Consider the following 288358-nt stretch of genomic DNA (forward strand, 5'->3'; position numbering starts at 1 on the left):
TTACATGACACTGCTAATTTTTATATTTTGCGGAAATTGACAATGCTGTTCATAATAAGAAATGAAGATTCCCAGCAAGTTCCAGTTCTGCTTATATTCCCCAGAACATTGATTTTATGGGTTAATACCATCCAAGTCAACTATTTACCCCTAAGCGTATGAATTTATAAATACATGCATTTTAAGTTTTATGCCATGTTTATGAATCAACCCGTAGCAAGTAACCCAGCATTTTTTTTAAGATTCCTAATAATGCAGATTCCAAAATGAGTACACAAAAGAGATAAGTTTATACAGACCCAAACTGAGGATTTTATTGATGGCCTTTTTTAATGTTCTTATCCAAGAATAATCTATTTCTTCTGATTGCTTTCTTCTCATTGTTTTGGTCTCTCTCACTTCGTACTAGTTGCTTTCCTCCAATTTCCACTGATACGTGGTTTTCTGCTCAAAAGTTAAAATAGGGCAGAAAAAAGAAGCATATTGAAAGTTTTGGGCTTGTAGGTGATACTTTTCTATGGGGTCAATTTAAGGAGTACCCCAGTAAAACTACTTTTAGAAAAGACCACTAATATCCAGCACTCGACGTAAACCCAGGGTGGCCAGCTCTCTGGAGGGACGGCTGGAAGAGCACTGGGGCCATCAACGTGGGTATATAGACCCGTGTCTGCGCAGTACGGTATCCCTGCCCTCTCCCTTCGTGATATCTCCTGTCCCAAGACGCTCTTTTTACCCACCCCATCTTATGTCAGCTCGCAGAAAGGGTAAGGGTGGGATCTCAGCGTTTAACTTCTTGTTAAACTAACTCTGAACCAATAGCCCTGTTTTAGCCCCACCCTCATCCCACTCTCAGATATGCCTGATGCCACTGAATCCTGAATCTCTTTGCAGGTTGACTTTGACCACTGCTGGTTTAGAATTCAGCTTTCTTGAGTGCATTCAGTCTGTCAACTTGTGTCCCTCTGCTTTCCAGTTTCCAAAAGTTTGGTGGTGGTGTCTTCTGTCCTGTTGTCATTTTTCTTGTACCTGGAGGCCTTTTTTAAAAAATCCAATCAAGTCTGAAGAGAATTAACATCTTTACACTTCTCCTGGATAATACAAGGCTTTTAGACTGGTTTAACGCCTATCAAATCCCCCTCCTGATTTATAGTGTAATCCAATGTTTTTGTTCTGTCCACCTGATAAATTATACATTGTCCTTTTTTTATAGAGCCAATGTTTTATTAGATTTGTCTACATATCTTTTTCACCATTTCTTCTTGCATCTCAAAACGCTTCTAGGATAGTTTTCCTTCTTCCAGAAGTATGTCCTTTACAAATTCCTTTACTAAAGATCTCTTTAAGGTAAACTTGGTTTCTGTTTGTCTAAAAGTATCTAGCTTTAATTTGCCCTCATTCTTAAAAGGTAGAGTTCTTGGTATAGAATTTGGGGCTTACTGGTCTTTTCTGTCGGTGCTTTCAAAATACTATTCCACTATATTCTGGCTTTCTTTACTGCTCTAATGGAGTCAATCTTATGATCTCTGTAGATAATCTGGCTGATTTTAAGATCTTCTCTTTGATTCATTGTTTGATTTGATTACAATGTGTCTATTTTGGGATTTCTTTTTATTTATCCAGCAATGAATTTCCTGAACCTGAGATAATTCCTGTCATCCCTCAATGCTGGAAAAACCTCAATATTCAAACTCTTGTTGAATGTTGCTTTTCCCACACTCTGTTATCATCCTCTGAGATGCCAATTAGATGTATGTTACACCTTCTCATTCTAGCCTTCACATCCTATTCTCTTATGTTTTTCATGTATTTGATATTCTGAGCTAAATTCCTGGTAATTTTTTTCAGTTTTATCTGCCTATTAACAACTTTGCTCTTCAGTTGTGTTAAATCTACTATTCAGTTCTGTAAATGCATTTTAATTTCAATTATATTTTTCATTTATAGATATTTAATCTTTTTTCATATCTGTTTGGTTTCTTATTCCCTACTCATACTTGCAAATATCTCTTGTATTTCTTTAAACATATTAAACAAGCTTAATATATATTGTGTGCAATCATTACTTGATTTGAAATCTTTGTGCATCTCATTTTGTTTTTTGTTTATGCAGATTCTTGCTTATGTTAAGCTTCTTTTTTCATGTTTTAGGATTATTTTTTCTTGTTAGCTCATGTTTGTGGAACTTTGTGTGAATTATTTGAAGGTTTTAAGTGCTTTCCTTGGAAGAGGATTTGTATTAGCTTCTGCCAGGATCCTAGGGGCTCTACCAATCCAGGAAAACTTTTAAAATAATTTTTGGCATTAAGTTTCACAAAGGACACAGTTAATGTAAATTTGGATCAGAAACCAGCATGAGGGGGGCTTGTAGTTGTGGATTTTCAGATGAGGTTCATCCCTCTCATCTCTTCAATAGCCTTTTAAATAAAAGAACACTCCTGGGCTCTGTAGATTAGCTGTATAGAGAAATCAAACCACATCTTCCTTTGTTGATAATCCTCCAGGGTTTTTCACTTAATTTGCTCCTTTCGGTTTGTTGAATCACTTGAAAAACATTACATTTGGTTGCTTTTGTGAGATTCTCTGGTGTCTGGATAGAATAAATAAATCCTTATCAAGGATTTCCTGAGCAAGTTTTCTTAAAATGTCTAAGTTAGGGCATTTCCAGGGCCACATTCTGACTTTCAGGGCCATAGGTATTTTCCTTTGTGGATTCCTCCCACCATAAAAAATATTTAAAATGATCTTTTATGACTGTGTTGGTATAAAGACAAATTTAATCCAGGCTGGATCATATCATTATCTCTTCTGATTTTAAAAGAAATGAAAACATTTTCACAGGCTCTGGATAAGCTGGCTCTGGACATTGCTCATCTCTCCCTCCCTCTTGCCACCCCTAATATAAGCCGTTCTGGTGATACCAATAATATTAGAGGTTTCCTTTGGAAGGGAAGGAGAGGAGTGAACTTACAAATTTCCCCTTCATCTCTGTCTCTGTTTCATCTCTTTTGCCCAAAGTCCCTATCCTTATGGAACTCATCCTCAGTCCCTTTTCTCTACTTTTATTCTTAGGCCAGAACAATCCACAGAGTACTAAATTTGCCCGGTACTAAAGATAAGAAAGAAATATTTACCTAGGAATAAAAGTCTATTGATTATTTTATTTAAGCTCTTCCTTCATCTCCACATTTCTGTTGTTTGTATTTTGGCTTTGAGGTGTTTTTGTTTGCTTGTTTGGGTGGAAAAAAAATCAGACTAGTAGAGTAAACCAGGAGCTTATATCCTCTTCCTGGAATATATGAGTTAGTCACACTGACTTTGGTGGTGACCTTTAGAATGAAAATTAAACTCTGAACTCTATCATAATCCTTAGGAAGAAAGAATTACAGTGGCTGGTGTTTGTGATGTACACATAGGGTATTTTGAGGATGGATGACTTAATGTTTGCACAGTGCTCTGGGCATTTTAGATCAAAGATGCTGTGCTTACCCAGTGTTAAACCCATTTAATTTATACCCAGATTATAAATTTAAATGTTACAGAAGTGGATGGAGCCTCGTACACTTTATATCTTGCTGGTTTCTTTTTGGCTGGAGACAGCTTTCTATCTGATAGGTAATAACAATGCTTCCCGTTTATAGGCTCTATAACATCTTTCATCCAAGGAGTTCAAAGAACTCAGCAATTATGACTCATTGTTCCATAAACTATCTCTGCAAGACTCAAGACGACACACATTGAGGTAAACTGTTTATAGGCAAAGAAGCTAGAGTCATGGGGGCATTAACATGTTGACAAGGCATTTCAGGAGTCGGAGATGGAACTCAGAATAAACAGAAAAACTCAAAGAAAGGGATAAGTCCCTTTCTTTGATTAGATGGTAACCAGTAGCCCACATTCCTTCCCCATAAAGAGAAGCTCTTCAAGGGCTTCACTTGTGTTTATGATAAAGATAATACTTCTTGACTATGAAGAGTTTAGCTCTCACCTACCTCTCCAAGCTCATCTCATACTCCCTCTCCCCTCTGTAGCTAAGCCACTTTGCAGATGCTGTTCCCTCTGCCTGGAATACTTGGCCTTCTCAAGTGGATATCTCCTAGTATCCTTCCCATTTCAGATCCAGTGTCCCCCTCCTAAGAGACCCCCTGATTAAGTCAAATTCCAGCATTATAGTTTGTCAGACACCTCTCCTTCAGAACACTTGCCATAGTTGCATTTTTATACTTGAATGTGTTAATTATTTGATTGATTGATTAGTACCTATTCTACTCACCCAACTGTAGTTTCCATGAGGGCAGGGAACATGTCTGTACTGTTGTCACCCCAGCATCTAGTTTAGTGCTTAGTGCTAAATATGGACTTAAAATGTATTTGTTGACTGAATTAGTTAGATTTTAAGAAATTTTAAGAAATTTGAACCCAAATCCTGAAACTTCAATTTGGAATTATAATCAGGAAGAAAATGGTTGGCATTCTAAATTACTATTCTAACATATTTGAACAAGAAAATGGAGAATTCCTTAACAACTTAATTCAAACTAAAACCATTAAAATCTAGTAAGATAACAAGAGACAAATTAGGAAAACAGTGAAAGCGGGGAGCTCAGAAAAACTGTGATTAAGGAGAGCTGCCGCAATTTAATTCAAAATTTATCTCTGGTTTTTGGAAATCTGAGATTGGACAGGAAAGCCAGTGTGTTATTTCTATAGCAGGAGTCCCCATTTGAATCTAAGAAGTGGACTTTTCTGTATATTTCCCTTTGGCTCTTTGGCTTCCAGTCATCTTCGTATGTTAATTTGAGCAGTGGAAGGGGCTCACTGTAGATTTTTCTAGGGCACCTGAAGAAGACTGAGAAGACTAGATGCATTCGAGTTGTCTGTTCCCTGGCCTTTTGAAGTGCTCACATCTGAGACTTCTGGACGGTTGCTGCCAGCAAAAGCCTTAGATATACTGACCAGTTGCTTAAGTGTAACACAGAGTGGGCAAGAATCTCTCTTCTTCTGAAGTCAGGTTATTTGATTTAGTAGAAAGAGCAATCCAATGTGTTTGTGTGTGTGTGGTGGTAGTGTTTGTTTTTGTTTTAAACAGGGCCTGTCATAATCCTCTCTGTGTTTTGGAAAGGAAACTCTAGAGGCAGGACCAAGGATGGATCTGAAGAGAGTAGGAAGGAGGTCATTGAATAAATTGTCATAGTTACAGTAAAAGCTGGTGGGGTCTAAACTCAAGTTGTGGCGGTGAGAGAGGTTTGGGAGATATTTCAGAGAAAGAACCAGCAGGATTTGAGCCCTGTTGGATGTGGGCAGTGGGAACAGGAAACAATCAAAGCCATCTCAGGTTTCTAGGTTTGGGCAATCAGTGGATAAGGGTGCTATTAACTACATAGGGCCTAGAGAACAAGCAGGTTTAGCAGAGAGTAAATTTAGGTTTTCGGCGCCTGGGGGATATCCAAGTGGAGATGCCAGAAAGAGAGACAACCTGGCTGGAGATCCAGATTTTGGAACCTAGATTACACTCCTTTGAGGAATTAGTTTGTTTTTTGTATTGGTTGTAAATCTCATAGCAGCCATGCTGCTGTTGTAGTTAATTTCCCAAGGAAGCCCACTAACTCATTTAGCCTGGTGTTCCTGATAGAGCGTAATGAAATGTCATTCATAAGACTCTTTTTATGAGAACTTGCATTCACAGGGCTAAATCAGCGCTCCAGTCAAGCAACTTCTCTCAGACACAGAATAGAGACTTCTTTGCCAAACCTTATTCTCTTCCCAGGAACAATGGAGCATAGAATGTTAAAGGGCAAGTTGCATATATTATGATGTGGAACTAGTGTTGTTTGCAGTTTTAGGGAGAAGGGACTACATTTGCATTTAAAGGGAGAGGGCGAGTTGGCAGATCTTTCAGGAAAGGGTAAGTGATCTAGTATAGATCAACGCTGGTGGGAATGCAGTGGAAAGTTGGAGTGAAGGACCCTGTTTAGAGTTGAAAGAGTAAGTAGCAAGGGTGGTGAATCAGTAAGAGCAGAACGTGGGACAATGGATCTCAGGCAGCTTTGGCGACCTTATTAATGGGTTTGGCACAATATCAACTGCAGTATTCTGACTTATAAGAAATATATATGGTTATTCAGATGACTAAGAAAAATATATTTCTTCTATATATTTGGTCTTCATCCACAGTTCCTGGCTCACTGCTCCCTAAACCCTTGGAATTTCCTGAACGATAGGAGCAATGGGAGCATCTCTTGTTGTAATATTTGGTCTCTTGTCCTCAGTTCCTGAAAACACTTCAGAGCCATAAAGGTGAAATAGGTGTCTTGTTATTCGTAACAAGCTCCTTTCCACCACAACTGGGTTTATGTCAGTGAGGTAACTTTTGGAAATCCCTTAAAGATGGGGACTGGTTGCCAGGGGAACCAACCATAAATAGGGAGTTGGAACTTTCAGTCCCACCCCCTGACCTCTGGGAGGGGAGAGGGGCTGGAGGTTGAATCAATCACCAATGACCAATGGTTTAATCAATCATACCTGTGTAATGAAGCCTTCATAAAAATCCCAAAGGAGGGGGTTTGAAGAGCTTCCAGGTTGGTGAACCAGAACTTTTCCATGTACTGTTGTGCTGGGCCACAAACTTCATGGGAACAGAAGTTCCTTTGTTTGGGACTTTGCTTTATGTATCTCTTCATCAGGCTGTTGATTCGTATCCTTTAATATCGTTTGTAATAAACCCATTATCTAGTCAGTCAAAGGGTTTCCTGAGTTCTGTGAGCTGCTCTAGCAAATTAATCAAACCCAAGGAGGAGATTGTGAAATCCTCTTATTTATAGCCACTTGGTCAGAAGCACAGGTAACAATCTGGACTTGTGGTTAACGTATAAAGTCCACTCTAGCAAATTAAATGAACCCAAGGAGGGGGTTGGTCCGATCTACAGCCGGTGAGTCAGATAACCTGGGCTTGCCATTGGCCTCTTAAGTGGGCCTGGGGTGGGGGGTGAAGTGTGTCTTGTAGGACTGGGCCCTCAACCTATGGATTCTGATGTGATCTTCGGGTAGATGTTGTCAGAATTGACTTAAATTGTAGAACACCCAGCTGGTGTCAGAGAATTGCTTGGTGGCATGGGACCCCAACCCCCGCCGACACACACACATTGGAATTGGGGAGCAGAAACTTTATCAGCCATGCATTCTGCTAAACAGTAGTGAAGAAGAAAAGGAAGGTGAAGTGGAGGGGGTGCCCGGGGACAGTGGGAGTGGGCGGGGAAAGGCTGTTCTTTGGACCACCAGGTGACCTCTTGGCTAGGACAGCCATTCATAGGTATATTGGATATTTCTAATTTCTGATTTCTAGTAGTGAGAACATATTATCCTAATTCACAACTCAAGCTCTAAAGGACTAGGAAACATGTAAATTTCTGACAAAGGAGGAATCTACCATTGTGTAGATGGACATGCTGTCAAGGTGATCTTACCTGTCCCTCCTTTTATAGGTTTAAAAGTCAGTTAAGTATTTCTTATTTAAAAGCACTGGAAAGATTTAAGAAGTCTTCCTTATCATTAAAAAATGTTTTTGGGGGCCGGCCCGGTGGCGCAGCAGTTAAGTGCGCGCTACAGTTCAGCAGCCCAGGGTTTGCCAGTTCAGATCCCCGGTGTGCACTGACGCACCACTTGTTAAGCCATGCTGTGGCGGCCTCCCATATAAAGTAGAGGAAGATGGGCACGGGTGTTAGCCCAGGGCCAGTCTTCCTCAAGAAAAAAAAAAGTGAGGGAGGATTGGCATCGGATGTTGGCTCAGGGCTAGTCGTCCTCACACACACCCAAAAAATGTTTTTGTCACTGCTGAGCATTGTGATTTCACTTTTATGTAAACATTATTGTATATAAAAATAAACAGTGGCTGATTTTTGCTTGTTTGTTTTTTTCTAATTCCCTGCTGCTATTGCTAAGCAAAGAAGGAATATAGGGAGTATCACTGAGAAGAGATTAATTTCTGTTGTGTCAGTGAGTCAGACACTTCAGATTTGGCAGAGATGCAGGGTAGGAGTCGGGGGGCAGTTGACCTTTTGTAGAAACAAGAAAACTGGGGAAATAACATTTAAACATATTTAATATGTATTTATTCAAAAAGTATTTAGGTAGCTCCAATTTATAGCATTTTCATTTTTGTGTTATTCCAATAGAGATTAAGTACACTCTGGCTTGACAAAGTAGAAATGCATTCAGTGCATATGTTAGACTCTAACGTTAACATGATAGGAATTATCCAGACTGTGCCCTGTAGATGTGTTCCTTATTCCAATATTATACATTTCCCACTTGCTTGATTAAGGAAAAAAGTGGACTTCTGGTGAATAGTCCCAGCATATCCCGTATGCCTCTCAACAAATGGCTGCTGGCTTCCTGACATTCTTTTTGTGTAGATGCTCTGTCATGCACTAAAATTGCTTAATGGACAGGAGAAGAATCAAATGGACAAACATTGGCAACTCAAATAGAAACTCAGATGACAACTCAAAGTGGATAATTAGGTTTGGGCTACAGAACTGCTAAAAGCCATCTGCCAAAAGACGTGCCTATGGATTCCAGGGGCCGACTTCTTAGAACACTACTAAGACTCCAATTAATCCGTTAAGAAGAATGATAGCCAAGTAAAGGCAGCAAGAAAGAAGGGTATAGATTCAAGTCAAAAACAAATAAACCAAAGTAGGTGTAATCTTCAACGGAAAGAGGAAATAAATATTTAGCCTCCTGATATCCTAGGTCAGCTCCTTTTTCATTCCTTTTATTTTTCCCCTCAGGCCCCAAAGAGCTGCTAAGAATTTTTAAGTAGTGATGCTGGGCATAGAGGCCTAAAATATTAGGAAGAGTAATGTATTTTCTCCATAAGCTACCTCTAGTGTGGTATGGAGTGTAGTGAGGTTGAATACAAAGTAGGGTCTATGTAACCGTTACAGGAGGGATCAGTGAAACACAGGTAGGTTCCCAAGGTGGGATATAGAACTGGGCCCATTTAGCAGGCATTCTGATTTTAGTCTTGGTTGGTTAGAGTGTAGATGACCCGAGTGATAGCCAGAATGTCTTATCTCTATGGGAATCAATGGGGTAATGGTTTGACTTGGCTGACCTTGAGGTACGGATTTGAGTGCAGGTTTCTATTCAGAGGGTGATCTCAGGAAGCACAAGTAGTAAAATGGGGAAGTGAGACAACCATGGAAGAAAGACAATAGAAGGCATGTTGATGAGCAGATTGACTGTGGATAATGGGTCAGTCCCAATGGGAGATCCTGGAAGATTATGTAGAGTAAGTCTTGGAGTTGTCCCATCTGAGGGGTGAGGAGCTAAGACGTTTATTCACCAGCCCCCATCTGTCAATGGCTAAAGGCTGCTCCTGGGACCGTTAACTCCCCAGCATTCCCCATCTGTCCTTTAGGGGTCTAGCACTCCTGCAGCTGGAGAAAGCCCTCAGGCAGGCAGTCAGTCATTGGTTCTCACCCACAGGAAATTTGGGAACAGTAAATGCTAAGCGAATATGAGCCAGGCACCTACAGCATCTGCTACATGGTTCTTAAGGGTTGTTTTGGTGGTTATCAATCACTTGGAGAATTTGATTAAAGTTATGGACCCTCACTAGAAAAAATAATAAGTGCATATATGTACATGATTTTGCATTCAATTTATTGAGATTTAAAAGTTCCACCTAAAGTGTCAAAGAGTCTCTGTCTTTAGGTATTTATGCTGATCTACAGGAAATTTTTACCTTGTCTCAGCGTGCTGGAAGGTGAATACAGAGTAATTGGGACCAGCTAGGGAATTGTCAATCTTGGACAGCCTTGTGGAAGAAAGTGCTATGAGATATGAAGGATAGACTCCATAGTTTTATTGAAAGACCATGTTTTTAATGGAGAAATGGATGGCATTATGAGCAGAACTCAGGGGTGTGAAGGAGGGAGACCCAGGTGTTTTTGTAGCCAGTGATATAACGAAAATATCGTTGTAAAAGTGTTGTGCCAGAGAGATACCTAGAGACTGAAGAATGGTATTTCTGTAGACTGAATGTTTGTGTTCCCCCCAAATTCATATGTTGAAATCCTAACCCCTAATGTGATGGTATTTGGAGGTGGGGCCTTTGGGAGGTGATTAGGTCATGAGGGTTGAGCCCTCATGAATGAGATTAGTGCCTCTATGAAATGGACCACAGAGAGCTCCATAGCTCCTTCCACCATGTGAAGATGCAGTGAGAAGAAGGCCATCTATGCACTAGGAAGCAAGCTCTCACCAGATAACTGAATCTGCTGGTACCTTGATTTTGGACTTCCCAACCTCCACAACTGTGAGAATTAAAGGTTTGTTGTTGAAGCCCCCCAGGCTATGTTATTTCTGTTATAGCAGCCCAAATAGATTAAGATAAGTATTTTCCCGAGTTGGGTGAATTGTGAATCTTGATTTGATTCTGGTAAGACCATCGAAAATTCCTATAGGAACAGCACGATAATCTATTTTATTTTACATTTTGTTTGTTGAGTGGGTAATGTAGTTATATGGCTCCAACTTCAGTATCTATAAAAGGATATAAAGATAAATACTTTTTCCTTAGGCACTGTCAGTCATCTAGAATTTCTCCAGAAGCAATAATTATTAGCTTCTAGCATAGTAGTATGGATTGCTGTGGGAGGGAGATTCCCAGTACCTAGGAAAATGAACTATTATTAAAACAGTATAGGGCCAGCCCCGTGGCTTAGTGGTTAAGTGCATGCGCTCCGCTACTGGAGGCCCGGGTTCGGATCCCGGGCGCGCACCAACGCACCACTTCTCCGGCCATGCTGAGGCCGCGTCCCACATACAGCAACTAGAAGGATGTGCAACTATGACATACAACTATCTGCTGGGGCTTTGGGGAAAAAAATAATAATAAAAAAAATTTAAAATAAAACAGTATCTACAATTGCTATGTCATCATGACCTTGGAACAAAGGCAACATCATAACACCAGTAAATACAGTCCCGCATGCCTGCTCCAGGTTAAGAAGGAGGCTTTTGATACTAGTGAGATTTCTGGCATGGCGCAGACCTGGCATGTTGTGACATGCAAACTTTCTCTCATTGTGGTGGATCAGGAGTCACTGGATATCTCTTGTGGGTGGGTTATGTCTTAAAGAATGCCTGGTGACCCACTGGTGGAGATGTGGCCTGAAGTTCCTGGGTATTCATATACTCTGGTGGGCTCGACAGGCAGCAGTCTGGTTCACTGCCAGAGCCTTTCTCTTGAATGGGAGCTGGTCAGTGTAGATACTGTAAAACAACTCTTGAAGACATAAGAACTCTATATTTTTGTTTTCCAAGAGGACCTGCTGATCCAAAGGAAAGTAAGTGATGGCAACATGTTTGACCTACATGGTTCCTGTGTGGTGCCTGAGTAAGCGGGGATGAGTGGTGGGGAATGGCAACTATGATTTATGGGCCAGAAGCCCAATTTTGGGGTGCCAGGAATATAGGTGTTTTAGAAAATGAAGCTAGAAAATACTGGTATCATTCCTATTTCTTAACTAATTTAAATAAATTATGTCCAAAAAAAAAAGGAGGAGGAGGAACAATTGTCCATGATTCAGCTTCTTGATAATCTGCCTGTGCTTGTGGTTTTTAGTAGCACTCTGTTTCAGCCACAGCCTGACTTCCACTGAGTTATGACGCCAAGTCTTTAAGGCTGACCTCAAGGCCAAGGAGTTTTGGCCTTTGGTTCTGAGTGTGTGTGTGTGTGTGTGTGTGTGTGTGTGTGTGTGTGTGTGTGTTTAACAAGTCTGGTAGTTTTGCTTGGCCTGAGTCATTTAGGGAGAAATGTGCACACAGGAATGGAAAGACAGATTATGACCTGCGTTAGTTCAAGTCCTTCAAGAAGCCAACGTCAAGATGGGAATCAAAATGCAAGAATTCTTGGGGAAAATGCCTGTGAGGGAAAATGGAGAAAGAGGGAACAGAAGAGGCTCAGAGGGCCTCAGACCACAACACGCATCTGACCCCTGTCAAGGAGAGAGGGAAGGAAGGGAGGGTGGGTAGGTAGAGTCTAGACTGCAGTGCAGTTCTAAAAGTTTCAGCAAGGCCGCTGGGGAGTGCTCAGGCCAGCATCACCGGGTGAGGAAGGAGCCTGCCCTTGTTTCCCTCCCGCACTCAGTCATTGGCTGGAGCAGCTCTCGGGCAGCTTGAACTTGGTACTCACACTGCAGCAGATTCCGAGCACAGCACCTGGGTCCTCCTCTAGGACCCGTGTAGACAGGACAGTTTTTACAATTTTGAAGATATCTGCAAATTTTTGTAGGAATTTGGAGTATTTCAGGATGGGAGGCGAGGTGAGGTGACATTTCAGTGAATAACAACAGCCCCAAAACAACACTTATATGTGCACAAAGAATTTGCTACGCGCTATACGTGTGTTAATCATGCGCTGCTTACAATAACACTGTGAAGTGATGGCTTGGGACTCTTTTCATTGGAAATCGCAGGACTAAAATTAACCTGGGTGAAAAAGAAAGTTTAGAGAATTTATCTGCTCACGTAACCAGGATGTCTCAGAGCTGGGATTAGAGGAAGGTGAGTGAGGTAGGTCATACAAGTGCAGAGTAGGATCCTATTTTCATTAAAAAGTTTGACATTTTTTTCATCATGGATTTTTTTACATTAATGTTGATATTTAAAAGTATTATTTAAAATACAATTTTTTGATTACTGAGCTTTTTTTGCATCCTCTTAAATTTTGCTCCAAAGATGAGTGCCTCACTTGCCTTACCCTAGTCCCAGTCCTGCTTCAGGTATAGCTGAATCCAGAGGTTCAAGTGATCACGTCCTGACTCAAGTAGCCTGTTTGGCTCTGCTTTTCCTCAGTTTGGCTTTATTTTAGGAAGGCACTTTCTACATATAGCACTCACAACTTCAGAGGGAGAGAGAACTTCTCTCTCTTACACACTCTTGGATCTTTGAAAAGACTTGCTTGAATCCATCTGAAACCTGGGCATTCTGGAAGAATTTTGAATTATAGGGTACACTTCAATCCAGGAAGACATTGAATTTCTGGATTAATTCTTATTGCCTTCTTTTAAAAAACTCAATCTTTAAAAAATCATACTTATAATTTATAAAATTCTCATTGGAAGGCAAAAACTGTTTTAATTTAGTTCTCTTATTGGCTAGGTGAGAAAACCAAAATGTCTTTAATTGAGGCAGTTTTTTATGAAATATTAATATATTTGTGTTTGTGAAATAATAATATATCAAGAATATTTTGTTAATTGAAGACAGCAAGATGCAGAACCCTGTCTATCATATACCATCATTTGTGTGAAATATATATGTGTGTATATGCATATGATTATTTCTGGAAAGAGATAGAAAAACACTGATAATACTTATTGTTTCTGAGGAGGGGAGTTGGGGAGCTACAAGACCATAGGAGGAAAACTAAGTTTTCACTGTACATCCTTTCGTGTCTTTTGAATTTTGTAATATGTGCATGTATTACCTATTCAAAAAATAAATAAATTTAAAAATACTCTTTTTTTCAATAAATGTGTGATCAATACTATTATAGACATTGGGGATAAATTAGGCAACAAGACAGAGAAGTTTTCTGTGCTCTTGGAGTGGATTATCAGGCCTCACTTTAGTAGAAAATGAAATGCATTATAAGATCGTTGGAGTGTAATATAGTCAAAATGACATGATTATGTTTGAATGGTCAGTACTGATGTGGAAGGCAGTTTTCATTTTTTCACTCCTGACTTCTGTTACTCAGAATGAGACTGGCAGAGGTGCAGACCCAGGCATAATAGAGTTTTCACAAATGTCCTGAGATTAAAGAGACAGAAGCCAGTGTTGGTTGATAATGGCAGTCTGTGCGCAATAGCAAATGCAAAGTGGAATTCATCACTGACTCCTGCCCCTTGTAATAAATAAGGGTTGTCTTGTCAATAATGATAAGGGCTGTCTGAGTCTTTAATGAACATTGGTATCCAGAATTGCTGGAGCACCTGGGTGTTGGGTCATAGGGGAGTATACTGCTTTCATGAAGCCCCAGGTTCTAGGGACCAACGAGTTAACAGAGAACCTCAAGTTACCACGATGGGAGGTGTTCTGTAGTTATGAGGGAGCACAGGTGCCTCCATGAATTGGCAGGATCCCTAGCAACTACTCTAGGAGGCAGTAGGTGGTCATGATAGTGACCAGCAGGAGCAAAAGGTCACAGAACACTTGTGCGAGGCTAGGTGATGGCAATACATGCTCCTTCAACTAGGAGACCTTCAGAAGCATTGGAAAGAATAGCGATTCAGTGATAATGGGCAGAATTACCTCCTGTTTGCTTCTATGCCAAACCCCATTAGGTCCAGTTTCTGGAATTAAAAACTTCAGTCCCCAAATTTACTCACTGAATGTGTCAATTCCTGGAGGAGTTCAAGGGCAAATGATGTTTGAATTCTGTAAACATGGTAATGGTAATACAGTTTCCAGAGTCTGTACCCAACTAGGTCAAAGTCTGCAATGCTTCCAAGATCCACATCAGGAGCTGATGGAAGGATAAACGGATGTGTAGGAACCATGAGGCCAAATGGATATTCCATTACCAGAGGTGCTGTCATGCTCCCAGCTCAGCCACAGGATAAAGAACCACTCTGCTGCTGATGTGGCTAGATTTCATCTTCTGATAATTTCTTCCCTGGACTATTTACCTTATAAGTCTAGAAGAAACAGCTTTCTACCTTCATTTTCATCTGTTTTAATGTCCTGAACTTTACTTGTATGAACACAACTGTGATTAATAGGTTAGTTATTTAAGTCTGTATGGACTTGTTAGATGAAGTGCCTGGTTGGTGTATTTGGTTTCAGGGTTTTCTTCTCATGTGGTTTTAAATCAGCACATGTTATTTTCTGACATCTATGTTACTAAATCATAGAACTTTAGACACAGAGAAAAGCCAAGAGATCAATCCCTCTTCATTTTGCAAATGTGGATGCTGAAGTTCAGGGGGGAAAAAGGTATTAATCTATCCATATTCAAAGAAAAGTGATTTTGCCAAAACTAGTTGACAATTTGGAAAAATACATTTAATTATTTCTCTTCATAATAACATACTCTAATGGATTAAAGAATTTAAAAATGAAGTAACAAAATAACCAGGAGAATATATGTGTGGGTGTGTGTGTGCACGCGTGCGTGCGCACACACATACATATATATAGGCTAGAAAATATCTTTACTATTTTTGGTAAATTCTATTGAGATATGACATACATATGGAAAAGTGCACAAATCGTAAGTGTGCTGGATGAATTTTCACCAAGTGAACTCTCTTGTGTAATTACATAAAAGGAATTTTTTTGTTTCCTTCACAAAGGAAAAAAACATAAGGAAAATGATTGATGAAGTTGACAACATAAATAATTTAAAACATCTGTATGTCAAAAAATTGTCAAACAGAATTACAGGGGAAAATGACAAACTGGGAAAACGTTTGCAAACATATGACAAGAATAATTATCTTAATATTTATTTTATCAAAGTTAAAAAATCATTAAGAAGTCTGAATACTCCAGTTAAAAAATAGGTAAAGTGCATAATAGGCAATTAAGTATATGAAAAAAACACCTTCTCTAGTAATTAAAGAAATTGGTAATACCTAAAAACATGTAATGCCCCATGGTGGAAGGTGCTGGGAACAGGCTGTTGTATGCATTTCTAGTGAGAGTGTAAATGGACTTTAGTGCAAATGTGGGGTGAGATGGGGGAGTAGTGGCTGTGTGCAATTTGTAGTAGGTATCATGAGTCTGTGACACATGTAGACACTTTTACCCAAAAATTCTAGTTTTAGAAATCTGCTTGAAGTAAATAATAGTAAAACACAAGAAATAACTTAAAATGTCTAAAAATAAGAGTTTGGTTAGAGTGTAGCCATATGGTATGATCTTCTCCAGCCATTAAAAAACATCACAGAAGAATATTGAATAACATGAAGAAAATTTGCAATATGTTAAGTGAAGACATCAAACTATAAAACTGAATGTATGCTAAGAACCCAGTTTTTAAGATAAATGATATACATACATATGTGCCGAAAAAATACTCAGGTCTTACATCAAAATGTGAACGGGTTTAAATCTGGATGAAGAAATATGGGTGATTTTTAGTTTTTCTCTTTGTGCTTTTCTATATTTTCCAAGTTTTCTGTAAATAGTATTAATTTTGTAGTCAGAAAAAAATAAATATGCGTAATAAAAATAATTTTAATGTTTTCTATAGTGTGATTGCATAAAGTCCATATCCTAAGCAGTAAAAATTTCCTTTTTATATGTGCTAGCTGCACATAAAAGAAATAAAAACACTGACATTTTATCTTCTCTGTCTAAAAGCATTGAGAAATTTTATACTCATCTTTAAAGATGTACCTCTCTGTGGTGAAATCCAGAATCTTGACAAGCGTTCAATGTACAACACTGGAATTAATCAAGAATAACCACTAATAAACTACCAAGGTGATACTCTTGACAAGCAACAGAGATACATGTTCCCCTGGAACACCAACTAGATAAAACGTATTCAATTACTAATGTATCAAATTACTATGATAATTTGTAATCACACTGTTTGAAGAGTTCCACTGAATTCCAAGTACATAAATTAGGGTTTTGTTGACTTACCTAATGCGATTATCTGCCAAATTTATGCCCTAGAAGGGATGACATGAATATTTTCTCTCTTTTCTTTTGCAAAAGATGTTGCCACTCCCTCCTTGTACTGGTAGAGTAGTAGACCTCTGAGCAGATCATTATGCCTTTCCTTTACTAGGAGGGCATGGGCGATGCCCAGAAGAAAGGTAAAAAGTGGCAGTTAGTTTAAAGCCAGCTTCTGAGCTGAGAAGTTGAGGGAAGACATTTACATCAGGATCCCAGGGGGCTTCTGGGAAGGGAGAGACAAATACTTCAATCCTTGCTTCCCAAGTTTTCTACCTGAGGTTTAAAATTTCAGTGGATTCATAGATTTGGACTGGGGTTGTCCTAACCAAGGGCCAGGTGCAAGTAATGCAGCAGGGCCCCTGAATAAGATGTGAGAGCAAGGAGCTGGCTCTGACCCTAAATCAAAAGGGGAAGTAGGGCCTTTGAGGAGCTGGCCCTGCAGTCTGTCCTGAACCAGCCGGTCTGGGGCCCCCTGCTCCTTGAGTTGCTATTATTGTGAATGAAAGAGCTGGCCCCTTCGAGATGCCACTTGGGATTCTGGCCTCTGAAGGAATGCCTGCCCTTGACGACCTACTGTGTATTTTAAATGGCCCTGTGCCAGGACCCTAACAGTACGAACCTCAACTTGAGTGTTCTGGACAGAGTCTCTGAAAATGGGAGCAATACTCACTTCCTTGCAGTAGTTCTGCTCTTGAACCTGGGCAAGAGGGACCACTGCTCTGGGCCCCACACTGTAGAGGGCCACGCGTATCACAGAGACAGCCACAAAATAAATGTATTAGAGAACACATGGATACCTGCTAAGGACTGAACGTTTGTGTCCCTCCCAAATTCATATATTGAAGCCCTAACCCTCAATGTGATGGTATTTGGAGGTCAGGCCTTTGGGAGGTGATTAGGTAATCCCATCATGAGGCCCTCATGAAAATTGTCCTTATAAAAAGAGGAGACACGGGATCTCTCTCTCTCTCTCTCTCTCTCTCTTTGTGCACGCACAAAGGAATGCATAACTGGGAAGAAGCCATCACCAAGAACCTGACCATGCTGGAACCCTGATCTCGGATCTCCAACCTCTAGAACTGTGAGAAATCAATGTTTGTTGTTGAAGCCACAGCCTATGGTATTCTGTGATGGCAGCCCCAACTGCCTGAGACAGCACCTTTATCGTTATGATGCGCACGCTGGCACAGAATGACCTGTGACCCTAAATGTTTACTCCAGTGGCTAACATTCAGGCCCCAGGGAAAAGCTTCTCCACATCTCCTGCCTCATTTTATTGAAACTAAAGGCCACCTGTGACCAAATGTGAAGGTTTAGGGGTGTACTGCTGCAAATGTCTGAAAAATACATTGTCTTACAGTGTGAGGAGGATTTGCAGGGCAGGAATGCCTAGGTAATAGAAAGGACAAATTGTCAAATCCTTCCTGGCTGATAGCATGAATGTGTAAATCCTTGCTTAATGGAAGTGTCATTCGCCAGTTAGTGGGGAGCTACCATTTTCTTGCATTTCTTCGTGTTGCAAATTGTGAGTACCTCTGAAGGTACTTGAGAATAACATGGTATTTAGAACAGTGTCAAATGAGGTTGAACAATCCATGTTACTCTTAAATGTGCATATATATGTCTGAACGTACTGAAGTGGTATAATGATTTTTTTTTGCTGAGGAAGACTTGCCCTGAGCTAACATCTATTGCCAGTCTTCCTCTTTTTTGTGTGTGTGTGAGTCGCTGCCACAGCATGGCCATTGATAGATGAGTGGTGTGGGTCAGTGCTCAGGAACTGAACCCAGGCCGCTGAAGTGGAGCACACTGAACTTAACCACTAGGCCACTGGGGCTAGCCTGGGATAATGAGTTTTTATGTTGACAACTAGATGGACAGTGAATGCTAGAATTATGCTTAATTTGAAAAATGAATACAATGTAATTAAATTTTCAAAATTAAATAAAATTTAGCATTTAAAAATAATTTTGATTTAAAATTGTGATATTCTTTAGTTTGTATTTTGCCTTTAATTGCAATAAATCTTTGAATATTTTAAAAGAAATAACATTTTTTGGAAAATATAGAAATTATTTGATTTTTTACATTTATTTTAATTTCCATAATTTGTTGAAAGTGTTCATCCAGTTTTCTACCTTGTACACTTTCACCATAAAATTTTGTAGACTTTGAATAAATTACACTTTTTAAATTCTTGAGATCGTTACAGTCAATTGATCATAAATTATGTGAATATCTTGATTATAACACTGAAACGTGGGTTTGCTGCAATAAGAATGAGAAAAATTGAATGAAATAAATAATAACAGAAAAATTAAATAATGTCTCTACTTTATTAGGGTTTCAAATATCAAGCAGAGTCTCGAGAGTACCCAATTTTTTCTGCTTTCTTTTCCTCTAGCTTCTTGTATATATAGAAAAAAAAATCATGGGCTAATGATGAAATTATCTGTAATTTCAAACAACCTCAGTTTTGTCCTCTTTAGCCAGAGGTTTATCAAATTAATTTTAAGAGTTTGGTTTTTTGTGTGTGTGAGGAAGACCAGCCCTGAGCTAACATCTATTGCCAATCCTCCTCCTTTTTTTCCCTTTTTCTCCCCACAGCCTCAGTAGATAGTTGTATGTCATAGTTGCACATCCTTCTAGTTGCTGTATGTGGGACACCGCCTCAGCATGGCCAGACAAGCGGTGCATTGGTGTGTGCCCGGGATCTGAACCTGGGCCGCCAGCAGCGGAGCACGCACACTTAACCACTAAGCCATGGGGCCGGCCCCAAGAGTTTGATTTATACCAAAATTATTCTGTCAGTTCTCTCCACTTCGCTTATTTACATTCCTCTTTCCAAAATGAAAACCATGGCAAAGAATAGAAAGGAAGCTTAGTGTGGAAAATCCAGATAACACCTGTAGGATGCATATATGATGTGTAAGCAACGGGAAGTGGGTTCTGCTGTATGTAGGTCATCTGTTTGGTGTACTGTTTTTCTTGGCACTCTTGGAACCCAGTATAATCTGCAGCTACATAAATCTGTCAACATTCCTGGTGGGAATGTAATGTGTGAGGGTTTTATAGAAAATATGCAAGGTATGTTCAGAGCTTTATAAGTAACAAGATAGCAATTGTGTAGCTAACTTGTGTTGAGCTCTTCTTATGTATCAGCACTGGTAAGAGTTTTATTTACATTATCTCATTTAATTCTCACTATAGAAGGTACTATTATTAACTCCATTTTGCAGAAAACCAAAGCCAAAGAGATTAAGTAATTGCACAGATCCCACAGCTAGTAAATGGTGGAAGTGAGATACAAACCTGAGCAAACTGACTCCCAAACTTCCCTGGGGTGGTCTTGCCTTGTTTCCAATCCTGACTCCACCGCTTACTAGTTGTGTGACTGTAGGAAAGTTACTCTCTCAGCCTAGGTTTTCTTATCTGAAAAATGGGAATAGTGATAGGACTCACGTTCTAGGGTCACTGCGTTAGCTCAGAGACAGTGTAGCTGAAGTTCTTAGTCAAGTGTCTGCTAGAGAGCAAGCACTCAATAAATGTTAGTTGTAACTATGTTTTTATTACCATTATAAATTATTAAATCATACTACCATAAAAATATTCATACTCATTGATCTAGTAATTATACATTTTAGAATCTCTTCCGAGGAAATAATCAGACATGGATATACAGACAAATTTATGTATAAGGCAGTTCCTTGAACTTCTATAAAAGTGAGATTTTAGAAAATAATTTAACTATGCAACAAGAGGGAAATAGTTAAATAAAGACTCCATATGATGGACTTTTAGCAGACATGAAATGTTTAAGAAAAATGTTTAATCATGTGGGGAACAGTTTATTATATGAAGTAGGTGAATAAAGGGAGACACAAATCGTAACTACTACATTATCTCAACACCGTTTGTTAATCAATGTAAGAAGTGTTAGTTGAGTGCTGGATCTGCGCAGACACCGTTCTGGGCACGGGACACACAGCAGTGAGCAAACATCACTATCCTCCTCGAGGAGGACGTTCATCCTAGTGGATTATATACACAGTAAGAAACCAGAAGAAATTGCTGATTCACAGGGCCTACTGCTGTGTTTTGGAATAGAGACTATGGTGATTGTTTACATCCCTTTCTTTACATTTAAATTTTTTTTACATGTTTACGTTTTACATTGTTTACATGTTTTTAAGAATGAGCATATTTTGCTTCTATAACCAATAAAGCAATTAAATGTATGTAAAAAGTAAATATATCAATAGTTACACATATTTTATAGAAAATCTTTTGGACACTTGTTGCTCTTTAACAAAAACATTTTTTATTCATTCACATTTTGAAATACAGAAAAGTAAAGAGAAGAAAATCACAACCATAAATATTACCACCATCTAGAATAAATCACTAAATGTATTGTCGTATTTGCTTCTAGTATTTTATCTTAATAATTATTAAAATTACTCAATTATTATTATAAAATCAATAAATGCAGATGACAAAGAATTGATGCAATGCAGAAAAGTACAAAAAGGAAACTGAAAAAATCATCAAATTCTATCCTTAAGAAATTACACAGTAGTGACCCTCACTTAAGACGTTTTTCAGTGCAAGGAAGGAAGAAGAGTGAAAGATAAGTTTCTCTACAAATGGGATAATAATATAAATCCTATTTCTAACTATAATTTAATTCAAATATACTATATAAGAAAAGAAACAAGTGCAACTAAAGGAATTGTTGAAATTCAAAATCAGGACAGAGTTCTTTGCTAGAGATAATATTTTCTAAAAGGTTCCTCTTAAGTTAAAGAATTTATGAAAAATACAAAGAGGTTGGAGTTGTGTTTATTTTGTAATAAAATCTTTACATCTTAGCTAATAGTAATTAGCATCCTGCTAGGAAAATATGAAAGACCTTAGCATTCCTGTAATTTCTCCCAATGTGCTTTGTTATTTACACTGTTATTATAGTTTATGCAGTTGAAAAAAAAATTGTATGATTTTTTTTTTTTTTTTGCTGCGAAAGAATAACCCTGAACTAACATCTGTTGCCAATCTTCCTCTTTTCTTGCTTGAGGAAGATTAGCCCTGAGCTAACATCTGTTGCCAGTCTTCCTCTTTTCTTGCTTGAGGAAGATTAGCCTTGAGCTAACATCTGTTGGCAATCTTCCTCTTTTCTTGCTTGAGGAAAATTAGCACTGAGCTAACATGTGTGCCAAATTTCCTCCACTTTATATGTGGGTTGGTGCCATAGCATGGCTGATGAGTGGTGTAAGTCCCTGCCCGGGATCTGAACCTGCGAACCCGGGCCACAGAAGTGGAGCATGCTGAGCTTAACCACTATGCCACAGGGCCAGCCACCATTATATGATTTTTAACGTTTATTTTCCAGTCCAGAGCAAAATTTCCATACTAGTTTAGTGTCATTTCTACATTTTAACAGAGTCAATACTCACTGCCAGTTTTTTCACCACAGTTTCTCTGTTTTTGAATTCTTTACTTTAATCTCTTAATTGGCTGATTTTTCTTAACGAGTAGTTCTTTTAATGGATCCTGCATTGCCCAACATTTTTCCTTTATGAAAATAGCTACTTGTTACTTTTATTCTTGAATAACATCTTGTCTGAATCTATTATTCTTGGGTTACACTGTATATTATTCTTGGGTCACATTCTATTTCCCTTTTCGAGGATTGTTTTAATTATCTATCGCTGGGTAACAAATTACTCGAAATTTTAGCCACTTACAACAAACCTTTGTTATCATACACAGTTTCTGAGGGTCAGGAATCTGGGAGCGGCTTAGCTGTGTGGTTCTGGCTCAAGATCTCTCATGATATTGCATCAGGCTGTGGGCTAGGTCTGTAGTCATCTCAAGGGTTGACAGAGCCTAGAGGATTTACTTCCAAAATGGTTCACTCATGTGATTGTGCTTAGGAGGCTGTTCCTCACTGTTGTTGGCAGAGAACTTTAGTTCCTCGTAGAATTGGCCTTCGTATAGCAGCTGGCTTACCTCAGAATGAGTGCTCCAAGAGAGAGCATGCAACCAGGACAGAAGCTGCAGGGCTTGTAGAACCAAGGCTTGGAAGTGACATAGCATCACTTCTGTAGGAGTCTGTTGGTCACACAGACCAACCCTGGTGAAATGAGGAGACTACACAAGGGTGTGCATACCAGGAGGCAGGATCATTGAAGGCCATCTTGGAGGCTGGCTACTACTACTCTTTGCTTTCTGGCGCTGAGTATTGCCATGGAGAAGTCAGAAGCCAGCCTAAATTCTCTCTATAAATCCTAGATGCCTGAAAAGAAGAAATCTTTATTATTGAAGCTCATTAGTTTGTCTCTGAATTGAATGTTCTATATCAAATTTTCTTGGAGATGATATTCTGTTCTGCAGATTCAGTTTTTGGTTCATTTCAGGGATATTTCTTGAATTATATCTTTGAATAAAAATGTTCTTACATTTTTGGGTTCTCTTCTTCAAGAACATCAGTTATACTTAGATTCTCTTTATCTCCCTTATCTATTAGCTCCTCTCTAATTGCTTCAATCTTTGGCCTTTTCATTCTGTTTCACTGTGATGATCTCTTTTAGTAATGTAGTTTTTACCTGCATTTATCACATCCTTTACCATTTATTATCAATTCATTATTTGTGTATTAATATTGTTTTGATCCTCATTTTTTCCTTTAGGACTACAAAATTTCTCTCTTTTCAAAATATCAGTCTGTTATTTGATCATTTTATCTGAGAGTTCTTGATTTATTCAATTCATGTTTTCATTAAGCTGTTTTATAGTGTAAAACAATTGTAAGATATTTTCTGCTGTTCCATTTTTTATAATAGGTGGCCCTAAATATCTCCCCGTATAATTTGGTCAGACCAACAAAAGTGAGAGAATATAGAAATAATATTAAATAACTCATTGCAACTTTCAATTTTCTCAGGTCGGAGGCACCACAAATGAGTGATTTTTTCTCTGCTCTTATGAACATGAAGAGGGAATGGCAGATACTTAAATAACTATGTGGCCCTACCAGTTCTGAGATGCCAGTAGGAATCTGGAAAAGACAACCTGAGTGCAGCTTTAGTAAAAGGAAGTTACCAGTAACATACAGCACTTTTTTCTCCCTAAAATTATATAATTGTTGATCCTTCTTACAACAAACTCCTAAAGATTATGCAAATTCTTTCCTTGGAATTTTGCCATAATAAATATTGTTTAAAATAGGGAAGCCATCAGGAGGAAGGTGTTGGGGTATCATTTTGATTCCTAAAGATTATAGATGTAATTGATTTGTCCTTTGTCCATGCATAATTTTATGAAAATCAAAGTTAGCAAGGTGTTCAATCAAAACATCTGAAATAGCTATTGGCACTGACCCCCCAGTAATTTCTAATATGTATTTCCAGAATTGTTTTATGTATATAACCCAAATATGTATATATCTTTTAAAACTACATACACATATATGTGGACATGCTAAAGATACTTTTTTGTACCTACTTTTTTTACTTATTGTTATTGGAAATCTTTTCATATCAGAACATAGAGATTTAATTCATATTTTTTAAAATGCCATGATTTAGTTACCCTCTTCTCTGCAGATAAATATTTATTTCCTTTTATTCATGTATACCTATGTACGTATATATGAAAGTATGTTCATAGGACAAATTCCCAGGAAAAATTAATGAAATTCTTAATGTAGGTTAGGTACGACCTACTAGGCTCCATTCTGTAAGAGATACTTCACTTTACTTGTGTCCTTTGAGCTTAAGCAGCTCAAATTTTAGAGGAGTTTATCATATTTGGGGTCCTCCTTAACAAGGTCTGAAACTCCCCCAAAATTGTGTCTTTTTTCTCCTTTTCATCTGATAATTTTTTTTTCTGAGAAAGATTGGCCCTGAGCTAATATCTGTGCCAATCTTCCTCTATTTTTTATGTGGGACGCTGCCACAGCATGGCCACCGACGAGCGGCGTAGGTTCATGCCCAGGATCTGAAGCCAGGCTGCTGAAGCAGAGTGCACCACACTTAACCACTAGGCCACGGGGCCGGCCCCTTTTTATCTGATAATTTTTAATTGATACTTTAAAAAGAAACAAAGGTTATTATTATTTTTTTTAAATAATTTTATTTATTTATTCCCCCCCCCCCAAGCCCCAGTAGATAGTTGTCTGTCATAGCTGCACATCCTTCCAGTTGCTGTATGTGGGACGCGACCTCAGCATGGCCTGAGAAGCACTGCGTTGGTGCGCGCCTGGGATCCGAACGTGGGCCGCCAGCAGTGCAGCGCGAGCACTTAACCGCTAAGCCACAGGACCAGCCCACAAAGATTATTATTGTATTGGAATTATGTAATTAATGATCTAGGTACAATTTATTAAATTTCTTGGATATTTGGTTCACTCAAGAGTGAGTCACTTCTGGGCCTGTGCAGAAGGCTATTTCTGAGTGTAGCACAGTGTCTGCCATTCACGTTGTTCTAGGCCAGTCTAGTTTCTAAAGGGAGGAGCTGTAATTAAAGACTAAGTTAAAAATGGGCAGAGCTATTTATTGCACGGAATATGGAGAGTGCCATCTTCCCCTTGCTTCTTACCAATAATAGCAACATTAGTACATTACTTAGCTCATGCTATAGACTGAATGCTTGTGTCCTCTCAAAATTCCTGTGTTGAAACACTAAACTCCAACGTGATGATATTAGGAGGCTGGCCTTCTGGGAGGAGACTAGGTCATGATGGTGGAGCCCTCATGAATGAGATTAATGCCTTTATAAAAGAGACCCCAGAAAGCTCCCACGCCCCTCCTACCACATGAGAACACAACAAGAACATGGCTCTTTATGAACCAGGAAGCAGGCTCTCACCAGACATCGAATCTGCCAGCACCTTGATCTTGGACTTCTCAGCCTCAAGAGCTGTGAGAAATAGATTTGTGTTGTTGCCTCTCAGTCTGTAGTATTCTGTTGCAGCAGCCAAAACAGATCAAGACAGTTCATAATAAGCCCTGAATAAATGTTAGCTAAGTGCTTTATATGCATTATGTCGTGCGGTATTAATCATGACCACAATCCTATCAGAGAAGTGCTATTGAAATTCCCATTTGATAAATATATGAATGTATGCCAGTATTGATATACCTAGTGAATGGCAATGTTGAATTTGAACTCAGGCCATCTGACTTCATAGATTAGACAAAGGAGATGTTGCCTTCTACTTCAGACATTGACCCCCAACGGCACACCTCTGCACGTTCAACAGCAGTAGTAGCAACTTTGCAAACATTGGCATCTCAGTTGCTACTCAGCAGATTGGGAGTGACCAGAGTTTTATCTAGTAACTGCAGTGAGTTGGAGAAAGAGAGGAAAAAAATGGTTCCAAGCACTAGACTAAGTTGCTCATGGAGAACAGTCTCTAGTCCCTCCCAGAACAATTCTGGAGGAATATGAGAAAACTGGAGCTCCCAAAGGAAAAAAGGAGCAGATCTAGGGAAATACAAATTTGTGGCTGCCTTTGTGCACAGTTTTACCCTAGGCCTGGCTTACCCAAATGTAAATACATACACATACACAGTTCCTGATACATGTGAGAACCAAAGTATTTAGACCATACATGACCACAAAGATACTGACTTTTGACACCTTCTCAGTAATGTGTTAGAAAACCCTGGAAGGAAGTAAGAGAAACAGCTCTGTACTTATTGTCTTGCTTGTTTGGCTCTGAGTCACCTGCTGATCCTTTCAAAACTGCATACCAGTCTTCATCCCGGATTGTCCCACACAGATTCATGCCAGCTGGGAACTTCCTGGTATGGGGCTAAATATAGAACTGTCTGGAATTCTCAGTCTCTGTCTGTTCAAAGTTCACACTGAAACACTCAGACTTTTCATCTACATCATGCTGTTTTCTAGATGTTTCTGTTTCTATTTGCTACAGTCAGCTCTGTGTACGTGGTATGATTCTCCTTTTACACTCTGCAAAATGGCTTTCTTTTGGCTTCGACCGCTGCGGTGGGAGGGTTTTATTGATGGCCTGCTTTTGGAGGGAAGTTGCAGGTGGAGTGCTTTATGAGGACTCTCCCACTATTTACAAGCAATTTACTTTAGTTATTGGGGGCATTACTCAATGCCATTGCCTTACTCCCATCCCTACCCCATTATTTATGATTAGTACACAGCCTGAAGCAAGACACACATTTGCATATGAAGAGCAAATTGTTAACAGTGAGGATTTGGAGTCTGATTGCTTTAGAGGCTAGTCTGGACCTTGTTCTTCCAAACTGGGTGACCTTGGGCAAGATACTTAACCTCTCTAATCCTCAATTTCTTTGGCTGTAAAATGGCAATTAAGTGACACCCAGCAACAATTCAAAAGTTCCCCCACCCTTTCTTTTGCATGTTTTAAACACTGAAAGGAGACAGTTCTCTCTCTCTCTTATTTATTTTTAAAGATCTTTTTTTTTAAGTTATTTTATTGAGGTCTTATTGACTTATAACATTGTGTGAATTTCAGGTGTACCTTATTATATCTCAGCTTCTGTATAGACTGTCATGTTCACCACCAATAGTCTAGTTTTTATCTGTCACCATACATATGTGCCCCTTTGCCCCTTTTGCCTACCCCCCTTACCCTCACCCTCTTCCCCTCTGGTAACCACTAATCTGTTCTCCTTATCTATATGTTTATCTTCCACATATGAATGAAATCATACGGTATTTGTCTTTCTCTGTCTGACTTATTTCGCTTAACAAAATACCTTCAAGTTCCACCCATGTTGTTGCAAGTGGCACAATTTTGTCTTTTTTTATGGCTAAGTAGTATTCCGTTGTATAAATATACCACATCTTCTTTATCCATTCATCCATTGATGGGCACTTGGGTTGCTTCCACATCTTGGCTACTGTGAATAATGCTGTGATGAACATAGGGGTGCATAAATCTTAAAGATCATTTTTATTTGGAGAAAGTAGTGTTGGGAACTAACATTTTTATTTGGGGTTGTGAGAAACCTTCAGTTTCTCTGAAATTTATAGTTCTTTTTGTTTTCTGTTTACCAACTTCTGACAAAATTTTAAAAAATTAAATTTGCTCAGAGATTTCACTGTCTATCAAGTGATTTTCAGTCTGGTAATGATGTTCTCAAACTAGAATTCTTTAATTTTTTGGAGGTTCTTTTTTTAAATAAATGAGAATGAGAAATTTATTCAAAAGGCAGAAGATGTTAGTGAATTAAGAACTAATGGCAGATTTTTCTTTTTATTGTGGTAAAGTATACATAGAGTTTACCATTTTAACCATTTTTAAGTGTACAGTTCAGTGGCAGTAAGTACATTCACATTGTTGTGCAACCATCACCACCATCCATTCTAGAACTTTTTCACCTTCCCCAACTAAAACCGTAACCATTAAATAATAACTCCCATTCTCCCCTCCCCCAGCTCCTGGCAACCACCGTTCTATTTTGTAATGGCAGTTTTTTTTTTTTTTGTGAGGAAGATCGGCCCTGAGCTAACATCCATGCCAATCCTCCTCTTTTTTCTGAGGAAGACTGGCCCTAGTCTAACACCCGTGCCGATCTTCCTCCACTTTTTTTTTTTTTAATAATTTTATTTATTTATTTTTTCCCGCAAAGCCCCAGCAGATAGTTGTAGGTCATAGCTGCACATCCTTCTAGTTGCTGCACGTGGGACGCGGCCTCAGCATGGCCGGAGAAGCGGTGCGTCAGTGCGCGCTGGGGATCGAACCCCAGGCCACCAGCAGCGCAGCGCGAGCACTCAACCGCTAAGCCACGGGCCTGCCCTCTTCCTCCACTTTTATATGGGATGCCACCACAGCACGGCCTGACAAGTGGTGCATCTGTGCGCACCCAGGATCCAAACTTGGGCCGCCAGCATCGGAGCACGCACACTTAACCACTACGCCACAGGGCTGGCCCTTGTAATGGTGGATATTTTTAAGGAGAAAGGAAGTGGGTTGGTGCTTCCATTGCCTGTGGCAGGCATTGCATTTCTGCCGCAGGTTTGTGCCATTTTCTAAACTATACCACTGAGATTTTAAACTGGCTTCTCTGCATCGTCGTTGAAGAGGAATGCCCAGCCAGTGCCGGGAGCCCTGAGTCCTTGCTGTCTGACAGCAGCCCCATCCTCTCCTGCTGCTTTAGAGAAATCAGTCCTACTCTCAATATCCTGTCTTAGGCCCTGCTCAGCCTCTGACTCTTCCTTCCAAGCCTTGAATTTCAGGCCAGGGACTCCAGCTGGTTTGACACCTGCCTGCCAACGCCAGATCAGTTTCCATCTCACCAGGAATTGACCATTCAGCACGTTCCTCCAGCCCAAATAACTGATCTAGTAAAGGCACTCTAGGCCTCAGGTGCTTATCTGTAAATTGAAGAGGGTGAATTGGGTACTCTCAAAGATATTTTGCAGCTCTAAAATTGTCACTCTCTGTTTAAGACAAATGAAAAGTAGTCCTAACTAATAAGCTAGATAAATTTCTCCTGTAGAAATTCCCTCCCCTATTAGTGTCTGTCATAATTTGATAAATGTTTTTTTTTCTTTGCTGGGATAGATTCACCCTAACATCTGTTGCCATCTTCCTTTTTTTGTTGCCCCCAGTACCTAGTTGTATATTCTAGTTGTGAGTCCTTCTAGTTCTTCTATGTGAGCTGCCGCCACAGCACGGCTACTGACAGATGAATGGTGTGATTCTGCGCCCAGGAACCGAGCCCAGGAACCGAACCCAGGCCGCTGAAGTGGAGCACGCCAAATGTAAACCACTAGGCCATCAGGGCTGGCTCTAAGCACAAATGTTGAAAGCGTTATGTTTGCTTTGAAAGTTAGGCTAATGGTCAGTAAAGGGTTGATGACTTTAGGAGAAAAGATAATCTGTTAGCCAGTACAAAGCATTTCATATCCTGAATATAATCCTGAAAATATTGAAGATCTCCTAGGGGCCTCTGGATGGACTATGTTGTCTTTGCATCAGATGGTTTTGACTTTCAGGCTAATACAGCCTTCGTCCAGGTGAAGGCAAGTAGCTTGCTATTTGATAGGGTTATTTGCATTTCAAAGCTAATCAGTATTAAATAATCGGCTGGTAAGAGAAGAGTAAGAGGGTCATTGTGTGTATTTTATTATTGTGTAAACTTGGGAAAACAAGCTGAGAGGCTGAGAGAGCTCGCTCAAATTCCAGCAGATAAGAAAGGAGCTTATATAAAAGTTCTCTTAATGGGTGAGTTTCTCATTTCCTCCTGAAGAGAGAACCGGGAGGGTCACGTGACTACTAGGCTTTATAAGGAAGTAACAACAAATTGTGGAGAGCACAACCATATTTATTTCTGACACAGACCTTATACTTAAGGTAAAAGCGCTTTTTAAATCTTTAGCTTTCATTCCTCTGTAACTAGATGGTTACTTTTCAGGATCTTTAATAGTATGAATTAATAATTACAATGTTTCATTGGCCAGTTCAGATCAAACTTGATTGTAACTCTAATTCAGTGGTTGTTTCTTTCTTTCTTTTTTTTTTTGTGGTGCGGAAGCTTGGCCCTGAGCTAACATCTGTTGCCAATCTTCCTCTTTTTGCTTGAGGAAGATTGTCCCTGAGCTAACATCTGTGCCAGTCTTCCTCTCTTTTTTATGTGGGACACTGCCACAGCATGGCTTGATTTATGTAACAATAGATTTTTTTTGAAGTAATCTTAAGTAGGAAAATAAGCTTTTGTCATATGTATGCATTAATTTTAAAAAAATTATTGGTTCACAAAATTGAAAAATGTGCAAATATATGCACTGCATCTTAACACTGGCCTATTATGCTAATATATATTGTAATGTATATTAGATATATATTAATATATATTGTAATGTATATTAGATATATATTAATATATATATACTAATATAATTATATATTTATTAATTTCTTTTGTAAGGATGAATTATTTGTTGAGCACCTATAGTATAGAAAACATTTTAATTAATGCTACTAGAGAAACAAAGATAGATAAAATGGGACCCTGATTCTCAAGAAGCTTAAAATTATTTGATGAAAAACTAAATAATAATAAATATTTCAAATAACATTTAAAACAAAAAAAAAAGAGATCTGTAGGAAACAGTTTAGATCATTTATGTAATTGATACTGATATTTCTGAACATACCGTAAAATTTCACAGCCTAGGCTCATCTGGAGAAGTTCTCTCAAAGGATGGATAGGATTAAATAGGCTATAAACTCCCTGATTAGTAGTGACCTGATCTGATGTAACTTCGTATCTCACACACTGCTTAATATATACTAGGCCCTCAGTTAAAAAAAAAAAGTAATGTACGCACGCACATATAATTTAAATGAGTGCTGAGTGTTTATTTTATTTTATTTTTTGGTGAGGAAGATCGGCCCTGAACTAACATCTGTTGCCAATCTTCCTCTTTTTGCTTGAGGACGATTGTCCCTGAGCTAACATCTGTGCCAGTCTTCCTTTATTTTTGTATATGGGATGCCACCTCAGCATGGCTTGATGAGTGGTGTATAGGTCCATGCCTGGGATCTGAACCTGTGAACCCCAGGGAAGGGGAAGGATCCCAGGCCAGTGGTAGAGTTTGAGGGAAACTACAGAGGTGATAGAGTTCAAGACATGCTGGGAGGCCAGAGAGAAAGTCTGTTTGGTGGAAGTGGAGCACTCTTACTGGAACGAATGGATAGGAGGATCTTCAACAGAAGGTAGGTTGAGGGAGATTTTGTAGACCTTAAATAATACATTTTAGGTTGCACCCTGTATGAAACAGGGAGGATGCATAAGACCTTGTGAAGGAAACAGAGATCTGGGCATGTTACTTCCAAGACCCAGGACCTACATGAGTTAAACCCAAATTCCTCAACCAGACTTCCATTCTTAAATTTCTCAAGTCTCACTTCATTCCTTAATCTCCTTGTTTTCCCATTCGTCTGACATCCTCATTTGGTCACTATACACACTTGCAAATCCCTCAGTTGGAATTAATCTTCCCATATTCTCAAAGGTCTCCTTGTAATCCATGGTTATAGCTGTTGTTAGTTTCCCTTTTGAGTGGACGTGGGTCTCAGGCACCAGATTGATGCATATGCAAAGGAGCACAGATAATGTCTTGTTCATCTTTGTATACACCACTCTCCAGTACTCAGTACAGGCTAGTACTAAGTGAAGGTTATTTGAAATAGTGATTTCTTATTATCGACTAATGAAAGTGCTGAATGTTGTTTCCTCTTACAAGCTGACATTAGTACACATTACAAGTAAGCCCAACATAAAAAGCTGCCTAATGGATGGTAAGAGGCGCCGTTATATAAATTCCTCTACTTGAAGTATTATTTCTACCTGAATCACAGGGTGTTTTTTTTTTTTTTTTTGTGAGGAAAATCAGCCCTGAGCTAACATCCATGCCAATCCTCCTCTTTTTGCTGAGGAAGACCGGCTCTGAGCTAACCTTTATTGCCAATCCTCCTCCTTTTTTCCCCTTTTTCTCCCCAAAGCCCCAGTAGATAGTTGTATGTCATAGTTGCACATCCTTCTAGTTGCTGTATGTGGGACGTGGCCTCAGCATGGCCGGAGAAACGGTGCGTCGGTGCTTGCCCGGGATCCGAACCCGGGCTGCCAGTAGCGGAGCGCGCGCACTTAACTGCTAAGCCACGGGGCCAGCCCACACAGGGTGTTTTTGATCCAACTAACATAGGTAGTTATGTCAAGTCTCAGAATGTTTGCCAGGGGTGAAAAAGAATTATGACAAAGCCTGGTTACTATTAGGAAAAAAAGTTTTCTTACTGAAAGAACATTTTTACAAATGATAATAAATAAACTTCTCATGAATGGACTTTATGAACTTCTTGGCTATATTAAAGAGAAGCAAGTTTTTTGCTGTTATAGCTTGATAAAAAAGATAGAAGGAATGGTCATGATAATCAAACGACTTTTTGTCATTTATGAAGGTCATGTCCTCAGCCATGTTGGGCACAGGGCTGGACTTTATGTCATGGGTTGATAAGAGTTATCAACATTTTACAAGAGAGAAACTTTATCTGAAAGCCAGCATTTTTATTGCCTAGTTCATAGTTGGTTTCGAATCTCTGCCTGTTTTGTGCTTACGCTGATTACTAAGTGTACTTTCATGTCAGGCATAGAGAGAGTCTCTGGACATTGAGAAAGCCACCAGACAGAGGCCAAGGAAAACAGAAACCGGGCTATTCATTAATGAATAGCCAGCAGCTATGAATGAATAATACAATGAATGCACAATAATCTACTTGTTTTGAAAAATGTTTATTAATCATTCCCAGAGGGCCTGAGCTAGGTGACTATGTCATAGATACTTTTTATCCCCTTCGGCAAATATACACCTGCAGAGAATGTCCCCCCAGAGCTCCACTCCCGAGAGTATGATGAGAATAGTGCCCTCTATTCTAATAGTGGCCGTGGCAGCCCTGACCTCCACAGAAGGTAGTCAATGATGATTCTTGAACAAAGGAATGAATGAATGAAGGTTCGTTCAGAATGAATGCTAAGGCAGAAGACAGTTTGACAAAAGCCATTTTTGAAACCAGGGCCATTATTATAATATTAGTCTAAACAGCATGATCCGTGAATAAACATGCAGTGCTGTATTAGCCATACCAGAGACTTAAGAAAATGTGCCTCCCCAGGAAAATCAGTTAAAAAAGAATAATTCCACATAAAATCACTTACAGATATGTTTCCTGCTGAAAATACCAGGGACAAATTCAACATCGATATGAAGCCTAGAGAATTATTTCTGAATATTGGTGCTCTCTTCGCGCACTGCCCTCCTCCACTCTTCCAACCCTGGGGCACAAGAGCTGCCCTTCAATTTGAGTAAGTAAGAAGTGTTGGTGAGTCATATTAGCTATTTCTAATACACAGACACATGAGAGAGCGATTTGATAAAGAATTTGCTTGCTAGCAATTGGATTTGAGCAAGTCCGGGCTTTGAGCCAGATTCTGGAGTGAGGCAGAAATGGGGACTAGAGAGAAAAGCTGTGGGCTTTTTGGACTAGAACAGAGAGAATGCAGATGTAAAACCAGGGTTTAATTTGGGTTGTGATTTAGAGTAGGTGTTGATTTAGGAAGATCTAAAAAGTATAGAATTAATGAAAAGGTTAATGATGGGCCTCCTGAAGTGAGAGAATGATGACAGGTTATGGAATATGCTTAGCTCCTAATCATTATGTATTTTTATACCTAGGTGCTGAAAAGTGGGAGCTAAAAATAAATAGTGGTACATTTTTAAATAGTAGATTTCTTCTCTTCCCTGAATTTCTAACCTTATTTCATGAACACGAACCTAATTTTAAAAGTAAAGAAACTTTGTACTTAGAAACAAAACTGAGAGACTCTATTAATCCTTCAATTTATGAGAAGTACTTATTGAGACTGGAGAATTATTATTTGTGTCCTTAGTTCTGATATTTATTTGTACATTTGGTGCCTTGTTCTACAAATAATTTAGGCAGAAATGATTGGTAACTTCAGACAACACCACCCTGATGCAAAACCTCCCTACCCAGCCATCTCACACATCTAGAACCCCGATGGGAAACTAGAATAAACCCCAAGTCTTTCAGCATATAAATAGATGTTACAAGATTCATGCATCAAGTCAGTCAGTACTGTCAACCATTAAAAAAACCACTCAGGCCCTCAGTCATTATTTATTTACTTTAATTTTAGACAGAATGGTAATAAGCTCAGTGATCTGGGTTTATGTAGCCCACAGGAGACCAGAGCGGCACATTGCTGCACATTTCCTTGGCATCAACAAGTATGCAAAGGGCTTTCATATCCATTATTAACTGCTCGAGGCAGACACGGCACTAACATCAAGAAGTGGCAGTTGACTGCCTGACAGCTCCAAGAACGCAGAAGAATTCTAAATAGTAGGCACATAGACCACAAGAATACACTGGTCTACAGCCATGATTAAAGGGAAAGAAGAGGCAGGCATACTGTTCTCAGGAGACATTGCCACAGTCCAGACTCAGAACCTCAAATGAATATAGAGGCCGTCTAGTCCAGCTCCCAGTCAGCACATGGGTCACCTCCATAGTTTTCTTCTTAGGTAATCAGACAGCCTCTGTGTTTATGTTGCCAGGGATGAGAGTCTCTCCAGTTGACAAGGAATCTGTTAATGATTAATTTTATGTGTCAGCTTGGCTGGGCCATGGTGCCCAGATATGTGGTCAAACGTTAGTCTGGATGTTTCTGTCAGGGTGTTTTTGGATGAATTAATGTTTAAATTGGTGGACTTTGAGTAAAGCAGATTGCCCTCCATATTGTGGGTGGGCCTCATCTAATCTGTTGAAGTCCTGAATAGAACAAAAGACTGACCTCCCCTGAGCAAGAAGGAATTCCACAGCAGATGGCTTTCAGACTTGAACTACAACACCGGCTCTTGTCTGAGTCTCTAGCTTGCTGGCCCACTCTGTAGATTTTGGACTTGCCAGCCTCTATAATCACGTGAGCCAATTCATGAAAACAAATCTGTTTCTTTCTATCTATCTATCTATCTATCTATCTATCTATCTATCTATTTATCTATCTATCTATCTATCTGTCATTCCTCTTGGTTCTGTTTCTTTGGGGACTCCTGAATACAAATCCCTTTTAAAATTAGGACATAATACATCACATAGTTCTGATAATGTCATTACTTTGTTAAAAATTCTTGATAGAAAATGTTCTTTGCAGCATTATTTATAATAGCAATAAGTTGGAATTAACCTAAATATCCATCAATAATGAATTAAATAAATGAATTGACATGATAGGACATATCCCTTACAGTAGAATACTATGACTCTATAGAAAATGATTGAGATAGAGCTATATCTGTGTGGTGACATAAAAAGATGTCCAAGATATGTTGTTAGTGAAAAATTGCAAATTGCAGTGAAACACATATGATCTCATTTATATGGAAATAGTTATATATGGTATAGTCTTATAGGAAAATAGTATAATTAAAATAGCTAACTGCGAACACTGAGGGCTTCCTACGTGGATGTACCGTTCAAGGAGCTTTACCTGTATTAATTCCTTTCATTCACGGAATTCAACAAATATTTATTACATGCTGATAGCCATTCAGCAGTAAATGAGACCAATAGTTAAAAAAATGGGGCGATTTTGCCCCTCAGAGGACATCTGGCCATGTCTGGAAACATTTTTTGTTGTCGCAAGAGTGTGTGTGTTTAGGGGGTTTGCTAACGGCATCTACTGGGTAGAAGCCAGGGATGCTGCTACACATCCAACAGTGCACCAGGCAGCTCCCCACTACAAAGAATTATTCAGCCCAAAATGTCAATAGTGCAGATGTTGAGAAACCCTGAACTAGACAAAATCCCTGCTTTCATGGAGTTGGCAATCATTCATTTAATCCTCATAACACCTCTATGAGGAAGGCACTATTATTATCTATTATTATAGTTGAGGAACATGAACCATAAAAAGGTTAAGTAAAGATATGAGCTAAATTGTTCACGGCTACCTCCGGGAATTGGGTTTGGTGGTGAACTTTCACTTTATACGTAATATATTCTGATATCTTTGAGTTTTTAATGATAAACTTGTTTTACCTTTATAATTATTTTTCTAATTAAAATTTGAGTTAAAAAGGATTTTAAAATTCTTTATAGCTCCCAATTCCCTGTTTAAAACAACCTAATATCCTCAACATAGCTCTCCAGGTCCTCCCTGGTCTGGTTCCATCTGCGTTTCCAGCAGTCTTTGCTTCTCCTTCTCACACACTCGACATTCCAGCTGCAGTCAGTTAATGTCTCTTTTGGGAGGCCTGTACTTTGGTTTGCTCGTCTTTCTTTTTTTTTTTTCCTTTAGTGTAACTTTATTGACTTGAAACATAATGACATTTCCCAAGGTACTCAAGCTATTTTCACATTAGCACTGGAAAAAAATCTGCCTAGTTAAATTTCTCAGAAATTTTTTTTTTTTGTCTTCAAACAACACAAATTTATGTACAGGATTGGTTCCTTACAGAAGCTCTAAAGGAGAATCTATTCCAAGCCTCTCCCCTAACTCCTGGTGGCTGCCGGAAATTCTTGGCATCCTTGACTTGTAGCTGCATCCCTCGTTTCTCTGCCTGTGTCTTCCCAGGGCCTCTCTCTCCTCTCCCATGCTCTCTCTCTCTTTTTTTTTTTTTTTTTTTTTAATTTTTTGTTTATTGCAGTAACATTGGTTTATAACATTGTATAAATTTCAGGTGTACATCATTATACTTCTATTTCTGCATAGATTACATCATGTTCACCACCCAAATACTAATTACAACCCATCACCACACACTTGTGCCGAATTATCCCTTTCGCCCTCCTCCCTCCCCCCTTCCCCTCTGATAACCACCAATCCAATCTCTGTCTCTATGTGTTTGTTTGTTGTTGTTATTATCTACTAGTTAATGAGGGAAATCATATGGTATTTGACCTTCTCCCTCTGACTTATTTCACTTTGCATAATACCCTCAATGTCCATCCATGTTGTCACAAATGGCTGGATTTCATTGTTTCTTATGGCTGAGTAGTATTCCATTGTGTATATATACCACATCTTCTTTATCCATTCGTCCCTTGATGGGCACTTAGGTTGCTTCCAAGTCTTGGCTATTGTGAATAACGCTGCAATGAACACAGGGGTGCATGTATCTTTATGCATTGGTGTTTTCAAGTTCTTTGGATAAATACCCAGCGGTGGAATACCTGGATCATATGGTAGTTCTATCCTTGACTTTTTGAGGAATCTCCATACTGTTTTCCATAGTGGCTGCACCAGTTTGCACTCCCACCAGCAGGGTATGAGAGTTCCCTTCTCTCCACATCCTCTCCAACACATGTTGTTTCCTGTCTTGTTAATTATAGCCATTCTGACGGGTGTGAGGTGATATCTCATTGTAGTTTTGATTTGCATTTCCCCGATAGTTAATGATTTTGAACATCTTTTCATGTGTCTGTTGGCCATCTGTAGATCTTCTTTGGAGAAATGTCTGTTCAGGTCTTTTGCCCATTTATTTTTTTAATTCTTTTAAAGATTTTATTTATTTATTTCCCCCCCGACCAAAGCCCCAGTAGATAGTTGTATGTCATAGCTGCACATCCTTCTAGTTGCTGTATGTGGGACGCGGACCCAGCATGGCCGGAGAAGCAGTGTGTCGGTGTGCGCCCGGGATCCGAACCCAGGCCGCCAGCAGCGGAGCATGCGCACTTAACTGCTAAGCCATGGGGCTGGCCCCCATTTTTTAATTGGGTTGTTAGTTTTTTTGTTGTTGAGATACATGAGTTCTTTATATATTTTGGAGATTAACCCCTTATCCGATGTGTGGTTTGCAAATATCTTCTCCCAATTGTTAGGTTGTCTTTTCGTTTTGTTGATGGTTTCCTTTGCTGTGCAGAAGCTTTTTAGTTTGATGTAGTCCCATTTGTTTATTTTTTCTATTGTTTCTCTTGCCTGGTCAGACACGGTGCTTGAAAATATGTTGCTAAGACCGATGTCGAAGAATGTACTTCCTATGTTTTCGTCTAGAATTTTCATAGTTTCAGGTCTTACATTCAAGTCTTTAATCCATTTGGAGTTAAGTTTTGTGTATGGTGTAAGGTAAGGGTCTACTTTCATTTGTTTGCATGTGGCTGTCCAGTTTTCCCAACACCATTTGTTGAAGAGACTTTCTTTTCTCCATTGTATGTTCTTGGCTCCTTTGTTGAAGATTAGCTGTCCATAGATGTGTGGGTTTATTTCTGGGCTTTCAATTCTATTCCATTGATCTGTGTGTCTGTTTTTGTGCCAGTACCATGCTGTTTTGGTTACTATAGCTTTGTAGTATATTTTGAAATCAGGGAGTGTGACACCTCCAGCTTTGTTCTTTTTTCTCAGGATTCCTTTAGTTGTTCGGGGTCTTTTGTTGTTCCATATAAATTTTAGGATTCTTTGTTCTATTTCTGTGAAAAATGTTGTTGGAACTTTGATAGGGATTGCATTGAATCTATAGATTGCTTTAGGAAGTATGGACATCTTAACTATGTTAATTCTTCCAATCCAAGAGCACAGAATATCTTTCCATTTCTTTGTGTCTTCTTCAGTTTCTTTCTGCAATGTTTTATAGTTTTTGGTGTACAGATCTTTCACCTCTTTGGTTAAGTTTATTCCTAGGTATTTTATTCTTTTTGTTGCAATTGTAAATGGGATGGTATTCTTAATTTCTCTTTCTGCGCCTCCAGGAAGGCTGCGGACCTGTGGGCTGCTCCCGGGCGGCCGTGAAGCTGGCGGCTTGTGAAGGCGGCGTTTTTCCTCTCCAGAAGGGAGTTTCTGCCTCTTCCACCTCAATTAAGATTGTCCTTTGTTGCAGGAGTTCCTCTTATCCAGCTTTCAGTTCTGTCTCAGGGGTAATTTTTCCACGAGTAGTTGTAAATTGGCTGTGTCCACGTGAGGAGGTGAGTTCAGACTCTGCCTACGCCGCCATCTTGACTTCTGTTGCTCGTCTTTCTATTACCTGTGAAACTAAATAGGATCTTGCTCATAAATTGTGAACCAAAGATAATTACAGAGATGGATTCCTTTTATATTGAACCAAAAATCTGCTTCCCTATAATAATCTTTGCCCGTTGGTCCTGGTTCTCTGCTCTAGGTATTTATAATTTATATCCAAGGCCTCTTCACAAGACAACACTACCAACATTTAAACATTTATCTTCTCTAAGTTTTCTCTTTGTAAGTGAAGCCTCTCTAATTCTTTCAGTCATTTCCCTGACTGGACCTTATTTCAAGACCATTTACCATCCTAGGTGCCCTCGAAAGCTCTACCTTGCCGATGTTCTTCCTAAAGTGGGGCGGGCAGTATGGTACATGAGAGTTCAGGAGTGAAATGAGTAGTTAGAAAGCAAACATTCTCTTACTCTTTATCTTTTCTGAACTTTGTATGTGTATGTGGGCCTTCGTTGCATTCACTTCCTTGGTGGTTGTGTCACACGTCACTGAATCATAGCTCATCATGATAATGAGAGATATTTATCATGGTGCTGAGTCATCAATAAAGCATTACACCATATTCATCAACAAAGCATTACATCATATTCAACACACTCTGCTTAAGAAGGCAGGGAATCATTTAATGCAATTTATATTTTTATATGGAATAGAAACAAATTCTTTTTAAAATTGATGTTTCTTAAAGAGGTGCTCACACTACAATCTGGAGCACTAAATTCTACAAAAAAACCCCACAGATTCCTCCAAAGATCTGGCAAGACAACATTTAATTGTATCATGAATCAGAATGAATCAAGAGAAACTTTTTTAGAGCTCAGCAGAAATCCTAAAGATTGAAGATAGATTGTGTGTGCTAGTGATTTCAAAGCTTGTTTTTGAAATACCCCAGAAGATTTAGAATAAAAAATGTTATGTGGTTTGCCAAAGGTCACTCAAGAAGTCAGTGACACAGTCTCAAATCCCAGGTCAGGGTCTGAAATACTCAAAATAAAGTGAACTTTAGGTATTTTACCTCTAAAAAGTTGTGCATTTAGGAGATGATGTGTTTGTGTGAACAAATGATTGGCGTGCACTCAGTTGGGTGTTATGTCTCTGCAAACTCTTCTTTATTTCTTTAGTTGACTTATCTATGAAACACTTGGTTTTCTGTCTCCTATTAGGAGCTATTCTTTCTACAACAATTTGAAATAAACAATAGCTATCAGTGAATACCTTTAGCAGTAGTTCACATGACCACAATTTTATCATTTACCTTCTCCATCGTCTGTTCTCCTCCAAGCAACAATCATCTTCTAGTAGTATTCTGATCATGTTACTGACCTTCTCAAAAGCCTCAGGGGCTCCCAAAGTTTTTTGAAGTTAAATGAAGATTTGGGTAATGGACTTAGAGACCCTCTTACGAATTGACCTTCCTTTATCACACAAGGCTCTAATTTTCCTCCCGTGTGGTGTTTCCACCCCAGTCAGGAGAGACTGTTTCCCCCCAAACAAGACTCACCACCCCAGGAGTTTGAGGACATGCTTGCTTTGTAAGAGCTCTCTCTAAGGCTATGAATTTTTACAAATGGAGTCTAATAGCTCCAATGGACTCATTTAAGCTACCTCTTCACAAACTCAAAGTGCAGTGGAATCAAGGTTAAGAGAAGGTGGCTTGAGGAGCCTGCTTTACTAGGAAGCAAGTTCTGGAATGAATACCTATTTTTTGGACTACTTTTATCAATCTACTCTTATTATTTATGACTTAATTCTTCATTGTGTCCTCCCTCTGAACCTTTTCCTGCAAGATATTGAATACAGAGAACATAGGAGAAAATAGTAAAAATAATAGTTAACACTTGACACGTGCTTCAGATATGTCAGGCTCTTTACCTACTTTATCCCTAATCTTCACAATAATTATACAAGGCAGAGATGGATACACTTATTCTAAAGTTGTAAAACTGGCTGAGAGAAGTTTAGTCATTGCTCAAGTTCCCATAAGTACTAAGTGCCTAAAAGGAGAGACAAAAGATAATTTGCCACTCGTTATTAGATACCCGTGTACCTTGCGGGGAGGGTGGAAGAGGGAGATTTGTGGGGGGGATATGTGTAAAAAATTCCAAAAGTCGTCCATAGATTCTGTTAGGAAAAAATGGAAGATGTATGGATTAAGAAGGTGAAGGAGTGGGTGTTGGGGGTGAGTTTCTCTAACACTGAGTCAGATTTACTTTGAAGTTGGAACCATTTGAATTTTTGAAAACAAACTGATGGGAAAGAGAGTGGATGGTAGATAGAGACTTGGAAAGTCGTTTATACTTTTATTTTCTCATGGGCTTACCGTTAAGACTATGGGAAGTCACATTTGGGTGGGGGTGTTTCTGTGTGGCCGACATTTAAATTGGATCCTAAATGGAATTGAAGGTTTGAGATCTGAGTTTTTGAAACACCTGGTTCAATAATATAAAATACAGTGATTTGAATATTTCAGCCAACTCACAATTTTCCATTATGAGAACCTGGGTGAATAATATCTACAAGTAATTTCTAAGTCTCAAGCCATTAGTTGTCCTTCATCCAAATTGACACAATATTTATCAAAGCCACTAACTGGAAACAATTGAGATGGGTTGAAGATTTACTTTCTGTTCCTTTCCAGATCACTCGTTTTTGTCTCATGAAGGAGCAATTGGAAGGAGATAGATATGGAAAGAGTCTTCACAACCTGCACATTGACCAATCAGCCTTTAAATAACTAGAATTTACTTTAAAATGGTGAAAATAAAGGTTACAACTTATCTGTGATGTATGTAACTTATTTGCCAGTAACAGTCCTTATTTTATAGTGTTTTATTTTTCTATTTGTGATATCTAAATATCAATGTTAACTCCAGTTTAGAGCACATGATAAGAAGCCAACGGCATTTCTCCCCTTGTTATTGTCTCTGGACTAGAGCCACATTTTTAAAGAGTTTCCTGATATTAACACTAATCTGGGCCTTTTACCATGTATCCTTAGGCAAAAAATTCAACTTGAAATGAAAAATGGAAATTCGTGTGTCTGTGTGTGTAAAGAAATGAAGCTAAGACAAATATTCTGAAAGTTAGCATGAGTCACAAAATTATATTACTTGCTATATGATCAGGACATAAACTGAGACAGGATGGCTATATATTGAAAGTTTAATCTGTACATTGAAGAAAGTTGAGAAGTAGTATAAAGTGATTACTATATGAAAATAAAAGTCAAATAATAAGGCAAGCAGTTTTTATCCTGGATAAGACTGTATTTCTTTAAGTCTTAGAACCTAAAGACCATCTGGAAATAGAGTTGACTTGGAGGGAGGATGAAGAGCTTGGAGCTGTTGGTGGGAAAACAAAACAACAACAACAAATTCTTCCTTTGTTCCTTGCTCCTCTGCCAATAAATATTAATTGACCTACACATTGACCTTCCTCATTGTCATCCCCAATTTAATTTGTTAAATATTCTAAATTTTCAAGATAAATCGGAGAAAAATTTTACCTTTTGCACCAGTGTAATTCCCATTCTCAGTTCCTGTGAACCTGGCAGTCTTCTTTTATATTCCCTTCCTCAGGGATAAGGCTTGAAGAGAGCCTTCAATACATGCTCATTTCCTGTGTAAGATTTATACATATCAGAAATTACCAGTAGAGGGGCCGGCCCCGTGGCGTAGCGGTTAAGTGCGCACGCTCTGCTGCTGGCGGCCTGGGTTTAGATCCCGGGCGCGCACCGACACACCACTTGCCAGGCCATGCTGTGGCGGCGTCCCATATAAAGTGGAGGAAGATGGGCACGGATGTTAGCTCAGGGCCAGTCTTCCTCAGCAAAAAGAGGAGGACTGGCAGATGTTAGCTCAGGGCTGATCTTCCTCACAAAAAAAAAAAAACTATATTTCCTTAATTCCTGTTCTAATAACTATTTCACTAAATGATAAATTGTTTTTCTTCACTGAAATTCTTCTTATAAGTAGAATAAGGGTGCTTTCTTACATATATATATTTCAGCCTAAACAGAATAACCCTTAATCAGAATGACTTCTCCATCACTCTGTAATGTCTCTCCTCCTTCTCCTATCCTCTTCTTTAGCTGGAAAAAAATAAATCTTACATGAAACTTTCTGCCACTCATTAAGCTCATATTAATTTCAAGCCTCATATTGATTGATTCATATTGATTGATTGATTACAAGCCTCCCCTGAATTTGTGGTACCTGATTTATTTTTAATTTTTAAATCAAAGTACCCCAAATTATTTTATCTTATTTCTATTTTATTAATTTTGACTATTTATGTGATAGCAATATAAGTAACGATTAGGATGCTGAGCCACATTAGCCAAGAAAATCTTAAAAATTAGAGAAATAAAGAGACATATCACTAGCTATTATAATGTGTCAAAAAGCTCAATAAATGAACTTGTATGGTACTGGTATTTGAAATGACTTATAGATCAGTGCAATAGAATTAACAGTCCATAAACATGTCTAAGTGTATTTAAGTGTTTAAAAAAGATGATAAAGGTAATTCAAATTTAGTGTGGATCAATGAACTGGTATCAAAAAAGCCTTTGACAAATCCTGGACTGGTATCTAAAACATCTTGACAAATCCAATATTCTTTCCTAATTAAAAAAAAAAAAGACAACAAATAGACCAATAAGAAACCCAAACTATCAGTGTAATAGGAAATGATGTAAACTTCTTTGACATTAAAATTATATATATATGTGTGTGTGTATACAATATACCAAAGCTAGCATCATTTTTAATGGAAGCTTAAGAAGTTTTTGTAATGAAAGACAAAGAACCCTATCATCACTACTAGTACACCTAGTTTAGAAGTACTGACCAATGTAATTAGACATGAGAAAATGATGAGAGTTATGAATATTTGAAAAGAGACACAATTATCATTATTTGCAAGTGATGATCATATATTAAGAAAAACAGAGAAGTAAAAAAATATTATTAGAAACAATGAGGTAAATCAGTAAGGTAGTTGATTTCACACACACAAAAATGTATCCAAATCAATAATTTTCCGATATATAAAGAACAGTTGGTTAGATAATATAGTGGAGCAAAGTTACCAATTGCAGTAGCAATCAAAAAAGGAAAAGATACCTAAAAAAACATCGACAAGAAATGGGCAGAAACTAGGTGAAGAAAAGTTAACACTCTTGAGAGATTTAACAGAAAAAAATCACAAGAAATACTCTGATAAACTGCCAGAGTTACACAGGATACCCCAAAGGGCGTGTTCAAAATCGGTCAAGATGATTGTTCAAGTGTTTTCTAAGGAGGACAGTTTTGGTAACTTCAGGGCCCTCTGTTTGGCCGAGCATCAAGGCAAGTTTGAAGGAGCAAGTTGAGAAGAAGAACTGGACTGTTTGTAAGCCATTCCCTACTTCAGCCCCAGATGTAGCTGATAATAAGAACAGACATGTCCACTAGGGATTTTTCTGTGGGGTGTGTTTTGCAAAACCTGTCCTCCATCTTCCCTATGAAAATTCCAGTTATGTTTACACGTTCACTAAGGTTTTTGCATGAGAAGATTTTTCAAGAGCATCAAAGACATGCTGGGTACGTGTATCCTGGTAGTCTGAGGCATGGGACAAACACAAAGGCAGCCATGTGGACACTGTGTCGCCCCCCCACACACACACACCTCCCTCAAATTAGGGGACATCTGAAATCTGAGTTATCTTGGGGAAATGTTTGCAATTTTTGATGAAGTTCTAATAACCTATATAATAAGAATTCAGTTAGGAAGAGACAAATCTAAAAATAAAAGCACAAAGGCAATTCAAAAAATAAAAAATACAAATGGTCCATAAGCATAAAGAAAGCATACAACTGTACTAATAATCAAAGTAAAGCACATTGAGAGTAACAGAGATAAAAATTATCACCTATCAGATTGAAAATTCCTACATGTCTATTTTTATCTATCTGAAAATTATCTTCAAATGATGACAAAATTGTGAGAAAGAGATATCATACATTGATGGTGGGATGTGAATTGGCACTATTCTTCTACAGGATAATTAAGAATTTTATTTATTTAAAAAAATAATGCATTATCATTATTTTTTTCTATCAATCTATCAATCACAATTCTGAGAATTTACCCTAAACTACAATCAGACACATGCACAAAAATGTATGTAAAGGGCCGGCCCTGTGGCTTGGTGGTTAAGTGCGCGCGCTGCGATGCTGGTGGCCCGGGTTCGGATCCCGGGTGCGCATCGAGGCACCACTTCTCCGTTCATCCTGAGGCCGAATCCCACATACAGCAACTAGAAGGATGTGCAGCTACGACATACAACTATCCACTGGGGCTTTGGGGGGAAAAAATAAAATAAATAAAATCTTTAAAAAAAAAAAAAGTATGTAAAATGATGTTTATTGCAGAATTGTTTATAATTATAAAAGTTGGAGACAACGTAAGCAATTAACCATAGGGAATTTGTTATATAACTTATGGTGCTGCCACGTAAAAGGATACTATACAGCCATTAACAATGATATGGTAGATATTTATTGACATGGTGAGGTTTTCATGATCTGTTTTTAAGTAAAAAAACAATTTATACAATAAAATACAATTTACGATATCATTTAGCTATGAAAGGTTTCTCTATATGTCTGTATCAGAGTCCATGTGTATGTGTCTACAAACACACACATAGTCTACATGTTTAGGAGGTAAAATTGGGGGGAATCTTAATGATTTCTGTGCTTCTCTAGGTTTTCTATTTTTTTATGAAATAAACATGCTTAACTTGTATGATGATGATAAAGATTTATGCCCCCATCAGATCTTTTAGTATTTTACTATTCCCTGAAAAATATTTGTCTTATGTTCTTTTTCACTCCAGTTTGTAACTTTAAACCGTCCTCATTTAAAGTGGAGCAACAGCTTCTCTCCCTCTCCCTCAAGGAGCTACATCTTTCCTTGCATGTTTTGGCATGCAGGAACTGGAAGGAGGGCGGGTCAGGGTCTTCACAAGCCCCAGTGCGGTTTACAGGTAAGAACATAACTATTTTGGCGCCTGTTCCAACACAATCACTCTAGGCAATTCTACCAAACCAAGAACTTTCTATCTGTGTGTGTGTTTAACATTCCAAGAAGTGAGCTAGTAAAACAATAAAAGAAGAGCTGGGTGAGAGCTGCTGGGAACATGCGCGTGTACACTTTCAGACAGAAGACCTGAAACCAAGCCAGTACACAGACCACATGGACAATTGGACCATTTTTCTTGTTACTTTTCTGTGTTGGTTCTGCAAACTAATGTTTGCAGATACTCTTGCGTTTAAACCTAGGTAAGATACCTTTTAACATGCCTGTTGAAAAGACAGAGTAAATGCCGTTGGGGTTACGGGGATTGAGAAAGGCAGAGCCCTTGAGTCAGTAAGGGTGGTTCTCCAGCCATGTAATTTGATGTTTTAAATGTTAACACACATTTTAACCAACAAAGAAGTTATGGGGTAGCCTAGAAAGAGAAATCACTTGAATCTTAAATGTAGGATACAGAGAGGAGGACAGAATCTCACCAGTGAGGTATCTTAGCAGTATCTGGGCCCTTTGAAGTACTTTTAGTGTAGAGCAGACTTTATACTACAAAAGAATGTGAGCTGCCATAAATGTCTATTCTCTCACATGTGCAAACTCGTGCAGATGATGATAGAATAAAGGTGTATTTGCTCCAATATGTGTTCCTTTGAAACAGACTATTTTTAGTAACATTAACTCCAAACTGCTAATGAACCTCACCTACTTTCCTGATTTGCTAGTAAATTATTAGGCTAAAAATTTATTTGGGAAAAAAAGTCTAAAGAAAGATAGCTAATAAACTACTTCAGTCGGCCCAGCAGATCAAGTAATTTGCCATATGGAGTGGTTACTAGGTTCAGAAGAGGATTTCTGGAGAGGGAGTTATTGAAGAGGCAGGAATGAATGATGATAAATTCCTTTATTTAAGCCTTTTACCTCCACTAAGAAAAATGCTGGTTACTACAAAAGTGTCTGGATATTTTAATATTTTTCTGCAAGTTTTATATTACTTATCATTTGTGTACTTCCCATTTCCTATGGAGGAAGGAAGGGATAGAACTGAGTGATAAACTAGACAATGGGAGTGGTTTAGTGGGCCACAGTGTCTTCCTCTTGTGTTTCCAGCATTGCCTGTGCTAAGGAAATTATCCTATGTGCCACTTAAGTAGTTCACTACTCAGCACTTCAGTCAATGAGTCACTATTATTGGCAATACTGTGGCAATTGTAAGAAAACTCTAGAAGATTTACTGTGAATGAGATGAGCTGGATGCTCAGACTCCCAGCTGGAATTTCCTATTTTGTCCACATTCTGAGGACTATTCAAATGATTTTTAATATGTTCTCGGACCATCTCGGTTTCCATAATGACTCTTGCTCTCTGACAACTAGCTAAACTTCTTTCATTATGATTTATCAAAGGTTAACTGAGAGAAGGAATAGCCAAGAACTAAGAAAATAGGTATAAAGTGAAAGAGGAAAAAAAATCATATAGTTTGAGTGGATACAATTGGTGGCCTAACCAGAAAGCAAAATGGCTCTAGAGTGATATGACTCTTGAGCCTCTTAATTATGTTTCTAAAATTGAGAGTGATAAACATAATGTTCTTCATTCTAGGGATCTTTTTTCAAAAGACAGGATTCAGATGCTCAGGGAGTGAGCAAACTGTCTTTAAAGTTTCTCCCAGTCTTTTTCACACAGCGTCAGAAGGATGCATCAAAAGTTGGTAGTGACTGTAACTCCCTACATGGCAATAGTAAAATTACATCCTGCTGGCCAGAGCAGTTCACTTCCAGAGAACTGCCATCTTCTCATACAACAGCTGGCATGGTCTGAAAGGGAGGTATTGTTGGTAGGTAAGCCAACGTCCTCGGGCAGGGACTTGGCCAGACTCTCATATAACAAGCACGCTGCTGATCCACTTTTTTTTGTTTTCCCAGACAAAAATGATTGCAACACAGTTCAGGGCCAAGGCAAAAACTTTGCTTTTGGAATGTATTAACTTGCTCTTAATGGTGAGATATTCTCAATTGCTAAACTAGATGACAATATCCAATTAAAAAAAAAAACAAAACCCAGTTAAAAACTCAATTGGCCGAGAGGTCATTTATATATTACTTTTGTAAAGTGATCACTAGTTTTGTTTTTTTTTGTTGGAGGGAGACTTGGGGTGTTGCCAAAAAAGGAAGAATCTATATTTCTGTAAATATTTTCTTTACTTCCTTTCACCAGGTGGCTCTGGTTTAGTGGGACACACACTGGATTAAGTTTCACAACACTCGGATACTAACTGTGCTACTTTGGCGAAGTCATTTAATCTTCCTGAGCCCCAGTTCATTCATATGTAAAATGAGGATAATAATACTTCCATGACTACTGCACAGTATGATTAAAGTGATTAAATGAGATATTGTACACGAAAGCATTTATCAACTGCCAGACGTGATACTAGTGTGAGGACTTAGGGGCCATCTTTGTTTTCCTTGGAGCAGATACTGGTGCTGGGGCCCTGGAGAAGCAGGGGCAACTCCATCCCCGTTCCCCTCATTTGGGCTGAGAGGCTGGAAGAAGAGAAAGGAGTGGATCCGGTGTTGGTAAACCCCATTTCTCCATTAATATGCACAGAAAAATAATTTTCGGGTTTTTTCCACCCATGAAGTAAGAGTCCCTTCCTCTAAATGTTGGAGAAACTCATTAACTGTCTAGGCTTTTCCCCAATTCTGCTTCTTTATCTAGACCTGTGTTGTCCAATCCAGTAGCCACTAGTGGCTTGTTGTTATTGAACTCAATAAAATGAACTGTGGTTATTGAACTCATGAGATACGGTTAGTCAAAACTGAGATGAACTGTAAGTGGAAAATACATGCCAGAGTCTGAAGACAGTCGCCCAAAGAAAAAAAAGTAAAATATCTTCTTAATATTTTTTACATTGATTACATGTTGTAATGATAATATTTTGTATATATTGGGTTAAATAAAATATATTGTTAAAATCAATTTTTTCTGTTTTTTTTTTCTTTTGTGAGGAAGATCAGCCCTGAGCTAACATCCATACTAATCCTCCTCTTTTTTTTTTCCTGAGGAAGACTGGCTCTGAGCTAACATCCATTGCCAATCCTCCTCCTTTTTTTTCCCCAAAGCCCCAGTTGCACATCCTTCTAGCTGCTGTATGTGGGACGCGGCCTCAGCATGGCTGGAGAAGCGGTGCGTCGGTGCATGCCCCGAATCCGAACTCGGGCCACCAGTGGCAGAGCGCGTGCACTTAACCTCTAAGCCACAGGGCCAGCCCCTTTCTGTTTCTTTTGACTTTTAAAAATGTGGCTACTACTGGGCCCTGCCCCATGGCCTAGTGGTTAAGTTTGGCACCCTCCGCTTCAGTGGCCTGGGTTCAGTTCCTGAGTGTGGACCTACACCACTCGTTGGCAGCCATGCTGTGGCGGTGACCCACACACAAAATAGAGGAAGATTGGCACGGATATTAGCTCAGGGCGAATCTTCCTCAAGCAAAAGGAGGAAGATTGGCAGCAGATGTTAGCTCAGGGCAAATCTTTCTCAGGAAAAAAAAAATGTGGCTACTATAAAATTTAAATATATGGTTCACTTTGTATTTCTCTTGGATAGCGTTGCTCTAGACAGTCAGAGGGAAGGAAAGGCATGAGTCCTCATGACTCTACTGACATGCCTCCCTCTTGCATTTCTGTCTCCATCCACCCTGGTGCAGGGCTCTCTTGCCTTATCAGTCCAGTTCTTGGGCAGCCGGTTCACTTGAGAAGTACATGAAGAATCCAAAGAAAGATCAATAGAAAGGCCATTACATCACCCTTACAGCACATGGCACAAAGTAGGCACTGGGTATTCATTCATTCATTCAATCATGCATTTAATTAAAATGGGGAATGGAGAAATTTGGCAATCTCATATTTGAAAAGACAGAACAGGAACGAATTTCTTTCTTTCTTTGCATTCATGAATTCTGTAAAGAGAGATACTACCATTGGGCTTTGTACTGTACTGTGTCCAAGTCACTTATTAAAATCTTGTTTTATAAAATGGTTATTTGCATGCATTTCTTATCTCCCTTCTGAAGGTCTAGATGCCTTGAAGTCAGGAAATATATTTTACATATCTCGCTTTGTACCTGCTTTGGGTGCTCAGTAAATGTTGAATATTGTGGGTAGAATAAATAATATAATCAGTCTATTAATTTAGCTTTTTGGCCAAAATTAAAATTTGAACCTAAAATGCTGCATGATTTGATATTGATGACATATGCATTTAAAAAAATGTGGCTTGTGCTTAAGATACATTGCATGGTCTTTCATGTGTTAAAAAACCTTATTTTTCAATCACCACCAGCAGTACTTCATTTGAGAGTGGATAAATTCTTCCCAGATTAAATCCTGGCTGATGAAGAAACAATTATTCCTAAAATACCATCCTCCCTCACTTTTGTCATCTCAGCAACAAACTAAAAACTGTCCCAGGAACAAACTGATAAGCCTGTATGAAATAACGGAAGAACCCTAAGAGCAGAACAATAATCCCATTAACCTGGCAGATCGGGAATGGAATCTCAGCGGGGGAGTGGAGCAGCTTGGAGGTGGGGACAGCGAACAGCGTGGTAACCCTCAGCAGGCTCCCGGCCCAGCAAACCCCCAGAGTCTCGACAGCCCAACCAGTGTAGGAGGGAGGGCTTGGGGGAGGGCTGAGCGGGGCTGCAGGGATCAAAGAGAAGCGGGGGAAACAGCCAGAGCTGTGTCTGCTCTTTGAACAAAGATAATGGAGTCCTCTCGGGGGTGAAGAGAATGAACACACAGATTTAAAAGCACAACAAACCCTGAGCTGATCGGATTCCTTTATCCCATACCTCAAACTCATCGGGTTTGTCCTCAATTCGAAATCACTCTCTACTCAATTACAGGGTTAGAAAAAAATAAAAGAGCATCCTGTTGAGTGTTTTTCAAACCGTGGGCTGCAACTCCTTAGTGTGCGAAATCAATTCAGCGGCTGGAGATTAGCATTTAAAAAATGAAATAAAATAGATTGGAGAGTAGAAGGATTTGCAAATATTGTTTTATGAAATTTTTCTTTTGTGTGTTTGTGCATGTGTGTGTGTGTGTTTGGTACAGGTAAAATGTATTTATTATTACAGGTCTCAGCTAAACTTAACACTCAGTGAAAACTGATCTAGTCTATCCCCCAGCCTTATTATTGAGGTATACTAAAATCAGTTCTAGAAAATGAAGCCTTCAGGAATAGGGATTTCATAACCTCTGCAACTAATCCCCAGTGGCAGTATTCCCCCTGCATTCTACAGATGTAGAAAATGTTACAGATTCAATGCAGCACCTCAACAAAAGCAGTCAAATCTTCAGGAAAGAGGTCCAGGATGAAGCATTTCATTCTGACGAAGCTAATGATGTTTGTCAGAAACTGTGGGCAACCTCCCTTTAAAGCCCCTAATTAAGGAGAGAGAACAAAAAGAAAAAAGATAATAGCATGCCTCAAATATGAGGCTGCCACTTGGCCACTACTCATTAGAAAGCCCACAAACTGTGGCCTCTATTTAAGGAGTCTGGGATGGTTTGAAGGAAAAACGAAATGGAACCGTTCAAATGCTTCTCTCCCTGCTCCCAACTCTGCTCTCAGCTTATTTACCTTGCCTTGATTTATTTCTTGAAATTGTAGTCAAATTCGGTTTACACTTTGCTCTATGATTTAAAAAGCAGACAAGAGTGAATAGAGAAATGACCAAATGGAAGACAGCAGTAGAAACTGTATAAAAGATTCTGGTAAGGGGCTGGTCCAGTGGCGTAATGATTAAGTTCGCGTGCTCTGCTTTTGCGACCAGGTTCACAGGTTTGGATCCCGGGCGCAGACCTACACACCGCTCATCAAGCCATGCTGTGGCAGCGTCCCATATACAAAAAAATAGATGAAGATGGGCACAGATGTTAGCTCAGGGACAATCTTCCTCATCAAAAAAAAAAGATAAAAAAGAAGATCCTGGCAAAATGTGACAACATTCCCTGACCCACTCTGGATAACCACCAGTGACTGAGTGAACTGATTGATTTCCATTTCTAAGTCTCAAGGAATTAAACATAAAATTCAAAGTCAACTAGATGGAGGAAGGACCATTAACGACAGACTTCATTATTTTCCACAAAACGTGAAAGACAAGGAGAGAATTGTGGGGAAAAAAATTCCCTAAAAGGAGTCCGAGTACCATTGTGTAACAATAAAAAGGGGAATCTCTTCCCACCCAGACGTGAAAGAATATACTCAAGATTTTATGATGGTGGGGCCACTACGAATACGGTTTAAAGATGAGCAAACTTCTTTTATCGCACCAAGAAATCAAAGTAAACCATCTGAAACCCCAGCTGTAGGAAATCCCACTGCTCAGATCAAGTATTCAATGTGACACTGAAACGGTGCTATCACGTTCAGAGAGCAGGAGGCTGCCTGGCTTCACCTTGAGCGAAACCTTTCCTTGGAGTTCAGTTCAGTGAAACAGACATTCTCTCAACTGTATCAGAGACATGGGTTGTTGCTGTAATTATGGTCTGCTAATCTGGTGCAGCCCAAGTTAAACAAACAGAATCAGCACATTATCATTAAGGTGGCAACACCATTTCTCTCCCTTGCACAGGGCATTGGTCTGGGAAAGAGAAGACCATTGAAATGTTTGGCTGCTGTTGCCAGCTTTGCCTCTATCTAATCTTTTTGAAGCTCATTTTCTCCAAATGAAGCAATGTGTGCCACCCTCCCATCTCACAGACTTGCTGAAAAACACAAAAAGGCAGTGTTTAAACATGTCATAACTGGGCACTGAATTGTTGCTGATGAGTTGGTAACATTCTATCCTCTTTCTCTCCCACCCGTCCTGGGAAACTGGCATGGAATGGGTCTCATTCTCTGTTTTTCTGTCCTTTCTTCCCAGGCTCTTCTCTCTTCTGTTAACCTAGTCTGAAGCCCTGGGGACATGCCGTCATATTTTAGATGCAGAGGAATATTTCGGGTTAAATGGTTACTTTCTTCTAAATCTCAGTCTGAAAAATGAGTCTCTAATGGTGGGAATTTCAAATTACCTGAAAGCCGATATTAGAGATAATTTCAGCAAAGAGCTCAGCCAATATTTCCTTGAAATCATACCATAACAACAACACTTGCCTCATTTATGAGCCCCTTAACATGCACTTATCTTCTTCCTTTCTTCCCTCCCGCCCTCCCTCCCTCTCCACAATCATCCTTCCTTCCTACCTTCCTTTCTTTTTTTTTTAAAAGACTATTATTTTTAGAGCAGTTTTAGGTTTACAACAAAATTGAAAGGAAGGTACAGAGATTTCCCATATACCCCCTGCCCCCACACATGCATAGCCTATTATCAACATCACTTACCAGACTAGTCCTTTTTTTTTTTTTTTTTTACCAAGGATGAGCCTGCATTGATACATCATAGTCACCCAAAGTCCACAGTTTACCTTATGGTTGACTGTTGGTGTTGTAGATTCTATAAGTTTGGACAAATGTATAATGACATGTGTCCATCATTATAACATTATACAGAATATTTTCACTGCCCTAAAAATCCTCTGTGCCCTGTCTATTCATCTCTCCCCTACCCCCATCTCTGGCAACCACTGATCTTTTTATTGTCTTTATTTTTGCCTTTTCCAGAATGTCATATAGTTGGAGTCATACAGTTTATAGTCTTTACAGATTGGCTTCTTTCACTTAGTAACAGGTGTTAAAATTTCCTCCATGTCTTTTCATGGCTTGATAGCTCATTTCTTTTTAGCACTGAATAATACTCCATTGTTTGGGTGTACAACAGTTTATTTATCCATTCACCTTCCTTCCTTCTTTATCGAATATTTCTGAATGTCTACGGTGTGCTAGGCAATCTCTAGCATAATCCCTCCTCCAGAAGCTCAGAGTTTAGTAAGCCAAGTAGATAAATAAATATAAAAATTGAAAACATACGTTATTGTAAGGGAAGTATGAAAGACGTCCTTCTAAAGGGCTTTGGTGGGGCAGGAAAGACTTTTTGGAGAAGTATGAAGTGAGTCTTAAAGGATGAGCCTTACACGGAGTGAGGGAGCAGGGACATTGTAGACAGAAGATGACAGAAGGAGAAACAGATGAGACACAAGATGGTATTTCAGGGATCTATGTGGGACTGAGTAGCAAGAGATGGGGCTGAGGGGGTAAGTGGGGTCATGCTATTGTGTCCCTTGTTAAGAACCTTGCTTTTTATTCTACAGATCAATGATTTTTTTTTCAAGTGGTTTTAGCAGCAGAATTTTTTTCCAAATTAAATCTTTTATGGTACACCAATATAAAAATTAGATTAAAAGGAAATGTAGTTAGTGTGCGTTTATTTTATAAATTAAAACAATGAAAATACTGACTTTTTTTGATGCAAAATTGGTACAGAGATTATGGATGACAGTTATGTCTTATATTAGCTCAGCTTTGCAATTCTGTTATGTCTGAGTTTTGTCTGTTGTGATGATAATTTTGATTCACAGAGATAAGTACCTGCAAATGGTGACAGTTTTAAAATGTTATCTGGGAATCTCAGGATACTGTTCTATGCAAAGAGATGGCAGAGAAGTTTTGGTTTTCAGGGCTACACAAAAACGAAATTCTAGTTTGGATGACTATGAGGATGACGGCATCAACAAGTAAAAGTGAATATACCAGAGGGTAATTTCCAGAAAAAAAAAATGAGTTCAGTTTTTGACATTTTGTGTTTAAGGTATTTTATATCAGAATATAGGAATCTTCCTATAACCATGGAAATAATTAAAAATCAAGCATGAAATATGTTTTTTTTTAGAGTTGTGTAAGCTCATTTTCCCCTGACCTCCTGTGGCTGGCTTTTGATAAAATTTTAATGGTTCATTTAAGAAACTCTTCACTTTTGGAAATTCATGCAGCTGCTCAGCCTGTGGTTCAGAATTCTGCTGCTTCATCATTTCAGATTTCTTGACTTAGTTACAGATGCATCCAGACCAATGTCATTTTATATTTAGCACATTTGGAATAGTTCACAGAGACTCTTATGTCCTTTTTGTTGCTAGACATGTCTAAGCTAGGTTATTCTGCCACTCTTCTCCCTCAGTCAAGCTGAATTAAAGTGTATTTATTTAATGAATGGCTTGTTATAGAGCAAAATGTTCTTTTTTTTTCTTTTTTTGGTGAGGAAGATCAGCCCTGAGCTAACATCCATGCCAATCCTCCTCTTTTTGCTAAGGAAGACTGGCCCTGGGCTAACATCTGTGCCCATCTTCCTCCACTTTATATTGGACGCTGCGGACGCCGCCACAGCATGGCCTGACAAGCGGTGCGTCGGTGCACGCCTGGGATCTGAACCCGAGCCGCGAACAGTGGAGCGCGTGCACTTAACTGCTACGCCACGGGGCCAGCCCCAGAGCAAAATGTTCTCTATGTTTCCCAGCATGATGGCACCATCACCATTCGTTTATTCACTTACTTAGTTATTCATCTAGTGGAAATAGATGCTAGATTCTTTCTTGATTTTGAAGGTAAATGATTGTACTAATTTGCTAGGGCTGCCATAACAAAATAGCACATACTGGGTGGCTTAAATAGCAGAAATTTATTTCCCACAGTTTTGGAGGTTGGAAGTCCAAGATCAAGGTGTCTTGGGTCAAGGTGAAGGTTTGGTTTCATCTGAGACCTCTCTCCTTGGCTTGCAGATGGCCGCCCTCTTGCTGCCTCTTTTATGGTCTTTTCTCTGTGAGTGCACCTCCCTGGTGTCTCTTTGTGTGTCCAAATTTCCTCTTCTTATAAGGACACCAGTCAGATTGGATTAAAGCCCACACTAATGACCTCATTTTAACTTAATCGTCTCTTTAAAGACTTTATCTCCAAATACAGTCACATTCTGAGACACTGAGGGTTAGGGCTTCAACATATGAATTTTGAGAGACAAAATTCAGCCCATAACAATGATTCAATATTTTGCCTTGAGTCTTACAAAAAAGACAAAACTGACCTCAATAGATTCAAGTTTTCTCCAGAGCATCATGACTTCTTCCATCTTCATTTTTTTTGATGGGACTCAGAACCAATATTTCCCTCCCTCATGGGAAAAAGGGAGGTAAATTTCTTCTGGAATGTGTCATAGATAATGCAATATTTCTCAGCTCTTTTACTGCCCTAACATAGGAAGGATGTCACACATCTACAACAAATGAATGGCTTACTAAGATCTTGAGCTGTGGAATCCCTTATTCAAAAGCTGTGTGGCTTTGTCCAAAGTCTTATCCTCCCTGAAGATACTGTCTAAGCTACTTTAACAGAGATCCCAACAATAACATGGCTTAAGAAGACAGATTTTTGGGGGCCGGCCTGGTGCTGTAGTGGTTAAGTTTGTGTGCTCTGCTTTGGTGGTCCAGGGTTCACAGATTCAGATCCTGGGCGCGGACCTACACACTGCTTATCAAGCCATGCTGTGTCGGCATCCCACATACAAAATAGAGGAAGATTGGCAACAGATGTTAGCTCAGGGCCAATCTTCCTCACCACCTCCCCCCACCAAAAAAAAGAAGAGAGAATCTTGGCCTGTAAGATCACTTACATCTCCCATTCGTAAAAACTCATGTAGACATACCTAGTTGCAAAGATGGTAGAGATATGGAAGCTATAACTAGATGGCCATGGATGCAGCTAAAACATGGGGTTTTGTTATCAAAGGAAGAGAAGAATAATGAATATTATTGTATGTCTTAGTTTGGGTTCCTGCAAAAGCAGAGCCTAAGGCAAAGACTTGGATATGGGTAGTTTATTGCATTTACCTAATAACTGATGATATTGATCCCAAGAAGCAGAAATGAGGGAGTGGGAAAAGTGAGACAAGGAAAAGAGAAAACCAATAAAGAGTGTGCTACCCAGATGGAAACCACTGTGGAAGAATGAGGCCCATTTACTCTGGGGATCATCTGTAGAATCACATAGAATGTGCCTAAGAACTGTCTCAGTGAAGGACAAGGAGGCTGGGGCATTTATCTACTCACTTTCATCCCTCATCATTTATTAATGCCCCTGCCCTTCCTGGCTGTGCCCCTGCTCAGACTGTGTAAGTTTCCATGATGTTGAAGGATACTCCAAGGGACACCACAGCACCCACTGGAGGCAGAGCACTTGCAACATGCATGCAACTGTCCACATTAGTGAAACTAATGTCAGGTGGGCCAAGGGGATGTGGCACAGGGTATCATAGGCATCAGGGCAACTGAGAAAGTAAGAGACAAGACAGAAGTAGTCTTTTTGTAAACTAATATTGAAGGGGCATCCATCACTTTTGCTGGATTCTATTTATTAGAACTGAGTCATAGATTCAGTCCACACTCCAGAGGAGGGGACTACAAAAGAGTATGAATATCTAGAGACAGGCATCAATTGGGACCATTTTAGAGGCTGCCTACCAGTCTTCTCTAATCTGGAACAACTTTCTTTGTCTTTCATTACATTGGAGAGTACAAGTCAGTTATTTTGTAGAATAAAAATATGGGTTTGTCTTGTGTTTCCTCATGGTTAAATTCAGGTTATGCATTTTTGGCAGAAATATTATGAAATTAGTGTTGTGTCCTTTCCAGTGCATCTTATCAGAAGTCACATGATACCAGGTTATCCAATTATTGGTGATGTAAAATTTGACCAGTTGATTTAGGTGGTGACCATCAAATGTCTTAACAGCAAATTTACCATTTTTCTCTTCATAATTTCAGATACTGTGTTTTTCAGTTCTAAAATTTCCACTTAATTTTTAACAAATATTTACTATTTCTCATTGAGATTTCCTTTCCTTTCTTCCCTTAAGAGTATATTTCCTTTAGTTCTTTGAGCATAGTTATAATAGCTGTTTAAAGTCTTTGTTTGGTAATTCCAACATCTGGGTCATTTTAGGATTGAGGCTGTTGATTTTTTTCCCCTTGAGAATTTTCCTGGTTCTTCATACATTAAGTAATTTTGAATTGTATCTGGACATTGTGGATGTTAAGTTGTGAAGATTTTAGATTCAGTCACATTCATTCCAAGAGTGCTGATGTTTTTGTTTTAGTAGAGTATTAATTTGATTAGACTCAAACTACAAATTCTGTCTAACCTGTGAGGGTTGGAAGTTAAAATATTCAATTATTTATTTTTTGTTTTTTTTAGCCTTAGCTGCAAGCTTTTTGGAGTCTGAACCATATATATGTGGTTTTGCGGTCAGCCCTGAATTTGGGTAAGGGTATTATCAGAATTGGGTTGCCACTTCCCTGACTCTCTCTCCTTTGGGATGTCCCTGTCACTCTCTCTGAACTCTAGTTACCCTGGGCTTTGCTTTTGGATCTTCAGGTCAGAAATACAATCTATAGGCAGATAATTTGAGATGATGTAAATAAATGATGTAAAGAGAAATGCTTTCTCTTCAAATTCTGCTCAAATTCTTATCCTTTGATGATCCCTTTGTCTCCATTGAGGATTCTTGCATGAATCAATTATTATTGTGATGGTCACAATATCTATCTTTATTATTCCTTTAATATTTATTAGTTGTCATTTAGTTTATGAATGGCTTTCCTTTCACCCCCATTTATTTATTTGTTTTTTATTATCAATAAGAATTCATGGATTTAACTGTATGTTGAGTGGTTTTGTTCATGAAACTATCTTATTCTGTAATTTGACATCTTCGTGAATTTATTTAGTTTTGTAAGCTATCTTAAATGATTTTTAAGAGGTAAAAGGGTTAATCATGTAACCTAAGGTTTCTAAAATTATAAGGGAATACTAATAAGTAATGTTTAGGTTTTTTATTCTTTCTTATTCTCTGCATTTGTTATTTAATAATTGGCAGTCCCCACAAAATAAAGAAATTCTAATGACTTTTCCATTGAGTCACGATATAACTTAGTAAGTTTTATCTGTAACAGTTGTGCTTTTGAACTAAGAATTTATTCTGAGAGTCAATAATTTTAATACTAGACAGTATGGTGACATAATATATAATAAGAGAATCATGTGGTTTAGCTAGTCCTTTTATTGTATTTAAATACTCACTAAAATGATCTTAGGCTATGGTAATTATGAACTACTGTTTTCAAAGTAGCATTTACTAAATATTGACCACATCATACTTCTACACTTACATGATTTATAAATATAAACTGCGCAAACTGTGTAGTTCCAAAAGTATTGTTATGAAAGGATTGCAGTCAATTCTGTGGTCATGCACACACTTTTGGGTGTGATTTATAGAAATAAACCTTTTCTCTGGTACAGCTGCTAAAACATATATAAAGCAATTCTAGAAAATGTTTTGCGTAAGGTTGTTATTATTAGGACAGATATATAGCTTCTGTGGCGGGATAATTCATTGTGATATTAATTTACGATTTGTTCTTCTTGCTGCGGGTCTTTATCCCCCAGCCTCCTGAGATTGTAACCCAAGTGGTGTTTGCCTCGCTGGGTCAATAGCCAAAGTCGTTTGTTATCCAGAAGACCATTCCCTTCCAGATGTGTTTGTTGAAAGTTGGGCTTGGAGCTGGATTATGCTGGTGGTGAAGTTATTTCTAGGGTTAGGAGAGGTGGAGATGGGCTGATATAGGGAGGCATTTGGAAATTTGGCTGACTCTGTGAGTAGACTTCTCCCATTTGGTATTCCTCGGTGGTGGCAAGACCACTGATAGCAGGGTGGGCTGGTGCTTCTGGGAGGCTGGACCCTACCTGAGGCTCTCAGGCTTGTCCCAGAGCTGCTCACCTTCAAGAGACTGGGTGGATTTAGACAATGGCCTTATCAACTGTGACTGCAGAGATTTAAAGATGAGAAGAATGTTCCCTGAATGTTCTGGACCATACCAGATCCCCTGGGATTTTCACAGAACCAAAAGGATAATAGAGACCTTTGAACACAAGATAAGGAGTTAGATTTTATTAGATTAGAAGACTATAGCTATGTTACAATCTTATACTTGAGGGCCTAGTAGTAAAATTAACTCTTATACCTTCACAATGACTACATGGAAGTTATAATAGATTTTTATTTGCACTTATTTTTCAAGACCAACCCCTTCCAGTTCTGAGGCTTATGACATAGTGATGTAAAAAAGAATTTGGCATGCCACTGATGTGGTAAGAAGAATTGCTCTGTCTGTCTGCAGCTTCAGGTCTATGATTTACTGAGATTGCTATAATCTTGTAATCACATGCGGAACCTTGGTTAACCGGGTTAGTGAATTCTTCCCTACTGAGCAGGAAACTTCAGTTAACTGGGAACCTTTAGTCTTGGGAAGACTTGAAATGAATTACAGAAACATTTAAAAGAATTAAAGCCATAGTATTAATATTTTGTATTCAAAAGGAATCTAATATTTGTTTTTTTGTTATTTTTAAAATTTGTTGTGTATTTGTAACATTTAAGAGAACTTGACAGTCACACTATTAATAAACTTATTAGATGAATAAGAATATCAATTAATAGTTAGGGAGGTTATATTTGTTAAGTCAGGCTATTGAAATATTTTAAAAAGATGGAGACTATATTAAATTTATTAATGCAGTTCAACATGTTTGAAGCTATTTACTTATTCAAGAGTGTATGTGGGATCAAACATAATTCAAAGAACTCTTAAAAGTTCCTGTTAAAACTTGCTAGACTTATAAATAGGAAAATAATATCTGCAGGCTGAACTTAAAGGTCAAATAAAGAAGCAGGTTTTTGAATTTGTAGCTGTCCTAGATTGGACTAATTTCAGTAAACAAGTATTTAAATAATTATTCTCCATGTACAAAATTCACTCTTAAGGTTACCAAAAAACTCAGATCAACACAGAGGAAGAGTTTTGGAAGGCTAGTTGCTAGGTGAATAAATTCTTTCTACGCAAGAGAGAGCTGGGTTTAATGACTTGTATAAGGTTCTTCTGTCGTTATCTGCATCCCCCTTTGAAACTCATCCATAAACATGAGACTATCCTTGGAAATGTCACTAAGCAAGATAATTAAAATAGGCCAAATAATATCCTTGATAGCTGTTTCTTCTCTCCACACATGGAAGTTTTCTGCATCATGCTTATATATTCTCCACCTGTCAGAGTAATTTTTCAGGCTCTCTCTGCTGTATATATAGGCATCCTTACTTTTCCAGAAGCAATAATACAGTACAATCCTGCTAGGTAATGGGCACATGAGTCCCTTTTCTAGAAGATTAGGAGGTTCCCTGAACCTGTCCTGTTCGTTGGGGTTCTCACCATTCGCTATGTACTCCTCTGTGCCTTCATCTCCTGGTGTCTCCCAGCTGTGTCATTTGCTTGTGGAAATCCTAATCACCCACTTGACACCTGTCATCTGAGTGAGAGGCTATGGCCTTCCTATTAACCCTTGACTTTACTCCTAAGTTACTGTTCTTTGAGAGAGGACAGTGCTGGCTTCTCAGGAACAAGGCAGGACTGTAAAGAATAAAGCATTCATTTTTTTAAATCAATAGACATTGTGCTAGTTCAGAATTTCCTAAACTGTTTTGGTTCGTGGTATCATTAGTGTCTTAAAAATTTTTTCCACCACACCTCTGGGCCAAAAGAAATACCTCGTAGTTCCGTTTATTAAGTTATAAGGTTCAGACACCTTAATAAGTATGTATGTTTTAACAACCATGTAGCTATTTGTAAAGCAAATATATATACATAAAGAAAAAGTAATACTTAGTTTGATTCTTGAATAAACACATTCTTGAATAAAAACAATATATACACATAAAGGAAAAGTAATATTTAGTTTGATTCCTGAATAAACATATTCTTGAATAAAACAGTGTATACGCATAAAGGGAAAGTAATATTTAGTTTCATTCTTGAATACACTGGGATGTGTGTCCCTCTTGGGCATTGTCCAACTTCACCAACCTTGGAGTGCCTGGACACTGCCACTCTCATTTCCTCTTCCGCATTGATTTTCATGTGGTAGTTGCTTTTCATTGTGGCAACTGCTGAAAGCCCAGCTTTGCAAAGACAGGAATGTCACTGAGAGGAATGTAGCATGATCTAATGACACTGTGAATTTCCTCGAGGTAGCAGCAGTGTCCGACAGATGCTGCTGTGCTGTCCTTGAGAATTTAAAATTTTATTGGGTCTCCTGAGTTCTCTGGGGCACCCAGGGCACCTCAGAGCACAGTTTGGGAACTGCAGTGCAAGGTGAAGGAGGATGAAAGAGACATATTCCATGTAAGGAGCCCAACAATAGTGTATTATATAGATATGTTGTCCCCTAGGTGTTCCATAAGGCAATCAAGACGCAGTGGACGTGTTTTTTTTGTCTGTTTAGAATCTGAATCCTGGATCTACATTTAGGAAATCTGTACTATATGGTTCTTGGGTGGCAGAGCTCATCTTCCACTATAGAACCTGAATAGGCCTGAAGCCTAGTTTCCAACCTCCCATGAGCAAAACCTTTGTTCTTAGACTTGAAAATCAGACCCAAGTGTCTCAGATTTCAAGTCAGAAACTATCGAGGCAAAGGGTCAGGAACACTGGGGAGATCTCTCTGGCTGTGTGGCATTAGTGTGTACACTGGTAACCAAGGCAGCGGGAGAGCCAGTGTCAATGCTGGCAGTGGGGACAGTCTTGGCAGTGGCCCTGATATGTGGTTGTGTCCTTGCTGGACTGGTTTTGTGGCATGATTTTGCCTGTGGTTTTGGTGGTGTAGCCTCTCTTTTTATTTGCTCATTCTGAACATAGTTCTCTAGTCTTCCTGAGGATGTGGACAACTGGATATCCTTCCAATAAATTTCTTTCTCTGTTTAAATCAACCCAACTACTCTTAAAGGTGGGACAAATAAAAAGGAATATGACCACAGATACCAGAAGAGAGGCAAGATTACAGAGAGCATATTGCACTGACTTCACCAGATGGAATGAGAATCTGAGGAAATACAGCTCTTCCTTGACTTACAAGGGGGTTACATCCTGATAAATCCATCATAAGTTGAAAATATCACAAGTCGAAAATGCATTTAATACACCTAACCTACCGAATATCATAGCTTAGATTAGCCTAACTTAAATGTGCTCAGAACACTTACATTAGCCTACAGTTGAGCCAAGTCATCTAACAGAAATCCTATTTTACAATAAAGTGTTGAATATCTCATATAATTTATTGAATACTGTACTCAAAGTGAAAAACAGAATGGTTGTCTGGGTACAGAATGGGTGTAAGTGTATTGGTTGTTTATCCTAATGATCGTGTAGCTGAGTGGGAGCTGTGGCTTGCTGCCGCTGCCCAGTATCATGAGAAAGGATTGTACTGCATAGCACGAGCCTGAGACAAGATCAAAATTCAAAATGTGACATACAATTTCTGCTGAATGCATATCACCTTTATGTCATCGTAAAGTTGAGCCATCGTAAGTTGGGGACCATCTACATTGAGTTGTGCCTTCTGAAAGCTCTGGATAATAAAAAATAACCTTCGGAGAACCAGCCCTCAAAGGCTGAAAAAGCTACATACGAGGAGGGTTTAGATAATGTGGACAGATTTGAGAGAGGGGAAGACTTGGAAATTTAACAAAAAAATGCATCAAGCCCTATTAGGTGGGTTTCAAAATGATGTATTTGTGGTCAATAGGGAAGTTTGTCATTAGAGATTTTGCTCAGAAAACGTGCAGACTTTCAGGAAAGGTAGGACAATGCATGCTGAAGGGGAGTTAGCCAGGACAACAATAAATTGAAATCAGATCTGAGATAAATGTTAGGCTGATGAGAGGCGGGATTTTAGGTAGAGTTATCCAAGTAGGGGAAGTAAGGATGGAAAAGATTTGTTTGGATGATGGATGCTTTTGGCAAACCCAGAAATCATTCACCTTATATTTCTCACTGGTAGACACTCCATAAGGCCAAATATAGAGGAGTGTAATAGGAAACTGAATATCTGGCTCAGAAAATAGAGGAAAAGGGAAGCAGAGTCTACCTGCATCCACTGAAGAAGCAGTTGAAGTGTTTGAAACTCAGGTGGGCCTGCCTGAAAGGGGAAAGGAACAGTGTCAGGAAATGGAGTCCTAGAAGCATATCCGTGACTGAAGAAAAACTTGTAGCAGAAAGAATCGTTCTGCTATTTTGAAGTCACACAGGTTCCTCAGGATGAAGAAGCAGGTTTAGAGGTACACCCAGCAGAAGACATGAGTCTTTTCTTGCTTCAATAGCCTAGAATAGGACATGCATTTTTAGCCTATGAACTTTCTGTAAAATAAACTGAGTCCATATTTTTGAAATTCACGGGTTGTTTGGCTTCCATGAGATGAAGCAATTTCAGATGTGACTCATTTTATCCCTTGATAAGTGAAATCATGATGTCATGTACACATGCCATTGCTAGGTACACAGGATCCTGGGACTTCCATTCTCTTAGGAAAGCTCTGTGGTGGGAGTATTTGGCACAAGAGCCTCTCAAATATTAGGCAACATTGTAATTTATATTACTTCTTCAAAAATAATTACTGATTATTGCAATGCTCTTAAAGGCACATGAATATCCTTAATGTGAAATCTCACATCATTTCTCAAAACTCAGTTTAAAAACAATTGCCTAAGTTGTTTTAATTATGCTTTAGTGTTCTATCCACCCATCTTGTTGACCTACATGCTTTATGTAAACTGTCCCATCTGTATTCTTTTCAATCAAGTCTTTGTGCACCAACCCTTTCTCTCTATTATAGGAAGAAGGTAGTTTCATCCAGAAGAGGAGACTCTTACCTTGTTGGAATACTAGGGGACTATAGTGCTTTTATACTGTTGAAATTGTGAGACAGACAAATTGAGTTGTGAGACAATTGGTTGTGAGTTTGGATCAAGATTCAATTATTGGACTAGTTTTCCTTCCAGAATGTCAAAGACAGAGAAGGAAACCAGCAGATTGGGAAGGAGCCCTTGGAAGTTAAAGAAAGATGCCACGGGTCAACCAACACATAGGAGTCTTCTCTGGGTACTTGACACAAAACGTTTCAGAGAATCATCCTTATCCCTTTAGCCAATGGACAGGGGCAGACCCCTTCACGTCTGATAACAACCTGCATTTCCAACATTATATCCTACCGTTTCCTCCCACATATCCTAAGCAACCACCCTACAGAGTTTCACATGATTCTCTTTCTACTTCAGGACCTTTTGTGACTTTGTCCTTTGCTCCTGCTCCTGTTTCTTTAACAACATCCTTAGTCCTCTTTCTCTTTAGTGCCGAGTTCTTTGCTCTGTCATTTGTGCTCTCACAGCACTTGCTTCATAACTCTGTAAAAGCTTAGGGTCTGCTTTATTGTGCTATTTCTGTTTCTGTCTTTCATCTTCACCACATGCTGAGATTCTTAAGGGCAAGGTCTGTTGCTTAGTCATCTTTATTCCTGCCACATTGCAGGGATCCTCAAAACGCTCTCAAAATGTCAGTTGCATCCTATACATTACTGTATGTATGGTCAAACTCATTGCCCAGAATGTTTTAAGCTTGAATGCATATGTTGTCTTGATTTTCACTTCTATAGCAACGCCTTGTGTGACACAGTCACTTAAATTTGCTGGACATTTTGTTTCATCTATTAAAAGTTGCATTTTTCTAGATGGCGTCTAAGATGCCTTCTAGTCTTACATCTTTTGTTTGTAATCCAGGCCTTTAAGTGTGACCTTGGGCAAGTTACTTAACCTCTTTGTTGAATGAAGAAAATACTTCCAAATTCACAGAGTGGTTGTGAGGATTAAATAAGATAACATCTGGAATGGATTGAGATTGGTTCAGTAAATAAATGCTTATTGAGCGTCTGCTGACGTTCCAGAAACTGTGCTAGGTATTGAGGCTACGGAGATGACTAAGACAGTATCTCAACTCTGGGGGAAGTTACAATCTGGAAGCCTTGCCTGGTACATAATACGGATTTAGTAACTGTGCATTCCCTTCCTCCTTTCACTCCTTGGTCTGTCAGTTATGTAATGCTGGGATTTGGAATGGAGTGGAGACAGCTTTCCATTTTCCTTTTATTTCCCGCATAATATTTATAAACACAGCGGTGAACCTTACCTCAAGAACTAAACTAAAGCTCATGTCATTTCTTTTTTTTTTTTCCTTTTGTGAGGAGATCAGCCCTGTGCTAACATCTGCCAATCTTCCTCTTTTTGTTGCTGAGGAAGACTCGCCCTGGGCTAACATCCCTGCCCATCTTCCTCCACTTTATATGGGACACCGCCACAGCATGGCTTGCCAAGCAGTGCGTCAGTGCGCACCCGGGATCCGAACCGGCGAACCCTGAGCAGCTGCAGCAGAGGGTGTGCGCTTAACCGCTTGTGCCACCAGGCCAGTCCCACTCATGTCATTTCTTAATGGTGAAAGGGATGACATAGTTTGGAAAGAACAAGCCCAGACAAGAACAGCCCTAGATCAGATGGGAGTTGTGTGCTCTCAGAAGAAGAATGTGGTGGGAGTAACTGGCCCAATGTTCTCTCAGCCTGGGAACAGCGTTTAAAATTTCCGTATCTTATAAAGAAAAAAATCATTTGTTTCATTAGCAGAGGAACAAAGTAAACACAGTGACTCATTTTCCTAATGCAGCAGTTTTATATATGTGTTACAGACAATAAAACAATTGCTTAAGAAGGTTATGGCGTTATTTTCAAAACAAGCCACTCATTGGGTTTGGCCTCCAGAAAAACTGCCTACACATTTAAAAAATGTACACTGGCCAATCAGTTTTGACACTTCTGTCCTGCCCTATTGGTTTGCTTCACTTCACCTCATTTCACACCATGTCTCTACGTCAATCATCTACATATGTCTAAAGTTGGGGCTGCACGACACCAGACTCCTTGCTGAAAATGAGCAATCCAACGATTTATTCCCAAAGACATACCTAACTACTTACAATTTTTAAAACACCAAGATAAGAAAGTCAGAAAATGCTGGACTTTTCTTTTAAAATATCAACTATTTGGCTGTTGTTGTGGGGTTTGGCTAAGTGTTAATATAGTGAGTTATATCAATGATGAATGAGCGACAATTGACTATCAAAGTAGGGGAAGGAATTCTTCAGGAAATTCTTCTTGAAAGAGGAAAAAGAATCTTCAAAAGCATATAGATAAAAAGGAGTGTTCATGGATGTGGAGAATGTATTTGGAATGCAAGGTGGGCAATGAAGCTGGTACATTGACTTTGCCTGCTTGTAAATAGTCTTTTATGCAGTTCTACGGAATTGGGACATTGTTCTGTGTGTGGGAGCCGCTGAATGTTTTTAAGCAGAATAGTGAATGGCTTGTATTTGCCTTGGCATTTGGTGGGTCTGCCCACCTGTCTCTATGCCCACATTGCCTCTGTGCCTGCTACAAGAGTCTGTATGGACTTCTAGACTTCCAGACCCAAGTACCGTTCTTGGTCTCCACCTTCAGCATGTAAGACGTAGAAGCAACGTGACATTTAGGAGCGTAGCTGAAGGACAATCTCTGTAGTCTTCGTGGAAAGAGCATAAGGACTGTTCTGGAGCCTCAGCAAGAGACCACAAGGTTGCTGCAGTTTTATAAGAGAGAATGACCTTCTCTAGCTTGTATCTCCATTTGCAATTGTGAAGATTATGTTCCCACGCGAATGTTATGAATTGAGTAGTGTGTCAAGTGACACCAAGGCAAACTTGATTCTTTAATAGAAAGTCAAAACTTTGTTTATTCTGAGAATTGAAGTCATTATTTGTTACCCATTCCAGACTGACCACATTAAGGGAAGAAGCTGAGGAAATGTCACAGATGCAGGTGAGAGATGGAGGTTATGGTGGACTCCCCAACAGCTGCTCCCATTCTATTGAGAAGCAACAGTGTAATATGGGGAGTTGACCTCAGCTCCAGAGTTGGGCATGTCTTGTCTTAAGTAAGGCTATTTTCTTCTGGTGATTGGTTTAGAAATTGGTATGTGACCTAATTGTATTCAATGAGACGCAAGAAGAGATTTCCTGGAGGCGTTTTGGAAAGTTCTGTCCTCCTTTTGAAAATGCAGTCTCTCTATCTCCTGCTGAATGTGAGCAGGGAGCACATAGCTAGGATTGCTACTGGAAGCCATCTCAAGACTTCAAAGTTAACTCAGGTTAAAGCTCTGGGCTAAGAATAAAGACAGAAAGAACCAAGGTCTTGATGTCACGGTTGAACCACCCTTGAAACCCATCCCACCTCTGGTCTTCTGGTTACAATAATTAAAACATTTCGGGCCGGCCCTGTGGCTTGGTGGTTAAGTGCGTGCGCTGCAATGCTGGTGGCCCCGGGTTCGGATCCTGGGTGTGCATCGAGGCACCGCTTCTCCCTCCATCCTGAGGCCGAGTCCCACATACAGCAGCTGGAAGGATGTGCAGCTATGACATACAACTATCTACTGGGGCTTTGGGGGGAAAAAATAAAATAAATAAAATCTTTAAAAAAAAAAAAAAACATTTCTTTTTTGTTTTTTGAAACTAAGAGATATTAATAATTTTTATTAATAAAGAAACAATGCAGAGCACAAATAATACAAGTCATGAGCTATATGCTAGGGGGTGAATATTTTAAATATCATTTCATTTTATAACAGGAGGCCTGTTCACAACAGTAGTTCACACAAGAGATGATGAAGAAGTTAAACCAACTAAAGAGACATAGTTTTCAAAAGAGGCATGTAGAGAACTCAGTTGATTTGGTGTGGGAGGTAAGTGAGAAGGAAGGACCCATGACGACTCCAAGGTAAAACATTTCTTTAAACTAAAATAATTTAAATATGTTTTTGCACTCCTTTTCTACCTCATTGTGTTGTATCACCCCTCCTTTTAGAACCATACATCTCAGCTCTGCTGCTTTCTTTCACTCTCATTCCCAATTGTTCTACACTCATTTAGGAGACTGACACCTGATATGTATCTTCTCTATTCAAATCCGGCCATCATCTTGGGTAACTTCAATATCCTGGGAATGTTGTGTGCAGCATCCTTTCTTCAGAGACAGTGAACTCCTACCCATGTGACCGCTACCTCCATTCCTCCCGAGCTCTCATTTCCAAAGTCACATTATCCTAAAATCTGCTATCCCGTTTTCTGATTGCAAAGCCCTATCGCTGTCACCTCCCCACCTGTCCAGCTTCCATCCTGCCAGCTAAACCTGTTTTTCCACCTCATCATACCCTCTCGGCTCTGGCTCCTTCCTGGTTTTCCATTCGTTCAGTTCCTTCCTAGTTTCACTCCCCTCCCTGGACTAGCCCATAACCTATGTTTCCGCATTCCTCTAACCCTCTTATCAACACTCTCACTTCTCTCTCCCCTTCGGCCTTCTACTAATTTTCTATAGTCCTTAGCTTTTGAGTGGTCTGACCATTATTTTTACAGCTAGCACTTCTGGGCATGGTGTTGCTGGAGAAAAAGCACATAGTTAGACAGAATCCATTTAAGTTTGTTATTTTCAATTTCATCTGGACCTAAGTACCATTCAGTGTTCTTTATATTCATACTTTTCCCTGATATTGACCATCCAAAACTTTTATCTGCTCTTCAAACCCCTATCCATTCTCTCACTCCTTCATTCTCAGCAGATGTCCTTCCTTCCTGCTTCACATAGAAAACAGAAGCCACTAATAAACAAATGAGACTGCATCAAACTAAAAACCTTCTTCACAGCAAACGAAACCATCAACAAAGGAAAAAGACAACCTAACAATTGGGAGAAGATATTTGCAAATCGTATATCTGATAAGGGGTTAATATCCATAATATATAAAGAACTCATACAACTCAACAACAAAAAAACAAACAACCTGATCAAAAAATGGGCAAAGGATCTGAACAGACATTTTTCCAAAGAAGATATACAGATGGCCAACAGGCACATGAAAAGATGTTTAACAACTCTAATTATTAGGGAAATGCAAATCAAAATTACAAGAAGATATCGCCTCATGCCCATCAGAATGGCTATTATTAAAAAGAGAAGAAAAAAACAAGTGTTGGAGAGGATGTGGAGAAAAGGGAACCCTCATACACTGCCAGTGGGAATGTAAATTGCTGCAGCCACTATGGAAAACAATATGGAAATTTCTCAAAAAATTAAAAATAAACTACCGTACGATCCAGCTATTCCACTTCTAGGTATTTATCCAAAGAACACAAAAACACTAATTCGAAAAGATATTTGCACCCCTGTGTTCACTGCCGCATTATTCACAATAGCCAAAACTTGGAAAGAACCTAAGTGCCCACTGATGGATGAATGGATAAAGAAGATGTGGTGTATATATACAACAGAATACTACTCAGCAATAAAAAAAAGATGAAATCTTGCCATTTTGTGACAACGTTGATAGACCTTGAGGGTATTACGCTCAGCGAAATAAGTCAGACAGAGAAAGCCAAATACTACATGATTTCACTCATATGTGGAAGATAAAAACAACAACAGGGCCAGCCTTGGTGGTCTAGTGGTTAAGTTCAGTGCACTCTGCTTTTGTGGCCCCGGGTCAGTTCTCAGGTGCAGACCTACACTGCTCTGTTAGCAGCCATGCTGTGCTGGTGGCCCACGTACCAAAAAAAAAAAACATAGAGGAAGATTGGCATGGATGTTAGCTCAGGGTGAATCTTCCTCAGCAAAAAAAAAAAAAAAAAAAAAAACCAAACAACAACAACAAGTACAACAACAAACAAACACATAGACACAGAGATTAGATTGGTGATTACCAGACGGGAAAGGGGGAAGGCTAAAGGAGTAAAAGGGCACGTGTGTACAGTGACAGATGGCAATTAGTCTTTGATGGGTGGTGAACATGATGTAGTCTACACAGAAATTGAAATATAATGATGTACACTTGAAATTTATAGAATATTATAAACCAATGTTACCACAATAAAGATAATAAAGTAGAAAATAGAAGCCACTAATATAACTGACTGCACATATACTTATCTCTAACCTTGCTGCCTCGTTCCCCATCTTTCCAAGTTCTGTTTCTGTCCTAAGGAAGAAGTACCTCCCTACTTAGTGGAGAAAGACCCTTCCATGGATCTTCTTGACTTATTAAGTTTTGCCAGCTCTAGAGTTCTCACCAATGATTAGTCAGATGCACATGTGTTCCCCATGTTCACAGCCTCCCAGGCCCTGCTTTCTCTGGGTCTCTTCCCATGGAGACTGGCATACGCAGGCTTAGCCCTGGCAGGTTCAATAGCAGCCATTTTCTGTGATGTGCTTTACCAGAGCAGGGGGTCCATGAGGACCCCAGCCTCACTAGCTGATGGCAAGGGAATTAGCCGAGCTGTTGAAGGGTTAGTACTCAGCTGCGTGGGGAGACCCCAGTCTGCCCGCTGACCTTTATTTTCCCTTCCCTCTCTGTGGCTGAACTTTTACCCCAGGCTCCTCTTTAGCTCCCTGATCCCCACTGAGATTAGAATTTCTGCATGACTTTGCCTGCTTAGCTGGTGTCATCAGTTAGGTTGCCTTTTATTGCAAAACTGCTTTTGTAGTAATCTTAAGCAAAAAGAAATGTTGTCACAAGGATGTCGAGCGCTCCAAGTATCAGTGGGAGACTGCAGGAGAAGCTTGACGAAAGGACGAGAGGCGAGGCAGCTTCAAAAGGTCAGGAGGAAGGCAGCACAACAGACGTCTGGCTAGGAAGCTGTGGCTTTGCTACAGACACCGTCACTATTACTATCGCTGTGAACAGATTCTAACTGTCCTGTTTTCTTTGTGTTATTTATTCAGAATTCAAAGTCCTGAACGAGAGCATCAGACGGGGTGACACTTGCCTGTGTCATGACAGCCAGGGTAGGAGTGAAGATGATGGCAGGGAGGGAAGGATTGGTTTCCTTCGTGTTCCGTAGTGGGAGGTGGGATTATTCTAATCTAATCGGGACTATTCTAGTAGCTCCCTATTTGGCTTTCCAATATCCTTGCACATCCTTCTCCCGTACTTACAGTTATGAAAAAGATGTTCCTGCTTAATGTCGTACCTGAAAATGAACTCATCCTTTCCCTAATGGGACAAGAATCCAGGTTTGTTTCACTTGGTTACAAATTCAGTGGCTCAATTTTTCACTTCACTTACCTGAAAAGGGAAAGGCTGCCATTTTGTTTATAGCGCAGGTAGCAACATTTTAAAATGGTAGTGCCTCCGTTGCCTCTGAAAATGAACTGAAGGAATTTAGGACCATTACTTTAGAAGCACTATGGTAAATAAGCAGCATATTTACTTCATAATATGATAAAGAACCTCTGACCTAGTTTCCAACTAATTTTCCTCTTTTTATTTCACCAGGCTTTTTGCCTATAGAAAAAGAGGCATAGCTGGGAGTTCAATGTTGAGGTAAGACCATTTCCTCGATTAAACTGTGGGATAACCCAAGGATGACTAAGTTTCTGTGAATATAAGGAATGAAGTACAAGGCCACCAACACACACACACCAGTTCTCTCCATTTCCTCCACTATTGACTTCCTTTGTGCTGACAGTTCCTAATCTACTCTTCAATGTGAAACCTAAATAGCACAATCACGGTATGAAAAACACCAGGAGAGGATAAAATATTTCAGAGAAACTTTCTAAATGGTAAATGTGAATGCCTGCCCTTTTCCCCCTCTGCTTCTAGCAAAGGGGCTGGGAACCCCTGGAAATGTTGTTAGAACTAGTTATTTTCTTCACATCCTATCATCACCATTAAATCACATGGGATTGGGTTGGTAGTTTGTTTCCTTTCTGTTACAATCTGGCAAGCTCCAGTTAAATGCCTTTAATTAAATGCACATTTCTCTAGACTGTTCAGACTCTAGACCAGGACAGCAATAAAGATTACGCATCCCCACTTGCTGGAATTTTCTCTATCATCTTGGTTATCAGTGTTGAAAGACAAAGCCAAATGTTCTTAACAGAAGTGCTCAACAGGCTTCTTGGGGCTTTAGGAATAGAAATCACTTCCTTTTATTAGCTGTTACTCTCAAGTAGACCTCCATGGATACAAAATCTTGTTTCCCTAGTCTTTCATGTAGAATAATGTGCTCCATACCATTTCATAAATATTCAAGATTTACTGATTAGAATGATCATAAAGTTTTATTAGTGTATCAGTTATTTATATTAACATCATACGTTAGTAATTCTGCAATTCAAATTGTTTTGTGTCTTATTTATTGGCATTGCTGTGTTGGAGTTTTCACAGTTTGCACCCCCTTTAGTAGATGCAACAGCCATGGAAATGTGCTGCTCAGATCTCCTGCTGTGGGGAGTGTAACGGGTGGAGAGCCCCAGCTGCTGGCCTCTGAATCTATCATTGCATTTCCCCAGAGGACTCACTTCCCACAGCTGCTCTCAGCCCATGACTGAGCATGGCAGGCACGCTAAGGCAGGTCAATCCTGCAAGAAGCAGGTTTCCTCTGCAGGGCGAGTTTGGCTTGAGGACTCCCCATAGGCCTGGCTGAAGCATCTTAGAATGGTCCTGCCGCCTGAGACTCTACTGATCCAATACTTCTTCATTTCCTCTCTCCTTCACACAGACCTGCATTGTGGTCTGGAGGCTTGCCTCACCTCCTTAACTCTCCCCATTTCTTCTCTAACAGGCGTTTCAAATACATGTCTTGCATGTTTAATCCCATCTTGGTGTCTACTTTTCGAGGACTGGAACTAATGCAAGTGATACTGATAGTTTTTCAAGAAAGCGGTGGTGTCATAACGTTGACGCCACTGGTAAACTACCTACCTACCTTCATGTCATATGAGATAATGAAATCTCTTTGTTATTTTTTCATTAAACATTTGTGTTGTGAATTATAACATGCATATAGGAATGTAGAGAAAATAAAATTGTACAGTGTAATGAATTATCACTAAGTGAATGCTCATGAAGCCACCAGCCAGGTCATGAAATAGGACATTTCTAGAATGTAGAAGGTCCCTAAATGCTACCTCCTAAACATTACTCCCTCTCTCCCACAGGAAGTAAACTACTAACTCTTATGGTAACATCCTCCTTCTGTTTGCCTATCTCGGCAAGATTTTTCCTGTGATTTTGGTTGGTTGGATAATTTTTCTTGATTCACTTTTGCATAAGCCAGGAAGCTCTCTGTGGTTCTGATTAGTATTTGGGGGCTTGATTCTGCTCTCCCACGCCTCACCCCCTTCAGCCACACCCTCTCTTCCCTCATGGATATTAAAACCACAGCCCTAGATTCTGAGGGCAGTTTTTTTTTTTTTAAATTTTACTTATTTATTTATTTCTCCCCCAAAGTAGATAGTTGTATGTCATAGCTGCACATCCTTCTAGTTGCTGTAGATAGTTGTATGTCATAGCTGCACATCCTTCTAGTTGCTGTAGATAGTTGTGTGTCATAGCTGCACATCCTTCTAGTTGCTGTATGTGGGACGCGGCCTCAGCATGGCCGGAGAAGCGGTTCCTCGGTGTGCGCCCGGGGTCCAAACCCGGGCCGCCAGCAGCAGAGCGCGCGCACTTAACTGCTAAGCCACAGGGCCAGACTGAGGGTAGTTTTTATTTTTGGCTTCTGGAAATAGCTATTTTCTTCTTTGGGTAAGAGCTATTTAAAACAAATTAATTATATTTTGTCCACCATTTCTATGTATTTGTATCCATGTTTGTTTCCATCTATGTCAGATCATCTGTCTTGTTTCCAGATACCTGGGTAGGATCCTGTAGCATTGACTACTACTTGCTGAGTAATTGCTGCACATTCAGTATACATTCAATATTACTCCTATTCTATTAGCTTCATTCAACTTTTTCAATTATCTGTCTTACCTCATCTCCCCTGAGTAGTCAATGAACTCCTTGAGGGAATTTACCATGTTTTGTTCTTTTTGTATTCTGCCTGTCTTCAAAAAGACCTAGCATAATAACTGTTCAATGAATGTTTTTAAAATTCACTTTTAAAATGTGTAATTCCAAACCAGTTTGTGAGGTGGCTCCAGGGGGAGTTTTAAAAACATGCATTAACTGTTGAAAGAGCTATATCTCTCACCAAAACAGGATTCAGGCTTTGGAATGGAAGTGATGAGGTTTTGTTTACAGTTTGTGAGAGTTGATAAAAATATTGAAGAGTATCATATTAATGTGAGTCATGCCACTGAGGCCATATGAGCAACAGGGTCACCTCTGTGCCCTGCTTTACATTACCTTAGAGTAAATCATTTTACTCCAGTCATTGCTATGACAACCAGCCGTGGCGGGGGAAAGCAGACTGTACCTTATCTTAGCTGCACTGTGAAGCTGTTTTCTGTCCTGGGCTTCTCTGTCACAGCCCGAGTGACGTGCCTATGGGAACCTGGCCAGTCATTCTGCTACATGAAAAACCCAAAAGGGAGAAAATGTTAATATCTCAGTGAGGGCAACCCTTGACCAGTGGAGGATGGGAAACTGGACGAATCATCCACTCTTTCATCCCTCAGGTGAACAACTCAGAATCACCTTCTGCATGGCTTCTCAGAGAGTCTCTAGCAGGATCAAGGCCAGTTGCCCACAGCAATGACCAGTTTGATAAGACAACCTTGGTTTACTTTCTCTTCCCAATTTCACTCTACCAAGCCCCTTACTCTTGTTCCTTAGGATTAATTACCCCCAATTTACTTTCCCCTTGTCACGGGCTCTATCTTTTATTGGAGAACCCCAGGCTAAGACACCTAAACTGACGCATCATAGAATAGTTGAAGAGGCCTAACTTCCCTAAAGGGGAGGTTCATCTTTATCAACTAATTTGCAAATATTATTTGGAAGCATATGTCTGGTTGAGAACAGATTAGCCAAGATCAAAAGTAGAGTTTTTAGGATCCCAGAGCCTTGGACAGATCTCCAGAAGGACAACTTCAATGCTGGTGTGGGAACCTTTAAGCCACAGACGCTAAGGAGGGTTGAATTGGTAGGGAGAGGTGGGGAAGTGGACTGGCACTGCAGAGCCGAAAAAACAGAACTTAGGATTTCAAAAGAAACTACATGTTGTTCTTGCATATTTTGAGCTCTGTGTTCTCAACTATCTTCTTTTTTTTCTCAATTGAAAAAAAAAAAGCATTTTGGCATTGTTTAAAAGATGTGCTGTAACCATGTGGATCCAACTGATAACTGAATAAGATTCTGGTGTCTGGAGTGTGCAGACTAGATGGCTAACAGGTCCTGCAGAATGCTAGTTGAATAAAGCCCATTCTTCTTTGATTGATAAACCAGCATGTGACAATAAGACACTCAGAAGGTCAAGGCCAAAGAGCATAAAATGTTCTCTAGACATTTTAATCCTAGTTGTTTTTTCTGCCCTGACAAAATTGCTGACAGTGTGTATCTCCATAAACTGAGGAATTTTTTGTGTGTTCCTTTCACAGTGGCCCTGATAAGCCTTATTCATAGTAGAGGACACTGGTTTGATTTTCAATCACAAATTTTGAGGAGTTATGTCTAAGGGAGCTTGAATAGGAGCTAATGAAACAGAGAAATCTTATCTATTCTTGAGTAAACATTTATCAGATGGACTGGTGTATAAATTTATCATATCAGGAAAAGCCAACCTTTACAAAAAATATGAGTTCTCTCAAGTTGAATCAGATTATTATATAAATAATAGGTGGTAGTGAAAACAATACAAACAAGTCATCAAGAATCTGCCTGTGCTAGGCTAGATACTAAGGCTACCATTCCTGGTTCTCAAAACAACACTGCAAGGTAAATACTATTCTCCTTATTTTCCAATGGAAGAAAATGAAACTCAGAATTCCTCACCCACGGACATATAACTGGTAAATTGCAGTGCCTGGATTAGAATAATAACCATCAGCATCATAATTATTAGGATTGCTGGCATTAATTGTGTACACACTGATGACCCCATCTGGAATGAGCACCTTACTTATGTTATTTTATTTAATTCCCGTAACAACTTCTTGAGTTAACATATGCTCGTTCAATGCATGAAGGAGGTGAATTTTGAAGGTTGACTTCATCAATGTCATACAATAGGTACGAAGCAGCTCTGGACTTTTAACCGGGATCTGAAGGGCTCTAACGCCTTCACCCATTCCACTGAAGCTTTGAAAACAGATTTCTTATATCCTGCTCTATGCCTGTCTCAACTGACATGTTTCTATCAAGCATGTGACAGAGTAAGTTCCATTTCTCTCTATTTCCCCTAGGGGTCTGACTAATGCTGCTCTCTTCAAGGAACTGCTAACGTTTCTAGTTTAAGCAATGTGCAGAACAACTGATGCGAATAAAACCTCTCCCTCCAAGCCTCTCTTATGCACGGTTCATTTTCTGGACGAACAAGACCTGGAGGTGGCCCTGCAGGGTCAACCAATGAAACGTTGGTAACTCCGGTGCCTTGTGAAGCAACGAACAAGCTTTAATGGAAAATAGGCACATTTTATGGTAAATCAATTCCATTTGTGAGGTTTCCTTGAACAGTCTAAGGAGCCATGACAAGCTGGAAAAGTAGATTGATAGTTGATTCAGATGTCTACTGTTATATTCTCCTTCCTTCTGACATGGCATGTTTGTTTCTTAAATAGCAGAATTATAGATCCTCAGGATTAAAGGTTGGGAGAAATAATTTCATATGTAGGTTGCATAGCAACTTTCTGGGTTTTAGCAAATCATCTTTCACATTTCTAAATTCAAAGAAGAACCTAAGAACCATAAGAGGAGGGAAGCAGTAGTCTCATTTTTATTTCAAGAGTTAGCAACAAGGTGTCAGACAATTTCCTTATTTTCTGTTTGGATTCTCAAAACACCCAGCCTCTCCTTGTACATTCACCCTTTAAAATGTCTCACCTAAATAGAAAGCATGACTTTTGTTGAGAGTTCCTGAAAATAACTGTAAAGCCAATTAGCTAATTCCTAAAAAGTAGAACAATACAGTGACATAAATCTACAGTACACAAAAATAAGTTTTCATACACACTGGTATATATAAACTAAAGAGAAAAGTGCATGGATAGAAATGGGATCCACCACTAATAAGCTGTACTATGTTGGAGAGGCTCTTGATCTCTGTGAATAGTTTCTATATTTGTAAATTGGGGTTATCTCTTTTAAGGATCTCTAAAATTTTTCCAGGTCCTAAGATTTTTGTGTATTCTGTTCTACACAAGAGCAAGATCACATTATAGATGATATCCAAGGAGAAAAGATGAGGAATTCCTGATTATAATCTGCTAATTTATGAAAAAATTTGATCCCCAAATTTTCCATATCTCTGACATGGTTTATGGTTTTTCTTCACTGCCTTTCCTCCTAACGTTCCTGACAAGGGACACCAATGAGTTACCATTATCACACAATCTCTGTTAAGAGACTCTTCCCTAAAAAGGCAGTCTAGCTGGCCCTGGCTAGCCTTTGAATTGACAATGTCACTAGAAAAATATCTCTGCCAATGGTTTAACGATGTCCAGATTCAAGAGTGAAAGAACAGAACCCAGGGAGTTGAAGTGATTTTCCAAATCCTCTAATGTGAATTGAATGCAAGCACACAAGGGTGGTCTTTCTCAGGCCAATTTTTTCACTTTCTTCTTGTATCCCAAATAAGGGAGAGAGCATGGAACCTGGGTCATGTAAAAGGAAAAGTAGGGATGACGCCTGCACACTCTTTCCCCAGGCGCCAAGAAATAAGAGGAAAGGGAACTCTAATATTTGTTGAATGACTTCCTTAAGTAAGAGCCTTATTATGGTAGAGCATAGTAAAGAAGGCCTTACCTTCTTTATGTTTCAGATAAAGAGACTAAGGTTCAGAGTGGTTAAATATCTCAAAAATTACACAGCTAGACACTCACGGAGTAAGAATTTCGTTCTATATGTGTCTTGTTTTCCTTTCCTGCTGTGCTGGTTCCGCTGTGCTAGTGGAAGCAGGGGACGGCTCTCTGTGGAGCCCACTATCTATAGCAATTGTTGACACTAAATTAGGTTGTTTCTCTATTTTCGAGTTCAAAGATTGGGATTGAGTTAGTAAATGTTTTATAACGGAGTCCTATAAAAAAATAGTGCTATAGACACCCTTATTAGGATTTGGTGCCAACTGAGAGTCTTTGTACCTATCAATTTTTCTTGCTTTTATAAGAAATGCACTCAGAGAAGGTGAGAAAATGTGTACCTATAACAGAGAGTTTTGGGGCCCCAGGAATATACATCTACCAGGAAGCAGCCTCTGGTAATAGCCTCCACATAGGGATTTGTGTAAAGTGTATCACTGGTGGAAATGATAATATGGCCTTTTCCCAAACTCCTGAGGAGGGTAAGTCAATGATGAGAAGATGTCATCTGCACCACGTTTTCTTTAGGTAAAATCAGAACACCTTGGTTAGGATTTCTGAAAATCAAATTGCAATCAGGCAGTTGGTGTCTTCATAAGGACAATATCTGTTAGGCTGAAGCATTAGCAACCGCAAGAACATAGCAGAGAAAGAAAAGGTGTCGGTAGATGGGTTTTATTTTCCCCATTATTTTTGCAACTTCCTTTTCTAGATTGCTCAACAACATCTGTTTGTAACTGAAAACTTGGCTAAGAAAATAAAAAACCTACCGTTCATGGCTTTGAAAACAAATACTGCTGAATAACTCCTTTCTGAATATATGTTTCCAAGGCATGCTACAGCATCATCTCGGCTTGCCCTCATTTCCCATTCCAGTAAAGATTAAGGAGTATTATTTCTTTTATAGACTTTGCCTGCCCTTTTGCCTGCAAGTTACCAAAACAAAATAAATATACCTTGGGAAATCCTGTCAAATACAGTTTGGACTTGACGTTTCTATTAATATTTTTAGTACGTTGCTCTCTCCTTCTCTCCCTTCTTTCCTGCCTGTCTCCCATCTTTCCTTTGTTGTTCTTTTTTTTGTTTGTTTTTTTACTTTTTATTTATATCAAAGATAGAAATGTATAAAGCTTTAATAGGCAAATAATTATGAAAAACAGCAATTCCTTGTTCTTCTCTGTACATCTTTTTTTTTTTCCCTACATTTACCCATTTTAGCTGCTGAATTTTGTATTTGCCTTTTTGTCTCTAAATAACATGCTTATTTCGCTACTTCTTGATTTTTCAGTTTTATGCATTATCTATCAGTTTCTCACTGTAGAAGATAAGGATTTCGTTCTCTTTCTTCCGCCATTCCCGCCACACCTGTGTACCCTGTCCATGCTCTCATCTTTCCACTATGGTTAATTTGTAATTTTGTTTGGATTAATATTCAGAGTTCACATTATTATAAGGAATATTATCAGGTTTGCTATCTAGTAAATTAGGGTCACTTTTTTTTCTTGCATACTATTTTGTTCACATCACTGTGACCGTCATCCCAGTCTATGCCTGTTCGTCTGGTGTTACAATGATGTCCAGTTTCACCGTCCATATGCCCTAGTTTTGGAGAACATGCCATTCAACACAGTCTTTGCAATTATCTGGGGTACTCTAGCCATTACATTGTACCTGAGGAAAGTTTTTCCAGAGCCTTTTGACTAACTGCAGTTGGAAATGATTGTCATTTATGCCACACAGGGCTGTCATTTTGGGATCGCTATTGACATCATCTGGTGGCGTCTTGCCAGCCCTTTCTTCTGTTGATCTCCTTTCCCTGCATTCTATGTCTTCCTCTTTCTTGATTTATTCTCTCCTATTAATGGGCCTGGGAGCATCCACTTTCTACTTTATATACTTCCATAACTTTTGATTCTTGTTTTTAGTACAATGAACCTATATGTGGAAGAAAAGATTAAATGAGATAACATAACACTTGACTCTTTATAAAATTCCAACACATTAGCTTCCTTCTTTATCCATTACCTTTTTCCCACCCGTAATCCGCTCCCATCTATATTGTCGGGCATAGATGGATGAGCTCCTGAGCGTTAACAGCCTGGAAGGCTGCACAAAGTCAAGCTTCCTTTGTTGTGAATACAGCCTAGAGCAGCTGGAAGAGATTATTACAGACACCACACCAGCTGTGAGGTCATTTTCTCTCTCCCAAGGTTCTTGGAAAAGGGCATGTAATCATTGAGTGGTTATATGAATGGTAGAGTGGAAATACAATCACACCTACCAGGGCTGGGGGGTTGTCCTATAGAACTTCAGTGAATATCTGGTCCTTAAGATAAGGGTGCTGGCTTTATACCTTCAAAAGCCACTCTTTCAAAAAATGAGGTGCCTTTATTCGCATTAGGTCCTTAGAGATCTTTGGGGCAGATTAAATTTCCTCAAGCCATAATCTAACGATTATAATAAAACTATTATGCCCCAGGATTGCACACTCTCTCTCTTTTTAAATTGCATTTTAATTTTTATGAAAATAATCATGTGCATGGTTTATAATGTCAAATAGCTTCTGTTGGAAAAAAAGCAGTTACTTGTTCCAACTTTCCCATCCCATGAATTCTGTACCTTGGAGGCAATGTCACATTCACTGTAGTTATTTCTCTTTTTAAAAAAATAACACACTTTTACTTCTTTTTCTTGATTTTCTGTTTTAGATGTTATCTAATTATTTCCTACTATAGAATATTAGGATTTAATATCTTTTATGTCATTCCACATTCCTCAACATACTCTTCCTTTCCTCCCCAGTCCCAATACATTTAAGTCACAGTTTTTGGTGAGGTCAAATCCACAGTTTCCTCTATTATGACTTTGTCATTATTTTCAAAGGTGAGTCCCATAGTGCTTGGAAGGCAATTCTCCGTGGGTCTTTTGCATTTCTGCACATCCTCTGAGCAGATGCACTGACAGCTCGTGTTCCAGACTGCCACTTCAAGGATGTATGTGTAGCGAACAGCCTTGGAAGATAGTGCTAGTGTCTCCTTCCAACGCAGAGCGCAGGTGTGTTTACTGTCCAGTATGATAAAGATAATGTTTCTCTTTTGGGGCAAAGGTCATCCAGGTTTGCTTTTAGCCCATTATAAAAGACTGGGGTTCCCTAAGCTCAGGGTTTCTCAGCTATGATACAAACCCTGGCATATGCCGCATCCACCTGGCCACTTTGTCACCCTCTTGGGACTTGAAGCAAGGGGACCAGAGTGACCATGAAGCTTGTGCTGCTTGCTGTACTATGAGTAGTAAAATCCTTTGCCTCTGGTCCAAGAGTCTTGTTTCTTTTGCCAGCATCCACAAAACTGTGGTGCGCTCATTTGTTGGCTTGCAAGGAGGGTAGGGTGTCTGATTCTTCCCAGCTCTTTAAGATAGCAAACTCTGGCTTCATTGCCTTTCCTGTACTTTAAAAAAAATTCTCAGACTTAATACTTGCTTTTGTTTTTGTTTTTCTTTGCTGAGTTTGAAAGCTCTGATGAGATGCACTGAGAAAATCACATGATGATTTCCACGGTATTCCTGTCAAGGATACATAACCTGCATCCGGTCCTGAGAAACACTGTGAGGGTCATCCTACAGAATGAAGCCTGTACTCTTTAAAATTTAAAACTGATAAGGGCACCAAAGACCAAGAAATACTGTTTTAGGTCGAAAGAGTCTGAAGAGACATAAGAACTAAATGTAACACATATTCCTTGGTTTAGCTCTGGACCAGAAAGGAAAATGAGGCAGTTTTGGAGAGCTGGCAAAATTTGAGTGAGAGTGTCCTTGTTTTGGGGAAATATGTACTAGATTATTTAGGGGTCATGTGATCTCATGTCTGAAGCTTTCTTTTGAAAGGTTCAGAATACAACTAATGATAACGGGTATATTACTTCCCCCCCCACACACACACGCACACGCGCACACACACACAGAGGGGGAGGGAGAGAGAGAGAACAAGAAAGAGTTGGCAATCATGTACATTCAGTAAAATGTTAATATTTGGGAAATCTGAATAAAAGGGTTACAAGAGGTCTTTTTTCTGATCTGGAAATTTTAATGTAAGTTATTTCAAAATAAAGATCAGGGCTCTAAAATGCTGATCAGAAACTCATGTTCACATGAAGCATATCAAGTGTCAGATTTCATTGTGGAGTGACCAGGCGGGAGCTGGCTGTCTTGTTGTGGGACTCCTGGCTGTTCATATTTATTGGACTAGACACTTTCCCCAGAGGCCTTCCCCGTGATCTTGCATGACGGAGCGTAAGCCTGACAGTCAGCTTTCTCAGGGCCTAGAGTGGGAGGGGACCAGAGATCCCGCTTCTGAAAGTAGACTCATTGACAGTCTCTGTTACAGTAGGGAACCTCCCATCTTCTGTGACACGTGGTCATGTGCCTACAAGGACAGGGGAGGGGACTAAAAAGCCTGTTAACTCTTTATTCAGACTCTTCACAAAGTCTCCTGTTTTCAGCCCTCATTTCAAACCCAGTGCCTTCAGAGCCCATGGTTCCTCTACTGACGAGATGTCCTGGGTGTCTGTGGCATCACTCAGCTTTGCTTCCAGTGGGCTTTTTCCCTCTTCTGGTACTTAGCAGAGCAGAGAAAGCTGAAACCTACGTCATTTACTACCAGGTTATCAGCTTTCCATCTTCCAGGATTTTGTGGACAAGAATTCTCTGCTATCATCACCTCTTCTTTCTCTCTCTTTTTTTTTGTGGGATTATTATGTCCTTAAAAAATTTTTTTTGTTGTTATTTTAGTGGGGTTTCAGGAAGAAGCAAAGAGAAATATGTTGTTTTTGTTGTTGTTGTGTTTTTCTATCTGCTGCAATTAACAGAAAAACCTTTTATTACCCGAGCTTTCTCTTCATCGAAGACTAACTTCCAATGAATGAGGAAAAAGATGTACTGTGTAGTCCTTTGGCGCAGACTCCAAATAAAATACCATTCTATTAGGAAAGGAAAATAAAAAGTTTTTTTTTTTTTTTTTAATAAAAAGGAAGGAATTATTTCTTGGATACTGATTTTTTTTTCCCAAGCTTTTTTTAAGTTGTATTTTTTCATTCTTAGATTGCTTTTCCTTCATGTCCAGCTGATGTTTGGGTAAAATGGGCAGAGGGAAAATTTTCTGCCCTTATAATATTTTTACATCCCACAAGCATTGATAACAAGATAAAACATTTCATTCTGTTTCAATACCATGGATAGAAATAGCCTCCTCATTTTTCTTTCATCATTTCCCTGGAGTACAAATAATAGAGAAACTGTTGACACATCTAGAAAGCTTTTTTAAACATACGTTCAACCTTAATTTTCATCTCTGAGACAAAGGTCATTAAGTCTGTGGTTCCCAGACTGGGCACTGAGGCAGTGCAGAGGGCTGCAGTGAACTCACAGAGGCTTTAGGACGCATTTAAAAATTTTGAGGGAAACACAACAACATCTGTTGGCCACCGCATGAATTGCTAGGTCAAGATAGCTTATAGTTTCAACCTTAGATAGGTGCTTCTATAGAAGACACATCTTTGTGAAGCTGAGTGTCCAGTGGTTGCTGTGATAAAAAGTAGACAGTACATGAAAATCAGTGTGGAACAGGAGTCAAAAGTGGTGGTTTCTAATCTGATTCCAGGGTTTGAGTGTGTAGTGCCTGTGTTAGTCAGAGTTCTCCAGAGAAACAAAACCAGCAGGATATATATATGTAGATATATAGAAAGAGATTTATTATGAGGATTGGCTCATGTGATTATGGAGGTGGAGAAGTCCCAGGATCCACCTGTCTGTAAGCTGGAGACCCAGGAAAGCCTGTGGGGTAGTTCCAGTCCAAACCTGAAGGCCTGAGAGCCAGGGGAGCCAGTGGCGTAAGTTGCAGTTTGAGTCTGAAGGCCCAAGAACCAGGAGCGCTGATGTATGAGGGTGGAAGAAGATGGACATCCCAGCTCAGGTAGAGAGCTAATTTGCCCTTCCTCTGCCTTTTTGTTCTATTCAGGCCCTCAATGGACTGGATGATGCCCACCGCATTGGGGAGGGTGATTTTTTTTACTCAGTCTACAGATTCAAATGCTAATTTCTTCCAGAAACACCCTCACAGACACGCCCAGAAATAGTGTTTTACTAGCTCTCTGGGCACCCCTTAGCCCTGTCAAGTTGACACATAAATTAACTAATGTCCAACAGGTGCGTGTACCTCACTGGTAAGTGTAGTGGTCTTTAAATGTGTCCAAAGTTATTTGATAATCGTTCTTTTAACAGAGGGAGTCTACTTCCTTTCCCCTTGAGTGTGGGTTGGACTTAACTAGCTTCTAAAAAATAGAATATGGCAGAAGTGACGATGTGTGATTTCCAATTCTATGTCATAAAAGGCATTGCGACCTCCTCCTTACCCACTACCTTGGATCACTTTTGGGGAAGCCAGCTGTCATGTTGTGAAGACACTCAAGTAGCTCTGTGGAGGTGGCCGCTTGGTGAGGACCGGAGCCTGTTTTCCAATAGCCAGCAGGGAACTGAGGCCTCCTGCCGACAGCCTTGTGAAGGAGCCAGCTTAGAAGTGAATCCTGCTGCCCCTGCTGACATCCCCACTGCAACCCTGGGAGAGATCCTGAGCCACAGCCACCCAGCCAAGCCCCTCCCGGATTCCCGATCCACAGAAATGATGAGATAATAAATACTTGTTTAAGTCACTACATTTTGGGAGTCATTTGTTAGGTAGCAATAGATAACAAATAGATTAAGTGTGAAATAATAAAATGAAATATTAGTTTTTCTTTCTATTTATGTGTATATATTTTTTCAAATAGCTATTAAGTTGTTAGAACTTAAATACTTCTTAAGTTGTTAAACCTGACTACTTAATAAACAGAACTTTGGGTATTTTTGGCCTAGGACATCACAGAAAATTTCCTGAGACACTAAGTGTGCCATGCATTGACAACGTTTGGGGGAAACTCATTATTAAGTTAAAAACAGTTGCTAAATCTTTCTTTTTCTTTAATTTCCTTAGGCATATACATAATTATTACCTATTTTTGGAATGGAAAAGTTTATTACTTTTGATACTGAACACATTTTTTTCTTATTATGTCAGTGGAGCCATGAAAATAGAAAAAAAAAATTACACGTATAATTGATTTCCACTAAGGAAAGTGATCATTTGAGAGTAAATTGACTAGCATTCAGTAAACATGAATGAAACTATTTGCTTATAGATGTCAAATATGTATGGGCTAATATAGAATTTGAAGATAAATTAACTTGCGCTTACAACGCAGAATGGAAGTATCAGCTTATGTATATAGCAATGTGTGCCGTCAACGCAGCATTCTGTTTGCTGGAAATAAGAGGAGATGAAGCACCCCCTAGTGGTAGTTGTTGATATAGTTCAGCAGCGAAAAAACTCACACCACCTCCTTCTTTTACCTTGAGAAGGTGTTGGGTGTTTATTTCACTGATACTGTGAAACCCTTGGTTATAACTTCGGATTTGAAGTTTCCTGAATGCAAGCACAACACCCATGACTTTTTAAACCAAATTCAGCAGCATTTGGGTAACTTTGTTTTATAAAGGAAAACCAAAACTTTTTCATGTTAATACATTAAAAAAAAGAACAAACTTGATGCAGTATGAAATTTTTTCAAAGCAGACTGCATCAGCACTACACAAGCACAGCACTACACTTACAAGCATAAGGTGCCCCTCCCATTATAAATTAAGTTGGTTGTAATGTAGCATCTTCCAACTTTCTTGCCCGTGTAGTAAACAAATATTTAAAACACTTAGCTTTGTGTTAAACACTTAACCTCGCAGAAGGGTGTGGGATTCAGAGAAGTGAATAAGTGTGGTGTGGTTCTGTGGATGATGGGGCAAGTAGGGACACTGTGGGAGCCCACGCAAAGCGCCCCACCTGGGCCCAAGGGAACAGAAAGGCCGCCAGGAGGAAGAAGCACAGAAAGGCTATGAGTTAAAGTATTTTTGTGGTCTTGATTTATCCTAGTCTCACAAAATAAACTATTGCTTGGACTAAAAATAAATTGCTCTAACAAAAGGATAACAGCCATGCTTTGTGAATTTGCTAATTACTCTGCTGTTTGTACTTAGGATGGGAAGATCTATTCTATTTATCTCGGGGAACTGTGACACTGTCACCTCTCAAAACAATGAGTCATTTTTCACTAGGAAGACTCTCCGTGTTTATTTAACCTTGTCTTCAGAATTGCCACCCGTCTCTTCTCCAAGGGCGATTAATAATTTATGCCATGTAAGTAGAGGACGACCGATTTAATCCATCATGCAGTTAACAGAGAGCCTAATTTTAAAAATGCAAAATGATCTCAACTTATTTTTCATGTGAATTAAAAACGATTAGTTTACACTTTTATGAATAAGTGTAGTTGGTAGACACATATGAACTTGGTGGGATTTTAGGACCCAACGATGTGTCATCTAGAATACTAGTCTAGCTCTATGGATGTCTCCACCTCACATCGGACTGGAGATGCATTGTATCCTTTTCCTGGTTCCAGAGCTATAGTCACCTATGGAGAAGTCAATAGAGAAATACTTACAGGAAGTCAGTAGAGTGGGAATGAACATTTTCCTCCCTACTATGAAATGTTTGTGGAAAATAAACATTTTTTCACTCAATTGATCAAAGAGAAGCCCTAAAAGATATTTTCTTAGCTTATCTTAGAAAATGACTAATGTAATAGAAAAATAAGTGAATTTCCAACACGTAACAAGTAATTTGGCAATTAACGTATTTGTTTCTACTTATTTCTCACAATCACGAGTCAGAATTCATCATTCTTTATGGTAGGTAGGTTGCAAATGTAATAATGAGGAATAGCTTTGTTCAGGACAGCTTGAACACTGTTTGATTATATATCTACAGAAAGTTTATATTCTATGTGGTATTCTTTTGGTTGCAAGTGAAGAAATCCAACTTAGCCCTATTTAAACAAAAAGTGGATTTACTGGCCTGTGTAACTGGAGTGTGGAGGAACTGGCACCAGATACAACTAGCTGGAAGCTGAAACAAAATGATGACTCTCTCTCCTCCCACCTCTGCTCCCCGATCCCTTGGCTTTCTCTGTGTTCACTAACTGGCCTGGCTTGGTTAGAGTGCACAACCCTAGCCCCCCGGGAGATAACTAGGTCCTTGCTCCTCCCAGTGTGGTCCACAGATCAGCAGCAGAGGCTTCATCTGTGAGCTTGTTAGAAATGCAGACTCTCAGGCGTACCCACATGTACTGCATCAGAATCTCCATATTAAAAGGTCTCTGGTTGATTGGTGTGTACATTAATGTTGGCGAGCGTCCGTATCGAACCACTGTGGCTAGACTCAAAGTCTGATCAAAGCCTGACTCCATGGAATTTTCTACAGTGGTAGTAAAAAAAAAAAATTGAGGTACATGTATAACCAAACCATTATAGTTTACATTCCTAGAGGTCTTTGAAAATGGTATAATTACACTAGCATATTTTCTTAAGACAGAAGGGAGGACCAGAAGATGCTACCTGCTTCTTTTTATCTCAACAGTTTTATTTATTTTGAAAATGTTTCTTCATGTGCATTCTCACTGCCACAAAATCTCTACGAACATAGTTAAAATAGTTTCAGCTAGTCTGATAGTACAAATGTTTTTGAAAACATAACCAGCAGGTATGCTCAGAATCTTGAGTGTTCTTGGCAACAAAAATAATTATAAGGGCCAGGCCCATGGCTTAGCGGTTAAGTGCGCGAGCTCTGCTGCTGGCGGCCCGGGTTTGGATCCCGGGCGCACACCGCTTCTCCGGCCATGCTGAGGCCGCGTCCCACATACAGCAACTAGAAGGCTGTGCAATTATGACATACAGCTATCTACTGGGGCTTTGGGGGAAAAAAATAAATAAATAAAAAAATTAAAAAAAAAATTATAAGAGTTATATACGCAAGTCAGGTTACTCAAGTATTTAAACAAATATTTGACTTTCTCATTAGCTCTAAAACAAATATTTCCAACTAATGATTGAAAAAAATTGTATTTGGAAAAACACTAATTTTTTTGAAAGAGAGTGAGATTTATGTCGGAAGGAAACACCCAGATGAAATGTTAATTTTCTGAAATTAAATATAATTTGAAACCTGCTATGTAATGTTTATATAATATGACTTGTAACCCATTTTATCTTTACGTGGATTTAGGAAACTGGCTAGTTTCAAAGTTACTTCACAAAAATATCTTTTTTTCTATTGCCCCATGATAATATTCTCTAATCTCTTGAAATAAAATAATTTTGTTCTGTTAAAAAATGTGTTCTCTGTTTTAAGACATACAGTCACTTTTTTTGAAATTTGAACATTTATTAAACATTTAACGATATTAAGGAATTGTTGATCATCTTTTTAAGTATGAAACCATCTCTTTTTAAGCCAGTAATTTATCTGATGTTATTACTACAGAGCAATGTAGCAAAAGACTTTGGGATAATCAGCAAGACTTGCTCACAAACAAAAATCAACACCCTCCGTTACAGAAAGAGGAGAGTAATTGACTCAGCTACAAAATCAAGAGATGGAAAACTGCCTGTGAGCAGAGGGAATTTAATCACCACCTGTCTCTCTTCTTCTTCCTCATGGAGAGAGTTTTGGTTAGAAGTAGTGGAGTGAATCAGAAATCTGGTCTGTAAATTCAGGCTGATGTCAGCATAGAATCATTTCACCCATGACCTCTGATCAGGCTTCACCAGTGCCTGACCTGTGCAGTCTCTCGGGGCCCCACCCTCCGCAGGACTCTGCCTCTGCTCCTTTCAATGCCGTGTTTTTGTTGTCTTGAAATTCTTAACAATTTTGGACAAGGGACTGCTTTTCATTTTGCTCTGGGCTCTAACCTAAGTAGCCACAAGCCATGTGGCTGCTCCTGACTCTGATGCTGCTAAACCTGCTTAGCAACCTCTAAGTGTAATCTCCATACTGCCAACACCCCAAACCACTCCCCACTCTTCACTCTCAGCACAGGTTTTACTTCCTGCTTTGTCAGATATGAACCACCTCAGTTCCCAAGGTGTGTCTAGAAAGTTATCTGCATTCTTACCTCTTGTCCTTTATCCAGGTAAAAGGTAATCCTTTCCTTTGGGCTAGGGAAGCCTCAGCTTGCTTCACCTTCTCCAGAACCCTGTTCCTTTAGTTTGTCCCCTCGTCTAGGTCTGCAACCTTTCTCTCTTCGTTGGTTCATTCTCCTAAACATACAAACACATGTTTTATGAGCAGCCCTCTTGCTGGGCAAACTGACTTAACTCCTAGCCAACTTCTGCAGTGTCCACCTGCCCATTGGAAACAAATCCCTCAGTCAAAAGTGCAGGGGTAGCTACTTCCTGGCACTGGGGAAGAGTGTTGACTTGGTGGGGCCCAGCCGCATTCCCTAGTCCAGCTCTGCTATTTACCAGCTGTGTGGCCTTGAGCAAGTTACTTAACCTCTCTATGCCTCTGTTTTCCTATGAAAAATCAGGATGATAACAGTACCTACTTCAAAGAGTCGTTAGGAGAATAAAATTAAACGTGTTTAGAACAGTACACGACACAGAGGAAGCAATATTTGTTTCTAATTATTCCTCTGTCTTCCTTCAGCTCCACTCTCTCTCCTGCCCCTTTCTTCACATCAGAGAATGATGTGCAGGGGAGAACAGAATGCTGTTCTGCTTGTCAAAGACATTACTAGACATTTGGAAATAAGCGGAAAAGACAGGCATTGTGTCCTTTCAAAAATCAGACCTTTTGTGCTCAGCTGTGGTTTTTAGTTGACAAATCTGGAAAACAGGAAAGATACCGTTCAGCATCCTGCACCCTCCTCCTCTAACTCCTTACTAAATAAAAACTAAAGCATTCTGTTCTAAGCACTGCCAAATAAATGCTTAACGTGTCAGTCCATAGCATCTTCTTCAGAGGGGCATTTGGGAATTGCTTTATGTGTGTATCGCCAATTGGATGTCTCTATCCCCCATGTCCCCCCAAAGGAGACTATGAAGCTAATGAATCCTTAGCATCAAATACTGAAAATGTCAGCATCTTCCAAATTCCTGTTCTATCACCAAATAAAGATTTATTGGGTATCTTGTTAAAGTAGTACTTATTTAACTTTTTTGGGGGGGGACATCTCGTTCCTTAGGTGAACTCTTCTCAAACACAGTCTGGTACAGTTTAATGCCATCAAAGTCAATCTAGTAGCTCAAGCCAGAAAACTTAGGATTTATTTAAATTCTACATGCATCCCTGTACCTCACTCCTTCACCATATATCCTATCACCACATTCCACAGATTTTTACCCCCGATTGCTCACACCTACCCCCATTCCTAATTCTGGTTTAAGAACTTTCCTATCTCAGTGGCTCTCAACCTTAGTAGTGCATTAGAATCTCTCTGAACCTAAAAAGTATATATATAAATATATATATTTATATATATATATATGTACTGATTTCCAGGCCCACCTCAGGCCAACTCAACCAGAACCTCTGGGAATGAGGCCCAGTATTTTTAAAAAGTTCCCAGGTGGTTCTGATGCTCATCCAGGGCTGAGGACTATTCTGGACAATGCACTGACTGCCTGGCAGTTCTTTCGGGGTCTGTTCACCCTCCTCTAATGGATCCCAGTACTGACCCAGAGTGAACTTCTGGCAGGTAAGTTGAATCATACCGTGCTCTGCTTAAATGCCTCTGTGGCTCCCTTTCCACATCAGTTAAAATCTAAACTCCTTGGGTTGGCAAACAAAATCCTTCATGATTCCAACAGAACCTTCCTGTCCATTTCCACCCCCACTATCCCATCAGTAGCACTGTATACTCTTACATCAAAATGCTCTAGTTTTCCTCAGTACCAAGTTTTTAAGTCTCTGATCCTTTTCGTTTCTTCTGCCTGCGATGCCTAAAGACTTGGTTATTATCTTAGGAGTTATACCTTCTTTAATGCTTCTCTTATTCCATTAGATTTTTTAAGGCACCCCTTCCCGCATGCTATCACTCTACCTGTACACACATTTTCTAGCCCCCCACTGATATTATATAATGAGGCCGACACTGATTTGAGAATATCATGAAAACTCATGTTTAAATCTGTCTCTTCTATATGATTTGCTGCTCCTTAAGAATACTTATTCATCCCTGAATGTACCCAGCACATAATAGATGCTAAAATAAAGTTTATTGAATAATAAATGTGTGAGAAGTTATGTCAGAAACAGAATGTGAAGGAAGATAACCATGAGAATGGGAAGAATGACAGTGAGTATCTAAAAGCTTCTGGTTCCTTCTTCTGTGTTCTAAGTTAGCCTGAAACCCAGAGAGCCAGGCAACTCTTTAAAGGACACTTTGACACCAGCTGAAGGGGTGGTAAATATAGAAGCAGACTCAGCTTTAAGATGGTGCAGTGCTAGTTCCTTTTCCCTCCCCCTCTGGCTGCCCCCGCCCAGGGTAACACCACATCCACTCAAACAACCATGACCACATTGATCCATGTTCAGGTTGTCCAGGACAGTCCCAGTTTACATGTTTTCTGTCATAGCTCCTAACAGTGCCCCCTTTTATGCCCCAAAGTGTTCTGGCTTGGTTGACAAAGTATATATGCACTTTAATTCAAATTTAGTTCATTGGAAACAAATTTCCTATGTTGACTAACTCATTCGATGTGAATGAGCACAAACACAAATACTGTGAATGCTCACGCGTTAGCCTTTTACCTAAAATAGAAAATGAGTCGTTTCCATGTCAGTTGAATGTTCTTTTCCTTTTTCTGGTTTTTCGTGATGACAATGATAGTGATGTTCATGAACATATTATCTGAAGAAAACGTCATAAAATCAGAAATTAATTCCCTCTAGTTTTTCAATTTCTTATTTCCTAAGTGCTTTAAAATTAGTAATAAACCATGTCTATGCATGTTGAACATTTTGATTTATATTTCCTATTATATTTTATTTTTAATTTATAACTAAAAGTTTATAAGTCTATGAGGGGTACTGAAACAAGGGCTCTTTAAAACATCCTTCATGATTTATCAAAATGTGAGCTATAGAATATACATTTTAAATTACATAGAGGTCAGGAAAAAATGCTTGTGTATAAAGACTGACTAGCTGGTAAAGACATGCTTAGGACAAGGAAGAGAAATGTAATTGTATCCTAAGGATTTGATTTACTAAAGCTGAAAACAGTATTGGTTTCAGTATTTGTTAATGTTTACCGAAGCCTAGTTGAGTTATTTTAATAAAAAGACTTTTTTCTTGTTGGGGCGGAATGGAGGAATTAATGGTTAAGGTTAAATCTGGGTGAGCCCAGGATAGCGCTACCATTTTAAGCCCCAGGCCAACTTCAGTCTTTGAAGTTCAGACTGAGTGACCACGGCAAGATATAGTTATCTGGTGGCAGGAAATTACAGGGACATCTTTTTAAATTACAGAGATCATTTTTGAATGCTTCAGTGGTGAAGTTGCAAAAACAAACTAGGAATAGGAGTAGCAGGAGCCAACGTTATTGTTGTAGCCAACATTATTGTGTGCTAACCTGTGTCAGGCATGGGACCTGGTATTTTACATGTAATATTTCAATTAATCCTCACAACAGGCTTATGATATGAGCCTGTCCTTAACTCCATTTTACAAATGAGGAAACCTAGAATTGGTCAAGGGTGGAGCCTGGAAAGGAACACCCTTCAGTCTGACTCAAGAGTGCAGGCTTTGGGGAAAGAAGTCAAGATGGCAGCGTAGACAGACTCTGAACTCACCTCCTCCTGCGGACACAGACAATTTACAACTACTGGTGGAAAAATTACCCCTGAGAGAGAACTGAAAACTGGATAAGAGGAACTCCTGCAACAAAGGACAATCCTAACTGAGGTGAAAGAGGCAGAAACTCCCTTCTGGAGAGGAAAAACACCTCCTTCACAAGCCGCAGCGCCTCACGGCCACCGGGAGCAGCGCACAGGTACGCAGCCCTCCCTGGAGGCGCAGGGCCCTGAGCAGGGGAGCGCCCCCGCTGTGGGCATTTTGTGGACCCAGCACAATCGAGACGAGTGGCATAATATCTGACTTTGCCTGCTACTAAAACATTGGGGAGTACCCCCAGAAAAGCTGGTTCACAAAGACATTAAAACCGGCTCTTAATGGGCCCACGCGCAAACTCACCTGTTTCAGAAAGCAACCAAAAATCACCAGAAAGAAAGGTGCACAGTGCTTTGGTGAAAAGAGACTCACCTGATAGGTCCTGTGTGCATCTCGGTGAGAGGTGAGACCTCTCCAGGGACTGGGACATTGGTGGCGGCCATTGTTGTGGCCTGGTGTTGGCATGCTGACACAATGCCATTGGAGTTCTCCCTGGGGCCTGCTGGCCCAGGGTCTGCCCCACCCACTAGAGCACCGATTTAATCCAGCTCAGCCAGGGCAGGCAGCCCACCCTAGAGACTGGCCCCACCCAACAGCAAGCCCTCAGGCAACTTGTGGGCCTGCATAGATTGGTGACTGGATTCTCTGCAGCCTGGCAACTGAGCCGACTTCAGTGGGGCAGGGTGTGCACAAGGAGCGGGTGGAGAGTGTGGGGCAGTGGTGGAGTGTGTGGGGCTCCCGCCGTGGAGAGACTGGGTCCACTTTAGGCGGTTGAGTGCGCGTGCTCTGCTGCTGGCGGCCTGGGTTCGGATCCCGGGCGCGCACCAACGCACCGCTTCTCTGGCCATGCTGAAGCAGCGTCCCACATACAGCAACTAGAAGGATGTGCATCTGTGACATATAACTATCTACTGGGGCTTTGGGGGAAAAAAATAAATAAATAAAATTAAAAAAAAAAAAAGATGTCAGCGGGGCTGTGTTCCTCCAGTCTCTGCTTCCGTCATCACAGCTCCTTTTCTGACTCTGACCTTCCCGCCTTCCTCTTCTAAAGACCTTGTAATTCCATTGGGCCCACCTGGATAACCCAAGATAACCTTTCCATCTCAAGATACTTAATTTAATCACACCCACAAAGTCCCTTTTGCCGTGTAAGGTGACATATTCACAGGTGTCAGTGACGAGGAGGTGGCCATCTTTGGAGGGGCCATTGTTCAGCCTAATTTCCCCCAGGTCACAGAGCTGATAAGTATTAGAGATGAGATTTGGATTTTGATGTTTTTAGGCTGCAAAGTTCACACTATTTCTGCCCTGCCACATTAGTGATGATCCCATCAGTCATTCAAAGAAGCATTCATTGAGATTATTAAAAACGCCAGACAGGGTGGTAAGTAGTGGAAAAATATGAAATGCTTTATGAGTTTGAGTCATCTTTGTGCAGGTGCCTTATTAGTATCTGCATTTTTCAAAAGTGCAGGAGATTAAAGATGAATAAGCTTAAATAATTAATAAATAAGATAAAATAACTCCCAGAATAGGTATTATTAGGCTCCACTTTCTTTTTTTTGTGAGGAAGTTTAGCCCTGAGCTAACATCTGTTGTCAATCCTTCTCTTTTTGCTGAGGAAGCTTGGCCCTGGGTTAACATCTGTGCCCATCTTCCTCTACTTTACAGGGGACGCTGCCACAGCATGGCCTGACAAGTGGTGTGTTGGTCCATGCCCAGGATCCAAACCTGCAAACCTCGGGCCACCGAAGTGGAGCGTGCAAACTTAACTGCTATGCCACCGGGCTGGCCCCTAGGCTCACTTTTTACTTTAAGATATTTCTTTACTTACTTCTCCCTCCCAGAGATTAACACCAGGTAAAAGTTTCAGATAGAGTACTTTTGAATATTTGATTTTTTTTCTCAGATCTGTGAAATGGAAATCTTTCCTGGACAGAATACAGACATGAGCAAAACATATGGTTCTGTTTGTTTTTCAATATTTGTGAGATTTGCTTCCTTTACTACTAAGAAAGCAGCACAATGGTTGGTGGTCTTTGTATTTTAGAAGGGGCATATATATCTACTCCAAACCTTTAACTAAGTGGCCTGAAAGGCTGCCTGTCAGCTTAGAGTGGGTTTCAGAGCAAGAGAAGGCTCTTTAGCTGGGCCAGCAGATCTACTCTGTATCTTTTAAGATCAGGGGATCCAAATATCATTGGCAGATCTGTGTAAATGGAGTCTATGGCAGTCCCTACTAGGGGAATTGCAATGCTCCGTGGCAGATAACAATTCTTTTTGAAAAGCAGCTCTTGGTTTTCTCCTTGTTCCTAATAGAGATTAAATTCCCAGCCATGGCACCATAGGTGTTCCTAGGACCTGCACTGCCCATCAAGGACTGGGTGATATCTGAACCTAAGCCCTTAGGTGGTTTAGCAGCCCTTTAACATCAAGTTGAAATGGTACATTTCAGTTCCAAATGGCCAAATTAAATTGAATAAGCAGATGGTTCATACTCCCAATATGCTTACTCTTGCTACACGGCCACATCTCCCCACCCCTCTTGCCTCTGATTACAGAAGGAGTTTCCTTTAGACAAATTGATTGAGAAGAAAAAGAATGAGCCTGTTTACTGATGGCTATGCACCAGCCAGAGCTGAATTCTGGTCCAATTATAGACTTAGAAGTGGCCCTGAAGGAGGGCGAGGAAGAGAAATCCTCCCCGTTGGCAAAACTTGGACCAGAACATCTCATTGTTTAATTTGTTTGGAAGAAGAGATGGCCTGAGGAAATGTGTCTATATTCAGAAAATTTTCAGAGAATTGTATACTGGAAGATTGGTGACCAGGACACTTGGGGAAGTGGTAGGGAGATGCATCTTTCGGGATGTGAGAATATATGTGCCCCAAGTATGTATGTGTATGAGAGATGACCCACTGCAGAGAGGATCTCAGTGATCAAGTAGACAAGAGGACTTGTCATTCTAGTTACCCTAGTAATTGGTTTAGTGGGTTCACATACAAGGAAGCATAGTGACTATACCCAAGACTCAGATTATGCACAGCTTCAACAAAATAGACTTTCTCATACCATAGCTGATATCGCTAAAGGTTAATGGTAGACTGCAGTAATCCCGTGCACTCAGGCACTAAGGGCTCCAATCCATTAGGAATAAAAGTTTGGGTCATTTCAGCAGATAAATAACTCAAACCAGCTGAGCTGCTTGTTCAGAACAAAAGAACGTGGAACATGTGGTGGGGGAAGTAAGTCTTGTCAACTATAGCCTTATGACCGCCTGCACAACTGTGTTATCTATTTCTGTTTCTACCCCTGTCCTCTCAATTGTTTACTTTACACTATATACTATTATACATAGGGTGTGCTGGTAGTGTTTAACCTTACAATTTAGTCCACAGGTTACAGAATGTCATAATGGGGACATTATCATGATATGGATCTAAGGATAATATCCGTAGATCGTGGATATTACAGATAAGTCATGGTTTATGTTATTATAGAATATTATAGTAAATTACAATATAAGTTATGATATAAGTTAGATTATATTATAGATCATGGTTTGTTGCTGCTGTTTGCAAATTTAAGTATAGAAGAGAGTGTTTGGGACCGGCCCCATGGTGTAGTGGTTAAGTGTGTGCCCTCCGCTGCTGGCGGCCCGGGGTTTGGATCCTGGGTGTGCACCGATGCACCGCTTGTCAGGCCGTGCTGTGGCAGCATCTCATATAAAGTGGAGGAAGATGGGCACAGATGTTAGCCCAGGGCCAGTCTTCCTCCACAAAAAGAGGAGGATTGGCATGGATGTTAGCTCAGGGCTGATCTTCCTCACCAAAAAAAAAAAAAAAAAAAAAAAAAGAAGAGAGTGTTTGTGGATTTTGCAAAGCTAAGTGGAGCAGGGTAGTGGACCCTTCTAGGCTTTATTATTGTCTTGTATCTTTGGATACCCTACTTTAGTTTGGGAAATTTTCCATATTAGATTGGGAAGTTACCTTCCTCAAGATAGAAACCAGAAGTTAATTTTCCCAGTCTCCTTTGGCCTTAAGGCATAGGCACTGGCTTTACTGGTGAAATGCTTAAGATTTTGCTATGAAAGGGTGGAAATTGAGGACCATGTGCTATACAGAATCCATTCTTTTCTGGCAAGGGAAATCTGGCTTTTAGGGGAATCAGTGGTGCAGATTCTGTTTTTTAGTATCAGTGGTTTGAACTCCAGTGTCTGTACCCAATGATGCCATCTGAGATATCTCCACTGGGGACAGTCCTACTGGTTTGGGTGCTGTTTTTGCCTGCAGAATCCTCAAGACTGACCTTCTGGCCCTCCCAGTAATTGTAAGAGACACATAATATATTTTCTGGAAGGTGGTTGCTGTCTCTCTCTCTCTCTCAGATCACTTACTCTGGGCCAGCTGCCATGTCGTCCTATGGAGAGAATCATATGGCATGGAATTGAGGCTTCTGGCCAACAGCTATATGAGTGATGAGTGAGTTTGGAAGTGAATCCACCAGCTCCAGTCAAGCCTTCAGATGACTGCAGTTCTGGCTGACATCTTTCTAAAAATATATATTTGGGGCCAGCCCTGTGACGTAGTGGTTAAGTTCAGCACGCTCTACTTTGGCAACCTGGGATTGTGGGTTCAGATCCTGGGCACGGACCTACACCACTCGTCAGCCATGCTGAGGTGGCGACCCGCATACAAAATAGAGGAAGACTGGCACAGATGTTAGCTCAGGGCAAATCTTCCTCACCAAAAAAAATATATATGTATACATATATTTATTTATATTGAGGTAACATTGGTTTATAACACTACATAAATTTCAGGTGTACATCATTATATTTCGACTTCTGTATAAACTGCATGTGTTCACCATCAAAAGTCTAGCTGCCATCTATCACTGTAGAGATGTCTGGCTGATGCCTTGATTGCAGCCTTAGGAGATACCCTGTACCAGAATCATCTGACGAACCTGCTTCCAAATTCCTGACCCACTGAGATAACAAATGCTTGTTGTTTTAAGACACTAAATCTTCAAGTAATTTGTTATACAGCAATATGCCTGATTTACTACTTATCTCCTTTCTGCTGCCTAGAATCGATGCCGATTCTAGGATGGATGGATGGAAGCAGAATCCATGAAGTTGACTGTATGTGACTGTATATGAGCTTCCCTAGGAGGCTCATAAGCAGAGCAGCTTTGCATGATGCACTCTAGTGAAGCAGTCTACACTGACATTGGATATGCTGGACCCTCAGGCACTGCAACACTGCTGGAGGCCTATAGACCTTGTGGTATACAAGGAGTTCATCAAACGTTATCAAGAACAAAGGTATTACTCCATGTTTCTGTAAAGCTAAGGGTACTGAGCATTTGCCCAGGACATGGAAGACTCAATGGCAATAGACTGCCTTGTGAACTAAGCCCTATTTCAAGCGATGAAGAGAGGAGATATGATCAGATTTATATCTTGAAAACATCAATTGATCACACTGGCTGCTGTTCCTCCTACCCATTCCGTCCCTCTTTCCCCAAATAGTCCAGAAAACAGACTCCCTCATATATTGTTCCAGGAGGTTAAATTGTCACTACCTTTAGAAGAGCCATTTGCCAGTTTACCAATGACCTCATCTCAGTTCTCTTTCATCTTGAGTTGTGTGTAGAATTCAGCACTGCTGACGTGAGCTGGTTCACTTTCTGATACCACACGATCAAATTTCCGTACCTCTGTTAATTTCTGAGACATTCACCAACAAGTTCTTATCTTGCCTTCTTTGTGTTCTGCCTCTTCAACTCTTTAAATACAATAATTATAATGATAATGAAATTGATGAACAAAGTTTTTGATATTTTGTGTTCGAGTTAATGCGCGTTCTAATACAGCTTTGTTAGGAATAGGAAAATGGGCCATTGGAGAGTCTGGCAATACGAACTTGAGAGTCACCAGCATAGGCATGATATTTGAAGCTGGTTGCGCATAAGATTATGGGAAAGAAGGACAAAAAAAAAAAGGCACAGCGATTAGACTTAGTAGACCTTTTCAGGGAGTTGAAGAAAAAGCTAGAAAGAAATAGATGTTTCATCTAAGCCTCATATTATAATTATAACTGAATATCCATCCTTTACTAGAGCTACTAAAAAAGAATTACAATAATACTAACCAATTTTCAATTGCACCTCTTATTTCTTCTGGCCTTTTTAATATAGGAGCTAAGTTACTAAGTATTGACAGAGAAAAGGAGAACTAGAGATTTGTATAATGCGTTTGCTGGGTAATTGGTCACTGGAAAAAATCAGTTTTTTGTTAACTAAGCAGTATTTTAAATGTTTTATTAAGGGCGAGTAGGAGTCAGATATCATTATTGAAAGTTAACTAGTCATTGTTCAAAGATGGAATAATCTCTGGTAAAATTGAAAATCTTAATTTTCTCATGTAGAAAAGAGCACAAGTGATTCTTATTCGACAGGAAATCTATTACCGTGAAATTGTCCTTTCAACATTCAAAAAGAGAGAAAGCAGCCTTAAATCCCTCCGAAATCAAACTAAGTCAGTTGTATGAGGAAATGAAAAGGCAAACAGAACTTGTCGAATGTGTTGTTCATGAAAATGGTTTGGAAAATTTAATAAGAATGAAATTCTTATATAAATTCATTTGCTAAATTTTATGAGCACAGTATAAATTTCTGTTGGGGGGAAAACTAAGAAAAACTTCAAAATGAAGAAAAAAATTTAAGAAATTTTTGTTTATTCAAATAAAGCAAATGAATGTGAGGAGTTCAAATTACTGGGAAAGTCTATGTGGTTGAAACTTACAGTGATTTGGCAGCTGTGGTAGGCAGAATAATGGCCCCTGAAATATGCCCACTCCCTAACGCCGGGAACCTGTGAATGTGTTACCTTACACGGCAAAAGGAACTTTGCAGATGTGGTTAAAAGAAGAGACCTTGAAATGGGGAGATTATCCTGGATCACCTATGTGGACTCAGTCTGATCATGTGAGTCCATAAAAGAGGAGAACCTTTCCTGGCTGAGTTAGAGAGATGCTACAGAAGAAGGAGGAGAGATTTGAAGCTGGGGAAGGACTCGACCCACCGTTGCGAGTTTTGAAGATGGAAGATGGGGCCTGAGAGCCAAGGAATGCAGTGGTGTCTGGAAGCTGGAAACGGCCCTCAGCTGACAGCCAGCAAGGAAACGGGGCCTTCAGTCTTACGACTACAGGGAACTGAATTCTACTAACAACCTGAATGTGCAAGGAAACGGGTCCTCCCCTAGTGACTCCAGAGAGGATGCAGCATTTGATTTTAGGCCTGTGAGACACGTGTCAGAATTCTGATCTACAAAACTGTAAGATAATACAATTTGTAGTAATTTGTTAGAACAGCAATGGAAAATTAATACAGCAACTTTATTTGACATATGCATAACTATTAAATAAATGGCCTCCAGTAAATCTCCCAGTCTAGACAAGTTTGCACTAAAGCCCTTAATATACCTTTTAGATGGAGCTGGTTTTTAGCCTCCAATTAAAAACAAAATCTAATCCAATTCCTAAAATACCTATCATTGTTTTGAGTTATAGTTTAACTAAAGAAGATAAATTTGGAATCATGTTTTCAGTTGTTGTTACAAATCATTAACAATAATAAATCAGACTGCATCTTTAACTTTTTCATACTTACTACAATATATTTGTGAAAGGAAGAATTAATTCTCACCATTTCTGTAAAATGATGATCTAGATGGACACTACGTTGGTTACACGTACAGATCTGATGGTTTTCTTGGCTACGCTGGAAGGCTGACATATAAGGTCATTCTATGTTCCCTCCAACCAAAGAATAAGAATTCAGCTTAACTCAGTAACCTTTTAGTGCATGCACCATGGTATTGTAGAACGAGCATGGTTCTTGGAATCAAAAGTCCTTGGTTGAATGACAGCTTCACCATATATTGTGTCAGACAAGTCAACAAATCTCTCTGAATGACAGTTTCCTAATTTGTGATATACGAACAATATCTACCTTAAGTTTCTTCTCGAAATAGAATAAAATTACTCTTCAAATCTTATGCTTTTGTTATAATGTTCGGTGTAATATGCAAACACTGAGTGGCAATGTGATATTTTGGGAGTTTCCACCAGGGATTGAAACAAGTGGGACCAAATATATTACAGAAAAGAACAAGTTGGGTGGAGTGGGAGAGGCAAGGTGGAGGTAGCAGAAATGTTTCCAGTAAAACTGACCAGAGCAGCAGAAGAGGTACTGGTAGGCTAGGAGATTGAGACCAAGGTGAAGATGCAATCTTCAGTTCTGCCTGAGGTGTCTGGAAGAGAGAGACTCATGCTATGAGTCCCTCGAACAGTGCTGGTTTTCAGTGTCAATCTGAGAAGCTTCTGGCAAGGACTTGTTTAGGCTCCAGGGGCTCTCAATTCAATTTAGAGGCAAAGGACTCCTGATGTCTGGGTCTTATTGATTCTGAGGGTGGACAGAGCTGAGCATGTTGGTGGCATCAGAGGCCCCTGGGCCAGGTCTGAGGTTGGCAGATGGGGCAGGAACTGACAAAAACAAACCCAAAACCTGTGCCTCTAGGTATCAACAGGATCATATTAATGACCATTACTTGAAATTTCTTCACCTGTGCCCTCACCTGAATAATGCAGTACCTTCCTACAACTAACTCTTGAGGTTGAAGAAATAGATCTAATTTAAACAAAAACAGATTTTGTTTGCAGAAACTGGAAGGGCACTCAAAACCTCAGGATGGAATAACAGGGTCTCAGGATGTAGGTCTAACAAAGGGAGTGAGGACATAAAGGATTCTGCTTTGGCTCTTCTCTGTTTTCTATTCTATTCTACACTTTGCTTAATTCTTTCCTTTCTGTCTGTACATTTGATTCCATCACTTGTCTACTCTGGCAGAAAAATTTGGCTTCCAATAACTTTCGAGTTTTATGTAAATATGCTCAGCCACCCAGAAAGAGGGTCTTATTCCCAGATCAAAAATCCCTGGGGCGAGAGCTGCCAATGGTCAAAGCCAGAACAATGGAAGCAACCAAAAAAGTAGTACTGACTTATAACTCAAAGTATAAAATAAATATGTATGAATTCATGCCAATATAAATAGATGATTAAATGAATATGTAAATAAATAAACAAGGAAGAAGATGCAAATCTCTTGTGCAGAAAAATTCCAAATAATTTGTGTAGCTACTATGTCCATAAGAAGGTGGTGTGTAACTCCCCACTCTTTAACTGTGAGTTTCACAGAGTGACTTCCTTCCAAATACTACCGTATGGAAAAAGGGGAAAAGAGTAACTTTATAGTGGAGAAAACTGACAAATACTACCTTAGCCAGTTTCAAGATTACTATCAACAGTGATAAGCCACATTGATAGTAAGCACTCTCGATATGATGTGACGAGAAAGACAATGTATCTCCGTGGTCTTTCTCCTCAAAACCGGTAACTTCAGTCTCCAGTCAAGTATTACAAAATACCTGAGCAGTACTCCTCAAAACTGTCCAGGTCATCAAAACAAGGAAAGCCTTAATATAATGTATCTATGTTCACTAATTGCAAAAAATGTACCATACTAATGTAAGATGTTAATAATAGTGGAAACAGGGTGTGAGGTGGGGCATACTATCTTCACAACTTTTCTGCAAATCTAAAACTAATATAAAATAAAAAGTTTGTTTAGAAAAATCTTTGGAGAAGGGCCTGATGAACTCATCATGGCTCAGATATCCACCTTGAACTAATAAATGAGGACAATAGGGATGAAGCCAAGCTCCAGAACATGGAAGTTTACTGTAGCCATAATCATGTTGGTGTGCGTGTGTGTGTGTGTGTGTGTGTGTGTAGGGGAGCAGGGATGTTAGTGGAAAAATCCAAGATAACAGTGCCGGGCAGATTATTTAACAGATGCCCATTAAATTTGATTTCCTTCCTTACCCAGATACCTCCTATGGTTATTTTGGAAGTCTGTGGGATTCTGTCATTTTTCCACTCCAGCTCCCTCTTCTCTCTCACACTAGATTGGTGTCTGTTGCCCTCACCATGCCAATGCCCTTGGTGCCCTACCTAACATCACCGCCAAGGGAATTGTCCAAGGCACTAACCCTGAGGGCACCAAAATATTGCTAGAAAAAAATTTAATAGAAACTTTGTGAGATAAAGGTGAGCAATTAAACAGAAAGTAGAACAAAGATAAAAAAGATGCATAATTTAAGAGACAAAAGATCAGAGACCTGGAATTCCAGAAAGCAAGGACAAAAAAAATAAAATAAAATAAAATATGGAATGGAGAACATTGTCAAAAAATACAAGGTGATTTCCCAGTGCTGAAACTTGCAATTAAAGACTGCAGAGTCTTCAGCACAATGAATGAAGACACATCCCTGTGAAAATTCAAATTACTAAGGATGAAGAGAGGACTCTAAAATTTTTCTTGAGAAAAAAATGTGACCTACAGAAAAATGACAGGTCTGGTCCCACATTTTCCATCAACAACGTTAAATGTTAGAAGACAGTGAAGAAATAGCTTTAAAGTTCTAATGAATAATGTCACAAGCTTCATAAAATATTTCCTGCACCCTTGAAAGGGAGGTTATTTGAGGTTGGACTATATCCAAAAGAGAAGATAATTAAGACAGAAAAGTTCTTGGCATCCTTGAAATAGTGGAGCCAATTTGCCTCTAGAAGAGCAGCGAAAGGAAACTCCAGAACTGCAGTTGTGCAGCAGGGCTGGAGTTCAGCCAGTCCAAACTGAGGCAGCAGGCCAAATGGTGATTCACTAGGACACCTATTATTGTTTTATATCTATTGGTACTGGAATAAATGCAAGAAATCACCACAATTAGAAAATTGATTACAAAGGCTGTTAAAAACATATCACAGTAATCAATCTATACTGCTTGGATCAGCAGAAAATTATATTTCCATTCTTAATAGTCTTATTGACTTTCATCTTTTACATCAACCTACAGACAAAGCATCGAAGAATTAATCACACCTATGTACTATTAAGTTTGACGTTGCAAAAGTTATGATGCAGATGATAGAAGTTGCGGAGAAAAGAATAGAGCGATGCTGAAATGAAAACCATGGTCATTACTATCATCTTAAAAAGTAGGAAGAAAAATGCCTTGGTATTTGGCCGAAGTATGCATTTGGTTTACTGCTATAAAATATACCGTCCACAGCTGTGGAAATAGAGATGTTACTATTTTATTAAAGATACAATGTAGCTACGTGAGGAACTCAAAATAGAAATATAACAACTGGTTGGAAGGGGGTTGGTGGTATGCCAGATCATTCCTCACTTATTATAATAAATTAGATTAGGTCTAAAATTTATAAATCAGGGAATAGGATAAGAAGCATATTATTAAAAGATACAGAAGGAAAAAATCAAACAAAAATGATATAGTAGAAGAGTTGTTTCTGGGAAATGGGCTTATAGATTGAAAAAGATGGAATTGTGCATGTATTAATTTAATGATGTGGAAAAAATCTTTAAAAAGGATGATAAAATAGCAAAAATATGTTGGTTGGAGGTGAAAGAATTATATTAATAGATCTTACTATAGTTCATCTCAGAGAGGAAACTGTGTTTATTTAGAAAACTCTTTTGATAAATTGCTTAGGGCTGAAGTTCCTTTTGGCTTTTTCTGGTTATTGTGCATACTATTTACACTTATCTAGTATTTCACTTTGTTTATTTTGATTTTAAAAATACCATACAAATAAAATGTGGCTCTTGTTATCAGTCTTGATCTCAACAAGAGCAGTACATTCAAAATAGGAAATTCAAGCAGGGTTTATTTACAAAGGGACTGTTTGCAAAGGTGCAGGAAGGGGGTCCATCAGGAATGGTGCAGTGACCTGGAGCTCAGTAGCAACCAAGATGTCATCACCCTCTAGGTCTAAAGCAACAGAGAGGGGGAATGGTTTCTAGAACTTGGAAGGAAGAAGTTGTGGGGGTGTCACTATGAAAGGTGTATTGTCTTTTGGATGGAGGATACAGCCAGCTTAAAGTGACCTTGAAAGGAGAGATTAGGGAACTAAATACATTGGTTTCACTCTTGTGCCTCCATAAACTATTCTACTAGGGCTTTCTATTGGTAGAAGCCAACAAGCAGACAGAAGTCATGGAATCTTGATATAGGTCAGCTCCCTGGGGCAGAGAGAAGTGTGGAGAGTAGACCTACAGGAGAAAATGGAAGATTTTTGGTATAGTTTGACCCTTAGCCCCCTCAGCATTCACCTTTTTCGTTTTTTTTGTCTAGGTGGTAAGCTTGTGTTTCCAACACAGGAGGACAAAGAGACACACATTTCACATTAAACAAACATAGTCATCATTTGATATGATTCAAGATACAGGAAAAAAGTGCATTCATCTGCGCATTATTATTTTCTTTTTAGGTGTTAGATTAAAAAAATTCTAAATCAAGGTTGTCACTTAGAAAGGAAAAACCATAACTAACGCCTAGGAGACTGTTGGACTATAATATTGAATAAAAATTAGACAATCTTTATTTTAGATATTCAGAACTAATTATTTCTTGATCATTTATTGCTTAAATTGAAACCAGTGCTAGAAATAAAGTATGAAAAAAATTTTTTAAAAACTTTAAAAGAAATATTGTAGTGTAGCACAGATTTCCTCAAACTGTGTCCTGTAGAACACTATAGCGTTTAGGCGTTTAAGGAAGAATAAGTTCCAGGATCCACAAGAAATTTGTGTAGACACAAGATTTTGGCATCAGGTACCTTTGTCACTTTCTGTCTATTTACCCTTAAGAGAGTTACTTCAGCACTCTTGATCTCATATTTTATAATTTATAAAATGACACAAGTCAGTATTTCAAATGCCTACAAAATCCAGGCTGGATACTTGGATGAATAAAGCATGTGGTGACAGGCAGCACAGCTTGGTGAAGAGTATTGTAAAGTGGGGAAATTATGTCCTGTCCACAGACATTGGTGGCTTCCAGGCTCCAGCCCATCGTTACTACGTGGGAACACCAGCCTAGTTTTGCCAGATCTTTCGATATCGATGTGCAATCTCCACATTTTAAAATGTGGTAAATAATTCCAAAGGTTTAAAAAGATGATGTGTGCTAAACAATGCATCTCTGCAAACCAGATTAGCCCTATGGATGAGCAATTTGTAACCTTTGGATTAGCTGAATTTTAACCAATCTTCAAATACCAATATTTTGTGATTCTATTGGACTAGATAAGAATTAAGAATGTTATATCAGGGCCACCTATTAATAACTTTGATATATTGTTGTTGCCTGAATAACATATGGTAGAATTTTAGCTCAGAATAAAAGTTAGTCATCTTGTTTTTGAATTATTATTAAGGTATAACAACATTTTCAGTTATTGAGAAAGAAAAAGGTCTTCGAAGACTTTAGTCTATATATGAGAAAGCTTTTAGGAGACCTGTAAGTAGAGCTTTTATGAAATGCTAATGCACACGTGTGGTAGATGGTTGGGAATCAACAGGATAAACCCCAGTGGGGTCGTAAGTGTGGACCAGATTTATGGGACTCCACTCAATCACCACGTGTATTACTAAAACGATGGTAAAAGCCTATGTAAGGATTCAGCTGTCGGTCACATGACCTGATCTAGGGACAAGATAAAAGCTTATATGGATCTCGTGGAAGCCTGCCAATACTTGTCTCCATAATACATGATAAAACTCTGACAGTAAAGTACTCCTGGGAGTTGGGTATTAAATTAGAGAGGCGGCAGCTCTCTTTTCTGCTGTTTTCAGCTATCTAGGCATGGCTTTCTAATACACTGCTAATTTAGAAGCCAGAAGATGAAAGTGCTATCTTAATATCTCTCCAACACCTCATCTTTTCTATCTCTGCTTTACCATAGTTCAGAGATATGGAAATATTAATGTGTGAGATGGCCCATTCACGATGCTGCTACTTTCTTAGGATAATATCACACAGGCATCGATTAAAGATGGTCTTAAGAAAGATCATCTCACTCTTCCTAGAAAATATGTATATACTTGTGCTTTAGACCAAGATAATTTTTGTTCCAAAAAGTCGGAGAGTCAGTCAGTCGAACTTACATTTAATAAGAAGACAATTTTATTTTTCAAATAGCAATCACCAGAATTATTTCTGCATAGAAGTGTCTTTATTCAGAAAAATAATGATCTTTATAATAGAAGAGGTGGAACTTGGTATGCCCAGGACAATAGGAGAAGAGGGTGAGAGAGACTGATGTGGGAAGAGGGAGAGAGAGGATGGTAGAAGATTATCTGCATGTTGTGAATCCTCCTTGAAACCTCCCAAAATCTTCAATAAAGCCCACTAAACTCACAACTGTTTTTCAATTCTAATTTTAAAAATTGTGGTAAAATATACATAACACAAAATTTACCATTTAACCAATTTTTTTTTGGTGAGGAAGATTAGTCCTGAGCTAACATTTGTTGCCAATCCTCCTCTTTTTGCTGAGGAAGATTGGCCCTGAGCTAACATCTGTGCTCATCTTCCTCTGCTTTATATGTGGGACACCTGCCACAGCATGGCTTGATAAGCAGTGCATATGTCCATGCCCGGGATCTGAACCTGCGAACCTCGGGCTGCCGAAGTGGAGCACCTGAACTTAACCACTATGCCACTGGGCCGACCCCCATTTTAACCATTTTTTAAGTGCACAGTTCAGTGGCATTAAGTACATTCACATTGTTATGCAACCATCACCATCATTCATCTCTGGAATTTTTTCATTATGTCAAAGTGAAAGTCTGTACTCATTAAACAATAACTCCCCTCCTCCCAGCCACTGGCAACCACCATTCTACTTTCTGTCTCTATGAATTTGACTACTCTAGGTACCTCATATAAGTGGAATTATACAATATTTGTTCTTTTGTGAGAAATTCTTGTTGACACGGTTTTGTACTGTGGAAATCAATGAAAGGGCTGAATTTCACATGAGAAACAAGATTCTGAAGGAAGCACAGGAGCTGGAGGCAGGGCTGGCTCCAGTAATATGACAGAAGTCAAAGCTAGAGCCACAGGGCCAGATCTGGAACACAAATGTGATTAGCCTGTAGAGTGCTTTAAAACATTTTAATCATATGACATCATTTAAAATGGGGGAGATTTTAATAAAGATTCAGATATCCTGCCCTTCTTATAAAATCTGGCATTAAGGGGCATGTATTTCCCCAGCTACAATCAGATAGGCAGCATACGCACCCTCTAGTTTTTTCCTTATATTCAAAATGCTTTATTTATACATCCTTAATTTATTCACAGGATGAATAATATTCATAGAGTTCTGAATATTCATAGTAATTTTGGAATATGTGTTTAGATCTCCCCATATATAGCAATGGATCCAAATTTATCCGTATCCTGAGTGGCAGGGAGGCTTCTTATGACATCTGGGCTACAAACCGAAAAAAGACATTCATTGTGAGGATATAAAGTTGTCCTGTGGACCCTAAGGGGGGTGGATCAGTGGGTTTGGTGGGAACCCTGAAACAGGAGAGAAGTCAGGCTGCAAAGCAGACACCCTGTCTAGCTCTCATTCATCTGAGAAAGCACGCACTCTGCTCTTTGCATCTTCTGTATGTCTGCTTTATTCATCTATGTTTCTTAGGACAAAATCATGTTTCTAATATGGCTCTCGAAAGCCACTACAATTGCTGCCTGTTCAAGTGCCACCAACCGACTGATTATAGATTCTGAATCCCAATTCCAATCCTGGGTGAGAGAATCTGGTGGTCTGGTTCATGTCTGCTCAGCCACACTTCTGCTTTAGCTGTGGCTGGAGTGGATAGTTCTGGGCAGGCTTTCACTCGCTTCAGGTTGCCAGTGCTTTGCCCATGAATCTTTGCTGTCTGCCCTGCAGCTCCTCTGATGCTAGTGATGCCCCAGGAGCTCACTTTGTCCAAGACATTGGCTTGTAAGGGTGAGGAAGCCAACATCCTGGGAGTTCACACCCCCTCCAACAATGAACAGTGAGAGCTGCTGCAAAAATGCTCCTGCTTCTCATCCTTCTAGCATGAGACTCTGGGATGCTGTTCTGCACACTTTTCTGGAAGTCCAAGCAGAATGGAGCACCTTGTGTCCACAGTGGCAATCTCAATAACGTACCCTTACATTGCCTCTTCCTCTTTCCCCGTCTCGCTCTTCTCATCCCCTCACTTCTGCTCACGGAGATCACTTCCTGAAAAAGGCTAAGGCATTTAAGCCCCTTCTGATATCTACGCCAACCTGCTCATGAGTCTTGTCACAGGCTCTACTTTTCAGGGAAGCCACGTGAGACAGCCTGGTTTGTGTCAGGTGTTTACCCACTTGTTATGGGTCAAATTATGTCCTCCAAAAAGATATGTTGAAGTCCTAACCTCCAGTACCTCAGAATGTGACCTTATTTGGAAATAAGGCTGTTGCAGATGTAATTAGTTAAGATGAGGTCATACTATAATAGGGTGTTCTTAGAAGAAGAGAAGAGACCCAAACACAATGAGGAGAGAACACCATGTGATGATGGAGGCAAAGACTGAAGTGCTGCAGTTGCAAGCCAAGGAACTTCAAGAATTGCTAGCAACCACCAGAAGCTAGAAAGAGGCAAGGAAGAATTCTCTCTTGCAGATTTCAGAGAGAATATGGTCATCCTGACACCTTGATTTCAGACTTCAAGCCTCCAGAACTGTGAGACAATAAACTTCTGTTGTTTTAAGCACCTGATTTGTGGTTCTTTGTTACAGCAGTCCTAGGAAATTAATACACCATTGTTATAGCTTCTGTTGTCAGATAGTGAGCACATATGTGTGGCCTACTATCCACTTATTAGGGACTAGACCGTCCGAGAAGTGGATGTGGGCAGGTTTTGATTAAAGGGGATAGGGCTAGAGCAGAAACCATGGGCATCTACAACATAAGTGGAAATGTTTGTAAAAAGGTAAAATGATGGGGCTGGCCCCATGGCGTAGCAGTTAAGTGCGTGCGCTCCGCTTCTGGCTGCCCGGGTTCAGATCCGGGCACGCACCGACACACCGCTTGTCAAGCCATGCTGTGGCGGCATCCCACGTAAAGTGGAGGAAGATGGACATGGATGTTAGCTCAGGGCCAGTCTTCCTCAGCAAAAAGAGGAGGACTGGCAGATGTTAGCTCAGGGCTGATCTTCCTCACACACACACAAAAAAGGTAAAATGATGATAACTGAAAGATAAAATGGAGAATTGACTTAAAGTCTATCCAAAAAAAAAAAAAGTAGAGCAAAATTCTCTATTAACATTGTACTAGCAATACCGCTATATTTTTTCCCACTTTTTCTTTTGTTTCCCTGGACACACAACTAGACTATGTTTCCCATGCTCCTCTCTAGTTAGACAAGGTTATATGACAAAATTCTGGCTGTAAATCAATTTAACTCAATAAGTTGATAAGCATATTTCTGATGCAAAGGACACAGGTCAATATTGGTTGGTAAAAAATATCATACAAAAATAGGAATAAAATATCTGTAAGTTAAAAATAGTTTTTCAATTGGTACAATATCTCAGATCTCCTAAGGCATTAAACTCTTTTCTGATATGTACACTGCTTCATCCTCAATGAATCTTAGGATCAGACAAAGGCTCACAAACAAAAGCATGTCTGGGCCTCATTGATAGTACAAGTCTGTGGATATTGTGAGGTCTGTGGAAAGTGATAAGGCCTTTCATGTGTGGGAAAAAGCTTAAAGTGAATGTTGTTGTATCTTTCTAGAATCAAACTACTGTTTATTGTTTCTCTAAGATTCTTTGGATAAGGCATTGTTGTGTCCATTTAGAATTTCTTCACCATAAAAATCATCAGCTATAGACATAACAGCAGAAGCAGTCAATACTTTCTTAATAATTGGATAGGATACTGTGCTAGGTACATGAATTATATATAAACTATTGCCCTTGAGAAGCTTATAATCTCATAAACTCTGTCTGCGTAATGGATAAAAATTAGAGAAAACCAACAATGATTGTGAGGAGAACAAGTAGGAAGTTATTCCAACAGTAAAGGACAGAGTTTGACTAGGATGGTGGTGGTGGACATAGAAAATTAGTGGGTTTGAGAAATATTTAGGAGGTAAAATCCATAAGAATCAATGATGAATTGAGTGAGTCAGAGGTAGATATTGATGACGACTCTTAGAATTGGGATTCTCTTAGAAGGATGGATGGTGGTGCCTTCTGCTGTGATGTGGAGCACTGGAGTGGGGGCGTATTTGGTTTTAGACTCATTGAATCTGAGGTATATTTTAGTAGGCACCTATACAGGCAGTCTGCAGCTCAGAGGAGTGGTCTGAATCAGAGATGGAAAAGTAGTACATTTGATTATGGGTAGTAATTGAAGCCACAGCGTGAATGAATTTTACTGTGGTGAGAGTGTAGAGGTAGAAGACGAGGCGCCCTAGGGACAGTGTTGTGGAGTCTATAGAGCTTAGTGATTGACAAGAGAAGAACAGTCCTGCAATCAGTTCCCAAACTTGAGCAGGTTTATAGGCCCAGGGCCCCTCCATGAATTGGGGGAGGCTGGGCCCTATTGAGAAGGTACTTTGTTACACAGCAGAAAATGTGTAATATAAATATTCCTCCTAGCCTTCCTGAGAGAGGCCCTGACCACTTCCCAGGATGAATGTGCATTGGGAAAGAGTAAATAATCAGATTTTTCAGGGATTTCTGAACACTGACTTGAAACTGACACTAATTCATGGAACTCCTGAATGCCATTATGGTTCACCAGTCAGAGTTGGGGCTTAATAAGATCAGGTAATCTTTGGAGTTTTGACTTGTATCAACTAAACAGTGGGCCCAGTGGCTCTCTGAAGCCACCTTGTGGTTATTCCTCAGTTTCCCAATGCCTAAGTGGCATGGACATACTCAGAAAATGGCAGAATTCCCACATAGGTTCCCTGACCTGTGGTAGGAAAGCCCAGTTTAGGTCACCTGAGTTGCCTCTACCTATCAAAATAGTAAACCAAAAGTAATACCATATTCCTGGGGGTACTGCAAAGATTAATGTCCCCATCAAAGACTTGAAAGATGCGGTGGTGGTGGTTCCTACCATATCCTCATTCAACTCACCTATTTGGCCTGTGCAGAAGACAGATGAATCTTGGAGAATGAAGGTTATCACAAATGTTATCAGGAGGTGATTTTAATTGCAGTTGAGGTTCCAGAAATGTTCTATTGCTGATACAAATCAACCCATATCCTGGAACCTAGTATGCAAGTATTAATACAGCAAATGATTATTTCTCTATACTTCTTATTAAACACCATCAGACACAGTTTGCTTTCAGCTGACAGAGTAGCAATACACCTTCATTGTCCTTTTTCAGGGCTGTTTCAGCAATCCAGTCTTACGTCATGATTTAGTCTGCAGGGACCTCGATCACTCTCCATTCCACTGCGCCACATTGAATCATTACACTGATGATAGTTTGCTAAGTGGATAAGGTAATGAGGAGTAGTAATGATTCTAGACACCTTTTTAATACACACGCATGCTAGATGGTGGAAAATAAATTCTGCAAAATTTAGTGATCTGCCACCATAGTAAAATTTCTAAGGGTCCAGTATCTGGGGTATCTCCATATGTCTTTTCCAGGCCTGAGGACAAGTTTCTGTATTTTGCATCTTCTACCACAAAGAAAAAGGTACAGTGCCTAGTAAGCCTCTTTGGACTTTAGATGTAACATGTGCTTCATTCATGTATGCTATTCTGACCCATTTACCAGGTGACTTGAAATCTCCCAGTGTTGAAAGATGCCAAGAATAAGAGAAGACCCTATAACAAGTCCAGATGTCTCTGCAAGTTGTTCTGCCACTGATACAAGTATAGAATATATGATGGTGCTTGAAGTGTCAGTGGAGGATAGGGTTGCTGTATGGAGTCTTTGGCAGGATCCTATAGTAAACCATAGCACAGTGACCTAAGACTTTGGAGCAAAACTATACTATCCTCTGTAGATAACTTTTCATTTTGAGAAACAGCTCAACTATGGGCCACCAAGTTACCATGGAATCTGAGCTTCCCATCCAAAACTGAGTGTTCATGGTATCTGACCAAATTTATGATGGGAAGCTCAGGTTGCATGGTAATTTGATGGCCTATGGGTAAGTTGTTTCTCAAAAGAAGAAAAGACACAAGTTAGTGAGCACAGTAACACTCCATCATTAAACAGAAGTTGTATATATTGAGATTAGGCTTAAGCAGGTACGGAAGGCAAAAGAAAGTAGCATATGCAAATGGCTTAGATGGCCATGACCCAAACTCTTCCTACACTGCCCCTTTCCTCTCAACCCGCACTGAGGATCTAAAGGGAATTTTCCCATGACCAGTTGACTGAGGAAGACAGTTCTTCATGTTATGCTGACACCGCCAAAATGTGGATGGCTGCAGCACTATAACCCACTTTGGGGTGGCCCTGAATGTCAAAGGAGAAGGAAAATCTTCCCAGTTGGCAGAATTTCAAGCAGTTCTGTGAACTTTGTTGTTCGTTTTGCCTAGAGAGACAGCTGGAAGTACAGATCTATATTATTTCATGGAAAGCTAATAATTTGGCTTGATGGGGTTAGGGGCTTGGAAGGAACGTGATTGGAAAATCAGTGACACAGAGATTAGGAGAAGAAGTGTATCAATAGACTTCTCAGAATGGGCACAGAATGTTTGTATTTGTGTCCCATGTGAATGATCACCAAAGAGCAATTTCTACAGAGGAAAATTGTAATAATAGGTGGACAAGGTGATCTGTTCTCTGGACATAAGTCAGCCTCTTAAACCAAACACCCCTGTTCTTGCTTAATAGGCTCATCAACAAAGTAACCACAGTGACATGAGTGGGGATTATATATGGGCTCAGCAACATGGATTTTTACTCATTAAGGCCCATCTGGCTTCAGACACCATTGAGTGTCCATTCTGCCAACAGTGGAGATCAACACTGAGCCCCCAATATGGCACCCTTCCTCAAGAGCACTAGCCAGTTACCTGGAGGCAGGTAAGTTACATAGGCCCATTTGTGTCATGGAAGAAGTAGCATTTGTTCTAAATGGAATATACCTTCACAATGGACACAGATTTAACTTTTTTTCCTTCAATACTTCTGCAGAACTACCATCCATGAGCTTATTGAAAATCTTATTAACTGTCATGGCATTCCATACAACATTGCTTCTGACCAGGGAACTCATTTTACATCAAATGAAGTTCAGTGATGGGCTCATGCTCATGTAATTCACTGTTCTTACTACACTACCCTTATCCTGAAGCAGCTGGCCTGATAGAATAATGGAATGGCTTTTTCAAGCTCTGTTATTAGTGCCAGCTAGATGGCAATAACTTGCTAGTCTATGATAATTTTCTTTGGGATACAGTATATGTTCTAAATCAGTGACCAATATATGGTGCTGCTTCTCCCACAGCCAGTAGTCACAGTTCTGGGAAACAAAGGGTAGAAATGGGAGTGGATCCTCTTGCTGTTAACCATAGAGATCCATTAGCAATATTTTTTGTTTTTCTTTCCCACAATTTTGGGCTCTACTGATCCAGAAGTTTTTGTTCCCAAGGGAGGAATGCCTTCCAACAGAGAACATAGCAATTGTTCCACTAAATTGGAAGTTGAGTGCTACTTGACCACTTTGGACTCTTCAGGCCAGTAAATCAATCAGCAAAGAAGAGCGTGACTCTCCTGGTTGGGGTGATTGACTCTGACTATAAAGAGGATATTAGGTTGCTTATATCTAATAGGAGTAAGGAAGAGTATTTCTGGAATGCAAGAGATCCCCTGAAGTGCCACTTATTACTCTCATATCCTCTGATTAAAGTCAGTGGGAAACTACAACCCAAAACAGACAGGGTTCTAATGATGCAGATCCCTTAGGGAAGAAGGTTTGTGTCACCCTTCCAAGCAAAGAGCCATGACCAGCGGAGGAGCTTGCTGAAGGCAAAAGGTCTGTGGAATGTGTAGTAGAAGGCAGTTCGTTGTAAATACTAACTTTGACCACATGAAGAGTTTTAGAAATAAGGATTATAATAATTAAAATAGTTTTTTTCTTAATTTTGATATGAATATGTTATGTGTATATATTAGCCATTTTTTTCTTCCCCTAAAATCAGAAGAAATATTGATACTCAAAAAACAGCATGCAAATAGGACAAGATGTAGATTTTTTTTTTAAAAAAAAGAGTAGCTATTTGAAGTGTTTTTCATGATATAAGTGGATAATTTGAGGTATCCTCTTTTTACAATTGGAAGCTAATTAACTTAATGAGGAAGAGGTAAATATTAACACTCCTGTAGTTATTGTATGGCTCAGGAGAACAGAACCCGATGGAGCAGAATAGAATTCTTCCTTCAACAATTTGCAGGTGTGGAGGATTTTGCTGCTTTCCTGTCTCCAGTAGTAAAAATAACTTACTTTTTCCATTGAAAGAAAAAGAGAATGAGAAGGGTGAATGTGTTCATCATTCAATGAAAGAATAAATTATTATGGGATAGATGGATAGATAGCTCTATACCACATAGTCTTGCTATAACTGATTATAGTAACACAATTTTTAAAAAGAAATACTCATAAACATTTTCTTTCTCCTCCTAGTTAGCGCTTCCTGTGAGACATTGTTCCAAACAAACAAGACAATTTGGATCAAATGATCTACTTGCTGTTTTCTTTTAATTTGAAGGAGTCTATCATACAATAGGCAACCCACTAGGAATAATTTGACATCCATGGTAAACAATACAGCCTTTGAAAAGAACTTTACAAGTGATCTTAGAAATTATGTCTATCATGGATATCTTTTAAAATTTTAAAGACAGATTAGTTCCCGACTTTGAGGAACTAGCCATGGGGTAACTAGAGATGCTCCATTTTTAATTTCTTTTTAGTAATTAGCCCCAAATGAAATAGTCAACTAGTTACTGGACCAGAGTACTGCAATAGGTTACAATGATCTACCTAATTTCATTTTTTAAGAATTGAGAGCCAACAGGGAAAAACTCAAACATGTTTTAGGTAGCACAAGAGTATATCTAAAATATTTCACCCTGAATATAGACCAGGGACTCAAGTCAAACTCAAGTCCAGACATGTTAGATTCTGTCCTTTCCTTTTCCATGACAGGTTTTGAAGGTTTGGTTAGAATAAACACTTTTCCCAAGTTGGCTTTGACTCACTAAAATATGTAGGTAGCTAAGTGGATGCAAGATTGTTTTTTTTTTTTGTAGGGTACTATGCTGTCGTAATCAGAAACTTCAGAACAAAGAGGATAGAAATGGCCCGGAGAGTTATATGCACAAATATAAAGTGCTCCCTGAAGTTTTCATATATTGAAGGGAATGAAAGAATAAATAGTAAAAAAAATATATTTAGGGCCAGCAGGGTGGTATAGTGGTTAAGTTTGCACGCTCCGCTTAGGCAGCCCGGGGTTCCCAGGTTTGGATCCTGGGCATGGATCAATGCACTGCTTGTCAAGCCATAGCCATGCTATGTCAAGCTATGTGGTGGTGTCCCATATAAGGCAGAGGAAGATGGGCATGGATGTTAGCCTAGAGTCAATCTTCCTCAGCAAAAAGAGGAGGATTGGCAACAGATGTTAGCTCAGGGCTAATCTTCCTCACACACACACACACAAATATATATATATGTATATATATATAACCACTTTACAGTGTTGGCCTCCATATCAATCCACATTAAATTTGTCTGCCATAAATTATTCAGATGATAGTACAATAACATCATTTCATTTACTCAACAAAAATATATTTGGCAGTGATTGTGGGATAGATTCTCTGTAAGCCCTGGAAATTTAGTGGTGAACAGAGTCCCAACTTTCTTAGAGCTTACATTTTAATGGAGGTAAAGAGAAGTAAGTAAGCTTTTACTTGTTTGTGGAGAAGTACTAAAGGATTTGGTAGTACTTATGACAGACACACAATTTGGGGTGGTAGAGTAGTTGCAGGAAGCAAGGAGAGTGAGTTCAAAGCTGAGAGCTAAAGGATGAATAGGAATTAGCCAGATAATGAAGAGGGAGGAAGACATATTCAAGTGACAGTAGCACTCCATGCAATAGTCTAGGGGCAAGAAAGAACATGGCGCATTTGGGGAGCTGAAAGAACTCTAGCATCCCTGGTGCTGAGTGGTATGTGTGTGTGTTTGTGAGATAATGGAATCCAGGCTAAAGACATAAGAATGGGCCAGACCATGAAGGGATCTGTACACCAGGTGAAGGGATTTCAATATTATCTTTAGGTCATCAGTTGCTGATGCATTTTAGGCAGAGACTGGAGAGACCTACATTTTTTCATGGATCATTTTGGCTTTATTGGGAAGGATGGATTGGATGAATGATAAAACTCCACCTGGAAAGAAAGCCTGTGATTCACGTCTGCAAGAAAAGGGAATACGAGGTCATAGATGACAACAGAGAGGCTGGGGAGGAAATTGGTGTTATAGCCAACGGCAGGCTGTAACCAATGTGACGGCCAAACAGCGTGAACCTCAAGGCAGTAGTGTTTTTGTTTTGTTATAAACAAAAGAGGTGGAGAAGGAATGGTGTGGAAACAGGAGGTAAAAATAAAGGGCATGCTGGCCCCGCCTCCCAATACTGAATGAGCAAGCTCAGTTTAAGAGCACTGTAGGAGTATGGTCTTAGGGGTTGGGACTTGCATTCAAATCACAGAAATGAAGAGAACTTTCATTACAGAGGTACAGGATGCTCAAGTAGTTACAGAGGGTCCAGAGAAGATAGGGCTAAACACTTAGAAGGAAAGAAGGAACAAAATTAGATTATGGTTACAAACAAAAACAAAAAACAACTTTCCATGTGTTCCCAGAAAGGACTATGCAAGATGGTCTAGTCCGGTGGTTATCGTCTTGAGGTGGTTTTGCCCATCAGGGACATTTGGCAATGTCTGGAGATATTTTTGGTTGTCACAACTGGGTGGGGCGGGGTGGGCTGGAGTGGGAGTGGGTTGCTACTGGCATCTAGTAGGTAGAGGTCAGGGATGCTGTCACGCATCCTACAATGCACAAGCCAGTGCCTCAACAGCAAAGATTTTTCTGGGTTAAAGTTTGCATAGTACCAAGAACCAGCAACTGTCATAGATTTAAACAAAAGCTGAGTAGTGGTCTTATAATGTATTACACAGCCATTCTTCAACAATTTTTATTGCATCAATTATACATTTTTAAATATGAATTTAATATTTGCTACCATTTAGCCCTTCTTCATCGCTAATAATGGAATGGAAAAAATCTCAATTTGAGCTAAATATATATTTAGTAAAATAAGACACCAGTCTTCATATCTATAGCCTTCAAATATAGTAATCTTTAAATTGAAGTATGCATATTCCTGGAGTCCATGAAGGTTTTCTAGAGGATATGTCATCATGGATCACTATAAGGAAATTAATTATTGTACTCACAACTTTCATAAGCAGTTTTCTGGAATTATTCTGCCTGAGAGCCTCTCTGTGGTCTTCCAGGTCTCTTTCCTAACTTTCCTTTCACAATCTTCTTTCTTTCACCTTTTACCTCTCACCCTTTTTAAATTGTATTATGGTGCATTACAGTTGTAAAAGCCTCTAGACACCATTAACAGGATTGTTTGAGAATGTATCCTTCCTAGGAAGAACAAAGCAAAAAATTTCGGTATGAAATACTGAAGGCAGTGGTGATGACATACTTAATTTAGGATCCAAACCCAAGACGAATCTCCTTGCCTCTGCTTCTCTATCTTCCTGTCTATCTACTTTAAAAAATAACTTTGAAGTGAGAAGCTTTGTCACATAAATGCATATTAAATATTTGAATTAAAAAAATTGTATAGATTTTTTGGGTTTAGGTTTTTCTTTATGAAATCCAATTATTGTACTGTCTTAAATTCAAGGATGTCACCAAGAACAAATCTGAAAGAGGTAGTACTGTTTATGTCTAAACTAAATAGGCACTATCACACTTTTGACGATCATATGCTGGCTTCCCTATTCTCTCTCCTGTCTATCAATTGTCATTCTTGTTCTCTGGGTTCCCAAATATAGTAGCAATCATCATTCTATTTCTTTTTTATTAATCAAGAAATGGCTGGGAATGAAGACTTGTTAGAACTCTGGAGACAAAAAGAATCAATTTTTATATGAGGGTCCATGGAGGCTCTCCTTTGAATAAAATTTATGATAATTGGCATATGGATTTTTCAGTGTTGCATTTTTTTGACTACATTGAAGTTTAATTTACTTAACCTTAAAATTCATTACTTGTAAATGTAAATTTCAATGATTTTTACTAAATTTGTAGAGCTTTCCCACAATCTTCATAATCTAGGTTTACAACATTTCCATTGCCTCAAAAAGAGTCATTGTGCTCTTTTGGAGCCAGGCTCCACTCTCATTCCCAACCCCAGCCAACCACGGTTCTGCTTCTGTTTTATCCGTTTACCTTTCCTGGGCATTTCAAATAAATGGGATCATACAATATTCTCTAGTCTTTCGTCTCTGGCTTCTTCCACTTTGCCTAATGCTTTTGAGGCTTATTCTTGTTATAGCATATATCAATAGTTTATTCCTTTTATTGCTGAGTAGCATAGCATGTTGTTCATTTACCAGCTAATGGACATTTAGATTGTTTCCAGTTTTTGGCTACCACAAATAATGCTGTTATGAACATTCACATACAAGTCTTCACATGGACATATTTCCTTTTACTTGGATAATTTTGTAGAAGTGAAATTACTGGGTTGTCTGATAAGTTTATATTTAACTTTTTAAAGAAATTGCCAAAATCTTTTGAAAATGGCCATACTATTTTATATTCCCACCAGAAATCTATGAGAGTTCCAATTTCTCTATATCCTTATTAATACTTATTATTGTCTGTCTTTTTTATTATAGCCATTCTAGTGGGTGTAAAGTGGTATCTTGTTTTGGTTTTAGTTTGTATTTGCCTAATAACAAATGATGTTTAGCATTTTTTCATGTGCCATTCATACATCTTCTTTGGTTTAGTGTCTGCTCAAATCCTTTGACCATTTTTAAACTGGGTTTTTTGTCTGCTTCTTGTTGAGTCGTAAGTTTTTAAATATATTTTGGATATATTCCTATATCAGATATATAATTTCAAATATTATCTCCCAGTCTGTGACTTGTCTTTTCGTTTTTTTTAATGGTGAAACTTTGAAGTGCAAAAATTTTTATTTGGATATAGTGCAATTTCTCATTTTTTTCTTTTCTGTAAATTATGCTTTTGGAATTATATCTAAGAATTTTTGCCTAATCCAAGATCATAAAGAATTTCTCATATGCTTTCTTCTAGAAATTTTATAGCTTTTATTCTTATACTTAAGTCTATGTTCCATTTTGAGTTAATCTTTTTTAAAAAAATTTTATGTGAGGTAAGAGTCTAAATTCATATTTTTCATATGTGTATCCAATTTTCCCAACATCATTTCTTGAAAAGACTATCCTCAACCCTTTGAATTCTGTCAAAAATCGATTGACCATAAATGTAAGGTTCATTTTGCATCTAACTTCATCCTGTTGCGGTCAGAGAAGATACTTTGTAGGATGACTATCTTTTTAAATCTACTGAAACTTAATCTGTGGGCCAACATATGGTCTATCCTGGAGAATGCCCCATGTGCACTTGAGAAGAATGTGTATTCTGTTGTTGGGTAGAGTGTTCTGCATATATCTCTTAGATCTAGTTGGTTTATTGTGTTGTCCAAGTCCTCTATTTTCTTACCTATCTTCTTTCTGGTTGTTCTATTCATTATCAAGAGCGAGGTATTGAAGTCTCCAACCGTTATTGTAGAACTGTCTAATTTCTCCCTTCATTTCTGCCGATGTTTGCTTCACACATTTTGATGGTCTGTTATTAGATGTGTAAATGTTTAGAATTGCTGCATCTCTCAGTATTGAATCTTTTATTAATATATAATGTCCTCCTTTGTCTCTTGTAAACTTTTTTGATTTAAAACCTATTTTGTCTGAAACTAGTATAGCCACTCCTGCTCTCTTTTGGTTACTATTTGCATGGAATATCTTTTCCTATTCTTTACTTTCAATCTATTTGTGTTTTTATCTACAGTGAGTCTCCACGGACAACATATAGTTGGATCATGTGTGTTTATCTGCTCTTCAATTCTTTTTTTGATTGGAGAGTTTAATCCATTTACATTTAAAGTAATTATTGATAAGGAGAGACCTACTTCTGTTATTTTCCTCTGGAAGTTGGTTCAGCTGGAGAGTGAGGGGCTAGCAACAATAAGTAGGCAGCAACAGTCGCTGCCCACCTCTGTGTCTGCATCGTCATGATCAGAAGCAGCAATCAGTGATCAAAGCACCCATGGCCAATATTTGGAGGACAGGGTTCTCATTGCCCACCCTGGTTCCCTCAAACTGCTTGCAAGCTGCTCCAAGAAGCTGCCATGCAGCTGGGGGTGGGAGATGGGCAGCTGCTACTGTGCTAAGAGCTCAAATTGACTGAAGTTAACAACAATTTACCCTCTAAGCCTTCCCCCGAAGTTGCAAGTCTTCCAAACTCTCCAGAGCTCCAGAATACAGTCATACACTGCATAACAAAGTTTTGGTCAACAATGGACCACATATACGATGGTGGTCCTGTAAGATTATAATGGAGCTGAAAAATTCCTGTTACCTAGTGATGTCATAGCTGTTGTAACATCGAAGTGCAATGCCATTACTTGTGTTTGTGGTGATGCTAATGTAACCAAACCTACTGCATTGTCAGTAGTATAAAAGTGTAGCACATACAATTATGTAAAGTACATAATACTTGATCATGACAATAAACGACTATGTTACTGGTTTATACTATACTTTTTATCATTATTTTAGAATGTACTCTTTCTACTTATAAAGAAAAAGTTTACTATAAAACAGTATGCCATGTTTTATAGTAGCCTCATACATCTGGTGTTTATTGCATCTCTTGATTGCATCATTTTCTCTTGTGCTTGATTGAATCTTGTGTTGTTTTGTTCATCATGGCCTCTAAGCACATAAAATCCACTGCTAATGTTGCCAGTAAGAGGCCACATTGAATGATTGACCTGGAAAAAAATTAAAAGTGATTAAGGACTATGAAGGTGGAAAATCAGTGATGGCTATTTCTTCCCAGTCAGGCATGTCCCACTCCACCACAGCTGTGGTCTTGAAGGACAAGAACAAAGTGACGGAAGTTGTTAAAGGATCTGATTCATTGAAGGCAACACGACTAACAAAAATTTGAGAAGAGCCTGTATGAGACATGGAGAAGCTTCTAATGACCTGGATTGAAGACCAGACGCAGAAGCATATCCCTCTCAGCACCATGATGATCATAGCCAAAGCAAGAAGTTTGTTTGCGATGTTGAAAGAAAAGGCTGGACCTGACTATGATGTTGAATTTACTGCTAGCTCCGGGTGGTTTAAACAATTCAAGAATCGTTATTCATTATATAATGTGAAAGTGAGTGGTGAGTCTGTGAGCACTGATGTGAAGACAACTGAAGAACTTTTGGAAACTCTAGATAAGCTGATTGTGGAGGAAAATTACTTACCAGAGCCAATATTCAATATGGATGAAACCTCCCTATTCTGGAAAAGGATGCCTGAAAGAACTTTCACCCATAAGGAGGCCAAGTCAATGTTTGGTTTCAAGGCTTTTAAGGACAAGATAACAGTCTTGCTTGGGGACAATGTTGCAGGCTACAAATTGGAATGATTTGTGGTCTGGTACAGTGAGAACCCCAAAGCCTTTAAGCATATCTATAAGCACACACTGCCAGTGTACTATAGGAGTAATAAGAAGTCGTGGATGACCCAGCTCCTCTCCCAGGATGCCCTCCTGAATTACTATGCCAACGAAATGGAGAAGTACTGTTTGGAGAATAACATACCTTTCAAGATTTTGCTTATTATTGTTAACGTTCCTGGACATCTTTCTTTTATTGATGATCTTCATCCTAATATCAAAGTGATGTTTTTCCCTCCAAACACCTCCTCTGTGATCCAACCAATGGATCAAGGAGTTACAGTAGCTTTTAAGGCTACTACCTGAGGAGGACCTTTGCCCAGGCTATTGCTACAACTGAGGAAGACACTGAGAAGACATTGATGTAATTCTGGAAAGATTACAACATCTACAACTGCATCAAGAATCTTGCGTGGGCTTGGGATGATATCACCAGGGAGTGTATGAATGGCATCTGAAAGAAAACACTTAAGATTCATCCATGACTTCAAAGGATTTTCCAAAGAAGTGGAGGCTGCAAAAATCAACAGGCTGTGGTTGAGATGGCAAACAACTTTAACCTGGGTGTGAATAACGATGACATTGAGGAGCTCCTGGAGGTGGTTCCTGAGGAATTGAGGAATGAGGAGTTGTTGGAGCTAGAACAGGAATGCATAGCTGAAAAAGAGGCAAGAGAAAAGGTAACTGAAGGAGAAGAAAAAGAAGAACTCCCAAGAAAGTTCACAATGAGGGGTTTAGCAGAAGCTTTTGCAGACCTCAACAAGCTCCTTAAAAAGTTGAAAACACGGACCCAAACACTGAAAGGTTTTCATTAACAGAGAGGAAAGTTCATGGTGCTTTATCTGTTTACAAGCAAATCTATGATGGAAAAAAAAGAAACGAAGCAAACCACCATGGATGTATTTCTGAAAAGAGTGACACCTCCTCAAGAGCCTCAGGCAGGTCCTTCAGGAGGTGTTCCAGAAGAAGGCATTGTTATCGTAGGAGATGACAGTTTCATGCATGTTATTGCCCCTGAAGACCTTCCAGTGGGACAAGATGTGGAGATGGAAGACAGTGATATTGATGATCCTGACCCTGTGTAGACCTAGGCTAATGTCTGCGCTTGTGTCTTAGTTTTTAACAAAGAAGTTTAAAAAGTAAAAAAATAAAATAAAAATTTTAAAGATTACAAAAAGTCAAAAAGTTAAAAAAATTGACAAGTTTATAAAGTAAAAAAGTTACAAGCTCAGATTAATTTATTATTGAAGAAAGAAAAATAATTTTTATAAATTTAGTGTAGCCTAGGTGTACAGTGTTTATAAAGTCTACAGTAGTGTCCAGTAATGTCCTAGGCCTTCATATTCACTCACCACTCACTCGCTGACTTGCTCAGAGCAACTTCCAGTCCTGCATGCTCCATTTGTGGTCAGTGCGCTATACAGGTGCACCATTTTTTATCTTTTATACTGTATTTTTACTGTACCTTTTCTATGTTTAGGTATGTTTAGATACACAAATACCATTGTGTTACAATGGCCTACAGTATTCAGTACAGTAACATGCTATACAGATTTGTAGCCCAGGAACAATAGGCTGTACCATAGAGCCTAGGTGTGTAGTGGGCTATACCATCTAGTTTTGTGTAAGTACACTCTATGTTCGCACAACGACGAAATCGCCTAACGACACATTTCTCAGAACGTGTCCCTGTCCTCGAGCCACGCATGACTGTAGTCACATCAGACAGATTCTGCCAGGTCAGCGCTAGTGTTGTCTAGGTGGGGAGACAGATTTCTGGTGCTTCCTACTCTGCAATCTTTCCAAAATTCTAAGCAATGCAGTTTTACGATTGTTTTATGCAATCTTATTTCTTTTAGATCAGTTATGGGAAGAAATAAGAAAAATACATTTATACATTCTCATAATTTCTACATATTTACCTTTTTTTCTAGTCTTTATTTTTTTTAATGTGGATTCAAGTTACTGAATACTATTTTATTTCAGCTTGAAGGACATTCTTATTCATTGTGTGTCAGGTCTGCTAGTAACACATTTGCTTAATCTTTTTTTTTTTTTAAATCTGAGAACATCTTTATTTTAACTTCATTTTTGAAGAATTGTTTTTCTGGATATAAAATCCATGTTTTTTAGTTTTTTTCTTTCAGTACTTTGAATATGATATCCCACTGCCTTTTGGCTTTTTCTGTTTCTTATGAAAAGCCAGCTGTAAATTTTATTGTGTTTCCTTTGTACATGATTAGTTGAATTTTTCTTGCTGATTTCAAAATTTCCTCTGTCTTTGGCATTCAACAGTTTGACTACGAAGTGCGTAAGTATGGATCACTTTGTATTTATCCGACTTGAGGTTCACTGAACTTCTTTTATCTGTATATTAATATTTTTCATTAAAATAGTGAAGTTTTTGGCTATTATTCCTTCAAATATTTTTTCCAACCCTTTGTCTCCTCTCCTTCTGGGACTCTAATCATGCATATGCTTTATGTTGTCCCACAGGTCTCTGAAGCTCTGTTCATTTTCTTTATTTTTTCCCCCTCAATTCTTCAGATTAGAGCATTTCCATTGATCTATTTTCAAGTTTACCGATTATTTTTGCTGCCGTCTCAAACCGACTGTTGAATCACTCTGGTGAATTTCTCATTTCAGATTTTGTACTTTTCAACTCCATAATTTCTATTTGGCTCGTTTATATAATTTCAATTTTTAAATTGAGACTCTTATTTGCTAATTCATTATCATATTTTCCTATAAGTTTTAAAACATGGTTTTCTTTTGTTCTTTGAACATATTTATAATGGCTGCTTTCAATTCTTCGTGAAGTATAACTTACCCATGGGCACCCTCAGAGATATTTTCTACTGACTACTTCCCTCCCTCCCTCTGTGTGGGTCACCTTTTCCTGTTTCTTTGCATGTCTTGATTTTGTTGTTGTTGTTGACAACTAAAAATTTTAGATAATGTATTGCAGCAACTCTGGATTCTGATTTTTTCCCCTAAGGGTTGTTGTTTGCTGTTGTGTGTGTGTATGTGTGTATTTGTTTAGTAATTTGCCTGGATTAAATATGTGGAGTCTTATTTCTTCTACAGTATGCATTGGCTGATATTTCTTCTCAATTTTTAAAAAATTCTTCTTCCTGGTTTCAAGCCTAGCCTCCCTAGGAGGTCCTGTGATGACATAGCTTGGTGGTCAGCCAGTGATTGTTCAGAAATTGTGCTCAACTGCTTCGACTCAGTAAGACTCCTACTTTCTTCCCATTGCTCTGACTATGTGTTTGGGAACATAATCGAAATGCAGGCAGTTTAAAAGTCTGCTCCAGGGCCGGCCTGGTGGCCCAAGCGGTTAAGTGCGTGCACTCCGCTGTGCTGGCCCTAGGTTCGCTGGTTCGGATCCCAGGCGTGCACTCACGCACTGCTTGGCAAGCCATGCTGTGGCGGCTTCCCATATAAAGTGGAAGAAGATGGGCATGGATGTTAGCCCAGGGCCAGTCTTCCTCAGCAAAAAAAAGAGGAGGATTGGCAGATGTTAGCTCAGGGCTGATCTTCCTCACAAAAAAAATAAATAAATAAAAGTCTGCTCCAGCCTTTGCTTACTTCCAGGCCCTCTCACTTTTCTTCTTTGCATGCATGAGGCCTCATGGTCAGCCAGGGATGAATGGATAGCTAGGGCCCTTTTAGGTCTCTCCTGCATGTGTGCAGCCTGTGCAGCGTTCAAAATTTCCAGAGACTTGTGAGAACTTATCAAGTCCCACTTGAATGGGACCATGGTTGTCTCATTCTTCAACCTTGTTAATTTTTCAACTAGTCTGCCATTTTGTTGCTTGCTCTGACAAGGACTATGCTCTCAGGATAGCTTTGTCTTGGCCTTCCCTGTTTGTTTGCCACAGAGATTGCTACTATTTTGGACAATTCCTGCAGACGTGGAGTTCATCAGTGCTTTACTCCACACCAAGTGAGTCCCCTCCGACGGCAAAGCTGCTGTTTTCCACAGCTTGCCCTGCCCTCGTGTATCTACCATGTCAGCAAAGCTGAAGGACGATGGGGAAGGGAGCAGCCCCAGACAAAAATGATACAGATGCCCACTGTTCTTTCTGGAGGTTTTTATTTATTTTTTTTTTTTATTTTTTTTTTTTTTAAAGATTTTATTTATTCAGTTTTTCCCCCCAAAGCCCCAGTAGATAGTTGTATGTCATAGGTTCACATCCTTCTTAGTTGCTGTATGTGGGACTCGGCCTCACGTTGGACGGAGAAGTGGTGCCTCGGGGCGCGCCCGGGATCCGAACCCGGGCCGCCAGCATCAGAGCGCGCGCACTTAACCGCTAAGCCACGGAGCCGGCCCTGGAGGTTTTTAAAAAAATAAATGCATCTCACTTTGTTGTATGCCTTGAGTCAATTTCCAGAGTCCTGAAATAGTTGTTTTTTTTTGACAGTTTTCTTTAGTTTTGTCATTGCCTTTTAGGAAAGCATTTGCTGAGCTACTTGTTCTGTCATTTTGGAAGTCCCCTCCTCTGAAATATTTAATTGTTGATAAGCATTATTTACTTCCTTTCTAGTTTTCAATCATGTGGCACATAGTTGAGATGCCTAGATAATAAACAAATGTATTTACCTATGGCTCCATACATATTATATTCCGATTTCTAGAAATATATGTATAAATGGAGGTATACATGAACAGGGATAATTTTCTTCATGTTTTGGAATGAAAGTTTTGTACTTATTTTTGAGTGCTTTACTTATCTCAACTTTAAGACAGAGGACGATGGCATTGAAAGCTCTTGAAATTGTCTGGAATGGATTTTATGATGTCTTTTCTTCTCTCTTTTTCTTGATGACATTTTAGTAGTATGAAGTAAAGAGGGTCAGCCATTAACGGTAGAACATGAACAACCTATTTGAAACCAAGTCTTTGAAGCATCCCAAGAGCTGACCTGACAAGCTTTTACAGGTCAAATGCACAGCAACCATTAAACAAGGAAACTCTGATGCTTTACACTTGACCATGACAGCAAATAAAATGGAATTGCTCCTAATTTGATAGCTTCAGGGGAGTTGTACAGATACTTATGGATATTCTGAAAAGAAATCATGTTTTACACTTTTAGAAATTCCTGTTCAGATCTATCTTCTCATCTGTGACGAGTCTGGGGAAGACACACATTAAATTAAGGAGAAAAGAAAGCGAACAAAGTCCCTCTATTTAGGTGAAATGGAATTTCACTAAAACAATGGAATTTGAAATTTAAATCTTCAAAGCAGTTGTAGTTATAATTGTTTCCACTAAGGTGTGCTAGATCTCCAAATATTATTCATGCTCTCCTTGTGTTACCAAATGCACCACAGTGAATTCAACAATGTTCACTGCCTTTCTCCGGCTGCCAAGCCCTCTGCCACACAGGAGGTTTTTGAGCTAGAACAACAAAGTACAGCACACAAATTCAGCTAAAACACAAAAGAGGATAAGAGAGCATTTTTAAATTTTAAATGAGACGGACAAATAAGTAGCATTTTGAACTGGTGATTTTTATAAACAGTCTTGGATATTGGCTTTGGTTTTGTGAAATAATTTGGTTTGAGAAATTTTAAAAGGGTAACCTGACAGAAGGGAGTTTTTCAGGCATTTTTTCTTCTAATAAAACTCTTCAATGTCCAATTATTATTTATAACTAGTGTTACAAATGTAAGTTATCTTTGCTTTAATAGCACACCAATCTGACTCTATCATTATTCATAATGATTTAAATCCCTATCAGTTTTTGAGGTCATGTAGGGAAATCCAAAAAACAGTTATCACAAAAGAGCAGTTCTAAATAAATATTTCAGGCAGGAAGTGGCGCAGATTCAGAAGAATAACGAAATTTTTTGGTGGGTAGAAAGAGAAATTAATTCTTTTTATTTGCAGTACTGAATTTAATTTTTTCCAAGTCTTAAAGTTACCAACCAGAAATTCAGCCACCTTGTAAAAAGCCTTCTACATAGCTGGTAATTTAATGGTGGACTCTGAAAGTTTTGTCAGGAGAATATGCCAACTTTTCCCATAAACCTGTAGGATTCTACACAAGCACCTTAGTCTGGAAGTACTTTTATATATGTAAAGAAATTTTTTGGTCTTATAATTCTATCTGGAAAATGCTTTGGAGCTCCTTTCTTTTCTTTACATTACAGTGGTTTCAGTTAAAAAGACGATTTGCACTTCCCCACCTCCAAACCAATGTTATTCTTAGCTTCAACAGCTAGTCTACTTATATAATTTGGTTTCATAATTTTTTTTTTTGTGAGGAGATCTGCCCTGTGCTAACATCTGCCAATCCACCTCTTTTTTGCTGAGGAAGACTGGCCCTGGGCTAACATCTGTGCCCATCTTCCTCTACTTTATATGGGACGCCACCACAGCATGGCTTGCCAAGCAGTGCATCAGTGTGCGCCCGGGATCCGAACCGGTGAACCCTGGGCCGCCGCAGTGGAGCTTGCGCACTTAACAGCCTGCGCCACCAGGCCATCCCCTGGTTTCACAATTTTGATTATATTGACTAATTGTTGTGATCCATGACCATTTTAATAATGATTTAAAAAGTCAGTTTTAAACTTAAATTAATCTTAAAGAAAATCTCAAACACTATAGCAGTTAATATTCAATTGTTGGCATGGTTTATTTGTGTAGGCAAAAAGTACTTTACATTCAGTTAAATAGTTGGGAATCAATTGATAAATAACTGCTTAGCTGTAGGTTGTTTTAAAAACAACAATTTTTTTTAACTGAACTGAAAGCTTTCCAGCAAAATAATATTTCTTCATAGATGAAAACTATGGTTATAGTTCCATAGTTTGTATCATTATAAAATATTGCCTTCTATAACCAGACCAATTTTGTAGTATTTCAAACAATTTTTGGCTTTGGTAAGACTCCTTTTGTTTTGATGAATTTTCAAAATAATGGTAGAGTACATAACCAAGTAAGTGAGTTTTCATGTATATAAATAAGTTTCTGAAAATTTTCATTTGAGTGTTGGGGAAAATGACATGTTTTTTCATTCTACTGCCTTCTCATCTGGTTAAGTTAATGAGTTGGACAAATGTCAAACGACAACTGTATTTTTGCTGAGCTATGTTGTTTAAATAATAGAATAATGAGGAAACAATGCAGGACTGTAAAATTTTTACAGTGTTAATCCAGAAAACCCTTTCACTTGTGAGATCCTTTGAGTTGATTTATTGAAACAATTGTCTTCCTAATTATTGCCTCTAAACTATGGTGGTTAATTTCTATTTCCTAAAACTTTAAATAAGGGAATAAGATTCATTAAACCCATTTTGAATGTACCCAGAAGTAGAGGAGAGTAGTATGTTTTCTGACATAGAAGTTTAGAGATATTATTCTTCAACATAACACAAATATAAAACAAATAGAACTCTTTATGCCTGATGTCAACTTCAAGTTGTTTAAGAATACTTCCTAAAAACAAAGAGGAATGAACGTTGAATACACAGAGCTAAAAGCTAATGAGAGAAAATTAGGATCACACAGAAGGAGCCTAAGCATACTAATTACTTGTTAAGATGATACAAAGGGCAAAATGAAAATCTTCAGCACTTAGAAGACCAGCAACTCCTGAGGAATGGAAACCACTGTACAACCTGAGGGTGGATTGACTCGAAATTTAGGAAGGCATGTCAATGGTGCTTGACTTTCATTAAGATGCAGCATTTTGTCTGTTTTAGTTTAGATATAGGGCATTAATATGTGTGTTTTCTAAGAAGTGAGGCCTGTTTGGAATTTAGTTAGAACTGAGGAAACTCCACTAGGAATATTTAGACTAATTAATGCTCTATATTTCATATGGAAAAAAATTAAAGAAAAAACACCCCATTTCCTATTTGATAAGAAATGAGACGAGAATGTTCCTTCAGAATGCTTTCTCAGAAATATTTAAAATAAATATGACTAATGTGAATTCCATACATAATGCTTTTTGAGAAACATGTGCATGTGTTACACATATTATAGTAAATTTGTTTTTTTTTTTTTTGCTTGAGTAAACAAGATAGGGTGCAAGCCCGACGTAAATGAGAAAGCAGTACTCATCTGCACTTGAAGAGAAATCTGTCTTGTCAATGTCAAGGCCGTGTTAAGAGACCAACACTAACTACATAAAGCCACCTTGAGGTTTGCTACAAAGCTGTTTTATTATTGAAATGAGCAATTCAAAACAAGTTTTGGAGCAGCAATGGAGAAGTTTGGTGAAATGGAGGCAGTGGAGCGAAGGGGAGACAGGGGCTGGGTAGAGGCTCATGGACCATATGGTCGGGGTCCTGGAGGCCTGACACAAGGAGGATGCTAAGGAGGACAGAGGAAAAGACCATAGATTAATATTATTTCACAGTTTTATTAGGATCACTCTGAAATAATTTTTCTTCAAGTAGGAGAAGAACAATATTGTACATATGGAAGCTTAAGTATGAAAGGAGAAAAGCTGAAAAAGAAAAACTTCCAAACTGCTTGTAGGCAGGTGGGATTGGATGGTGGGATGGTGGGACCAAATCTTGGAAGACACAGCAGCGCTGGTATTATGTATGTGGCTTTATTCTCCAGAGAGTGAGGCAGCTTATAAAAATTCAGGACCAGAGAAAATATAAATTATAATAGGAGGTCAGGAATGGGAACAATATAGGCCTGGGATCTGAAAAAATTAATGAAAGTGGTCGGTAAATTTGGCTCTATATTTCTTGGTAGTCAAAGCAAATTATTTTCATTATCCACACCGAGAAATTATACCAGTTTCTCGGGAGAAGCAAATAATTTCCTTTCATTGTGTTCTAAAAGAATACAGGAGAGAATTTTATCATAAACAGTTTATAACTTTGCGTTAAGCTTTGTGTCCTTAATTTTTCTTTTAAAATGCAAACACTCAAAGAGAATATATGCTATTTTAAGTCACTAATACGTGGAAATTATAAATAATTTCCTTGTAGACTGTAGTGGGAGGATGGGCTTAATTTTGCCAAGAGTGAGTCATGGAATCAGTAAAAGAATTGTTTATAATTTAGATTTCCCCTCTCCAGATTTTATTAGTTCCGATTCTCTGAGTTCAAGGTTACCTACATTGGAAAAGAAATGGAACACATGATTACTTATATAGAAAATTATTTAATGAAGCTACTAAATGATAAGAACTAAACTACAGTTTTAGACGTTAGGCACACTGGAGCATCTTTATGGTTGCTGGCTTAATCCACGTGATCCATGTTGTCAATAGACCCTCACTTGTTAACAAGAGAAGACTGGATAATTTTTGAGAACATACATTCTAACTGGATCATGTTCACTATTAGCTGAATCAGAGAAACCATGTTTAAGAGAAATATCCACAGAGCAGCGTCCAGTTTGTCCACTGGCTGAATCCAGGTGAGGAATGTGGTCGAGGTTTGTTTAAGGTATGGGCTGTAATCCATCTGCAGTGAGTCATCTTTAGTTTTGGTAATGAGTACTCAGTATTTGACCTTGACAGGTCACATCACTCTATTTTTTTTACCTTCTTCTTCCCTCATCTTTATTGCCTCATATTCTTGAGGGTGCTTCTTGTCTCCTTTATTAACATTTTAATCATTAAAGCCAAAGAAATCATTCCATCTCAGAATATTTCTTCATATGTGTTGGTTTTCTTTAGTATTTTTTTGTTTTTTAATAATTAATGTGCAAATAAAGAAAAAATAAATTGCATTTAAAAAGTCAAACCCTACAACTCAATAGCAAATTAAAGGGTGAGACTGAGAAATAATGAGCTCTGACAACACCAAAACCGTGAGTCAAAATATAATCCATATTCATTTTTAGCTCTAAATATTACTTTTGTAATTAATTTTTAACATTGAGGTCATGTGATATATATAAAAGAAGGGAAATAACAGCTTTAATGGGCTATGCATTTTGTATCTTTCTTTCTTTCCTGAAATCGGTTTGAAATGGTTGAATATATTTTTTTTACTGTGATCTCACAGGACAAAATTGCTAGTTCCTCCCTAAGATGCCCAAATAGTCCAAAAGAAAATGAAACACATCAGTGTTTCTTCTGTCTGGTCTTTGTTAGGGGGCTGTTTAATGTCACGGAGAAGCCTTGAAGATGCTCATCAGTTTGTCTATATTTTATCTCCTGCTCAAAAATCCTTTGTTGTGACCATCTTCCAGTTAAAGAAGAGAAGATGGGTTTCTTATCTTAATTGGTCAATAGGGAAATACCTGCCGTGTGACAAATCTTCTCTCTTTCACTATTGAACACAATATCTCGTTTTCCTATGTTTCCTGTCCTCACAGTCTGGAGTATGAGATGTTTTATCTAGGACAGCACAGTAAGAAGGAGCTTCTAATAGTCTGCTAGACAGGGCATTGATTTAATATGTATTAACTTTTCTAGCTATCTTCTTGGCAACCCAAAAACCACGGACTCAGTCTCTCAAACGTGGATAGGAAATATTGCATGTGCACAAAATATTTCCACCTCTCAAAATCTTTATCCAAAATAACTTCAAAAATAAGAAAAGGGGAGACATAGTACTGTGTATGTGGAATGGAAAGATCTAGAAGCCTGCTATGTGAGGAGAAATGATATCACGGGATGCCAATGTGATAATTCACTTCAGATAATAAAGAAGAAACTAAAATTTAATTTTTTATGCAACAGAGGGGCTGGTCCCTCTTGGGTAAATATATTTCAGCGTGTAGATCAGCCAGAGGAGCTACCACCTGTATATACTTAGAATAGATAACACTTATAATATTAGATGTCTGTTCCCCTTATTATTTTTTTAGGCAGAAAATTTTCCACTGACATTTTGTTGTCAATTATGTAATATACGACAACAAGAGAGCTTTCCTCTTCTTAAAAAGTCTAAAGCATGAATATCTACTGTTTCTAATACCTTCATATGAAGTTAAATGCAATATTTTTGTAGCTAATTTAAATGAATTTCTGTGTTTTGGTAGCAACTGCTGATTTTGGTAATTGACTGAAAAACTTAAACTTATGTGTAAGTCAAGCTTTAACTTTCTAGGTTTCATAAACAAACTCTTATTCGTGACTATAACATTCAAAGTCAATTTAAAATTGACGTCATTTATTTTTTTGTTTTTTTTTCAGTAGAAGATTAGTTTGTTTTAGGCTCTAGTATATTTTTGGTAACTACATGTATATTTAAAAAATTTATTATCATTTGTTTCTTTTCTTCCTGAATGGTAAAATTCTCTTTTAAGTTTTCTGAATATTGTTTCTGGAGAAATACTTCTCAAACTTTCCCTATGTAGATATGAATTATAGTGTTTATCCTCAATGCATTCTTAACCGGAAAAGAGAAAGTCACACAGACAAATGTACAAGAAACTAAAGGCTGCTTTTTTCCCTCAAGACTATAAAGGATTTCTGTCAGATAGTAAAGACCTAAAGTTAGAATTTATTGGACTGGGCATAGAGGGCAATCTGTGGTTATGTCAAGATTTTCACAATTTTTTTATTTAAAAATTTACCACAGATTTTATGTGGCATTTATAAAGGAAAATATCATCCTTACTGTATGAAGTCATGAATACTGTTTTATAGAGTGTTTTAAAGGGAATCATGATTTGAATTTTGAATTAATGTAGAAAAACTAAGAAGACCAACATAAAACAGTCTTATGTTTATGCAGACTTATTTAGTCAAAGTATGGCTTTTGTCTGAGGTAATATTTATACAGCACAAGCAGTCAGAAGAAAATTTCTTTTCTGTAGGATCTTCATAAAATAATGTCCTAAGAGACAACTATTAAACTAATAGTGTTCCCTCCTCAACACTGCTTAGCACTTCAGAGAAGGCCAGAAAATATTTTGGTCTCATTTTAATTTAGATTATTATAAACAACATATTTATAGAAGTGAGTAATGTATTCTTTAACTCTTTTTAGTGTGTAATTCTGGTCATAACTTTCAGGAGCTTAGAAAGGTGATGTTACGTAAGGCCACTAAATAAATGATACTATATTTTTTATTAGCTATGTGACAGGTGGAGGAAAATGGTCAGCTGATGTTACTAATGACCTTAGGACTCTCTATTTAGTGAAAGTTTTCAAATACATAAAATAAATATAAAAGTCCAAAGACTTAAATGCAGTAAAATCACATGTTGTATGTACCACTTAATTTGTGTCATACTACTTGAAAACTTTCAAATTCAGAGGCAGTCTAAAACGTCAGATGAAATTATATTTGCTAGAGTATACATGCATTTTATAAATTCACCTCTTTTTTGGGAGGATAGTGGAAATGGATAGTTGTGAAAGCTTCAAGCATGTAACACAGCACTTTTGTTGTTATGCTCAAAAAAGATCTGCATTATACTACTAAAACTAGTTTCTATTTTATGTGCAACATAAAATATTATTTGTTTTATGCAAAGTCCTCAAAATATTCACCAAAACCTATCATTGCAAATAGCAAACAGCCACTAAAAATTGGGTTATTGTTGAAGGTCACCTAAAAGGCAATGGGTACTTAAAAGTATTAAAATTGTATGTTTAAACCTATAAAGATTTTTGCTTTACAAAACAAAATGTTGAATGTATAGGTTAAGACATTGGTCTTACTTACATGCAGATTGATTTAGTTTGGTAGAAATGTCATGCATTCTATTTAGTTTAGATATTTAGAAGTTCATAAAATAGAAATGATAACGTTCTTAAGCACTTTCAAAGGATGTTATGTAGGGGAAGAAAAGATTGAGATATTAAGAGGGTAATCAATTAAAATTCAGCAATGCAGCCTAATTTGAGCTTATCTAAATTAATGGATAGTTTACAGGCTTTAAAAACAGTTTTATGATTTTTAAGTGCACAGCCAGGCAAACCAAGTAAACCAAATGTTGCCTTTGTAAAGTTACTTTAATTACTAGCTAGGAATCATTTGTAATTAGTCAGTGTACAAACATAACAATACATGCCTTTGCTAATATAGCAATTACTTGCATGATAATAGAGACTTGTAAATTTGTCAAATAATGTTTTTCTTTAAGAAGAAAATTTTTTTCTTTGGAATTAATTTACGAGACTTCCTTGTCTGTAAATAGTGCAAAGGTAATTTCACCCACCTTCTGACTGAATTAAAAATAAATTCTGTATAAATCAGCTTTGAACTAATAAACTGTAGAGCCAGTGCATTTTCAAATAAGAGCAACTTATGTGTTGCTTGTCTGATATTTTCCTGTGAGAGCATTTTATTTCTTCCTATTTCTACTTCGGTGATTCCTAGATTGGCCTCATCTTGTGCAATATGAAGTCCATATACAGAAATTCCCTATTGACACTTAAGATAAATTGGAGATAATTTGTTTCAAAAGGAATTCTCCATTTTATGAAAATATTCACGCCAGAATTACTTTGACTAATAAGATACTCTTGATGTCATTTAAACACACAAATTTTAACTCACACATTTTTAAGATTAGAAGTTATTTAAGATTGGCTAGAGCAGTGCTTTTCAAACTTCAATGCTTATACACATCACCTGGAGATATTATTAAAATGCAGACATATTTCAGTACTCTAGGGTGGAGCCTGAGATCTTGCATTTCTAACATGTCCCCAGGTGCTGCTGATTTGAGGACCATACTTTGAGTTGCAAGGATCTAAAACATCTTTCTGAACGCAGTGATTCTTGGGGTTATCTGATTATTTTATAAAGTTCTTTATTGCATCAAGATACGCACTGTATGATTGAAATAGCAGATTTTTTTGTACATTAATATTTCCTGAAAGGCTCAACAGAAGGGCACCAACTATATTAATAACTGGATTTAAACTGAATTAGTTTTCATAGACTCATCCTACTTCTTTAAAACAAATTCGTCCTGATTTATGAACTTGGTGAAGACGTTTTAAATCTTTGGGTTTTAGTTTTCTCATCTGTGAAATGAAGATGTGGAATAAAAGGCTAAGCCTAAAGTAGACACGCAAAGATTTTTTGTGTGTGAATGAAAGAATTATTTCCAGCTTTATATTTTGTGATTTTATAAATCAAGGGCGAGGTGCTTTCCTTGAAAAAATGAAATGTAAGTCTAGATATTAATAAAAGCAATTAATTATATTTGGGTTTAAAAAACACTGGGTTGAGATCGCAGACAGCGGGCGAAGAGAAAAAATTTGGGTGAGAGCATATTAAAATCGTATTTTTAAGTGACAACTCTTTCAGCTACTCAGTCCCCAATGTTCTGAGGAGTGGTCACACATATATTGACTTTTTCTGAACCAACTTACCTCAGGAAAAAATATACATTCTCTTACATGATCTGCTTGAGGAACTGGTTATTTAAAGCTGAAAAATGGTCTCCAAGCCCTTTATTTCAATTAATCTTTCCTGATTAATTTACGAAGCACAAAGGAAGTGTCTTAACCCATTAGATACCACACTTCTCTACCCCTCGCCTTGCATTTATTTCTTTTTTTCTTTATTTTTTTTATAATTTTATTTATTTATTTTTTCCCCAAAGCCCCAGTAGATAGCTGTATGTCATAGTTGCACATTCTTGTAGTTGCTGTATGTGGGATACGGCCTCAGCATGGCCGGAGAAGCGGTGTGTCAGTGTGCGCCCAGGATCTGAACTCGGGCCACCAGCAGTGGAGCGCGCGCACTTAACCGCTAAGCCACGGGGCTGGTCTGCATTTATTTCTTATATTTGGCTTTCTTATTTTCTCAGCATGTAAATACTTTTACGCTTTACATAAGATTTGTTATGTGTACTATAGTTATAGACTACAGTGACTAAATCAAAAAGTGAACATGATATTAAAAAAAACAGCACAAGCTATTTGAAATTATAATATCCAGGATGTATGTTTATGCTTATCCTAACTAAAAATAAATTGTTCTTCCTTTTCATACCAACTCTATATCTCTATGCTTTTATACCTTCAACATATGTCCGCAAGAAATTTCTGAGTTATTTAACTCAAGAGCTTCTGAGGACAAGTTTTCTGGCTGACTTTTTTGTGTGGATACATTTCCAAGGTGAACAATGAGGGAGGGAAAAGTGTTAGGGAAGGCAAAGTAATCAGTAATGGAGAATAACACCACATGCTTGCTCTAGTCTCCTTTTTCTACGCCCAGAGCTGAGTTATGGATTATGGATACACCAGCTTTAGTAGGTTTAACCCGGCAAATAGAGAAGAGCATATGGAAAGCCTTTCTTGTGCTTTAATAAATAAGAGTTTAGATTTAGGGGGCTGGCCCCATGGCCCAGTGCACTCTGCTTTGGGGGCCTGGGTTCAGTTCCCAGGTGTGGACTTACACCACTCGTCAGCAGCAATGCTGTGACAGTGACCCACATACAAAAGAGAGGAAGATTGGCACAGATGTTAGCTTGGGGAGAATCTTCCTCAGCAAAAAAAAAAAAAAAAAAAAGGAATAAAAAAGAGTTTGGATTTAAGAGAAATCATTAAAAAAAGAAGTTTGCTCCGGGTAGAAATTCAGCTAGTAGGAACTTGTATGACCATACTAGTTGTTAAAAAAATACTGAAACATCTCTCTTCTCTTAGTTGTTAAATGGCAGTCTTTTGAGTATCCCCCCACACACAAACATACACAACCTCCCGTAAGAGCCTTCCCACATCCCCTAGCTGCCTTGGCTTCTCTCCCAGGCTCCAGTCATTTGATAATATATTTTAATATCATCTTTGAATTTTCTCAACTTAAATAACATCTATCTTCATATTCTAGAAAAAAGGAAACAGCATTTGAGAAGGAGAAAGATGGTCAAGTACTTTCAAAGAAGAAAATATAATGCAAATATAAAGGCAAATGTAATTTAGCCAGCTGTGTGCATAAGAGTAAGAATTCTCTTTGCTACTGTCAATGCAAGTAGACCACTAGAGAAAATTGGCAACAGAAATTTCCTTGCCAATCTCAAATAAAAAGCTCTTCGAAATGCAAAGGGAGAAGACCAGGAGAGGCTACTCCCTCACCTTCCAAATCTTTGATGCCCTCTTGAAAGAGGTGATTCTGGGACTGAAATAATAGCATTATGGTATGGCTTTACCAAATTCACAGAATAATCTTAATCAAACTTGTCCTCTTACAATGTCAGTTCTAGGGTAAGTTTAATTAGAGGTTACCTACATGATGTTATTTTAAGGGATTCTTCTCCCCATATCCCTCAACCAAGTGCCATGATCTTTAGAAACTCATTTCTATGCCTTTTTATTTTCTCTTCCAGTGGATTTTTATGTTCAGTGCAGATGCTCCTCAGAATGTTTGCAGCAATGGCCCACAACTCTGGCTCTCAATACTTTCTCCAACTGTTATGGCACTGTGAGTGACTTGTGGGGGAGAAAGAACTATTCCTGTACTCTCTAGGTTCTCTGGGTCCTCTAAGAAGTAAAATGACATGAGACACAATAACAGGAGACAATCAAACAAAGCTTAATAACGTGTATACGTGGGAGAAACCCAGGAAAACTGAGTAATACACCAAAATGGCTGGAGCCACCACCTTAAATAACATCTTCAGCTAAAGACAAAGGAGGATGTTGGGGATAGCAGTTTAGGACTTCAAAGGGAAGGCAGGCAATTCACATGGAGATGGAAACGCAAATGTTTGGTAAACAAATGTTTGCCATACCTTGAAAAAAACCAATGGGACATGGAGAGAACTTTGATTAGACAGGCCTTGCTAGGTTCTTCCTCTACCATGCCTAGCTTATATTATACTACAGTTACCTTATGGTATTAGTTTCTGCCTGGGACAGGCCTTCTATCTTAAATTCTTTTAGGCAGTTAGGGGGAAGGTCAAATTTTCTTTCTGAGTCTTTTGTTCTTAAATATAATCATGACAGAGAGACACATTTTGGGGTGGCCTATTCCGATCCCCCACAGACTAAAGCTGAAGAACAGGGCAGAGATCTAGGGGACACTGAATTAAGAGAAGGAGCCCGCCTGCTCTGAGACCAGTGACACCTCTTTGGAAACGATGGTTAGAAAAGAGTGTGTAACTCTGATGGCAAAAGGAGGCATTACCTCTGGGGACACCCACAAATCCTTGCCTAGTAAAGAAGAAACTCAACTCAGACAAGTTCAGAGACATCATATTTATGGGTATGTTCCTGTCTCAAACTTGAAAAGAGAATTAAAATATAATTATTAGTTTGAAAATTAATTAATGCTGGTAGCTCTTATTAGGAGTAACATGCTCTGTATTCCCAAGATTAACAATACTGAGTGATTTTGGAAATGATTTATTTCCAGAATCTCTGTGGCATTTGACAGAGTTGATCACACTATTTGTAATGAGAACTTTTTCTCTTCTGATTTCTTTGATATTATCTTGGCACTTTGGCTATCTCTGAATACTAATTTTGTGTTTATCCCTTTGCTGTGTCCTCTTGCTGTATCTTTTTTCTCTTCCTACAGCACCACAAATTTCTTTTCATACCACCCCCCAATACACAATTTTTTTTTATCCAATTCTCACCATTCAAGATTATAGCAGCTTTTTATTGCTTCATGCAAACCAGTCCCAGTTCTACAGCTCTGCTCTGACTTTGCTACAAAACTAGCTACACATTTCCAGCTGCCTGCTAGACATCATTATTTGTGTGTTCTACAGTTTCCTTGAACTAAAAATTTCTCAAACCAGATTTTTCACCTTACTCCACAAAACAGCTCATTATTACTAAATTTCCAATTTCTGCCAATTATATTAATACTTTTCTCTCATTGACTCAACCTGAAAAATATGGAGCTTTGTTGGAATCCTTCATCTCTGTCTAATCAGATATCTCCTTCTTCCTTCCCATTTTTTGTCTGCTGAAGGGTAGCAGAATGTGCCACCCCAAAATATGCCTCTTTGGCGTAAAGACTATTTTGAGTTGATTATTTTTTGAGAAAAAGTAGACATAAGAGAAGCTATAAGAACATAGAATTTACATCTTTTGTAAGGGAAATTTACATTTGCAAGAGAACTCTCCATTTGTAAGGGTGTCTCCCTCTCTGTACCATGAAGAGAAAGATGACTCTAAATCACAAGAATTTCATATCATCGGAGAAGGCTCTGACTTAAATCTGCATAACAACCTTACCCTGTTTACTGTGCTTTTCTTGGTAACCTCCCATAACCAACTCCCCACCCCCCAACATCTTTCTTTTGTCTTTAGCTGAGATAGTATTTAGGGTGGTGGCTTGAGCCATTCTGAGGAGTTTTACTCAGTTTTCCTGGGTACCTCCCATGTGTATAGGGGGTATACATGTTATTAAACTTCTGTTTGTTTTTTTTCTTGTCAATATGCTTTTATTACAAGGAGTCTCAGCCCAGAAGAATGAAGGGTAGAAGGAAAATTACTTTTCCTCCCCTATACTGCCTACCATTGCTTTAGTTCACAGCTTATACTCCTTCCCCATTTTAGTTCAAGTGTAATTGCAAGATCTACTTGTGCAGTTGGTCTACCCACTTCAGGGATTTAGATTCTATGTACCAAGAATTGTGACTTCCTGCTTTATAAGTCTGGGGCACATAGCTTAGTGTCTTAAGCCTAGTAGATACTCAAGAGATACTTATTAAATTAATTATTTTATTATTATGAATTCCATATTATAGGATTAATTAAAAAAAAACATGAAAATAATGCCCCAACTTGGTCATTGAAACACATATCAAAACATAACAAATATTATTCTACTGATTTGATTTGGGAAAGAGCCGGGGCTAGCCAATATAGGTTCAAATTTACATTGGAAATTCTTTAAATTACTTGCCCACAGTGTGACAAATCCTGTGTCACAAGATTGACTTTAATAATTTAAATGTTTCTTTGGATTTTAGACTTGAAAGCTAAGTGTATGTGGGTGGAAAAGGATGATTATGACTTGAGTTGATAGGATTAAGAAACAACCCAGCTGAGTAAGCTTTTGTAGTCACCATTTGCTTAAAATGCAAAAGATATACAGTTTTATAACTAATGCTAGAGACAGAGACTGATTTTAAATATAGGAGAGGGATGTAGACTACTCAATAGCACCTTGATTATGCAGTCAGATATAATTTCACTTTTTTTCAAAACAAGAATTGAAAGCAGCCAATAAAACTAGTACAATGATCAAGTATCTTTATTCTCCATCTAAATAAAAATCATATGACAAAGCTGGGATAGAAAAAATAGATGGAAAGGCCCCTGGGTATTACAATTGCCAAAACATGGGCCTCTTAATATTCTGGTCAGCTTTTGCCTCTGGCAGTAGCTTAATGTCAGCCCCTGCCTTTCCCAGGGTTAATCATCTGGAGTCAGAGTGTTCCAGAACCTTCAGGTCCAGTATTATCCAGTTTGGGAGCCAATTCTAGACCAAGCTGGATGGACATTCATAGCCTACAATCACCCATAGGTGGGAATTACTTGAGCCCAACCTGTCTTGTGTCATCTTTATAATCATTATTCCTCTCCAGTTTTTGCTTTTCTTCCTATCCAGTTTAGATTCCACATAGGAATAATTTTTTAAAGTAATTTTTTTCTGCCTCTGGGCTAAGGGGGGAATCAAGAGTGAAATCAAGTTCAGTTAGAGAAAAATAGAATGTTATTTTTCACAAATATCATATCTACACCAATTTGAATACCTCTCTAAAAATAGCAAAATTGCCTTGCTCTTCTGTCTGTCATCACATTTCTCTTGGCAAAACACCAATCCTGCATTAACTCACATACCTGCTTTCTCCAAGCATGCACGCGAGAAATGAGCGCTACTAGAGAAAATCATAAACTCAGCAGATTGCTTCTAACATAAATTCATTAGTTCCTTACTTGGACCCTAAACACTGTCCAGCAAGCTTGCTACATTTTACTGCCCAACTGTCTCCCACTTGGTGCAGAAATAATTTCAAGACTTTTTTACTCTCCTTAAACTTCTGCATGCAACCTTGTTACATTTCTTCATAGAGCATGTGGAAACCACTAGACGAATTTTCTTGACTTTTCATCGCCAAAACTATGCACTTACCCGTACATTGATGCGTTGACATTCATCCTTTCTTCAGTTCTCCTCTACAGAGAATGAATTGTCCTTCTTCCTAGCAAAGGTTCAGTCCTTTACCTCTTGGTTTCTAATCATATTCCTTCTAGCTTTTTGTATTAGTCAGGGTTCTCCAGAGAAACACAACACATATACATATATATGTATATGTATATATATAGGTATATATAAAAAGAGATTTATTATGAGGAATTGGCCTACATGATTATGGAGGCTGAGAAGTCCCATGATCTGCCATCTGCAAGCTGGAGACCCAGTTAAGCTGGTGGTGCTGTAAATTCCAGTTTGAGGTTGAAGGCTTAAGAACCAGGGGACCTGATGGTGTAATCCCAGTCCACGGCAGGAGAAAACCGATGTCCGAGCTCAAGCAGGCAGGCAGGAAGGGAACAAATTCTCCCTTCTTTTGCTTTTTGTTCTTTTCAGGCCCTGGATGGAATGGATGGTGCCCACCCACGCTGGGGAGGGCAACCTTTACTGGACTCACCAATTCAAATGCTAATCTCATCTGGAAACACCCTAATAGGTACACCCAGAAATAATGTCTAATCTGGGCACCCTGTGGCCTAGTCAAGTTGACACATAAAATTAACCATTATACCTTCTCAGGAAGTTTATTTAGCACATCTTTTTTTTTTTTAATTTATTTTATTTTTTTATTGTGGAATTTTTGTTGTGCATTATTGTTTATCGGTCACCATATAAGTAGCACATCTTTTCTTTCCCAAATTATTCAACCCTGCCCTCTCTACTTGATCCTTCCCATCTACTTTTGGGATGTGTTTAAGTGTCTCTCATCTTAAAATAGCAATGACAAAAACTATATGACATTGAAATTTTTTTCTTTCTTTTTTTTTTTTTTATTTGTGAGGAAGATCAGCCCTGAGCTAACATCCGTGCTAATCCTCCTCTTTTTGCTGAGGAAGACCGACTCTGAGCTAACATCTATTGCCAATCCTCTTCCTTTTTCTCCCCAAAGCCCCAGTAGATAGTTGTATGTGATAGTTGCACATCCTTCTAGTTGCTGTATGTGGGACGCAGCCTCAGCATGGCCGGAGAAGCGGTGCATTGGTGCGTGCCGGGATCCGAACCCGGGCCGCCAGTAGTAGAGTGCGTGTACTTAACTGCTAAGCCACGGGGCCGGCCTGAAATTTTATTTCTTATGAAATGTCTTTTCCTATCTTTTTTACCTTTTGTGTTCTTAGGTATGACCTCAAATTTTTTTCCAGGTCATCTGGTATTCATCCCACATCCATTTTATTCCCAATTCCTCAAACAGCCGAACTAGTAGGACCTTAATGACTGAGTTAAGTAAACTGGAAATTTACTCTGTGCATACTTGGAACCATGGTGCGTGGAAAATTGCTCATAGGTTATATTACTAGAATTAAATATTCATTGACTAAGTGCCTATTATGTGCTGGGCATTGTTATTGGAGCTGGGGACACATTGGCGAATAGAACAGGTAAGCTCCTTGTTCTTATAAACTTAAATTCTCTGGAGTAGGTGGAGGGAGGGGAAAAATAAACAAACAAATACTAAATATGTACTAACATGCATAGATACATTCAAAAAATAGATGTATGAAAAAATGATTGAATAGGTAAATAAGAAAGCATCATATGAGGGCCGGCCCCATGGCTTAGCGCTTAAGTGCACGCGCTCTGCTACTGGCGGCCCGGGTTCCGATCCCAGGCGCGCACCGACGCACCGCTTCTCCAGCTATGTTGAGGCCACGTCCCACATAGAGAAACTAGAAGGACGTGCAACTGTGACATACAACTATCTACTGGGGCTTTGGGGAGAAAAAAGGAGGAGGATTGGCAAATGGATGTTAGCTCAGAGCTGGTCTTCCTCAGCAAAAAGAGGAGGATTAGCATGGATGTTAGCTCAGGGCTGATCTTCCTCAAAAAAAAAAAAAAACCATCATATGATGATAGTGCTGGGTGGAGAATTAAAATAACAGTGATGTGCTGGAGATACTGGAGATTGGCTGGGCAGTCACTTTAGATTGGGTTGTCAGGTACAGGTTATCTGAACAGGTGACATTTAAGTTGAAATCTGAATGGTTGAGCAGAGAAAGTATTTGAGGCAGATGGAACAGCTTGTGCAAAGCCCCAAGACAGGAACAGAAAGAAGGCCAGAGTAGTCAAAGTGTGGTGCACAAGAAAGTGGGGTGATTGAGATCAGAAATACAGGCAAGTCCCTAGGGCTTTGTAAGGCGTGGAAGGAATTTGGATTTTCTCCCAAGAATGATGAGAAGCCAATGGCATGTTTTAAGGAGGGTAGAGGGAAGCTGATTTATGCTTTGCTGCATGAAGAATAGATTGTAGTGGGGCTGGAGTGGAAGCATGGGGATCAGTAAGAGTGCTATGGTAGTAGTCCAGGCAAGACGTGATGGTAGCTTTGATCGGTGCTAATAGCAGAGACGGAAAGAAGTAGACCTAATGAAATTGCTGGGTCAATGTGTACGTGGTTTTTCAATTTGGCAAGTTGTTCCCCAAAAAGATTTTACTAATTTACTCTCCTCAAATGGCATATGAGAGTATATAATAATAAAGTAAACCTGGAAATTGTCTTAGAGATCCACACTTCAGTTTTATATAAGATGAAAACTAGGCCCACTGATCTCACATTCATTAGTTCAAGATGACAAGTTTCTGTCCTAGGAAGGAACCCCAGGCATCTGCGAAGTCTGGTAATCTATTATACACCACAATGTTTTCTCAGCATTTCTCTTCTCTATGCTGTATGTTCTTGTTTGACACTCGTCTGCATCACCTCTCAGAGGAGTTATGTATGCATGTGTTTATGTTCTATTTCTTCTTTTAGATTATGAACTCTGAGGGCAGGCAGAATCTGTCAACCTATGTTGTAGTGTTCAGCAAGACTGGTGCATAAGAATCACCCACGATCACATGAGCAAATCACTGAAAAAAGAAACTGATCCTTCATTATGTTTATTTTTCTACTACAATTTGGTCACTGAGAGTAGTGAATCCTAATAGTTCTACCATGATTATTCAATATCTGTACTCACATTTCAGATACTATTAGGGAAAGAATCCAAAGAATAACTTATAGTTGTATATAGTGGAAAAGATTTGGAATTCAGATTCAGAGACTTTGGATTCAAGTTTTGGCTTTGCTTCTTTCTCACAGTGTGACCTTGGGCCTTTGTTTCTTCAACTGTAAGCCAGGTTAATAATAGGTACATGTCTTACCTAGGTCAGAAGATTTTGTGAGATTCCGAACGTTATATGTGAAAAGAACTTGTGAACTCTAAAGTACACTTAAGTGCTACCATTTAATAAAAGCTATAGTTGGCTGAGCTCTTAATTATGCTGCAGATACTGTTCTAAAAGTTTTGCATGAATCAACTTATTATTCCTCATGACACTCTTCTGAGGCCAGGGCTATTACTATACCTATTTTTCAGATGAAAAAATGGAGAGATTAAATAACTTTTCTAAGGTCACATACCCAGTAAATGACAGAGCCAGGACTTGAAGTCAGGAAATTTGACTGTACAGTCCCTGCTTTTCATCACTGTGTTTTGTTAGTGCTCTGTGAAGTTGACACTATTAAAGTATTCAGAGCACTTGTATTAATACAAAATATAGACCACGCACTGTGCTAAACACTGAGGGTACAATAAGGAAAGGGCCGAGTTAGTCATAGCCTTTACTATTTGTCTAGGTGACAAGTTGTTTTTCTTTAAACAAAGAAAAAAATTCATGCTTGAACAATTGTAATGGCCCTTTACTCAATTTGTATGTATGAATTAACAGATAATGAGTCAACATAATATAAAATAGCACACAATTTTTACATAATCATTCTATCAGTAAATATTCTTTACTAATTGGGCTATATTTTTTTTTTCAGAAAATAACTGTTTTAACATTCCAAAGAAATTAATTTTCTTTCAAATATACAAACAATTATTTTAGTTTTGTTTCTTAGTATTTGTGGATTTTCAAACACATTCAAGACTTCAATCATGTTGGAAGACCTCAGCTAATGGGACACCATTTTCATTGTCAATTTAGTGGTCAAAGTGACTTTTACTTAAAGAATTCTAAAATAAACATGTGGGTTTAATAATTGTATATTTTTATAACTATACTACCTTGGAAACTGGATTTCTACAGCTTGATACAAGATCTCATCTTAAGTGCCTAATGGAGGCATGATTTTTAGAATATTTAAAAGATTTTCTTAGTTCATGTCTTACAAATTCAGTCTTTTTTTGCACAGATTTTTCTGTGACACAACAGATGATTATGCAAGGCCATTTATGTAAGTGAATTGCTCAGTGATATTATCAGCCAAAATTGTAGGTTGAGGTCAAGTGATGTCAAGTCATTATTTAAAGAAACAAAGACAAAGGGAAAAAGACAAATTGTAGAGGAGAAATTTAATACATTTTGGCAACATAAGTAGGAAGGTCAGTAAAGGACACGAAGCTAGAGTGATGTCATTATAATTGGCTTCCGTTCAGAAGTGGCAAGGTGGCAGTTAGCCAAAAAGGCACTTTGATGTTGTTTGTTTATATATTGCTATTTAGCTATCCATATCCAGAAGTGGAGATTACAACAGATAATTTTATGGTGGATGACTGAATATTGTGGTTATTGCCTTATTTTAAACTTTGTTTCTGAAATGCAATGACCAAATCTTATTTAGAGCTTTCATTTTTAAGATGCATTTTCTCTGTGCTTGCAGATCTGTAGGCTCCTCCACAATCTAGATGGGTCCAACTGCTGCAGAGATATTTATTTGATGTAATGATATGGATGTAGATGTTGAGTTCAGACAAAGCATTTAGGGAAGATTCCCATGATGTTTTAAAATTATGAAATGATCAGATCTCTGCAGCATCCTATCCAGCTTCATGGGTGGTATTTATGTCATGCCTATAGAGGGGGAGAAAGGAGTCAGCTGGAAGGATGTCTTCCTTTTTCAGTCTCTCATTGGATAGCATTATGCACTTTTCCCCCCTGCAGACCATGGCCACCTAAATAACTCTTACTGCTAAATGCCAAGTTTCCTAAGTTTCTGTGAAGAAGGACTGGTTGAATCATTAACACATAATATTTCCTTGGTATTGCATGGTAATTCTTCATGAATTCTTGACCTCTTCTTCAGTTACTGGAGCTCCATATGAGAGGTTGGGGTAGATCTTGAAGAGGGACATGTGTTGTCTTGAAAGGCAGAAGTCTCTGCATTGTCCTCAAGTAAGGGGAGAATGCTAGTTTTTAACAAGGAGGAATGGATCATTTCTGATGGGCCCAGAAGGGTCAAGAGAATCTGGATATTCAAGATTTTTGAGTGCAAAGACCTAGATGTTCCCATTCCAGGTTTACTGACTTAGGTCCTCGAATCCAGGAAATGCCTATTTTAGAATCTAACCTTCTCTAGAATTCTGCTAACTTTATAATTCAGTTCTGGGAAAGAACCTCAGCTTTCTATGCCTTTCAGCTACAGTAGAGCAGAGATTATTTATGTGTTGCTGAGGAATCCCTCTGGTTTTCACACTTTACCTTGAATTGGTGATTAATTATCTCCTGCTTTTTACCATTATTCTCCTATGAGTTAATAGCCCTCAGCAACAGCCATTCCTTCCACAGTCCCTATAATTACTACTTGCTCCAAATCTCTCAAATCCTTCAGATGTTGCCTGTAGCCAGTGCTTTCTCTTCCTATCCTGTTCACCCCAGGTGAAGTCTCTACAATTGCGTTGTTATAGTGTGCCAGGGGCTATTAGCACTCCACCTATCACCAGTGTTGGGGTCCTCTTATGGTAGCCATAAGCAGATGATTCAGAATCAAAATCCCATTTTAGAATCTGCTTCTTAGGACCACTCCTGACTTCTACCGCTTTAGGTCAGCATTCCTGGAAGTAGACTTTAAGAAGTGGGATTAGGCAAAGGGAAAGACTGAAACTGTCTTGTAGTTGCAATAAAGAAGCTCTGGAGTTTATATAGCTCTTTAGAATTGTCCCTAATTGAGGCCTGGGGGACTGGTCCTTTTACTCCCCTCCTCCAGTTCCCTACACCACCAGTTAGCCAGTCACTGGATGTGGACTGCCCCTGGGGAGGGGCATAACCTTAGGTTAGGTGGCTCCCAAATTCCAGGAGAGGAACTCAGCTATTGTTACTGAACCAAGTGGGCTCACCTCCTGATGAGTTAAATAAGACTCTACACCAGGGAAGTTGTCTCACAAAGTAAAGTGTACTTGCAACAAATAGGAGGCTGTGAGGAATCATTTCCAAAGTCATGGCATCCCTGAACAGAGGGAAGGAGGAACTCTTATTTGGTTAGGGAATGAATATTCAAAAGGGAGAGGCTGGTACACTGCAGATTATGGTAATGAGGCTTAATCTCTGGAAGAGATCTTTGCATTAAAAATAAGGCAAGGTCATGGGCATGGCTCTTGTAGGGAGGCTTGGTTAGCTTCAGGGTTGCTGCTGGTTGTGTTTCCTTAACATACAAAAAACAACTTGGACAAACAGTTAAATGCTTCCAAACCCACCCTTAAGTTCCTTGGGGCATGAGTCAGTGACAAATGCCCCCTCTGGTTTTATCCTGCTCCTCATTCTTGAGGAGAACAGGTCAAAGGTCCATCTTCTGTAACTGCTTCCTGCTGAGCATGGGTGTTGTCAAAGGGACTAGTAGAGGAGCAGAATTTACAGCTAATTTTCAAATAGGTTTGCAGGTCACCAGAGGCATAGCTCTGAATTGTTCGTAAAAGTTAGGCCTATATTGTGGAAGCAAGCAATCAGGTATTTAATAAGAAGCATTTCTATGGAAACAAAAGAAAAACAAAGTTAATGGTTGGAGCAAGTTATAAACCAGTTTCCGACTTCAGAGGACAGCCAGTTAAGTGCAGGTTTAATTCTCAGTGATTCCAAATGAAAATAATGGGAAAATTGAAAACGTTAGTTCAGAGATTTGTAGCCAGATATTTCAGGAGACTATACGAACTCAGGATCCAGTCCAGTTAACAGATATAAAACAAAAACCTCAAAGATAACTCACAGAACTAGGATCTAATATCCACAAATGTGTACTATAGTTTCCACTGAAATAATTTTTCTCTTTAAAATCACCCTCATTTTTATCAAAGATAACCAAACTAAGACTAACTAGTTTGTAAAGTAAGTTTAGTTTCAATAAATTTGGCCCAATTATTTACATAAGTACAGCAAGAATAGCAATTGATCATACAGGCTCTTTTAAATCTGCTTTGCTGGAACCTTTTATAAGGAATCTCAGATTGAACTTCAAAGGCCTCTCGAGGCCAGGAAAGCCAAGCCAAGGATTTTGTCATCAGACTTTGCCTGCAATACCTACCGATTTGAGTGAATTCCTCTCTTCTTGAGGTCCCCCAAAATATTGAGGTTCCTTGCACCTGCCAGCTAAGTGATATTCCTTACTCACCCAGGTAAGATTGCTTGGAACTTCTGTAAACAAGGTATCTGGCCAACATTTCCAAGTGGCTTTATTCCAGAAAGTCAACTTTTCTTCCTCAAAAGATGTCTTGTCATATCTGAGTCTGTATGTTTCTCTTAAATATGACATTCCAGTCAAAGCCTTCATAGAACAGATTCTTATTGAACTTATGCAAATAACTATATTTCCAGGAAATAAGAATATTCACTTACTGAGAGTTTCTAAATTCTGGAGGGATCAGGTAGAGAGAAAAAGATAAATGTTTCAATTCTACTTGCAAAGGTATAATTAATCACATTGCTGTAAGTCACAGTTAGCTTGCAAGAGAAAAGAAAAGAAGTTTCCTTAAATCTGAAAAAAAAACCCCAAACAGTTAAAAAATCAGCAATATTTCAAATGAAGTTATAAAAATTATAATCATCCTCATCAGTTCATTCTGTGCTGTGCAATTGATTCTTGATCTTAATCTTCTGTTAGCAGTTTTATGGGGCCATTAGTTTCTCCCCTAGAGTTTTGCAATTTCTTACCTAGTTCAGTTCTATAATCTGAAAGTTTATCAGAAACCTGTATTCTAGAGTAAGTGCCAGAGTACTTTCCATGAATTTCTCTGAAGATGAAACGTATTTTGCAAAAGCATCAAACAATAACTGTCTGTAAAAAACAAGACCCCCAAATGGCAATTGACAATTAGTTTTGTGACATACAATATTTCAAAATAATAACCAGAACCAGACTGATAACTAGGACAGATCAGAATTTCAGTAATGTTATTCAATTTCAAAACATCTATGTCAATAACATCCACCCACATAATACCACCTAAGAAGGTTTATCATCACTTATTTGATAATGCTTTCCTTGTAATTTAACATACTGAATAAGCCTAATAAGTTTAGTATCTTCTTCCTTATAGGAAGAGAGCAAATTTCTTTGAGAAGTCACAGGGCACTTTGAAAATTCTCAAAGAAAAAAAGTCAAAAGAAAGTCTTTATTTAATACTGCATGATCTCACTCATTAAGTAGTAGATAAAAACAACAACAAACAAACATATAGAGACAGAGATTGGATTGGTGGTTACCAGAGGGGAAGAGGGAGGGAGGAGGGCAAAAGGGATAATTAAGCACATGAGTGTGGTGATGGATTGTAATTAGCATTTTGGTGGTGAACATGAGAACATGATGTAATCCATGCAGAAATAGAAGTATAATGATGTACACCTGAAATTTATACAATGTTATAAACCAATGTTACCACAATAAACAAAAAAAATAAAAAAAAGAAAGACTTTATTTAAGATATGAATTTTGGGGAGCTTGTCAAAAGTATCAAAAGGTTTCAAAACACTTGATCAGATAAGATCAAGGGGTTGCTGATCTTGTTGCTGTGAAACAATGCTTATTTACCCATTCAAAGTGACAACAGAAACAGTCAAGGGCAAACAATGCATTCAAACAGTCCAAAAAAGCATTAACAGAGAGACTTCAGTCTTTTTGAACATAGGAAACTATTTGAACAATATATACATTTTCTGTCTTTTAGGTAGACTTACTCAAAGGTAAAGAAAAACTTTTATAACCTCTCAGACGAAAAGTTCAAGAAAAATTATCCTTTTAAGAGAAGACTAAATTTTAATTTTGCACCAGCTTACTTTGGACATTAAAGCTCATTTACTTAATTGGATTTAGTTTATTCTTAGCCAACCTGACCATGTATAAAACTCCTCAGGGTTTTACTTTCACAAACTTTCTGTCACTTACTTTTTACGTTTAGAATTTGTCCCATGTCTTCCTTTCTCCCCTTCTAGTCCTTTAGGACAAATTTATCTTTCTTAACCAAACAAAAATATTTCCATTTTTCATACCTTCTTTACTAAAAAACATATCTTACTTTTCTTGAATACACATTTTCCTTATTAATTTCCAGTAGTTTTAATCACATATTAGAATTTTAAATCCTTAGAAACCTTAATTTTTAACCAAAAACTAAGAAGTAAGCAATTATAAACTTTCTTTTACATTAGCATTTCATGGCTTGGCAGATGTATAAATACCTTTTATAATTTTTAAAAAATACATTACTTCATAGTACAATCTTTTAATAAAACACAAGATATGTTTACTAATAGACCCAAAACACCTTTTAGTTTTTCTGTAGTAAGCTAAAAGTAGGTAAACTTAGATATGTTTAGCTATAATGTTTCAGTACTTTATCTTATTTGAAAATGACCCAGATACTCAACAAACTTTTATCATTAACTTAATTTAGCTAAACTCTAAATTTTTAAGTTACCAAAAGCAATTTGGAAGCTGTTTTTTTCAAGTATACAGACCATAAAACATAGTTATTGTACCCAAAAATTCTCACTTATTTTCATCTATCTAAATCATTTGTTTCCAACAATTGTCAATCAAACCAACAAACTTAAACCAGCTTTCATTTACCAAAGATAAATTTATATCATGTTAACTTGAAAGACATTTGGATTAATTTCTATTACATTTAGAATTTATGTAAGTGCCTACTTGAAGCCAATTAAACAGAACGGTTAATTTTGACCATACCATCCAGAGGTAAAATATCACACATATGTAACATACATAAAGATACACGTACACAGAGTTTCCACAGCTATGGTTTTAAAATTACTGCCATGAATCAGGTACAGTAATACAAAGCTCCCTTTGTATTACGAATCCAAATTTTTGTTTTAAGCCTTTTTACTAATATTTGTGAAGATGCTTGAGATGCTAGATTTTTGGCCAGGCGCGCTCCTATGGCCGTTTTTCTGGCCTTTTTACTTTTTTTTTTTCTTCAGTCTTAGGAATTGATGATGAGCTAGATAACACTTCCCAGAGAGGCAACAATCCTTTCTGAGATAAAGGAACTGGGTGGAATCTGAACTGCCTCTAGGATGCTTTTACCAGAAAAGCACAGTAAACAAGAGTAAGGTTATTATGCAGATTTAAGGCCTCCCCTTCTGCATTGATAAGTTTCTAGAGATGAGGTCATCTCCCCTCTTCCCAGTACAGAGAGGGATTTACCTTTACAAATGGAGATTTCCCTTACAAATGTAAATGTTTGTTAAACAGCACTTTGATTAGAATGGGCTTAGCAAGGACCCTCCCAGTTTATCTGATACCCAGAGTTATCTATTGTGATGGCTTGTCCTGGGGACAATCCTCTTATCTTAAATTCTTTCAGGCAGTGAGTGGTGGGGGAAGTCAAGTCTTCCCTCAGGGTCCTCTGTTCCAAAAACAATCAAGGTAAAGAGACACATTTTGAGGTGGCCAACCTTGAGCCCCCACACATACATATAGACACACATGAACACACAGGTAGACACAGACAGAGACGTTAAATTTTTGTCATGAATCAGGCGCAATACAAAACTCACTAATTTCTGAGAAACGTTTGTGTTTCAAAGACTGCCTCTTAGGTTCTAGAGAAGATGGGAGCAGAAAACCCACATCATAAAGTCACAGAGAAAGCAGTCAAAGTTTTCTTTAAGATGGAGTTTCTGCAGCATAACCCATCCAATTGAAAGTGTTTCCAATTAGTTAAAATGCACCCAAGGGGTGAGTCTCCATGGATGCTTGGGGCATTCCCCATGGGTGTAAAGCTGGGTGTCCAACTGACAGCAGGCTGGAAAAGGGTGTTGAGCCCATCTTCAGGCGTTAATATAGCTATAACATTTAGTCAAGTCCCACTTAGCCTAGGGAAATTAGTCCCCGAGCCAGCACAAGGCAAGCCAGGGAGGCCAGAGGCAAAAGCCTAGAGTGGGTTGGGGGCCAGGGCTCCCTTTGCTGGGGTTGAGAGTTAAGTCCCTGGCAAAAGGTTTTCAAGTTCTCAATTTTACAGAAGCTCCAGGTTATGTTCAGGTCCAGCCTGAACTTAACCTCAACTTGCTGACAAAAGAGGGGGTGACAAATGAGAGGAAAAAGAAGGGGAAAAGGTGATCAGGCCTTGCCCTCATGGCCTCTTCCCAAGGATTATCAAGATAAGGGTCACACAGACAACAGTTCCCATGCTGAGGCAACACAACCCTGAATGATAGCTTACAGAATATAGATCTCTTGTCCCCATAACTGACCAGATTGTCAGTCAAATGACTGACCTAGGGGCCAACCTGGAATCACTCCAGGTGCCCACAAACCAGAGGAGAGCTTCTAGAGGTGGAGCACAGACTCTCTGAAACCAGAAGCCAGAGGAGAGCTTTCACTAAGACCATGAAAGGAGGATGAGACTCCAAATTTGATGAAGTTCTTAAGACTAGTCATTGCAAGAGCTCTCTGACTGTGGATTCTAGTGTCTTTTCTTATGGTCTGTTTCCAACCTCCTGGGAGACATCTGTAATGGTTAGTGGTGACACAGATGCCACAAGGTTGTGCCCAGAGGAAATGTAGCACCCTAATAGCCTGAAACTAGACCTAGGCCATGTAACTAAAGCCTTAAAGGGAAAAGAAAACGGGTTGACACTGGGTGAAACCACTGATAAGGAGGGCAAGGAAAAAAGAAAGACCTGGGACTCCAGAAAAGCCAGACTGTGGAAAATGTGGAGCATCCTTGACAAAAACACTAATGTCAAGTGTCCTCGACCAAAACACACAAACAAACAACAAAAAAAGACAGGCTCAGCAACTCCAGAAGGGTTTAACCCCATCCAAGGGGACCCCTCCTCTGATCACCGGCACAACACAAAGACAGACTCAGTGACCTCAAGGGGCTCCAAACCCCCACCTCATCACTCCAGATGAGATTCAATCTCCAGAGGGGATTTGACCCCTAGACAGACAGACTCAGTGCACTCCAGACAAGATTCAATCTCCAGATGGGGTTTGACCCATAACTAGTCACCAGGGATTGCTCCCATTTTGCTAGAAACGAGCATCAGCCCTTCTGGAGTGGCTGGGTGGTGCAATCCTTCCAAACAGAGGGGACTCTCACTCCTCTGAGCCAGGCTACCTCTGAGTGGGGACTCGAACATCAAGCCAGGCCACAACAAACAGGCTTTCTGAGACAACTGAAGAAAATAACTCTCATAGCCATGCCATGGGGTTGGCACCACTCACCTCCACGGAGTGATCCTCCGAACAAAGTGCTCAGTTCAACAGCTGGGTCTCCCAATGGTGCAGCAACGTCAAGCCAGCAGCACAGGCACCACAAAGGGGTATGTCCCCTCTGGGTCACCAATTTGTTACCAAACCAAGTGGGCTCACCTCCTGGTGAGTTAAATAAGACTCTACACCACTGCAAGTTGTCTCACAAAGTGAAGTGTACTTGCAGCAAATAGCAGGCCATGAGGAATCATCTCCAAAGTCATGGCATCCCTGAACAGAGGGAAGGAGGAACTTCTATTTGGTTAGGGAATGAATATTCAAAAGGGAGAGGCTGGTACACTGCAGATTATGGTAATGAGGCTTAACCTCTTGAAGAGATCTTCGCATTAAAAATAAGGCAAGGTCATGGGCATGGCTCTTGTAGGGAGGCTTGGTTAGCTTCAGGGTGGTTGCTACTTGTGTTTCCTTAACATAAAAAAAACAACTTGGAGAAACAGTTAAATGCTTCCAAACCCACCCTTAATTTCCTCAGGGCACTATGAGTTTTCAGTAGCCTATACTCCCAGAAGCTGGGGTGTGAGTGCCTTGGTCCACAATGGTGCTTGTGACTGGCACACCCCAGACCCACTTTATTAGATCCCAGCCAAAGAGTGATCAGCTTTTATGTAAAACATTAGCATGCACAGAACAACACTCTCAGCCTTTGTTCTCAAGGTAGTGTAGAGTGAATCTTTCCTGCTAAAAAAACCAAAAAAAAAAATAGTGTTTACAGAAACAGATACACTGCATGCCCACTGGACCATCCTGCAAACATACTCTCTCTCTGGGCAAACAATTTTGACTCCTTAAGTTCAAAGAAAAATTAGATCATGGGTCAGAAAAATTAGATCATGGATCTAATTGAAAAATTAGCTCATGGGCCAGTAGATCAAATGTGAGACCAACTATTTCCATTTATTGTGTGATTAATATTGCTATCTCATTTTGTGATATATTTAGGTGTAATCTTCTGTCACAGACTGTAGTCATTTATACAACTTAAGCACAATTTCTTTTGGGCACTAAGCCACATCAACCATCAAGTTCTGAAATTTCTGATGAAGTTTTGCTGACAGTGAGAAATTTAATGTTAGAAACAAGTAATTACTTGATATAAAATCTTGGTACCGAACTGTTCGATTTTTTTTTTTCTCATCAGTTTCTTCTGTCTTTTCTTCCTGCCTCACGTATTGCATGCAAATAGCTAGTAGAGAGCATGGACCAGTGTACAATTAACTGTAACACATATGGGCACTGTCCTATTTGTAACTTTTTGATGAGAGTGAAGAAATGAACACTGAAGAGTCGCATATTTAAACCAAGATAGAGATATCTCTGTCCATAGAATGCTAACGTTAATTTACTACATAGTAGCTGTCCCATACTTTTTAATAGTTGTATGAATGTATTTGACGTTAATTAAATATGCATAACATAGAAGAAATAACTTCTATGTTAAGTTCCGAGGATGTTTAGACACAACATCTCCTTTAGCCAGTATTAGCCAAGGTCTCAAGTCATTGACGGCACAACAGACTCATTGACTTAGGATTTTTCGCTTCTTTTTTTTTGCCTTTAGGGAACATATTTTAACAGTCTCTTTTCTGTCCTTATCCTATCTTTTTTCTTCTGAAGACTATGGTAGCATTGACTCTTCTCTCTTTAGAATTATTTCCTCCTCTCCCAGTTTTTCTGCAACCTTGGTCTCTGGATTAGGTCTCAATCTTTCTGTTTATTCCTTGTTTCTTATTGTAATTTTCCCTCTCTATCCTTTAAATACGGGTGTTACCCATGGTTCTGCCTTTTCCCCCTATTTTATGTTACTCTCCACTTTCTGCCTTTGCTGCTTCATCCACTTCCATGACTCCAGCATGACCTATATGCCAGTGACTTCCAAATCTGTCTTTAGACATATTGGGCCATCTTCACAAGGATGTCTTACAGGCTTCTCACGTTCTACCCCAAATTGAAAGACTATGTACATGGTGAAACTCAGTTTGAATAGTCACAAACTGGGAAGCAGAAATATGTAACTTTACATTCTATAATATCTCATTTTTTCCCCAAAACATAGCATACTTATTTGGAAGACAGCAGTTTCAAAATTATCTCCTAAACTCAGAATCTATGGGCCAGTGTACACACCCTAAGTAGATGAGCAAGGTCTTAATTAATTGTTCACTTAGTAAATAAAATTTTAAATTAACTGATTATGTGGGTATCGTTTTTCTACATTTCTGTGATAAGAATCATTCAGAGTGCTGGAGACTAATTCCACTAATTAATAGGGTGGGCTTCGTGTGGGCCAGTAATTTGGAAATTTTTATTTTTACAAATATCTCCAGATGATTTTCATGGTCAAGCAAATTTGGGAAACACTGATTTGAAACATGCTTTTCAGTTTCCTTTGCAGATTTTAAGTCTCAAATGATCCACGGAAAAGACTTATCCAGTCCAGTTTTAGGAAAGGAAAGTAAGTTTTCTGAACATTTGGTTTGATAAATTCTCCTCTTTGGAAGCTCACAAATACTTTACTCTGGTTGTTTCCATTTCTGGCCCAGCTCTTCTAGATCATATTTTCCTTAGAGGATCCATCTTTCTTGAGTTGAGGCATAGCAATCCAATCAAACTATTTTAAAAAATTGGTTTCTTATTAAAGGATTGTCACATTAAATAACTTCTGTTTGCTTCTGCCTTGCTCTCTTCTCTCCTGAAACTTAGTAAGTTGGAATGCTTTGTATAGACTCTATATTCTGGCCCTTCCACCTTAAATCTCATGTTGATGACGCCGTGTATGCCAGCCTGGGATCTCATCGTTTTCTTTAACAGGTCCAACTCCCTTCGGCATCCTGGTCAAGATAACGTTGCCTTCTTTCAAGGTCATCATCTTACAAACATAGCTGATGATGTAGAGGATGGAAAAAATAGTGGAGGATGTCTCACCCTCCTGCCAATTTGCTGTTGACCTGGAGCCAGAGCTTCAGGTTCTGAGGTCAGAGATCTTCTCTTTGAGCATGAACGCGCTGACAGGGCAGAAGGTCGTGAAGCTCCTGGCCATTGTCCAGGGCAGTCCCTTCTTCCTGCACGTCTCTGGCGGTCATGTCCAGGCACAGGGCATAGCTGGCGACGTAGCCCACAGTTGTAGGTTCTGGGAAGGTGCGGCTGCGCTTGACCATCAGTACGCCCAGCTCGAGCTCATGGGACAGGATGCGGCTATAGTCTGGCAGGAGGATTGGCGCGCCCTCGGAGGTGTAGGCGGTGACCAGCTTCAGGAAGACCACTCGCTCCACTCACCACGGCTCTTGGCGTCTCCCTGGCGCGGTCCGCATAGTTCCTGCCCACGCACGCGCACAAGACCCCGGCATTCTTCCGCGACTCCCGGAACCGCGACAGCTGCCTGGGAGCTGCCCGGGCTCTTGCCAGTGGCTGCTGGGGTCACGTGGTATTTGCCAGACCCGGTCACCTGACGCCTACGGCTACCCGGAGAGGACGAACTACCTCGAAGCGCTGTCCCGGCAGCGACGGCCCGTTCCGCTTTGTGCTCCGCCAGGTGTGCGGGAGTTGCAGCGCTCGGCCTCCTGGAAGCCGCTGCCCGGTGGTGGCCTCAGGGTTGCCCGGCCTCGGGATGCAGGCATGGTCCCAGGTGAGAGGCAGAGGCTCTCTAATATCTCATTTTGTTCTCAGGTTTGTTCAGAGTGGATATTGAGATCTCTTGGTTCTTAAACATGTATATCAGTCTGTTCTGAATGTTACTTATGTTTTTTCTCATAATTTCTCAGTCTCTCTAATTTTCCTCCCACTCTCCCCTTCTTCCCCTCCTCCTTCCCAAGAGGGCACTTGGGTACAGAAAGAAGCTTTGATAGCCTTTATGGCCTTGGGGGAGGGGCACTCTCTGGGCCATGGCTCTTCTCCGCTCCTGCTCCCTGGTGTCCAGCCCGCCTCACGCGGTGTTCGGCACCAGCCTCTGCTTTGTGCAGGGTAGACTGGCCCACCTGGTCTGTCAAGCGTCCTGAGCTGGTCTGCGCTGAGGTATGAATTGTCCCACTATGTTTTTGACGCGTGCTCTCTTGATGACTTCTTTCCTCACGACTGCCTCTAATTACGGAGTTGCCCTTGCAAAATTCCAGGCCGCTTCACTAGCCCACCCTTTCTGTACCTGTCCTGCAGAGCCGTACTCACCTTGTATGGCGGCCAGTCAGGCTCTCCTGCATAGGCACCTCCCTCACTAATTGTTACTTTACAATACTCATGTCATGCTGGAAATTGCACCACTCTCTCTATTGAGTTTATTTAACTGGCTGAAGATTCCCCAGAGTCGGCCCAGGGAAGAATCAGCTCCAAGGTTTTTAGATCTTTCCTTTCCCTCCCCATGCCCAGTGTATGGAAGTGTGTTTCTATCACTCCCACTCTCCCCAGGGGTCTCAATTCCAGGATACCTCAGTCTCAGTGTGTCAGTCAGGGTCTAGGAATAACCAGAGGTGGCACCCTCAAATTGGGAAATTTGAGAAGAGTTTAATAGAAGGACTATTTACTAAGGCATGGGAAAACCGCAAGGGACAGTGCAGGACTCCCGCTAGAAATAGCAGGATGGCCAGCAGCAGTAGGGGGTCTATGGTGGATGCAGACAGCCTGTGACAATACCACAAGGAAAGAAATAGTAAGTATCCTGACCCCTTCTCTTCCCTCTGATCTTTTCTAGGTGCTCCTCACTGGCTGGATCCAACAAGAAGCCCGAGGGAGGGGAGCCTGTTAAGGCAGCCGGTCCATTGATACAATCCAGCCAGTCTCCTGGGCCATGGAGCAGGTGGAGAATGGATCTGAAGGGGCAAGTGGAAGATAACCTAGCAGCCTCAGCTTCCTGGCAAGTTGGGAAAAGGTACAGAGAAAATTCTGTGTGTGTGTGTGTGTAAGAGAGAGAAACAACTACATTTTTTCAAAACTTTTTTCTTCCCACATTATCTGGGTACTTCATCACTCAGGTAGGAAACCTGGGAGTTGTCCTTGATTTCTCTCTGTTTTCATCTCTCTTTTTATGATAGCCAGTAATAATATTTAACAGTTAGTAAATTCTTACTGTGTTCAGAATGGTGCTGAGTACTTTACATGCATTATGTCAAGGACTGTCTTATGTGGGATACACAGTTTAACTGACAGGCAATTGAGGCTTAGAGGAGTCCATTTTCCCATGGTCCTACAATGGTGAAACAAGATGCAAACCCTGAAGTCTAGTTTCAAATCCTGCTTTATTAACCTCCACAGTGTACTGCAGTCAACCAAATGGCCAAGTCCGTGTGTTGATTCTGTCACCCTTTCTTTTTTTAATTTTTATTTATTTATTTATTTTTTCCCCCAGAGCCCCAGTAGATAGTTGTATGTCATAGCTGCACATCCTTCTAGTTGCTGTATATGGGACGCGGCCTCAGCATGGCCAGAGAAGCAGTGCATTGGTGCGTGCCCGGGATCCGAACCCCGGCCGCCAGCAGCAGAGCGTGCGCACTTAACCGCTAAGCCACAGGGTTGGCCCCTGTCACCCTTTCTTTATTCTTATCTGGGCTTAAGCAAAGTCCTCCTAAAGGATATACGTATTCCTACTTTTTATGTCTCTAATCCATACTCCTTATTGCTATTTGAGTTATGTTTCTAAAAAAGCAAGCAAAAAACTAATCATGTTACTATTTACTTAAATCCTCCTGTTAGTTACCTTCTGATAATAGGATAAAGGCTATATGCCTTCCCAGGGCATATGAAACTCACCATGAGCTGGGACCAGTCTTTCTTGGTTTCCTTGGTACTTCATTGGTTCCTTTTTTTTTTTTTGCCAAACCTCCTTTCTTTATATGCTCACAATATCCTTTTCTTGGATGATTTGGACTTTTCATAATTTCCCAAACATATTGGATTGTTTTGGGTCTCTTTTATTCATTTATGTTTTTGCCGGAATACTCAATCTACCATCACCATTTTTCTTTTCTTTTTTTTTTTTTTTTAAAGATTTTATTTATTTATTTTTCCCCCCAAAGCCCCAGTAGATAGTTGTATGTCATAGCTGCACATCCTTCTAGTTGCTGTATGTGGGACGCGGCCTCAGCATGGCGGGAGAAGCGGCATGTCGGTGCGCGCCCGGGATCCGAACCCCGGGCCGCCAGCAGCGGAGCGCGAGCACTCAACCGCTAAGCCACGGGGCTGGCCCCTAACCATCACCATTTTTCACTGTTAGTTTCCTATACATTCTTCAAGACTCTAAATATTATCTCCGTGGAGGTGCTTTTCCTAATTTCCCCCCACTCCGCCCCAAGAGAGTTAGTGGCTTTTTCCTCAGTGTATCTGTAGCACATTTGACATGCTTTGGCTTTAAGTACTATTAATTCATTTCGTAATTGCAGTGGAATTGCATCAGATGGGCATTTAACTTACACGAATTCAACTACATCTATGTGCCAGTAAGAGGAATAACTTAAAAGGTGGGGCAAAAGTGTAGACTTCAGGCCGTGGATGCACTGGAATCTGAAACAGTCTATACATACCTAAAGAAGGAGAGTTGTGAATTATGTTGAGGATTTTCTCTTTTCCATCTTTGGCAAAGATGAGAAATGTAGCATTTATGCCACTGGGCAGGTGGATGATGATGGCTTCCTAAAAGTAGTGTAGGAGTAAATATTGTACTGAGAACAGGTCAGAAACATTGATTAGAAGAGTTATAGAAAGAGTTAAAAATTGTCTCCGTAAGATGAAAATGATTATAGGAAATAAGAAGAGCTAGAAAGTTGATATATTCATAAATTTGTTAAAGCTTCTCAAGTTGTAAAACATGTGCTGTAATTCCTGAATATGATCTCTTTAAGGAAATAGATGGTTTACATTATTGAATATATAGCACATTTATAGACACGCTACAGAATAAAGTTGTATATATAAAACCATGTATGCTGTGTTTTACAGAGAATTTAGGGATTTTTATGGGTGACTTTGTAGTACATAATTTTGACTTATGCTGTAACTTTAGAATTAATAATCTAGTTGATATGTTAGACTCTATTTCTTTCTCTATTTTCCAATCCCCAAGCCCCACTAACCCTGCTATTCTCAAGCAGGAATAGCATAAACTTGGTGGGGGGCGCATATCAGAATCTCAAAGTGGAGACTTTTCAAAATACCCCAAATACCATGATTTACCAAAGATAGTGATAGATACCCTTGGAGAGTAGGGGAATGCTCACAGAATTCATTGGCCATAAAGAGACATGTTACTGATGGAACAGCTCTTTTGCATATAAATTGTGTGTTGTAAGAAGAAACTGAGGCTACTACACAGGATCATGTGACTGTGTAGGGACTATAGCTTGTCCTTTGTAATTCTTTTTCTCAGCACCAGTCATGGTACCTAGCACAGAGGAAATATTCAATAAGTATTTATTAATTAATATTCTTTGGGTCTATTTTTCTACTAGGGAAACAAACCTGAAGTCAGGATGTGTTTACACGGTGTGATGGTTAATTTTGTGTGTCAACTTGACTGGCTAAGGGATGCCCAAATAGCTGGTAAAACATTATTTCTGGCTGTGTCTTGAGGTTGTTTCTGGAAGAGATGAGCATTTGAATCAGTAGACTGAGTAAAGATCTTTCCTCATTAATGTGAGAGCTCAATCTGTTGATGGCTGACTAGAACAAAAAGGTGGAAGAAGGGTGAATTCTCTCTCTCCCTTCTTGAGCTGGGACTTACACCTTTCCTGCCCTTGGACATTGGAGCTCCTGGTTCTTAGGTCTTTGGACACTGGGACTTACACCCATGGTCCTCCCTCCCCCACCTAGTGGCTCTCTCAGGCCCTTGGCCTCAGACTGAATTACACCACAGGCTTTCTTGGTTCTCTAGCTTACAGATGGCAGATTGTGGGACTTCTTGGCTTCCATAGCTGCTGTAGTCAATTCCTATAATAAATATTCTCTCATATATCTATATCCGATTGGTTCTATTTCTCTGGAGAGCTCTAATACACACAGTTTGCTTAGTTGAACATGTTCTGTAAATTGGGCTCATGATTATTGGAACTCCTTTCTTGGCAGATTATCCTTGCTTCAAGAACCTGATTGCTTATTTGATCGGAGAAGAGGAGTGTCTTCAGAGTGTTGCCTAAAACTTGCCTTTTCTTTGTTCTTTCTGTAGCAGAATTTGTCTATTTACAACTCTTTTTTTTTTTTTTAGTGAGGAAGCTTGGCTCTGAACTAACATCTGTTGCCCATCTTCCTCTTTTTGCTGAGGAGGATTAGCCCTGAGCTAACATCTGTGCCCATCTTTCCCTATTTTGTATATGGGATGCCACTACAGCATGGTTTGATGAGTGGTGTAGGTCCGTGCCTGGGCTCTGAACCTGCAAAACTTTGGCTGCCAAACAGAGCATGCGAACTTAGCCACTATGCCACCACAACGCTTTTTTTTTAAACAAAATTTGTTTGCTTTCTTTTAAAAAATTTTTTCCCCTCCTGTTTCCAGAGCTCTGGCTGGCTGACTAAAATCAATAGTGACCCTGCTTTTGCTTGTCCTTTTCCATCTTTAGACACAGCCACATGATGTGATTCTCTAGTCTTCTTTTGGGATAATCTCTGTGATCAGGCTTTCTCTTCTAACCGCTAATGATCTTGGTGGCCATCCTGGGAACCCTCTCCATGTTTTCCATGTCAGCCTCTGGTTCTGGTCTAGATGAGTATTAAGGTTGTGGGGCGATTATACACTCTAATGGCTACTATGTAGTTATTGTATTGTAGAACTTGCTTTAGAAATCTGTCAAGTTATGAGGAAGATGGGCACGGATATTAGCCCAGGGCCAGTCTTCCTCAGCAAAAAGAGGAGGATTGGCAATAGATGTTAGCTCAGGGCTAATCTTCCTCACACACACACAAAAAAATCTATCAAGTTATATTATTTCTATTTTTCTCATTTCTTTTCCCACCTAAGTGTACAAATCTTTTATTTCTATTAAAATACATCTTATTTAAATCTGTATGTACAACTTATTTTACAGCTGTAAACATAAATATCAGAAATGAACATCACTTCTCATATAGTATGCAGTCCAAAAGCAGCAGACCCAATTACTCTGAGGGTCAGTCAGGGAACAATAGTGTGCAAAGCTGCCAGATATGAGAAAATAGAGTGATGTTGGGACTCTGGAAAGAGGAGTGCATGCTTTGCCTCAAGGTATTAAAATTTAACTTAAAAACACAAATACTTCTCTGGCAGAAATTAATTTAAAAATTCTCTACAAGCCTGATTCAGTTCCTGGTTTAAATCATTGACAAAAACATTAAGAACATGGAGGCTCTGTTGACACTTTTGTTCACTTATTCATTTAACAAAGATTGAATGCTGCAGAGTTCCAGGTGCCCATTTTAAATGCTGTGACTCTAAATACTAATACTGATACTAAGAACTTGTCTCTGGCTCCCAGGTTCTCTGGATCTAGTAAAATAGGCAGAAAAATAAATTCCTAATTATAGAACTGTGTGATCAATGCAATGAAGTGGTGGATTTCCCGAGAGCTTGGGAACTTGGAGGGGAGGGGGCAGTTGAGGACTCAGTGCTTAACAGGAGAGGTAACTTCTTGTTTAAATCTCAAAAAATAAACTTATGGACTTGGAAATGTGGGAAAGAAATTTAGGAAAGGTAGGCAGGAAGCAGATTTTGAAAATCAGTAGGTCAAAAGTAATTTTTTTTCTGAAGAGGTTTATATGTTTACAAACATTTGTTACATCCATGAAGGTTGGTAAAATTTAAAAAAAGTATTCTTCATAGTGCCGGGGATAGTTGATTCTAGGTTACATTATTCTAAGAATTTTTTAAAAAGAATTGTTTTTCTATAACTATTCATAATTAAGGTTAAATACTGGTCTTTCTGGAATACCAGGGAATGCTAACTAGTGGGCTAAGGGAAAAAAAAGTGAAGTGATGCATTCTGTGTACCTTTTTGGAGTTTCATAATGCACATTTACACACTAAATGCCCTTTTTTGTTCTTACACCTATTAACATTCTGTGAAGAGTGTTCTTTGGAACAACAACTTTTAAGGTGCTGATCTGCCCTATAATGATACAGTTCTTGAAAAGTGAAAAGTTATGGTCATTCAGGGATATTTCGGCTATCCTGGCCCAAATAATAGTCCACTTTTAATTCTTTCTTATTCTTTTGCTATTAACAAAAACTTATTGAACACTTTACCAGTTCATTCTACCACTGAATTAACCTTTTATTGAAGAAGTTTAACTGAATAGTGTTTGAAATGATACAGCCCTCAGATGTCATAAATAAAGCCAAATGAAAGATATTTGCAAAGATTACACAATAGTGCTACAATAATGATTGTGTCCCAGTGTTACTAGAAGGCAGGTTCAGGTGATATCTTATTAGATGATTAGTGTTCCAAAAAATATAAATAAAAAGAGAGATATTGTTCAGTTTCCGTTCAATAAAATGAAAATTAGGTCTCTGCTTGCCAAGTGAAAATTTGCATAAGGGCTAAGGAATCACTAAGAAAATAATGTATGAATCTTCAGGCTGGTAGGGGCTTCCAAACAGAGCTCAATGAAATTTTAAGAAGTATAATGAAAAATGACTGCTTTCTTTTAACTTTATTAAGCACTTTTCAGTCTCTTTGCCATGTTATTTGTTATAGCTTTTTGTGGATGATTGGAGTTGAAAGTTAATCTGTAAAGAGTCTGTTTTCAATAAGAACAACATCTAATTCACGACACTTGCTCACTCATATTGTTCTTTAAGCTTTGTAGAGTAAAGCAAGCAGGACTTCCTAGAGACTTTCTTTTGTGAGGGAGTTGCTGATCTGCACAGGAGTGGTAGACCACAAACACCAAGGTCTGTGTAACACTCAGATATGAGCAGCCAGGCTGGGGAAGAATCAGAGCAAAAGAAAGCAAAACTCACTTGTGTGAAAAAGTTGCATTCAGCTTTATTTGAACATCAAAAAGTGAAAAAAAACTTAAAAGTGCATTAATAGAGAACTGGTTAAATGTATTAGTGCATAGATAAGAAATAAACTACAAAGCTAAACTACTCATCAAAATAGGTGAGGTAGATCTTTATGTACTGAGGAAGAATATTTCATTAATTAGGAAAAGAAAGAGAAAGAACAAGAAAAAAGAAAGAAAACAAGGTACTGGATAAAGTGTCAAATATGTTCCTCATTTTTGTCTTTCAAAAGATGTAGAAGAGGGGCTGGTCCAGTGGCGTAGTGGTTAAGTTCACACACTCCACTTCAGCAGCCCAGGGTTCGCAGGTTCAGATCCCCGGCGTGGACCTATGCACTGCTTATCAAGCCATGCTGTGGCAGGCGTCCCACATATAAAGTAGAGGAAGATGGGCACAGAGGTTAGCCCAGGGCCAATCTTCCTCAGCAATCTTCCTCAGCAAAAAGAGGATTGGCAATAGATGGTAGCTCAGGGCCAATCTTCCTCACCCGCCCCTCCCAAATAAAAGATGTAGAAGAATATATGGGTCTGGGAAATTTCTGAAAAGATACATAAGAAGTGTTGATGATAGTTATCCGTGAGCAGTCAGACGTGTGTCTGGATCAGTGTTTAAACTGTTGGTATAGTGTGTGTGTATGTGTGTGTTTGTGTGTGTGTAATATTGAGTTACTATTTTGTAAAAAAAGAAAAATAGCCAACCAGACCATGACACAGTCAATTTGGTGGTGGTGTTAAGCTGGTTCTGTGTGCACTGGATGTCCACTCCCATAAACATTGTGAGCGTTCCTAGGAGAGACTGTTGGGAGCAGTAGAGAATGAATGGACTGTGGAATCAAGTAGATTCTAAGTAGAACGTGTTTGAATCTTAATTTTTATACGCAGTAGTTTTCTTAATATAGTTGAGCCTTGGTTTCCTCATCTGTAAAATGGAAATAAAAGTTCTTGCCTTCTGGATTATTATTAAGTGTCTAGCACAATGCCTGTTGTTGTGGTTGCTGTGTAATGGGTTGTCTTCTTGCTTTTAACTAGTTTAAATTTCATTTATTATATTGATCTCATGTAATATGCCAATTTTTGTTTCTCGGTATCTGAAACTTAGGGTAGTATCTAGTATATGGTAAACTCTTAACATGTAATATTTTCTCTAGATATTTTTCTCCAAGTGAAGAATAAATCTATTATCTTTGCTCTGCTTTGTACCTGGATTATGCCTCTATGCCCAAGAATATCTTTTGATAGATAATCATCCAAATTATGAGTCCTAGGACAACTCTTCTTTCCTTCTTTTCTCCCTCCCTCTCTTCCTTCCTTCTTTTATTTATTCCTCTCCTCTGTTTTGGCAGAAATACTACCTGGAAACCCATTTTCATTTGAGATTTCTGCCCTGAGGAACTCTATGTGAGAATAATCTATTCCCGAGGTATATTTTTATTACCGTTTATATTCTAGAAAAACCATCACCAATACCCTGGGAAAACACATTTCCCAAGAACACACTCATTGGTTTCTCTCTTTTTTTTCCAAATGTGCTTCCATCTCACAACCTGAAAAACGAATTTATCACTTTAAGTATTTTACTATGATCTTATAATATAGGATGCATGTGATGGTTAGTTTTATGTGTCAACTTGGCTAGGCTATAGTACCCACTTATTCGATCAAACATTAATCTAGGTGTTGCTGTGAAGATATTTTGTAGGTGCAGTTAAGATCTACAATAAGTTGACTTTAAGTAAAGGAGATTATCCTTGATAATGTGGATGGGTCTCATCCAATCAGTTGAAAGGCCTTAAGAGCAAAACTGGAGTTTCTCTGAGGAAGAAGAAATTCTGCCTGTGGACTGCAGCCTCAGCTCATGCCTTGGAGTCTCCAGCCCTCCAGCATGCCCTAGAGACCCCAGACCCCAGACTTGCCAAGCCAGACCCAATTCCTTTGAATAAATCTCTTTATGTGTGTGTGAGTGTGTGTGTGTGTGTGTTTATATATATGTGTATATATATGTACATCTGCTGGTTCTGTTTCTCTGGTAGAAACTTGACTAATGCAGATTTTGGTACCAAGAGTGGAGTCTGCTGTAACAAATACCCAAAAATGTGGAAGTGGTTTGGAGTTGGATAATGGGTAGGGGTTGGAAGAATTTTGAGGTGCATGATAGAAAAATTCCAGATTTCCTTGTAGAGACTGTTGATAGAAATATGAATATTAAAGGTATTTCTGGTGAGATCTCAGAAGGAAACGAGGAACGTATTGTTGGAAACTAGAGGAAAGATGATCCTTGTTATAAAGTGTCAGAAAACTTGGCTGAATTTTGATGTACTGTTGGGTGGAAAAGAGAACTTATAAGCTATGAACTTGGGTATTTAGCTGAGGAGATTCCCAAGCAAAGTTTTGAGGGTACAGCTTATAGTACATTTCAAGAGGAAAGAGATAAATTGAGGAAGGAACTCTTAAGCAAAAAGTAACAAGCACTTGATGATTTGGAAGGCTCTTGGTCTATCCACATCACAAAGGATGCTAAAATTAGGAAATTTACTGTTAGAAAAAGCATGTTCTGGAGACAGGGCCAAGGGTGTGGCTGGACTACTTTTGCTGAAGAGATTAGGCGTGTGACTCATGGAGTCAATCAATCGTTTTAGCAGAAGCCAGGAATACAGATGGAGTTATCCAGGAAGGTTCTGTTGAAAACTCTCTTGTCTAATTATGTGGAACCCCATGAATTACACAGGAGACTGACAAGGTTTTTAGAATTTTATACCAGCAGAAATGCTACCAGCTTGGACTGAGATTGGACAAAATGAAAGAATGTTGGGCTCCCAAAGTTCTGCAAAAAGGAAACAGGCTGATAGAGCTACTCGGCTGTAAACATATACCACTCTTCAAGAAAAAGGAAGAATGACTCTAAGGGCAGTGCTGCAGATGCAGAGACAGGGGCTGACAGAACCTCTACAGACCAAGAGGCAGAGGCCAAGGGAGAGTCCGTGGGCCCAGAGGGCAGAGGTTTGAGCTACAGAGGATTTTCTCAGGCCTTGAAACCTAATGAAATTTTCCATGTTGGATTTCAAACCTGCTTGGGACCAATGATCCCTTTATATTTCCATTTTCTCCCTTTTGAAATAGGAATGTCTATACTGTATGTGTCTCACTATTGTGTTTTGGAAACAGATAACTTATTTTCTAGTTTTACAGATCCACGGATGGAGAGGAATTTTGCCTTAGGATGGATCATGCAGAAAGTCTCACCCATACCTGATGTAGATGATGTAGAGGGTGAGATATGGGATTTTTTGAGCTGGTGATATTTAGATGAGATTTTGGATTTAGGGGTGATGCTGTAATGGGTGAGACTTTGGGAGATGCTGGGTTGGGTTATTGTACTTTGCATGTGCAACTGACATGAATTTTGGGGGGGCCAGAGGGCAGACTGTGGTGGTTGAATAGTGTCTTTCAAAAAGATACGTCCAAGTCCTAACCTTTGGTATCTCTGAGTGTGACCTTATTTGGAAATAGGGTGTTTGTGGATATAATTAAGTTAAGGACCTTAGGATGAGATTATTCTGGATTTAGAGTAGGCCCTAAATCCAACGACTACTGCCCTTATAAGAGAAAGGAGAGGAAGATTTGAGACATACAGAGACAAAGAAGAGAACACACCGAGAGGAAGGCCATGTGAAGATGGAAGCAAAGACTGGAGTATGTGTCTACAAGTCAGGGAATATCAAGGACTCTGACAGCCACCAGAAACTGGGAGAGAGACATGAAACAGATTCTCCCTTAGAGCCTCAAGAAGGAATCAACCAGCTGACACCTCGATTTCTGACTTTTGGCCTCCAAACATGTAAGAGAATAGATTTCTATTGTTTTAAGCCAGTTGGTGGTGTTTGTTAAGCAATCTTAGAATATTAATACAGTGTTTATTCCAAAAAGATAAAATACTCATATTTTGCTCCCAAAGTATATACTATTATGTTCTTGATTGACATTTCAAGTAGGTTGAGCGTGGAATTAAAATATTGCCTTATTTTACCAGGAGTACTATACTTTCCGTATCAAAAGAAATATAAGATATTAAAAAGAGTGGTGAATGGGCAGCTAATCAGAGGTACTGCAAAACCAAGTCAGATGCCTTTCTGAGCCTTTTCTATGTTTATGAACCACCAGTTCTGCCTGAGATAGAGTACACCATGCTTTAGACATGTCCTTTTCTAAAGTGGGTTTTGTCATTTGAACTAAAAAATAATTCCATTGTGTTTAATATCTCCTATAATATACACAAATTATGCTGTAATACTTTGTAATGTTTACTGTTATTACAAAGTTTTTCAAACAGTTTCTGAAAGTCTTTCTTTTGCCAAAGGGTGTTTACTTGTAAAAGCATTTGGGAAAATATAGAATCACAAAGGTTTGCAGCTGAAAAGTTGTTCAGAGATGATGTCATCCAGTGATGCCCAACATTTTTTCCACTGAACAAACGTCAAGGATGATTATGTTTGTACTTCAGAACATTCTCATCAGCATATCCTGACTTGAGAAATGCCAAAGAGTTTTGCAGAGAAGTAAAACATGTACAACTACAGACTTTATTTTTTACCTCAACTAGCTTTATCTTTTTCCTTTTAAAAACATGTGCATAGATAACATCACTCAGAAATTTTCAGGTAAGTATAATTTATGAGAATTATAATAATTCATAATCACAAAACTGTTAAGGATACATAAAGGCTGTTACATGAGATAAAGTAGCCTGTGCGTTATGAGCAATTCTATCTTTGTTGTTTGAAACTCTGCTTCATTTATTCCACCTCAAAACCAAGTACAAGTGCCAGTGACATTTTGTTGTTATAATGGGGATAACCTTGGAACAGCTGTACATTTTTAAAAGAAAAGTATCTGTAAATCTTGGTAATTTAATTATTATTTGGTTGAACTACTTGTGACACATTGCCCAGCTGCTCATGACATGAGTGTGTCATGACATTGGGTTGTGAATTGTTGCTGAATGTTCAACTAATGTTGAACTAATGTTCAGCTCTGTCTTTGTACAGAGAGTAAAACTGAGACCTAAAGAGTGATTTACTTAAAATCTCGTGGTGCACTAATAACAGGACTGGGGCCAGGGGAGGGGAGGAAGTCAGTATAGAGAGGGCATACTATGCACCTGCTATTGTCCTAGTCATTTTGTACACATTCTTCCAAATTATTACAACTCTTCAAGGTAGATGTTAATTTTTCCACTGTACAGAGGAAATAATAGATTTCAGACAGTTTAACAGCTTGTTTAATAACATGCAGCAAATAAGTCACCCACCTGGGATTTAACACAGGTCTAAATCTCTTATTACTCTGCTGTGCTTAAAAATAGAACCCATGAACCACATTAAATTTTCTCTCTAATAAAAAAAGTTATAAAAAGGCAAATATGTGCACTATTTTGGTATATTCAGGGTGTATTCCTACACAAAGACTTACATTTGTCTCCATAATTTGTTACATATTCTGTTGATTATTTTCAGAGCAAAATAGCACTTCCCTACACGTTTAGGTCAACTATTGATAACTACTGACAAAAAATACTTGGACTTATCAATAAGGGTCAGAAGTGTTAGCAAAATCACTGAAAATTATTGATCATATTTCCAAACACACCTAGTTGACCTTTTATTTTTCTTTAGTTGAACTAGTTGAACTAAATTGTTATTTTGACACTATGTTGTATTGACTTTAATTTATTCATTGAAAAACTGATTAGTGAAATAATTTAGGTAAAATTGCCTTCAATGAATAGTATGAGGCTTAAGTGAAATCTTAAAAAACCTAGTACTTTACCTACATTGATATAGTCCATCAGACAGTTATTCAACCATATGCATTATTTTGTCTGTACAGATAGTCTTTATAATAAACATGAATTATAACTGCAGTAATAATAGATTTCTTTCTTCTGTCATATCCTTATATATACAGCCATTAACTAATTTATTTGGGAAGATGAATGGCAAGCTATGAAATTTCTAGTTCAAAGTTATGTTCAATTACGTTGTTTTTACAATAACAAGAGTTATGGTCAGAGGTGTCAGAATAATTTTAACTGTGCTTATTTCATTTATAAACCTCCCTGTGTGCTATTCGCATCTATTTTTTTTTTTTTTTTACCACAAATGGCTGTATCATTTTATTTTATAAAGGATTCATCTTTCATCTGGGAGTCTGAATTTGCTTAGTTGCTTTTACCGTCTGAATTGACCATTTTTTTCCTCATGAATGTGTTATATCTGTCATCTATCTATTCATCCATCCATTTATCTCTTCTGTAAGTATATCTGTAAATAATGGTTAATTTATTGAAATAATCCATTTTTTACTCTTTAAAATTCGCTTTAGAAAGTTTAGTGAATTTGAAATCTTAAGAGGCTTCAGTATATCTCCATATAAAATGGGGGAGAAGTTACAGTCTAATAGAAAATTCAGATTTTTCTTAGGATTTAGGTTGATATTATTGAGCTAACAGAAATGTTTTAAGCTAAAATTCTGAGTCCAGCTGCCATAGACCATGTCAATTATAGATAAAAATATTTTAAATGGTTAAAACTAAGTAGAATTTCTATTTTTTTCCTTCAGAATAAAACTATAAATAATTAAAGTGAACACTGTTTGTTGTAAGGAAGGAAGGAAGATATGGCTAACCACTGTTATTTTCTGATATGGCACACTGCAACAGCCTCAAATCTTTGGGGGTTTGTCTAAGTAGAAGGAAGAAAGGAAAGTAGGAAGGAAGAAAGGAAGGAAGGGAAAAATGCATGAATGTGCTACAGTAAACCTCTTCACGGAGTGACTCGATAGTATGACTCTATAAAAACGCTGTAGAGGTGTGAAGGAAGCAGGATTAGGAGAGGGAGAAGTTGAACTTGGATGCAGTTGCTACAGAGATCTCTGCTCTCCTGTGGGGAGATCTGGCATGGTGATCCTACAGAGGATTTCTAATTGAGTCAGAGAGGCTAGATCTTTAAGCCACTGCATCGTTTGTTGGTTGTAGGCCATCCCTGAGGAGGGGGCATAGCGTAGGCCTAAGTGGCGTCTTTTGGCCAAGGGCATTCCTGGAGAGGGACTCATCTGCAAGCTGTCAGCAGTCAACACTCCCAAGAGCTGGGGGAATGAGAAGCTGCTGAGAGTCAGATCTAGGCAGCACACATTATCTACTAGCATGGAAGACCCTCTTGACACAAGTGAGCCTTGGCCTTTTAAAAAAATCTCTAGTATAAACATCCTATTGGAGATAATTCGGCACTTCCCTTGGTCTCTTCTACAGTGAGGGCCCTTCCTAAATTGCTGTTGGATCTTTTGGCTGGGAACATATTTTGAGTCTGCCCCAGGCCAGTCCTTCCCACCTTTCCTTATAGGCTGGTCCTATAAGGACCATGGTGGCTGGTCCTGCTAAACATGGAATGATACCTGGCAGTGACTGCTGCTCACCTAACTTCCAGTCATTGTCAGTGTCTGTTTCTGTGTACTCTTGGATTCCTTGCTGCTGGGTCCCACACATGTGAATGGGTACATTAGTAGGGTATGAAAGGGAAAAGGGGTATGATACTGTCATGCCTTCAATACCTGCTAGGCCTCTGAGTGCTTGCCTCACCGTTAGCTGATCATTCACCAGCCCTGGCCCTGGCCCTGCTACATGAGCCTGTTTCTTTGGGGCCTTAGCTTCCTCCTCCAGTCTGAAGCAGTATTCAGACTCATTCTGACTTAGCCCTAGACATACTCTACAACAGTGAAACAACAGGAAAATCCTCTGCAGTGATCATCCTATTCATCTGTAGTTTCAAGTTGCAAGAATTTTGCAAGGGAAGTTTTGAGCAGTGGAAAATTTGTGTAGTCATGTATAAAACTGGATGAAGTTTTGTGAGATTTTTAACAGTTGAAATGCAGTAGGGCTTTAGCTAAGCTGAACTTAGTGGAGGTTGGGGTCTTTATTTCTGAATCCCATATGGTACACGATTAATTTTGCACACATTGAGAGTTTACAGCTGTATTGATGAATGGTTCATTGGATTTAACACACTATGATTGTAAGTCAAAACAAGAGAACTACATTGATTCATTAAATCACTTTGCTTGTTACTGTCTTGATTTCTGCTCAGCCACATCATTCACAGAAAAAGGGGAAGGAGATATGATAGTCTGTTGATTCTCTTCTCTATTTTATTCCCAGGTGGATTGTTTATGTTTATATCTCCTTTATTTTTATATTCTAGGGTTAGGCGCAATCTACCACTTAAAGGGCAATAAGTTCAAGACAAAAGACAAGGGCCCATATTTCCCAATCAGATAACCAATAAAGGAAAAAAATCATTTCCATAATAATAAATATATACTTTAGAGGAACAGAACTATATTCTATGCGTAAAATAAAAATTATTTGGTTGAATTTACATGAAAAAGCTGGGATTCCACCAGAAAGCATTTCCTTTTAGTGATAGATGGTGAGACTTTAAGCACTTGACGTATATAAAAAATTCAATCAAACCAGCTAAAGTGCAAAAAGAAAGCCATATTATTGAAGCCTTGGATTCTGAAGTCTTAAATACATGAGTATACTTTGCCGGAACTCTACCCTAAATTTATTCACTCAACAAACATTTAATGAACATCTAATATAGATATACCATGAAATTAGAAATGGTGTGTTCTCAAGAGTGATGTCAGCAACATGACTGAATAAGATGTCCTTTGTTGTGCCACCCTCCCCCAACAAAAACATTTTGGCACCCATCCATGGACGAAAGTGACTTTGTGGGTGCCATGGGATCCAGTACCATATGACAAGGGACCCAGGAGGAGTCTCGCCCACCTGTGCATTGGGTATTAGGCATACAAACCTTGGTTTCAGCTGTGGACCCTGCAGTGGCCTGTGAACCAGCTTCAGCACTTCTTGGCTGTGGTCTGGGAGCCTCTGGAAAACACTGTCTTAGACAGTCCCCACAGATGAGAAAAAAGAAAGAAAGCTATTCTGTGCCCTTTATGTGACTTGCTTCACTTTTCTTTATTAATTTTTTAAACACAAATTCTGTAATCCCTATAGCTTCTGCCAAAACTTGACTAAGTCTTGAGAATTTCTTGCCATGTTACAGTTGTGTGATACAAAAAGAATTCTGTCATTTAGTTTGTCTCTTTCTTTTCTTCTCTTTTCTTCTCCATCATGATCTTCCCCTTCTCCTTTATGATTTTCTTCTCTTTTAATTCCTCCTTTCTTCTCTCTTTTATTTGTTCATAAGCTTACCTTTCTTTTTATGCTTCTCTATTTTTCATTTTGGAAACATATGCTTTTTATGCTTTAATAAAGCATATTTTATTTCCTCATATTTTTTCTTCCATCCTTTTTTTTATTGAGACTGTATCATATGTAGGACACTGTCATGTACAAAGATGACAATAAAGCGTTATTGCCCTCAACCAACCCATATTCTTGAATGGTATCATTTCTTACCAATAGTTTTCCTAGGAATTAAAAAAATTAAAAAGTCAAAAGAAAATTTCTAACATTTCTACCTAGACAACAAATAAACAATATTGTTTCGAATAATGCTAGATACTTTCTAGAAAAACAAAATCATTTGTGTTCACTTTTATATTGTATCTACACATACAAATGGTTTAAGTTCATTTTAAAAAATCTGAATTACGTCACCAACTCTTTCTTTGACATTCTGTGGACTGCTTAAAATCAAATATCCAACTCCACTAGAAGTTAAGCTTAAAGGATTTTTGTCAATTCCATTTTCTATTTTGTCCTTTCATATAAAAGAGCCAGTTAAGAGTATTATCATTCACATGTTATTATCTAGAAATCCTTTATTTCTATTTTCTAATATAACAGGTTGTCAAGAACTGTGAGGATTTTAAGATTTTACCCTGCTTGCAAGGTAAGAAGTTAGCCTGCTGTAGTTCTGTGGATGCTATCAGAAGACCTAAGACTCCAGGGTCAGAGTCAAAGTTTATTGCTCAGAGAAATAGTAGCCAGAGGATCATCAACATCCCACATCAGAATCATTTCTGTGAGACTAGGTCAAACGGGTTAGATGGGAAGGGCTACCCTTATCTGAATCTTACAGGAAGAAAAGTTTTAGTGGCTGTTATTGATGGTCAGCTTCCTAAAAAGACTACTGAAGTAATATGTTGATTAAGCAAATCGAGGTTTATTATTCTTCAGTAAGGGAGACCACCTTCTTGACAGATCTCAGTAGTAACTTCGAAAAGGAGAGATCAAGGGCAGATATTTATAAGAATTTGAGGTATGGTTTTAGGGGGTTTTTCAATGACAAGGAGCTAATTGAGATTGAGCAATCCTCATTTGGTAAACATGTAAATTGCCCTTTCGAGTTATGTATTGTTCACAGGAGGAGCTATTTACTCTGATGAGCAATCTGTTGTTTTGAGAGGGGACTAGTTGAATAGTTGATTATTTGGATTAATTTTCAGGAATTCCTGCAACTTTATCTTACTGGACAAGAATTTCCTGCAATAGTAAAGTCATGTTCGTATACGCTGTCTTAGTTCTTGATCCTATTAAGGTGTTTAGTTCTAGGCAGCTTGTTCTCTCAAGGCATTAATTTGTTAATCCAAGAGTATTATATAATTGATTAAATGGAAGAAAATTTGTGGGCAGAGAAGATGAAGATGTAATCTGGAAGAAGCGGAGATATGGGCCTCCACTGAAAGGTGGAGGCAAGGATGTGACAATGAATGACCAACCTATTTGATGAATCACAAGAAGGAGCTGAGCAAATGGAGTAACATCAAACCCAGAACAGGTGGGATAGGATAATTCTAGTCTTTGAACCCTAACAACAGGCAATGTGGGAGTAGCTTATGTGGCTCCTCAAAGGCACCTGAACCAGCTAGGCATAGGTGGTATAATCAAGAATTTGTCTGGTTTTTGTCCTGTGTTCCTGGCATGGTGCTCCTAAAACCCTTTGGAATCTCCTGAGTGATAGGAATATCTTTATTAGGCTAACGAGGTGACTCATGGTGGGCCCCTAGATAGCTTCAGGATGGGGGCTGGTCACCAGAAAGACCAACCATGTGATTAGAAGCTTGTAACTTTGGGCCAGCCTAACCTCATGGGGAGGCGAGGAGGGCTGCAGGTTGGGTTCAATCACGTGGCCAATATTTAATCAATTATGCCCATGTAAAGAAACCCCAATAAAAACTCTGGACAGTGAAGCCTAGTAGAGTTTCATGGTTGGTGAACGCATAGATGTGCCAGGAGGGTGACATGCTTTGACTGCATGGGAGATGGTGTGGAAGCTCTGCATTCCCTTCTAGACATTCCTCCACAAGTCTCTTCATTTGTCTGGTCCTCATGTGTGTATCCTTTATAATAAAACTGTACTCATAAGTATAGCACTTTCCTGAGTTCTGTGAGTTATTCTAGTGAGTTATTGAATCTGAAGGGGGTCATGGAGACCTCCTGAATTGGTAGCCAGTTCCTCAGAAGTGCGGGTGGCCTGGGGACCTCTGAGACTTGTAGCTGGCTTCTAAAGTGAGAGCAGTCTTGTGGAAGACTGAGCCTTGAAACTGTGGAGTCTGACACTTAGTGCCATAATTGAATTGCAGTACACTCAATTGATGTTAGACCATTTGGGGTGGAAACAGAATAGTATACCATGAATAAATAAATAATTTCCCTATATTAAAGTGGAAGAAAATTTTTGGCGGCCTTGGGTAGACATAGGGAACAAGAACTGAGAAATATATTCCTAGTAAAAACAGAAAAAGAGAAATATAAATCTGTTTTCTTTATTTATAATTTCCTTTAAAAAATCATTCAGGTTTACCTTATTTCCTTAAGAGTTATCACACTACTTTCAAATTCAGAAATATATAATATGATCTTAGTTTTTTGTGGTTTTGATTCTCTGATGGTTTCAGCCTTTTGATAATGACTAATATAACTTTCTAGTAGTGTAAAGCTTAAAAAAAGTTTCTTTTTAAACTGAAGATGTATTCTAAGTAGAAGAGAACACTTCCTAATTGACTTAATTTCCCCAGATATTTTGATGCCTAAAAGGAAGAGGAGGAGGGAAGGCAAAAGATGTTCAAAATTCCTACCAGAATACTGGCAGCAGCTTCAATCTCTGGAGAAATTTTACTCCTTTTACACCTGCAGCTATATAAAGCAGTAGTCCCTAGCTAATTGAAATAAACTAATACTGAAATTGCCAGAGGTGAAATGTTCAAATTGCATACTTTGCCTCTAGAAACATGTCAGTAATGTTTGAGATTTTTTTCTATTTTATTTTTGTTTCCATAGAATAGAAGAATATCACCTATCACAGATAGCAAGAAGAACGGAAGATAAACATGACCAAGTCTCTTTGCTTCAATCTCATCTCATAAAATATTTAGAAATTGAATACTTATCCCTGTCATTATCACAAAAAGCTCAGACAACATAGTGAAAAAGCGTTTTTCTTCATTGACTCTTGTGAATATGCATCTCTATTGTTTGTGAAAATGACTTGAAAGGGAGATCTAAGTTATTTTGCAGACTAGAACAGGACTTGCAAATAACTTCTGTACTATTGCCAGAATTAATCATTTGTATCAAAGAAAGTCTTCCCTGGAGAATGCTGCCATGGCTTTATAGTTCAACATATGTTTATCAGAATTGCTGCCCCTTGCAAGAGAAGCTCACCAGGTTGACTTTATGCAAAGGGAATGGGTGAGAAATATCAGCAAACGTAAAATTATTAGACTAAGAAGGCTAGTTGCTTTAATGAAGTGTGAAATATATAACATACATGTTATCTGTTAAGAAGAGAGTACCATCTTTTAGCATCCATTGCTGATTTTCACCTGATTAAATTATTTTATTGGGGTTGCAAAATGATCATTTTTCTGATTATCTCATTCATTTTATATTTTTTATCTGGCATTCTTCTCCAAAGGAGAGGCTTCTTTGTTACTTTTCTTTCTCCTTTTCAGATGAACTCACATGTTAAAAAAAAATTTCAATGTATTATGATACATTACTATCATTATTTACTGTGGTGCTCAAATTTTCCCCAGTTTGTGTTCCAGGCGTGTTAAAAGCTTTGTTGAGGTATAAATTGACATATAGTACACTGCACATTTTCAAGTATATAATTTGGTAAGTTTTTACATATGTACACACCTGTAAAACCATCACCAAAATCAAGATAATGAACATATCTATTATTCCAAAAAGTGTCCTCATGCCCCTGTGTGATCCCTCACACATGCCTATTTTCACCCTCACCATCCCTAGGCAACTACTGATCTGATTTCTGTTACTATAAAATTACTTTGCATTTCCTAGAATTTATAGAAGAGGAATCATACAGTATGTATTTTTTTCGTCTGACTTATTTTACTCAGCATATTTTGAGAGCCATCCATGTAATGTATATCAATAGGTCATTCCTTTTTATTGCTTAGTATTGTATGCATATGCCAGAATTTGTTTATCCATTTAACATTTAACTTATGGTACGTTTCGATTGTTTCTAGATTTTGGCTATTGCGAATAAAACTGCAATGAACATTCATGTACAAGTCTTTGTATGGATATATTATTTTTCTTCGGTAAATGTCTGGGAGTGGAATTGTTGGTAGGTGTACTTTTAACTCTTTAAGAAACCGCCAGAATGTTTTCCAGAGTGGTCCTACCATTTTACATTCTCACCAGCAACAAATTCAAGTTGCAGTTCCTTCACATCCTTTCCAACACTTGATAAGATCAGGCTTTTTAAACTGTGGCCATTCTAATAGGTATGGTTTATCTAATTGTGATTTTAAATTGTATTACTCTAGTGACTACTGTTATTGAGTATCTTTTTAATGTTCTTATTTGCCATCTGTATATCTTCTTTGGTTAAATGTCTGCTTAAATCTTTTGCCCATATCTTTTTATTGGGTTATTGTTTTCTTATTATTGAGTTTTAGAGTTCTTTATATATTTTTGGTACACTTCCTCTATCAGATATGTGATTTGTAAATACTTTATTTCATTCTGTTGATTGTCTTTTCATTCTTTTAATAGTGTCTTTTCAAAAGCAGAAGATTTTAATTTAGATGTAGGAAAAGTTATCAATTTGGTCTTTTACGGATTGTGCTTTTGGTATTGTATATAAGAAATCTTTGCTTAACTCAAAGCCACCTAAATTTTCTCCTAGAAGTTTTTATGGTTGTAGATTTTACATTTAAGTTTGTAATCCATTTTGAGTTAAATTTTTTATATAGTGCAAGATATGGATCAGAGTTCCTTTTTTTTTCATATGGATATCCAATCCCAGCACTATTTTTGAAAAGACTATCATTTCTCTACTGATTTTGCCTTTGCATCTTTGTTGACACTTATTGTCCATATTTGTGTGGGCTTATTCCTGGACTCTCTTTATTTGTTCCATTGGTCTCTTTGTCTATCTAGATGCCAATATAGCATTGTCTTGATTACTGTAGCTTTATAATAAGTGTTTGCATCATGTAGTGTTAGTCCTTCCACTTTGTTCTTTTTTTCAAAGTTGTTTTGACTCTTTTAGATTCTTTGCATTCCCATGTGAACTTTAGAATCAGCTTATAAATTTCTGTAAAAAAGCTTGCTAGAATTTTGATTGAGATTGTGTTAAACTTATAGATAAATTTGGGGAGAATTCACATCTTAGCAGTGAGTCTTCTGACCCATGAATAAAATATAACTCCTCATTTATTTAGGCCTTCTTTAAATTCTTACAACATTAAAAAAATATTCTGTGTACAGATCATTCACATACTTTGTCAGATTTATCCCTAAGAATTTCATATATTCTGGTGTTATTGTAAATGGTATCTCTAAAGAGTTCTATTTCAGATTTTTTGTTGATAGTTGTTAGAAATACAATTGATATATAATTTTTTTTGGTGAGAAAGATTGGCTCTGAGCTAATATCCATTGCCAATCTTCCTCTTTTTGCTGAGGAAGATTAACCCTAAGCTAACATCTGTGCCCATCTTCCTCTATTTTGTATGTGAGACGCCGCCACAGCATGGCTTGATGAGTGGTGCCTAGGTCCATGCCCGGGATCCGAACCTGTGAACCCTGGGCCGCTGAAGCAGAGCATGCAAACTTAACCAGTATGCCACCGGGTGGCCCCTACAATTGATATTTTATATTGATCTTGTATCCTACTAATTTTCTAAATCCATTTGTTAGTTCTAAAAGCTTTTATGTATGTATATTCCAAAGGATTTTCTAGACAGACAGTCATGTTGTCTGTGAATAGAGATGGTTTTCCTTCCTCCTTGCCAATCTGGATGGCCTTTGTTTCTTTTTCTTGCCTAATGGCCATGGCTAGAAACTCTAGTAGAATATTGAATAGAAAAGGTGAGAGTGGACATCCTGGTCTTGTTCCTAATTTTAGAGGGATAGCATTCAGTTTGTGACCATTAACTATGATGTTAGCTATAGATTTTTCATAGATGCTATTTATCAGGTTAAGAAAGTTCCCTTCTATTATTTGTTTTCTGCAAGTTTTTATTAGGAATGGAAGTTGGATTGATTCAAATTATTTTTCTGCGTGTATTGAGATGAACATATGCTTTGCCTTTTTTAGTTTGTTAGCATGGTGCATTACATTGATTTGCAAATGTTAAACTAACTGTGCATTTCTTGGATGAACCCTACTTGATCGTAGTGTATTGCCATTTTTATATAGTGACAGATTTTTTTTTTCCAAAATTTGATTAGAATTTTTTTTATCCATGTTAATGAGGGCTATTGGTTGGTTTTAATTTTTTGTAATGTCTTTGGTTTTGCTGTCAGGGTAATTCTGGCGTTACAGAATTATTTGGGAATTATTCATTTCTTTTTAATTTTTTAGAAGCAGATGTATAGAATTGGTATTATTTTTTTCCTTAAATGTATGAGAGAAATGATTTATAAAACGATTTGTGCCTGAAATTTTCTTTGTGGGAAAGTTAATACAACTAAACATTTTTAATAGGTAAAATTTTTATTTCTTCTTGAGTGGGCATTAGTAGTTGTGTCTTTCAAGGAATTTGTCCATTTCATCTAAGTTGCTGAATTTATTGCCGTAAATATGTTCACAATGTTTCCTTGTTATGTTTTAAATATTCATAAAATCTATAATGATGTTACCTCTCTCATTCCTGATATTGGTAACTGGTGTCTTCTCTCTTTTATTTTTTTCTGGTCAGTTGGGCTAGAAGAAGGTCAATTTTATTGATATTCTCAAAGAAACAGTTTTTGGGTTTCATTGATTTTTAAAAATAGTTTTCTGCTCTGATATTTATTTTCTTTCTTTCTCCTTTCTCCTTTGGAAGCTGATATCATTGACTTGAGATGATTCTTATTTTCCAATATAAGCATTAAGTGCTTTAAATTTTTCCCTAAGTACTGTTTTAGTGCTATCCCACACGTTTTGATATGTGGTATTAGTTTCCTTGGGCTGCCGTAACAAAGTACCATAAACTGGAGGGCTTTAAACAACAGAAATTTATTCTGTCACAGTTCTGGAGGCTAGCAGTCTGGAATAAAGCAAGGTATCAGCAGGGCTGTGCTCTCTCTGAGACCTTGGGTAGAATCCTTCCTTACCCCTTCCCAGCTTCTGGTGGTGGCAGTAATCCTTGGTGTACCTTGGCTTGCAGGTGCATCACTCCAATCTCTACCTCTGTCATCATGTGATGTTCTTCCTGTGTGTGTCTCTTCTTGTAGGGAGAGCAGTTGTATTGGATTAAGAGCCTACCTTATCCAGTATTACCTCATCTTAACTTAACTAATTACATCTGCAATGACCCTATTTTCGAATAAGGTCATATTCTGAGATACTGGGGTTTAGAACTTGAATATAATTTTTTGGGGGACACACTTTAACCCATAATACTTGTGTTTTTATTTTCATTCTGTTCAGAATACATTCTAATTTGTCTTTTGACCTCCTTTTAAGATCCACAGATTATTTAGAAGTAAATTTTTTGGTTTTCAAATATTCGGAATTTTTTTCAATTTAATTTTTGTAACTATGTTGGTGATGAATTCTTGTGGGTTTTGTTCATCTGAAAAACATCTTTATTTGGACTTCATTTTTCAAAGACATTTTCTCTGGGTATAGAATTCTAGGTTGGCAGTCTTTTCCCCCCTCAGTACTTTAGACGTATTGCTCCGCCATCTTCTCTCTTGCATTGTTCCCAGCAGGAAATCTGCTGTCATTTTTATGTCTTTTTATCTGTATATTATGTGTCTTTTTTCTTTGGCTGCTTTTAAGATTCTCTGTTTATCACCAGTGCTGAGCAATTTTATTATGATGTACCCTGGTGTAGTTTTCGTCATGTTTCTTGTGCTTAGGGTTCGTTGAACTTTTTGGACTGCAGGTTTATAGTTTCCATCAAATTTGGAAAGTTTTGGTGGTTATTTCTTCAGATATTTTTTGCTTCCTCTCCTCCCTCTTCTTTCCACGGAAGGCTGTACATAACGCCTATCTTCGGTTGCTTGCAGTTGTCTCACAGCTCACTGATGCTATTTCAGTTTTTTTGGGGGAAGGCTCATTTCCCTTTTCCCTCCATGTTTCATTTTGAATAGTTTCTATTATTATATCTTGAAGTTCGCTGTTCTTTTCTTCTGCAGTCTCTTATCACTATTAATCTCATCCAGAGGATTTCAGTTTGATTTAGATTTTTAAAAAATATATCTTCCATGTCTTAACTTTTTGGACATATGGACTATAGTTATAATAACATTTTAAATGTACTTTTCTGTGAATTTTAACATCTGTCAGTTCTGGGTCAGTTTATATTGATTGTTCTATTGTCTCATTATGAGTATTTTTCTGTTTTTTGCATGTCTGGTAATTTTTTTCCAGCTTTGTTGAGTTATTATTGACCCATAAAAATTGTATATATTTAAGATGTACAGTGTGATATTTTGATATACATATACACTGTGAAATGATTACCATAATCAAGCTGATTAACATATCCATCACCTGATATAGTTAACTTTTTTTTGGCGAGAACTCTTAGCAAATTTCAAATATATTATACATTATTACTAACTGTAGTCTCCATGCTGTGCCTTAGGTCTCCAGAACGTATTCATCTTAAAACTGAAAGTTTGTACCCTTTGACCAACATCTCCCCGTTCCCCCACACCCCAAGCTCCTAGTAACCACCATTCTATTCTGTATTTCTATGAGTTTTAGATTGCATGTATAAGTGAGATCATGCAGTATTTGTCTTTCTCTGTCTAGCTTATTTTACGTAGCATAATGTCCTCAAGGTTCATCCATATTGTCACAAATGGCAGGATTTCCTTTTGTTTTAAGGCAGAATAGTATTCCATTGTATAAATATGTCACATTTTCTTTATCCCTTCATCCATTGGTGGGTACTTAGGTTGCTTCCGTATCTTGGCTACTGTGAATAATGCTGCAGTGAACATGGAAGTGCAGACATCTCTTTGAGATAGTGATTTTATTTCCTTTGGCTGTATACACAGAAGTGGGATTGATGGATCATATTGTAATTCTATTTTTAGTTTTTTTCGGGGCATTCCATACTGTTTTCCATAAAGGCTGTTACCAATTTAGATTCTCATCAGCGGTATACAAGAGTTCTTTTTTCTCCATATCCTCACCAACACTTACTATCTTTTGTTATTTTGCTAATAGCCATCCTAATGGGTGTGAGGTGATATCTCATTGTAGTTTTGATTTGCACTTCTCTGATGTTGTCTTTTCTCTCTCTCTCTCTTTCTCACACACATACACAGACACACACACATACATAAATACAGTGGGAGGAAATTTTTGGAGGTGATGGATATGTTTATGAGATTGATTATGGTGATGATTTCATGGGTGTATTCTCATTTTCAAACTCATGAAGTTGTATATGTTAAGTATGTGCAGCTTTTGTAAGTCAACCATACCTCAAAAAAGTGTTTTTAGTACTTTACTGTAGTTTTAACAGGATTTCAGAAAATATTGCAGTTAGAGGCATGTGCTCAATCTACCATATTGAAGCAGAGTTAATGTTAGTAACTGTTAATTATATTAGAAAAGATATCCTCAAAATGTAGACTTGTAAAACTTCAAATAAAAGGTTAAATCTTTGCTGCTTTCAAGTGCTTCTCACTTGAAAATAAGGAAAAGTCATAATCATTGAAATTAGGTTTCTCACTTTCTGGAGAAACTTAATTCTCACATTCTTCTGGAACAAAAGCACATTTAAAGAAGATTGATTATTTGGGAGCTTTCCTTTGCATGATCATTTTGAAGATGGTTTGGCCTATGGCGTTCTTCTTTAACTTATTCAGAACTTAAAAAATATAAGGAGAATGTTGAAAATAAAGAGCTATAGTTCTTTGAAACATTCATGTATAATACCTGGACTTATTTCTTTGTAGCCTCAAATCCCTGCTCAATCAACTTAGCCCTATTTTGTTCCAGTAAAGATACACTAAATATTATGTAGTTCATTCCTGCCAATGACCTTTCTAGTGTGAGCTTGAAATGCTCCCTCTTTTTGTGCATCAGTTTCCATTAAATTTTTCATTTAAAAACAAGCCTTATCCATTTGTGCTAACCTGGATAAAATGTTCTCATCATTGTTTTGTAGTGTTGTTTACATTTTCCAGTACCAGTCCAATCAAGTTTACAAAGTTTTGGCATTCTTTGAAGGGAAAGCTGCTTAAGAAAGGAAACACGTAATGTATTACAAATTCTCCATTTTAAATATCCCCTTTCTTGCTTCTGACTCAACTGCAATCAAGCAAAATAAGATTGCTCTTAAGATTTAGAGAGATTAGAATAGTGGAAATTTGTAACTCTTCACAGTTGTGTCAGTTGTCATGTAGTTTTGACTGGTCTTGTAGGAGAGTGCTGAAACTGTTCTTTGATGCGAGGTTTCGTTTGGAAGGTAGCCTAAATGAATTTACTACTTTGTCTTCTGGCAGCAGTTTTGCTATTTTCCTTGAAATGAAGTTGCCTCTTTTCTTTTTTTTTAACCCTTGTGGATATTTTTACTATGTTTTTCCAGGTACCAAAGAGATAGACCATTTCTAATTCCATGATGATGTATGCTCACTAAGCAAATGATTTTTTTCTCAAATCTTCACCCTATTCAGGGACTTAAACCTCTTTTGTTATTACTGGGAGAAATGACTCCTATGTTCGTTGTGAGTCTGCTTTAGGAAAAAGGAAGTTTTATTTTTCCCTTTAATTAAAAAAAATACAACTGGCCTTTCAAAACAAATCTGAATCTAATATAATTTTATAATAAAAAGGAGAGGCTGCGAGGGAGATTTTATGTATGGTTTCTAAAACTATACTTAGATGCAAAAAACAAATACTATCTTTTTTAAGCACTTATTTCATGAAACTTTGTGAGTGTAAGAGAGAGTAAAGAATCAGAACAAATTAAAAAATAAATGTAGGGGTGGAGTTACTTTTTGAAGCACTGCCATAAGTTTTCTGGCTCAGCTAGTGGGAGATGTCAAACAATAAACTGAAATAAATGAACACTGAAACCAAATAAGAACCGTGACTTGCACAAGGATGTGTTTTAATTTTGGGAGAAATAGTTGTTGCTGTGGCTGACAAGGCCCTGTTGTTCAGTTTTGATTATTAAATTAGAGCAAATATATTGACATGCACCCTGACATACATATATGGCTTTTCAAAGTGATTCTCCCTAATATTGGAAATTCTTGGCTACTTTCCAATCTTAAGAGAGGTTAGCAAAAGACTAAAGCTTTACTAAGACCACCCAAAATAGACTCCACCCCTTCTCTGAATCTCTGCTGCTGTAATACAAATGGAGGAAACTTACAGGGGAGGGCAGTGGAGTAGAGGGCAGATGGGGGAGAGGAAGGAAAAAGGAGACAAAAGAAAATGATACTTTTCATCAGATGAAATTAAATTCTCCTTTCTTTTTTTTTTTTTTTAAAGATTTTATTTATTTATTTTTCCCCCAAAGCCCCAGTACATAGTTGTCTGTCATAGCTGCACATCCTTCTAGTTGCTGTATGTGGGACGCGGCCTCAGCATGGCTGGAGGAGTGGTGCCTCAGTGCGCACCGGGGATCCGAACCTGGGCCGCCGGCAGCAGAGCGCACGCACTTAACCACTAAGCCACGGGGCCGGCCCTCTCCTTTCTTTCTTTCTGCTTTCTGAATGGGTGAAAAGATACAAAACAATTACATCAGTCATTTCTTAGCATAGATTTTTTTGTGTTTGCTGCTTTTAGCCAAGAGGTATACACTGTGATTTTCTATAATGCTTGTATGTTGCCAACTGTAATGGGTGTTTTGGGTCTTTCTCAGATTTTACTTTAAAGCATATACAATATTTGGAGAACATCTGTCCTAGAAGATTAGTCTAGTTCCAATATTAGCTCTAAATTTGTACTATGATATTTTGCATGGGAGGGAGCTGTAGAAATTCATTCCATGATATCTTGAAGACAGCTAGGAAAATTCTCACTCATTTTAGTGAATCTTTTTGTTTGGCGGTTTTTAGGTCAGGACACTGGGTCCTGCTGAGATCTAGCCGAACTAAGATGCTTTAAAAGATTTCCACAAATGTTTATTAGAGTCAGTCAAGTGATTATATGCTTATCAGCAAAATATTCTTAACTGTCCTTCCCAAAATTGTGTCAGTTCCTTTTCTGAGTCTCTTCAAGGTTTTTTTTTTTTTTTTAATTAAATGTGAGCACAGTGAACAGAGATGGTAAGCAGTTTCATGTGCTGTGTAGGAATTCACAGTTATTTTTTAACTAGCCCTGAAATGGAAAAATGCATAGTTTTACTTTAGAGCATCAGAAAATATTCCAGAAGATCAAGGCAGCTCAAATTTAAGAGAAAGCGATCAAAGGAAGCAATTAAATAAGAGACAATGTGAAGAAAGCATGATGGGACATCGAAAGAGAAGAATGGTGAGGGGAGGGCAGGCATTAAGTGTGAAGACTTGGACAAGAGAATGGATGACTCTCCGCTCTGGAAGGCACGTGAGATCCCCCGCTAGGTGACAGAGGGATGGGTGGAAGTTGCAAGACTAATGACAAGAGGAAAGAGTTTGACACAGTGACTGTGTCCTGCACGTGGTCCTCTCATAACTCTGCATGTGTGTGCTTCCAGGCTTTTACACTGCAGTGTGCACAGAGTTGGTTTATTCACTCCTGCAACTATTGCTCACTTCATATAAACATTTCCCTAGTGGTTTAAACATTTCTGGAAGCAATTATGTTTCTTAGAAGTAACTCTGTGCTTCCCAATTAAGATGCTATGAAAAATGTTGCCAGTCTTAAAAGTCAGACATTTTCTATTACTGTGAAGGATCCTTAGATTCTCATGAAGCAATCTCGGTCAGTGACCTAGGATCTTGGAAACTTCTACATGTGTATATCTAAATATCTATCTACTTATCTATCTCAGTATATACATACATATATACATACATGTGTTTCTAGATGCTCAAATTCTGTGATAAATATATATATATACTCACAAAAACTGGCCTGTAATACTCTTCATAAATTCATGTTTCAACTTCCTGAATTTGGGAAAAAAGTTGAGAAGTTTAATTCTTTTCAAGCAAAACAGGTTTGAATTAGAATATTCTACAAACAACAAACATTTCAAGTCTCCATTTCTCAAAACTAAAAGAAAGAAAAATCCACTACTTTGAGATCTATCACTTTAAATTGTGCATTTTACAACTACACAGTTAAGCTCAAAATTTTAATCCTCAATTCATTGACAATGCAGATTATTTGCCAGCATTTGGAAGTCAAACAGGGTGAGAGGGGAGAGCCTTTACATATTCCAGGTTTAATATCTAAGCACCAGATGGAAACAATTCTACAATGAAAGAAAGAAATCTGTTAGGATATTTTGGAGATCTGTTCAGTTCAGCAGCACGTCACTGGTTATGGAGGCCAGTTTCTCAGAGGACTTATTTGAATTGCAGATACTGAAGTAGTGCACTAATTTAACCCAGAAAATGCTGAATTTTGGAGTCATTTAAATTTCAATAGTTCGTCGGTTAAAAAAGTACCCATTTTTCTTTCAATAATGACTCATATGCTTGAAACAAAGACTTTTGAGGCAGATAAACATGAAGGGAAGGAATGATTTTTTTATTTGGTAAAATTGAAGTAATAATAAAAAGTTTCACTGTTAATGTCTACAACTGTGACCATTTTAAGGGGATGTAAGATTGTCTACATTTATTTTTGCTATGAAAATCTTTTATTCAGGACAGTTTATGGCCTTTAATTTCGAGGGATTTGAAACAATTAACAACAATTAAAATAAATAAATTAGTTTAGGGATCTTTCAAAGTGTGATTTTTTTAAGTGGGTCTGAGCAGAAACAAAGGGCAACAAAATCTACTGGGTAAAATAATAGATGGTTGAGCTTTGACAATGAAAGACTGGGGAACTATGGGATACTAAGCAATAAATCTCAGAGGGGGCCTCTTTCATATTCATACCTGTGTTCTCTGGCAAAATAAGTGTCAAAACTTGCAGCCATATGACAGCAAAATTATGCGTTACATGGTGAGTTACAGATTCTGGATAAAATCCAACTCAAATGCTTTCATAAGAACTTGACATGATAAACAAAATACATTGCTTTTCCAAGCTGCAGTTTGTTTAAAATAAAAGAACAAAATACTACTATTATAATAGATGGTCAGAATGTCAGTTCTCCCCACCCTCATTGCTAGATTTTTATTTCATGAAAAATTATCGGAGGACTGTATCTATATACAATGTGCTGGGAGCCTAAAATAAACGAGGGTGGAACTAATGGAAAGCCGGCAGTGAGTGAAGCTTGTTTATGTGTTTTGGGTGGGGAGAATAGGGGTAGTTTTGTGGGGAGCAAAGGCAACAGAATATTCAGTCTTCAACCTTCTAAATTGGTTCTACCCTTTCTGCTATATATTTGAACTTTTTGAGCAAAGAGATGGAAATCAGGCAAGGTGAAGATGAAAAGGAGTTTAAAAGCAGCAGAGAGAAACAGAAGAGAAAAGTAGGAGGGAATAATGGTGAGGAAACAATTCTCTTGAGTCATCTTTAGGGCTGAGTTCTTGGTTTCTAGGTAAAGGACATTACTCAGTGACCTTTGCTGTCTTCTAACAAGTCGTGTCTTTGAGACAGTCAATCTATAGTCATAGTATTAAATCAGGGAAAAGATCTGAGACTAACTAGAACTGCTCTGAGACTAACCTCGTGGTGCTGAGGTTGTCTCTGAGCAATTTAGGGGTCAAGAGGAGTAATTTAAACTTCCTAATATAGACTTTACCTCTATGTTGCACACTTTGTGTTGTTAAAAAAGATGGGACAACTTTCTCAAACAATTTCTGATTGCTCTAAAGAGGTGGAACTAAAACTGCCAAAGGACAACTGGTCCGTGAATCAAGAAACCTGCATTCAAATCCTGCATCTGCAGCTAACTGTGTGAGCTGAATCATATGTTTCTCAGCTTTCTCAGCATCCTGAGTGTAATAAATATCTGGCAAAGGCTTGTGAATATTTGCGTGTTTTTCCCCACTTACCACTATGTCTCTTATCTCCGTTTTCTGTTCTGTAGAATTGTATAAATCTGTGCCATACAAATTTAACATTTGGAAAACATTGACTGGACAACTCAGTTTATACTACTTGACCTGTTGATTGACAGGATTATTGAACATAATCAGTCCCTCTGGAATCGTGGAGATATTTTTATGAGGCAGACTGTAGAAGTGTTTGATGATGGGGGACTTTGCTAAGGCTAATAGTATGCAGAGTGTTGAAAAGTGGGGTACTGGTGATTAAGGTTGGGACAGAGGAGCTGGGTCAACAATGGCCAATCTTACATACTGGAGGAAATATATGTATTTTAAAGCTGAAAACTACTTGTGTATGTGCTCTGGAGTCATAATCCTCACATTGTGAGTTTAGCGAGTTAGCTCTTAATTCTGATTTCACATTAAAAGTCACTCGGGTCTGTTCTTCTTGTACCCAGTTTGTTCTCTATTAGTAAGGCATAAACCTACACAATCTTCCTGCACTGAATCATCAAATTGAAAAGTTTTAGGGATGGATTACATCTTATTGGTGATCTTTTCCAACATACTACTTAGAGATGGCTACAGCATAGTAAAATGGTTATTAAAGTGGGCTTAGAATAAGAATAGTTTGTTTCCCAGCTTCTTTGCCCTTTAGCTGATCACTTTGGGCATTTACTTTTTGGAATCCAGCTGTTATTTATTTTTTAAAAACATTTTTATAATAGTTTATTGATATATAATTCACATATAAAATTCACCCTTTTAAAGTGTATGTTCAGCGAGTTGTGCAACCATCACCACTATCCAGTTTTAGAATATTTTCATCACCTCAAAGAGAAAGCCCATACCCATTAGGCATTCTCTCTGTTCTTCACTGCCAGCCCTGGCAACCATTCATCTACTTTCTGTCTGTGTGGATTTACCTGCTCTGTACATGTCATATAAATGGAATCATACGCTACTTGGCCTTTTGTGCCTGGCTTTCACTTAGCAGAAAGTTTTCAAGGTCATTCATGTTGTAGCATGTGTCAATATTTCATTCCTTTTTGTTGCTGACTAATATTCCATTGTGTGGATATCACACTATTTATCCATTCATCAATTGATGGACATTTAGATTGTTTGCACTTTCTGGCTATTATGAATAATGCTGCTATGGCATTCCTTTGCCCGTTTTTGTGTAGACATATGATTTCAGTTCTCTTGGTTATGTACTTAGAAGTGGAATTTGCTGGGTTAAATGGTAACTTTGTTTAGCTTTTTGAGGAATTTCTTAACTGTTTTCCAAAGTGGTAATTTTAAATTTCTACCAGCATTGTATGAGGCTTTTAATTATTCCTCATCCTCACTAACACTTGTTATTGTCCATCTTTTTTATTATAACCATCCTAGTGTGTATGAATTGATATCTCCTTGTGGTTTTGATTTGCATTTCTCTAATGACTAATGTTGTGGAGTATCTTTTTGTGTGCTTATTGGCCATTCGTATATTGAGAAATGTCTTTTGAAATTCTTCGTCTATTTTTAAAGTTTGTCAACTGTCTTTTTGTTGTTGAGTTGTAAGAATTATTTAAATATTCTGGATAGAAATCTCTTGTGAGATATATGATTTACAAATATTTCTCTCATTTTGTGAGTTTTTTCACTTTTTTGACGATGGCCGTTGAAGCACAAAAGTTTTAATTTTGATGAAGTGTAATTTATTTTTTTTTGCTTTTGCTTTTGATGTCGTATCTAGAAAATTATTGCCTAAACCAAGGTCACAAAGATTTACTCCTATGTTTATTCTAAGAGTTTTATAGTTTTATTTCTTACATTTAATTCTATGATCCATTTTGAGCTAATGTTTGTATATAGTATAAGGTTGGGGTCCAACTTTATTCTTATGCATGTAGATATCCAATTGGCCCAGCATTATTTTTTAAAAAGACTGTTTTATTTGCCTATTGAATTATTTTGGCACCCATATGAAAATCAATTGACCTTAAATGGAAAGGTGTATTCCTGTGTTCACAATTGTGTATGTCTGTCCTTATACCAGTACCACACTGTATCAATTACTGGAATTTTGTAGTAAAATTTTGAAATCATAAGTGTAAGTCCTCCAGCTTTATCCTTCCTTTTAGAGATTGTTTTGGCTGTTCTGAGTCCCTTGCATCCCTGAGTTTTAAGATCATCTTGCCAATTTTTGCAAAAAGAGCAGCTGACATTTTGATAGGGATTGCGTCGAATCTGTAGATCAATTTGGGGAGTATTGCTATCTTAAGTCTTTCAATTCATGAACATGTAATTCCTTTCCATTTATTTAATTCTTCTTTAATTTCTTCAACAGTATTTTGTAGTTTTCAGTGTAGAAGTCTTGTACTTCTTTTGCTAAATTTATTTCTAAGTATTTTATTTTTTGATGCTATTGTAAATAGAATTGTTTTCTTAATTTCTTTTTCAGATTATATATCACTAGTGTATAGAAATATAATTGACTTTTGTATATTGATTATATCGTGCAACTTTGCTGTATTCATTAGTTGTAATAGTTTCTTTTTCTTGTGGATTCCTTAGGATTTTCTAAATGCAAGATTATGCCATCTGTAAATAGAGATCATTTTACCTCTTCCATTTCAGTATGAATGCCTTTTATTTCTTTTTCTTGCCTAATTGCCATAGCTAGAACCTCCAGTACAATGTAGAACAGAAGTGTGAGAGTGGGACATCCTTATCTTGTTCTTGATCTTAGAAGGAAAGCATTTATTTTTTTAAATTTTTTGTTTATTGCAGTAACATTGGCTTGTAACATTGGCTTATAACATTGTATAAATTTCAGGTGTACATCATTATCCTTTTATTTCTGCATAGATTACATCATGTTCACCACCCAAATACTAATTACAACCCATCACCACACACTTGTGCCGAATTATCCCTTTCGCCCTCCTCCCTCCCCCCTTCCCCTCTGGTAACCACCAATCCAGTCTCTCTCTCTATGTGTTTGTTTGTTGTTGTTATTATCTACTACTTAATGAGGGGGATGATACAGTATTTGACCTTCTCTCTCTGACTTATTTCACTTTTGAATGAAATGTCCTCCATGTTGTCCTCAATGTCCATCCATGTTGTCACAAATGGCTGGATTTCATCGTTTCTCATGGCTGAGTAGTATTCCATTGTATATATATATATATACCACATCTTCTTTATCCATTCATCCCTTGATGGGCACTTAGGTTGCTTCCAAGTCTTGGCTATTGTGAATAATGCTGCAATGAACACAGGGGTGCATGTATATTTATGCATTGAGGTTTTCAAGTTCTTTGGATAAATACTCAGCAGTGGAATAGCTGGATCGTGTGGTAGTTCTATCCTTAATCTTTTGAGGAATCTCCATACTGTTTTCCATAGTGGCTGCACCAGTTTGCACTCCCACCAGCAGTGTATGAGAGTTCCCTTCTCTCCAGATCCTCTCCAACACATGTTGTTTCCTGTGTTGTTAATTATAGCCATTCTGATGGGCATGAGGTGATATCTCATTGCAGTTTTGATTTGCATTTCCCTGATAATTAATGATGCTGAACATCTTTTCATGTGCCTGTTGGCCATCTGTATATCTTCTTTGGAGAAATGTCTGTTCAGGTCTTTTGGCCACTTTTTAGTTGGGTTGTTAATCTTTTTGTTGTTGAGATGCACGAGTTCTTTATATATTTTGGAGATTAACCCCTTATCCGATGTATGGTTTACAAATATCTTCTCCCAATTGTTAGGTTGTCTTTTCGTTTTGTTGATGGTTTCCTTTGCTTTGCAGAAGCTTTTTTTTTTTTTGACGTAGTCCCATTTGTTTATTTTTTCTATTGTTTCTCTTGCCTGGTCAGACACGGTGCTTGAAAATACGTTGCTAAGACCGATATCGAAGAGCCAACTGTTTATGTTTTCTTCTAGAAGTTTGATAGTTTCAGGTCTTACATTCAAGTCTTTAATCCATTTGGAGTTAATTTTTGTTTCAGGTCTTACATTCAAGTCTTTAATCCATTTGGAGTTAATTTTTTTGTATGGGGTAAGGTAAGGGTCTACTTTCATTTTTTTGCATGTGGCTGTCCAGTTTTCCCAACACCATTTGTTGAAGAGACTTTCTTTTCTCCACTGTATGTTCTTGGCTCATTTGTTGAAGATTAGCTGTCCACAGATGTATGGGTTTATTTCTGGGCTCTTGATTCTGTTCCATTGATCTGTGTGTCTGTTTTTGTGCCAGTACCATGCTGTTTTGGTTACTATAGCTTTGTAGTACATTTTGAAATCAGGGAGTGTGATACTTCCAGCTTTGTTCTTTTTTTTCAGGATTCCTTTAGCTGTTCGGGGTCTTTTGTTGTCCCATATAAATTTTAGGATTCTTTGTTCTATTTCTGTGAAAACTGTTGTTGGAACTTTGATAGGGATTGCATTGAATCTATAGATTGCTTTAGGATGTATGGACATCTTAACTATGTTAATTCTTCCAATCCAAGAGCACGGAATATCTTTCCATTTCTTTGTGTCTTCTTCAGTTTCTTTCAACAATGTTTTATAGTTTTCAGTGTACAGATCTTTCACCTCTTTGGTTAAGTTTATTCCTAGGTATTTTATTCTTTTTGTTGCAATTGTAAATGCGACTGTATTCTTAATTTCTCTTTCTGCTACTCCGTTGTTAGTGTATAGAAATGCAACTGATTTTTGTATGTTGATTTTGTATCCTGCAACTTTACCGTATTCGTTTGTTACTTCTAAAAGTTTTTTGGTGGATTCTTTAGGGTTTTCTATGTATAAAATGATGTCATCTGCAAATAGTGAGAGTTTCACTTCTTCCTTTCCAATTTGGATCCCTTTGATTTCTTTTTCTTGCCTGATTGCTCTGGCTAGGACTTTGAGTACTATGTTAAATAGGAGTGGTGAGAGGTCATCCTTATCTGGTTCCTGTTCTTAGAGGATAGCTTTCAGTTTTTCACCATCGAGGATGATATTAGCTGTGGGTTTGTCATATATGGCCTTTATTATGTTGAGGTACTTTCCTTCTATCCCCATTTTATTCAGTTTTTATCATAAATGGATGCTGTATCTTGTCAAATGCTTTCTCTGCATCTATTGAGATGATCATATGATTTTTATTCTTCATTTCATTAATGTGGTCTATTACATTGATTGATTTGTGAATGTTGAACCATCCCTGCATACCTGGAATAAATCCCACTTGATCATGATGTATAACCTTTTTAATGTATTGTTGTATGCGATTTGCTGGTATTTTGTTGAGGATTTTTGCATCCATGTTCATCAGTGATATTGGCCTGTAATTTTCTTTTTTTGTGTTGTCCTTGTCTGGTTTTGGTATCAGGGTAATGTCAGCTTCGTAGAATGAGTTAGGGAGCTTACCCCCCTCCTCAATTTTTTGGAAGAGTTTGAGAAGGATAGGTATTAAGTCTTCTTTGAATGTTTGGTAGAATTCACCAGGGAAGCCGTCTGGTCCTGGACTTTTATTTTTGGGGAGGTTTTTGATTACTGTTTCAATCTCCTTACTGGTGATTGGTCTATTCAAATTCTCTATTTCTTCTTGATCCAGTTTTGGAAGGTTGTATGATTCTAAGAATTTATCCATTTCTTCCAGATTGTCGAATTGGTTGGCATATAGCTTTTCATAGTATTCTCTTATAATCTTTTGTATTTCTGAGGTGTCTGTTGTAATTTCTCCTCTTTCATTTCTGATTTTACTTTTTGAGCCTTCTCTCTTTTTTTCTTGGTGAGTCTAGCTAAAGGTTTTTCAATTTTGTTTCTCTCTTCAAAGAACCAGCTCTTGGTTTTATTAATTTTTTCTATTGTTTTTTTAGTCTCTATTTCATTTAATTCTGCTGTGATTTTTATTATTTCCCTTCTTCTACTGATTTTGGGCTTTGTTCGTTCTTCTTTTTCCAGTTCCTTTAGGTGCATTGTTAGATTGTTTATTTGAGATTTTTCTTGTTTGTTGAGATAGGCCTGTATTGCTATAAACTTCCCTCTTAGAACCGCTTTTGCTGTATCCTGGAAATTCTGGCATGTCATATTTTCATTTGTCTCCAAGTATTTTTTGATTTCTTCGTTGACCCAATCGTTGTTCAGCAGCATTTTGTTTAATCTCCACGTATTTGTGGCTTTTCTGATTTTCTTCCTATAGTTGATTTCTAGTTTCATACCGTTGTGGTCAGAAAAGATATTGGTATTATTTCAGTCTTCTAATATTTATGGAGACTTGTTTTGTGGCCTAATATGTGATCAATCCTGGAGACTGTTCCATGTGCATTTGAAAAGAACGTGTATTCTTCGGTTTTTGGTTGGAATGCTCTGTATATATCTACTAGGTCCATCTGTTCCAGTGTGTCATTTAAGGCCAATGTTTCCTTATTGATCTTCTGTTTGGATGTTCTAGTTATTGCTGTAAGTGGAGTGTTAAAGTCCACTACTATTATTGTGTTACTGTCTATTTCTCTTTTTATGTCTGTTAATAATTGCTTTATTTTTTTATTTATTTATTTTTTTAAGATTTTATTTATTTTATTTTTTCCCCCCAAAGCCCCAGTAGATAGTTGTATGTCATAGCTGCACATCCTTCTAGTTGCTGTATGTGGGACTCGGCCTCAGGATGGACGGAGAAGTGGTGCCTCGATGCGCACCCGGGATCCAAACCCGGGCCACCAGCATTGCAGCGCGCGCACTTAACCACCAAGCCACAGGGCCAGCCCAATAATTGCTTTATATATTTACGTGCTCCTACATTGGGTGTGTAGGTATTTACAAGTGTTATATCCTCTTGTTGGATTGTTCCCTTGATCATTATGTAATGCCCTTGTCTCTTTTTACAGTTTTTGTTTTAAAGTCTATTTTGTCTGATATGAGTACAGCTACCCCAGCTTTATTTTCATTGCCATTTGCGTGGGGTATCTTTTTCCATACCTTCACTTTCAGTTTGTGATGTCTTTAGGTCTGAAGTGTGTCTCTTGTATGCAGCATACATATGGGTCTTGTTGTTTCATCCAATCAGCCACCCTGTGCCTTTTAATTGGAGCATTTAGTCCATCGATGTTTAAAGTAGCTATTGATAAGTACGTACTTACTGCCATTTTTTAACTTTTTTTTCTCTCAGAGTTTTAGTAGTCCTTCTCTGTTCCTTTCTCTTTCTATACATAATTGATGGTCTCTTTAGTTTGACCTTTGTCTGAAAACTCTACTCTTTGACTCCCCTCCTCCCTCATTTTATGTTTTTGATATCATATCTAACCTCTTTTTTGTGCATTTGTATCCATTACCCTCTTATCATGGAAGTAGATAATTTTTCCTATTTGTGGTCTTCTCTTTTCCTCTTAAATCAGTCCCTTTAACATTTCTTGTAGCACTGGTTTCTTGGTGACAGACTCCTTTGACTTTTGCTTGTCTGGGAAACTTTTTATCTCTCCTTCCATTTTGAATGATAACCTTGCTGGGTAGAGTATTCTTGGCTGTAAGTTTTTTCCTTTTAGCACTTTAAATATATCGTGCCACTCTCTTCTAGCCTGTAAGGTTTCTGCTGAGAAGTCAGCTGATAGCCTTATGGGGTTTCCTTTGTATGTAACTTGTCTTTCTCTTGCGGCTTTTAGGATTCTCTCTTTATCTTTAATTCTGGACATTTTGATTATGATGTGTCTTGGTGTGGGCCTCTTTGGGTTTACCTTGTTTGGGGCTCTCTGTGATTCCTGTACCTGGATGTCTGTTTCCTTCCTTAGGTTAGGGAAGTTTTCATCTATTATTTCTTGAAATAGATTCTCTGCCCCTTTGTCTCGCTCTTCTCCTTCCGGAACACCTATAACATGGATGTTAGTGTGCTTGATGTTGTCCCAGAGGTCCCTTAGACTGTCCTCACTCTTTTTAATTCTTTTTTCTTTTACCTCTTCAGCTTGGGTAATTTCTTCTAGTCTTTTGTCCAGCTCGCAGATCCATTCTTCTGTATCCTCTACACTGCGTTTGACACCTTCCAGTGAATTTTTCATTTCCAGTATTGTGTTCTTCATTTCTGATTGGTTGTTTTTTATATCTTCCATTTCTTTGTTGACATTCTCACTGAGTTCATCTATTTTTCTCCCCAGATCAGTGAGCATCCTTAACACTCTTTGTTTGAACTCTCTGTCGGGTAGGTTGCTCATTTCTGTTTCACTTAGTTCCTTTTCTGGGGTTTTTTCCTGTTCCCTTACTTGGAATGTATTCCTCTGCCTCCTCATTTTGCCTCTTTCCCTGTGCTTGTGTCTCTGTATGAGGTAGGTCACCTACGTCTCCTGCTCTTGGATAGGTGACCTTATATAAGTGATGCCTTAGGAGGTCTGCCGTGTGCTTCCCTCAGTTCTTAATGTTCCAGGGGTGACCCCTATGTGGCCTACGTGTGTCCTTCTGTTGTGGCGTGCTTGCTATCCCTGTAGGTGCCTAGGGAGGCTGAGTTATGCTCCTGGCCAGCTGTTGTACTGTTCAGCTGCTTGTAGTTGTTGTGGGCCCTTCCGTCTCTTTAGTGGGTGTGGGGAGCCCCAGCACAGTTGGCTGCAAGTTCTAATACCACATTTGTGTTTCGTATTTCTTTTAAGTGAGTAGGCCCCCAGTGTGGCAGGTTGTTATGCTCGTGGGCTTACAATTGCTATAAGCCTCCAGCCTTTAGGTCTCTTGTCAGTTCTCTGAAGATTGCAGCTGGGTGGGGCTGGCCTCAGACATGGGAACACCCAATTGTTTCAGGCTTTGGAAGTTGGGGGAAAGCCCCATGTGGGTTTTGAGAAACACAAGTCTTGTGCAGCTGACAAGCCCCGCTGCCCACAGGTCCACACACACAGCCAATACAGTCCTGCCCCGTGTGTATACCCCGACCTCCTGAAGTGGACCCAGTCTCTCCATGGTGGGAGCCCCACACACTCCGCCACTGCCTCACACTCTCCACCCGCTCCTTGTGCACACCCTGCCCCACTGAAGTGGGCTCAGTTGCCAGGCTGCAGAGAATCAATTCACCAATCTATGCAGGCCCACAAGTTGCCTGAGGGCTTGTTGCTGGGTGGGGCCAGTCTCTAGGGTGGGCTGCCTGCCCTGGCTGAGCTGGATTAAATTGGTGCTCTAGTGGGTGCGGCAGACCCTGGGGTAGCAGGCCCCAGGGAGAACTCCAATGGCTTCTGTGTCAGCATGCCCACACCAGGCCACAACTATGGCCGCCGCCAATGTCCCAGTCCCTGGAGAGGTCGCACCTCTCACTGCAATGCTCTTGGAGCCTATCAGGTCAGTTTCTTTTCACCAAAGCACTGTGCACCTTTCTTTCTGGTAATTTTAGGTTGCTTTCTGAAATGGGTGAGTTTGCATGTGGGCCCTTTAAGAGCTGGTTTTAATTTCTTTGTGCACCAGCTTTTCTGGGGGTCTCCCCAATGTTTTAGTAGCAGGCAAAGTCAGATATTATGCCACTTGTCTCGATTGTGCTGGGTCCACAAAATGCCTACAGTGGGGGCACTCCCTGGCTCAGGGCCCCGCTCCTCCAGGGAAGGCTGCGTACCTTTGGGCTGTGCCCAGGCCGCCGTGAAGTGCTGCGGCTTGTGAAGGAGGTGTTTTTTCTCTCCAGAAGGGTGTTTTGCCTCTTCCACCTCAATTAGGATTGTCCTTTGTTGCAGGAGTTCCTCTTATCCAGTTTTCAGTTCTGTCTCAGGGGTAATTTTTCCACGAGTAGCTGTAAATTGGCTGTGTCCACGTGAGGAGGTGAGTTCAGAGTCTGCTTACGCCGCCATCTTGACTTTTCTCTCCAGAAACCATTTAGTCTTTCACAGTTAAGTATGGTGTTAAACTGTTGGCATTTTGTAGATGGCCTTTATCCAGTTAAGGAAGTTCCCTTCTGTGTCTGGCTTGTTAACTGTTTTTATCATGAAAGGGTGTTGAATTGTGTCAAATGCTTTTTCTCCATCTATTGAGATGATCACGTGCTTTTTGTTCTTTATTGTATTTATGTGGTATATCACATCCATTGATTTTTGTATGTTGAACAAACTTTGCACTTTTATGATAAATACCACTTAGTCATGGTGTATAATCCTTTTTTTTTTTTTTTGGTGAGGAAGATTGGCCCTGAGCAGACATCTGTTGCTGATCTTCCTCTCTTTGCTTGAGGAAGATTTTCCCTGTTCTAACATCTGTGCCATCTTCCTCTATTTTGTATGTGGGACGCTGCCACAGCATGGCTTGACAAGCGGTGTGTAGGTCCGTGCCCGGGATCCGAACCTGTGCACCCCAGGCCACTGAAGCAGAGGGCACGAACTCAACCTCTATGCCACTGGGTGGACCCCCTATAATCCTTTTTTTATGTTGCCGGATTTGGTTTGCTCTGGATTGTTGAGGATTTTGTATTTACACTGGTCCCTGACTTACGATGGTCTAACTTAATGATTTTTCTACTTCATAACAGTACAAAAGCAATATGCATTTAGTAGAAACCACACTTCAAATTTTGAATTTTGATTTTTTCCCAGGCTAGCAATATGCATTGCAGTACTCTCTCCTGATGCTGGGCAGTGGCAGCAAGCTGCAGCTCCCAGTCAGCCACGTGCTCACAAGGGTAAACAACTGATACATTTGCAACCATTCTGTTGCCTATACAACCCTTCTGTTTGTCACTTTCAGTACAGTATTCAATAAATTACATGAGCTATTCAACACTTTATTATAAAATAGACTTTGTGTTAGATGAGTTTGCCCAACTGTACGCTAATGTAAGTGTGCTGAGCATGTTTAAGGTACGCTAGGCTCAGCTACGATGTTTGGTAGGTTAGGTATATTAAGTGCATTTTCGACTTACGACATTTCAACCTACGATGGGTTTATTGGGACATAACCTCGTCATAAGTTGAGGAATATCTGTATATTTATAAGGGACATTGATCTTCCAGTTTCTTTCGTTTTGGTGTCATGGTAATATGATCCAATAGAATGAATTGAGAAGTGTTTCTTCATCTTCCATTTTTTGGAGGAGTTTGTGAGAGATTGATATTTTTCTGTAAACACTTTAACCAGTGAAGCCATCAGAACCTGGCCTTTTCAGAAACTTTTAAAAATTGCTAATTCAATCTTTTTTCTTATTATAAGTCTATTATGATTTTCTGTTTCTTCTAGAGTCAGTTTTCATAGTTTGTGTTTCTCCAGGAATTTGTCTATTTCATCTAGGTTATCCAATTTGTTAACATACAATTGGTTACAGCATTCCCTCTTAATACCTTTTAAAAAATTTCTGTAAATTTGGAAATGATATCTCTTCTTTCATTTCTGATTTTAGTAATTTTAATCTTCTCTCCCTTTTTCTTGGTCAGTCTAGCTAAAAGTTTGCCAATCTGTTGATGTTTTCATGAACAGATTTGGTTTTGTTGATTTTTTTAATTGCTTTTTTTCTATTACGTATTTCAGTTATTTCTGTTCTGATCTTTATTCCTTCCTTCCTTCTTCTTGCTTTGGTTTTAGTTTGCTCTTCTTTTTCTAGTTTTTTAAAGTGAAGGGCTGTATTATTGATTTGAGAATTTTCTTAATATAGGCATTTACAGCTGTAACTTTTCCTCTAAGCACTGAGTTAAGCAGCATTCACAAATTTTGGTAATGTTTGCTTTTGTTTTCATTCATCTCAAAGTATTTTCTAATTTACCTTGTGATTTTTTCTTTGACCCATTGTTTTTTTAAGGGGGTGTTGTTTAATTTCTACATATTTGTGAATTTCCCAAATTTCCTCCTGTTGTTGATTCTAATTTCATTCCATCGTGGTTGAAGAACATACTTTGTATGATTTAAATTCTTTTAAATTTATTGAGGCTTGATTATGACCTAACATATGGTCTGTCATGGAGAATGTTCCATGTACACCTGAGTGGAATGTGTATTCTGCTGTTGTTGGGTAATATTCTATAGATTTCTGTTAGATCTAGTTGTTTTATAAAGTTTTGCAGATCTTTGTTTTCTTCCTGATATTCTGCCTAGTTGTTCTAGCCATTATTGAAAGTGGGGTATTCAAGTCTCTTTTTTGTCAAGTTGTCCATTTCTCCATTCAATACTGTCTTTTTTTGCTTCATGTATTTTGAGGCTGTTTTTAAGTGCATGTATGTTTATAATTTTTATGTCTTCCTAATGAATTGCCCCTTTTATCATTATAATAATAATATCCTTCTTTGTCTCTAGTTTCACTTTTTTCTCTTAAAGTCTATTTTGTCTTATATTAATATAGCTGCTCCTGCTCTCTTTTTGTTTACTATTTGCATGGTATATCCTTTTTCATCTTTTACTTTCAACTTAGTTGTCTCTTGAATCTAAAGTGTGTCTCTGGTAGACCGCATATTGTGAGTTATTTTTCTTTTTATTCATTTTGCCAGTCTCTGTCCTTTGATTGGAGTGTTTAGTCCATTTGCATTTAATGTCATTACTGAAAAGGTTGGATTTATGTCTGCCATCTTGGTATTTGTTTTATGTCTTAGGTTTTATTCCTCCATTACTATTTTCTTTTTTAAAAATAGACATTTTCTAATATAACATTTTAATTTCCTCTTGTTTCTTTTACTATATTTTTTTTAGTTATTCTGTTATTAGTTGCTGTGGAGATTACGCTAAATAACTTTAAAAAACCTAGTTTGGATTAATACCAACTTGATTTCAATATTATGCAAAAGCTTTGTTCCATTATAGCTCCCTTCCTTCACCCCTTTTTTGTGCTAATATTGTTGTAAAAATTATAAAAATATATGTAGACATTGAGCATTTAAAAAATATTTTTAAACTTTGGTTTCCTTACTTGAAAAAAATGAGTATAATAATAGTTCTGATCTCAAAGTGTTATTGTTAGTACTAAATGACACAATTCTTGTGATGCTAACATAGCACAGTCCCTTGTCTGGATTCAGCAAAATGTTTTATCAAGTTGGTGAGGTATGTACCACTTTTTAAAATACCCTAAGTGAAGGGAGATTCCCTGCCTAACAGGGAGTTTTTTTCCATTGTTAAACAGCCTTGTTTTCACATTCTTATTCACATCCTTGTTTCCTTGTATTTTCTACGTGTTGATTCCAGACTAATCTGGAAAAATATAGATGAAGTTTTTCTGCCGCTTCTTCCTGGCAACCCTTCATTACCAGGCCTCTCTAAACACTAATGATATTCAGTTAATCAGCTCTTCCATAATGGACAGAGTTCTTGGACGTTTTCCTCTCCTGATTGTCTTCTTCTGTATTGATCACAATTTTCAATGTTTCCTGTGAATATGAAGCTTAAAACCGGTCGTATTACAAATATGATTTAAATAAGAACAATCAAAAGGTGCTTATCAGATTTTGTCGTCTCCCAACCCCATTTATAACTATATAAATAGATACTTGATAGAGCATGCTTCATTTTGTAACCCTTGAAACTCCATGTGCTTATTCTTTCTCTGTCCCCACTTTATTCCATCAGTTTAAAAAAACCCCCCAAAGACCTCAGAGAATATTGGAAATGTGTTCTGAGAACCTTGAAAGTTAATATACTAGGCATCCATATTAAAATAGGAGAGTTAATATTTCATTGAGGTGTAAAATTTATTAGTTCTCCTCCTACAGACATAACTCATATTAATTCTGTTTGAAAGTTATTACTATTCTCTCTCATGATTTTTTTAGACACAAAACATATCTCTACAATTTTCTTTTTAGCTGTGGAAAGCCACACTGAGAAGCTCCCAGTGCTCTCCCCTTTACAAATAGAAAAGATGTTTATAGTCAGGTATGTATTAGGAGTCAAAACTCATAGAACTTCACCTGCAAGTGGAACTTCACATCCTACCCTCCACTTAAACTCTCTCTACCACATCTTCTCCGTGGTTTATGGGAATCCTGGAATCCTGGAAATTCAATCAATATTGGTGAATTTCCCTACCTGGTTCCCAAGCTCTGAGAGACTTCAGTGGTCTCATGGTTTTATAAAAACGAAAGTAGATGCTCCTAACAATCACACACACTCAGAAAACAGTGAAGGAAGCCTGCTTTACCAGATAATGAATTTTTTCACCAGATTCTAACATCACTGAGACCAGGGACCAGTTTTGCGTTTCCAGAGATTGGACAAGTGTCTGGCCTAAAAAGGATATTTAAAAAATTATTGAATAAAATTGTTGACTAAACCAAGAATGAAAGACTGTGAGTAAAAAGCATAAAACCGAGGACACAAAAACAAATCTACTGCAACAGTTAGACTTGGCTAAGAATAAGGGAAGGAATATGAGAGACGATCTTTTATGAGATTGCAAAACATCACTTGAAGTGATGTTGTTCCACTCCCTTCTGTACTGTGATGTTACATTTGTGTACCTGGACTCTAATTCTCAGCCTCTACTAATGGACTTACTCAAAGTACAGCCTTTATCACTTTTGCAAATTGTTAGAGAGAATTGCTTTCTCCTCTAATTCTAGCAGGAATTCTTGCTATCTATTTTACATATTATCAAAGTAAGTTTGCTCTGTTTGCTCACATGGCACTCTCTTTCTCTCTCCCGTGATGAGTGTGGTTTTTTATGTGCTGCTTTCTTTGCTGTACTGCATTTGGGAGAGGTGTTTTGAACATTTGATAGGGAAAATGTCTTCCTGATTGGGATCCAAGCTGCAAAGGCATTCCTTTCTTTTTCTCGGAATTAATTCACGTTGAGTAAGCCACCGACGACTAGATTGCAGTGCATTGCAAACAACCCCCTAATCTCAATGGCTTAAAACAATAGATGCTACATGTCCATCCTTATTGACTGGGGACTCTGCTCTTTCTAATCAGTTAGAGATACAGGCTGACAGCGGCTACGTTTCAATATGTGCTTTCGTGATTAGGAAGGAAACATGGCAGATTGCACACTGACACTTAAAATTTTGGCTCTAAAGTATTGCATATCACTTCTCATATTTCATTAGCCAAAACCATTCACCTGGCTACACTTGATATAAAGGGGGAAGGCAGGCCCGGTGGCATAGTGGTTAAGTCCGCGTGCTCTGCTTCGGTGGCCGGGGGGTTCGCGGGTTTGGATCCCAGGCACGGACCTGTGCGCCACTCAGCAAGCCATGCTGTGGCAGTGTCCCATATACAAATAGAGGAAGATTGGCACAGATGTTAGCTCAGCGACAATCTTCCTCAAGCAAAAAGAGGACTGGCAACAGATGTTAGCTCAGGGCCATCTTCCTCACCAAAAAAAAAAAAAAGAAAGACGGAAGGAACTAGAATCCACCATATGTCCAGAAGTGGAGAGAACCAGACATAGCAAAAATTACAACTTCCTTAGCAGATATGAGATCTAAAGCCTAGTGAGGGTAAGCAACATACTTAAGATCATTGAATCTTATTAATTAACTCAGCAACAATGACAAGGCAGGATCTTGAATGAAAATTCATCATGGTGCAACTCACTACTTCTTTACTGAAATGGGCCTGATAAAGGATCAGGGCCAAATAAGCACATGCTTCTTGAATGGGGATCTGAAGGAGAGCAAGAGCAACCTGAAACAATGGTTTAAAGACGCAGTGATGCACGTATTCAAATAACATGCTATAACTGTGGCTTGCTGGGAAACAATTAGCAGACAGACTGGCTTGCACACAATATCTAGAAATGAGTGGATCTTTCTGAGCAAAACTTTGAACTGTTCATAATACTCAAAGGGAGAAGCCAAGACACAACATGAGCTGGAAAAAGCAGGTAGAGTGAACCATCACAGAATTATTCTTGTATGAGTACCAGACATGGAATGATTCTTGGTCATGCCCCTTCCTTCCACGGCCCCCACAGTCCCTCCATAGTAATCGTGAACAGTGGCATTTTCCCTCAGGAAGAAGAATCACAATGATTCTCTTTAACATGTTGTCAGGAGCACATATTCCTCATAACAATAAAGCATTAGAAAATATAATGTGAAATGAGTGTAACCTTAATTAAAATGCTCTCCTGTTGCTAATTCTATAGTCGAAATGCAAAATTAATAGCATTTTTTTTTGTCACTGTTAATGATCTTTGGAATCTTTCCAAAGATTTTTTTTTTTGGTACTCACTGATGATGATGAATCAGATTAGACTTGCTAAAGTAGAAATGTTTACACTTCCTAAGAAGCCTCATGTTTCCCTCAATATTGGATGTGACATACTTGCCCTGTAATATATTCAGGTGGAATTGAATTCAAACTTGAAATGTGTTTACTCTTACATTCATTACAAAAGCTTTAAAGAAGTTTGGCATCCACGAGTGCATTTTCATCTCACTGAAATGGAGAAAAAGTATTCCAAAAAAATGTTACCTCTTCTGCTTGATTTGAAATCACACCTTTCAGAAGATCAGTTTAAGTTTATATTATCAGTGGACCTTTCTCAAAAATAGCCAGTTGAATTTTGCTATGAATTAAGTCTTTCTAATTTACTTACTTTCTGATTACTATTTTTACTTGAGCCTAAGTGTTTAATTTTTAAGTGTTTATAGAAACTGGAGAAATTTTTAATGGTATAGAGATTATTTAGATAATTGGAGACATTTAAAATTGTAATATACTCAAGTATATCATTTGTATCACACTAGTATTTAAAATGCTCTGACATCTTGCTGATTTTTCTAACAAAGTTAAACTGAATAATATTTATATCCGTACATTCAAGTTTAGACAAGAAATAGTGGGAGGTCTGCTTTCCTTTTGTCTGAAAATTTCTGTGCTTATTTTCTTTATTTGTTAATACAACATGTACTTTACTTCAGATGAAGCAATTTTGTAATAATTATTTGTAAAATGATTCCAGTGATTTATTTCAGAGTTCACAGCATCAATTTTCTTCACTCTTTCAAGAGCAGTTTTGAACACTCTTTTAGTTATCTATTGCTGTGCTACAAACCACCCTAAACCAACAATCGTTTTATTACTCATGATTCTCTGGATGAGGGATTCAGCAGAGCTCAGTGGGGATGGCTTGTCTCTGTTTCACCTGGTGTTGGCTGGGGTTGTTCAACTGGGGCTGAAGGATCCAAGATGGCCTAGCTCATCTCTGGGATGTTGCTGCTAAATGTTGGCAGGGCATCTCAGTTCTTTTCCAAGTGTCTTGCCCCACTTCACGTGGTCTTCCATCTTTAGCTGAATTGGCTGAATTTCTTTACATGGAAGGTGGATTTTGAAGGAACAAAAACAAAAGTTGCAAGACGTTTTAAGACATAGCTCACAATTGCACAAGGTCACTCCCACCATATTCTACTGTCAAGCAAGCTGTGAGGATATCTTAGATCCACGGAGAGTGGAAATAGACTCGTTGGAGGAGGAGTGACATAGTCACATTGCAAAGGGGCACATGGGAAAGGAGGGGTTGTTGTAGCCATTTTGGGAAACAGTATACTACAAATACAAATGAATGGGTTACATTTCTAAGGTTACTACTATATGCTCCTTTGTCCAATTATAACCTGGCAGTTTACTGTATGAAAGTCTATCTTCTTATTTCCATTGGGAGCTATTGAATGTCTTATGGCTCAGTAATTGAAGTGAATAGTTCATCATCCTCTCTTTCAAATCTTTGGCAGTTTTATGTGATTTGGAGTATGCTTCACAAAATGGATGAGTGTGGGGACACCATTAGCAGTATCAGAGACAGTCATTCTTCAAATATGTCTTGAGTACCCTGTATTGTTCAGTACAATTCCAGGCATTAGATATATGTACAAATAAAGATGAATGAGAGATAGTTTTTATTTCATAGTGTTTGACTTATTGGTTAACTTTTCACTCCCTTGAATTGATTCTATGCATTCATAGCCTTGTCATAGGGTTATAAGGGTCATAGGAGTATATTTCCCTGCCCCTCTGAGTTTGGGTTTGTCCACATGACTTGCTCTTGCTAAAAGGATGTTAGCAGATGTGATGAAAGCAGTAGCACAAAGTGTGCTTGTGCAGTGGGGCTTGATTTATTTATTTCTCTTCCATTACCATGAGTAGAAACTGGGCCTCAGAAGTAGTACACATACAGACCTAAGCAAGAAGCCAAGCCCAGCTGGTCCCACAGCTTGAAGCAGAGCTGGCCAGTAGAGCCAGTCTAGATCAGCCAACTACCAGGTGACCCACAGAGCTGTGAGAAACGTGGTTATTGTATGCCTTTGAGATTTTGTAGTTCTTTTTTACATAAAAAAGCTCTTTGAAACAAGTAATATGCTATCTTGTAGGGAAGAAAGACACATAAACAGACAGTTGTGCTGTAATGCAGTACATGCAGCAGAAGAGATCTCCATAGAAGGGCACGTACTCTATTTTTCTCTGGCTATGTGTGGGTTTTAATGGGGCATGAGGAAGGTATTCTAGAAGGAGGTGACACAAAGGTGAGTCTTAAAGAGTAGAAGAAGGGATATGTAAGAGTTTGCCAGGGAGGAGAAAATATTACAAGCCAAAGTCCAGTGTGAGCAAAGACATTGGGGTGAGCTCCAGCATGATGTGAAGAAAACTATAAAAGCAGTTTATTGTTCCTGGAAGTTTAGTAAGTGAGAGAGTCCTGGTTTACCAAGAGACTCAAAGCCTTAAATTGGCTTTGCAATGGATTCTAATTCTAAGAGATTTCTAGGCTGATTAAAAACTAGGATTGACTTGGACTTTGTTACTCTGGCTAAACATTTTAGAGTACATGCTCTACTAATATCAATATGAGCACAGTTTTGTTGTTTCTGCCTTTACAAGTAACGAAATTACATTTCAGTCAAAGATAATTGCACAGCCAAAAAAAGCACAGATGGTAATTGTAGACATGACTTAAAAGAGGAAAATGGTCAATTGAAAATTAACAAGAAGTAATATTACACTGCCTGGTATTTTCCTTCTTGCAAAGTAGCTTTTTAAAAAGAGCATATAAATAAATTATATTAGATATCATAATGAAGTTATTCCAATGGGGAATAATTTTTAGAACTATGGGTAATGTGTTTGTTTCATAAGTATAATTTTCATATGATTCTTTTTTTCAAAGCCAGCCTTTATGCAGAGCTATAATTTAGAAAGTGATTCCTATTTTAATCTGAATTTTAGAACTGAAGGGGTCTTTCAACATCTTTTATTGCTAATTTAGACCTTAGTTAATTTTCTGGCCCTGCCCTTTACTAGCTATGAGAACTTGGGCAAGTTTCTAACCCTCTCTGAACCTCAGTGTCCTTATCAGTAAAATGGGGGAATAATTCTTACTATACATGAAGCCCTTGCAGTGATTAAATGAGATCTTACAGCATGCTGTGTGACAGTTGGCAAATACCCAATAAATGTTAGCTACTGTTATTTTCTTTTTTTTTCAGCCCTGAGCTGACATCCATGCCAATCCTCCTCTTTTAACTAAGGAAGATTGCCCTGGGCTAACATCTGTGTCCATCTTCCTCCACTTGAAATGGGACGCCGCCACAGCATGGCTTGACAAGCGGTGCATCGGTGCGCACCCGGGATCCGAAGCCGGGCCGCCAGCAGCGGAGCGCGCGCACTTAACCGCTGCGCCACGGGGCCGGCCCCCAGCTACTGTTATTTTCATAACAGTAATAACATAGTTAATAATTACTCTTGTTACTTAATCTTATGGTTGAAGAAACAGGAGGCTGGAGAGGTTAAAGGACTTGGGCAAAGAGGTGTGCTTAGCAGCTCCAGAACCTGAAAGGGATCTTGGGCACTGACAGCCGCACCGGTGCCTTTCCCTCAACAGGGCTGCCCTCACACCGACTTTTCAAGAAGTTCGTGATGAAAGTGAAGAGAGATTTTGGACACCACTGCACTGGTGAGACTGCCTTTAAACAGGAAGGACAGGAATTGCTAAATGTAAATACCAAAAGAGTGGGTAGTTGTCCTCAAATATGTATATCATCAAACAAACATAGGAATTCAAATAATTGCATTATTATTAAAGTTTTCTTTCTGGGATTTCTCCATTTATGATAAGCAATTTCAGTTGTAGTTTCACAGCTTTTGGTCAAATTCCAACAAAACAGGTAGAAAATTTTCACATAAAACTATCGGACCACTTACTAAAGTTAAACAAAAAGGCTGCTATTTAAAGACTATAGCTGTTGGCACTTTGTTTTATCCAAATGGCTGCACATAGCCCTCCTTCAATTTCATTATAAAGGTAAAATTAGAAAAGCTAAACATCAGATCTTATAAAGAAATATAATTTGATTTAATGTCATTAGAAGCCAGTGCAAAATAGAGGAGAATGTGGAGCTGGCTTAACCGCTTCCATGCTGAATAAAACATCAGCCCTTAAACCATTCACCTAACATGCTCCCAGCTGTACCTGTTGATGCTCTCTTTTACTCATTAGCTCAGTCATTTCATGGTATGCCATTTTAGGGACACATATGTTTCCTATTAGCAATAATGAATTAATGGGGAACGTGTGGTAATATGATAGCAAAATTCAGTAAAAATTCTATTTGAACTTAATTCTGTGGGATATGAATATAACCCACGAAGGAGTACTCTGATCTACAGTGAAGAATAATTTGCCTCCTGCTCTGGTTTGCAATTAATGAAAAGTCCTCAGGAAATCCCAATTTCTGATTAAAGAGAGTTGATTATGATTAATGTATCCAAATTAACTGCCAAAAAGGAAGCCACCTCATAATTATCGACATTGTTCCTTCAATTTTAAATTCCTAAGGCTACTCATATCTATGCCCTTTTCTCTAATCCTTAAAGATGTATATTTGGTTTTTAACTTTTGATTAGCAAGACAACGATTGTCCTTTGTTTTTGCATGTAGAAAATATTCAAGGTCTTATGACTTTTCACCCTTCTCTATCTTTGTAAAAATTGTATCACTCGTGTTTCCAGCAAGTTGCCATAAACCCAGAATGTCAACTTTAAATGCACTTGGTCTAACCTTACAAGCACTGCCTCACTCCAGAGTACTTACTGTTAGCCATTGTGCTGTGGTGTCTTCCATGGCACTTGGTTGAACTTTTGGGGAACAAAAGACATATTTCCAGGCAGATATGCCATGGAGGGCTACTAATTTCATTTTTCAGTCTAGTTCCCTAAATAAGTAAGTAAATAAGTCAGTCAATTCTTGCAGCCAAGTTTTTGTAACATTATACGTTTTTGCATTTTTCAAGGTCTTTGCAAATATTTTTGTGAGAAATTTAGAAATGTTACATCAAGATCTGTTAACTGGATGCCATTTTAAACTGGAAGTCCCCTGAGTACAGTGTTTATCTTAGAAGGTATCTGCTTCTGTTGAAATCACATATATATTTTAAAAGCAATAAGAGGTTATTATAATTTGTAAGCTAGAGTAGTTAGGAGTTAGTCAAAAGAATTAATATTTACTTCTCCAAATAACTCAATTGGCTTACAGAATAATTTTTCTCCTACAGGAATTTTTTCCAATACTTCAGTTATATTTTTGTGTTAATATTTTCATGAGTTACCTAGGATTACAGTAGAAAATTTGAAAACACAGATAAACAAAACGAAAATTCAATCAAAATTTCATTATCTAGGCAAAGCACTGTTAACAATTTGGCACTTGTCACATATGCTTTTGTATTTTAAAAAATGCATGCATGTATCTTTTATTCTAAAATAGGATTATAACGTTGCTTCGTAAGACTACATTTTAAAATTTAACAGTATGTATTAGATTTTTTCATAGCAATTAAAATTATATATATATTTATTTTAGTGGCTGTATAGTAGCTTGTTGCATAAAAGTACCATTATCTGGGTTGATTTTGTTGTTTTTGCAATTATAAGTAGAATTGAAAAGGACATCAATGTAGCTAAACTTTCATGTAATTAAGTAATTATTTCCTTAGGAAATGTTTCCAAAATTGAATTTCTAGGTTACAACATGTGCTTGTGAAATATTTGTAATGCAAAATGCTTTTGAAAAAGGATATTCCAATGTGTACTGCCAACAGTAGTATATGCAAGTCTCTGTTTCTTAATAGCCTCACTAATAATAGAGATTATTTCAAGTATTGGACAATTTTATAGGTTTGACATCTCATTGTTGTTTTAATTATTATTCATTTGATTTCAGGTTTTAAAAAAGTATATCAATCATTTATATTTTTTCTCTAAATTTCCTTTGACTTTATTTTTCCATTGTAGTATTTATCATTCTGTTATTATTTTGCAAGAGATCTTTGCTTTCCTCTTGTCTTTTCTAAATATTATACATACATTTTAAGTTTGTTTATTTTTTGAACCTCTGTTTCTGCCACCAGTATTTAAAAATAGTCATATACTCAAATCTACCAACTATTCCCAGTTATTTTCAAATTCCATTATTCACAAATGTACTTCCAAACTCAGTTTTATCTACTTCATTCTAAAACTCAACCCAAAACATGGTGCAGAGTATGCAACTTGCAAATGTAAGCAGCAGAAAGATGCTGCCCTTCAAAGCACTGAGAAGTGGTACAGATGAGAAAGTGTGCAGGGAAAGGTGTCATTTCTTTGTAATTGCATGACCTTTACAGAACACATTTCAAGGACAGGAAATCTTAAAATTTTAGCATTAGTCAGTTGATGAAAATGGTAAACTTAAATGTAAACTCTGAGCACTCATAACTAGAGAAACTCAAAAGTTATGTCATTTGAAATAGAAGATCTGACACCAGAAATCATTAAATGGAAATTGTATAGTATGCAAGCAGTGTGGCACATCAAGGAAGAGCATTAGGGGAAGAGAGCAGATCTGCACAGGAACAGGCTAGAAGCATAATACTTAACTGTTCTTGGCAGGTTTTTCGCCCATTCCCTGAAGTGCGCCTGTTAAAAAATTAACAACAGGCCTACAGAATATAATATGTTAAACCCACTGTATTTATAATAATGTTTATATTTACTAGCTCATAAACTATATCATTTTTATTCAAGAACAAATATCCAGTGATTCTTAACTAATTGTTTTATCTTCATTAATCCTGACAAAGAATCCTTCAGTATTGTCATACTGTAAATACCTAAGAGCACCCTACCTGTTATTAGAACCTGGATTTTGGTGCCCAGAGTTGGCTAAATCAGTAAGAAGCACCAATTACAGAAAGGTGACTGGATGAAGTATATTCTTGCCTGTGTGTGCTGTATATGGTAGAAGCACGAAATTAAGTACCTCAGGAAGAAATGTAAACCATATTTCATGCATGTTTATTTACTTCTTTATTTTCCATATTATGATTTGGAGATGCATCATTAAGATATTCCTAAAATGCTGAAAACTGTCAGAAACAGCTAATGTATACCCTGAAGACATGACTTTGTCACCCAACAAGGTGCTTGCTGTTCTGTCCCCAGAATTACCATTATTTCTAAAATTTTAGAACTCAATCTAGTAGTGATGATGACTTCTCAAGAAAAAAAATGGATAGTCATACATAAATAAGTTATTCTACTGGAATTAATGAGATGATAATGAATAATTGGTAATTTCAAAGTCTACTTTGTAATATAGTCACTGAATCTGTGTTACATCTGTTACCAAAAAAACTAGAAATAGCTACTTAATGTAGTCACCTGTTTTCTCCGTTTTTCTCGTTTTGTTTGGAGAGGGAAAATGTCAGTGAATAAGCCTCTGTAGCCTCTCAACAAGTCACTGTCACCCATCCTTATTGAAGAGGAAATGCAGGAAGCTCTCTTTGCCTTAGTTTCTTCATCTGTAAAAATGAGAACAATAATACCAACCTTATAGGATTGTAATAAGGATGATAGTGCTTGTAAAGGTGACTGACACTTAGTAAGTATCAACAGCAGTAGTTATTATTGTCCTCATCATCATTGTCATTGCCTTTACCTGGGTTTTTCATAAAGCAGACCTGAAACAAAGAGTTGAGGGGCAGTGTGTGACCCTGGAGATCCAGATGAGAGTGACAGGGAAGGAAGCAGAAGGAAGAGGCGATGCAAGGATGCCCTATCAAGTTGGCCATAGCTATAGGTGATTGGTTTCTTGATCCTGCAGGACCACCTAGGAAGCAGTATAAACTATGCCTTGGGGTCCCCTGTAGGCAGGGGAGGAGAGAGAGAGCATCTGTCTACTGGCTTCTATTCTTGATTGGTTAATGTGTGGCCCCATGGAATGTTATTAACTCCCATGTACTTCCAGAAAGTATGAATATGGGCGTCAGGCACATTTCAATGGGATCCCACCCAGCAAAGCCCTGGTAAGGAGGGTTTTTTTTTTGTTTTTAATCTACATACAGTATAGACCTGAGACCAGGATCTGTCAGGAGGCACCTGTAGGAAGTTGGACAGAGTTTATACAGGACTGTCACTGCCCAAGGGCTGCACTAAGAGCCAGACAAGGCCAAGAGAATTCTCCACAGTGCCTAGGAGGTAGTTGATATAATTATCAGCGTCATCATCATATTTTAGCCATCCCCTACCTCTAATTAACAGAATCTACCATTATTTACAAAAAGAATCACAGTGGGTGAATGGCCAAATTGGCTTAGGTCAATTTTGAACACTCCTTTAAACAAAACAAATCACTTTCAATTGAATACCCTTCTTTGCCCTTATAAACATCTGGATAGTCCTGTCCATTCTCACTTCTCAAGTTGGCTTTCTTATCTGTCCTTTCTTCTGCTGTCTCAGAGCCACCATTTTGGTGCTAGAATCTATGATGTCATACCTCTAAGATTTTTATCCTGCTTGAGTTCTATCTTTGCCCATAGTGCCTCTTAGATAGTCGGTTCTAGGTACTGTCCCTTAATTGCATTTTCTAGAATACAGATTGCATCCTGTTAGCCTACTGCTCCAAACTCCACCTCTGGGTAAACAAAATATAAGACTATCCACAGTCTGGCCTTAAACTGCTCACCAGCCTATTTGGCTCTTCTGGTTAAGCAATGGAATATACCCTTTGTTATCTGCGTTATTTTTGAACTTTCCCAAAATAAAGCTCTGGTGTATGCTCTTCCATCTGTCACATGACCTCTGGTGTTTTGAGGAGCTAAATCTTAACTTGTCTCTTCTCAGGACACCTAAGATCTTGCCTTGTTCACAAAATATCTATAGTTTTTCACAGGCTGACTTTTGTTCTCCAGTCTATAAAGATCTATAAACTGCTCAGAGCACTTATCATTGGTACCATTTATTTAGCCATCACAGACATACTGATTTATGGCATATGTTCTGATATTATCTGAGCTATTACTTTAATAGCTGCTATTATATTGAAAGTTAATGAATTTAGGTCTTTTGTTCTTCATGGGCAAGGCCTGTGACTTACTTTCCTTAGTGACTCCCACAACATAACACAGTGCCTGTGTGTCAAATTTGATATTTCTGATGTCAGTGGGTTTCAGGCTTTCTCAGCCTTGACACTATTGATATTTTGTGCTGGATAATTCTTTGTTGTTGAAGGTTGTCCTGTGCATTACAGGTGGTTAGCAGTACCCCTGGCCTCTATGAAATCCAGTAGCACCACCTCCCCCCGACCCCCCAGTTTATGATAGCCTAGAATATCTCCAGACATTGCCAGAGGTCCCTGGGGACGGGGGGGAGGGATTCATCCCTCATTGAGAACCAGTAAGTTACATGAAAAAATAGTGAAATTCAGCATTTAATGAAGATTTGGTTCAAGAGAAGCAGTATTTATTCCTTTTAGATGTGGGTTGACTGTACTTCTCTTAGACTTTATCAGGGTGCAGGTGCCTTTTCTGTCTTTAATCCTCCACACAAAGTTGAATGGTTGTCATTTCTATGCTTTTCCCAGGTTCTCTTTCTCTCTGGATCACCTAAGTTTTCTTCATCAAGCTATATTTCATCCTAATTGAAAATTCCTATCACCTACAGAAGGCTGTTCACTAGCAGCTGTTGTTAGAAGTAGATTGGAAGGGAATATAAAACCAATGTCTAGTAGTAAGTGTTAGATTATCTGTCATCCCTCGCATCTAATCAATTACCAGGTTCTAGCTGTTTTATTTCCTAAATATCTTTGCATCTTTTGACTTAACTCCATCCTTGTGCCATTGCTCTATTTCAGTCCACCATCATATCTCACTGAGATTGTTGCCCTGCTGGTTGGCTCTGGTACTTCTGTATGGGAGCAATAATCAGGTATGCTCTGTCAGGAAAGAAGAGGTATCTGGGGGACTTGTCCTAAAGCTGCATTTTCTTGAAATTTTATTTATACTTTCTTAGAGGTAAAAAAAATGAAAATGTTTTCCAAAGATGTTTTTACTAAAAATTTATCAAGAAAAATGTCAATTGTCCGTATAAAAGATTATTATTAGTAGTAGTAATAACACAGATAATAACAGTAGTAGCTTTATTTGAGGTGGATAGTGGGAATGAGGGGTTGATGGAAATCAGCTAAACTCCTTAGTGTCACTATGGCTACCCAGCCTTCCAGCTGCCATTCGGGTGTCCACATCCACTTCGTCATCCGTTCCCCACTCCTCAGTTCTGGGCTTATGGAAGGTTTAGGGGGATTTGGAGTAATAAGGCCATTTTTCCTGGGAGACACATATGCGCGCACACACATACACACACACACAAGTGAAAGTAGATATTCATCACACAGCTTTAAATTTGTATCTTATTACCGGATGCAGTGACCTGTGGTTCTCTGAATTTTTTATGACTTCTATAATATATTTTAAATAGCCCTGTTTTATGCAGTTGATCTTTGTGTGTTAACATGTTAATATTTTAAATGGAAATATTTAAAAGTATGTCCCAACTTTTCTGAAAACGTTTGGCATTTTTTTATTTTAAAAATATTCACTCGTATACTGTTAGCATGGGATGTGCTTGTAGGAAATGGATGCACTACATAGGTTGTTAGAGATATTTTTCTATGAAGATATGTCGTTGCCTATCTTTTGACATCTCTGAAATCATGATGTGCCTCTATCTCTGTTTTCTTCCATCTGCCCTTTCTATGATTGTTGGTCAACCCTTCCAGGCTGTTTTAGCCATGGTGCCCCCAGAAGCAGAGCTTCATATGAGAGCTTGCATATAGGCAGTTTATTTTGGGAAGTGATCTCAAGAAACAGTCCTAGGGACTGAGAGGAGTGAAACAGGGGAAGAGAGAAAGCCTGTCTAAAGGTGCTTCATTGATCTAATCACCTCTGTGGGCGACTGGAGCTTAATCCTCCTGGAGATCCTGAGGAGCTGTGTCAGATGAACCACAGACCTCATCAGCTGATACGTGACAGAGGGGAGTGTTTATCCACTAGTTTCCTCCTTTCTTCATTGGTCAAGGATTGCCCTGATGGTGTTGGTCCCTCACACCTCAGGTTTGTGCATGAGTCAGAATGGCTTAGAGAGTTCTTAAAGGAGTCCCATGAGGTGGCAGCAGAGAAGCCCCAGAGATGGAAATGAGAGATACAAGAGGCAGCTGAAGATTGGCTGTCAGCTTACAAATGCATGCAGCTGATTGTACAGCAATGACTGGAGTAAAAAGATGGATTGTGAGAAGGTGAGATAGGGCCCAATCGGTATCCATTACACCAGCTTTAGCCACCATCATGACCTTCATAATGTCAAAGGAGTAAACAGGTTTACCGTTGTCATTCACACTTGGAAAGCACTTACTTAACTGTAGCTTGTTGATGATCCCTAAGGGGAAAAATATTGGCTATACTGTTTGCCCACAGTAGGGAATTTATAAATGTATGTAAATATTTAATTTAATACGATATGTTTGTTAGGTAATCAGGGCTAATAATCTGGCATTGTTTGGAGCTTTACTAAGTGAGGAATGCAATAGTATAGGGAACTTCCCCAAACAGGAAAAAATAGAAGTAGAGAATTTCACTCTTTGTAGTAGGTCAGGAAAGACCATTGCTCTTGCTGTAACAATGAGACATTGACTAAAGTAAAATGTTATATTTTTCTTTAAAACTATGAAAGAACTGTGGAAGCAAAAATGTCTAAATGCGATCAAGTACAGAGAAGGCTGACCCCTCTTAAGTGGGCCGAGAATGGAAGCTTCTTTCACTGAGCATATTTATTGCATCTGGGTGCCCAGGCAGTCAGAGGAACATGCTTGACATAGGCAGAGAAACTGCTGGGAGGAGGAAAAATCCAGCCAGGCTTTTATTAGCTGCACATGGCCTGGCATGGTGGCTTGGAATCTGGAAGAGCCCCAGACACAGGAAGAGTCCCTGCAAAATGGTGATATGATTAAGTTTTTTTTTCTCTGTTTAAAATACTTCAACTCAAACTCCAACACTTAGATTATAATGTTCTTTTATATTTGACCCCTTCTTACCTCTCCATGTCCACATTCACTCTTCTTACCTCAACCATAATGAATTAAGTCTAGAAGAGATGTGTTCTATGCCACATACACAGTGGACTGCCCAACTCAAGGGAGGGCCACATGGGCTGTGAATGTCAGAGATTCTCCCCAGAGATGCAAACGCAGCAGCCCTGACTTTAGATTTTTGCTCTATGTGGTGCCAATGACTTCTCTTCATCTGAAGCTCATCACCCTTCTTTGCCTGGTCAATTTGTATTTATATTTTAGGGTGACTGACAAGTCATTTCTCTCAGGAAATTTTTACCCCTTAAAATTAGGATTAAATATTCCTCTATGTGTTTCTACATACCCCGGATGTCCCCATCATAGTCCTTAGCACATCGCCTGTATAATTGCTTGCTCATCATGTTTTTTCTACCAGCTCTTAAGCTCTTTAAGTATAGGAAAGATATCTGTCTAATCACTGTTGTGAAGAGATTAGCATAGTACCTGAAGAACTTAGTATAGTACCTGACAAATCTTAGGGGATCAATAAATACTTTCTAAATGAATGTTTGAATGAATCTTGTGATCACATTTGCTACACTGCAGTTCATAGATGAAATAATATAATAGGTTACAGAGATTTACATACTGTACAAGTTTCCCCCAGTAGTCACGTTTTAAATTCTTATGATAAAATAATAATATAGGATCATAGACAATTAGAGCTAAGAGTTTAGAAATCAATGAGGATAACATTAGGGTTCTACAGAAGGGAAACAACCCCGCCTTTCCAAAGTTAATGCATTGTTAAGGTTATACTCTGACAGAAATAGTTCTAGAGTCCAAATTTTCTGGTTCCTAGTTTAACGGTCTTGAACTACGATTTGTATCAGGGTGTATTTCCAGTTTCCAGAAAGAAGTAGGACCCACAGTAGCTTATTGCCTCCTCCTTCAGATCAGAGACTGCACAGAACTGGAGGCAGAAGAACAACATGGCAGAAAATATGAGGATAGCAATTCTTTTCATTTTCGTACTAGAGAAAACTTGCTTTAATACTGTTTTGCACCTGAAGTTTCTGGAATATCTCTAGCTGAGAGAATCAAAAAAGATGGTTTGCCAAAGTCAGGGAAGTTTCAAAACAGTATATCAGCTGCTAAAATCTTTCCGTTTTGTTGTTATCAGTTAATAGTAAAATAGTAAAGTGTTCGTCCTACATTATTTTCACTTCCTCTTCCAGAAATTTTACCTCCCTCCTTCCCCCTCACCGTTCCTTCCTTCCTTCCTTCTTTCCCTTCCACCTTCCTTCCTTCACTCCCACCTTCCTTCCTCCCTCCCTCCCTCCCTCCTTCCTTCCCTCCTTCCTTCCTTCCTTCCTTCCTTCTTTCCTTCCTCTCTTTCTTTCTTATTTTACTCATAGTTACCTTCACACATTTTCCGTAACAGTGAGTTAGGTCCATGGGTTGTTTCCTAGTTTTAAAATTATTACTTAATATAGTTTTTGTTAAAAGGCTGCTCTGTGGACTCCTTTTATCCTAAGAAGCTGCTAGAGTGTCTTCTGGAGAGAATGTAACCTAAAGTAAAATTTCCCTTACTGTGTCTAAACATGTTCTTCTCCAAAATTTTTGATGTGTATTTCTATCAATAAGAAATATTTGAGCGGGCTGGCTGGAGTTCGCACGTTTGGATCCCGGGTGCAGACCTACACACTGCTCATCAAGTCATGCTGTGGTGGTGTCCCATATACAAAATAGAGGAAGAAATTGGGTACAGATGTTAGCTCAGCTATGATCTTCCCCAAGCAAAAAACAAAAAAGAAATATTTGAGCAAACATGCACCCTGCAATATAAATATGTTTGTTTATACGTTAGTAACGTGTGCCTTGTAAGTCTAGATATTAAATATTAATAAAGCTTGATTGCTGACTTTTGGATAAATGTTAGAAGTTCTGATATGTTCTTCACATACCTCCATGGCCCCTCTTGCATACCGTCTGGGGTGTATGTACCCTACTTTGGAACCCACTGGCAGGAAAACAACTCTGATTTATTTATAAGCTGGTGTACTTTCACCACTAACAGTTTAGTTAATTTTTCTGCCAAGAATACTGTGTCTAGAAAGATAAGGAGAAGTCCCACATAATGTCCTGTTTTCATTTCTTTATTGCCTATTAAAATACTTGATATAACTTAGATGATTCTAGCATTGAGGTGAAGTTACATAGAGGATTTGGGTAAAATTTCGTCTCACCATTCTGAGTTGCTTCAAAATAAACTCACAATTTTTCTTAAACATCCATGAACCAATTAGAAATGGTAGAACTTTTTAAATGTTCGTAACAGTGTTGTAGAACCTCTGCTCCTATTAATACCATTAGGAGTTGCAGCAACATGCAGTCTTGCTTGATAGACACATTTTTGTGGCAGGGAGGGCTGGAAATATTCCAGCATAATGATTTTCAGATACGTAGCATCCATCACTCAAGAATTCTAAAAAAAAAACCAGAGCGATACAAAAGGATAGTTACTACAACATGTTTCAGATTTTAAAGACAATTGCCTGAGACCTCAGACTTTCCTTTCTCATTCAGCACACACAATAAAAATAATGCTCCATATTGGGTAAACATTTTGTGCTTTATGTAGAACATGATTATTCATTGTTTCGTTTGATGTTTATACTGATTCATGGGGTAGATAGTACATTCCTGAGAGTTATTGCTATCCGGCCACTATAGGGATCATCAGGATGCTGCCGAATCACTGTTTGGTCACCTGGTGCCCTTGAGAGGTGGGAGGCTTCCTCACTGAGGCTTCAGCCAGGGGAATTGGTGGCTAGAGAGGAGTGTGAGGTTCTATACTTTTTGGGTTTAGGTAACATTAGGGGAGAGGAGGGTGGGAGAATTGCAGAAAGATAAATAGGTCCTCCCTATATCTGAACAGTTGCCATAAGAGTGCTAGACATAGGGCCCGGAAGGGCCCAGCCCAACGTAGCTAGGAATTATTATCTCATTTTTTTTCTCTTGAAAGAATTGATAAAGAGGAGATAATTGGCTTAAAGTTCATCCAGTAAATCTGGGTGAAACATGGTAAGTCTAGATCACTAGTGCTCTGAGCATGCCTTTCTTTAAAAAAATTTTTGTTTTCTGGACCTTTAATGATTTATTTGCCTATTTATGTAAATAGGGTTTTCATAATGTTAATTATAATCATGAAAAAATTCTTAACATGAAACTATTCTTTGTAACTCAGTTATAATAAATTTTATTATTATCTGTAAGTTTGGGGGCTCAGCTGATTCTCCATTCTGAGGACCAAAGAGTTGAAAGGAAACTTATACTATTGTTTCTTTGAGCTCTCTTAGACTCTGGTTCTACCTATTTGCCTATCCAGTTCTTAAAACTCTTTTGGGATGAAAACTCTGTGCAGCTTTGCTCAATAATCTTTTTGCATTTTATAACAATAGAATGTAAATTTAAATGTACCAATTTGGCAAAGTTTCTTCATTGGAACGATGACGTTATAATATATAACAAATAATATTAGAGTGTGGAATTGAATAGGAAAGTCTTACATTACCAAAAACTCAAGATAGTGTGCTTAGCTGGCATCCTAACTTGCCTGCCTTTGCAAAGGTAGAAGCTTCTCCAGAATAAAATTCGTAATAAATGATCTACCTCAAACACAGCTGCAAGTGCATTTGGATCACTAGAAAAATCATTTGGTAAGATGAATTTAGAGTTGCTTTAATCCTTAAGGAGGTCTTCTAATCTTTAGTAATAATCTCTTTAGTATTTTCTACATCATCATCCAGAATATTTATTTACCTTATATGTGTGTTTCTTTATTAGGTAGATGAAATAATTTAAATTCTTTCTTCATTACTTATAGGAATGTATAGCATTGAATTTTTTTCAGGAGGCATAAAATGTCTGTCAGCTCTTTTAATGAGCTTTATTTATTATCCAGTGATGGTGATTAGAATATATAGTAAGTGCTGGTCCACGTCATAGATATGAGAATTATGTTAAAGGGAGAGTCTCCTGGTAGAATGATCTGGGAAGAAGCTGAATTTTAGCAGAATCTTGAAAGGTTGTCAGTGTTTTCTTAAGTCAGAATTTGATGGGCACCAACTTCAAGCGAAAGCATGAAAATGAGAAAGAATAGGTGAATCAGAGATAACAAGCAGTGTCTTTTTCTCTTCTAAACAATATGTTAAACTTAAAATAGGCCTAAGTATCTGACTCTAGTTTTCTAACCACACTCTCACAAAGTTCCTTTGTGTTCTCATTCCAAACTATTCATTATGTAAACTATCACTCTTAATCCTTAAGGGAAGAAAATATGAATAGTCCCATTATTAGGGACAGTCGTGGGGCTGCCACAAAGCCCCACAAGTCTGTGTTCCTATGCAAACCTGGAAACTATTCCCATTGGAGGAAAATGTCCATTTCGACTTAACCCCCTTCTGGCTTTATTGGTGCGACAACTTTTTGAGCTGCCTAGTCATTTGGTTGTAAATACTGGCTTAAGTGTTTTCAGATATCATCCCTATGAGCTAAAGTGCACGTTACATTTTACAAGCTATTTTTTTCTATACAGTACCATATAATTATGCTAAAGTTCTACAATTATTTCTTTTGACAGGGGATCCTGAAACTGTTGAATATAATATATTATATTTCCCTTTGACAGAAATTGTTATTTTTGATCACAAATACATTTCCATTATTAAAAATATAAAAGGAACCAGATTTATTGGCTGGATTTTATTGGGGAAATGTGAAAACAGCAGTTTTACACTGTGCTGGTTCATGGGGTAGATAGTACATTCCTGAGAGTTATTGCTATCCTCCCACCATAGGGATCCTCAGGATGCCGCTGAATCACTGCGTGGTCGCCGGGTGCCCTTGAGGTGGGAGGCTTCTTCACTGAGGCTTCAATCAGGGGAATTGGTAGTTAGAGAAGAGTTTGAGGTTCTACACTTTTTGGTTTAGGTAACATTAGGGGAGAGGAAGGTGGGAGGATTGCAGAAAGATAAATAGGTCCTCCTGTATCTGAACAGCTGCCATAAGAGTGCTAGGCATAGGGCCTGTGAGAGAGCCCAGCCCAAGGAAGCCTTTTCCTTTTTGTTTAATGTGTGGCCTACCCATAGGCAGGTCCTTGAGGTGGCATGTCTCATTTCATCGCTCATGAAGTGTGGTTTGTTAGTACTAACTAACTTATATGATTGTGATGTGGATTAAGCAGAAAGAATTTTTGCCATCTTTGGTAAACCGTATACAACATTGGTCTTCTGTAAATGCAAAGCATCTTGATTTGGTTTCATCTATGTCATCTATTTTGCTATTGCTTTATGACTACATTGAAAATAGATGCCTGGGTAAGGAGGATGGTGAGGAGCAAATGAGGAGAACCTTTGATTCTATTTTCCAGGCCCCAACCTGAAGAATAAGAAAGGTTTTGGTAATTGTGGTCCACTTTCCTTTTGGTTTGAAGTCCAGATCTGAAGAACAATGTCTCCAGTGGGTTTTTATGGTATTTATTTAGGGTCAAGGTGACCTTGCTCTCAGATGGCTTCTGACATATTCCATTTGACACTGCTTCCTCTGCTTAGCAATCTTTCACCTGCCAAGAAAAGCTCTGCCTCTACACCAAAGCAGGACCTTGAGTTTGAAACTGAGGGGATGACAGCCGGCAGCTGCTATCCAGACAAGCCAATTGTCTGCTTTGCAGAAGCTTGTCAGGAACCCTGATGACTAAGGACTGGTCTGGAAACAACTGGCAGTGGGCATGGGCTGATTATAGGAGTCACATCTTTGGATGATTTCAATGACTTTGAAGTTCCCCACAAGTATGATTTTTCCTTCATCAGAGCAAAACAAGTCAAAAGATATGAGCAAAGCACATGTGATTAATACTCAGAAAGCAAAACAGGTTAATGGGTAAAACACTCCTGGAAAAAAAAGCTCTTTATCTTTTATAGCACATAACATTTTCCACTTGGCAAATTGTGTTCCTTTAAAAATAGCATGGAATCATGTGTTATGAAATGAGAAAAAAGAGAAGAAAGTACTCTAGCATGCTTTCAGAATGTATTGAAATTTACTTGTATGCTGAATCTGCAAATAGTTGGTTTTTACTAATGAAAAGTCGTTATAATTGTTTGTCCTAACAATTTTTTTTTAAATAAAGAAAGCTATTTCTAAAAGAAATTCAAATAAAATTTTGGCAAGAAGCAATTACTCCACCTTATTGTTCTATTTCTAAGAATTGATTGTTTTCTGTTAGAATAATGTCAACACAAATACCTTTAGGACTTTGTCAGTCCTTTCCTGCCATCTCTGTAACAATATGTTTTCAATGCCTTTTTTAGTTATCATGACAGTAAATTTTAATAGAGTTAAAAAGCTTTTCATTATGAGAAATTTTAAACATAAAGTAGAGAGAGCAGTAGATGAATCTGCATCACCCAACTTCAGCGTTCTCCACTCATGGTCAACCTGTTTTCATCTATAGTCATCCCTTCCGCCTGTCTCTATTGACTGTTTTGAAACAATCACCAGGCATAATATTATTTACTCTGTATCTATTTCAGTATATATCTATAAAAGATAAAGACTGTTGAAAAATACATCCACAATATAATCATCATACTTAAAATATTAATTATATTCTAAATGTCAAATAGCCCTTCAGTGTAAATTTCTCCAATTGTCTTGTAATTTTTTTTATTTTATTGAGGTCATAATAGTTTATAACGTGGTGAAATTTCAGGTCTACATTACTATTTATCATTCACCATATATATGTGCCCCTTTACCCCTTTCATCCCCCCCAACCTCCTTCCCCTCTGATAACCACTAATCTGTTCTCTTTGTCCATGTTTTTGTTTATCTTCCACATATGATTGAAATGATGCAGTGTTTGTCTTTTAATGTCTGGGTTATTTTGCTTAACATAATACCCTCAAGGTCCATCCATGTTGTTGCAAATGGGACAATTTTGTCTTTTTTATGGCTGAGTAGTATTCCATTGTATATGTATATACACCACATCTTCTTTATCCATTCATCACTTGGTGGGCACTTGGGTTGATTCCACATCTTAGCTATTGTGAATAATACTGCAATGAACATAGGGGTGCATAAGTCTCTCTGAATTGTTGATTTCAAGTTCTTTGGATAAATACCCGGTTGTGGGATAGCTGGGTTGTATGATATTTCTGTTTTTAATTTTTTGAGAAATCTCCGTACTGTTTCCCATAGTGGCTGCACCAGTTTGCATTCCCACCAGCAGTGTATGAGGGTTCCCTTTTCTCCACATCCTCTTCAACATTTGTTAATTTTTGTCTTGGAGATTATAGCCATTCTAAAAGGTGTAAGGTGATATCTCATTGTAGTTTGATTTGCGTTTCCCTGTTGATTAGTGATGTTGAGCATCTTTTCATGTGCCTATTGGCCATCTGTATATCTTCTTTGGAAAAATGTCTGTTCATATCCTCTGCTCATTTTTTCATTGGGATGTGTCTTTTTTTGTTGTAGAGTTGTATGAGTTCTTTATAAATTTTGGAGATTAACCCCTTGTCAGATATATTATTTGCAAATATTTTCTCCAGTTGGTGGGTTATCTTTTCTTTTTGTTCCTGATTTCCTTTGCGTTGCAGAAGCTCTTTAGTCTGATGTAGTCCCATTTGTTTATTTTTTCTTTTGTTTCCCTTGCCTGAGTAGACACGGTATTCGAAAAAATGCTGCTAAGACTGATGTCAAAGAGTGTACTGCCTATATTTTTTTCTAGGAGTTTTATAGTTTCAAGTTTTACGTTCAAGTCTTTAATCCATTTTGAGTTAATTTTTGTGAAGATAATGGTCTACTTTCTTTCTTTTGCCTGTGGCTGTCTAGTTTTCTGAATACCATTTATTGAAGAGACTTTCCTGTCTCCATTATATGTTCTTAGCTTTTTTGTTGAAGATTAGCTGTCCGTAGATGTGTGGTTTTATTTCTGGGCTTTCAGTTCTGTTCCATTGGTCTGTATGTCTGTTTTTGTACCCATACAATGCTGTTTTGATTACTATAGCTTTGTAGTATATTTTGAAGTCAGGTATTGTGATGCCTCCAGCTTTGTTCTTTTTTCTCAGGATTGCTTTAGCTATTCGGGGTCTTTTGTTATTCCATGTGAATTTTAGTATTCTTTGTTCTATTTCCATGCAGAATGTCATTGGGATTCTGATTGGGATTGCATTGAATCTGTAGATTGTTTTAGGTAGTATGGATGTTTTAACTATGTTTATTCTTCCAATCTAAGTGCATGGAATATCTTTCCATTTCTTTATGTCATCATCGATTTCTTTCAATAATGTCTTATAGTTTTCAGTGTATACGTCTTTCAACTCCTTGGTTAAATTTATTCCTAGATATTTTATTCTTTTTGTTGCAATTGTAAATGAGATTGTATTCTTGAGTTCTGTTTCTGTTGGTTCATTATTATAGAATGCAACTGATTTTTATAAGTTGATTTTGTACCCTGCAACTTTGCTGTAGTTGTTGATTATTTCTTTTAGTTTTCTGATGGATTCTTTATGGTTTTCTATATATAGAATCATATCGTCTGCAAACAGAGTTTCGCTTCTTCCTTACCATTTTGGATACCTTTTATTTCTTTTTCTTGCCTAATTGCTCTAGCCCAAACCTCCAGTACTATGTTGAATAAGAGTGGTGAGAGTGGGCATCCTTGTCTTGTTCCTGTTCTCAGAGGGATGGCTTTCAGTTTTTCCCCATTGAGTATGATGTTGGCTGTGGATTTGTCATATATGGCCTTTATTATGTTGAGATACTTTCCTTCTATACCCATTTTGTTGAGACTTTTTATCATAAATGGATGTTGGATCTTGTCAAATGCCTTCTCTGCATCTACTGAGATGATCGTGTGGTTTTTATTCCTCATTTTGTTAATGTGGTGTATCACATTGATTTGTGAATGTTGAACCATCCCTGCGTCCTTGGTATAAATTCCACTTGATCATGGTGTATGATCCTTTTAATGTATTGCTGTCTTCAGTTTGCCATTATTTTGTTGAGGATTTTTTCATCCATGTTCATCAGTGATTTTGGCCTGTAATTTTCCTTCTTTGTGTAGTCTTTGCCTGGCTTTGAGATCAGAGTGATGTTGACCTTTTAGAATGAGTTAGGAAGTGTTCTGTCTTCTTCAGTTTGTTGGAATAGTTTGAGAAGGATAGGTATTAGATGTTCTTTGAATGTTTGGTAGAATTTCCAGAGAAGCCATCTGGTCCTGGACTTGTATTTTTTGGCAGGTTTTTCATTACTGTTTCAATCTCTTTATTTGTGATTGGTCTATTCGTATTCTCTATTTCTTCTTGATTCAGTTTTGGGAGGTTGTATGAGTCTAAGAACTTGTCCATTTCTTCTAGATTGTCCAATTTGTTGGCATATACTTTTTCATAGTATTCTCTTATAATCCTTTGTACTTCTGTGGTATCTGTTGTAATTTCTCCTCTTTCATTTCTAATTTTATTTATTTGAGCCTTCCCTCTTTTTTTCTTAGTGAGTCTGGCTAAGGGTTTGTCGATTTTGTTTATCTTCTGAAAGAACCAGCTCTTAGTCTTGTTGATCCTTTCCACTGTTTTTTTGGTTTCTTTCTTTCCTTTTTTTTTTTTTTTGGTGAGGAAGATTGGCCCTGAGCTAACATCTGTTGCCAATCTTCCTCTTTTTGCTTGAGGAAGATAGTCCCTGAGCTAACATCTGTGCCAGTCTTCCTCTACTTTGTATATGGCATGCTGCCACAGCATGACTTGATGAGTGGTGCATAGGTCCGTGCCCAGGATCTGAATGCACAAACACTGGGCCACCAAAGCAGAGTGCATGAACTTAAGCACTACACCACTGGGATGGCCCCAGTTTTTTTGGTTTCTATTTCATTTATTTCTGCTCTAGTTTTTTTATTTCCCTCCTTCTGCTGACTTTGTTCTTCTTTTTCTAGTTCTGTTAGGTGTAGTTTAAGATTACTTATTTGAGATTTTTCTTATTCATTAAGGTGGGCCTGTATTGCTATGAATTTACCTCTAGGGCCACTTTTGCTGCTTCCCATATGAGTTGATATGATGTATTTTCATTTTTATTTGTCTCCACATATTTTTTGATTTATCCTTTAATTTCCTCATTGATCCATTGGTTGTTCAGTAGCATGTTGTTTACTCTCCACATATTTGTCATTTTCTCAACTTTTTTCTTGTAGTTGATTTCTAGTTTCATAGCATTGTGGTTGGAAATGATGCTTGATATGATTTCAGTCTTCTTAAATTTATTGAGGCTTGCCTTGTTTCCAACATATGGTCTGTCTTTGAGAATGATCCATGTGCACTTGTGAAGAAAGTGTATTCTGCTATTTTTGGATGGAGTGTTCTATATATATATATATTAAGTCCATCTGGTCTAGTTTTTGATTTAATTCCCCTATTTCCTTGTTGAATTTCTGTCTGGATGATCTGTCCATTGAATTAAGTGTGGTGTTGAGGTCCTCTACTATTATTGTGTTGCTGTTAATTTCTCCCTTTAAGTCTGTTAATAGTTGCTTTATGTACTTCAGTAGTCCTGTATTAGGTGCATATATATTCATAAGTGTTATGTCCTCTTGGTGGACTGTCCCTTTTGTCATTATATACTGCCCCTCTTTATGTCTCATTGCCTTTTTTTAATCTTGAAGTCTACTTTGTCTGATGTAGCTATGGCCACACTTGCTTTCTTTTGTTTGCTGTTATCTTGGAGTATCATCTTCCATCCCTTCACTATGAGCCTGTGTTTGTCTTTAGAGCTGAGATGTGTTTCTTGGAGGCAGCACATTGTTGGGTCTTGTGTTTTAATCTATCCAGCCATTCTGTGTCTTTTGACTGGAGAGTTCAATCCATTTACATTTAGAGTGATTATCAATATATGAGGGCTTAGTGCTGCCATTTTATCTCTTGTTTTCCAGTACTTCCCCTGTTTCTCCTCCCTTGTATTTCTGACTGCTATTTCAGTTTGGTGATTTTCTATGATGGTTTTCTTAGTTTTCTCTTTGTTTATCATTTGTGTCTCTGTTCTGATTTTTTGTTTAGTGGTTACCATGAAGGTTTGTATAAAAGATCTCGTAGATGAGATAATCCTTTTCTGATAGCCTCTTACCTCCTTAGCCTGTGCAGGTTCCATCCCTTACCTCTTCCCTGTCTAAGTTTCTGTTATCACAACTTATTCTGTTTTGTGTTGTGAGTTTGTGATTAAAATGAAGTGATTATAGTTATATTTGATGCTTTCCTTCCCTTTATCTTTAATGTTATACTGAAGTGTTTGCTAACCTGTTCTGAAAAGGGCTGCAATTTTCTGATTTTATCTGTCTATTTACCTGTTTGCTTAAGGCTTTGGAAACCTTTTCTTTTTTTTCAGGTATAAGGACCTTTTTGCTCATTTCTTGTAGGGGATGTCTTGTGATGAACTCCCTCAGCTTTTGTTTATCTGGGAAAGGTTTTATTTCTCCATTGTATCTGAAGGATAGTTTTGCTGGATAGAATATTCTCTGTTGAAAGTTTTTGTTTTTCAGTATTTTGAATATATATCATTCCACTCTCTCCTAGCCTATAAGGTTTCTGCTGAGAAATCCGCTGAAAGCCTGATAGGGGTTCCTTTGTAGGTTATTTTCTTCTACCTTGCTGCCCTTTGTATTTTTTCTTTGTCATTGACTTTTGCCATTTTTACTAATATGCCTTGGAGAAGGTCTTTTTACATTGATGTAATTAGGAGTTCTGTTGGCTTCATTTACATGTGTTCCAGCTACTTCCCCAGGTTTGGGAAGTTCTCAGCTATTATTTCTTTGAACAAGCTCTCTGTTCCTTTCTCCCTGACTTCACCCTCTGAAATACCTGTACTCCTTATGTTGCATTTCCTAATTGAGTCGGATATGTCTTGGAGAATTTCCTCATTTCTTTTTAGTCTTAGTTCTCTTTCCTCCTCCACCTGAAGCATTTCTATATTTCTGTCCTCTAAATTGCTAATTCTGTCCTCCATAATGTCAGCTCCATTTTTTAAGGATTCTAGATTGTTTTTTTAAATCTCATTCATTATGCTCCTCATCTCCAGCGTTTTTTTTTTTTTTAGAGTTTCACTCTCTTTTGTGAAGAATTTCCTCTGCTCATTAATTTTATTCCTGAGTTCATTGCACTGTCTTTGAGTTTTCTTGTAACTCATTGAGTTCTTTATGATAACTGTTTTGAATTCTCTGTCATTTAGACTGTAAATTTCTGTGACTTGATTGCTTTCTGGACATCTGTTATTTTCCTTCTGGTCTGATTGTTAATGTATTTCTTTATGCTGTTTGATTGCATGGACCTTTGCTGGTGCATAGTGGTAGTATCTGGTGGCAGATTCCATGTGCCACCACTTGGGTGGGGGGCAGGAGCTGTGTTTTCTGAGCTTGCTGTGTCTGCTAGAAGTTGTTGCTGTCCATTGGAAGCTGTGCCAACAGGGCCCATCCATGTTTGCCTACTGGCCACTGCTGCTTTGCACATGCAGGCACAGGTGCTCTGATGGGGCTCCCCTGCCCTGGCCGACTAGCCGAGCTGGTGCGCCAGGTGGGATGAGGGGGTGGGGATACTTTCTTTCCTGCCCGTGCTCCTGCTCTGAACTCACTGGTGGCCCACCTGGGCTGCTTGGCTTGGTGGAGGCGTCCCTGTGGTGACTGAGCTGCCTCAGTGTAAAGTGTTCCCACAGGCTAGGAAGCAACTCTGATAGCAAAAGCCTTTTTGTAGAGGGCTGCCTTTTCTCCTGTCTCATCTCAGAGTTGTGTGCCAGCTGCTGTGTGAGGTCCTGCACCCTAGATCACTGCCTGTGGGGAGGGGGAGGAGATCTGCTTACCTCCTTCCACTGCTTCCCAGGGGACCCAGTACCCCCACCATCAGGCATATGGCTGCACGGATCTCTCAGACTATTGTGTTGTGTGGATGTCTTCTGTTGGGTAATGAATGTCCTTTTTGTTGTATCTTAACAAGGAGAGACTAAGGGAACAGCTCACTCTGCCATGATGCTGACGTCACTCCCTCTTGTCTTGTAATTTTTTGTTGGTGTGTTTGAGTCAATATTCAGACAAGACCTACCCACTGTATTTGTGGAGATGCACATTGGCACGTGCCTTAAATGTTGCTTGTGCTCTCTCTATCTCTTTCTTTTTCCATTAGAGTTTATTTTTTGAAGACACTAGATTGCTTTGTCCTTTGGAGTATGCTGCATTCTAGATAATGTTAATTGTATCCCTGTTGGATCACATAGTAAATTCCTCTGTCTCCTATAATTCCTGAAAATTTTTAGTCATATCTAGAGGCTTGATTCAATTCAAGTTTGATTTTCTGACGAGAGTACTTCAGAGATGGTATTGTATACTTAACATCACACAAAGGAGGCACATAATTCTGATGGTTTCTCTCTGTGTTATTTTCAGCATTGATAATCATTTCTTAGACTCATTATAGATGGGTAATCTTCTAATTCTGTCAGTTCTTCTTCATTTCTGGATAGGTATTGAAGGTAGACACAATGACATTTCCAACCATTTGGATGTGTGAAGTCTGAGAAAAAAATAGAAATCAATGATGACTTCAAGGATTGGGCCTGAGCAACTGGAAAAATGGGGTTGCCATCATCTGAGATGGGAAAGGTTGCAGCTTGAGCAAGTTTTATGGAGAATGAGAGTGGAGTCTGGAGTTTAGTTTTGGACTTGTTGGTGACTATTAGACATCTGTATCAGTCAGCATTCAAGCAGAGAAGCAGAAACAATGTATTCATATATATATATATTCAAATATATTTTGTATACATATAAATATATTCACATATATACATATATAAATTTATATTCAAATCCATCTAACAAATCCCTTTATATATCTCTGTCTCTGTCTATACTGGATATGTATCCAGTAAAATGAGGTATATTCTTCTTCATTTCTGGATATGTACTGAAGGTAGACATGTAAGATAGAGATATACAAGTCCCTTCATATATCTCATTATACTGAATATATATCCTGTATATATAGAGATAGATAGAAATATATGAAGGGACTTATCAGAGCGATTTGACCGTACACAATTGTAGGAACTGTTTAAATAGTCTCTATAAGCTGTTGTCTTTGTATGTTATAATGAAGCTCAAAGTCCACAGGGCAGGCAGTTGGGAAGGAAAGAAGGATGCAGACTGGGGGAGAGCAAGAACAGCATATACTGGAATACATAAGCAATGTCAGTTCTTGATGCCTTTGACTTTGATGGTAAGGATCTCCTGAAGGAGCCAGGGCCCTTTGTCAGAGAGGTAAAAACACACACTTGGCCCTGGGATCAAAAAAGCTAAAGGATATTTCAGGAGAAAGTGGAGCAATTGCAGGTCTGACCTCTGCCTCACGCCAATGAGGAGAACCAGCAAATAATTGAAAATAGGTGGGAATTACAAAATTATTTCTGCTTTACTTTTGTCCTCCAAATCTTTTATGACAATTTCTTGAGACCCAACCTAATGAAAACCATATAGGAAAGGACTTCTGGGAAATGTAGTTTAGTCTAGCCGAGTCGTATGTGACAAAACCACCACACATAAATGTTCAATGTTCAATAGTTAGTTGGGTATGTGAGTTTGGAGTTTGGGAAAAATGAATGTGGGAGTTGTTAGTATATATATGGTTTTTAAAGGCTTGAGACTGAATGCAATCACCAAGGGAGTGAGAGTAGGAAGAGAAGGAGTAGGTCTAAGGACTTAGGTCCAGTGCTTTCCAATTTGGGGGAAATTGGGGAGAAGAGGAAGTATGAGAATAAGCACTGAGAAACATGATGAGTGGTGTAGTGGAAAATCAGGAGAGTAGGGTATCCTGGTAGCTTTGTGAAGAAAGTGTATCAAGGAGGGAGGAGAGACTAGTTGCATCAAATCCTGCTGATAGAATGATTATGATGGAGACTGAGCACTGATTTTCTGCTGATCCAAGGAGAGTATATAGAGACATCCAAGACTGATCAAGTGGATCCAAGTGGTTACTTCCACCTTAAGAGGTTGAGCAGAAGAGGAAGAAGCCTGAGAAGGTGTAGCAAGTGAGATAAGAGGAAAACCAGATGTGTGGTGTCAAACAAGTCAAGAGAAGAAAGTGATTCAAGAAGAAATGGCAGTGAAGAAATACACATAACTATGGTGTGCTGGTTTTGATTCCCCTGAAAACAGAGCCTAAGACAAGAACTTGGATGCAGGTTGTTTATTTTTAGGAGGTGGTCCCAAGAATATTGATGGAGTGAGGAGAAAGATAAGAAATGGGGAAGAATCTATAAAATGTGTTATTGAACTGGGTTATCATTCCAGGGCTCCATGTAGAAGGTTCTTTAGGATTTTCCCTCCAGAGAAATGGAGACTAGCTAGAATTTTGCCCTGGTTAGTTAAGAATTGTCACCAGATGGTGTATCACTTTGCTAGAGCTGCTCATAACAAAGTACCACAGACTAGGTGGCTTAACCAACAGAAATTTATTTTTTTGCGGTTCTGGAGGGTAGAAATCTGAGATCAAGGTGTTGGCAGCATTAATTCCTCTGGGGGCCATGAGGGAAGGATCTGTACAAGCCTCTCTCCTTGGTTTATAGATGGCCATCTTCTCCCTGTGTCCTCACTTTGTCTTCCCTTTGTACCTGTCTGTGTCTAAATTTTCTCTTTTTGTAAAGACACCGGTCATATTAGATTAGGGCCCATCCTAATGACTTCATTTTAACTTAGTTACCTTTGTAAAGATCTGGTTTCCAAATACAGTCACATTCTGAGGTACTGAGGGTTAGGACTTCAACATAAGAATTTTTGGGTGGACACAATTCAGCCCATAACCGGTGATGTTAACCTTCCCATCTTTCTAGGATACCTTATGCTAGGGCAGAGCAAATTTATGTGGATTAGTGAAAGCCCTCTTTAAGAATATCTGAGTGACTCAGTAGGGGCTTGAGGTAGAATTCTGTGAGGGTGTGTGAGAATTGTTCACCACAACTGCAGGTGAATAAAAGCAGGCCAAGGGGATATGGTGCAAGGTACCCAGAACATCTACAAGATGTACTGGCATTACTTTAAGTCATGATCACTAACCTGAAGTGGACTCTTACTGCCTGGCAAAGTTGGCTAAAAATTGTACATTTTGTCATCAAGTCACTTTCTACCTCTGCTGAGCATGTGTCTCATATCTTCTGTTCTCTCTTCTAACCTCCAACACTTCTTTCTCCAGCTTTAATGCCAATTGGTGAACACTGCTACCAATTTCACTGAGAAGATCAAGCAATCCAAGAAGAATTTCACAAGTTCCTCCACTCTTTGTCATGATGCCCACGTACTCTAACTTCTCTCCTGTTAAATGGATGTCTGTGCTGCTAGCTAAGGCCAGCCCATCCACCGTCTCCCATCACCTCTTCCTAGTCAAAGATATTTCTTTAGTCCCTCATACCCTCACCCTCACTTCTTTGACGTTAGTTTTTCCTTGACTATTTAACCTATCCCATCAGCATACAACAAGCTATTATTTCCCTTGAGTTCAACTTCCCCACCCTGCTATCATCTCATCTTTCTCTCTTTTTACAGCAAACCTGCTTGGAATTGTTGTCTAGACTTTCTGTGTCCAATTTCTCCCCAATAGGCTCTTTTGACTCTTTGCCAATCAGGCGTTCACCAGCCCATCTGTAGTCTCCAGTCCACCAGTGCGAGTTGCTGAATCCTTGTTCAGTGCTCACCCCTCGTTTCTCTTGATGTATCTGTAGTATCTGATGTACTCAGGACTCTCCTACCGAACACTTTCCTCTCTTTGATTTCAGGTGACCACACTCACCTGTTCTCCTCCAACCTGAGTGGCTGCTGTCTCTCAGTCTCCGTTGCTCATTCCTCATTATCTTCCCAAACTTACATTCAGCCTAATCCTTTCTCCCAAACTCCAGACTCATAATTGTATCTCCACTTGGATAAATAATACGCATCTCAAACTTATGTTTAAAATGGAGATTCAGATAATTCCCCACAAAACATTCTCTTTTGCAGTTTTTTCCATTTTAGTAAACCTTCTTAGTTTCTGATGTGGGAAACTTTAACTCTCACTTTCTCTCACACCCCACAATGCAATCTTTCAGCAAATCCTGTCAATTCTACCTCTAAAAATATGTCTAGAATCCTTACCACCACTTCTTACCATTTCCATAGTACCGTGCTTTCTATGCCGCCGTCATCTCTTTCGTGGATTATTGTAGTAGTACCCTTGTGATCTCCCTGCTTTTGCATTCACCCCTTTACAGCTTATTCACAACAAAGCAGATGGAGTGATTCTGTTGAATACAGACCAGATCCAATCTCTCTACTGCTTAAAGTCTTCCAGTGGCTTCTCATCTCACTTAGAATAAAAAGCAAGAAGTACTTACTATGGCCTGTCCCTCAGTTTCCTCACTGACCTCATCTCTTATATCCTCTTTCCATCTTGCTCCACCCTTTCCACAGTGGCATTCTTACTTTTGTTTAAACATATCAGTCACATTTAAGCCTCAGGGCCTTTGCACTTGCTTTTTTTTTTTTTAACTCCCCTCTGCCTGCAATTATTTTTCCCTATATAAGGGAAAATCTTCCTTCAGGCCTTTGCTCTAATGTCACCTTTCAGAAAGGCCTTTCCTGATTTTCCTGTCTAACATTTCAAGGCCCCTTCCCATACTTCTTATTCCTCTTTTCTACTTTATATTTCCTCTTAACTCTTATTGATACTGGCTCAAGACAAGGTTGACATGAGGGAATTCATATTGTAGAAAAGAAACCATATTGTAACTTTGGATGACCTCTGACTAACTCTGGACTTTTTGGCCCCTCCAAGCTGCTATAAGTTGATAACTTTGTTCTTTTGAGTTCCTTAGGAATGTGATGACCCCCGGGGCAGAGAGTCTATGCTGATAGCCATCATCAGTGACAGCTGAAAGATCAGGGTATAGGACATTGCTCCAGTCTCTGATGCATATCAAGTAAAACAAAGGACTGCCAGGAACAAAGACCAGATGGATGCCCCTACCCTGAGACCAGATGCCTCCACCCAGTAATCAGATGGGTGCCCACACCACTTGGAGACCAGCCTTCTATATAACTGGCCTGTAATCTTTGGTCTGGAAGATGGGTTTTTTTGGACATTAGTTGGCCATCTTCCCTCTTGCTAGCAAGCTGTAATAAGAAGTCCTTTCTTTCCTACCATCTTGCCTCTTGACTATTGGTATGTCTTATGACGGGCAGATGAACCCCCTTTTTGGGGGGTAACATTATCATTTTCTAGTACAACATATATTTTGCTTATTTATATTGCTTATTTTTGGTTTTCTATTAGAGTGCAAACTCCATGAGGGCAGGAGTATTTGTCTATTTTTTCATCTCTGCATCCCCAGCACTTAGACCAAGGCTTGCAGGTAGTGAATAATCTATATTTGTTAACAAATGTGTGAAGATGATGGTCACCTATGTCAAATACTGCTGAGAGGTAGAGTAATGTGAGGGCTTAGATTTTGTAAGATAATTGTTGTAGGTGACTTTGGCAAGATCATCTAGAGTGGTATGGTGGAGAAAATGCCAGTTGGAATGGGTTGAGGAAATAGAGGTCATGAATTACCAACTCTTTGATTATCTGTGCAGGGAAGAGAGAAATAGTGCTGTAGCTGTAGGAGGCATGGTTCAAGGAAGATAGACCATAGTAATGCATATTGGAATGCCACTGGGTATGTTTCCACAGATGGGGAGAAGTTGATGATGCAGCACGAAGAAGGCTGAAGTCTGTGTAGGCAAGAGAAGGCACAAGTATTGAGGAAACCTTTAGATAGAGAATGGAGACTTTATCAGTTGTAATAAAAGAGAGCAGGATATTTAGTAGACATGGCAGGAAAGTTGATAGATTTTTGTAGTGCCTTAGTAAAATAGTTCTCCTTCAATTGTCTCTTTTTCTCAATTTTGAGGAAAACTCATCAGAGCTGAGATGAGAGTTCTGGGCTGGATGTTTAGACCGCACTTGTGAGAGGACTTGGATTATGGAGAAAGAGAAGAGCTGTGTGGAAAGCAGGCTGATGGAATGATGTTGTGACTGTCCCCTTTAGCTAGTTCACAGATGTATATTGAGTGCCTGTTATTTGCAAGGCATCTCACTAGAAGGGTGGAGTAACTGGAGGGTACAGGCAAAGTAGTCATCACAAAACTGTTATTTGGACTTACCTTCTGTTTTCTCTGTATCTCAGTTAATTCAGTTGTAGGCAGCTACAATTATTTGAGGTTCTAAGTCCCTATTTATTTTATTTCCTAGATCATCAAAAGAAAAGTGGGTTAAGTTGGCCGAACATGCCTGCCATATCTACCATCTGTCTGCCAATCCCTGAATCCCAAGATAAATACCAGTCTCTCACTGTGCTTTCATGTGTATAGATCTGGCATTGTACTGAGCCTCAGAATCCTGGAGAAAATGGCAGGTAAATACAGAACAGAGAAGAGCATCTCATCCTCATGTTTTTGCAACATTTGCTTTAATTCTTTCATTAACTTTCTCATATTCTTTACAGGAAAATAAATAGAAAAGAGCAATTTCAAACCAAGGCTTCCAAAGTAACAGGACATAATATACATACATAAATGATTCCATTTTTGTGTAACTTACTGTCCTTTCACAGATTTTAACATGTGGTCATTTCAAATAGTTTGTTGATTTGGCGCATAGCTAGACACTGGGAACCAGGTTAATAAGGCAAATTCTACTGATGAAAATAATTATTTTTTTGCATTTTAAAATAGAAAAAAGAGAAATTTACGTGATTCAAGCCAAAAGTTCTCTTGTTCTGAGTGATACACTTTTCCTGACCTGTTGACTCATAAGTCAAGTCAATACGCTCAATTTTATTATTTTTACTGTGATGTGGGAAAAAAAAAGCCCAAATGGGAAAAGGAATGTCCTTAAGAATTTAATTAACACAAGTTCAGGGGACTGGGAGGCCAGATAAATAAATCAAGACATGGGCTTTGAACCATGCCAGTTGAGCATTTGCTGGGTCACTTAACGTGAATTAGCAACATTTTTAGGGTCAAATAATATATTTGGGAGTTAAAATTTATGGAATTTTAGATTGCTGCCTGGCCTTGGTTTCTTTTTGTGAAAAATGTGGAAATCCACAAATTAGAGAATAAATAGTAGATACCCTTTGCCAAATGGTAAGAGAAAATGATTGAGAGATTAGGTTTTATAAAGAAGGAAAAAAAGTAAGAGTTAAAAAGTAGAATGTAAGCAGGGAAAGGATTGCAATATCTTTGAAAGAACTTTCACAACAATTAAGAAAAAAGATATGCTAATAAAAAATTGGCAAGGAAAAAGAATAAACAATAAAGCTGAATTATCAATGGCTAATTTTGAAAAAATAATGATCATAATCTCTAATCTTACTATATGAACTGATTCTCCAGTTTAAAGTGCCTACCATTCTGTTCTTTCTCTCTAGTTGATCACTTTTGGGACCCCCAACCTGCCCTCATTGGTAGCAATCATTTTTTTCTTGAGACTTCTTTACCCCAAACTGTCCAAGAACTCTGAGGGTTTACTCAATCCCAAAGGCATAAATCCTGCTTTTAAAGGCCAGTGGGAAGGAATTGGTAATCTGCTCTGTCCATTGACACCATTCCTGCTCAGGCTGCCCTCTGAAGCTGCCTTTGGAGACTGGTTCTGCTCATTCTGATGGATACATCTGAGTTCCTGGCTGTTCTACATCTCTCACCAGCTTTATTATGCCCTTCACTTAGGCTGCATAGGAATATGTATTTCTGTTGTAATTCACAGGCTCAGCTTCTGATCTTGAATTAGATATCCTGCCTGGGCAACTGGACTTAGAGAAATGTCAGACTTCAATCACAAGTGAGGCCAGACCAGCTCTTTTCCTATTATCATCAATTTGTAGTACCTTGCATTGAGCTTGGATTTCCAGCCTAAACTCCTCTTCCCTTCTTTTAAATTCTAATTTGGGAATTTCTCCTTTGGTTTCCTTTCTCACTGCCTGATGTCAGATAGAGCAATTCTTGTCCATTCTAGCAGTTTTACCTTATTTTGAATCTTGGAAAACAGAGTTTGTGTTCTTGTGTTCTCTTTCCTCCTCTATGTCTCTTTGCTCCTCTGGAAACTGATCTGTAACTCCTCTTGGGATGTGGGGGTGGTGGGGTCCTGGGGTTGTGGTATGAGCCCAACTTTTTATATTAAGAGCTAAAGCAGACTTAGAAAATCAAATAAAAATTTATATCTCTTGGCCTTATCCTTGCATAACTAACATGGGTCACTCAGGTGATAACAATTCTGAACAAAGAAAATCTGTTTCAATATTCTGTACCTGCCTTATCTGTGATCAATTTAGTAATAAAAAAGAAACAATAAAACATGCGAAGTGGCAAATATCCTAGAAAATGATATTACCCAGAATTGGCAAGGATATAGGGCTGTAGATATTCTACTATGCTACTGGTGTAAGTGCAAATTGATACAAACGTTTGTGTAGGTATAAACAGTATATCACTTAGCTATTGCTGCATAACAAACTACCCCAAAATTCAATGGCTTAAAATAAGTCTTTATTATTCCTCACAAGTCTACAAGTCAGCTGGGACGTTCTGCTAGTTTTGGCTAGTCTTAGTCACATATCTGTGCTCAGCTGTGGGTCAGGTAGGTAGCTCTGTTGGTCTTGGCTGGGCTCTCTCACAAATCTGAGATCAGCTAACCACAGGCTTATCTAGGATGGCTTTGCCTGGGATAAATGGGCTCTCCTCTCTGTACTCAGCAGGCTAGAACAGACTTGTTCACAGGTGGTGGCAGGATTCTAATAGAGTGAGAAGAAGCATGCAAGGTCTCTTGAGACCTAGACTTGAAATTTGCAAAGTCTCTTCTGCCAAATTGTATTGGCCAAACAAGTCATAAGTTCGACCCAAATTCAAGGGGAGGAGAAATAGATTACACTTTTCAATGAGAGGAGCTGCATAGTCACATGCAAAAGCATGTGTAATAATAGTCTGACTCATTTTCTGATGTTGCATTGCTGGCAGCTTTTAAGCCTCAACTCTCCCCCTTCCCCTTCTGCCCCACCTTCTGGCCCTTCTAGGCTAGCTGGTAAGAAAGCCTGGGTACATCCTCCTTTGGAGCCGGTGGGAAATTCAAACCACTCAAGCCCCTGCCATACAGGAACCTCTTTACCTCTTCGCCATCATAAAAACTCCAAGCCAGATCCTTTCCCTGCTCTCTCAAGCCACGTTTGGCTCTGCATGGGAGACATAATGTGCTCTCCCCTAAAAGCCTCATTATCTAAGTATTACATCTTTTCATACCCTCTTCGTGTGTGTGTGACATCATTAGTCTTAACATCAAAATCAAATTTTGGGATTCATCCTGAGTGGCACAAGTGTGTGGATACAGGGTAACTGTGAAGAAATGCAACCGTTTGTGTAATCTATCACAATCAGCATTTGCTGTAGTATATTGGTCACAAACAACCCCACATCTCAGTAGCTTATAAAGACAAAGCGATAGTTCTTGCTCATGTTACATGTCTTTTTTTGTAGTGGACTTCCTTCTATTCCTGTTGGCTGTGGCTGTGGCTGCTGATGTCACTGTAATAGGCTGGTAGCTGCTATCCACACGGCTCTTTGTGTGGGTCCTTTTTATTGTCTAACCCAAGCTGATGAAACAGCCCTTATCTAGGACATGCAGTTCTAAGTTCAGAGGGAAAAGAGCAAAAGAGCGGGGGCAAAAATGCAGTGGCTCTTAAAGCTTCTACTTGGATGTGGTGTAGGTCACACCTTCTTATATACCCTTGGCCAAAGCAAGGCATATATCCACGCCCAATGGCAATGGGACAAGAATAAATTTTCCTTCCACAAAAGGCATTGTAAGTCATGTGGCAATAAATGAATAATCCTCTTGATGGAAGGGAGGAGGTTCATTGGGAACAATAATATAATCTACCCAGGAACTTTTACAAATTGGTCAAAAGCTTTAAATTTTTCCTTAGGTTTTCATCTAATAATTCTCTATCTAGGAATTTAACCTAAGCAAATAAGATGTTTGAAAACATGGAGCTATTAGGAGGATCATCGCAGCTTTGTGCAAGAGACACTCCTATTGATAGTGAATTTGTTAATATATTATGATACATTATTGTGATACACTATTTATACATTAAAATGATATAGAATAACAATAATATAGAAAAATGTTCACAATATTATTGTAATAAAATTTTATATAGAGAGTATATACCAAAACTTATTCATTTAAAAAAATTTTAATTGTGATAAGAAACATATAATTACCATCTTAATCATTTTTAAGTATATTAGCTTATTCATTTTTTAAGAAAAAAATTATTTATATAACTATGTATTGGGAAAATACCAGAAGGAAATGAACTTTTAATAGAGATCTCTGGGTGTTAAGTGATCTTTATTTTCTTCTTTTTATTTACTAAAATCTTAAAAAGAATGTGTGACTTTTGCAATATAAAAGAGTATATAAAGTAAGAAGTGGTGGAAACTTGGAGATCTTTGATGCAAAGAAATATGGAAATGTGAATTTTTATTTATGAACTCAAAGGGATGATAAATAGTAGAGTATGAAGCATCCAGTGTTCACGCAGTTTAAATATTTGACACCCAGGTTATGATCTTTTAAAAATGTTGTTAGTGGATTGGTGATTTTTTTCTCAGTTGGCAATGATTTGGATAACACTCATCAAAATGTCCCAAAGCATGCTGTTGGAATACCTCCAAATCAGAGTTTAGATTGTCAGCATCCTGTGATATGGGAAGGAATGTATAGCCATTTTCTGTCCTGGATTTTAATAATCTAGACTATTTTCCCAAAAAGTAGAAAAAAAAGAAATGTAAAAACACTTTTGCTTTATTGGCATTCGGCTGGATTTATAAAATCTATCTGATTAGAAAGCCCTACTTGGGTGCGTCAGCAGTTGGGAAGCAGGAGCTTTATCTTGCATGTACTGTGTCGGAAGCCCTGAATGGATCTGCATCCCTAAGTATGGATGCCGGTGACTGAAGGCCGGGAGCTCTGCAAGGTTATTGTAAAAGAGGCATCTACTGCCTTAAAAAATGTGTGTGTTGCAAAGAACTTACTTTCATTTTTCAACTGCTTTTTCAATAGTTAGGGACTTCTTAAAGTTAATTCACACATTCATTCCATATAACCGACATGGTTTGACTACATCTAATACCTGGGGCACAGAGTAATTAAGTGGAGTGTTGGACTGGAATTGCAGGGACTTTGCAAATTTTTCTCTCTCTCTTAATGCCAAATCAGTGTAGTTTTAAATTAGTAAACTAAATATATAGTAAATTTATAATAAATTAAATGATATATAATGCTATTCCACTAAAGTGACAGGAGGAAAAGGCAGAATATAGACACTAACTCATTGTTACGGATTATGCTGTTGTGGGTCTCTTTAGTGTAGGGGGCAGATGGCCTGCAATGTACAATGTTTCCTGGGGCATCAATATGTTGTATTTCATTCCAGTGATTCTAATTTTTAAAACTAGTTAAGGGTCTTCAGTAAGAAGAAAGGCATATAAAATGCATAATTTTAATTGGTCTATCAGTGATGACCTTATAAAAAAATGATTGCTAAAAGAAGAAACTTCTTTTACTGAGAAAATTCTTCATGTTCTTTTTATCTTTGATTCTTTTTGTTTTACAAAGATTAGGGTATTCTGTGAAGTGGTTTTGTTGTTTGCTGTGTTTTCCTTTAAGCCTCAGAATGGTTTCTTCAAACAAAAGCACGTATGGGAGTCTAGTTTATTACATGGAGCTGCAGTGGCTGGAGCAGTGGTGTAGGAAACAAGCCTGGAGTCCTGTTCAGTTGGCATCCTTGATCCGGTTCTTTTGTTGGCCCCTGGTGCAACTTAGAGATCTCCAGGAGAAGCCAGTTTTAACCACTAATTTGAAGTGTAAAGCGACACAGCTTTGCTTTCAGAAGTAAATCCATATATTGCTCCTCCCACCATCAACACTTTTAAAAATAGCTCCACTAAAACACTGCAAGCTTATAAACGGTGGTCAGCTTTCAAGGGTTTACAGTTTCTAACAAGGACATGTTTGAATTTCAACATTTCCATTAAAATGATTGAGCTATCACATATTCATAGGGAACATCTGTTGGAGCTAAACTTAACATGGTTTTACCTGTAATTAAGCCACAAAAGATTTATTCAGACACTTGCACTCAGAGTTCAGCATGCCACACACACACCAGCCTCTTATTTTAATATGAGGGAGGATAATCTGTGGCTTGGTAATGTGGAACCAGAGGTTACAGAGTCCAGGTAACATGAGGAATAGAGGACATAATTTTTTATATATGGAAAGAGGTAGATTACCTAAGTTTTAAGGCAAAACAAAGAAAGCTTTGAGACTTGGGTGATGCAGTTATTACAGGAAGCAGTGAACATTTAGAACTAAGCCGTGTTCAGGAGAGGACAGCAGAAATGTGGTTGAATTCCTTCAAGGTTTTGATCTTCGTGCAACCCAATTCTATATCAATTATCTTATGCTCAAACCAATCAGCTAATAGGTGTGCAGGGCCGTATACAATTTGTAGGGTCCAGTGCAAAATGAAATTGCGAGGTCCTTGTTCCAAAAGAAGGAAAAAAGTCCCGCTAAAGGTACTAACATATGAAGGTTTGTCCTTCCTTTTGTGATTTCTCTCTGACTTACCATGATGTATTTTATTTGCTATTTAATGTCATGCTAAGTAAAGAAAAATTAAAATTTTAAATCATTAGCGTGAAATTTACTGTTCATCTTTATCTCACGCAATACCAGTTTTAATGCAAATTTAAGACCATTTAATTCTTATGCAGAATCACCAAAATTACAGAATTCATGTTGGGACTTGGCTACATCCTCAGACACTTCATGATGGGTTTGTCCATGCCTTTGCTTTCTCCTCTGCTCAGCACTACCTGTTTTGTTCATCATGTCCAGTGTTTCTCATCCTGGCTGACTTTGTGGCCAAAGAAGAGAGCAGAATTGGTGGGAAGTGGTGGAACGCAGCTTGCCTGGAAATGCCATTCTCCAGCCTCCTCTCCTGGTTTTTGTTTTTGTGAATCTTGACACTTGGTCGTATTTAGGTCTTTTCATCCTGTTTAGAGATCTTCCATCACCTAGAGAACATGACTCTCTAGAAATGTGGCTCTAATAGTTGTGATTAAGTTTTTGTTTTCTCTGGATTTTAGATTTGAATATTCTTTGGATTAACCTCTTACAGTAGATTGGATAATGATCCTCACAAAGATGTCCATGTCCTAATCCCTGGAACCTGTGAATATGTTACCCTACATGGTAAAAGGAACTTGTTAGATGTGCACAAATTAAGACATGCAGAGATTATCCTGGATTATCTTGGTGGGCCCAATGTAATCACAAGGGTCCTCATCAGAGGGAGGCAGCAGTATCAGAGTGAGAGAGCGAGAAGATAAAAGATTGATGCAGAGATCAGAGGGGAGGGAAACGAAACACTGCTGCCTTTGAAAATGAAGGAAGGAGCCAAGGCATGTAGATTGCCTCTAGAAACTAGAAAGGCCAGTGAAAGAGATTCTCTCCTAGAGAATTCAAAAGGAACCAGCCCTGCTGATACCTTGATTTTAGCCAATGAAACAGATATTGGACTTCTGACCTCTAGAACTATAAGATAAATTTGTGTTGTTTTAAGCCACTAAGTTTGTGGTAATATGTTGCAGCAGCAATAGGAAACTGATACAACCTCGCTTCTTCTTAGATTTGATAATTAAAATATTTTGGTAATTAAAATATTTCCCCTCAATAGATGGATTATTCTACCTAATAAAATAAATCCTAATGTTATGATACTAATAGGAGAATTTTGATCTTGGTATAAGTTGAAGATCTCTAGAAGGGTCTGAAGATTTTGCTTTTATTAACCTGGTCTAATGGAATTATATGAAATAAGATCAGTTTCATTGAATACTTAAAAAATTTTCAGAACACAGTAATTGATGAAAGTAAGGAATTCATTTTAGTCTGTCACCTAATATTAACATATTTGATTATCAACTATGACCAAGAAGATGTGTATGATATAAAGAGGAATACTTGACATCATGGCGTTTATAATCTACTAGTGAAATAAAACAAATCCACAAATAACTGTCAAATACAAATCAAAATATAAGTGCCAGGAGAGAGATATAAAGTGATATTGGAGCTTAACGTAGGAAAATAAAATGTTCTGCATGACAGAATGGGAGGTCATCAGACTGGACACCATGATATAGTTGTCACTTGCGTTGAACTTTAGGTAACGGGCAGGAATTTATTAGGTGGAGATGGAAGGAGTAGTGAGAGAAAAGGATGTTTCAGTTGAGAGGAGTAATGTGGACTGAAAGATGGAAGCAAAGTAAAACAGATCTTAATTTAGGAACAGGGCAATAGACTAATTTGTTTGGAATATAGTATGTATAAAAGAGTCTAACAGGAGACAGGGTGGAGAGGCGGATCATACTGAGGTCAGAGAACACTGAATGCTGTGTTTAGAAGTTTTGAACTTGGGTCTACAGGCAAAGGAGGTTGATGAGTTTTCACAGCTGACAGGATTCATAAGTAGAGATTTTCCAGAGAAGAGTTAAACCTGTGCTTGAAGAGTAGGAGAAAAGTGAAATTAGAGTCAAAAACTAAATTTTATTTCTGATTATGCCCCTAACTTGGATAAATCGTGTCTTGGTTTGCTCATCTGTAAAGCTATTGTTTTGAAATGGATTGTGGATGGAATTAGCTATAGGTTTAATAGTCTGTGACTCTGTGATACCGGGATTAATTTTGGGTTATTTGCAGAGAGGTCATGTTTTAAATTATGGGACTAACTGAGACTGCAAAGGGAGTAGGTGTAGAAATTAAAGAGAAGAACACCAAGGATAGAACATCATGGAATATATAGATATATGGGAAGTACAGGAAATGAAACAGAGAAGGATACCAATGAGGTATCAGAGAGGCAAGAGAAGAACTCAGGGTCAGGGAGGCCATCAGAGAGGAGGATGCCAAAAAAGGGGCAAGGGTAGGGAATTTTTAGCTTGTTGATGGGCTGAAAGAAAGGTAAAGTTCACAATTAAAAAGAAAAAAAGACTGAGGGAAGATTTCAGATGGGGCAGGATTTTATAAATAGTTGGAAGAAATAAAACCAAGGATGGTGTGGTGAAGTTAGATGCAGAAAGAGGAGATGCTCTCCTTCTTATGGAAGAGGAGAAAGAGACGAGGTAAAGATTTAGAGACACCTTGAGGGAGCCTGGGAAGGTGAAGAATTTCAGGATGAACAACTTCCACATTCTTCATATGTTGAGGTGTTTGAACTTGCTGAGAGTGAAAAAGGTTGTTGAATGATAGAGGGTTTGAAGGAAGACGACAACTGAGTGATCACTGCTGCAAGTCCAAAAAGGAGTTAATAAAATTAAAACTAATTTTAATTAATTGAAATTAAAATAATAAAATCAAATAAATAATAAAAATTTAAAAAGTAGTTTGCAAAGAAGAATATTGGGGGTAAAATGTGCTTGATAAAATATTAAAACATATATCACAAGGTTGCAATAATTAAAGCATTGTGGATTTGCAACATGACCTGGCTGACTGATAGGTGGATCAAAATACATAGACCGGAAATAGATTTGAGTAAATATAGCAAATTAGTATATGATGAGGAAGATATTAAGCATTAGCAAAAGGAGGGGTGGATTTTTAAATATATAATGTTGGATCAACCTTGTAAAATTGTTAACATTTTATAATCGTTATTATAAAAGGTATATATATATTATATAAAAGGTAACCTTGAAAAAATAATAAAGTCCAATCTTCTCCTTACTCTACATACCAAAAATTGCAAATGACCCAGAGATTTAAGTGTAAAAACAAAATTATAAAAATGAAGGAAATAAAAATGGTGAGTATATTGATAACTCTTGGTGTAGATGGTTCTTTATCAGCTTGAAAACAAATTTAAAACTTAAAGGAAAAGATTGATAGATTTGATTCTCTCTAAAATGTTTTCTAAAAGTGAGAGAGATGGAAGGATGTCAACCAAAATGTTGATAATAATTCCCTCTGGAGACTGGGATTTTGAGTCACTTTTACTCTCATTTGTATAGTTTTCTGTATTTTTCTCAAGGAAAGGAATTCTTATGAGTAAGCTAATTTTTAATTTTGATAAAAGGTAAATTAAAAGGAGGTGTTAGGAATGTAAGAATTTGAGGTGAAATGATTCATTATTTGGCACTGCTTTGGCAGCCTATGAGTTAAAGTGGGAAAATAAATTGTGAAATATACTCAATATTAGGGGCTGAATAAAGTGGGTGGGTGGTGTATGGGCTTTTAAGATGCTGATGAGAAACTGGTTAAAGGGACTGTCTTTGGCTTCAGGGCAGACTGGGAGATAGAGCAGTGCAGAGAGACAGATTGACTAGGGGACCAGGGGGTGGAGGAAATGGAGCCTGCGAGGACAAAGGACAGTAGGTTCATTAGGATGAACCTGATGGCAGGACAGGGGAAATTCCGAATTCTGGATTTCAGAAATTTAAAAATTCAAAATGATAGTCAGGTTTAAGAAATAAATGTTTCTTGTAAGGAGTTGAAGCAGGTTGAAAATGAGTGTCATTTGAATTGTCCAGTTGTCCCCCAATATTTTTGTAGAAAGGATTCTTTGAAGAACAAACTTAAGAATGTTCTTAAAAGTGTAAAGAAATGCAATGCTATGTTGTATGTATTATTTGTTAATATTAACGATATTATTTTTAAAAGGTAATGACACGAATAAAATTTAAACCATCGCACAAACCCCGTATTTACACAATTTGTAAACTGTCCTTAATCTTGCATTGTACTGTACTATCTCCTCCCCATTTCCTATTTCTTAAATAGCATTTAACATTACTTCTGGACTCCTATTGGCAATATTGCTTTCTTTACAGAAACATCTGTGCAGTTTAAAAAAAATTTTAAAGTTATACAGCCTTGACATGTGTATAATGTGTTTTACATTGATTAGTTTTAATGTGATCAGTACTATCTCTTGTATTAGGTGACCTCTATGATTTATATTAGTTGAAATATAGTTCTATGATTTAATAGAAGATCCATTGAAAGAAATCTGAGTTGAATTATTGAATCCGTTTATGTATCTACAGTAGAGAAGAGTATAAATGAATCTTACAAAAAGTAACAACCTTTCTCTGTTGATGGTTCACCATCTCTGGCAAACCCTTATAAAACTTAACTTTTATATCTTAGAGATCTTTATCTTCTGAAGTTGGCTTTCATTACATTTTATATGATTGCCTATTTACAACCCACATTCAAATATTATCCTCTGTTAAAGGTGAAAATTCGGTCTTATTATCTTCTATGCACATAATGAAATTGAAGCTCGGTGAGGTTAACTGATTAGAATAAAGATACACAAAAAATTATAAATAGTTATGTGTTTAGAGTTAAAAGTGCAACATAGGTTCATTCCACAGAACCACATTTTGAAAATGCTTTGCACATATGTGTAAATATAGTTTTTCCTGATTTTGCTGAATCAAGATGCTTAATGAAAGGCCAGATGAAGAACAGGCCACAGACCTGTAAAGGCAAATAATTTTATTGACATAATTTCTCCAGTTTGATGAGGAGTAATTTCTAATTCTCAATATCAAATAGGTTTTCCTTGGAATTTTCCTCGCTTTTTAAATTTAATGATAATTGAGACAGCATACTCTGCAAAAACTTGAAACAGTGAATTGAAACAATATAGGCAGTGTTCTAAATTTCCTATTCAAAGTTTTCTATTAAAATCCCAAAATAAACTTGAGTTAAAGATTTTTCTATAGTTACACAATTTTCTCATACTTGAGACTCTTTAAGCGCCACGTGTAGGCTTTACAATATTGTTCAGCCTTACCTTTTGCTTGCAAATTATCTTTGACTGATAAATCTGAACTGCAAAGACACACTGATAGAACTGTGATGAGTCACCGTCACGGGCTGAATTGTGGGCCCCCACCCCCAAATTCATGTTGAAATCCTAACCTCCAGTACTTCAGAATGTAACTGTATTTGGAGATAGGACCTTTTAAAGAGGTAATTAAGGTTAAATGAGGTCATGTGGTTGGGTCCAAATATATGTGACTGTATTTGGAGATTGGGCCTTCAAAGAGGGGATTAAGTTAAAATGAGGTCAGTAGGGTGGAGCCCTAACCCATATGACTGGTGTCCTTTTGAGAAGAGAAAGAGACACTAGGGATGCATGTGCACAGAGAAAAGGCCATGTGAGGACACAGTGAAAAGGAGGCCATCTGTAAGCCAAGCAGAGAGGCTTCAGGAGAAACCAAACATACTGACACCTTGATATTGGACTTCCAGTCTTCAGAAATATGAGAAATAAATTTCTGTTGTTTAAGCCATGCAGTCTATGGTATTTTGTTATGGCAGCCCTAGCTGACTAATATAGTCATCAAAAAAAAGCGATGACTTTTTTTTTTAGAACATTCTATAAGATTGAAACTTAAGGTTCTGTAAGTGAATCAGTGTCTTACTATGTCACTGCTCTAAGGCAAGTGGAAGGTTGAATTTCCTGGACCTCTTGTGGATGGAGTGCCTGTGTTACTAGTTCTGGAGCATTTATTTGTTGGTGCAACAGTCTCCAGAATTTCCTCTGCCCAGATGATCGTAGAAACATGAGTAGGATTGCTTCCTGACTGACTATATACTTTTATATATAAACTTTTATTCTGAGAAAGCACTGAGATTGGGAAGGGAGGGGTCACTGTTTGTTACCCACAGATTTATCCTTTAATTTATCCTTTCTGATATAACTGTTATATTTGTTAAAAATGAGTGACAGCTAACTTTTTCCTGCAATTAAGGAAGACATACAAAAAAAGTATCAGTTTGTGGATACATGACCAGCAAAAACATTCCAATACCTTATTTATGCAAGTTGTTGTTGAATCCACAGAAAATGTGATCATTCCTATTCATCTCCGTGGAACAAGGTTAAAAATATTTTATCCATATCAGGGGAAGAATATTTGGGTGATTAAAGGCCTAGAGCTGGCAAATGTGACTCTTCACTGTATATAGAACAGTGTTGGCAAGATTCCTAAACATCACCATTTATAAAATCATAAAAACCCCTGTTCAACATGAAACAAAGCCAAAGTTCATTTGCACAGTTTTGCTGCTGTAATTGAAACCACTTAGGGCTGTTTATTGTTCTAAGACCAGAAACAATAAAGATAGCATAAACAAGAAACTGACCCAGTGTGGTGCTATCAGATGAATCAAAGAAAAACAACTAAGTTTTTATATACACAGTTGAGCTCATTCTCTTCCTGACTGTGGTTAACATGCCAACATGAAGCTTTATATTGTCTTTTTTGAAATTGGGGATGAGGGAAAGGGCAAGTCGGCAGTGATTATAAAGATAGCTCTTTCTCAGTATGTTTCTCTTACTTCCCTTCTTTTTAATGTATATGCTATAACATAAATTGGACTAGGGAGAAAATAAAGCTAATACTTTAGTGCATCCAGTCATTCTGTACTTCATGAAAAAAAGTCAAAACGTTTTTCTCTTTATTAAAAAAGTTTGGTTAAGGAATTGAATGTGCCTTACTTTATGTAGACTAGAAATATTGAGCAAACATAGCAAAGACCAAAAGTTAAAATATTAAGTGAACTAATTCCCAAATGTTCAAACTGTTAGGAAACACTAGCAAACTGGAACAGGCCTCATTAATTGAGAAGGCAGTGGCGGCAACTGAGTGGTTTTTAGTCTTTCAAAGAAGACATTGGGCCATTCTATTTGCTTTCTTTTCAATGTTTGTGTTGGTAGATTTGCAGATTCAACTCTCTTGATTTATGTGAATGAGACTGAGTTAAGAGAAATAGGATTGTGGCAGGAGACAGTGGTTTTAGGGTCACCTCCTCTAAGAGATTACAGAGAGTACACATCTAGACACTGAGATGCCACTGAATGTGCTGCGTGGATAGAGCCATCAGCTGAATTCATTGAGAACCAACGTTACACATTAGGTGTCAGGACACCTGTAGTTCGATTCAGGAGACAAGAAACCAGGGGCTCCACCAGCCAAGACTTCAGTTGGGGAGGTAGCCAGCTGGCCAGGGCCCTGACCAGAGCAGCCACCTAGTGTCAGACAGCAGTGAAGTCCTAGGGGACAGTGAGTGATGAGGGGCTCCTTCTCCATCTGGACGCACTGTTTGTTTGTGTTTTATTTGATGTTTGTAGAGTAAGGTGGGGGAAATTACTGAAAGCCTGGAATTTAGAGGCTGGGTTTACCTGAAAGGGAATGTTTTATAATGAAGAGAGTAAGACAATTACTTACACTTTTCCTTATTGTTCCTATTATTATGTCATTTTCCTCTGGTACCTGATGGAAGGTGGGCTCATGGATGATAGAGCAAATCAAAGAAGCAACAAACTTTTGCACAAGTGGAGTTGTATTGTGTACATTATTGCTCCTTCCACAAGTATTTATTGATATTTGCTGAAAGTAAGGTACTGGGCTTATATAAATCAAAGAAGCAACAAACTTTTGCACAAGTGGAGTTGTATTGTGTACATTATTGCTCCTTCCACAAGTATTTATTGATATTTGCTGAAAGTAAGGTACTGGGCTATTTCATTCATTAGTCATGCCAGCTAAGAAATTTTCATTGTTAACTTTTTTAGTACACAATTTACTATGGCTGTAAGTTGCTCTTTTTACTGCTCTAATTGTTGTAAGTACATATGTTTACTCAGGTTTAAGTTAAGATTAAAGGTATAACTTGCCATCTCTATTTGGGAATATGTCCCATTTATAGTGGTTTTATCAGTGTTATGTGTTTTCAATTCCTTTTTCATCTCCAATACTATGCTCCAGGGCAGGATACCTATTTATTTGACACCCCTTTCTCTTTCTTAAATATATCACACCTGTTTCAATGCCTACAGTATCATAGGTATCCCATAAAGATTTGGTGAATGAATGAGTGAATATATAATTTTTTAGACTGTGTTCAACTTGAAAAAAGGTTGCAGATACCATATAACCAGAACATGCTCTACAATTCAGAGTAATATGTTTAAAAATAAATAATTTTTGATGACATATTGATAAATATTAATTGTAGAAAATCAGAAAGTGGAAGTGTCCACTTTCAGACAAGCAAAATATATGTAAGTGTCCGATTTGTGTTGTCACCTAACTTTCACTTATTCTTTTTATGGTAATAAGATGTACATACAATGTTAGCTGATAATAGCTAAAACATAACTCTCCCCGGGAATACTTGTGTTGTAAAAGGCAGTTTTTGAAGTCAGAATATCTCCAAGAGCCCATGAAATGACAGTGGGAGAATGGCAGGCTGTTTGATTCATATTTTGAGTTCAGATTAAATAGTAAGAGAAGATGGAACGTATACAGAATTGTATTGTCATGGCATAAGAAAAAGTCATTTAAATGTACTCTCTCCCAACTCTGATTTAACTTTTGGTTTTCTGTAAATATGCTCATATTGTGAATAAAGGAAATAATAGTTCAAATTTAATCTAAAAGGCCAGCTGTTACTGAGAGACAATGTGGTATAGGTGTTAACACATAGGCTTTAGAACCGGAAGGCCTGAATTCCAATCCTAGTTCTGCTACTTACTAGATAAATAATCTTAGGTAAATTACTTAACTTTTCCATGATCATGAGTAAGATTGCTAAAATACTAGGCTCGGCTTCAACTTCATGGAGCTGTTGTGAGGATTAAATGGGTTAATAAATGTTAATAGTTCAGAATAGTGATGGCACAGGGTTAACTAATATTGGGACATCGAATCCCTTCGGATTTGGAAACAATCTTGGAGGAGAAGGATTCAAATAAGAGAAGTTGAAATAATATATGAAATAGAAGAGTTAATCTCATGAGAGAAAATAAAGCGTATAAAAAAATATGCATTGCCTGGCAAAAGGCCAAGGAGGGGGAGCATCATAACCACCTACGCATCTTTCAAGTGGCAAAGAGAATTATTTAACATAGTAAAAAGGACTAAACTATAATTAATAAGACTAAGTGTAGAAAGGAAGACATTTTGACTAAATATGAGGAAAGCGAAAAAGTACTTCTTCAAAATGAGAGTGATATAATTGTGGGAAGCCGCCCAAGAAATGTGAGTGAAGCCTTACTTGTGAAAGCATTTTTAACACTCCAGTGTGTCAGATACTGTAAAAGGTCACTGTCCTGTTCAATTTGGAAGGTGAACTACAGCAGCTTCCAGTATGCCAGATATAAAGCCAGTCTTCTTTCTTTCTCCTATGTCAGAGAGAAAATAGTTCATCAGTAGGAGTTTTAGACTTTTGTGGTATTTATTTTATCTGCAGGACCCAAACATTCAGTTCATGCTTATGTAAAGTAGAAAATTAAAAGACATTTTCTTCCTAGACAATATTATAGTAACTCCAATTTCATAGGCCAGAAGAAAGCCGGATCACCATCTTTTGTTCCTGAGTGGTGTTGTGGGTCTCACTCCTCTGGGCCAGCTGGTATCCTGACCTGCCTTCACACAGATAGAACATTTGTTGGCCTGCCTTCGTCTGGCCTGTCCTGTCCAAGTTTGTGTTGAATGTGTGTGATGGGAGAGACTGAGCTTTCTTCTTGGATACTTGCAATTCTTTTATATCATTAGAAAAAGTGAAGCCAAATTTCCATGCCACATGAGAAAATTCATGAAAACCAGAGACCCAAGTCAATATATATGATTTCTAGAAAATGAGAACAGTGGGAAGTATAGTTCCAATATACAGTGTATCAGGTGAAAAAGAAAAATAAAAAGCAACCTCAGAACTGAAAATGAAATAGAGCACATATTACTTGCTATAATAATTTTTTAAAGGTGGTTCGGTTACCTCTTTGGAAGTATCCATAAAAATTTGCCTCTAATATTCAGGGAGAAAAATATTTTGGATTTGTTTGCTCTTATTCTTAGAGTTGACTGTGTAGAGATTCTAACAAAGGCAATGTAAGCCAATAGTTACTCTGAAAAGAAAAAGTTGTTAATCTTCAGATGGTTTAGTTTAGTGCAGTCGAATAGTAACAATGTCTTACATACTTACAGCATTTTTTAATTTTCAGGTGGTTTCATGTATGTTTTCTCATTTGATCAGTTTTGATTTATCATTTAAAGAGATCAGTGAGGAGGGAGGTCCAATCCATGGTTAAGAAATATATAGCCTGCTTTATTTCTACATGACTTTAATGTACAAAGATTTCTGTGTTTTCATCAGAAATATTTCCAGAGAAGAATATTAGCAAATTCATTTCTTTTAATGCTTATATTCCCAAAGATAATTCAATGTTTTAGCCATTTGAAATTGGAGGCCAAAAGATACTATTTTATATTTATAAATCTTGACTTCACACTATAAGTCACAGTTCTCAGATTTTTTTTTTTTGGTGAGGAAGATCAGCCCTGAGCTAACATCCATGCTAATCCTCCTCTTTTTGCTGAGGAAGACCAGCTCTGAGCTAACATCTATTGCCAATCCTTCTCCTTTTTTTCCCCCAAAGTTCCAGTAGATAGTTGTATGTCATAGTTGCACATCCTTCTAGTTGCTGTATGTGGGACGCAGCCTTAGCACGGCCGGAGAAGCGGTGCGTTGGTGCGTGCGCGGGATCCGAACCCAAGCTGCCAGTAGCGGAGCACACGCACTTAACCGCTAAGCCACGGGGCCGGCCTCAGATATTTATATGTGCTAAAATCTGATGAGAGCCAAAGCCTTAATTATACATTATGATTAATAAAAACAATCCAGTGTCTTCGCAAAATAAAATCATTATTTTTTTTTTGAAATTGATTTTAGTTATACCATGGCTTTATGCATGAAAACAAAAGCAAAAACTCAATCCAAAAAGACTGAATCTAGTCTAGGTGGAATTATACTTGGTAAAGTTGCAAGATACTAAAAAGTGATTCTAGAGCATTAGAACACTTTTCCCGCCTCCCATGCTCGAGTTAACCTCTTAATTTTACCTCTTAAACAGAGGGATCCCTGGGCACTAAAATTGCCTGTTTGAACACAGGGCCATGATGCTTCACTGAAATAGCTTGTTCAAGTACTGTTAAACCAGAAAGTTTTGTTCCTTTTTTGCAAGCACTTCAGTGTTACAATTCCTCCTAAGACACAGATCTTGTCTCACTCTGCAGTAATTGAGGGCAATGGAAGGTGCGGCAGTAGTCTAAAGCAGGGGACGATTTATCCCTGTGATCTGGCCTGTGGTGAGAGTCAGAGAGGCTTTACGGGAGACTGACATTTGGTCCGTGTCTTGAAGGAAGAGGAGAACTTAGTTCTGCGGGAGGACAAAGAGGGAAAGGAATGCTAGTGTAAAGGCATAAAGATGTGGATATGGGAAAAAGCAGAGTGTTCATGGTCCTGCATTGCCAAATAAGTCATTTCATGAGCTCTAGGCACAAGTGGTAGGTCCATGTGGTATGTAGACTTGTGCAGGCTTGTTGGGTCACTGGGTCATAGCAGAGGGGCAGTCTATTGGAATTCAGAACTTAATTTAAATAAACATGTGTGTGTGTGTAGATATATGTATGTATATAATTTCTGTATGTAATAGGCATTTTACTGGGCACTGAGGACGCAGAGAATAAGAGAGCATTACCTTCAAGAATCCTGCAGTTTGCTAGCCACGAACTGCCTCCTGGCCACGTCACACCCCTTAGTGTCCTAACAGATTGAATGAGAGCATTCAGAGAAGAAAAGCGATAGGAGTTGGTTCAAAACCATCACAACTTTGGAAAAATCAAATAGCAAACATCTTATTTTGATGGCTGACTAGCAAAATCAACTTTTCATGTGAAGAACAGTTTGTTAAAGCTAAGTAACTAATTTATTAAATAACCATAAAGAAATTCCTTTAAGCCTGACCTGTGTCCATGTGTTTTTAATTTTTTTTCTGGAGCAGCTTCCACTCAGTCCATTGTGGTTCTTGTCCAACAAGTGTGGTAGAAGGACAGTGTACCAGGAGCCAAGGGCCCAGGGCCTGAATCCAGTTCTGGTACTTTCTAGACATTTGCACACAAGGTCACTGAGTTCCATTTTCCCATTGGTAAAAGCATTATCTCTGTTCTTTCCTGCCTCATAGGGTGGTGAGGATAAAATAAGATGATCGATGTAAAGGATTATGTAAACTTTAAAAACCTATTAGATACAATGAATTAGGGTGCAGCTCAGAGGTAGGGCATTTGCTGCAAAAAGTGGCAGTTAACTGCAGTCATTGCCTTCCTTGTAGTGGACATTTAAAAACCAGCCTAACAGTGACTTCTATAGCTCCATCAGATCATTGAGAAAACAGCCTGCACTATCCGAATACGAAAGTATCCAGATTATGAAGAAATACCATGTTTTAATAAGTTCTCTCTCTTCAAGTATTTAGATAACATTTTGAAGCTCTTCTGTTTTATTAACCTTCTCAGTGGGTAAAGAATTGAGAATTACATTTCTGTATTGTATGAGGAATTTCACTTTATCAACATCTGACGTGACTTTAGAAAATGCTTCTTGTTCTGAAACAGTTTGTTGCTCAGTATGTCTCCCATCACTGAAAGCATTAGATACCCTTATCAAATAAGAATTGATTAAACTTACGGCTTCCCAGAAAGGCTATTAATACAGATTAATGAGTTTCTGAGAGATTAGAGGTAGAGAGTTTTGATATAAAACATGTACCAAAATTAGTAGACTGCCGTGTCAGGGAAGAACAAAGGAAAAATGATATTCAGAACTTTCTCTGTGATCATCTAGTCTTTATTTAGTGTCCAGCTATAAGCGTGCATACTTTAAACAGTGATGATGTTCAAATATCATTGTTTTAAAAACTAATTTTCTGGTGAGCATAGACATACAATTTTATCCTTCAAGATGAAAAACTTTGGTTATTTCAAATAGGTTAAACTCCATATATTGAGAATTGCTACAATTTATACTAGGCTAAGAAACCACTGCCCCTAAATAGCAAACTTCAATTTGTTTCTACATCTACATATTATTGAAATTTTTAGAAGTTAGTAACCACTCAAAGAGTGTAGGGTAAGCGTCCCCAAATAATACTCCACTAAAAAACTTTAAAATCAGATTAACAAATTCCCCAAATACTGATGATTTTTAAAATTGGATTACTTAAAATTTATTGGTTACTCTAGGAAAGAATCAGTCATTCTTATAATATTAAGTAAATATATCTACAAATATAAAATATCTTTCCATTAATTTCAGGTTTTCTTTTAGGCCATTTAAGAGAGGTTAGCATTTTCTCCATTAAGTTCCTGCAAATGTCTGTTAGGTTAATCCCTAGATATTTTGTAGTCTGTATTGCTTTTGTGAATGGTACCTTATTTTTTATTATATTTTCTCACTGGTTATTTTGCTGTTGCAGCACAGGGTTTCTCAGCAGGCTTACTGTTGATGTTTTGGGCTGGGTAATACTTTAGGTGGGAGACTTTCCTGTGCATCATAGGATGTTGAGCAGCATCTCTGGTTTCTACCCACTAGATGCCAGTAGCACCTTTTTCTCAAGCCCCGCTATGGTGACAACCAAAATGTCTCCATATATGGCCAAAGGTCTGCTGGCAGGCACAATCACTTTCATTTGAGAACTACGGGTGTTGAGAAATACTTTTTTTTTGCTTGTTAATCTTATATTTAACAAACTTGATGAACACTCAGTAGTTCTAATGGTTTGAGGATTCCCTTGGTGGTTTTGTGTAAATTGCACATAAAATGTTTTTACTTCTTTCTTTCCAATCCTGGAAAAAATTTTTTTTTGTTTTATTGCCTTAACTAGGATTTCATGTTCCTTCTAGAACTGTAGCAGTAGTACTAAGCATCGTTGTCTAATTGCAGACTTGAAAGGGAATCGCCTGAAGCTGTTTCACTGAGCATGATCTTTGCTGCAGTTTATGATAGTCTTTATCAAAGCAGAGAAGTTGTCTGCTTTCAGTTTTCTACAAGTTTTCCTCTTTTTCTTATAATCATAAATAGACATTGACTGTTATATAACTTTTTTGCATTTATTCAGAAGATTGTGTATTTTTCTCCTTTATTTCATTTTTGTGGTAAATTACATTGCATATATGAAATTAAATCATCCTTGCATTATTGGAAGCATTTCTGCATGATCATCATCATATCTCTTTATGTATATCTATATCTCTGTACGTTAAATTTTGCGGATTTGGATTAATGTATTATATCTTGGTCCATATTGTTGAAGTTATCAAGATTATACGAACTTTTGTAAATGAGTTGGCGGATTTATTTTCCTATTTTCTTGAAAAAGTTTATTAAATATGTATTGTCTGTCTTATCCATTTATTTTGCTTTTAATGGTTTAATGTCTTTCTTGCTTAGTACTTGTACTCTGCAGATATCTTTTATCATCCATCCCTCAATGTTTTCTTTGAATTATCCACCACGTTCACTAGAAGAGTGTATTTGGTTGCGTGGGCGGAGGGATAACCAGGCCACACCTGTTCTCTTCCAGGTAGCTTTAGGGTATTTAGGGGCATGTTTATGACAAAGAGCATCCGGTATAGGCAGCTGGGCTCAACTAGACCTCATTTGCCCATCTAAGCACCTTTGGTGTTGAAAGCATGGTGGGGTTAACAGCTGAGCCAACCATGTCAGATCTACTGACTTTTTCCTTGGTGATGACTCTTTGAGGTTCGTGGCATGAGGATAATTCCCTTTCAGTATTTAATTTTATAAACATCTTACTATTTTTGGTTGACGGAGATTCCGGAATTCTGATTCATTTCAAAATTTGCTCAAAAGGCTTATTTTTTATTTATATTATTGTGGGGAGGGGCAGTTATCAGAAACATTTTCCTAATTCCTATAGGTCCTCCAGTGGTTTTTCCTGCCATCAGACTAGATCAGTGTCATGTCCAGACCCATCTTCTGAGTTCTGATTAATTTCTCAAAGTGATAAACAAGAAACTATGCAACATTAGATAAAACCATGCAACAATAAAAAATGTTTAATAGAAGTCAATTTTGTTATTAAATGTAGCATACAACCCCATTAATATGATGTATGTTTATACTATGCATGATGATTATTGTGCACATGAGAATTAACCAAAATGATAAGACAATAATCATTAATGGATGTCATTAATATAATTTTTGTAGCCAAACTAGATTTTGAGTATCTTTATTTCATTATTGATCACAGCACTTGAATGGTCAATTGTCTCTGCTGAAGAAAAAAGTCCAGGTCAAACTCTCCCATAGCCATGGTTCCCTGTTCTCCTGCCATACCCTCCCCAGCACCCTCCTTGTTACCTCTGCCAGATATAGGGCTAACTAGACTCCTTCATTGACTTTCAAAGGAGACTTTCATTCCATATTCTGTGCCATCTCTCTCTAAATGCCCTTCAGGCAGAATATCTAACTCTATATCCAGCACATGAAAGGACCAGGCACTGTGTCGTAGCCACTTTCGGTGACACGAGTTAGCAGAAACTTTAATACTAGGTTCGTGGATCCTGCCAAATGTTCAAAAGCACACTTAGAATCAAGTGAAGATTTTGCCTAGATAAAGTCAAAGTCCTGGCTACTGAGAGTTCCATGGCAAGATGCCCTTCCCTGGGGGGAAAAATATCTGACTTCCCAGTTTCCTCCAGGTTAGCGGTGGTGCTGAGTATACACCATAGTTTGTAAGTACTGATTTTTTTGGCACATGTTCTTACTTTCTGTTGACATGAATACTCTCTGGGATTGCTTTGGCACCAAAATAACATCTAAAGAAGAAGGAAAAACATTTGGTTCTGGTGGAAACCTGAAATGTTATGACTGCTCATTGTCCTCACTACACAGCCTCAGTCTTGCCTCTCCTTGCTCATGTTTGTTTCTTCCCTAATGCATGTTGGGAAGCTATTTCTTCTTTCTACCTCTCCAATCCTACCCACCTTCTTAATCTGTTTTCCTTAATCCATTGAACTTTCCCTGATTATTCCTGGCTAAATTAGTCTCTCTCTTCTCTAACTTTCTTAAAAGACTTTGAGTCCATGCTCTACATTTTAGAGTTAGTGCTATCTCTTTATGTTTAGATATTTTTTCATTTTTTTAAATTCTCACCTCCTCAAATAAAATGTTGATTCCTGAATACAGACTTTGCCTAAACTTTTTTTATAGCTCCTACAACACTTAATAGAAATAAATAAAGTAAATGTTCAATAAACACTCAGTGAGAGACATTACTAATAAATGGATTATTAGTTAAAAGATGATACTCATTTTCTTGACATTTTCCAAAGCAACAGATTTTGGGGAAAGCCTCTTAGGTCAGTCAGTTTTTCAATTCAAGAACAATTCAATTCAAAAGATATGCTAGTTGCTTTTTGTTTGCTTGTTGGTTTTGTTTTTCGTTTTTTTCTTTTTATTTATTTGAGATGTAATTGACATACAACTGTTAGTTGTTCTTTGAAGACAACTTGTTTCCCAAGTTATTAATTTTTGTTCTGTGATAGATGAGGTATTTACACACCTTCCTGTGTACTAATATGTTATCTTAGTACTCAGTTAACATCTTCAAATCTTCTCCTTGAGTTGACCTTCCTGTGTGTTAAAACAAGTGATGTGACTAAAATTCAGAGGAAACACAGGGATTTATTCTATCTCTATTTTATGGATAAATCCTATAGCAAACCTAAATTCATCCAGGAGAAGAAATTATTTACAAAATAAGTGTATTTTAAAAATACAACTACACAAGATGTCAATTCAACTTTACCATTTGATAGGAGTAGGAACTGTGTCCTAGAGAGGTTGTTATTTGTCTAAAATCATTGAGTTTGTTAGCGGCAGATTTGGGATTAGAGTCTCCTTTGATTACATCAGAAATAGTAGGCATTACATTTATGTGCTTCAGTATTTCATTTAATTGGTGTATATGTTGGGTAAAAATCTTTATATTGTAGTACAGAGAGTATATCACTAAAAGTGAAAATACTTTGACTCACGCTCATAACCATTCCTGCAATTGAAAACGTTTCCTTTGATGGCTTTAACCTTGACTTTCTCTTTTTTACACCTCTTCCCTAAGGGAAAAACAGGTAAATGAAAAAGCAGTATTTTTTTTTTTTTTAAATAACATTTCCAAGCCAAGGATGCTAGTATTTAAATATATTTGCTTTTTTTTTTAATAATTGAAGTATAAATGACATACAATATTATATTGATTTCACGTGTACAACATCATGATTCGACATTTGTATACATTGGGCAGTGATCACCACAATAAGTCTAGTTCCCCTCTGCCACCATACAGAGTTAATACGGTATTATTGACTATAGTCCTCATGCTGCACATTACATCCCCATGAACTTATTTATTTTATAACTGGAAGTTTCTACCTCTTAATCCTTTTCACCCATTTTTCCCACCCCCCAATCCCCCTCCCATCTGGCAACCACTAATCTGTTCTCTGTACCCATGAGTCTGGTTTTGTTTTGTTTCATTTATTTGTTTGTTTTGTTTCTTAGATTCCACATATAAGAGAAATCGTATGGTATTTATCTTTCTCTGTCTGGCTTATTTCACTTAGCAGAATATCCTCAAGGTCCATCTATATTGTCACAAATGGCAAGATTTCATTATTTTTTATGGCTGAGTAGTATTCCATTGTCTATATATACCCCATTCCATTGATGGGCACTTAAGTTGTTTCCATATCTTGGCTATCGTAAATAATGTGGCAGTGAACATAGGGGTGCATATATCTTTTCAAATTAGTGTTTTCATTTTCTTCAGATAAATACCCAGAAGCTGAATTGCTGGATTGTATGGTAGTTCTATTTTTAATTTTTAAAGGAAACTTGATACTATTTTCCATAGTGGTTGCACCAGTTTAAATTCCCACCAACAGTGCACAAGGATTCCCTTTTCTCCAGATTCTTGCCAACACTTGTTATTTCTTGTCTTTTTGATAATAGCCATTCTCACAGGTGTGAGGGAGTCTCTCACTGTGGTTTTGATTCGCATTTTCCTGATGATTAGTGATGCTGAGCTTCTTTTCATGTGCCAGTTGGCATTCTATGTGTCTTCTTTGGAAAAATGTCTTTTCAGATCTTCTGCCCATTTTTTAATCAGTTCGGTTTTTTTGGGTTGTTGAGTTGTATGAGTTCTTTATGTATTTTGGATATTAACCTCTTATCAGATATATGATTTGCAAATATCTTCTCCCATTCAGTAGGTTGCCTTTTTGTTTTGTCAATGGTTTCCTTTGCTGTGCAGAAGCCGTTTAGTTTGATATAGTCCCATTTGTTTATTTTTTCTTTTGTTTCTCTTGCCTTTGGAGTCAGATCCAAAAAAACATTGCTAAGACAGATGTCTGGGAGCTTACCACCTATATTTTCTTCTAGGAATTTTATGATTTCAGCTCTTACATACAAGTCTTTGATCCATTTTAAGTTAATTTTTGGATATGGTATGAGAGTGGTCCAGTTTTATTCTTTTGCATGTGGCTGTCCAGTTTTCCCAACACCACTTTTTGAAGAGACTGTCTTTTCCCCGTTGTATATTCTTGCCTCTTTTGTCATAAAGTAATTGATCCTATATGTGTGGGATTATTTCTGGGCTATCTATTCTGTTCCATTGAGCTGTGTGTCTGTTTTTATGTCCAGTACCATATTGTTTTGATTACTATAGTTTTGTAATACAGACGGTCCCTGACTTGTAATGGTTTGACTTATGATTTTTCAAATTTATTTACACATTCAGTAGAAACAGTACTTTGAATTTTGATCTTTTCCTGGGCTAGTGATAGCATCTCTTGATGGTGGACAGAAGCAGTGGGCCATAGCTCCCAGTCAGCCATGTGGTTGCAAGGGTAAACAACTGATACACTGACAAACATTCTGTTTTTCACTTTCAGTACAGTATTCAATAGATTACATGAGATATTCAACCCTTTACTGTAAAAATAGGCTTTGTGTTAGATGACTTTGCCCAGTTGGAGGCTACTGTAAATATTCTGAGCACGTTTAAGGTAGGCTAGGCTAAGCTATGATGTTTGGTAGGTTAGGTGTATTAAATGCACTTTCAGCTTATGATATTTTCAACTTAATGATGGGTTTATTGGGATATAACCCCATTGTAAGTCAAGGAATATCTGTATATTTTGAAATCAGGGAGCGTGATGCCTCCAGCTTTGTTCTTCTTTCTCAGGATTGCTTTGGCTATTCAGGATCTTTTGTGGTTCCATACAAAGTTTAGGATTGTCTGTTTCTGTGAAAAATGCCATTGGAATTTTGATAGGGATTGCATTGAATCTGTAGATTGCTTTGGGTAATATGAACATTTTAACAATATTAATTCTTCCAATTCATGAGCATGGAATAACTTTTCATTTATTTATGTCTTTTTAAATTTCTTTCATTAATGTCTTATAGTTTTCAGCATACAGGTCTTTCACCTCCTTGGTTAAATTTATTCCTAGGTATTTTATTCTTTTGATGCCGTTGTAAATATGATTGTTGTCTTAATTTCTCTTTCTGCTAGTTCGTTGTTGGTGTATAAAACTGATTTTTTTTAATATTGATTTCGTACCCTGCAACTTTACTGGATTTGTTTATTAGTTCTAACGGTTTTTTGGTGGAGTCTTTAGGGTTTTCTTTTCTTTTTTTTTTTCCGTGAGGGAGATCAGCTCTGAGCTAACATCTGTGCTAATCTTCCTCTTTTTGCTGAGGAAGACCAGCTCTGAGCTAACATCTATCACCAATCCTCCTCCTTTTTTTCTTTCCCAAAGCCCCAGTAGATAGTTGTATGTCATAGTTGCACATCCTTCTAGTTGCTGTATGTGGGACGTGGCCTCAGCATGGCCGGAGAAGCGGTGCGTCGGTGCGCGCTCGGGGTCCGAACCTGGGCTGCCAGTAGCGGAGCACGCGCACTTAACCGCTAAGCCACTGGGCCGGCCCTAGGGTTTTCTATATATAAAATCATGTCATCTCCAAATAGTGACAGTTTTACTTCTTCCCATTCAATTTATTTCTTTTTCCTGCCTAATTGCCCTAGCTAGGACTTCCAATACTGTGTTGAATAGAAGTGGCTAGAGTGGGCATTCTTGTCTTATTCTTGATCCTAAAGGAAAAGGTTTTAGCTTTTCATTGTTGAACATGATGTTAGCTGTGGGCTTGTCATATATGGCCTTTATTATATTGAGATATGTTCCATATATACCCACTCTATTGAGAGTTTTTATCATAAATGGATGTTGAATTTTGTCAAGTGCTTTTTTCTGCATCTATTGAGATGATCATGCAATCTTTATCCTCCATTTTGTTAATGTGGTGTATCACATTGATTCATTTGTGGATGTTGAACCATACTTGCATCCCTGGGATGAATCCCCAGGTTAGGGAAATTTTTGGCCATTATTTCTTTAAATAAGTTTTCTGCCCCTTTCTCAATCTCTCTCTCTCTCTCTCTGTCTCTCTCTCCCCCCACCTCTCCTCCTTCTGGGACCCCTGTGATGAGAATGTTATTCTGCTTGATGTTGTCCCATAGGTCCTTTAAGATATCTTCACTTTTTTAAATTTGATTTTCTTTTTGCTGCTCTATTTGGGTGAGTTCCATTTCTCTGTCTTCCAGATCACTGATTCTTTCTTCTGCTTTATCTAGTCTGCTGTTGAACCCCTCTAGTGATTTTTGAGTTCAGTTGTTGTATTCTTCAGCTCTGTGACTTCTCATTGGTACTTTCTTAAATTTTCTGTCTCTTTGTTGAAGTTCTATGTTCATCCATTCTTCTCCTGAGTTCAGTGAGCATGTTTATGACATTACATTTAACCTCTTTATTTAAATTACTTATCTCCATTTCATTGAGATTTTTTTTTCTGGGGTTTTATCTTGTTCTTTCGTTTGGAACTTATTCCTTTGTTTCCTCATTTTGCTTGACTCTCTGTGTTTGTTTCTATGTATTAGGTGAGACAGCTATCTCTTCCAGTCTTGAAGGAGTGGCTTTGTGTAGGAGATGAATCTTATTGTTTAACCTTGCCCTAGCTCTTGGTTGTCTCTCAACCTTTGTGATTGTTTAAACAGCCTGATTTTTTCTTGATAGGTCCCAGTTGTTGAGGTTGTGCCAAGATCTGTGAGTATTCCAGAGGGAGGGATCTCAGTCAGCACCCAGTTTCTCACTGATTGGAAGCTGGATTCTCAGGCAGCAGCTTTTAAGGGCTGCAAATATATACAATCCTGTGGGACTGCAGTCATAGACCCTGCTGGCCTCCAAACCAGACAATTTGGAGGTGTCCCCTTAGTGACTGTTGCAAAATTCGGGACTCCAGACGAGTGTATGAGTTCCTTTTTGGAAAGTACTGGAGAGCTGTGGTGAGGCCAAGGGAGAGCAAGCTGTAGAAGGGCCAAGGGAGAGTGCAAAGGTGGCATCCCGAAATCTACATTCCATAGCCTCTGGATATATGGTAAACCTGCAGTCTGCCCCTCAGGCTGGAGCTGCAGGACAGGTAAATAGGCCTTTTTCACAGGAAGGTTGGGGATGTGTTTCAGTCTGCTGTCTGTGCAGTGCCCTGGGGGTGGTAGCCTGCCAAGAACTGTCTCTTTGATTGTTACAGACCTGTGGGGCCTAGAAGCACAATTGCCCCTAACCACCAGAGCCAGGTGCTCAGTGGTCATCCCCTGTGTGGGCTATGCGTGCCTGCTGGCTTTGAGGACAGGGTGCTCAAGTGGCTGGCTCTGGTGGGGCTGTGGCAATGGTGTAGGCGTGCAGTGTGCACCCACCAGAACTAGCAGGTTAGAGGGAGAGTGCAAAAATGGTGCCCACCATTGCTGGCACTAGCCAAGGTAGGGGGATAGAGCAAAAATGATGCCTGCCAGTGTCTCTGTCCCCAGAAAGAGTCCCAGTAGATTTCTGCCCTTCTGGCAAATCTGGCTTTAAGATTGGCAAGTGGATCTCCTTCACTTCTAGGCCCTTTTCCAACTGCTGCTATTGTGCTGGGTCCCGGGGTGAGTCAGTATGTGTGTGGGCCCTTTAAAGGTGGAATCTCTGTTTTTTAGAGCCTTATGGTTTTCCTGGGCGTGAGCCCTGTTGGTTTTCAAAACCAGATGTTTAGGGGCTTATCTTTCGGTGCAGGTTCCAAGGGTTGGAGTGCTTGATGTAGTGCACAAACCCCTCACTTCTCAGGGAGAAGCACTGTATTTATGAGATCCCTCCCAATTATGGGTTGCCGCACCGGGGTGGGGTTTTTGGCGAGACCACATCTCTGCCTCTTCTACCTGTTTTGATGTGGCCCTTTTTTACTTTATTGTGGAGGAGATTTTCAGCTAGTTTTCAGGTCTTTTTTCAGAGAGAATTGTTCCATATGTAGCTATAGATTTGTTGTTCTGTGGGAAGAGGTGAGTTCAGGATCTTCCTATGCTCCCATCCTGAACTGTCATTATTTGCTTTTTTAACGTTGTTATTTTTATAACAATAGTTTTGATAGAATATTCTAAGACAATTCTACGCTTAGAGCTTAATTTTTTTTCTGGAAGTTTTTTTTTTTTTTTGTGAGGATGATTGGCCCTGAGCTAACACCTGTTGCCAATCTTCCTCTTTTTACTTGAGGAAGAGTGGCCCTAAGCTAACATCTGTGTCTATCTTCCTCTATTTTTGTATGTGGCACACTGCCACAGCATGGCTTGATGAGTAGTGTGTAGGTCTGCGCTTGGGATCTGAACCCGAGAACCCTGGGCCGCTGAAGCAGAGTGCACCGAACTTAACCACTGCGCCACTGGGCTGGGCCTTTCTAAGAAGTTTTAATTTGAATTCTAAACTGTTTCTTTTATTCTATTCAGCTCTTCAGCATTCAGCCATGTGATCAAACTTGTTCAAAACCTCATAGCAGTCTCTCTGTAAGCTGCTGCTTAGACTGAGTGGTACCCTAGTCTTGAAAGGATAATGTCCTGTGCATATTTTGAAAGGCACTATTTGTTAAGCATTTTAAAGCATAGATACATGCAAAGAGACAGTTATTATTTTAGTAGAGCAAAATACTCCTCAGAACGTAAGAATATAAGTAATCTGATACAAATTCGGTGGATTAGCACAACTTTCCCCTAAATCTTTGAGACTTATAACCTTATTTGTTCTCCTCTTTTAGTAGTTTAATCCTTTACTAAGTACTGATTATTCTTTCTCAGAGGTCTCTACTATGTATTGTAAAGCAATCCTGTCATAAAAACTGATTCCCTCCCAGCCCTGAAGTCATATTTCTTTCTCAAAGTTCTTGCCTTATTGATCTGTTCTACTTATTTGTATTAGAAAAATCTGCCTAATGTATTCTTTCAATCATGTCACATCCCTGATAAATAATTTGTAGTAGCTTTAAGTAAGTTGTCAATCAGTTCAACATCTTCAGTCTGCCCTTCAGGACCCTTAAGAAATTCTCTCTGATTTTTAAAAAATTTTTGCCAATATGAATTTTCTGTTCCACTCATGATCTCACATACAGCTTCCTTTTCCCTCCCTCTATGTTGTGTGCATGCTATTTATGCTCAGAAGGCTCATATTCAACCCCTAGCACATTTAACATTTTCTTTATTTTTGTAGTTAAAAAATGTTTCAGGAGATGAACTCTGCAGATTGCTCTTTAACTCTAGAAATATTTTCTGTTATTTTTATTTTTACTTATTTTTTGAGTCTTTTAAGATTATCTGTTTATATGTTGGTCCGTCATTCTATGCTTTCTAATTCTATAATTTTTTCATTTATATTTTCATCACTTTGTTTTATATTTTCGTATTTTGGAATAGCTTCACAGATTTTTATTGTCTGTAGCATTAGCTATGCTCTTACAGTGTCCAGTGGGAGAAGATCATTTTCTGGGGGCTTTTTCTGAAAATCTTTTGCATATTCCGTATATCATCTAGCTTGGTTTGACCTCATCTACTTAATTTCCATCTTTCCTTGTTCTTTCCTCTTGAGTTGGGGTATCTGATTCTCAAACAATATATTACTTTCGTTCTTTTTGGAATGACAATTTTCGGAAATTTTCTAGCTCCTTAATTGAATTGTTTTCAAGAAATGTACTTTTCCAAATCTAAATATTCTGAGTGCTGTTCCCTTTCTCTTATTCTGAAGTACCTCACTTGATAGTCCAAGTGTCCTTTTTACCTTTTGGTTTATCTTTAACGAAATTGAGTTCTGTTCCCACTCAGTGTTTGGCCTATGAATTGGATTGCATTTGAGCTTGATTGCTGTTTAATTATTCAGCAGTTGAACTGCGACCTCAAATATTCAGCGGAGTGCAGGTGGAGATACAGCATGCTCAGTACAATTTCTAATTTCCATTTAGCTTTTGAACTAAGCAGAGTTGTACTGCTTTGCTATTATTACAGTAGGACACCATTTAAAACTCCTCACAAAACCATAGTGGCATACAGCAATAAGCATTTCTTTCTCCTACAGGTAGTCTGAGCAATACCCAGTGTCATTTGGGTTTGCTCACGTCTGTTGTTGACTTGGAGTCAGCTCTGCTCCACGTATCTCTCGTCCCCTTTGGATCAGTGAGATAGTCAGGGGTTTTCTTCTCATGACAATGACAGAAGCTGAAGAGAGTGAGTAGAAAATGGACATCCTGACACATTCACCTCATTTGATTGGCTAAAGCAAGTCACTTGTCAAACCCAAAGTCAAGAAGCAGTAAAATATACTTCTCTCCTTTGGTAAGAGAAACTAAAAAGCCACATGACAAAGGGTGAGTATAAAGGAAGGGATAAATAATTAAGAATAATGCAATTTACCACAATTGTCTTTCTACTGCCTATTATATCAAGCCTTGCCTGGCTACACTAATGTAGTAAAAGAGTAAATACGGTTACCACAGTGGGCTTCTACCAGGAATACTGTTGTCTCTGCTAACACATACAGTGCTTAACCTAAACTAGTCATTTAAAGTATTTTCTTAAATTATTTCATTTAATATTCATAGAAATTCTAAGATGTAGGTATTATTATTTGGGGCAATTTTCCAGATGAGACATTCCATTCAATTTTTCAAATATTTAAGAATCACCTACTCTTTCCAGGCACTGTTTTGGGAATGGAGGTTACAGCAGCGACTAAAATAGACAAGGTCCCTCTTCACACCTTGAGGGTGAAATGGGAAGACATATAAACAAATTAAGAAGATAATTTTAGGAAAGGGTTTGTGTTCTGAAATATAAGCTGTCTTGGCTTGGTTGGTCAAAGAAAGCCTTTTAGGGAGTGGATTTTATCCCAGACTTGAATGATTCAAAAGAAATAAGTAGGCAGAAACATGGAGGCAACTATTTCCAAGGAGAGCTACTTGCTAGTGCAAAGGCCCTAGTTTCTACTGAAGCTCAGTAGAAACACAGAGATGACAAGGGTTACTAGATCATTGCAACGAAGGCAGAGATTAGTGCTAGATGAAGCTGAAAAGCCAAGCATTATCCAACTTACTTTAGATTTGAAATTCATGAACTTTGGCGGGGATACAGTTCATCCCGTAACAAACTCCCAAGCACAACGTAGTAAGAAAAGATAAATAAAGGAATCTTAAATCAGTTAAAGGAAATAAAACAGATATTCCATCAAAGAGCAATAGTTAATTTGACAACAGACTCCTCAGCAGGTAACAATGGAAGCAAGAAGCCAGTGGAATGATATCAAGTTGCGAACCACTTGAAATTGCCATTTTTGTACACTAAAAATTGTCAAATATCATCAATTTAATATGGGTTAACCAAATATCTTCAAAGTTCAGAAAAGAGATAACTGCCAAGCTAGAATTCTATAACTAATAACATGTCCTTCAAGAATTATGGTAAAATAAAGCCATTTTTAAACATCCACCAGTAAAATTCCTCAAGTTGAATGCAGTGATTCCAGATAAAATGTCTAATATGCAAAAAGGAGTGAAGAGCAAAGAAAGTGTTAGTGTGTGAGTAAAGGTAAATAAACAATGACTGTATACGTAGTAATATCAAACTGAGGTTTAAAAACAGATACAATTAAAATAATAGGGGCCAGCCCAGTGTCGTAGCAGTTAAGTGCACACGTTCCGCTTCGGCAGCCCAGGGTTTGCAGGTTCGGATCCCGGGTGTGCACTGACATACCACTTGTCAAGCAATGCTGTGGCAACGTCCCATATAAAGTAGAGGAAGATGGGCATGCGTGTTAGCCCAGGGCCAATCTTCCTCAGCAAAAAGAGGAGGATTGGCAACAGATGTTAGATCAGGGCTCATCTTCCTCACACACACACACACACACACAAAAACAAATTAAAATAATAGACAAAAATAATTCATTCAGATTTGAGAATAGAGTCAATAGAATTAAGATATTGTAAATTCTTTGTATTATTTAGGAAGAGAATAATGGTTTCAATTAACTTTAGACTTTGACAAAGTGTATAATTTGCATCTTTATTAGTAAGATTGAACACCTTCTCATATGTTTTTGCCAATTTGGATTTTCTCTGTGGTGATGTGCTGTTTAAAATCTCTTGCCCATTTTTAGGTTGGGACATCTGCCATTTTCTTTTCAATTTTTTAGCTGTCTTTATGTTTTATGCAATTTCTGTATGTATGTTATGTTTCAAAAAATGTCATACAAAAAGTGTAGGGAGGCAGGAACTAATGTTTTTGAGGATCTATTTACTTAGTTCTTTACTATTTCATGCAACCTGGTAAAATAGCTGTCATTGTTCCTTTTTATTAAGAGTGCAGTTGAGTCTCAGGGAGTGCCATTTAGTATCCAAGTTCACGCAATTTTTGAAGGCCAATAGGTGGTCTTCAGGTCTATCTGAATCCAGGTGTGTTCGTCTCTCTGTTCAAATCAAAGAATTAAAACTATCTCATCTGATTAAAATACATCTGGAATATTATGTATAATTCTAAGTGTTGCACATTAAAGAAAATTTGAGGATTCAGCATAATTTGTAAAATGATAGCAAATATTTTAATTTTAAAGCCTTTAAACTAAATTGTATAAGTTCTGAGTGCTTTTCATATAAGAAAAAGTAGAGGAATAGGGGCAGAGGGAGAGAGAGAAGACTGTTCTCCATGACGTTATCTTCAAAAATTTGGAGGACTATTATATGAAGGAAATAATGGATATATACTATATTATGCAAGAGCAGCTCACTGTATTTAGTAGGCAATATAAAATACAATGCCTAGTCTAGAACTGTGAGCTTTAAGGGCCTATGAATATGTTTGGATTTGGAAAAAAGTCCCAAAACATGAAAAGAAAATTTAAATATCAAAGTTAATGAATGTCAATTAAATAGAGATCCACAAAATCTAACATTATCAAGATCACAGATTGACAAAATTATATTATCATTAAAATTTTATATAGATAAATATAATTTAAATCAGGGAAGATCTAGGTTTATTTCATGTATGAACATGGTATTCGCTGTTTATATACCACAAGTTTGAGTCCTAAAACACAGACATTCTGATAAATTTTATTTTGTATTATTTCCATTGAAAAGCAAAAAATATGTAATTGGTGGATTTATGATGTTATATGCTGCCTTATCAAGTATGTTCCCAATAGAAGGGAAGTTCCATTTGACCAGGTATTGAAATAAGAATCGACGTCTATAAGAAAATTTTACATATCTGATGACTGGAAGAATTTTCTATACACCGGATTCTGGCTCCATAAGCCCAAGACTCATTTATCCTCCTCTACCACATACATCCAGTGCTGATCCTCATGACACATTCATTATCATTCTAGAGCCTCTGACCCTGATCACTCATAGACCAATGCTAGGTGAGTTTGCTTGTGAGATGCATGAGTTCTCCTAGAAGCTATCTGTGCAGTAGGGTTAACTCAATAGGCTTAGGGTGTTCAAACCCTGCACATTCCAAAAAAGGACTGTCTCTTGATCAGCTTCTGGGAGATAACCTCTAAGCCCTTGGAATATCCTGCCTGAAAAGAATGTCTTTGTATAGCTGGGGCTTGGGCCATACCAGATAGGTCATGCTAACACCGGATTTATGGTGGATGCCTGCTTTTGTTCACTTGGGCCCTGGGGTTGGATGTATCCCTTTCACCTCTGGAAAGGCTGGAGACTGAGTAGTTAAGGTCAGTCATGTGGACACCCCACATGTATGTGATTGTGCCCCAGTAATTACTCTGGATGCCAAGGCTTGGGCAAGTTTCACTAGTTGGCAGTATTTCATATGTGTTGTTAAATACCTTGAGAATGGGGACAGTAATTATATCTAGCTTACGGGTTGTTATAATGATTAAATGAGATAGTATGTGTCATATGCTTGGAATAGTGACTGACACTGTTCTAGTAATAAAAGCTATCTATATAAGGGCTTGTTAAATAAAACTAAGGAGTAGATATGAGACAGCCAGGGTTTAGAATCTGAAAACATGCAGCCAGCATCAGGTTTGGGGTGATGAAGTTAAAGCAAACAACTAAGAGGTCAAGAGGCAAAGAGATCTGGAACAAAAAATAAACTAAAAATTACACACACACACAGAGTATGAAGTTGATTGAGGGAAATTGGTTTGGTTCAGGACATAGATGCCAGCGTAAGCAAAAGTGCTAGAAGTCCATCTTGTTGGGTTCTGGCCTGTAAAGAAGTAGGATTACAAGTAGAGAGCTGGCAAATAAATTCCTCCTGCCTTTTTCTTACACTTTATTCTGCAGAAGATTTTTATGAAGCATGGCAGTACCAGTGATGGCTTTGGTGCAGGGAGAGTGTTGTCTTACCCAAAGCCATATTAAATACCTATAAAACCTATGTAAATACAATGATCTAGTTATTAGAAAGCAGCTTCAAAAGAAGCTCCATGTTTTTCTGCTCTCCAGTCATCTTTCCCACTCCAACCCCTCCTGTATATAAGTTCTGGAGCTGCCACCATTTTGGAACATAGTATGGTGACATATGATAGTCCCTAAATTTGTTGTGGAGTTTATTTCATCATTAAGTCTTATGCTGAAGCAGGAACAGTCTCAGAATTTAAGGAAAGCATGGTTTCTTTTGTAGATCAATTGAGAGAGGTAACTTTACAAGTCTCAAAGAAGTGTCTAAAAAATTGCTTGGTGTTAAAATTTTCCTCTGGTCCCTGGTTATCATTATATTATTGGGTATAAACTATGATCATTTTGCAGGGTAAGCCATGATCTAGTTGATCACTGGCTCCTTTCCTACATTATTGGATACATGTTCACCCTTTTTACTTGCTAAATATTTATTATAATATTATGTATTAGCTTCTGATTCCTCTAGTCTAAGCCTTCTGGTTTCTCATTTTGTCAGGGTGGTTAAATTACACTTTTTCGTTAATGCCTGGGGCTTTCCTGTGAGTAGGAGAGGAAAGAATAGAGGAAGTTCAAAGTAAAATTTACAGTTACCCCTATTCAGCTACCAAAAGTAGGGAAATGAGAGGATAATATTTGAACACTTCATCTCGTAGTAAGAGTGAGAACAGGGACTGTGTATGTCTTTTGGGTGTTCTGTTTGTGCCCTTCACAACCATTGAGTGATATGAAACTGTTTCTGCATGGAAAGTATTCACTCTCTCAAGACCAGGAAAGGGACACAAAGACCCACAGTCTAGTAAATTACAGGAACTGAACAGATGGAAATTTCTTTCATTTAATTGGATCCACAGGCTCTGAGGGAGGGAGAAAAAAGTAATTTGAAGGAGGTCTACCTGGGAGGAAGCAGTTTCATGGTTAATGGGAATGAATTTACCATGTAAGAAACATAATGAATATAAGAAATATACCCTAAGAAATACTTTCTAGTCAGTAATATCAGTTATGTCTCATAGCATTCTAAAGGAAGAAAAGAATCCCTTGAATTCAAGAAGTCTTCCTAGTTTGAGATTCTGCTCTTTAAATCTGAAATTATAGATCAGATGGGATCTGTGGTAGCCGTAAAGTGTGTACCACATAAGAAGACATCTACTTAAGGTAATAGATTATGATGTTGAACTTGAAGAGCATGGATTCTGCAACTCTATATCCAATCTCTCTCTTACAGATCTTGTTTGTGGAAATCAGATTATAGAAAAAAAAAAACTATATGTCTTTGAATGGAAGATGCAGAGTTATGAATTAGAGTTCTTTACAAATAAGTTACTCTGTGTCTTTGGACATGCTGTCTAATTGTTAATGCCCTCTACTTTCTCACCTATAAAATCTGAGATGCAAATTCATCCTACTTAGCAAATATTAGAAACCTAACAATAAAATGGTTCTTGCATTGCTATTGAGCTTTGGGATGAGAATCACTCACTCACTGTCATAGAAATCACTAAAAATTATAAAGAGGATAAATGAGAATAAAATCCCATCCTCTAAGTGTCCTAGTATGTAACACCTTCATTGGGTTACTTTTAGTGTTTCCCTTGAGAACAATTTTGGTTCTAGGTGGAAAAGAAACATATTTACCCAATTCATTTCTTTGGTATTTTAATTTTAAAAGTTGGATTTTCGAGCATCATGGCAGAGTGATCTTTCCCCCTTAGACTCTCCCCCACAAGATATAACAAAAAGGGCATTCATATACCAACAGAGGACATTCACACAACACAAAAGATGTCTGAGAGACCCATGCAGCCATACGTCTGAAGGTAGAGGTTCTGGATCTCCCGGAGGAAGTGGAAGGAGGTAAGGAGAACTCCCCTCCTTCCCCGATGACAGCGACCTTGGGACTGGGACTGCATGGCTCTCAGAGAGAGATTGGGAGGGGCATCCCTCCATGGGAGAACCATCATTCTCCAAGTTCTCTCACAGCCTGTGGGAAATTCCTATACAGAGGGGACTGACCTGTTGTGGGGGGTGCCTTCATCAAGCTTGCACCCCAGGAGAGCAGATAATGAGGGAAGAGCAAGAAGCCCCTGGGATCAGGCAGGTTAAAGAAAGAGCCCCTCCCCCCTGAGACCACACATCTCTCAGAGAAGAAAGGGGGTGGCCCTCCGTGGGAAAACCATCACTCTCCAAGTTCTCTCACAGCCTGTGGGAAATTCTCATATGGAGTGGACTGAACTGTTGCAGGGATGCCTTCATCAAGCTAGCACCCCAGCAGAGCAGATAGCGAGGGAAAAGCGAGAAGCCCTGGGGTCAGGCAGGTGAAAAGAAAGAGCCCCTCCCTTTGCCCAGTGCTCCAGCACAACCAGTCAGCCAGAGTACCTGCAGATCACGACGGGCTCAGAATACACAGCTCTTGATCCCCACCTAGTGGCGGCAGGTGGAAGCTGTGACCAGGTATTTTCAGCATGAGGAAAAATAAGTCCATGCCCTCCAGCAGTATGCAAAAATATGTTAAATCTCCAGACCAGAAGGAAAATAACAAGCACCCAGGGATCAATCCTGAAGGCACAGAAATTTATCACCTAAACGACAGAGAATTCAAAATAGCTATCATAAAAAAGCTCAATGAATTACAAGAAAATACAGATAGACAATTCGATGAAAACAGGAACTTCTTCACAAGAGATTGAAACCATAAAAAAAAACCAATCAGAAATGTTAGAGATGAAAAACACAATGGAGGAGATAAAGAAAAATCTGGAATATTTAAAGAACAGAGCTGACAATATGGAGGAAAGAATTAGCATTGTTGAGGATAGGAATACAGAAATGCTGCAGATGGAGGAGGAGACAGAACTAAGAAAAAAGAAATGAAGAAATTCTCCGAGAAATATCTGACTCAATTAGGAAATGCAACATAAGGATTATAGGTATTCCAGAGGGAGAAGAAAGGGAAAAAGGAGCAGAGAGCTTGTTCAAAGAAATAAGAGCAGAGAACTTCCCAAACCTGGGGAGGAAGCTGGAAATACAAGTGAATGAAGTCAATAGATCTCCTAACTATATCAACATAAAAAGACCCTGTCCCAGGCATATAGTAGTAAAGCTGGCAAAAGTCAACGACAAAGAAAAAAATTTTAAGGGCAGCGAGGCAAAACAAAAAGTAACGTACGGAGGAATTCCAATCAGGCTCTCAGCCAATTTATTGGCAGAAACTTACAGGCTAGGAAAGAGTGGAATGATATATTCAGAATTCTGAAAGACAAAAACTTTCAGCCAAGAATAGTTTATCCAGTGAAAATATCCTTCAGATATGGTAGAGAAGTAGTAACTATCCCAGATAAACAAAAGCTAAGGGAGTTCATTGCCACAAGACCCCCGCTACAAGAAATGCTCAAGAAGGCCCTCATGCCTGGGGAAAAAAAAAAAAAGAGAAAGGGGATACAAAGCTTTGAGCCAGGAGAAAAATAGGTAGACAAAATCAGAAAAATTGCAGCTCTCTATCAGAGTAGGTTAGCAAACACTTAATTATACCACCAAAGATTAAGAGAAGGAAAACACCAAAAATAAATATAACCTCAGCACTTTAAACACAAACTCATAAGATGAGATGGAATAAGGTGTGACAATAATAACTTAGAAAGGGATGGAATCAACATAGTCTAAGGAAATAAGAGGCCATCAGAAAATGGACTATCTCATCTATGAGATTTTTTATACAAACCTCATGGTAACCACTAAACAAATAATCAGAACAGAGACACATACAATAAATAAGAGAAAACTAAGAAAATCATCATACAGAACTACCAAACTGAATTGGTAGTCCAGTACACATGGGGCAAGTAACAAAGCAAATGCAAAAGAACTGGATAATGAGTGATAAAATAGTAACATTAAGCCCTCATATATCAATAATCACTCTAAATGTAAATGGCTTGAATTCTCCAATCAAAAAACACACAGTGGCAGGATGGATTAAAAAACAAGATCCAGAGGCCAGCCTGGTGGCGCAGGTGGTTAAGTGTGCGCGCTCCGCTGCGGTGACCCAGGGTTCACGGGTTCGGATCCCAGGCGCACACCGATGCACCGCTTGTTAAGCCATGCTGTGGTGGCGTCCCATATAAAGTAGAGGAAGATGGCCATGGATGTTAGCTCAGGGCCAATCTTCCTCAAGAAAAAAGGGGAGGATTGGCATCAGATGTTAGCTCAGGGCTAGTCCTCCTCACAAACAAAACAAAACAAAACAAGATCCAAAGATGCTGCCTCCAGGAAACATATCTCAGCTTTAAAGACAAACACAGGCTGAGAGTGAAAGGATGGAAGACAATACCCCAAGCTAATAACAAACGAAAGAAAGCAGGTGTTGCAATACTTATATCAAACAAAGTAGACTTCAGGATAAAACAGGTAATGAAAGACAAAGAGGGGCAATATATAATGATAAAAGGGACACTCCAGCAATTCGACATATCACTTATAAATATATATGCACCCAACACAGGAGCACCAAGGTACATAAAGCAACTATTAACAAACCTAAAAGGAGATAATAACAACACAATAATAGTAGGGGATCTTAACACCCCACTTACATCAATGGATAGATCATCCAGACAGAAAGTCAATAAGGAAATAGTGGACTTAAAAGAAAAACTAGATGAGATGGACTTAATAGATATATATAGAGCACTCCATCCAAACATAACAGGTTACACATTCTTCTCAAGCGTGCATGGAACATTCTCTAGGATAGACCATATGTTGGGGAACAAGGCAAGCCTCCATAAATTTAAGAAGTTTGAAATCATAACAAGCATCATTTCCAACCATAATGCTATGAAACTAGAAATCAACTACAAGAAAAAAACTGAGAAAGTGACAAAGATGTGGAGACTAAACAACATGCTACTGAACAGCCAATGGATCATTGAAGAACTTAAAGGAGAAATCAAAAAAAATCTGGTGACAAATGAAAATGAAAATACACCATACCAACTCATATAGGATGCAGCAAAAGTGGTCCTGAGAGGGAAACTAATAGCAATACAGGCCTACCTTACAAACAAGAAAAATACCAAATAAGCAACCTGGAACTACACCTAACAGAATTAGAGAAAGAAGAACAAACAATGCCCAAAGTCAGCAAAAAGAGGGAAATAATAAAAATCAGAGCAGAAACAAATGAAATTGAAACCAAAAAAAACAGTAGAAAGGATCAAGGACACAAAGAGTTGCTTCTTTGAGAAGATAAACAAGATTGACAAACTCTTAGCCAGACTCACCAAGAAAAAAAGAGAGAAGCCTCAAATAAATAAATTAGAAATGAAAGAGGAGAAATTACAATGGATACCACAGAAATACAAAGGATTTTAAGAGACTACTGTGAAAAACTATATGCCAACAAATTGGACAATCTAGAAGAAATGCATAAATTCTTAGACTCATACAACCTCCCAAAACTGAATAAAGAAGAAATAGAGAATTTAAACAGACCAATCACAAGTAAAGAGATTGAAACAGTAATCAAAACTTCCCCCAAAATAATAATTATCAGCCAGGACCTGATGGCTTCTCTGGAGAATTTTACCAAACATTCAAAGAAGATTTAATACCTATCCTTCTCAAACTATTCCAAAAAATAGAGGAAGGTGGAACACTTCCTAGCACATTCTACGAGGCCAACATCACCCTGATACCAAAGCCAGACAAGGACAATACAAAGAAGGAAAATTACAGGTCAATATCACTGATGAACATAGATGCAAAAATCCTCAACAAAATATTCGCAAACCGAATATGGCAATACATTAAAAAGATCATACACCACGATCAAGTGGTTCAACATCTGCAAATCAATCAATGTTATGCACCACATTAACAAAATGAGGAATAAAAACCACATGATCATTTCAATAGATGCAGAGAAAGCATTTGACAAGATCCAACATCCATTTATGATAAAAAGTCTCAACAAAATGGGTATAGAAGGAAAGTACCTCGACATAATAAAGGCCATATGTGACAGACCCACAGCCAACATCATACTAAACAGGGAAAAACTGAAAGCCATTCCTCTGAGAACAGGAGCAAGACAAGAAGGCCCACTCTCACCACTCCTATTCAACATAGTACTGGAGGTTTTGGCCAGAGCAATTAGGCAAGAAAAAGGAAGAAAAGGAATACAAGTAGACAGCAAAGAAGTGAATCTCTCGCTGTTTGCAGAGGACATGATTTTATATCTAGAAAACCTTAAAGAATCCATCAGAAAACTATTAGAAATAATCAACAACTACAGCAAAGTTGCAGGGTACAAAATCAACTTACAAAAATCAGTTGCATTTCTATACTCTAATAATGAACTAACAGAAAACTCAAGAAGGCAATCCCATTTACAATCTCAACAAAAAGAATAAAATATCTATGAATATGTTTAACCAAGGAGGTGAAAGACATATACAATGAAAACTGTAAGACAATAAATTATTGAAAGAAATTGATGACAACATAAAGAAATGGAAAGTCCTCCCATGCACATGGATTGGAAAAATAAACATAGTTAAAATGTCCATACTACCTAAAGCAATCTACAGATTGAGTGCAATCCCAATCAGAATCCCAGTGACGTTCTTCATGGAAATAGAACAAAGAATACTAAAATTCATATGGGGCAACAAGAGACCCCGAATAGCTAAAACAATCCTGAGAAAAAAGAACAAAGCTGGAGGCATCACAATCCCTGACTTCAAAACATACTACAAAGCTATAATAATTAAAACAGCATGGTACTGTTACAAAAACAGACACACAGATCAATGGAACAGAATTGAAAGCCCAGAAATAAAACCATACATCTATGGACAGCTAATCTTCAACAGAGGATCTGAGAATATACAATGGAGAAAGGAAAGTCTCTTCAATAAATGGTGCTGGGTAAACTGGACAACCCCATGCAAAAGAATGAAAGTAGACCATTATCTTTTGCCATACACAAAAATTAACTCAAAATGGATCAAAGACTTGAAAGTAAGACCTGAAACTATAAAACTCCTAGAAGAAAATATAGGCAGTACACTCTTTGACATCAGTCCTAGTGGGATCTTTTCGAATTCCAAGTCTACATGGACAAGGGAAACAAAAGAAAAAATAAATAAGTGGGACTACATCAGACTAAAGAGCTTCTGCAAGGCAAATGAAACCAAGATCAAAATGAAAAGACAACCCACCAGCTGGGAGAAAGTATTTGAAATCATATATCTGACAAGGGGTTAATCTCCATAATATATAAAGAACTCACACAACTGAACAACAAAAAAACAACCCAGTCAAAAAATGGGCAGAGGATATCAACAGACATTTTTCCAAAGAAGATACACAGATGGCCAATAGGCACATGAAAAGATGTTCAACATCACTAATCATCAGGGAAATGCAAATCAAAACTACACTAAGATATCACATTGCACCTTTTAGAATGGCTATAGTCGCCAAGACAAAAAATAACAAATGTTGGAGAGGTTGTGGAGAAAAGGGAACTGTCAGTCACTGCTGGTGGGAATGGAAACTGGTGCAGCCTCTATGGAAAACAGATGGAGATTCCTCAAAAAATTAAAAATAGAAATACCTTATGATCCAGCTATCCCACTACTGGGTATCTATCCAAAGAACCTGAAATCAACGATCCAAAGAGGCTTATGCACCCCTATGTTCATTGCAGCATTATTCGCTATATCCAAGAAGTGGAAGTAACCCAAGTGTCCCTCAACTGGTGAACGGATAAAGAAGATATGGTATGTATGTATATACGACGAGATACTACTCAGCCATGAGAAAAGACAAAATGGTTCCATTTGCAACAACATGGATGGACCTGGACGGTATTATGTTAAGTGAAATAAGCCAGACAGAGAAAGACAAACACCACATGATTTCACTCATGTGTGGAAGATAAACTAACACACGGACAGAGAGAGTTTGGTGGTTATCAGGGGGAAGGGGGTTCGGGGGTGGGCACAAGGGGTGAAGGGACACGTTTATATGGTGACTGACAAACAATAATGTACAACTAAAAGTTCACAATGTTATAAACTATTATGATATCAATAAAAAAAGTTGGATTTTCTAGTGAAAATACTTGACATAAAGTTTAAAAATGGTTTCTAAAGAATGTTTGAAATAACAGTTATCTGACAAAAGGAAGTGGATAGATGTTTAAAAGGCCAATTTAAGAGGTGGTTAAAAGTACAATAACAATCTTTAATCCATCATTGGTTAAAAATGGATTTTAGCTGGTTTTTAAGATAATTGAAACTATCATATTTAAATTTTTAAGTGCATCTCATTTTAATTATTTTAAAGCAAATTTGTGTGAAATGAATAGCATTTCCTGCATTCTATGCTGAATTACATTGGACATTATTTAATTTCATCATGATGACTCATAGTTACTGCTGTGATTCTGTTATTTTCATGCTCTAAAGCAGAGATGCTCTAAGACTTCTGGAAGGTTTCTCGATCGTATTTAAATGGCCAGGCTACTAAGCTTCTTGCTTAATAGCTCTTTGTCATTTTTTGTCTCTCCCCTTGCTCCTGGTCATCGTCATTAGATGTTACTGCTATAGAGTATCTTCTTGTATTCTCCATTCCTTCACAATTTATTGTTTCTAAACTTCTATAGGTCAGGAATCCCAAAGTGAATGAAACTAGTTGAATACGATCAACTTTTAAAATATTTTAGACTTAAAATTCAAGACGAGACAGGTAAACTAATAAGGAGTGTATGATGATGAAATGGATTCTGATACATAGAAATCAGAAATAGCATGCTGCACCGAAGTGGTGATGGCATAAATAAGAGGTAAAGAATCTTTCACAAGTGACATGCTAAGTTACCTGCTTTAGGGGCAGCATACGAATAACTAAAATGCAAAATGGTTTGTATTTGAGGAACATAGCAGTTGCACTCAGGGTGCATAGTTTCTGCAACTTGAGTTGTATAGTTTCTTGTTTATCACTTTTGGAAGTTAAAAGGATTACTAGTTCCTGTCTTGTGTAAGTAGCCTGGGGTCCTCTTCAAATATAAATAAATACAGAAGAGGTAGTGAGGAGGAGCTGGGGTGAATTCACCGTGAATTCATCAACTGTTGGATGAGTGTCTGCTGTGAGTGAGGCACTATGCTAAGCTTAGGATATAGCAGTGAACGAGGCAGACCTATTTCCTGCCCTCCTGCAACTTACTGCCCTCCTCGGCACTTTGAACATGTTTAAAAGTGTTAACATTAGGGGGAGCTAAGTGAGGAATATATGGGAACTCTCTCAACTTTGAAACTTTTATGGAAGTCTAAAATTTGTTCAAAAGAAAAAAATTAAAAAGTATAATGACATCTATAATATGGTAAGTTCAGGATGTATAGAAACATTTGATGAATGAAGAAGATCTGGTGGTCCGGGAGAGAATGGGGTTAATTAAATCCAGGCAGAGGAAGTAGTATATGGAATGGATCTGTGGTGGGAGACAGCACTGGTGTGTGGGTGAAAATGAATGACATTTAGCGTGGCCAAGCATTGGGAGTAAGAGGTGAAGGAATGCCAGTCCACTTGACCATCCCCATCATGGATCACTGTTCTGATGACAAGGATGCTGGTGAAAAGGTTTTTGGAAAACCAGAGCTGCTAATTCTTAACATGTAATTTTGGTTTCATCCTTTTTCCCTTCCACAGTATTGAGTTATTGGTACAAAGCAGCTGGCCAGTCAAGGTTTACATTACACATTACCTGCTTCCCTTCTCATATAACCAAGCAACTAGATTTTGCCAAGGGAATGTGAGGCTGTAGGGAATTGGAGCTATAAGGTAGAAGAAGCCTGAGTCTCTAAATTACCACGTGGAAGATACTCTCCTATCAACAAGGAAACTTGCATTAAACTTGCATTAAACTTGTACTGTGTTAAGTCACTAACATTTTGCTTTTATTTATTACAGTAGCTAGGGTTGCCTTAACCAACAGAGATATTAGCTTAAAAGTTTTTAGGGGGGCTGGCCTGGTGGCTTAGTGCTTACGTTCGTGCATTCTGCTTCAGCAGCCCTGGGTTCAGATCCTGGACGCGGACCTACTCACCACTCATCAAGCTATGCTGAGGCAACGTCCCTCATGGAGGAAGTAGAAGGACCTACAACTAGGATATACAGCTATGTACTGGGGCTTTGGGGAGAAAAAAAGAAAAGGGTGGAAGATTGGCAACAGATGTTAGCTCAGGGCCAATCTTCCTAAAAACAAAACAAAACAAAACTTTTTAGGGTTGGTGCTGAGAATCTTGAAGTTTCCAGATCATTAAACAACCCTACTATATGAATCTTGGTCCTTTCTCCTTCAGGTATGCCTTATCCTTTGTTTTAATTCAACAATTATTTGTTGAGTAACAGCTATATGGAAGAAAGGCAGCATAGTAAAGAAGAAAGAGCCTGGAAGTTGGGATGGGATGAGCAGCATTCAGGCCCTTTCACTCACTGCTGGCTGAGCGACAATAGATAGGATCTTATCCTGAACCCCAGTTTCTCCTGGTACATTGTCACTAGTAAGTAGTCTCAGTACAGTTCTTTAGGTTTTTCAAATATTTCTGTTTACATTATTTCATTTATTTCTTTAAAGAACTCTATTTGATATAAGTATTATCGCCCTACTCCCCTTTCACTGACACCAACATTTTATAAATAAGGAAGCTCAAATTGATGATGTAAAGCAATTTTGCCAAAGTTATAGTGCTGATAAATATTGTAGCCAGGATCCTCAGACAGGTTTTTTGACTCAAAAGCCTATGCTCATTCCCCTTCCCCATGGCATCTCATCACCTATGAAATGTGAGAATAACATCAGGAAAAAATAAAAAGAAATTCATGAAAATCGATCTGATATTCATTATCTGTTTTCCTTTCTGAGTTTTTAGCCTCAGTTTCTGCTGGCCTTCACCTCATATGATTATGCTTAAAGCTCTAGATGAAAAAACAAACGTGGGGGGCCAGCCCCACGGCCGAGTGGTTAAAGTTCCATGTACTCTGCTTCAGCGGCCCGGGTTCGCAGGTTTGGATCCCAGGTGCAGACCTACCCCACTCATCAGCCATGCTGTGGAGGCATCCAACATACAAAGTACAGGAAAATTGGGACAGATGTTAGCTCAGGGCTAATCTTCCTCAAGCAAAAAAAGAGGAAGATTGGCAACAGATGTTAGCTAACGGTGACTCTTCCTCACAAAAAACAAAACAAACATGTACTCAAGCCTCTTGATGTGCCTACAGTTTATAGGAAATGCAGTTGCATGGGAGAGAACAATTTGGGTGATGGGTACATGAGATTCATTATACTAGTCTCTACTTGTTGCATGATTGAGAACTTCATAACCATAAGTTAAGAAAAAAAATACGGAAAGCAGCAAAACCTTTATATATGCCACAGATCATCTCTCTTCTTTGCTTCTCAGTTAAATTTCTTGCAAGAACAACTGTATCACTTCCTTATTCTCCACTCACTATGCACACATCTGCAGTCTGTCTCCTACCTCCTCTAGACCTTTGAAACTGCAAAATGTCCCCAATAAACTCCATATTGACAGTTATACAAGATGAGTTAGTTCCAGAGATCTGCTGTACAACATAGTGCCTATAGTTAGCAATAAGGTAATTGTGCACTTAAAAATTTGTTGAGAGTAGATCTCACGTTAAATGTTCTTACCACCTAAACAAACAAATAAACTAAAAAGAAAACAATAAAGGGACGCAAGAAAACTTTTGGAAGTGATGGATATGTTTATTACTTTGATTATACTGATGGTAACAAAGTGTATCTATATGTCCAGACTCACTAGATTAGGTACATTAATTTTGTGCAGTTTTTTGTACACCTCAATAAAGCTGGGAAAAAAAGTGAAAGTGCATGAAGATTCAGCAAGGATAAAATATCTTAGAAGAAGAAGAGTCTAGAGGAGCTTTTCATTTTTGATTTTGAGGGAGGGAGAGAAAGAAAAGGAGAGATGGTAAACAGTTGCCATGAGATGTGAAACTTCAGGGAGATAAATGAATTAAGAGGAATTTTTTTGTATGTTGTGCAATGTAATTTCTCCTTTGCTGCCTTATCATGAGACAATCCGTAAAGACTTTTACTTAAAAATAAATTCAGGGATAACCCTAAATCCTTACTTCACTTGATATTTCCTTGGCATTTGTTATTGTTGCCTAATATTGAGGCACACAATATTTTCTGAATAAAAATTTTTTTTCTCTTGGATTTTATGATAGGAAATGAAAAATATTCTTTTTTTGTATTTTATTCTTAGCCCCATTGGCTGGCTCTTTCACTGCCTTTGCTTTTAAAGTAGATATCCCCCATATGTCCACATTTGACCCTCTTCTGTTCTAGCCTTCACACAGTGTGATCTCAATCTTTTCCACTATCTCCACCATTCACAGACTCCAGTTCCATAAACAGCTTATGATTCCCAAGTGAGTATTCTCATTTTTAGATCCTTATTCTGAACTTTAGACTAGCTACTGGATATCTCCATCTGTGTATCCCTTAGGAAACTCAAATTCAGCACGTCTGTGGTGGTTTTAAAATGTGTCCACACATTCTTTGATATTTCTCCCGTCGAGTTGGAGCTTCATTACCACTCTTTGAGTGTGGGCTGTACTTAGTAACTCACTTCTAATGAATAGGATATGGCAGAAAGGATTGTGTATGATTTCTGAGATTAGGTCATAATAGGCATAGCCACTTCCTCCTTGCTTTCTCTCATATCACTTGCTTTGGGACAAGCTAGCTGTCATGTTGTCAAGACACTCAAATAACCTGATAGGGAGGACCAGGAGTTGAGGAACTGAGGCCTCCTGCCCACAGCCGTGTGGGTGACTTTAGATACTGATGCTTCAGTCCCAGTCAGTCCTTCAGATGCCTCTAGCCCTGCCAACATCTTGATTGCAACCTAATGAGAGGCTCTGACCTAGATTCACCCTGGGAGGCATTCCTGAATTCCTGACCCACAGAAACCATGAGATAATAAATGTTTACTGTCTTAAGTCATTGTATTTTGAGGTAATTTGTTATGAAACAATAGACGTTTGAATATGGTGTCTGAAACTGAACTCATTGTTTTTACATCACATACCTGTCTCTTTTTCTTGATTCTTTACACCCCAAAGCCAGAAACATCCATTTTCCTTACTTGTCTTGGGCTGCCAGTAGGACTTGCTAATTTAACATCTGAAATATGGATGCTTCTCTGCTGCTGCTACTACTAAGTACCATATTACAGGCCTTCATCATCTGTCATTTGTCATCTAGACCTTTTCAATGTTGGTCTCTAACACTGGTCGCCTTCCTCCTTACCAAAATAGTCTACAT

General features: G+C 38.2%; 1 long non-coding RNA gene and 2 pseudogenes across 9 annotated transcripts; all 3 read right to left on the bottom strand.

Moving 5' to 3' along the window:
- Positions 1–21790: 21790 nt before the first annotated feature.
- On the bottom strand, positions 21791–156533 carry LOC147913457 (uncharacterized). 9 transcript variants are annotated; one of them, XR_015548733.1, is made up of 6 exons: positions 156273–156533; positions 113041–113177; positions 99513–99715; positions 92784–92883; positions 90145–90289; positions 21791–22996 (listed from the first exon to the last, which is right to left on the bottom strand). It is a non-coding gene; the product is annotated as an uncharacterized LOC147913457 (long non-coding RNA). The 9 variants fall into 9 exon arrangements; XR_015548734.1 differs by lacking the exon at positions 21791–22996 and adding an exon at positions 38772–39254; XR_015548729.1 differs by lacking the exon at positions 21791–22996 and adding an exon at positions 71654–72460.
- A 2419-nt stretch (positions 156534–158952) lies between these two features.
- On the bottom strand, positions 158953–159934 carry LOC101399342 (oxaloacetate tautomerase FAHD1, mitochondrial-like; annotated as a pseudogene).
- Positions 159935–208707: 48773 nt separating this feature from the next.
- On the bottom strand, positions 208708–251176 carry LOC147913458 (uncharacterized; annotated as a pseudogene).
- Positions 251177–288358: the final 37182 nt, after the last annotated feature.

This window comes from Ceratotherium simum, chromosome 27, assembly GCF_057802395.1.
Source record: "Ceratotherium simum simum isolate JZ-2026a chromosome 27, ASM5780239v1, whole genome shotgun sequence".
NCBI classification, from domain to species: Eukaryota; Metazoa; Chordata; class Mammalia; order Perissodactyla; family Rhinocerotidae; genus Ceratotherium; species Ceratotherium simum.